At 39.4% G+C, this 285,405-nt stretch overlaps 21 protein-coding genes across 41 annotated transcripts in view; 11 read left to right on the forward strand and 10 right to left on the reverse strand.

The window, feature by feature from the left end:
- Positions 1–575: 575 nt before the first annotated feature.
- On the reverse strand, positions 576–5,960 carry preb (prolactin regulatory element binding). The gene is made up of 10 exons (XM_088307837.1): positions 5,780–5,960; positions 4,036–4,225; positions 3,759–3,957; positions 3,335–3,579; positions 3,178–3,258; positions 2,949–3,076; positions 2,662–2,835; positions 2,172–2,244; positions 1,924–2,083; positions 576–1,834 (listed from the first exon to the last, which is right to left on the reverse strand). Exons 2-10 carry the CDS (start codon positions 4,168–4,170, stop codon positions 1,740–1,742), a joined length of 1,290 nt encoding a protein of 429 aa, XP_088163963.1. The 5' UTR covers positions 4,171–4,225; positions 5,780–5,960; the 3' UTR covers positions 576–1,739.
- A 3,045-nt stretch (positions 5,961–9,005) lies between these two features.
- Positions 9,006–33,074, forward strand: adcy3a (adenylate cyclase 3a). 2 transcript variants are annotated; one of them, XM_088306854.1, is made up of 21 exons: positions 9,006–9,221; positions 9,877–11,071; positions 14,043–14,192; positions 15,496–15,626; positions 16,182–16,293; positions 16,674–16,801; positions 17,050–17,208; positions 19,557–19,722; positions 20,747–20,866; positions 21,212–21,354; positions 23,153–23,314; positions 23,556–23,643; positions 25,206–25,322; positions 25,427–25,710; positions 25,855–25,936; positions 26,419–26,577; positions 26,718–26,864; positions 27,440–27,553; positions 27,630–27,756; positions 28,123–28,247; positions 29,549–33,073. In XM_088306854.1, the coding sequence occupies exons 2-21, from the start codon at positions 10,397–10,399 to the stop codon at positions 29,726–29,728; spliced, it is 3,369 nt and encodes a 1,122-aa protein (XP_088162980.1). In that variant the 5' UTR covers positions 9,006–9,221; positions 9,877–10,396; the 3' UTR covers positions 29,729–33,073. The 2 variants fall into 2 exon arrangements, with proteins under 2 accessions (XP_088162980.1, XP_088162981.1); XM_088306855.1 differs by lacking the exon at positions 9,006–9,221 and having other exon boundaries at positions 10,355–11,071; positions 29,549–33,074.
- A 1,194-nt stretch (positions 33,075–34,268) lies between these two features.
- wdr26a (WD repeat domain 26a) lies at positions 34,269–48,176 on the forward strand. 2 transcript variants are annotated; one of them, XM_088306588.1, is made up of 15 exons: positions 34,269–34,960; positions 36,273–36,372; positions 36,490–36,546; positions 37,294–37,430; positions 39,295–39,392; positions 40,184–40,340; positions 40,678–40,816; positions 40,919–41,059; positions 42,483–42,602; positions 43,875–44,020; positions 44,366–44,444; positions 44,545–44,674; positions 44,789–44,983; positions 45,231–45,260; positions 46,184–48,176. In XM_088306588.1, exons 1-15 carry the CDS (start codon positions 34,665–34,667, stop codon positions 46,204–46,206), a joined length of 1,848 nt encoding a protein of 615 aa, XP_088162714.1. In that variant the 5' UTR covers positions 34,269–34,664; the 3' UTR covers positions 46,207–48,176. The 2 variants fall into 2 exon arrangements, with proteins under 2 accessions (XP_088162714.1, XP_088162715.1); XM_088306589.1 differs by lacking the exon at positions 45,231–45,260 and having other exon boundaries at positions 34,270–34,960.
- A 465-nt stretch (positions 48,177–48,641) lies between these two features.
- cnih4 (cornichon family member 4) lies at positions 48,642–52,060 on the reverse strand. The gene is made up of 5 exons (XM_088306590.1): positions 51,898–52,060; positions 51,386–51,454; positions 50,974–51,086; positions 49,496–49,636; positions 48,642–49,401 (listed from the first exon to the last, which is right to left on the reverse strand). Exons 1-5 carry the CDS (start codon positions 51,964–51,966, stop codon positions 49,374–49,376), a joined length of 420 nt encoding a protein of 139 aa, XP_088162716.1. The 5' UTR covers positions 51,967–52,060; the 3' UTR covers positions 48,642–49,373.
- Positions 52,061–53,620: 1,560 nt separating this feature from the next.
- gprc6a (G protein-coupled receptor, class C, group 6, member A) lies at positions 53,621–67,564 on the forward strand. The gene is made up of 6 exons (XM_088305849.1): positions 53,621–53,861; positions 56,239–56,533; positions 57,528–58,331; positions 59,029–59,244; positions 59,448–59,571; positions 61,702–67,564. The coding sequence occupies exons 1-6, from the start codon at positions 53,662–53,664 to the stop codon at positions 62,856–62,858; spliced, it is 2,796 nt and encodes a 931-aa protein (XP_088161975.1). The 5' UTR covers positions 53,621–53,661; the 3' UTR covers positions 62,859–67,564.
- A 1,898-nt stretch (positions 67,565–69,462) lies between these two features.
- On the reverse strand, positions 69,463–80,226 carry kpna5 (karyopherin alpha 5 (importin alpha 6)). Its single transcript, XM_088305853.1, has 14 exons — positions 80,073–80,226; positions 78,491–78,622; positions 76,933–77,034; positions 76,614–76,713; positions 76,023–76,117; positions 75,749–75,880; positions 74,037–74,125; positions 73,847–73,946; positions 73,553–73,716; positions 73,222–73,300; positions 72,994–73,119; positions 72,784–72,911; positions 71,556–71,734; positions 69,463–71,163 (listed from the first exon to the last, which is right to left on the reverse strand). Exons 2-14 carry the CDS (start codon positions 78,617–78,619, stop codon positions 70,976–70,978), a joined length of 1,611 nt encoding a protein of 536 aa, XP_088161979.1. The 5' UTR covers positions 78,620–78,622; positions 80,073–80,226; the 3' UTR covers positions 69,463–70,975.
- A 4-nt stretch (positions 80,227–80,230) lies between these two features.
- zup1 (zinc finger containing ubiquitin peptidase 1) lies at positions 80,231–88,106 on the forward strand. Of its 3 annotated transcripts, none has more exons than XM_088305852.1 (11): positions 80,231–80,514; positions 80,975–81,485; positions 81,565–81,663; positions 82,186–82,281; positions 82,394–82,503; positions 83,022–83,190; positions 84,422–84,511; positions 85,576–85,741; positions 85,820–85,980; positions 87,200–87,420; positions 87,938–88,106. In XM_088305852.1, exons 1-11 carry the CDS (start codon positions 80,485–80,487, stop codon positions 87,983–87,985), a joined length of 1,701 nt encoding a protein of 566 aa, XP_088161978.1. In that variant the 5' UTR covers positions 80,231–80,484; the 3' UTR covers positions 87,986–88,106. The 3 variants fall into 3 exon arrangements, with proteins under 3 accessions (XP_088161978.1, XP_088161977.1, XP_088161976.1); XM_088305851.1 differs by having other exon boundaries at positions 80,233–80,514; positions 82,189–82,281; positions 84,323–84,511; XM_088305850.1 differs by having other exon boundaries at positions 80,234–80,514; positions 84,323–84,511.
- Positions 88,107–89,620: 1,514 nt separating this feature from the next.
- Positions 89,621–96,804, reverse strand: rwdd1 (RWD domain containing 1). Its single transcript, XM_088307766.1, has 7 exons — positions 96,436–96,804; positions 96,035–96,100; positions 95,579–95,709; positions 95,109–95,252; positions 93,870–94,002; positions 91,836–91,898; positions 89,621–90,582 (listed from the first exon to the last, which is right to left on the reverse strand). The coding sequence occupies exons 1-7, from the start codon at positions 96,506–96,508 to the stop codon at positions 90,470–90,472; spliced, it is 723 nt and encodes a 240-aa protein (XP_088163892.1). The 5' UTR covers positions 96,509–96,804; the 3' UTR covers positions 89,621–90,469.
- Positions 96,805–100,489: 3,685 nt separating this feature from the next.
- LOC148329466 (calcium homeostasis modulator protein 5-like) lies at positions 100,490–103,443 on the reverse strand. The gene is made up of 2 exons (XM_088307147.1): positions 102,504–103,443; positions 100,490–101,673 (listed from the first exon to the last, which is right to left on the reverse strand). The coding sequence occupies exons 1-2, from the start codon at positions 103,044–103,046 to the stop codon at positions 101,284–101,286; spliced, it is 933 nt and encodes a 310-aa protein (XP_088163273.1). The 5' UTR covers positions 103,047–103,443; the 3' UTR covers positions 100,490–101,283.
- Positions 103,444–103,949: 506 nt separating this feature from the next.
- On the reverse strand, positions 103,950–107,977 carry calhm6 (calcium homeostasis modulator family member 6). 2 transcript variants are annotated; one of them, XM_088307239.1, is made up of 3 exons: positions 107,431–107,977; positions 105,656–106,006; positions 103,950–104,120 (listed from the first exon to the last, which is right to left on the reverse strand). In XM_088307239.1, exons 1-3 carry the CDS (start codon positions 107,968–107,970, stop codon positions 104,025–104,027), a joined length of 987 nt encoding a protein of 328 aa, XP_088163365.1. In that variant the 5' UTR covers positions 107,971–107,977; the 3' UTR covers positions 103,950–104,024. The 2 variants fall into 2 exon arrangements, with proteins under 2 accessions (XP_088163365.1, XP_088163366.1); XM_088307240.1 differs by lacking the exon at positions 103,950–104,120 and having other exon boundaries at positions 104,340–106,006.
- A 1,213-nt stretch (positions 107,978–109,190) lies between these two features.
- cnot10 (CCR4-NOT transcription complex, subunit 10) lies at positions 109,191–121,016 on the forward strand. Of its 5 annotated transcripts, none has more exons than XM_088306873.1 (20): positions 109,191–109,560; positions 111,000–111,091; positions 111,798–111,959; positions 112,082–112,232; positions 112,349–112,488; positions 113,093–113,167; positions 113,248–113,331; positions 114,003–114,120; positions 114,300–114,449; positions 114,766–114,968; positions 115,904–116,025; positions 116,169–116,348; positions 117,498–117,578; positions 118,089–118,202; positions 118,306–118,421; positions 118,850–118,882; positions 119,037–119,164; positions 119,474–119,549; positions 120,664–120,798; positions 120,891–121,016. In XM_088306873.1, the coding sequence occupies exons 1-20, from the start codon at positions 109,545–109,547 to the stop codon at positions 120,905–120,907; spliced, it is 2,193 nt and encodes a 730-aa protein (XP_088162999.1). In that variant the 5' UTR covers positions 109,191–109,544; the 3' UTR covers positions 120,908–121,016. The 5 variants fall into 5 exon arrangements, with proteins under 5 accessions (XP_088162999.1, XP_088162995.1, XP_088162998.1 ...); XM_088306869.1 differs by having other exon boundaries at positions 109,194–109,560; positions 118,306–118,436; positions 118,847–118,882; XM_088306870.1 differs by having other exon boundaries at positions 109,240–109,560; positions 112,352–112,488; positions 118,306–118,436; positions 118,847–118,882.
- An 803-nt stretch (positions 121,017–121,819) lies between these two features.
- Positions 121,820–129,229, reverse strand: tcaim (T cell activation inhibitor, mitochondrial). Of its 6 annotated transcripts, none has more exons than XM_088306874.1 (11): positions 129,144–129,229; positions 127,797–127,898; positions 127,339–127,471; positions 126,367–126,517; positions 126,026–126,281; positions 124,862–124,984; positions 124,034–124,131; positions 123,184–123,275; positions 122,870–123,102; positions 122,653–122,784; positions 121,820–122,572 (listed from the first exon to the last, which is right to left on the reverse strand). In XM_088306874.1, exons 2-11 carry the CDS (start codon positions 127,829–127,831, stop codon positions 122,347–122,349), a joined length of 1,479 nt encoding a protein of 492 aa, XP_088163000.1. In that variant the 5' UTR covers positions 127,832–127,898; positions 129,144–129,229; the 3' UTR covers positions 121,820–122,346. The 6 variants fall into 6 exon arrangements, with proteins under 6 accessions (XP_088163000.1, XP_088163001.1, XP_088163002.1 ...); XM_088306875.1 differs by having other exon boundaries at positions 129,110–129,210; XM_088306876.1 differs by having other exon boundaries at positions 129,041–129,176.
- A 541-nt stretch (positions 129,230–129,770) lies between these two features.
- On the reverse strand, positions 129,771–137,092 carry gpd1l (glycerol-3-phosphate dehydrogenase 1 like). Its single transcript, XM_088307316.1, has 8 exons — positions 136,480–137,092; positions 135,838–136,015; positions 135,402–135,542; positions 133,719–133,857; positions 133,116–133,228; positions 132,120–132,356; positions 131,917–132,023; positions 129,771–131,100 (listed from the first exon to the last, which is right to left on the reverse strand). Exons 1-8 carry the CDS (start codon positions 136,530–136,532, stop codon positions 131,004–131,006), a joined length of 1,065 nt encoding a protein of 354 aa, XP_088163442.1. The 5' UTR covers positions 136,533–137,092; the 3' UTR covers positions 129,771–131,003.
- Positions 137,093–137,323: 231 nt separating this feature from the next.
- LOC148329471 (oxysterol-binding protein-related protein 10-like) lies at positions 137,324–161,984 on the forward strand. 2 transcript variants are annotated; one of them, XM_088307241.1, is made up of 13 exons: positions 137,324–137,901; positions 140,532–140,710; positions 141,876–141,955; positions 142,227–142,292; positions 148,708–148,800; positions 149,058–149,376; positions 151,035–151,129; positions 154,485–154,646; positions 156,463–156,985; positions 159,308–159,494; positions 160,013–160,195; positions 161,117–161,270; positions 161,801–161,984. In XM_088307241.1, exons 1-13 carry the CDS (start codon positions 137,705–137,707, stop codon positions 161,843–161,845), a joined length of 2,283 nt encoding a protein of 760 aa, XP_088163367.1. In that variant the 5' UTR covers positions 137,324–137,704; the 3' UTR covers positions 161,846–161,984. The 2 variants fall into 2 exon arrangements, with proteins under 2 accessions (XP_088163367.1, XP_088163368.1); XM_088307242.1 differs by lacking the exon at positions 142,227–142,292 and having other exon boundaries at positions 137,325–137,901; positions 154,488–154,646.
- Positions 161,985–163,116: 1,132 nt separating this feature from the next.
- ggctb (gamma-glutamylcyclotransferase b) lies at positions 163,117–167,238 on the forward strand. 5 transcript variants are annotated; one of them, XM_088306952.1, is made up of 7 exons: positions 163,118–163,409; positions 163,501–163,568; positions 163,648–163,787; positions 164,604–164,805; positions 164,875–165,020; positions 165,117–165,249; positions 166,836–167,238. In XM_088306952.1, the coding sequence occupies exons 4-7, from the start codon at positions 164,695–164,697 to the stop codon at positions 166,956–166,958; spliced, it is 513 nt and encodes a 170-aa protein (XP_088163078.1). In that variant the 5' UTR covers positions 163,118–163,409; positions 163,501–163,568; positions 163,648–163,787; positions 164,604–164,694; the 3' UTR covers positions 166,959–167,238. The 5 variants fall into 5 exon arrangements, with proteins under 5 accessions (XP_088163079.1, XP_088163078.1, XP_088163076.1 ...); XM_088306950.1 differs by having other exon boundaries at positions 163,118–163,568; XM_088306951.1 differs by lacking the exon at positions 163,501–163,568.
- A 9,762-nt stretch (positions 167,239–177,000) lies between these two features.
- Positions 177,001–189,760, forward strand: LOC148329473 (sodium- and chloride-dependent transporter XTRP3A-like). The gene is made up of 11 exons (XM_088307041.1): positions 177,001–177,160; positions 179,763–179,903; positions 181,103–181,194; positions 181,296–181,523; positions 181,795–181,905; positions 182,073–182,314; positions 182,506–182,668; positions 184,047–184,248; positions 188,411–188,570; positions 188,648–188,813; positions 189,124–189,760. The coding sequence occupies exons 1-11, from the start codon at positions 177,037–177,039 to the stop codon at positions 189,292–189,294; spliced, it is 1,800 nt and encodes a 599-aa protein (XP_088163167.1). The 5' UTR covers positions 177,001–177,036; the 3' UTR covers positions 189,295–189,760.
- A 4,345-nt stretch (positions 189,761–194,105) lies between these two features.
- On the forward strand, positions 194,106–208,242 carry LOC148329474 (sodium- and chloride-dependent transporter XTRP3A-like). Its single transcript, XM_088307822.1, has 11 exons — positions 194,106–194,229; positions 195,526–195,666; positions 200,169–200,260; positions 200,349–200,576; positions 200,872–200,982; positions 201,165–201,406; positions 202,662–202,824; positions 204,909–205,110; positions 206,463–206,622; positions 206,717–206,882; positions 208,069–208,242. The coding sequence occupies exons 1-11, from the start codon at positions 194,106–194,108 to the stop codon at positions 208,240–208,242; spliced, it is 1,803 nt and encodes a 600-aa protein (XP_088163948.1).
- Positions 208,243–213,649: 5,407 nt separating this feature from the next.
- Positions 213,650–223,156, reverse strand: LOC148329475 (sodium- and chloride-dependent transporter XTRP3A-like). Its single transcript, XM_088306359.1, has 11 exons — positions 223,033–223,156; positions 222,376–222,516; positions 220,924–221,015; positions 220,579–220,806; positions 219,951–220,061; positions 219,535–219,776; positions 217,099–217,261; positions 216,034–216,235; positions 215,197–215,356; positions 214,929–215,094; positions 213,650–213,820 (listed from the first exon to the last, which is right to left on the reverse strand). Exons 1-11 carry the CDS (start codon positions 223,154–223,156, stop codon positions 213,650–213,652), a joined length of 1,800 nt encoding a protein of 599 aa, XP_088162485.1.
- Positions 223,157–228,893: 5,737 nt separating this feature from the next.
- sacm1lb (SAC1 like phosphatidylinositide phosphatase b) lies at positions 228,894–238,496 on the reverse strand. Its single transcript, XM_088307556.1, has 20 exons — positions 238,368–238,496; positions 237,887–237,984; positions 237,655–237,729; positions 237,449–237,576; positions 237,074–237,223; positions 236,467–236,526; positions 236,340–236,373; positions 235,937–236,038; positions 235,607–235,692; positions 235,066–235,152; positions 234,913–234,981; positions 234,623–234,702; positions 234,449–234,547; positions 233,111–233,249; positions 232,721–232,790; positions 232,511–232,583; positions 232,133–232,226; positions 230,315–230,407; positions 230,175–230,232; positions 228,894–230,090 (listed from the first exon to the last, which is right to left on the reverse strand). The coding sequence occupies exons 1-20, from the start codon at positions 238,394–238,396 to the stop codon at positions 229,954–229,956; spliced, it is 1,761 nt and encodes a 586-aa protein (XP_088163682.1). The 5' UTR covers positions 238,397–238,496; the 3' UTR covers positions 228,894–229,953.
- A 1,146-nt stretch (positions 238,497–239,642) lies between these two features.
- On the forward strand, positions 239,643–246,326 carry fbl (fibrillarin rRNA 2'-O-methyltransferase). Its single transcript, XM_088307887.1, has 9 exons — positions 239,643–239,789; positions 241,099–241,272; positions 241,559–241,690; positions 242,671–242,765; positions 242,855–243,025; positions 243,747–243,879; positions 244,155–244,267; positions 244,623–244,768; positions 245,776–246,326. Exons 1-9 carry the CDS (start codon positions 239,780–239,782, stop codon positions 245,798–245,800), a joined length of 999 nt encoding a protein of 332 aa, XP_088164013.1. The 5' UTR covers positions 239,643–239,779; the 3' UTR covers positions 245,801–246,326.
- A 413-nt stretch (positions 246,327–246,739) lies between these two features.
- dyrk1b (dual-specificity tyrosine-(Y)-phosphorylation regulated kinase 1B) overlaps positions 246,740–285,405 on the forward strand; it is a 51,736-nt gene continuing 13,070 nt past the window's right edge. The window contains exons 1-2 of one of the 2 annotated variants that reach the window (XM_088306744.1): positions 246,740–247,455; positions 284,464–284,630. In XM_088306744.1, the coding sequence (XP_088162870.1) occupies positions 284,562–284,630 (69 nt within the window). In that variant the 5' untranslated portion in view covers positions 246,740–247,455; positions 284,464–284,561. Of the gene's footprint in view, positions 247,456–261,688; positions 263,623–284,463; positions 284,631–285,405 lie in introns of those variants that run through there. The other variant, XM_088306743.1, reaches the window with a different exon arrangement.

The raw sequence follows: 285,405 nt of genomic DNA on the forward strand, positions 1-285,405 counted from the left end.
AGACAGATTTTGGTGGGACGGCCCCCATTTCTTGTCAATAAATATTTGTTGTCCACTGAAACTGGATACTTTCCTGCAGCTTTTATATTAAAAAAAGTCTCACTTTACACCAATGGAGAGTTGTTGCAATAATAATTGCTTTTCTTTACAGGCGTAAATGTGGAAACTGAAAATAGAATATTACAATCAATCTCTGGCCACACTTTTCATGTACAGTATGCCGCCTGATTTTATGTATGTAGGGAAAATCGTATCAAGCCTTTAATCTGCACTCAACAGTATCACTTTCACTTTCATCATGCTCAGGTAAGTTTGTCATCTGCCAGCAGAGGGCGACATTCAAAGGTCTCTCATATTTTTTATACAAAACAGATTTCCAACATCTGTAACATGCTATTTGTTAATTTACGGCACCGCCTCTACGATGCTTTACTTCGAAATATTTCAAGACACACACCTGCCACACTTTTCCAGAGGAAACAGGAGGCCAGGACAGAAAATCACTCCGGGAATGTAACGTCGTCAACTAGAGATTTCGAAATAAGAACTTGTTTGTAAAAAAAGAACTTCTGCAGTCACACGTCCCCCTTTTTTTAATTGACATAATGGAAACATACATTATAAAACGAAATGTATTTTAAAAAATTCAATGTATGAAAAGCTCATTCCGAGTTTATTACCCTTAAGTTTTCATAACACTGACAAAACTTAAATCACAATTTGTAACACAGTAGTCTGATTATACTATGGTCTCAAAAAAGAAAAAAGCTTTCTTCATTGAATTCAATTTTATGATTCAGGCTTTAATTTAAATTTCTCTTGTGGGATTCAAATCTACCATACTATATGTTAGAAGAGAGCAAATGCATTCATGCTTTCTTCACAAAGATGTAGACTTGAGCCTCAGTTCCTGTAGTCAGTCGTGTACAAACATTTTTCCGCTGTTAGTAACAGTGTCATCGCCAAATAAGTATAAATCATTTAAAATTTTATTCACATTTTTACATCTGCAGTTGGAATGTTTGAAATTCATTTCAACATGACAGGTTTAATAATTCTGGTAACATCTAACATCTGAATTATTTTTTAATGATGGATGGAATATCAAATATTGTTCAATTGACAACAATGCAAGAGAGCAAAGTTAGACAACGAATATGGTGGGGAATAAAACATACTGACTGCAGTATTTTTATAAGTCACCAATCCAACATACTACATGTGGAAAAGGACACATCCAAAGACATTTCATTAGCAACCAGCTCTTGACAAGACCAACTGCCCTGGTCTATGCTGCCCCCTTGTGTATATAAAGTAAGCAGTCTCTTGAGTTAAACTCTCTGACACACATACTGGACTCTTCACCATTATGTATTCATATGTATGTATGTTGTATAATAAATATTACATATAATACACATGTATATGTATACATATGTAAATCCTTTATAGTTACGTTGCTCCCTAAATATTTCACAAGGATACTTCAAACATTCAATATGGCCTTCAACATAATTCTCAAGAGAGGGGATCAATGGTACTAATCAAAACAATTAAAATCTAATTTGGGGTGTCTGTCTTACGCTAACTTTTCAGACATGGGGAAAACCCTGAGTAGGCGCATAGGAAGATGTCGGCACCATTAAAGCAGTTAAAGGTCAGAGGTGCAGCACTGGATGTGTTGGATAGACGCGGGCCTGCTAAAGATGTATCCAAGCTCCTCATGAGAATACAGAAACTCAAAAAAAGCCTGGGAAGAGATACTGGAGGAGCAGGACAATTCCCACCACCACAAGTCCACAGAGGAACAGCACCAACCACAAGGGAAATGTTCCTGAAGACAAACAGGTAGGTTAATATGGGAATGCTTGGCTGTCTTATTTAATATAGTGCCATATAAGTTGATGGTCGTGCAGGACCTACTTCGGTTGTGGACTGCATGTAGCTGACAGCGGCTGTCGACAGCCACACTAAACATGACAGTTTCATTGTTTCCTTTGATATTTTGGCCTTTGAAAGTATCGGGCAGAAAGGCCAGGTCTGTCACAACAATGGCATGGGACTCCTTCACGTAATACAACCTCTGCACAGACACATACACACAAAGAACAAAGTTATCATGAGAGAGTAGGGTGGTTCTCATGATTGGAATATTTCAACAATGTGACTACCTGAAGGGAGAAAGCAATGTAGATAGCTACTGATCCTGTAACTGTTCCCAGTCCAAGAAATGTTCCAGAGTCACTGTTGGAGACAAAATATACTGCTTACAAGTATTCCTTTGCTTAACCAACCATGGATTAAACAAGGTCTACGCTACGTAGATAGAGTGCAAAGCAAGCGAAAGGGCAACTAGTGTCCAAGTATTTATCCCTTTCAGTCAGTCAGTTTGAAGAGAAAATACATACACACCCATCTCTACACCCTTAGCCATTTTATACAGAAATGCTCGCCCCCTCTTTATTAAAATAGAGTCGTGTGGATAGACAGTATAAGCATAAATAAAATGAAGTTAACGTCGGCTTGGTGTGTCTCGCTCTAAAGTGAACAAAAAAGAAGTACGAGACGGTTTCTTGAGAATACCACACTGAATGAACCTGACTGTCCGGAACAAATGGCCCGACCCCACCAAACTCCAAACAGCACGGAATTCAACCTTACCTTACAGCAAGACTTGAGATGACCTCTGCCCCACAGGGAGCAGTCAACATGGGCAGGAAGCTTTTGCCGTCCCACTTGGTGAGGTAACATGGTGGAGGTTTTCGGTCTCGTTTATGGGGGATCTGAACTGTATAAAGCCTCAGTGCATCTTTTTGGTCTTCGACCTTTCCAAATCTAAAATAAATGACACAATCACGTTAAGACATCATTGCCTTAATTATGACGCCCACAGCCAGGTTCACTCATATGACCAAGAAGACGATTTTTTTTTTTTTGTCTTTTTTTACCTGCAAGCCATATACCGGTATGTCTTTTCAGCGATCTGAGGCATGGTTTCGTGCCATTTAAGATCCATAACTTGTTGGTTGTTGCGCCACACAATGCAAGCAAAGTCCCTGCCAACTGTTACCAGGTGCTGCATGGAAACGATAGGTATGATACCAAATAAGTACGTTTCATGTTTTGTTTTTTTAAGTCACATTAGCACAGTATAACAAAGCGGTGTTTGTGTGCAACCTTGTTTCCGGGGCTCAGAGCCAGGTCTTCTATTTCATCTTCATGCGCTTTGAAGTCAAGCCTTTTCTTGAGGGATGGAAACTAGAAGAAAAATAAACATGGTATATATAAAATCAACCACTGCTGAAGTTATACAATCGATGACAGTAATGCTTACCTCCCAGACTCTTATGTGTCCGTCTGTGCCACCTGTCAGGAGCAAGCTCAGGTCATGACTAAATCTAACCACTTTTTGGAGTGGGTCCACGGGGTTCAGATCTGACTGCAGTTCAGCCTGTCCTGTCACACAGATGTGTGCCGTCTCATCCTTCGTGTCAGACTCAGCGAACGCGGCAACGTCCTTTGCTCCTTTGTTCCTTTTCCCACCTCGTTGCCTGGTATTACCTTTTGGCACGTTGTTTTCTACATAGGAGACAGATTTTGCAGGATGTATGCATTTTTCACAGATCAGGGCAAGACTCGTAAAACTGTAGGATAACAGATTAATAGTCCTGGAATTTAACGTATTTTAGGCAAAGACTTTGGGAAGGCCATCAAAAAACATTAATGGTCTTGAGAATTCTGAGTCTCTCACTGCATACCATCATTAGCAGCAGCTTGGCTTGCACTTTTCTGTGTGCAGTCATCAAATTTCATCAAGGAGCATGTTCCATCTTGACCTGCAGCTATCACCCCCTCGCCTATCGCCAAATTCATGGTGGCACGCGTGTCAGTGTCGTGTGAGTGAAGCAGGCTGGCGCTGTAGTGGTTTTCTCCAACCGACTGTAGCTCCAGGAAGTGCTGTAATACAGTCATGAATCACTTGTTCACACGACATGTCAGTTCATATACATAATGTGAAATAACTTTTGCACTTACCACACCATTCTTGATGCCAGTTTTGGAAGCCCCGCCTCCTCCTGCTAGTACCACTAGTCCCGCTTTTGGATCAACTTTGATGGCGTACAAGGGAAAGGGAGCTCTGTAGAGATCCGGCACCTTCCGTTTGCCCATTGCTGGCCTACAATTCACTTACAGTTCTTCATACAAGCATTGCGTTCAAGCCCACCTGTAGCAAAACACATGAGACTTAGGGTGTTTGTTTTTCTTCCACCTCCTCTGCCCTTTTTATCTGCGAGCAGAGCCTCAAAGGCACCACATGCTGCAGGGGGTGCTTTGCAAGGCCTAAAAACAACTTTAAAAAGCAAATTAAGTACATAAATGCAATAAAGGGCAACCCCGAGCTGTGTGCTCTATGAGCTCTCCTGAAAGTAAAAAATAAAACAAAATACAGGGGGAAGAAATTCCCATTTTGTTTTTCATCTTTTGAAATTGATTGAGCTGGCCCTGAACTATTCTGCACAGTAAGAGCAAGAGATGTTTTTATTTGTAACATGCCAATTTAATTAAGTAGAATAACAACAAATTAATGTGGTGGAGTAATATTAATGATGCACTCTATGTAGAAATAGAGCGACACATCAGGAAACTAACAGCCTTAAGCAGGCAAGTTCTCAAACTGTGTTATGGTAATATTTATTCATAGTGTCTACCATATATTGACGTTGAATAGTTTATCCACTTAAATATCTGCACAAAACAAGTTTTACTTGTTTTAACCGTAATGTTATTTCAATGTGTTTGTTTATGGGTTTGGAGTGTTTAATTATTGGTTTGGTCTGTTTATAAGACTAAAACCATTTGGGTCTGACATGGCTGTTAAAGGGAGTCATATGATGTGCGTGGGGAGGGCTAGGTTTGAACACTAGTATGAGTCAAGATGATATTGCTTAGGGCATCAAACTGGTAAGATTGGCAATGAGGGAGCTGTTTTAGATTGCATTGTTTTTATTCAACACATTCCTTGACATTTTGTGTTGTTGTTTGAAGTTTCCCGCACAGGAGTAATCACGTCATATACTTTCATTTTTCATTTTTTGCTTTTCTTTTGCTAAATTCAGAAACAAACGTGCAAACTTGCCTACAGTGTTTGGAAAAATATCAAGGATGTGCCTATTGCCTTGTCAACAAATAAATAAATAAATGAATGGTAGCGCTCTCTTAAAGCGCCAGCGCACAGCCAACAGTTTCACTTGTGATGCGTGATACCCACTTGATATTTATATTCAGTTTTTCCCCATTACAAACAACAGTTTGTGGGCTGATTTTTTTTTAAATAAATAGTTTATTAGCAGTCAATGTTGACACTAAAATGCAACATGTTAAGAAACTGTAGCCAGGAGGTTGCCCATGATATGTCAGTGTCACTGCTCTAAAGCTCTGCGAGTGAATTTTAATCACGAGTTGCAGGACCTGTGAAGTGATGTATATGTGAACATCACAGAAAAACAGTCCATGTGAGTGCCAATGTACTGAATGGCAGGTTTATTTAATTCCTAAACACAACCATTCAGATGAAATATTGTAAACCGCTCATCTCTGAAATAACAGTACGGACAGTGTTGCAAGCAACAATTTTCGTAAGGAAGCTTTCATTTAAGATGAGTGAGTGAGCTGTTAAATGTCACCAAGTATGCATTCTCGTTCAACAGCTAAAGGCTAATTAGCACGACTTCCTGCCACCACACCATATTCTTTGATCAGTAAATTTGAGGTCGCCTACCTGTGCAAATGGCTCCGTAACCCTCATGTAGTCATTTCATCGGGTTTACAAGTGCTATAGCTGATTATTTCATTATGACCAGTTCCGATCAAAGTCTTATGATGTGTAAAATGGCCGACGCGTCCATGATGCAACGCGAAGTGACGACACGTCCAAGCAGCTCACAGCAACTTCCCGAACACGTCAGCAGCCACCGTCGACGTAAACTGCGCCGTGACGTTGCTACGAAAATGTTTTACACTTACAAAAACGATTCATTTTCATGAAGAATCATCTTTTGCATTGCATCCCCCGAAAGATAAATTGTCAAGATGGGAATTTAAAAATAAGAAGAATTAGTCTCATGAATGAAACTGCACATTTGTTTACCTTGGATGTGTGCAATGTGAGTCATGGTCTATCCTTTAAATAACAGGAATGGAATACTTAGAAAGACAAACCTGGGCACTCTGAAATTCAAAATAGAATACCTAGGCTACACCATTGTGGTTACAGTTACATTACAGTTCGTTAATGAGCAGAGCTGGACAGTCCAGCGTCCGGATGCCCATTTTTGGGGTGGGGAGTGGGGGATGACACTTTAAAAAAAAAAAAAGGGCTTGATTCACAAAGGCCGCAGGTTGGTTTTAATCTGGCGCACGAATCAGCACTCGTGCATGTGATGAACCTACTCGCAAAACCAAAATGGCCTCAGAACGTGTCAATAGTGTCACTACCAACTTTTTGTTTATGAAGAGACGTGAGACAGCAGTGTAAGTTCAAGCGTGCCTGTATTTCCTTATTCTGACATCACGTTACTTGTGTCTCCCATCTGCTACTAGGGCATACCATTACAAGGTGGGGGTAATACCACAATCCTTGTAACACCAACTAGGCGCACTTACTTGCATGGAAAAGAAAAAGGAGACTAATAAGAAGAAGGAGACAAATAAGACCTTAGGCCCATAATAAGGTAAACTGATTTGAATAGTAAATTAGCCAGCTAATGATGTTTAAATAAATCTCTGCCACTAGCATCTCTCCCGCATGCGCAAGCTTTTTTTTTTTTTTTCCTTTTTTTGAGGGTCGACAATTTTTATGAATAAGGCTGGAGGGTCGAGAACGGTCCAGAGATCACGGCCGGAAGGCGGGTGACTGACCTGCAAAAAAGAGTCCGCAACAAACATTACACAGATATTATAAACTCAAAATTTCATATCAGCAATGGGATGAGAAACTCTAAAATAAAATCGTAGTCGGATGATGCTCATCAGAGAGGAGATGGCAACAATGATGATGTTTGGCACCAGGTTTCAGTGGAAAAATCAAAAGGCACATGCCTTCTAGCAGTGCATGGTAAAGTATTTACAAGAAAGGGTGTAATAGAAGCATGAATATGCATATAATGTCAGTCGCATCAGATTCATGACACAACTAGACACAAAATTTATTTCTTTATTTTTATTTTGTTTTAGCTATCATTCAGACAGCCGTGAGGCCATCAGCATTTGACAGCTGAGGTGTTGCAGTTTTTGTAAGAATATCGTTCCCTTGATCATAGTTCACCGTTTTTGGGCAGCCTTGCCAAATTGTAGCATGGGAAGAAGTCTTTCTGTCCCTGAATGCAGTTCAGTGCAAGTTTGAGAAGCTTTATGGTGCTCAAACTGCTCCAATGCAATCCATGGCAAATTTCTCAAAACAGCACCTGTTCTTGAGGAACCAAGCAGCGGAAAGCATGGTAATGCGGCATGTGAGGAAGGTAGGAAGTCGGATTTATTGTACGAGTTCCAACTTCAAATCATTCCAGGCGAATCTGAACAACAAAGATGGACGATTGAGATTAATTGTTTATTGTTCTGGTTTATCGCAACACATTCTGACCTCCAGAAAATCTTCCATCATCATTCTCGTTAGTTATAAAAAATAATGATAAAGGAATGTTTTATTTTCAAAGCATTTCATATATTTCACCTAATCATACCGCATATCTTAACACATACTATATGGAATAGTTGATTATTGCTCAGACAAGATGTTTAATATTGTTTGTTGTTGAGAGAGAGAGAGATTGAGTGAGAGAGAGAGAGAGAGAGAGAGAGCGAGAGAGAGGAAGAGGGAGAAAGAGAGAGAGAGAGAGAGAGAGATGAAGGGGGGCGAGATGGGTCTTTTGCAAAAAAAATGTGATTTAGAATACAACAACTATTGTGTCCTCATCAACGAATATACGCCTTGTCTTAAAGGGAAAAAAAAGAAAGAAAAAGATGTACAGTACAGTACTTGTTCGGTAATTTGTTTAAGGGGGCGGGGACATGACAGCGAAAATGTGGAGATGGGAGTGTAAAGTTTGAATGAAAACGCAAGACCTTTTACGGAAGTAAAGCTGCTCTTCTTCAAAACAAAAGCGAACGTAAACCAAGCTTTGTTTTAATCATATCATATTGGCAGACGTTTCAATTGTCTTATTTTAAAATATTCGAATAATCAATCTCAGAATGGATTCTAAATATGAATTAATTAGTTTCACGGCTTTTACTTTGATAATAGTTATGTGATAGTTGTATATTTGTATTTCATATGTTAGGTTCTGGGGCGGCACGGTGGCCCGACTGGTTAGCACGATGGCCTCAAAGTGAGAGACAGCATCGGTCGTGGACCCTCTGGCCATCCTGTGTGGAGTTTGCATGTTCTCCCCGTGCCTGCGTGGGTTTCCCCCGTGTACTCCGGTTTCCATGCATGGCAGGTCGATTGAACACTCTAAATTGCCCCTAGGTATGAGTGTGAGCGTGCATGGTTGTTCGTCTCTGTGTGCCCTGCGATTGGCTGGCAGCCAGTTCAGGGTGTCCCCCGCCTACTGCCTGAAGATAGCTGGGATAGGCTACAGCACCAGCCGCGAACATAGTGAGGAGAAGCGGTACAGAGAATGGATGGATGAATGGATGTTAGGTTCTGGACCCCAAACCCAGTTAAAAAAAATAACATTTGACAAAGACAAACAAACAAATGCATAATTATCCTTGTCCATGCACCTCCACTACACCTGACACTCAAAATGATCCTTTTGTTTATAACTCTAAAACAGCTGATCAGTATGATCACTTTTCACCATTTTGCACGTATTTAGCATTACTAATGAACTATTTTCTTTAATGTGTCGTTAATGTCCTCCTAAAATTTTCTTACCATATTTTATTTCATCAGGAAAGACCGGAAATTGTAATCGTGGTGTTTTCAGTTCGTGACAAAGCTGAATCTTCTGCGGAAAACACCCAAGCAGGGAAAAGCACACGCACGCACACGCACGCACAACAAATGAATTTATGCCTGGGCTACTTTTTCTATTGTAGTTCTTCATTTTCTGCAAACTGGGGCTAAAAATATTCAGGCTCTTTTGATTCCTGCCGATGACACCCACGTCTACATTTATGGAGTAACGATAGCCTCCGAAATCTGGCTCTGCGTTAAGGTAGGTAAATGCATCAGAGAAGAATTTCACATCTGGGAGAATGGGCACAAAATATCAGTTTACCAGCGCCGCAAGGGAATTTAAATAATCTTGATAAAATACCAGGTCTGGAAAGCAAAGCACAACGTAAACATTGCCATCTCATAAAAATAGTTTATGCATTCTTAAACTCCCAAATGCTAAAAACATCAGTGGAAACGTGATTTCTAGACGGCAAGCATAGATAGCGTCCTTTGCAAGACTTGAGGAAGGTCAGTTGAACGCAGAATATTGTGGCGATGTTCATTGTTTGGGGAAAGTAGAAGCGTTTTTGATGAACTGTTCGTATGGCTGGGCTGCGTGCAACATGTAGTCAGTCACTCAGTCAGTCAGGTAGGCCCACAGCACTGGGCCTGGACCTTGAATGATGACAAAAACGACCAATGCTTTACTGTTCTGTTTGGGGCCCAGTACAGAGCCCAGAAACTACCAAATAAAAAAATAAAAAATCAAGCAGTTGTATTGACCTATCCAGGAACAACCTCTTTAACATCGTCATCGCAGACAAGCCATCAAGATCATACTTAGATAACACATACATAGCAATCTTGATGACCGTGACAAGTTTGCGTGTTTAATTGTGAGTCTCCCTCTTCATGTTTTCCCCTTTATTCAGGATATGTGAGGTGTGACTATGGAAGGCCAACATGCAAAATACTGTCCATGCCATTGGGATGATGGCAACAGGAACTCATGCAAACATCTGCCCACGGGATGTCAACTTCAATTCAACCACTCAGACTGTGTGCATGACTGTGGAGAGCCACTATGGAAATGAGGCCGTGAACCAGTCACGTTGCTGATGCTGAATGAGGAGAAAAAAGACAATCTCTGGATCATGTTGCTGAGGAGGCGTGCCCACTTTGTGGATATGACACAGGACTGAGCCAAACAACAGCGTTCGATGGAGTGAGCACAAATGCAGCAATGTAAGCGGATGTCTCTCTAGTGTCAGTCCTATAAGACAATCAACACACGGAAGGGATTTCATACGCACGTGCGGATTCAAGTGGGATGTAAGGGAGAACTGGTGAAGCGTTCAATAATTTGATCAGCGCCTGTGTGAAAGCCATCGGGTCTCCATTTGAAGAGAAGACAGTCGAGCGAACAGGAAGCTCCAACACTCAACGTCCATTATGCCTCGAAATCGAGCCTTCTCAGAGCCCGAGTACTCAGCTGAGTATTCCGCGGACTGTTCAGTGACTCTGCCCTCTGACCCCGGTCAGGCTGTCGGGCGAACCCACGAGGTCACGGTGAGGAGCTCAGGATGCTGCCTTTGCCTACCTCGTTTCATGCGGCTCACCTTTGCGCCGGAGTCCCTGGAGAACCTCTACCAGACCTACTTCAGGCGTCAAAGACACGAAACCTTACTGGTACTGGTTGTGTTTGCGGCTCTCTTCGACAGCTACATCATTGTCATGTGTGCGGTGGTCTACACCAGTGACAAGCTGGCGTCTATCTTAGTGGCGTCCGTGGGGCTCCTAGCAGACATCCTCCTCTACCTGCTGTGCCGTTTCGGGCTGCTGCCAGATCGCATCTCAAGGCGGGTGGTACCCTACGCCCTGTGGGTGCTCATAGCGGCCCAAATATTCTGCTACCTGGGTTTGAATTATGCCCACTTTCACCAGGCCAGCGACACAGTGGGCTGGCAGGCTTTCTTCAGTTTTTCCTTTTTCCTGACTCTGCCTTTGAGGTTGACTCCCATTGTGCTCATCACGACCGTCACCTGCGGGGTTCACACCCTAGTTCTGGGTGTCACCATCGCCCAGCAGCAACAGGAGCACATCCAGGGGGCAGCACTTGGCAGACAGGTGAGACTCGGCAAGGGATGAAAATTGTAAATGGCGCTCCTCTTGGGGGAAAAAAAAACTATAACCTGTGTAATTTAACTCAAAAAGAAAGACAGCTGTCGGTGTGAAAAGCTCATTTTAATTGCTCTTCTGAACATTTTGAAAGCAACCGTTTTTAGGATTTTGCCTTTATTTACCGCCAAGTTTAAATAATCCAATCAGGGTCTCATTGACGTGTATAGTTTCACATGGTTAAAAAAATGTATGGATCAAATGGCATGAGTATATTGTCTAAAAATCTACAGCATATGTGGCGGTACATTCCGAGCTTCTATTTTACATGAGGCTAATAATAAAAATTGTGTGAATGTCTTTACTTTAGCCTTTAGTAATATTATTGAAACTGAATTGAATTTTCTCTTGTTTAGCTTCAGGAACGAGTTATCTTCACAACCATTATGACTTGTATGCATTATATTTATGAAACACATAATTTAAAATACAATATGTATATTTCCAACTTGAATGCGTATTTTTAAAACCGAAGCCAAAGTCTCAAAGCATCTCTGGCAAAATGACACTTTAAATCAGGAATACAATTTGAACTCTATTTAGCTTTTTTTTTTTTTTTTTTTTTTAAATTACAAGGTAGAGCAACAGAGTGCATAACAAACAAATAGAACACGTAGAAAAAATGCCCCTCCAGCCATGATGAAATCACTTGATACCCTGTGCCTTTTTTCTGAACTTTAAAAGAAGTCATAGTACATTAGCGAGCTTCCCGTCACAGCACCCTGTTTGTTTTACTGCACAAATTGTGGGCATAAGAAAATTAAAACCAGTCCGAGCTGATCATGCAAATAATGACACGCCAAACAAATGTTGCAGATGTATTTTAGTCCAGTTTTACTGCTGTTGTGGCTCAACGTATACAACCTCTTGAAATATAGCTTTGCATTGTAAATACTGTAAACACGTTGCGTGGCAGTGAAATGCGATACGAGGTTGCTTTTTCATCATTTTAATGAAATAAAATTAACAAATAAATGACATATACAGTATGTAGCCCCTTAGTAAAAGTAAGTTGATTTAACAAACAAAGAAACCCCAAAGATTAAAGTGACATTTTACAAACTGTTATTGTGTTGCTCTCAAAATTCATACAACTCAATATGGTTTAAACAAATACAACATAGCTGATATAATAAATAATCATTTTACTAGGAAGTTAAGTCTAACCTACTGTTCTTTGTTAACAGGTACATTGGTATGTGAAGGTCATTATGTTGTGTTTGGTTGCTTTATACAAGCTTTTAATAAAAACTGTTAAACATTTCAATGTTTAGCTTCTCACATGAGTAAATGCATTTTTCTCATGTCACTATGAACATAAGTTGTGGTGCCACATTGACATCTATGCAGGGCTGGGTGATGAATCAATTCGATCAATTCATGAATTTGTCAAAACAGTTTATTTTGGTGAGTTTATTTATTTATTTTTTATCTGCTTCTGTAGTTAAAATCCTTTTCCCGCAACATGTAGTGCTTGCACTGACAACATGGCTGCAAAATCAGTGTTGCCAATGTAGCGATTTGGTCACTATATTTAATGATTTTTCCAACCCCTCTGGCGACTGTTTTTCCCCAAAGCAACAAGCGTGTTTAATTTCTGCTAAACAACAGACCAAAGTGGAGTATTTTCACATTGTTTTGCATATGACTTGAAAGAAAGGGAGGCAATCATGGAGTAAATCTTATTAAATGTTGCCAATGATGTTGTAAAAATAGGGATTTATTTACGTTAAAAACATTTGACCATAAATGTGTGCTTCAAAGCAGCACATAATTTGCCAAGGACACCTCTCATCTCCTGTACAACTTTATACATGGCAATCTGCTAGGTTAAAGAAATGGTCTCATAGTTAAGTGACAGTGATTATTAAAAGTTAAACATCTATGTTTCTCTGTTCAAATGCTGAGTTTTTGTGATCTAAAATAACGAAACCATTTGAAAAGCTTTCTCGCCACTTGTGAGCAACCTATTGAATCTTTGTTTCAAGTTAGCCTTTCATACAGAGCAGTAAGCGGAGCAAATTTATTTGCTGCTATAGTAAGGGTGTTGTACATCAAGTTGATGTTACTGAATGAATAGGTTTAAATTATTTTTGAATGATATATAGTCAGGAAATAACAGGCATATAAAATTTGTTTTTTTCTGACAAACTTACACATATATACAAGGGAGTCACAAAACTCCCTAAAAAGGGACGTCAACCCAAAAGTAAATATATTACGGGCGGCCATTTTGTCACTTCTGTCGACTAAAAATGACATCATAGTTGCTCAGGTCTCAGGTAATGACCAATCATGGCTCAGCTGCAGAAAACAGGTGAGCCGCGATTTGTCGTTTTCCGAGCCTTGTGCAACTGTGATGACATTTTCAGTCTACAAAATGGCTGCCCCCTGTGATGCTAAAAACGGGTGCTTAACTCATTCTTCAAAAGCAATATTTATCAGAACGCCATGTTTAGACGAGTGAAGGAGAACACTTTATTGCAAATCATTTTTGGGGGGCTGACTTCTCCTTTAACCATTGTTGTTCAGATTCTTGGTATAAAGCAATTCTACCATCATGCAAAAAAAAAAGAAAAACATCTGTGTGGTATTTGTGGCAACTGTCATTTATTCCCACTTTAAATGTGGTGGAGTAAAAATCCATTGGGGCTCTGTGCAAGCAAATTGTTTTGAATAAATGTGTTCCTTTTCTTTTGGTGTAATTCTTTTACAATCTCAAAGCTGCAAGTGCAATGCGGGCAGCAAGTTGAATGTTCTGCTGAGGGCTGTGTTTAATTTTATTTTTAGAATATGCCGCTGGGCAATAATAATGATGGGGAAAAAAAAAAGCTGCAGGTTTGGCGGCCTTGTCAATATACTTTTGTCAGAGTCACGTTGCAGAAAACCATTCACCAAACTATCTCCCTGTTTTTTTCAGCTCCTGGCCAACATTGTGATCTATGTTTGCACCATCACCGTGGGCGTCATGTCATATTACATGGCAGACCGGAAGCACAGAAAGGCTTTTCTTGAGGCGAGACAATCCCTCGAAGTCAAACTCAACCTGGAGGAGCAAAGCCAACAACAGGTCAGAGGTCAAATAATACAACATACGAGTATTCAACGACAACTTTATCATATCAACTATTTTAACTATTAAACACTCTAAATGCACTTTTTTCATGATATTGTTGCTGCTAATAAGTAATGCACTGCTCACAAGACGTGGACATTTCAGCTGTCATCTCGGCTTTATTTGTGAGACTTTTGAATGTTTAGCATTGCTCTGACTGATCGCAAACAGTGAAAAATGAAAACGCAAACTAGGGATTACTGAGCTTAATTATTTTATTGTGCTACAATAAAGAATGTGCTCGCTAACCAACATTCTCAATATTATGTTGACGTGACAAATTTTGCTGTCAGAATAATTTGCAATCATGCCTGAAATCTGAAAATTAGCCTGAATGAGAGTCGAATTGTTGAGAGGAATGTAGTTCTATCAACTTATATCAGACTTAATTACAGTAGTCGCCTTCAGAATGGGATGCAGAAGCAGCTGGCAGATGAGGGCCAGCAACCAATCAAGGATGGAGTATGTTGTATTGTCTGTTACCATGACAATTAGCCTCCTATTATGTGTAATCACAAAGTCAACCTGATCCGTCAATTGTTTTTTATCCACCACACTGTGAAATTTTGATTCATATTCAAAGCGCCCCCACGTAATCCTTAATGTCCCTCCCTCCCTCTCGTGTACTTCAGTTGTGTGTATGCATGCTCAATTGTGCATTAACACATGTAGCAGACGGCATGAGGTGTGCTAGAAAAGTTACGGGCCTGGTGACACCAAAGTTCTATTTCAAAGCCAAACTACAAACTAAACGTTTTCTCTGTCAATGTGGACCAGATGACCCAGGAGGAAAACCTTAACTTTGGAGGAAAAAATAATTGTCCCATCATTTCTTGAACTTTTCTGACACTCTTTATGTTTCTTGTCTCTGTGTAATTAAGTGGAATCTTTCAGATTGAATTAATTTAAATGACTTTCCACTTTTTCTGTGCTGAATGAGCAATAGTCAGACCCCAATGAGTCACTTGAGCAAGAGTTTTTTTGTTTTTTTTTTGCGCTTTTGTTAAACATAGACCAAAATAATTTTGGAGGAACTTGAAGAAAGAAAACAACTAACTTTTACCAACATGCAATGTTTAAATAGGTTCTTCAACCGAGCAACCTATCCTTTTAGAAATTAGAATTCACATTTTTATGAATCAGATTGCTCCTTGGTGAGTTGATTCATTAATTTCCAAATCAATAAGGAAATGTAGATCTGATGCACCAACACTATTTATTTAAATCGAGGAGAGTTGATGGTTTGTTTCTTCTTTAGGAACGTCTGCTGCTGTCCATTCTTCCCAAGCACATCGCCGATGAGATGCTGCAGGACATGAAAAAGGAGCCCAGTCAGAAAGAGATGCAACAGTTTAACACCATGTACATGTACAGACATGAAAATGTCAGGTAATGTTGCAACTTTTAATGGTTTAAGTTTGAAGAAAAGTCACTTTCATGATTTATCTCAAAATAACATATATTTGAAGATAAGTGGTGGAAACGTGCCACGACTGAGAACAATTTAGTTCCGAATTGTTGTGACGCAGCGTTAAACTCTTGTTCATCTTCTCAATTGTCTGGATTTTTGGGGTAGGGCTAACCTGGGCCTCAGTGATCCATTTGGGTCCTGGCACAAGTCGGCCGTTCCACACTATTAAAGTCCTGGCTTGATTTCTCCATGTAACAAAAAAATGGTGGCGTTTTTGAGTCGGTTTGGAACGGATTAATGGCATTTCCATTCATTTCAACAAGGAGAGATAATTTGAGTGATTTGAATTATGAGCGTGGTAAATGAACAAATTCAACTCCTAAGTCAAGGCACGTGGATTTTTGTGAATATCACGTACCCTCCTTCAAACTCCTCCTTAATAACTGCTAAGATGACGTCTACAGTAGTTCATCAACCTTCACATGAAGGTGTAGCGATACTAATGCAATTCTTTGTCTCAATCTCTCGTGCAGTATTTTGTTTGCAGACATTGTGGGCTTTACCCAACTGTCATCATCATGCAGCGCTCAGGAGCTGGTCAAACTGCTCAATGAACTCTTTGCTCGGTTTGACAAACTCGCTGCGGTGAGTCTCATTATTAAACTCAGTATTAACCATTGCGATTGTACGCATAAATATGCATTCTTTTTGACAATAGGTTTATAATTTACGTATAGATTTGTCATATGATTAACCAACAACATTTGTTTTTTATCGGATCTTATTTTTACTATAGTTTGCTGTCAATTTTACTATATTATTAAATCTGCGAACATTCTTAGAAAGTAAAACAAATCAATTGCATTCCACAAATGTTTTGCCATTGATAACAGTAATCATAGTAAAACTTAATAGTTAACTAACAATAATTTTAATTTCGAAAAATGTTAATGAAGTCATCATTAGGCTTAAGTCATCCAATATAGTGTATATATCTCTGACTAAAACCCCAAACACCTTTTCAGAAATATCACCAGCTGAGGATCAAGATCCTCGGAGACTGTTACTACTGTATTTGTGGGCTGCCAGACTACAGGGAGGACCATGCCGCCTGTTCCATCATGATGGGCCTCGCCATGGTTGAGGCCATTTCGTGAGTGTCCAGTACAACTGTAATTCAAATTCCCAGAAGTCAATCACAGCATTTGTTGCATGTGATGCATGGTGGTCTGTCACATGGTCACTGGGAAATTGATTACTTAAATAGGCTCGTATAGATTTTTGTGGAGCCATGAAAGAAAGTGCATTTGTTTTTGGGATCATTCTTCATGTGTGTGTGTGTGAGATTAATATTCAACATTTCATTCATTTGATTTCCATGTGTCTGTAAATAAATACTAGGTATGTGCGTGAGAAGACCCAAACAGATGTTGACATGCGCGTGGGAGTGCACAGCGGTACAGTCTTGGGGGGAGTGCTTGGTCAGAAACGATGGCAATATGACGTTTGGTCCACTGATGTCACTGTAGCCAACAAGATGGAGGCTGGAGGGATACCAGGGTAAGAACACGCTGTGGTTGATTTTTTTTTTTTTAATTAACAAAAGTCAACATAAGAAGACAACAGAAGTATGCCGAGGCATCCATCCATCTATTATCTGAGCCGCTTCTCCTCACCAACCGCAGGCCACACAAAGGCGCACAACGAGCCGTGCTCAGAAACACACCTAGGGGCAAATCAGGGTGTTCTGAGGCATAACATTCCTAAATCGAAATCGATACACCTTTACATAGATTTGAAAAATTCCTTGATTTACACCAATATGCGCTTTTTGAACTCAACTACCAAGCCAAATAAAACACCATAATAGTCAAATTGCTTCCCCAGACCAGGATTTTCATAATGGCGACGTATTAGCAGGTTATGTCTTTCATGCTTTTTCTTGCGATTGGCTGGCAACCAGTTTCGGGTGCACCCCGCCTACTGCCCGAAGACAGCTGGGATTAGGCTCCAGCACCCCCGCGACCCTTGTGACGAGATGCGGCTTAGATAATGGATGGGTGCTTTTAATTTAGCCGTCTGCTGCAGGGATGGGCAGCTGGCAGCCCGCTGGCCCATAAAAATTCCAAATACGTTTTCCACGAAACACTGAGGAAAATGGTGATTAAAAATCCCGGAAAATATGGAACAAATCCAAAATGTGAAAAAAATATGTAAAAAACAAACTGTGACTCTGCAAATCTGCAAGCGCTGAACTGCAAATGTGCAGGGTCGACTGCAGTTTTATGTTGTAATATTACCATTCACCACTAGATGGCAGGCATGTCTTAGTGCCAAATAAAAAAATGTATTGTATTGTTGGCATTGCACTTGGTCTTATGCTGCCCAATACTACAACATGAATAGGCGTTACCTTTTCTGTGAATATGTAATGATATGATGGAAAAACATAGTACCACAATCATAAATAGTAAAACTTTTTGAGTGAGTTGATTTTTGTGGCGAAAAAGTGACAAAATGAATTCTTGCACTTAATGTTGGTTTATTGTTCAGCTGTTTTGTGCCGTCCTTGAATGGTAACTTTTATGCAAGAAAGCCGTTTGTACCGGAAAAAAACAACACAGTGGTTAGTTGTTGATTGCTTCAAATGCTTTGTTGTTGGATTTTTCTACATGCATTGACAAATGTATTATCCAAAATGAACTACAATATATTAGGAACATGTATTTTGTCCAGATTGAAATGAGCATTTCTGTCATGCATCCGATTAGAAATGGTGAGTTCCTTTGTGCTCCCACAAGTTGCACAGCTCACTGCTAAAAAATTGTGGTACCCTCCTCCATTTAAGTTGCCCATCTTTGATTTACTGTAGCCTATGTGCAAAACGCATGACATGGTTCCCAACCTTCTCAATACTGGACGATTAAACGGAACGCCCTAATAACTACATTAAACTAATCATTTTTATCCGAAAGTTGGCTTACATAAAATTTAAACCCTTGTTGTTGTGCAAAGCGAAATTTACTGTCACTAGTATCTGCTGTTTCTTCTTTGCTGTCAACGCCATTCATTGTCTTCTTATGTCTCACGCTATTAAACGCACGAAGACCAAGCAAGTAATCATTGCTTAACTTTCACTTCGAACAATAACATTAACGAGGATTTAGGATCAAATGCATCATGGGATTCTAATCAAGTTAAGATGTTTTAAGTCAAACCTTCAGCCGGAAACCAATAACGCAACTTGTTTTGTGTCTATGGGTATGTACAGAGCCGAGCCAATTCATGTCTTTCCGCAATATGTCTGTTTCTTTTTTTTCTTTTTTATGAAACTGTTGGAAAAATATGCGAAAAACTGAAGCCGCGAGTAGTGAAGCGCGACGTGGCGAGGGATTACTGCATTTCTCTTTCGTGATTGTAAATTCAGTTCTCCTATTAGAGTGGGAGAAAATTAAGTGCTTGCAAGTGGAATGCTACTCTGTGGCTAGGCTTCCTGTTTGAAATGCTATTGTGCTGAACATACTCTATTAAGTGTGCCCAAGTTCTCTAGAAAGATGTGTGATGAGATTTGTGTCATTGTTCCGAAAAGTAAATCAGGGCGAGCCACTAAAAACCTGACCGGTGGCTTGTTATGATTCAAATAATTGCCTACCTCATTAGCGGTGTTCTACTTTTCACAGTGCTTCACGAGTACAACAATCAACTGTAAAGGCAGGCCTTTTTAATAAATTTCCCTGAAGTGCCCGACCTTTGGCCCGATTCTCTCCATATATTGACTCAATTGCCTTTTGTCACCAATTTGCTCTTTTGTTAATGTTGGAATATTGCCTGTGTTGCTTTGCTATTGCCTGAAACAAAAATGTATATATACCCTCACTCCACTTCCTCCTTCTTTTGGTGTGCAATAGTCGTGTCCACATCTCGCAGACCACCATGGAGTGTCTTCATGGGGAGTTTGAAGTTGAGCCAGGGAATGGTGGTGAGCGCTGTGACTACTTGAGGGAGAGAGGACTCGAGACCTACCTAGTTGTTGTTTCCAAAGGACCTGTGGGGAAAAATGGCATCAACAGTGTCGTAAGTAGAACCTTTACATGCATACACAATATCGCACCCCTCTCCAAAAGAATTTTCATTGTAGACTGAAACATTTGATTTTGACATCAAACAATAATTCCTGTGTGTAACAAGACATGGACATTTTAGTTTTTGGTTGGATGTATTAAATCAAACAAAGCTTAGACGATTGCACTTTTTTGTTTTTCTTGTCAGCTAAATTATGATATAATAATAATAATGATAAAATGTATTAAGGTGACCGAGAAGTTTGCTTAATTGCCCGTGTGTATTCCATTACATTGATTATTCCAATAGCAAATAACATTGAATGTCTCAGTTCAGCTTTAGATTTGGGTTTTCTATGTGAATACTTTTATAGGAGATAAAGGTGCCTGTGGGTGAAAAAGAAACAGCAGGTATGAAACAGAAAGAAGCCCAATTGGAGCTCTTGTACAAATATTGGCAGTAGCCAAAAGAAGTATTTGCAACACCTTTGGAGAAGTAACTTTGTTTACAGACACATCATTCACGTTTTGAGAAAGAAAGGATCTGCTCAAATATAGAGAAGCTTATATTTGAATTGCAGTGGATGGGCAGCAAGATCATGACCCAAAATACGCTGCCAAACACAAACAAACTGATCGGTTCATCAATGGAAAGACATGTAAGACCAAGTCGGTCTCCAGACTTAAACCCTGTCAAGCATGCAATTTTCTACTAAAGAAAAGACAGAAAAGAGTAACCCCTCAAAACAAACGGCGAAACAAGGCTTTGTTTAAAGCCTGGAAAAGTGTCAGAAATTAAAAATGCAAAGGTGTGGTGATTTGTATGCCTCAAAATAAAAGCTGATGTCTCATTTTTGTCTTTGATGTCAAACCCAAATGTTGTCATTGCACTTCAAAAATCAAAGAATTGTCCTCACTGTTCCCATTCTTCTGCAGGGGGAGTGGATTTGATTCATTATAATGTTTCAAAAAATGTAGTTTTCTTTAGTCCACAGCCTACAGTCTAAGAGTTCATTCGTTTTCCTGTTTCCACATAGAAATTGTCTGTAACTTCGTCCAATGGAAACTCACCTCTGCTGATCAACACCACAGAGTGCAATGGGAGCGTAAACACAGCCTGCACCACACCAGAAGAACCTGAAGAACTGGACACAAGGGTAAACAGCCATAATCTCTCAGATCAGACTATAGATGACGCAGTTAAAAAACAAAACAATAAAAAAAAAAACAACCACGACACGAGTCCTTTGCTAGGAGTCCCATACTTTAGTGTATCATAGACAAACTATAATGGAGAAAAAAAGAAGTTGTATTGTTGTAAAAATAAAAAAAATAGGATTCATTGAAAAACATAATAATAATAAATTCTGCTAACTTTGGTGGCATCAATTTTTTTCCGATTTTGTTTTGAGCTTCTGTTTCTTTCTTCTCCAGCAATTGTTATGATGTTAGAAAGAAGAATGACATGACATTGATAATGACGGCAATTTGGTGAACCGTAGGTGGTAAACCCTTCTTTCCCAAATCCTCGCCGGAGGCTTCGGCTGCGGGACCTGGCTGAAAGGGTGATTGATGCCCAAGAGAATGAACAGGAGCTCAACAAACTGCTGAATGAAGCTCTATTGGAGCGAGAAACGGTCCAAGCGTAAGTCTTCTTTTATTCACATTCATTTTAAAGGTTGGCTATGTCATCTTACCCAGAGTGCCAAGATGGAAATACAGTGTAAAAAAAAAATACTTTTTTTGTTTGTTTTTTACTTGTGATAGAACAAACAAACGTTAATTACGGTAATTACCTAGTTCAATACAGGACTTGATTAATATGATGTTAATGCTTCAGAAAATATTTTCTTTTCATTGATAATAAAGGCTCTCTCAGATGTTTAAAGTCACAGCTGCCAAAAATAAACAGTGATGAGCATTAGGTGTGGGGAGTAATCAAATCCAAGTCTGGCAGATGCTGTTTTGGTTTTATTTGCAGTATTCATCCATCCAATTCAATGCCACCTGTCCTCATTAGAGTTACAGGAGACTAAAGCCTATTCCAGTTGACTTTGATCAATATGTATTTTATATTTAGTACAGAGTGAATTGTGAAATTAGGTGTGTTTCCGTCTGACTGTCTTAGTTATGCCCAGGGGCGCTGCAATGTGACTCTGCCTGACTATGTCAGTGGTTTCATTGGTCTATGGCGGAGGCCGGTAACATTAAATTTGTACCATATCCTTTTTAGGATGTATAAAAACTATAGTATTTTATATTTATGAAAGTAGTTAACTGCTGCAGAATAATCAAATTGTGTTTCTGCATGTACCAAAAACGTACGCTTACTTTCAAAATCGTCAATGTCTATTTGAGTGCTTTTTGTATTCATGCAATGAATACAATTATTCACCGGCAGCAAACCAAAAACTACATCTACGTCAGTGTGCCGTCACCATTTTACCATGTGTCGAGCGCAAACTATTTCACTGAACAATGTCAAATATATATTTGTGAAATAAAAGCCCATTCGAATTTTTATTTTACCTGCTTAATGTGATTTTTGCTCCGCTATAGACGCCAACTTCATCTCCACAAATGATTGTGAAGATGTGAGGCGATGTGAACCATGTTTGTTTTTAATATAGTTCAAATAACACCTAGAATGAAATGTTAATTTTCTACAGAAACTCTTCTTTTCTTGGGTTTAACATGGTTTTGTTACCCGAGATCAAAGATACCTGAAAAATCTTGGCACCAGGTGTTACACATCAGTAATTTCAACTCATACTTTGAAGGACATAAAAATAAAAAGAATTTATTGTAATGCAACAATATACCTATCATATTTAATTTAGAATCACATTTGAAAAACCAACAAAAAACTAACTAAAAGGAAACCACGCAATTTGAAATTAAATACTGATTATTTGTTCTGCAAAGACACAGAGTACCAGAGCAGAAGGATGCCTCCCACTGGTCAATGGGGTTGCTAGTTAATAATATGAAATCCCAATACCTGTGACCAAAACAATAATCAGGGCAATTCCGTGGAATGATATCCCGCCACCGGATATCAATTTTGAAGATATATAATTAAATGGGCGACTGCATGCTGCTTAATGGTTTCTACAATTTGTAGTATCATACAATAAATAATGAATAAATGTGCTGCTGTCAATTACACTGATCAAGAGCAAATTTTAATCCACGATTGCTTTATGTGTCCCTGAATGTATTTTTGTAGCTGATTTTAAAGATATCTTTTCATTTTTTTTTAGATATTTACTTTTGGGGGGGTTTTCGTTTATAACGATGATGTTTCAGATATAAATCGCTGAACCTAACCCTTTATTTAAATTTACTAATGATATTTCTTTATTATTATTATTATTATTGTGAATACCTCATGTGTTAGAGAAATGTTTGATTTGGTTATTGTGGTTCTCTTGTCTCTTTAGTTCAAAGGGGAAGCACACAAACCGTCTCTCCCTGAGGTTTGTTGACCCCGACTTGGAGACTCGCTACTCGGTAGAGAAGGAGAAGCAGAGTGGAGCTGCCTTCTGCTGTTCCTGCGTGGTGCTGCTCTTCACTGCTACCATGGAGGCCCTCATAGATCCCAGGTTAGTTCTTGAGGCCAGCGTGTTCAGACACAAAAACATTTTTCAATTTACTATGAAAAAAAAAAAAAAACCTGACTAAAACCTACATGCATTTACTGATTACTACAGCAATCATTAATAGTATTGTTTGAGGGTTTAATTGTTGAACTTAATCAGAACATTTTATTTTCTGAATATTCTGCTAGATTCCTGCTTGTTGGTTGTAAACTAACGTGATTTTTTTTTTTTGTCTTTGTAACAGTTTGATTGCAAACTACATCACTTTTGCGGTGGGGGAAGTCCTACTGCTAATCCTGACAATATGTTCATTGGCTGCCATCTTACCCAGGGTGAGTTTAAGCACATTTATTCTTTCCTGTTTTAACAATAACATTAGGTTAGTCCTGCAATTAGAATGGCTTCTCTATTCTTCCTATTGTTATTCACACCTGCTAATCACTTAGTGAGAACGATACTTGAAAGAAGTGTTTTGTGTCTTATTCGCCGCCATGGAGGCTGTGAGCGAAACCGCAACATGATGAGCAGGCAGTAACAGCCACGTGAAGCACATTGCTAAGCTTGCGATAGCTAGATGGGGTGGCGTCTTGCCTCGAGCTGCCGACTACTAACTGGCTGCAGGTGACATAATCAGCCTGGCAAATTTTTGGGGCACAGTCGCAGCCATTCAATTATCGGTAAAACATAAAATAACTTAAAATGAGGCCTTTTGTCACAATGGTAAATATTTCGTAAAGCTACTACTTGTATAAAATCCATCCCTTAGCTGAGCTGGTATTTGCTTAAATGAAAGCTTCCGTGTGGTAGCACGCTCACTGGAGATGTCGATTTGTTATTTGGCACAGAGGGCTACTTTTGATTCAGGCCTCTGTGCCATGGAAATTGAAATGCATTTGATATCCAGCAGGATTGATCGCCTGACCTCTCAGGCAATTCACAGCACTGTCAATAAATGACTGTGCTGATTTGAGTATAACGATGAGTAGTCACTGTTAATAGTGTTCCAGGTTTTGCTGTCAGGATCACGTTTACATCAAATTAAAATGTTATTAGCAAACGTGTCTTTCAGGAGTTACACAACTCAGCGTACGTGCTGGAATGTGCTCGTAACTCAACACAGTTAACTGTAATTACCGTGTTGTTTTTTTTTTTTTTTTTTTTTTTACATCATAATGTGAATTTATCACATTACTAACTAACATGACACTTTTTATGTAATTATGTGATATTTTTTTTTAGTGTTTCACAGAACTGAGTTTAACATTTGATTGGTAGAATTGACCTGGATGTTTGGATAACAAGCCTTGGTAAAGATACATTAGCTTGTTACTTGTCGGACGTAATGAATGAGTCCACTTACAACAAGTCTGTTCTTTAAAATGGGTAGAACGAATGATACCTGAATTGTCCAACCCTGATACAGATGCTTGCCAAAATATTGAAACAATTGATTTCTGTGTATTTTTGTGATGTACTGAAATTAAATTCTTGACCAAAACCAAAAGTTGCAGGGACCAAGGCTGAAAACCAAGACGCTGAAATAAATTAGTATACGTTAATAAAGAACGGGGAACACTTTCACAACCCCCAGGTCACTGCAGAAGCAGTCCTTGGTGGCCAGGCTGCCTTATCGACCTGCGCCAATAGCAGACTGCCGCAGCTGCAGGGAACTTTTACTTGCGTTAGACGCAACATTCTATTTCAGCTGGGGGTTTTTGTTTTGGGTTGGGGGGGGTTATAAAAGTCTTTCAGCCGAAAGCTGAAAATGCATCCACCCATCCATTTCCCGTACCACTGATCCTAACTGATGTTTTCACCCGTTTAATTAATTTTAAAAAATAAAGAAATGTGTGTTTTTTAGTTTTATTATTTATTTATTTTTTTTTTTTTAAAGGTTTTTCCTAAGAAGCTTGTTGGTTTCTCAACATGGATTGACCACACTCGCTGGGCTCGTAACACCTGGGCCATGGCAGCCATCTTTATACTGACCATGGCTGACATTGTTGATATGGTAAGAGTTGTAGCACATCCCCAAAAGCTTCACATTAATCAGAGTTAATCATAACTGAAATGGATAATTACTGATTTCATTATGCATTTCTATCCATCTTCTAGCTGAGCTGTCTGCCTCAAAGTGCTTTGTCAGTCAGCACCTCTGTGACTTCCTCATCCTCCTCCTTGTCCACCTGGTCTAGCCCTGAAGGTTGTCTGAACAACCCCAAATATTATAGCTACATTGCTGTGCTGGCGCTGATGGCCACCACCATGCTGGTTCAAGTTAGTCACATGGTCAAACTCACACTGATGCTGCTTATCACAGTAGCGACTGGTGTTGTTAATATATACAGCTGGAGGGACATCTTTGACCGCTATGACATGGCCCGCTTTCAGGATTACAGGTGAGAAAAAAGGTCATGCTTATATTTTAGTACATATTGATTTTTTTTTTTTGCCATCAAATCATAGCTTTAACATTCCCACACGTTTTCTGTAACGTTGATTTTTGTAACTTTGAGTATTTGGATCATTGTTCTTCTTCATAGGTCATATTTAGTGCCATCCAAATTAACCATGACAATTATGATCTTCACTATGATGGTCAGCTTTTATTATTTCTCCCGACATGTAAGTTGAAATTACTTACTTAACTTACTGTAAATGTACTGTCTGTCTATTTTGTCTGTGAATATCCATCTACAAATATCTGCCGATCTTGTTAGCTAACTGGTTATCAGTCTGTTCCTATGTGAAATTAATTAAAAATGGTACTCCATACAGAGAGGTTAAAGCACAGAATCACATTACGGCAGAAATGCTAACTAGTAACTATTATCTTAACAATTGCTCTCTAATAAAAGCCTTGTCTAGTACTCAGGAATTGAGTTATTTGGCATGTGTTCTCAAATTCATCCACTAAATAATGTCAATAATATTTTTAAAGAAATGTATTCCCATCCTGTACAGTATATTTATCAGCAGTTTTACTATAATAATTTACTATAATTAATACCATGAGAATTATGGGCTGTGTGTTGATATTTTATACATTAGAAAGGGCTTGTTGACAGTGGACAAAGCTTGTGATGAGTTTCTGTTGTTACGTGAAGGTGGAGAAGCTTGCTCGCACCCTATTCCTGTGGAAGCTTGAGGTTCATGAGCAGAAGGAGAAGGTATATGAGATGAGACGATGGAATGAAGCGTTGGTGACCAACATGCTTCCTGAACATGTTGCTCGACACTTCCTGGGCTCTAAGAAAAGAGATGAGGTGAGGACTTTACATCAACAGATCACTGCTCTGTTATTCCTCAAATGGTTCTTCACTCTGCCAGTATGCGATGTATTGGGTGCTGCAGATAGGGATGATTACAAAAATGTTCAATGTGGTCTTAACTTGCTGTGTTCTAGGAGTTGTACAGCCAGTCGTATGATGAGATCGGTGTCATGTTTGCGTCCATTCCAAACTTCTCCGACTTCTACACCGAGGAGAGCATCAATAATGGAGGCATTGAATGCTTACGCTTCCTCAATGAGATCATCTCAGACTTTGACAGTGTAAGTTGCTTTACCAAAATGTCTTGTCTTCTGTATTAGTTGTTTGACACTATTCAAAATCAAGAAGGTGCTTTGTGCTTAGTGGATATTTCGATGCAAATATTGTATACAGATAAGGCCAAAGTTATTCATACTCTAGCCAAATTCGGATTTGATGGTAATTTCCATTTGTTAAAGGACTTTTTAAAAAAAAATTTTTTAGCTGAATAGAAAGTGGCAAAACGTTTTTCAAAAAGGTTTTCAGAGAAAATAATTGTTTTTATTTCTTCCAAATGTACACTAGTCGTTTATCTATCAATTCCAGCTCTTCTTTTTAGAGGATTTGGGGCCTAAAAAAATGAAAATTAACCCTTCACATATTCTTGCCTCAGCTCGTTATTTTCTACATAAATGTAAATAAAATTCCCGAACCATATACTATTGTAAGAGCCCAGTTGCTTTACAAATTGTGGATGATACTTTCCCTACTGATCGTGGCCACGTCAAAAAGGAAAAAAATCCTGTTAGTGGTGTGTGTTGAAGAAAAGTAGCTGTGTTTGATGTAGAACTCATCATTTGACTTGTACCCAATACAGTTACTGGACGAGCCTCAGTTTCGCTGCATCACAAAAATCAAAACCATCGGAAGCACCTACATGGCCGCATCGGGTGTCACTCCTGATGTCAACAATGGGTACACGTGTACAAAGGTCAGTATGGTCACTTGACTCTTTTGCGTATCTGTCTTTGTAATTAAACACAATTTATTTGCATGTTGTTCGGCAGAAGGAGGAGCAGTCGGACAGAGAGCGCTGGCAGCACCTGGCAGACCTGGCAGACTTTGCGCTAGCCATGAAGGTTACGCTCATGAACATAAACTACCAGTCATTCAATAACTTCATGCTACGAATCGGTAAGTCTTCACAGTTTAGCTGCTTTTATATGCAGTTTGTATTGTACAAATTCGACATGGATAGTTCATATAGGGTTGATTTGTCTCACTCCCAAATATATTCTTCAAATGTATTACTATATCTCTGGTCTCTTCTGACTGATGTACAAAAAAAACATTAGCGTCTCTCTGATGACTCAAATACGGTACATAAACCAACGATAGGTTCAAGTTACTTCCAGATCTGAACAGATCAGAACAGAAGAAAAAAGGAAGGAAGGAGAATATTAAATATACATAAAAGTCTGATTATCAATCCATCCAATTGTAATTAACAATACATGATTTCTGTTGCTTCTTTTTTTTTGAATCCGTGGCCACCATCAGGTCTGAATAAAGGAGGAGTTTTAGCAGGTGTGATTGGTGCACGCAAACCTCACTACGACATCTGGGGAAACACAGTGAATGTTGCCAGTCGTATGGAGTCCACAGGGGTGATGGGAAACATCCAGGTACAGCAACTGATTTTATCCTGCCTTCGTGATCACTTATTCTTTCACATGTTACGGAATTTAGCTTTAGAGGTTACAGGTTTAGAGGGTTCAAGTAGTTCCTATCAAAAAGTCATTACATTGTTCCAAATGAATGTGCAAGAGCGACCGCAGCCACCTGGCAGTCAGATTTTTCTGGTAAGTAAATGTGAAATACTCTCGGGACAGAAATGAGTGAATTTAAAATAGGCCTGCACCATATGCCGTTTGAACGTCGTGATTGCGATGTGCGCATGCGCAATAATCACATCGTAGGATGTGCGATGTTTCTTTTTTTTGGTGTTTTTTTTTTTGAACATGGAAACGTTTGGTTTGTTTCATAAAAGCAGCACGCTACACTACGCTCTACATTGTAGAGACTACACAGTCCGTCTTGCTAACGCCCTTGTGCAATTTAAAACATTGAATCATTTACTTTATTTAGTGATCACACACCTGGGATGCTGATGAATTGGGGTGAAAATTAAGAAACTCAGCGGCACAAAGAGTTAACTCTGTAAGAATAAAATAAAATCAACTCACGGATGAATAGGATGAAATTAATCTGCCCTGATGCAGCCAACATTAAAGTCTGCCCTGAATGAAAGTTTCATGTCTCGTGGAAAGCCTGCATTCAATTCCTGGCCACGCCATACCAGTTAAGCAAGGCGGGGGCAACGTCATTCTCTGGCGATGTTTTTAATCATCTGAAAAAACGATTTGAAAGCAAGAATTATGCAGAAATCAAAGCTTATGTCCTTGATGAAAACCTGCTCAAGAGTGCCGTGGACCTCGGACCGGGGGTAAAGGCTCATCTTTCACTGGAACGACTGTCCTCATATTCCAACCAAGATAAGAAAGGACTGACTTGGGTAGTCTGTGAATGTCCTTGAAGTATCCCAGCCGGAGGTTACACATAATGGATTTTCTTTTTTGGGGGGTTTCCTAAAATTGGCTGTGAACCAACTTCCTCATCCAGTCTGATGCGGATTGACAAGATCCGCAAAGGCAAATGGAAGAAACTACTCAGAAAAAGACGTGTTATGCATGTAACAGCATTGTGATCAAGGCCTGAGGCTGCAATTGCTGGCTTCAACAAATATTGAGTAACGAGGGTGGATTTTTAACCCCCAAAAATAATAATAATGATAGAAAAGATTAATGTAATCAATTATAGGATATGGGTTTAAAAATGGCATTTGGAAAAATTGAAGTGTGCAAATAGTGTGCAGCACCGCAGCTAAATCTTAATAACTGCATTATGTTGCGTGTGTTTCCCCCAGGTGGTGGAGGATTGCTACAACATTCTCAAAGACTACGGATTTCGCTTTGTGAGGAGGGGGCCTATCTTTGTGAAAGGAAAGGGCGAGCTGCTCACTTATTTTCTCAAGGGAAGGGACAAACAAGGTTCCTTTCTAAATGGCTCTTCTGTCACTCTTCCACACCAAGTTGTGGACAGTTAAGCCCAAACGTGAAAGTAATGACAGCAAACGTATGCTCAAATCAGAGAGGTTGCGGAAAGAGCTTTAGAATGCAAAGTCATTTGCCTTGAAACCATGAAATGCCCTCATACCCTCTCGACACTGCCTAGAAAATCTCTATGGAGCAACATCTTTTTGCAGGCTCTGCTGTAGACAAGGTTGACAGCTCCAATTAATTACTGCGGACATGCTTAACCAGACATCTGTGTCAACAAGCCGCTCATTACTGAAGTTGTCTTCACCTCTATGGGAACCAATTTCCTCTTTTAAGAACACTAGAGAATGTACTTGTAATTCAGTGCCATGGTCAAATCGAATTGTTTGTTATAGGAGGGGATACTGATTGATTGAAATTCTGGATTTACTTGTGTGTGAAAATGTACATAATACATAATTATGCACCAATAGTATAAACATGTAACACTTCATTCAAGGGTCTAGATAATTATGGCCAGGGTGGTGGAATATGCAGACGGAAAGGAATGGGAGAAAGGTGTGATGTAAAAAAAACAAAAAGCAGACTCTAATCACACTGTGACTTCAATGTGTTACGCGCCTTTAACATCCAACTCTGCACTTACAATCTTCCCAAATTTGACCTAAAGCGAGATGTCCTGGAGAGCGGGGGGCGTTCATAGGCGTGCATGATCGATAGTGTGTGTCGGCATTGCGGGATTTCCTCAGTCAATGTATTGCTTTGCCACGGTTGGGCAATAGGTTAGCTCAATCAGTCCTGTCCTGTCCTCTCCTGTCTGCTCATGGATCTCGAAAGCACACTTTGGCTGCTGGCCCGGGCCATCAACGTGAATAATAGGTATAACTGTGCATGTTTTTGGACAAAGACGAGAGTGAAGCCACACAGCAGATACTGTTTGTTTTACTCATTGTTGGTAGATAGAAGTGCCTATCACAAATGTGATCATCAAATTTTCGATGAAGGATTCTATTATCTCAAATCTGCTATTCCTGTCCATTGACTGTGCTTTTAAAGGATAACTGCAGTTTATTCTGTCAGTGTTTTTTTTTTTTTTGTTCTGGCCATTTGTTGATAATATACACAACCGTGAAATTGCTAAATTACTGTTGGCCCAGCAATATTAGAAGTAGACTAAAGTAGTCGTCTAATCAAACCTTCAAGGTCCAGTTCAGGAAAACACATTCAAAATCTGACGATTTTTTTTGAAAAGACAAGTAGAACTTTTGTCTCTAATGCATGTTAAATATTGCTCTTGTCGCAAAGCGTAACATTATCTGTTTACCCAGATATCCTCACCGCTTTCCTACCTCACTGAAAAGCCACTTGCAGCACTCTAATTCACAGATTTGATTGGCTGAGTTGTAGTGCACAGAAATGTGCGTTTCCTTTGTGTAAAACTGTGGTAAAAGCTACCAGAAAGCTGCGCTGGTTAGAATGAGAAAACTTAAATCTCCCCCCAAAGGTTACGCTGGTTAAATTCAGCAAAGTATTTATAAAAATTTCGACTGCAGCCTGCCTGTTGATCACCTCTGGTTTAGAACATCAAATGTATTTATTTTTTTCCGTATGTGAGTAACATCCCTGTCAGTTTGGGGATTAAACAAATAAGAAACACGCAGCAATAAAATGTAGTTCCTTTAACACCATGGCAAGGAAATGGACAAGAATTTCATTCAGCGGAGGGTGTTTCCACCTGTTATTATTTTGGGATTGCTCTCAATTGTGCTCGCACCCAAATAAATAACAGCTGGAAATGGGATCTCATCTGTTTCAAATAGTTGGTTGGCTATTCTCTGTTTCCTTTTGGTTTTGACCAGTGATGAGAAATGACTACACGACTTCAAATCTTCAACAGCTGGCAAACAAACAAACCAGTGCTGGAAAGTTATGGAATTATACTAACAAGGGTACAATTTTGAGGTACCTGCACTTTACTTGACTATTTAAATTACTTTGTGCCATTAATCTACTTTAGATTTTCTACACAAATTTGACAGCTTTAGTTACTTCTCAGGTCAAAATTGTACACAAAAACATGAATTGTAGACACAATAACATGTTTTTGTTTAAATGTTCTCCTTTGTGACCTCTTGAAGAGAATGTGTCTGATTTCTGTCATTTTTTATTTTTTTAAGATGTCCTGTAATGATTACATTTCCACTTATTCTTTATAAGGTTTATTTTATAATTAGGAATTTCACACTAAAATGGTACCTACCACCCAAGCTTTGACAACCACTAAAGTCAAAAAGTGGGTTTCATGCAAAGAACAGTACTTCAAACCATCTGAAGTAGTCTAAGTACTGTGCTTTTACCAAAAATAATGTAATGGAATTTGTGCGGAACCGTCACTTTGTCCATTTCTGGTCAAATTTGCGGGAAAATGTGAACATTTCAGCGACTTTAAATAGAACAGATGAATCAGCAACTCGAGGTGAAAATATCATTCAGCAGAAAGTTGCCATTTTAAACGTACAAGGTAGCAGCCGGCACACACGGGAGAAATAGTCACCATTACGCAACTTTTGAGTCAGTGTGTTTAAGAAACCTCTGCTGTAGAACGGGATCAAAGTGCAATAGTTTCTTCTGAAAACCTTGACATGCTCTTTTAAGAAAAGGTTAAGTCATTCCTTCCCCTTTAATTCATATTTTTATAATATAATGTAAAATTGTGCTCCATTTAAAAAAGATGGTGTTGTACATAAGAGTCAAAACAGTATTTATGGGTGAGATGGATTTATTGCAAACAACTGGGACATTTTTTACACTCACGTGAAAGTGCCAATTATCATGAAATGACTAGATGTTAAAGCCAAAACATGGATTTGAGATTGTTTCCTTATTTGTACAAAGTATTTTCAAAGAACCTAGGAAACAAGATAGCACTTTAAATAATGTGTTGATTCCAAATATTACATTGCTACAGTACTTCGACAGCTCCAACTAATAGCACCAAAAGCTCGCATAGATTTCTCCCAAGTGGTTCTAGTCACCCGCACTGCCCCAATTTTCTATGATTGACTCTTGACTTGATGGTAATGAGCCTATTGCTGTTTCCCAATTGATTTATATCGTAGACATCTACTGTATGAACATTTGATCCCTAGAATGCTTTTTCATTTTAAGTACTTCTAAGTCGATGTTTCCTTGTTCATTTCAGTTGTCATAATAAAGTGAGTTGATTTTTCCAAACACAAGCCTAGCAGTCATTTTTATAACCATGATTTTGTTTTATCAAACTGTAGTCAGCCGCATACTATATTTATCCAAATATAACACAATTATGTGTTTCATGTTTGTTATTATCAATTTCCAAATGTATTTTGGCCAAATAATCCAAACCTTTCAGTTCAATGTTTGTTCCTAAAAAAATAAATAAACAACAAGCCTATCATTCATTTTCCAGACATCATTGACCGTCTACGGATGCATCAACAGTGGGGATTAGGTATCATTTTAGAAGTGAGTGCCAGAAAAAACTGTTTGCTGCTGAAATGCAACTGGAGTGAAGCTTCCAGTTGAATAAGCAAACAATACGTCCTACCCATGCCTCTGTGTAGCAGGGTTCCACCGCTATCGGTCACAGGATTGAGAGGTGCGTTACGTGTATGGGTTGAACAAGACAAAAGTGCAGTTGGTTCGCCTCTGACTACTGTTTGGAGGACAGTGACGTCACACTAAACAAAGTGACAGTGTGCAAACGTACATGTTTCAATGTCTAATAAAAGTGATGACCGGAGATCTGAAAGCTGGACACAAAACACCGAGGAGAGGGTTCATGTGGAAAATTGACTGAGTTCCGTGATTATTAGATCCGGAGATAGAGAAGAAAGGAATTGTGGGGAAGAAAACGAAAGACTGAAATGACGTTTTTGTACTTTGGCATTGATTTAATTAAATCATTGTCATTATGAGACTATCGTTGTATTTTATTTTATATTTAAATCATACAGAAAATATAGTAATATATATTTGGTTAAAGTTTAATTTTCTACAGAAGAGGTATTATTTGTCACATTTGATACGATTATGTTTTTTATTTATTTTCTATCCATAAAAAGGAGGCACAATTTAAATTTGAGTTGCACAAATATTGTCACTGGCACATGCAGTGCACAATGCAAAAGACGTGCAATAAATTAATATTAATTTGTAAACTTTAATTTAACTTTTGATGCAACCCAAAATGCGCACCGTACGGGGCATTTCTAACAGTAAATAAATTAATTAGATGCGAATATATTCATAATTTCATGTTTTTTTATCACAAATTCTTCCAATATCGTGCAGCTATAATGTAAAGTATCTTTGAATATGATATGATTTCAGTATCTCGAGGGCGGGCCGACAGTCCTCTGTTTTGGATTTCAAAAACATGGTCACCCTAACATGTTTTTCGTTGGTTGTGGCTCCCCTTGAACTGCCCTCTCGTTGCACATGCGCCCAGGTTGATGCTGTCCTGTAGTTGGTGTTACGGATAACAAATAGAAGTGGAGGCACGTGTGCGCCCCTAGCGGTGACGCCGCACGTACAAAAAGACATGAAGGAATTTCCGCTGACGTCACTGCGTAAGTCCATAACAGGGCTGCAGCTGTCTGGGAGCAACAATAACAAGCTTTAATAACCAGTAACTTCAACGCGACCGAAGCGCCACATGACAGCGCCGAATACTGCGAAATTCCACAAAATGTGGCGGTAGGAATAATTGTCGCCTTCGCCTCTTCGTCCTCCGAGTCGAATTGTTCGTTTTTTTTTTGTCGCAGCAACCGCCGCGAATCAAGCAGCAGACTCGGCCGCAGGGGAGCAAGACAGTTTGGGGCTGCATCTGGGTCAGCGGGCCTATCACAGGCTTTGCCGGTGGTTTCGTTCCCCCCGCGTTGTCCCACCGCGTCTGTCGTCCTTTTTTGTGGGGTTTAAACTCGCCATACAAAGCGTGCTAACATGCAGGCTAACGGGGCAGCGTCAGACCGAGACCCTGAAGTGTCCTGCCGAAACGGTACCCAAAACGGCGAGTCGTCCGCCGCTGGGGCAGCTCACTCCAATGGACTTGTGTCAGCCACCAACAATGGAAACCCAGTGAGTAACAACAACGCAGTGTCAGCCCAACCCGCGTCCAACAACATCAACAACAGCTCGGGCGACATCAGCTGTGGCGTCAAGAAGAAGAAGCGCTTGTCTCAGTCTGAGGAAGACGTCATCAGGCTCATCGGGCAACATTTACACGATTTGGGACTCAAGTAAGTGAACTGGAGTAGACTTCACTGTGTGCTTAGCATCAAGACGTGACACACTCGTGTTGACATATGTCCATTTTGCTAACTATTTTGGGGGGAGAAAATCAGTCAATTTTGTCTTCTATGACACCAAAGCGCTACCAACGTTAGTTTGCGGGTGTCTGCACCGTCACCGTGAGTCCCGAACATTTACCAGTGCGCCTTCGGAATACGTTTTCTTGCAACCGCGTCTTCAATGAATAACTTTCGTGTCACGTTAAATCGGGACACGGACCACGCCGTTGAAACTAAATCTTGTTGTATCAGTGTTGGACCACTACAATGACCACTTGCTTGATGGGCTTAATTACTGAGCGACTGCCTTGATTTTTTTTTTAGTTTTGAACATAAACCGTTTCACAATAACGTCATGTACTTTCGAGTGGCAAAACCTCAAGCGATATCTGATTGCACCACTAGTAAACAAACCCTAACATGTCATTTGAGCAAGGCAAGGCGCTTGAGAAAACTGGGCAAATGGATTGAATGATTTTATCCTAATTCTCTACCGCTTTAGTAGGGTTGTAATAATTTTCATTTCATTTTGATTTGTTTTTAAATGTTGTTATTTTAAATTACACAGAGTGGCTTGGTTTATTTGTTTTCATTTTTGAGGAAAATGTTTTTGTTTTTTCATATATGCTGTATTTATTGGATTGTAAGATTTAAAAAAAGTGGTTATATTTTATTCTGTTTATGAAAATGTTTTTTTTTTTATTTTAACTTCATTTTTGCCATTAGTTTTCATCAACTATAATAAACTCGCGCCGTAGGTTGAATGTGCAAAGCATCATTGTCAAAGATGTTACATGAGCTAAATTACATGAAGGCAAATGGAAAACTTAACATTACATTTTAACAAACTGATTGATGGCTCGCAGTGCAACACCAAACACAAGTCATCGTTTTCTGTTCAGTCGAGGTCTGCGGCAGCCACTCTACTTTCTGACACCCAAAGTCCTCTATAGTGCCTCTTATTTACAAACATATTTCTAAAAGGATTTCTCCAATGTAGAATTGCATCATTCCTAATTGTTGAAAATATTGTACCCATTTGGAAGGGAGCCTTTCAGAAACTCTGTCATTACAATGCAGGACACCACAGTTAACTGCAACGACTAAACAAAGAGAAAACAACACAAAGAAGCGTCGCTCTCCTCAGTGTTGCTGCCTATATGTAGAGGCCCCTCCGAACACTGTCACATTATGCGAGGGGATGTACTCCAGCTCAATGATGTGCATTGATTTTGTACTCTGTGACGTATATTGTTTACAGTCAGACGGTGGACCTCCTCATGCAAGAATCCGGCTGCAGGCTGGAGCATCCCTCTGCCACAAAGTTTCGCAACCATGTCATGGAAGGAGAGTGGGACAAGGTTGAACCACGTTATTTACTCCGCCGCTACATTCCCATGAGTGCAGCTATAAGAGTACATGATTTGATTTGTCATTTGGAAAGAAATACTTGAGTTTGCTTAACCTTTCAAATTTAGGCGGAGAGTGACCTAAATGAGCTGAAGGCACTGATGCATTCTCCTACTGCTATTGTGGTGAGTATCCCCAGACTGCTAGCACACCTAAGCACTAATGTTTGCATCTGATTTGAAATGTGTGTAGAGTGTTTGAACTCCATAATGGGGTCAATCAGATGGCCACCAGATTAGCGCAATTGTCTGTATGCGTACTATGAACCTGCTAATTATATTAGTTGGCCCACAATGCACTGTAACTCCTCAATTTGCTCAGTTCCAGACTTTGAACCACAAGGTAGCACATATTCATTTGTAACATTTAAAGTCTGCCTCACAGTCAGCAGTTCCAGACTCTTGGACTGTTCTGTGTGGCGTTTTCTTGTTCTCTTTGTACTCGTGTTGGCTTTCTCTGGGGAAAAAAAGCAATCATCATGGCCTTTCACAATAGTTTTTCTTAGCACATCAATTACTACGCGATTTACCACGGTTTGCAGATTATGATCGGACTCTTCCATTTGGAAAAAAAAAAACCCAAACCTTAAATTCCCTCGTCTTAATTTGCAACATGCTGTAATATACAAACACCCTGTTATAGTTGTGATTTTGACTCCATATCCCCCGGAACTCATTTCTCCATGTCTGCCTTGAGCTGTACCAATGTTCTTACGAGAGATGTTTTGTATTATAGAATTTAGTATGGAAATTTTCATTGTTAGTGCTGATCATCGATAAATTGATTGGTTATTCTGAATAATGTGCAATACAAATCATGCGGGAGTCACATTGCCTTTTTTGTCTTTGTTATCTTAACGTCCCACCGTGCAGCGCATGAAGTTCCTCCTGCTGCAGCAAAAGTATTTGGAGTATCTCGAGGATGGTAAAGTCTTGGAGGCTCTGCAGGTTCTCAGAGCCGAACTCACTCCTCTCAAGTACAATACAGAGCGCATCCATATTTTGAGCGGGTCAGTACACCAATTCTTCACATCAGTAATACAGTAACTTAAAAAAAATTACATTTTGTCTTACTTTTCTGTATTTTCCCTTTCAAGGTTTTGGCTCAAAGTGTATACTTGTGTTTTTTTATCCTTTTATTTTCTTGAATGATTGTAATGGTTATCACCAGGGCCGGTTCGTCCATTAGACAACCTAGGTAAATGCTGAGCGCGCCGTGGCCTTCAAGGGTTGCCACAAAATCGGGGAAAAATACACCTTCAGTATATTATAATTATATTAAAACTACGTAATTATTTGTATGCACTTCATATGTAAAGTGATGACCTACATATAGTTCTCCAAATGCTAATATGTCAAGTCATCCTGTTTACATTTGAAAACCCGAATTTTCAAACATACGGATGCAGGGAAGCTTTCCAACAATGAACTAAACATCACGTCACTTTGGAATTTAATGTTTAAGACAAATTATCCGATTAAAAAACTGCGACTGCGTATGTGTTAGCTTTGACCTGTATTCATAGATGTCACATTGAGTGGGTTAACTTGTTATTGTACGTGAGCGCGTCTACCGTATTTGATGTGGCAGATCTGCCCGTAAACTAATTAATGCAAGGTAATGGACTGAACTTCATATAGGGACAATCTACAGCGTTAATGTCTCTCATTTAGCCATTCACATATGATAGTGTATCTGTAGATACTGATGGGTACCAAAAAGAACATTTGCATTTTCATGGTTACGTATGATTATTCCTTTAAACAGTATACTGAAGCTTGATTGCTGAAAAAAAAAAAAAAAAAATTAGGATCTCCGATCTCATCGCAAGATGGAGCATTATGCCCATTTAAATTACTTGTTTGTTTACTGCACCGTTTTTAAATTATTAATTTAATTTAAAAAGTGATAGTGTATATTAATGAACAGTTCTGTGTAAATATGACAGATTCCATTTGTAGTCTTTTGGCAAATTGTAACATTTAAAGTCAACTGGTGTGCTGTTTACTGAGCATCAATTGAAGTACTGTATTCTTGATTTTTTTGCAGATGTTTAGCAATCTTTGCCATGTCCCAAGATAGGAAAGTAGAGGCAAAAAAAACCAAGTAGTGTGATTTGAATACAAAACCTGTATTCATTAGGAAACAAGCCGAACTTAATTTCTAGGAACAATGTAGCTGTTTTTAAAGCCTTGATTAGAAAAGATACAGCTAAATACTGAAGTTGGAACTTTTTCAAAATTATTTTTATGAAGAACTTGCAAATTTATGAATCCTAACTCCTGCATGGCAGGATGAAGTGACGTGTGAGGCTGACATTGTACAAGGCACTTTGGCATATATGTATATCTTCGAAGCAATGAAAGCGTTAGGTATCAAGGTCACCATCACCTTAAGTATGTATGGTATCTTCATTCGGTTCACAAAGAAAAATTAAACAACTTAAAAACGATATGATTGTGGAGAATAGGCAATGTGCATTATGTGCTCATCAGCATATGCAAAATTGTAGCTGTGATGTTTTATTTTGCTGAGCTAATCAAAGACGTGATTGAAAGCTTAATGACGTTAATGAATTAACGAATTAATGACATTACGGCAGATCAAAACATTTTGCTAAAATGCAAAATTTCGACTGATTTAGGTCGATCATAGTTAATATTTTGAATAGGCTCAGAGGTGCATCATGTGCAATGTTCAAAGCAATGAAATCAAAATTCCCGCTGATGGAGGGGCCACCATATAAAATCTCACCTTGAGCATCACATTGATCTGGGCTATGACTACAATTTGGAGGGCATTTTTTTGCAACAGTCATATCAACTCACTGTCTTTTCGACAGTCAGTAAGAAAGTTTATGATGTTGTTTGAAGGTACCTGATGTGCAGTCACGCAGAGGACCTGCGAGCCAAAGCGGACTGGGAAGGCAAAGGCACTGTATCCCGAACAAAGCTGCTGGACAAACTCCAGAGTGAGTGCAGTCTGACTCATCCACACCACCTGTACACGGTGTATTGAACATTCGACAGTGACTGATCCTTGTGCTGATCGTGCCTTTACTGAAACCCTGCAGCTGCTTTTCAACATTTTACCATTTGTTTCTGGTCGAAACAACATTTTGTTTAGGTTATCGATTTGGATGGTACAATTGATGAGATTTGTACACATTTCAAAGGAAAATTCTTTTCTTTTTCATTTATTTAATTCCACATTTTCATCTTCACAAGGGTTTCGTGTGATGCATCGCCTAAGGCAGTTTTAAACCTACTTTTAACACCAGTGCTATCATTTTTTTATATCAATGCCTCCTCTAATTTCAATTTGTGGTCATTTCATGTCTGAATCTCTTTTGTTGTATTTGCATTAAAGGTAACGCATTATTCATTATTTCACCATTTTCACATTAGTGGCAGTTTAGTGAGAATATTCATTGTGTCACTGACGAGTGGAATATGCAAATGAGCTGACCTTAAAAGTGTCTGTTGGCTTACTGTGCTTGGACTTTCATTACAAAAATCAACTCTTCTCTGTTCACTTCTAACTGGGCAGGAACCAAAACTGAATTGGTTCTTTCTTTGCACTCTGCAAAGATTTGTGGAAATATCAATGTCATTTATATGGAATCAATTTCATTTAAACCCCTCGCCTTGCGTGATTGTTGCCTGGCAGAAGTAAATAAATGTAGATTGTCAGCTCGTATGAGTCGTTGAGCAAAGGCCGTTCATACTTACCATGCAGTGTGATCTTTCTGCGTGTGTGCAGCCTACCTGCCTCCGTCAGTGATGCTGCCTCCTCGCAGACTGCAGACTCTGCTAAAACAGGCGGTAGAACTGCAGCGAGAGCGCTGCCTCTACCACAACACTAAGCTGGACAGTGGACTGGACTCTGTCTCCTTGCTGCTTGACCATGGCTGCAGCCGGTAGGTAACCCACACAGTGTACTGAGAGAACGTCTCTCTGAGCTCATTTTTATTCAAAATTATTGATCTCGTTGAGGAGGCAGAAAAGTGTAGAAAGGAGTTGGATAGGTAAAGTCATTATATTTTTTTACCAACCTTAATAATGGATGGCTCAAGTTTGGGTCAGACCTAGTCTTCATGTGGTAATTTTGGAGTGTGTTTTAAAGTGTTGTTGTATGAAGTGAATGGGGGTTGACTGAGACTCCAAATCTCAAAATTGAAATCTAACTTCTTTTTTTTTTAATTATGAATTTAATTCAGAATGGTTTCTGCATTAAATGTGTGTTACTGTTTTTAGGAAACAATTCCCCTGCTACACGCAGCAAATACTCACTGAACACTGTAATGAGGTCTGGTTCTGCAAGTTCTCCAACGATGGCACAAAACTGGCAACTGGCTCTAAAGACACTACAGTCATTATCTGGCATGTTGACACGGTAACGTATTGTTAACTTTCCATCATGCTACTGTACGTCATCAATTACAGCTCGGTTGGCACTTGAGATTTGAAACCAATTTTCTTTTTCTTTTCATTATAGGAAACAAGGCAGGTGAAGTTAATGAAGACTCTCGAAGGACATGCGTATGGAGTTTCGTACTTGGCATGGAGCCCTGATGATTCCTATCTGATAGCATGCGGTCCCGATGATTGCTCTGAGTTGTGGCTGTGGAACGTGCAGGTAAATTCATCTCAGGCCATTTGCAAATACATCAGCATGTGACCAGCCATTTTTGTAAAGTACAGTGTGTTATGGTCATGGGTGCACATAGCGTTCGGGTGGGAGTTAGCTCAACTAAGCCTAAAAAGGAACAAATCAGTTCATTAAGTTATTCCATTCAGTATGTTCACCGGAAGGATTTGCATACCTAAAAATAATAATAATAAAAAAAAGAAAAGGAAATCCAAAATGCCTGGTACACAAATGCGCACTTGAACTGGTGCGCACCTTATTATTTTCAGCATCCACGCACATCTGTGCACTGCTTATGTGAACTTTCAATATGTTAGACTTTATTTGTTCAATCGAGGAGGAAATATGAATGTGCTGCTCAATCCTTTATCCTTAAAAAAAGTGTGCGTTGTGGTTTATGCAGTAGTGGTCAAAAGTATGGTTGCACTCATCCGGGACATGGATGTAACTTTAATTTTCAATCACGCTTTTCTACAATGTGAAGTAGTCACTGTACAGGTTGTATGCTGTGTACATTTACTGCCCCCTCAAAATAACTAAACTCATAACCACTGATTAAACTGCTGGCAATAAAAGTGAGTACCATGATTTCTGGCTACAAGACCATCTCCAAGCAGCTTGTTATTCGGGCGACTACTGTTGCACGTATTATTCACATATTTAAGATCCCCAGGGTTGTAGTCAACCTCCCTGGACATGGTTGCAGAAAGTAAATTGATGAGAAATGAAGGAGACAGATAATATGAATGGTAAAGAAAGAGCTCAGAACAACCTCCAAAGAAATTGACGGTGAACTCCAAGGTCAAGTTACATCAGTGTCTCATTGCATCATCCATCATTGTTTGAGCTAAAGTGGACTTCATGGGAGATGACAACACTTCATGGAAAAGCATTTTGCCAAGGTACAGCAGCAGAATGTTCACCGATGCAAAAATGAAGCATTCCAAGAAAAGAGCACTGTCCCTACTGTGAAACATGGGGCTGCTTTGCTACATCTTATCCTGAAGTGGCCTTTTTTGAGCCCTGCTCGAAATCCTATTGAACGTCTGTTGAAGTAGCTGAAACATATTGTATGGAGAATGCGCCCTACAAAAATGATTTGTGATTGCCTCAAAAGGTTGTGCAACGAAATTTTAAGGCTAACATCATTTTTGTCCAGGCCTTTTTCGTGATTTTTTTTTCTTTAAATAAAGATCATATTTTATTGCTTAATTTACATGAAATCATGTATTATTAATTTTGTCAGATTCAGTTTTCATTTTTTCTTGCATTAACAGAGACAATTTTGTGATTTACAAAAATGTGAAAGTTCACTCCCGTTTCAGAGATACTGTAGATGGCTCACGTTACATCAACCTCCCCCTGAAGGAGCTTGAATTCAGTGCTGCGTGTTCCCTCTCTGGTTGTTTAGACGGGGGAGTTACGAACAAAGATGAGTCAATCTCATGAAGATAGTCTCACCAGCGTGGCGTGGAATCCAGATGGCAAACGCTTCATCACTGGTGGGCAGAGAGGCCAGTTCTACCAATGCGTGAGTATCTTTCACAACACTCTAACAAATACACATTTGCAGCACACACAAACAATACAACTGATAAACAGTTAATCACTGAGGTTGGCCAGTGTCGGCCAAGCTGACAGTTTGGCTAATAAAGCTGTCCTCATAGTTCCCACTATTTATTAAAAGAAAATCACAAGTTTTTGTGTTGTTGAGATCAAATGCATGTTGTTTGTTGTCATGTTGTTTGTTTTCACTCCTGAATGAAAGACCAGTTTATCAAACTAGATCTGCTTTATGGACACAATAGTCGCGCAAAGTATGCTTAAAAATGATATTCGGCGCCCTGTTCAATTGACAAATATGTTAATGTGTTTGAATGTTGCGTGATTGAGGTGGCATTGTGCGTGTACAATATTGTCGAACCTTTGAATGTGTTTATAAACATTTTGTACATACAGTAAAAGGGTTGTACAAAGACTTTTTATTTCGTCTTTTTAGTGTCATAGGACCACAATGTCTGCAGTATATTTAGAGACACTTTGAGGTTTGCAACTGTTGTTTTTCTGGAACCTACATTTTCCTGTTGACGTGAAATTCGCCACCCGCAACAACAACAAAATTTATTATTGTTTAAAAAAATGCCTTTTGGCAATAATTTTTGTATTCATCCCATCTTTGCTTCGCTTTGGTCGATTTTTGTTGTTTTATCGCATGCAGGCACACCCAAATGTTGTTGATTGGGAGACTTTTGAATATTATATAATGAGTCAAAGACTAAATATTCATAACTGTAAAATTGAGATATTTCACCTACATTTTTAGCAGATGTATGAATGGTCATAGTGAAATCTAAATTGATGTGAACTATGAAAATGTTTAATAGAGAATTGATCAAACAAAATGCCTTCATAACATACTTGTCACATTTTAAACATACGAGCACAGCATTAAATCCTAGTTTTAGTAAATACAGTATTTGTATTTAAAAAAAAAAAAATCATGGTCCGTCGTATGTCTGTACAGTCATGAACAAAACACACGGAGAGTGTGATAAATGGAGTGAGTGGTCTTGAGGACAGAATTAAGAAAATCATTCCATGAGAGAGAATGCAAGTCAGATGAAGGAAATTTCAACTTGACATACTTGTCAAATTCAATATGCAATCTTATTGTAGGTAATCCAGTTACACTGAGTGTCAAATTTGTCATTCCGAACTATTATTATTATGGCTCGTTAGGATCTCATTTACATTGTATTCATATTTTTCATGTCTTTTTAAACTCCTGAACTGGGACTCACAGGACTTGGATGGAAACCTACTGGACTCTTGGGAAGGCATTCGTGTGCAGTGCCTGTGGTGTTTGGGAGATGGACGAACCGTCCTTGCTTCTGACACCCACCAGCGCATTCGCGGCTACAACTTTGAAGATCTGACAGACAGAAACATGTAAGTCAAATGCAAAGCAGTGCTTGCTGCGTAGAAAGCTTATTCGTGCTGCTGAGGTATGACTGTGACAAAGCTGCATTCAGACTTTTTCCACTTCTTTGGCATTGTCAATTCTTTATATACACATAATGAATATTTACTTTTCATATATATATATATATATATATATATATATATATCAACTGAAGAACAAAAGGGACATGCACCAAATGGTTAACTTCTAAGAATAAAAAAATAACTAGTTCATATCTACCATTAGAATTAGTTTTTTTTTCTTTTCACCAAAAGTAATTTAAAGCAGGAAATTTCTTCCAAATTCTGACTTTGGTTGATGATTTCTTCCAGAGTCCAAGAGGATCATCCCATCATGTCCTTCACAGTCTCCAAGAATGGAAGATTAGCTCTGCTCAACGTTGCTACCCAGGTCAGTGGCTGTTTAAATGCCATAAAAGTGGTGAAGCTCAGGTTAGTGGCTCTCTTGAGGTCAACGCTACTGTATAATAATGTCCGGTCTGTGTTGGCAGGGAGTGCACCTCTGGGACTTGCAGGATCGGGTGCTGGTGAGGAAGTACCAAGGGGTGACTCAGGGCTTCTACACCATTCACTCGTGTTTTGGAGGCCACAATGAAGACTTCATTGCGAGCGGCAGTGAAGGCAAGACGTGTTTATGTTTCACTATCAGGATGTTCCAGAACTTCTGACATCATAACTGTCCACCATTATCTAACGGCCGTCTGGTGCCAACTGACAAGAGCTGTCCTTTCACAGACCACAAAGTTTACATCTGGCACAGGCGCAGCGAATTGCCCATCGCAGAGCTGACTGGACACACGCGCACGGTCAACTGTGTGAGCTGGAACCCCGTCCTGCCCGGGCTACTGGCGAGCGCCTCAGATGACGGAACCATCCGAATCTGGGGACCCGCCCCCTTTTTGGATGTTCAGGATGCAGAGGGACTCAACGGTAAGAAGGGCAACTCTCGCCTTGGCTACCAGACAAAAATTGCACAAATCTGGGTAAAGGTGCTTTTCCCACCATGTCACATTACTGTCAAGAAGGAATAATACCACAGAAATCTATATCTCAACTTGATATCCTCTCACGGACAAGGAGGGTTGCATGCTAATTAATGGGAACATAAACAGCTGTCATGATCCAAAATGGTGCAACACCTTGGTGGAGCTAAGTGCTCTACTTTCTACCTTTTTAGACACCCATTGCTTGGAAGTGGCCAGGTCAGGTGAGCAGGAAGTTACTCCAGCACAGTGATGTTCTTCTTGGCAGGAACTGTCAGATGCTCAGAGCTTTGTGAGCAAGCCGTGTTGTCATGGACAACCCTTTTTTTTTTTCCTGCCACAACTCTCACCAAAGGGCACTGATCGACACACAATCTTTTTAATATGCTCGCAGGAACTCTCATAATACATAAGTAGATTTGAAAGATTGCTCCATCCTCTAAATGTATTGATCGGTTCTCCCCTTTTTTTTTTTTTAACTTGCTGATAGGTGATCACCTTCAAACTCTTAATAGTGTAAAGCCTGCTCTCAATTGACGACACCTCTCACATAAACACCATGACTAAGATGACTTTGAGTTTGACTGTCTTGCTTTCTTCGGCATTGACATCATCACACTCTTCCACCTAAAACGCTGGCGTCCGGTTTCCAGGTCGTGCTCGAAGATCCGTGACTCATCACTGGTGATGACGAGCTAGCAAGCAAGCATCGGTCTCATCAGTCATTTTGCTCACTGCTAGTCAACTTAACACAGAGGATATGTAGATGAAAGCACATGGCTGCAGAGAAGGCCAGAGCACTGAAACTGAACTGCGGGTAAATAGAGACAACGGGATTGTTGGGTTGTGGGTCAGGTGGAGAACCGAGAGATTAATGGGCACAAGAACAATAATAGTCCCATGCCGCCTACAACAATGACGATAGTGGTCTGCTCCCAAGACTGTAAAGGTCTGCTACCAACCTCAGGGAAGGAAGAGAAAGACAAGTGACGCATGGATTCCGTCATAAAGGGTAAAATTGAAGTTCACTGGAATGAGTCAGGAAGAAGTTCCACAAAAGAGAAGCTCGTCTTGTTTCCTTATTAATGAATGACTGAATAAAAAGTGTGTCCGTTGCTGAGGTGAACGTGTGCTGTCGTCTTGTCAGATTGTTGCAGCATGGACAGCTGATGATCTACGAGCGCTGCCCTTGTCGCCGTGAACGCGGCGAGCACTAAATGACTCTGGTGACACTTGACTGGATGGAGCAAGGAGAGTTTTGCTGACCGGACAGCTGCATCCTGGAGACCGAAGCAGCGGTTGCTGTGTGTCCGGAGGTCCCATCGACTTCTTGAGACCACACCTGCAAGTCCGTTATCTGTCGACACGCCTCCTGACTGGATCCACCCCCTCTCCCCCTTCTTATTTATTATCAGAGACATAATTTATTGTTTAAGTGACAGAACAGGTCCGGGTAGAGGGTGTGTGTGTATTACTTGCTTTTTTTTTCTTCACCTCAACATCTTGAGATTTTACCTGCAGGAACACAATGGATGTAATTAATTATCTCCTACGCTATATTGTCATTTTTTTAAGTACAGAAGAGATTTTAAGGTTTTGTTTTCCTTCCACTTTGTTGCTGACGTGCATAGAGAGAACAGTATTTAGTGAGCATGTTGCACAAGATTGCACAAAATGACGTGTTTGATGGTTCACTTACGCTCAACAGTATGTCCTCCATCTTGTAAGACATTGAGTAGCTACCTTGTGGCGATACATTGGGCTTGTCAGTGTAGATTCCTTCATGCCTTTGTTGTGGATGTCCTTCATTTGTTCTGGCTTCACTAGTTGCTCTTATTCACGAGTCCTTGTTTGATTGTAGCCCATTGCCATCTCTCCTTGCAGACTGGAGTCCACTTGTTTTAGTCTAGTTTCATTTACGTACAACTTTCAAAGTTTTATTCTTCACCGAGTGATTGTTTTCTTATTACAAATGTAGTCAAAACTTTTTTTTTCTTTTTACACTTTTGCTTCCCTGAAGCTAAATATTCTTTTGGATGTCAAAACATAACCGTGTCTGTCTCTTGAAAGTTTGATTTTCACATCTTGTCTGTTACAGAAAATGAGAAGAAAAGTTGTCATTTATCCAAGACATTATTCACAAATATTACATTGTGATATAAAATAAAGCTGCAATAATGTCCTAAAACAGCTGATCAATGGCGTTCTTAAACGTGCAGCTGTTGTAAGCAATTTTCAATGCCAGTACTTTCAATTAGTGACTATTTCTGGCAGTGAGGTGGATTTCTAATTTGTGGTCAGGATTGTCACCTATTGCTCAAAAGGGTGTTTGTTGGGATTCAGGTCTGCACTTGATGTGTTGATAGTGAACGTATATTCCATATCATGTGACCGACTGTTTCTGTTTTTACACATTGCTACGGAGGTCATGTTTTGCAATGCGCCACTCACTTCCCACACTGTAAAAAAAAAAAAATCCTCATAAACTTGTATAAAGTGTTTCCGTTCATAGACTTAAGTGAACAATCTGGGTTCTGATGTTCTATGTGCTGTATGTTTGTATTATGGCATGTTTGATGGGGTTGTGTTCAAAAACGGGATACAAAATATGCCACAGGGTTCCTGCATTTTTATTTGAGGTCCCCCCCCCAATGTCAAAAATGTGTTCCAAAGGGCCTTTTTCCAGAGATACTCACAAGTCTTGTCTTATATTTACATCTTGCACTGAAAACAAAATCCAAACCAAATCAGCAATTTATGTACAATCCACAAGTTTCATTTAATTTGAGTCAGAATAGAGACGTTTTGAAACTGCTTTTACAAATTGCTTGGAAAAAACGTACATCTCTAAAAGATGAAACTGCACTTGACTCAAGTCTGGGAACCCTGTTTCGCACATCATCATCACATAACACACACACAAACTTCAGTCAGTCATAGCCGTGGTGTTCAAGTCTCTGCTTCTGCTATCATTTCTTTTGATTCTGTGGTTGGGCTTCTCTTGCTGTAAGATGACAAAAGTAGGAACTTCCTTTGCTTGCAGGTAGTTTCTGCCAGATGTGTGTTATTACAAACGTGATTGTACTGTTCTGTATTGGTCTGTATACAAATTTGAAATAAAGAGTCAGGGTTTTAAAATCCTTTGTCGAGTTTTAGATGCTAAAAGATTTCAGAGGGTGCGATCCAACATTTCTAAGAAGAGGCTTACTCAAATGCCAGATGCTTACGAAATTAAATGATGAAAAGATAAAAGATCCACTATTCCAACCCATTGACAAAAACAAAATAACATACTGTATTTTTTCCCCAGTGAGAAAAAAATTACCCATCAAGGACAGCACAAAATTGTTGAACTAGAAACCATAGAGAAATAAATCATATTTTGGATTTTAACCACGACAACCCCCCCATCCAATTGATATGTTTGAGTAAATATTATACAATTTTTTTTTCTTTTAGTCAAAAGGCCTGTGGGTTGCCAGTTGCCATTTTGGATCAAGTAAAATCTGGTAAAATTATTTGTCACTTTTTTTAAGTCAGTGCTTCTCATTTACTCACAAATAGAGGACACCCTCACCGACCATTGAAGAGGATATGCAAATGAAGACATTCTCTGTACTTTGTTTTATTTATGAAACTCAAAATGTCAAGAAAAAAAATAACACTGCGACAGAGACTAAGAGAGAACTGAACACATGCCTCTCATTGGAGTCATTTCAAAACATACTGCAGTCTTTCAAAAAGGAGGTGACTGCACAAATGCAGCACCCTGATGAGACACAACACAAGAAGATGCCGTAAACCTTCAAATGGAGGAATGTCTGATTTAGAGTTCACACAAGGTCAGTGCTCAGACAGAACAACACATTTGTTTTTTGAGCACAATGACCCTACTGTTGCTTAGTCTTTTTTTTTTTTAAATAGCACGTGTAGGGTGCTAATAACAAGTTCAGTGCAAAGAAACATCCCTAGCTTTAGTATTAGGACTTAATTACAAAATAAAGCCATTATATTTTAAGAATATACTGTACATCTGCATGACAGTTCAGTATCTTACCAATTTATTTTAATCGCATAGTGTTAATTTTTTTCCCCTTGCACCATTACATTGTAGTCATTTCACTATTTTTTCCCATTTTGAGTTTGGCTCTGATACCTTCGTATCAGATGCAAAGTACTTTTTGGAAGCGTATGCTATTGGCACACGAGTCAACTTGTCAGGAGAGCAGTTTAGAACGATTTTAGGCATTCAGCACAGGCACAGGATGGGAGGAGATAAATACTAAATCCAGGAGTGTGAAGATAGATGGCAAAGGTCCCACTGCCCGCGCGTGGCCTCAGTCGTTGATCAGAGCCAGAATCATGCTGTCAAAACAGAGGCCGACCATATGAGTTAACGGAAAGCCACATGAGGACTCGTAGTATTTTCAACATGTGATTGTCTTGTGTGGTCATCTACCTGTACAAATAAATGAAGAAGCAAAGCAGGTGGTAGCCCAGTTTGATCATAGCCTCCTTCATGTGGGACTTGAGCTGCCCGCGGTTGTGGATCTCCGTAGGGTCGAACACTCCCATGTTGCCCATCGGGACCTTCACGTACCTGCACCAACAACACTTTTCAATTTGACAACTGAAAAGAATTATAGGTTATACATGTACAACCAGCCAAAGTCTCCTCAACCCTAAAAAACATTTATTATAAACATTGAATGTTGGGGTACAAATTTTCACGCGTGCACCCACCGCTGGCTAAGTTCCATTCACTTGAATGGGAGCAGCAGGCGAGGCTGCCTCGTCGGTCACCCGGCCCGACGGTCGTGGCCCCACCATGGGGGAAGCGGCTTCAACCATCCGCCGGAGCACTTCGCGGCCGAAATGTTATGATGAACCAACATGCATTTTCCTTTTAAACTGTACTTTTATCGTCACTGCTGGATACTATAATCGTGTGGACTTAATCAATATTCAACACTGTAGGTGGCCGAGGCAACGTAAACATAAGCGGGACCGCCGAGATGGGCTATGGCTACGCTAAGGTAATTAAACTCTGCTGCTGAGCCTTTCTTCCTCCGACACCTGATCCATAACACACAAAACGGGTGATCTGGAACAATAAGTAGCGGGAAATCACTAAGTTCTGAACTGTTGCGTTTTATTAATCACGGAAACCTGTCTGCAAGCTCAGACTCCCTACACTGTAGTGCAACTGTACTTGAGACTAACCGTAGCACAAACATACATCAAGTTTCATCGCCAGGAAATATTGTCAAATAGTGCACACACTACAACTAACGACAACTTTACTGCACGCTTGGTGAGGATAACCAACTATACTATCATTTATTGCGGTAGTTTCTGGGTGGATATATCGTTCGGAAAAAATTTTTACGTGACAAGCCTACCACTAAATAACAAATACAGTACACTGACTAACACAAAATATGTATGATGAAGTTGGTCAGCTTCTCTACCACCAAGTTTAGCAAGTTTTCTGGGGGATACTCTGGTCATTAGACATAAACGGATGGTGTCAGTGAAAATATAAGTTATCAGAAAAACATTACAGTATAGCTCATCTTTTTATTTTATTTGCAACCAATTTCTGTCACAAACATTTTTTATGCCTCTTATTTGTATTGACACGTAAGCTACAGTACTTTGGTTATGTTTACATTTGATACGTTGAAATAGCAGTACTATTGGATGCATTTGTCATTTGATCCAGGTCTGTTTAATGTCACTTCAAAATGAAGTGAGAAAAGGTAGACACTCATCAGAAGGTGTATTTTAATTTTTTTTTAGAATACGGTGTCTACAAATATATTGTGACATATTCTTATTGTGATATAAAATGACCTATATCGTAGTTGAATGTTTTTCCATATCTCCCAGCTCTACTCATGATTTTCTCTCACGGAAATATAGGGAATGCTTTACCTATAAATGTCCCAAGCTGCTACAGGGAGGTTGAGAAAGAAGATGAACCAGTGTGTGGAGACCAACATCAGCACGGTGGACAAACACTGGCCGACCATCTCTGGTATTACCCACTGAACACACAACATCCCAAACACAGTGGGGACAACATCAGGATATTGACTCAAATTAAACCAAAGAAAGCAAATACGTGACCATTAAAAGCAATCATGCGATCGATAGATAATAAACCCAAAATGTACAGTTTATTAAACTAACATAAATTAAAGACATGAAACAACGAACGCCAGTTGAGGTATTGCATACAAATTGATGTTCGTAAATATGCATAATGTCGATTGCACATAATATGTACAGAGAATGTTACTTGTCCAGGAAGTTTGTACTAAAAAAAAAAACAATCCAGACTTACTTTGTTGAGTTTGGAGCAGCATGCTCTGGCGTTGATGTAGTCACATTCCAAATCAGACAAGGTGATAATCTAACCATCAAGTCAAGGTGGGGCAAAACATCATAAGCATTCACTTCAGAAGAGTACCATACTCCCACGACTACGACGCCTTGAGTATGACGTGGGCTATCTGAATAAAACTGCCAAGCATATTACTACGAGTCGAAGACAGCGTTAATTTACAATTAAATCTGTGTAAATGTACTTGGCTGAATGAGGAATAAATTACTGTGAAACGATGACTAACGACTGCTATCACGTTTAAGTTTCTGTAACGCTTGCAACATTTTTGAAATCCTACTAGGAACGCTACATCGGAAATGATAGCTAGATTGCTAATGTGTTAGCATGGTAGTTCTTTTTCCGCCGGTTTGCCTATTAATAAGACGAAACTCACACACATTTTTAACTGAGTATAAACATCCACAAACAACGTGCGCAACCAACAAGTAAACACGCACACTAAAGGATACAAAATAGACCGCGAGGAAAATCAGTGCACAACAGTCGATCAGTGACAAAATAAACACGGCGGCGTCCATCTTTTCTTCTGTGACCGGACCAGGACAGTATACTGCCACCTTGCGGTTGGGGGTGGCAACGGAGCATTTACTCGCACCTTTCCACAACTCTACGATGGAGCCATTATTCAATCCCCTCTGGCACCACCAAGTGTACATAAAATATATCGGCATGCAAGGAATAGTTTCTTTTATGCAAAATTTAGATTAGGATTACGCTCAATAGAAGATGACATTGACATGGAAAGGTGAGTGCAAAATGCAGTAATTGAGTCGGTATTGTCGGGGATAAAAAATACTCACATAAAAAGTGTCTCATTCATTTTCATTAAAAAATAGAGGTTTTTCAACTTTTTTGGGGGGCGGCCTTTGTTTCTTTGTTTCTTTCTTCCTTTCTTTCTTTTTTCTTTCTTTCTTTCTTTCTTTCTTTCCATATCCAGCCATACATACCCGTCTGGTAGAGAGAACATAGCTGGGGGTCAAACGATCTCCCTGAACCCCCAGTCCTCCACAATAGAGAAGGGCATGGAATCCTGGATGACCATGTAAACCAAAGCATCCAAAGCACACCACACCTGTTTCTTGACAACACAATCATGTACTAAATAGAAATTGAAATAATGAATTAAACTCGTGTTGTAAAAATATTAGTGCTGTCAAGTGATTAATTTTTTTTAACGAATACGTAATCACAAAAAAATCCATGATTAATCATGATTCATCACATTTTCAACTACTATTTTTTTGCAAAGCTTATAACAGATATTTACTTGAATAATATCTTGGAATTGATGCAAAATTACCAAATATGAAGTACATTTAATTCAAAAACTGTTCTAATAGCTTTCTTGGATTCTTGAATACGATCCAAATGGAGACATCTTTGCAGACATTTGTTTTCGAAACATTTCTCAAAACTGCCCCCAAGCGCCACACTCCAGCAGTGTTGGTTTGCAAGGGCCAGTGGTAACTTAAACGCGGTGTTTTGTTCTGAGACGTGCTAAAGGCAGCTAATATGGCACAATATTTGCAAAGTATGCAAATAATTTTTTAAGTAACTCAAACTGAGTTAACTGAGTTAAAATATTTAACTGACTTAATTTTTTGGGATCAATCACCTGAGTTAATGCTTTAATTTTGACAGCCCTAAAAAATATACTTCAATTATCACATACTATCAACTGTGACAGTCGAAGCCAGATAAAGGGATATTCCGCAGCACCACCATGAGTTTTCTTCGAATGTCATCAACTACGGTCTTATAGTCCAAAAATTGTGATTTTGTGATGTATTTTTTTTCAAATGCAATCAAAAATGCATTTGAGTTTACATACACTTCACCATACATGTTTCTGCTCAGCATCAGATATGAAATGATTAACTGTATTAAGTTTGTAAAGTGTGATGACTAAACTGATATTACGTTAAGTCCAACAGAAACCGCCCTCTTATCTGAAGATAATAAATAATTATGCACGACAAGAAATATGTTGCAGAAAATAATGAGTCACACCAGTCACATAAAAGTGGGCAGGGCCTACAAGAGGAAATGAGAATGGAGATCTAAAAAAAAAAAATGAAAAAAAACAAAGCAAAGCCAGAGGAGTGGTTTTCTTGGCCTCAGCAATGATGCTTATAAACAAATGTATCACTTTGCCTCTGGTAAAGTGGTGTAGACACAACCAGTGAGAGAGAAAGGAGGGAGACGACACAATTATGACACAGATTTCGCCAGCATTTTATTTGTATGTCAACCTTTGTTGTATTATTTTGGGGAAAGGGGCTTCTGAACTTCATATGAAAACACCAGGAGCTACAGCCAGAGGAAATGTCATTGTAGGAGGAATGTTCCCCTTGCATTCATTTGTGGAGATAAATGGGGATTCCTTCGCTCTCCAGACCCACACGTGTGTTGGGTAAGTCAAATTGAGTAGAACGCTAATGTATGACAACATTTTTTTTTTACAAAGCATGACTTAATTATTTTCATGATTGTCGCTGAATGTTAATTCGGAATCATTCTGCTATCCTTTTTAGTTATTTTCAATTTGTTTTCAAAGTGGGTTTAAAATGTCTTATATACTACATTTACATGTTAAGTGGATTTAAAAAAAGGCGACACTCCCAAGCACAAATTCCAGATTTTTGTGATATAAAAAAAATTAAACCAACTTTTACCCCACTAATATGTCCTTTGACTTGTACAATAACTTCTAGTAAATGATAATGTGATTTTTAAATTAATTGGGATAAAGTACAAGAGCTTGATCAAATCTTAACAAAGATAATAATGTTCACTTAGCTGCTGCTAATAATTTTGACTTTCTCATGTGAATAATTGAGGTTAGGAATATATTCTATATCTCCCAATATTGTAGTTGTGCACTTCTGTTACCGAAAATGACACTTATCTATTTATTGTTAACTTCATAAATCAATGATACTGAACCCTCAGTAGCTCCTGATGGTATGTGAGTTAGTAGCGCTTTGAGTGCTACACAAGTGACAGCCCATTGTCAATGAAAAATAACCTTTTTTTTTCTTTCTAAAGACAGGATATTTGATACAGCTTTTCCATTATATGTGTTATTCGTTTAAATCCCAATATTTAATGGCAATACAATGGATATTATGATGTTGTGAGTGTCAATGCGTTAATAAAAACTACCTATATCAAATACATAAATTCATTTATGCCCACATAAACAACGTTTTCTGAATCATCTAGTATTTGATGATGACACGTCTGAATTTGTAGGCCTTGTTTTGAAGTTAAATGGTATATGCTCAATGAAATTTTAGGCAGGGAAGAATTTGACATGAAATAAAAGCTTTAGTTCATTAAAATGTTTTTTTTTTTTTGGTAACTCTAATGATATTAGGTGGAAAAGTTTCTTGACGCTAACAGAGCTTTTATGAGCTGTCACTCTTGATGCCATCACAATAGATTTAAAATGAAACTATTTATCATGGTATTGAAGTACAGACACTCCTCTTTAATTGAAGACATTTCACAAATGGTTATTACATTCGCCTTTTATGTAAAATATCTCAATTCTTTTTAAAACTGTCATTTGTAATACTTGGATGAAAATTGGTTGTTTGAAGTCTGGAGTCCCTCCAACATCTGAATATCGTCATTGTCTCTAACGGCAGCCGTCTTCACTTAAGTGTTTCTTTGTGGCTTCTATCATCCTGCCACCACTTTGTCTCCACTAAGTCAAATGCACGCATTGAAATCAGACAACTTAATTTGCCATTGTGTACTAGTATTTAATTCATTTGTCTGAGTTTGCTTTTCACAACAAGAAAACAAAAGTGGATGATCTGGAGTGGATCACTTTATAATTTTTAAAGCCCTTTATAGCGTCAACCGAAGTCAACAATAGGTAATGGAGATACTTTAATGAATGCAAATATAAAGGCTTGACAATAAAGTGCAACCCATTTGTAACCAGAACAGGAAAGCCAGACTTGTCTTTGCCGGAAAACCAAAAAAGGCCTCTCAGGTTGTGGAATCTGGTTATTTTTTTGAGACAGGGATGACGTGACTTAAAATGATGGCAGTCGCTGAATACGGTGACGGGAAGGAACAGTTTAAGATTTGATGATTCATGATTGATTCATTGGTGTACATGATTCTGCATACTCCGTCATGTGTCACACATTACTCCTGAATAAATTAAATAGTCAATCGAAGAAGTAAAGCAAGACTTTTTTTTAAGGCAAAATGGAGCATTCTAAAGACTAAGTCAGTCGTCTGATCCCAACCCAAGACCCACAAACGATACAACACAACTTTATTTATATAGTGCATTTCACAACAGTTGGAGCTGTAACACAGAGCTTTCCATATGGTGTAATATAAGTAATAATAAATAAGAACACAAATTAAAACACATAAACAAGAGATATCAGAAGAACAGCAGAACAGCGACAGTCTCATGTTGAGTCGTAAGCCAAAGAACAAAAATGTTTCTTCAAACGAGTTTTAAAAGTGGACAGAGAGGGGGCTTGCCTCACATTCAGTGGAAGGTAATTGCACAGGGAAGGGCCGGCAACAGAAAAGGCACAATCCCCCTGAGGCTCTGCCTAGTCCTTGGCACCTGCTGCGGCAGGTGCGTAGGGGTGGAGGAGCTCGGCGAGGCCATTTAAAGATTTGAATGCGAACAGAAGTATCTTCTGTCTTTTTCAAAACACCTTTTTATTTTTCTGCAAATGGAAAAAAAGGCCCTGTGGAGTGAAATGCGAGAGTACATTGAGTTGTATTAATAAATGTTTTTCTTCACACAGGTTATCCATTCCGGCCGTGGGACTCTTGCTGAGTATGATGAATGCAATTGATACGATGAATAAATCTCCTTTACTGATGGATCTTAACATCACTCTGGGCTACCGGATCCAAGACTCCTGCTATGATATCAACACAGGTCTGAGAGGCACAGCAGACTTCATCGAGCAGGCAAAGTGTGGAACACAACACGCTTCCTCGACATGTGATCAACCGGTTGTCGCCATGGTGGGCTCTTCGTTTTCTGAAATGTCGATTGTTGTCGCCAGGCAACTATCCCTTGACATGATTCCCCAAGTAAGTTTTTAAGATTTTACTCACTTGGATTATTTATTACTTTTTTGTGTGGCACCCTTTGCTCCTTGCTTTTTATAGACACTGTCCTCATCAAGTATGTGAGGGAGCTTAATAACATACTGTGATAATGTATTGTTCGTGTGAGTGACAGGTAAGAGTTTCCAATTTATTCAGTGGACACACCCATGGCACCCGAGAGGAAGTCTTACTTTTTCACAATGTTGAAGTCGGATTTCGTAGATTTTTTAATTTATTTTTGTTATTTTGTTGTTGATTCATCTTTGGCGTGCTTGTTCAAAACATTCTTCTCTTTGGTGTGTCAATTTTACAAGATGCTGTTTCCCTTTAATGGATCATTAATCTTGAAATACTTATAAGGATTTATTGTTTGCAAGAATTTAGTTGCACAAAAATTAAGATTCAAGATTTTTGTTTGAAAGAGATGCACAGCGCAGATGCTCCGGTTTTGACCGTCAAATGTATTTAAAAGGAAACAAAAAAATAAAGGGAGAGAATATTCTTGATTTATTAAACCTTGTTAGTTTTTAAAATTAATTTTAAAGGTCTTGGTATATTCACTCGTCTTGGTCTCTCGTCTCAGTTTTGGTATTGACCCAGGCTCGACTGCCAAAGGTCTTGACCTTGACCTTGTCACTGCTTGTGTGTAGTATGTGAATGTGTTCTGAAGACACAGTATGATTAAATTCAGTTTAACAACAATGAATATTAAAACAATAATAAACATATTGTGTACTTTAAAACTTTACACTCGTATTTTTAGAATGGAATATCTTAGTATTCCACATGTGACCCTTTAGCATTTGTCCAAAAAAAAAAAAAAAAGCTCAGAGTTCTAAAGATAAAGATAAAGATGTCCTTTATTAGTCCCACAATGGGGAAATTTGCGGTCTTTGTCATGAATGACTAAGTATGCAAATCTTTTCTTCCATGTTGAACCTGTTCATTTCCTGAAGAATGCACTTTATATTTACAGATCAGTTATTCATCAACAGCTGTGATTCTGAGTGACAAGCAACGTTTTCCCAGCTTCTTGAGGACGGTTCCGAATGATAAGCACCAGACAGCTGCCATGGCCAAACTAATCAACCTCCACGGTTGGAACTGGGTGGGAATGGTAGTCTCGGATGGCGATTATGGTCGTTCAGCACTTGAGCACTTTGGGGATCAAGCAGCTGAAAACGGAATTTGTATCGCATTCAAAATAATCCTTCCACGCAGCGGTTCAGAGGAAGACTTAAGATCTGCCGTCAAAAAAGCTGTCCGAACCATCTTTAAAAACCCTAAGGCACAGGTGATTGTGTCCTTTGCAAAGTCCTCTCACATGTACGACATTTTCCAGGAAATGAAGAATGAGATTCTGAGAAATGAGCAAAGCATGGAGTCCATGAGAAGGTTGTGGTTGGCCAGTGACAGTTGGTCCGCTGAGGGCTTTGTGGAAGGAGACGTATACCTCGAGGATGTAGGACAAGTTGTAGGTTTCAACTTCAAAACTGGAAACGTGTCGTCTTTCAACAAGTACCTGGACAGGCTGGAGGCGACCGGACTTAACAACACATGGAACAACACTTACCTGGAACAAGCCTTCATGCTGATGAATGACAGCGGCATTTCCCGAAACACTTCGCTGGCATCTGAAGTTGTGAAGATGGTTAAAGATACCATGAACCCGGCCACGATCTTGAGTGTCGAATTGGCTGTGGCCGCCACAGCTCAAGCTATAGCCTCTCTCTGCAGGACCAGGGATTGCAAAACACCAGGGAACCTGCAGCCGTGGGAGGTAGTCTCTCCAATCAATATTATATAACCACCTTTCTAAAATTAAACAGCAACCACCTGCACACCTACGTATACACGCCTTTGAATTGGATGCTTAAATGGAAAAGCAAATTGTTGGCGGCAGCCAGGTGACAACATTTATGAGGAAGCAGACAATCACTTCCCAGAAGTGATTTAATTGAAGTAAAAAAAGCAAATCGGAATCTTTGTTTTAAATCAACAAGACGCCAAGTTGAAGACACGCCAGGGATTCGATTCAGTTCCTGATAACACAAACGTGCACACGGCTCACGTTCACACAAAACAGCGACTTGATTTTTAACTGATGCATTGTGTATGCAATTGTATTTATTTGCGTGACCCAAACCTGTGATTGATGTTTCGAGAAAATAAAATCGTAAATCGTTTCGTCACAAGAAAAGAAAACAGAAATAAAGCGGAAATGTGGTGATTAAAAAAGTCAGACAGAGTCAAGGATTTGTAAGAAAATATCTCTTCAAGAAAAAGCTGGTTTTTTTAAAAAAAAAAAAAAGCAATTTTAATGAGCGAATGCCGCTTTATTTATTTTGCAAAATCTAAATTTAAACTAAAATGAAAACTGAACTTGACAAGATCCTCAACTGCTGTCATCTTATTGCAAGTGCATGTTTATGCTCCCGTTTTCTTCAGCATCACATCATTTTTTTTTTCTTCGGCAGGTATTGGAAGCTCTTCGGATACATGAATTTGAAAGTCAAGGGAAGAAATACACTTTTGACGACCAAGGAGACATCAACGAAGGTTATGATATTGCCATATGGAGGTCAATCGAAGGGAAAATTTACGTTCTTGACATTGTTGCTGAGTACAATCCACAAAGCAGCAACTTAACCCTAACAAACAGCAACTCCATACGTCTTTTTCAAGACTTGCGGGTGAGCCTCCATCCTGCTACCACTACATCACTTTGTAGACACAAACAGAGTATGCATGCTGAATATATGGCTCTTTAGGCAAGTTTATTGTCACGTTTTGGTAAACGTCTACTCATGTTGTCGTAACATAATCCAGCAAATCGAATGACATTTGCACAGTGCTGGAAAACTAAATTGCTTATGTGCATTTTCCTTGCTTACAGCGCATCATCTCAAAATGTTCCAATAGCTGCATGCCTGGGGAGTTCAAGAAAACATCGGAGGGTCAACACACTTGTTGTTATGAATGCATCAACTGTACAGAGAATTACTACTCCAATGACACAGGTAAATAATTCCCCTGTGAATGCTGTTGTGCTGCACAATCGTCGTCTTTCGTGCCAGCACTCAGCAAAATTAATTAAGGCATATGGCACGTAATCAAGCTAGGAAAGTTTCACTTGCTTGAATTAAAAGCTAAGGTGCAAATGTGATTTTTATGAAAGTCATTCATTTGGCCAGTTTGAAGTACCTTTTCTTTTCAGTTGGTTAGTTGAGAATATATTTGACATATAAAGTGTGATGAACATGCAGTTGATTGGAATATACTCATACGCAACATTGAACAGATTACTTAGTAGTATATGTCTTTTCCTTGGATGAGCTTAACATTGGCACTTATATAATAGGTTTGCATGTAGAAACTAACTAATACTACTAAAATGCGCCCCCCAAACGACTCTGTTGTAGGGCTGCATGATATTGGAAAAAAAATGACATTGCGATTTTTGGGGAGCCTGCGATGTACATTAAAACTAGAAAAACTTTCACCAGATGACTCAAATAGCTCTGTTTGGGAAGACTTTGCTTTGTTTATTATACAGCTCTGGGATGGCCACTTGAGAGAAATACGTACGCCACGGCATTTTATACCTTTAGTCGAGCGTCCAGATCATTTTTTTAAACCTCTATTTCGTGACGGCGTTGAAATGCTTTCACTTTCGCTTTCGCCCCCCGTGAAAAGTTATTGCATTCGTGACTTGTCGATGCTGTTTGGACTTCTTATCATAAGGTGTTATAATAAAGGCGCCTGTCATTGTTTTTTGAGTAGATGGTTTTACATCGGGTCCCACGAATAAGTCTGAACTGGTTATAAAGGGGCTCGTAATAGCATTCAAATGGTCGGACAGGTTTGTTGTATTACCTCGTGTTGCAGCAACAACGGCGAGGCACTGTCGGCAGAGGGTTTTTTGTGTGTTGTATATTCCTTTTTATGGCCGAAATAATTCCATATTTCAGATGTTGACTTTCTTTTGGGGACTAAATGCTACCGTCGTCTCTTCCATGTCGCCTGTTAGTGTTTTCAGAGCGCACAGAGTGGAGGGGGTGGGGGTGTGGCCAGTGACTGGCGAGAGGGAAGGGGTGATCGTGACAGGCTTGTAGAGCACACAGTAGCTTGCTGTTTCTATGAAGCTAAACAAAAGACAAAAACATCACACGTCCTACGATATGACAATCGCGCATGCGCACATCGCAATCGCGATGTTCAAACCGCACATCGTGCAGCCGTACTCTGTAGGGATTTATGGGCTTTTTTTTGTGATTAGTTTTACGACAAATTGGCACACCCCGTTTTGGAGCTCGGCTTGTTATTTATTCCGGTTTCACTGTCTACGTCACAGCCGGGAGGCAATATTGCTCGCTTTGCCAGTTCTGTTGTCTTAAATGGCGACCGATCGCCACCAAAATACCAATGCACATTACTACAGTTGTCCACTTTAACATGTAAAATGACTTTTAGTCAAGGCCGCTTCGGGAATGTCAGTGTTCGACAACCAAAAAGTTTCAGCGAGGAGGCTTACTCCACAGCCGACTGTAGCCGTATTGGAACGTAACATCGAGTGGTTTGCGCATAGACGGAGCTGTTACGCTCCAAACAATAAGGCGTATTTTCGTTACGCTGTGCTTTACTAGAGCTGTTAATGCTAACATTGGTTCTAGTGCTAAGTCCAACATGTTTTGTAAGTAGGCGCTAGGTCGCATTTTGGTTGGATTAGCATGCGACAGTGCTTTCCATTCAGTGGGCTAAGCAATGCAGTTTCTCTTCTTCACTGTTCTTTATTTACATCCTTAGACTAACCTAAGTTGGGTGTGATTTCATTGTAATGTCAGTTTCGCATCATTGTTATCAGTGTGCCAATTGTTTGATGTTCCTGCTCGAGATTCCAGACCCTATTAAATGGTGCGAGTGACCTCTGTCTGCTCTTCCAAGCTAAAGACTGGGTTAGGGTTTATCAGGTTAGTGGATTGAAGGTGACAATTAGTGCTCTTTAAAAAGCAGTTGCACATTACCAGGAAGGTGAAAAAGCACAAGTTTACGCACTCTTGTTTACACATTGTTACCATCCTTCTCATTTGTCTTAAATGAACTGCTTGAATTCATTTGGTACTCCTGTGTGTCCCTCTTTATTCTTTCAGATATGGACGAATGTATGAGCTGTGATAAAAGCATAGAGTGGTCTCCTCAGGGAAGCACCACATGCTTGCCGAAAACTGTCCAATTCTTCCGCTGGCGCAACCCATATGCTATAGTCCTCCTGGTGCTCTCCGGTCTGGGCATCGTGCTGGTTCTGATGGTGTCAGCACTGTTTATCCATAAGCGAGACACCCCTGTGGTGAAAGCCGCCGGCGGACCCCTGAGTCAGGTCATCCTGTACTCTTTGGTTGTCAGTTTCGTCAGTGCCGTGCTGTTTGTCGGCCAGCCTTGCTCCATCCAGTGCAAAGTTCGTCAAGTGCTCTTTGGCGTCAGCTTCACTGTGTGTGTGTCATGCATCCTGGTTAAATCCTTAAAGATCCTTCTGGCATTCCGGTTTAACATAGACGTGCAGCAAGCTCTCCGGAAAGTCTATCAGTGCTACTTAATTGTCATTGCATGCGTAACGTTACAGGTTATCATTTGCATCTGCTGGCTGGTCCTCAAAAGTCCGTATAAACATGTTGTTCTGAAGCCCAAAACTCTCCAGGAACAATGTCATGAAGGATCATATTTGGCCTTTGGTGTGATGCTGGGCTACATTGGACTTTTGGCGTTAGTTTGTTTCATCTGCGCCTTTGTGGGGCGCAAATTACCAGAGCCGTACAATGAGGCCAAATTCATTACCTTCAGCATGCTGCTTTACCTTTCTTCCTGGCTTAGTTTTGTCCCCATCTACATCAACACATCTGGAGTGTATCTTTCAGCTGTGGAAATGGTGATGATTCTCATCTCCAATTACGGCATCATAGGTTGTCATTTCCTCCCAAAGTGCTACATAATCCTTTTTAAGAAAAATCAAAACACCAGCAATGCTTTCAGGGTAAACCTGTATCAGTATAATGTAAGAAGTACAGATTCATTTTCCGTGTGTGGTAGTTCAGTGTCAGAGAAACATCACAGCAGTAAGGAGAGTGTGAGACATTCTCCGTCCTGCTCGACTGAAAAAGACTACGTCAAACCAGCTGTGCTGGAAGAATACAGAACAGGAGACAGTTTCAACGTTTCTTACAGAGGTAAAAATCAATTCATTGATCGATACAGTTTCCACAGAAGAAGCAGCAGCTTATCGGCTCTTCCTGACCGTCCATCCATTAGCTAGCTCAAGAGGGTGTAACCCGATAACATGACGATGCAAATAACTGAAAATGGGTCTGAAAGTTTTTGTAAATGTCCCATGTCTAAATACTTTTCTACCATCAGTTTTTGTTTTGACAGCCAAATTGAAACAATCTCTCCACGGTTTTGGACTTTGCAAGGAAGAGTCTATTGATTTTGATTGGTTCTAAAAATAAAACTTGATTGCGTTGTCAGAAATAAAAATAAATAAATAAATAACAAAAAACCCAAAAAAAAAAACAGTCCTCATGCACATTAGTTCATCCATCAAGCCAGGAGCAGTATTTTCTATGTCCCTTTCCTGATCAGAGTCAATGCGAGAATATTTGATTGATTTGGGGAAAATTTGTGGGGGTACCCCCTGAATTGTTTGCCAGTCATTACACAACACTTACAGGATAGCCCAAAACACACCCACATTCACATTGTCGCTGAGTAAGAAGTGAGTTCATGTGATGAGTCAAGGGAACGATTGCACCATCAGAGGCGGATAATTTTGATAATTAAATCACAGTTATAAACCGCACATGGGTCTTCACCGTGATTTCTGAGCCCACATTCCATAAACTTGCTTACTGAAAACTAATGCAGAGGTCACTAATCTTTTTGAAAGTGAGAGCTACTTTTAGGGGACTCATTCATGCGAAGGCTGACCAGTTTGATACACACTTCTGAAATAACAATGCTGAATTGGATATTTTCCCTTTGTGAAGACAAGGGTCATATTAATGATTATTGACAATAATTATACTAATGATTTTACATAGTCGGAAACTAAGAAATATCAATAAAAAAATTAGTTTCCGTTAATCTAGGCAAATATTAACGTTTTCAAACAATCGCTTCGTAGGTCAGTTAGTTTTACAACAAGCTTACATGTGGTACTTGGGGGCTACCAGGTGGCGACCACTGTGCTAAATTGTCCTTTAAACCCGCTCAAAAATGAAGGAATCACTCCATTCTGAGGGAAAAAAATGAGACAGCAACAAAAGAACACATAGCTAGTACTTTGCTGAACCACCTCTGGTTTTTCAGAGCAGCTCGCATTGACTTACTGTCGTAAATGATTAAGAGTACTCGTCATCAATCTAGCGCCAATTTTCTCTAATTGCTTTTGCCAGATCAATTTTGCAGAATGGAGACCTGTCATGGGCCACTTTTGATTGGATTGATTTTAATTTGGAAACCAGTATGCTTGCCTTCAAAAAGCTCCCCATGTTGTTTGTAGTGGGTCCAGATTTTGGAAACAGCCGATTGTGGACAACCAACATATTTTGCAACTTTGCTTGATGATTCAGCTTCTTTAAGAAGTTTGTTAATCCTCTCCTTTGTTTAAATTGACATCCCTCGCTTTGAAGCCATGATTCATGTCAGTCCACTTGGTGCAACGGTTCTCCACAGCGTGAGCACTCCTGTTTAACTGATTAACCAGCCGTTACCATATTGCTTTTTCCTTAGAATTGAGTGATTCCATATTTTCTTTTACTCTGTTTGGTCTAAAAATGTAACTCTTACTGACTACCATGTTTGTTCTTAATTTCTTTTAATATTTCTTAAAGGCAGAAAGTTGAAATGACTTCTGTTTTGTTTAATATCTGCGATCTGCTTTTCCTACAAATGAAAACAACGGAATGAAGATCATCTTAGATTGCCGATTTCATTATATGTATATATCTTTTCGAATATGTTTGCCTACATGTGTCACGTGATTGACTGGTTCTCACAATTGATTTGGATTAAGAAACGGCCGTCCTAAATGCCTTCAGCAAGAACTTTGAAGTCGATTAGCATGTAGGAATGTGGACGAGCTGTGTACGAACGGAACTCTTCATCATGACATTAATTGTCACAGGATCCCGTTTGCACGAAATGCATAGTTGTCTGATTAACGTGCTGGCACAACTTGAAAAAAGACAGGCAAATGCAAAGCGACCTTTATAATACTCAAATATTTGAGATATTTACAACAATAATGGAGTCCAAAAGAAAAATGATTGGCCTTCTAACAGTATTGTTTGTGGTGATGACACACATAAAGAGCAGCTCACCTGTATTGTACCAAGTGTAACCTGTTTAATTCCTCTGCTCTATTCAAACTCAGGCTTTAATCTAACATGTTACTGTCAATCTCTTTGCATTCAAGTCAAGGTTATGTATTCTTTGTTCTTTTTATTCGACTGCAAAATCTCCAACTATGGGACATGGGCCAATAGAACCCATTAGATTTCGGCAGTGAAACTAAATGAATATGCATATCAATTCATTTTCTATTCTATTAGCACAAGCATTTTGCGTGTCATTTTAGAATATGCGTGAGTTCATTCATTAGCAAGTAACAAACTGTGTTCCAGGGTCAAATTTTAAAGTAACTGGTATTGGTTTAAACTCACGCTGAGCAATTCTACTGATATATGCATGTACAAGAAAAGTATTATTGGGCAAGGTAATTGTGACATATAGTCGACGCCTGCCTCGCGGGGTGATAGGGACCACGACAACTTGAAATGCATATATATATATATATATATATATATAACCACCACGTCTTTGTATTTTTAAATTGAAAATAGAATCAACAAAAATGCAAATCCGCAGATGCCAAACCACAAGTACGCGCGGGCCAACCTTATTTATGCAAACCAAAACTAGCAAAGCAGAATTTAATCACACGTGTCATAAAACTGCTTGAAATCCTTGTCTCAGGCTGAATACAAATATTATACAGGTATTAATGTAGATGTATCAAATATTTGTGATCATTTGAGTTTGAAGGACACCCTTTTACGTCACGTCTGTGAAAAACATCAGGAAAGGGAAGTAGTGTCTACACGTCAGGCATGTCATATCTGAACGTGACTTTATTTTCAGGTGCGTGCAAGTGATTTCATCTTTTAACCTACTTGTGTCGCTCCAGTTGTCTTGATGGCATGCATCTATAAACAAGAGAAAGGCAACTGAGCCATTTCCCACACAAAAGAAATCAGATTAAAAACAACAAACGAATTGAATGGATAGCGTCAGAGCGAGACCATGAACCGCGTCAGGTGCGGCATGTCGAGTTTTTCCACAACAGAAAATCCCCAACTGCAAACTTGTCCGTCTGGTTGCGTGACAAAGTCAGAACAGGGGTAAAGAAACCTTTTTAATCTTACACCTCGATAAATTCCATCAAATCCCTTTCAGTAATTGTCATTCTATTAGCGGGCCTATGTCAACAGAAGAATATGGGGACGTGATGTTTTTGCAACAAAGAAAAAAAAAACCTTTAGGTCAACATTTAAGGGGTACAGGCAGCTCCGGCCTTTCAAGATCAAGAGAAATGTAAAGTTTTCTCCTAAATGCAGCTAAACTCAAAAGAAATATCAGAGCCGATAATGGATTACAGTGTCCTCTCTCTGTTAATAATATAAGACTTTATCACATTTAACACAAATAAATAAATAACCTGATTTCTGATGCTTCTTTAAACTTTCTGTTGGAGTAAGAATCATTTGTACTATTGGGGTTTGGATGTACAAGTCTTAAAATAAAATACTTCAGTGTTTATAATGACATTTAGGTACTGTATTTACGATTCGGCATGACAGGGTGCATTAAAGTTATGGCATCTATTATGGTGTGCTCAGCTTCAGCAGCAGAATCTGCTGCGGACAAAAGATCGCGCTCCATATATGTTTGAGGCTACTGTAACTGTGCAATATTCAGTATGTCGTACTGTTATACGATAAATACTGTTCGCTTATATGTGCAATATTTAATGTTATTTTATTTTCCTTACACAGTGAACCGCTGCATATTCACCATCATTCGGCATTCACAAATTCACCTATATGTGTTTTTTTTTTTTTTACTCACAGTAGGATGGTTCAGGTGGTAGAGTGTAAGTCTCCCAACCTGAAGGTTGGGGGGCTTGTTCCTCAACCCTTAAATGACTTTTTTTTTTTTTATTGAGAAATCGTATGCAAGTCAAATTTACTGTAAATTTCACCCGTTAATTCTCCTTTGAATTTCTGAGTGGGAAAAAAACAGTTTTTATTCAAGTCAATATTGCTCCAAATTCTTTTTCTTTTACTTTCAAATTTTCTTTTAAGCCTTTTTAGAGTAAAATGTATTCAAACGATTGCCGAGCCTCACGTAAGGTGGCATGATTGTGCTGAAGAATTGAACTACTGTAACATGGAATCATGATTGCGCACATGCTGGATGTGTGACGTTCACTGCCACTCTGAACATTTAAACTCCTGTGGACATCATACAATCCCTTTTAAAAAGATCCTTTCCATTATAAGTGTTTTATGGGCGTCTTTTGGCATCAATAGGCAATTCCAAATTACTTGGAGGTTTTGGTGGTGTGTTTATGTGGGGGTCCCTTTCCCCACATCCACTGTGTAATAGTGCACTCATTTTACTAGAATACCTTGATAATTATTTTCACACTGTACTCTCTGGATAGTGAACGCATGGATTTCCCAACTGTCTGTGTATTGAATATAAGCGTTGCCGCTTACATTTAATTTACAACATAATGAGTTCCTTTGAGAAAGTATATACAGAAAAAATGTTTGATTGTCCATGTGTTTTGAACAATAGCTAGTATTTTTTTTATTTATTTTTACAGATAAAATGCAAAGCAAACGGTGGTTGCGAAGCATTAACAGCATTGTAACTATTCTGTGGAGATGCCGGAAATGATCTGTAAGGTGGTTATGTCAATAAATTGTCAATCATAATGGCTCATAGTTGTTTTCTATGCATCCTTTTTTATTTTATTTTTTTTACAGTGTGTTCTCATTTATGTCTGACTTTTGTGAAAGTGCCAACTCCCATTGCTGCAAACAGGGAGGGACAGGAGATGGAATGAAGCGACGCGACTCTTAATGTTGGTGACGTATGTAAACGAACGCACGCGATCATCCCAGTTCCAAAGAAGTTGGCTGGGACTTCTTGTTAAAAAAGAAAGAAAAACAAAGACAAAAGCAGAATACAATGATATGCAAATCATTTTCAGGCTATTTTTAATTAAATACACTACAAAAACAATATATGTAATGTTCAAGCTAATAAACTTCGTTTTTAGCAAATGATCATTAACTTTAAATTGTATGGCTTGTTGGAGTTGAGTCACCGTGGAAATGAGAAGTAGTTAGTAAATCAACCTTTAAAAGCCAAACTTACTCCAATGCATGTTCGTTTTTTTGTACTCAAGAAGAAAGGGGTCTAATAAAGACTCAACAACTGATTAGAGTTCCGATATTTAGTTTCTTCAATTTCTGGAGTTTAGGAAATAGTACAAAGACAGATATCTGGGCGGCCTTTTCTTAATCTCACGAGATACTGCACTCGGGCGAGCACAGTCGAAAAATGCGCGCCATCTTTCAGCCCAGCTTCAGTTTTTATAGGAGTTTTTTTATGTCAAGGGTAATGTAGGTTGAATCGGTCGTCCTCGCTCCCTCCCACGGCACGGGTCCACGTCCAAGGGAAGGTTTTCCCCAGGTTAGTCATCGTCTGCATAGTTGATGATGGTCGATTCTCGTCTGGTCCCGTAGACTGGCACGTCCCTCCGTCTCTCTCTCCGCTGGCATTCTTCTAATCTTGTCCGTGTGCATGTATATGCAGGCATAGGCGTATGTGCACGTGTATGTGCAAGTGTGTATGTGCGTGCGCTCTGATCTCCAATTGTTATGTCTTTCGGAATGTGTTTTTCTTTTGATAGCGTCTGTGTGAGTCCTCCAGTGCCCAATTTGGTATGTTTGCATCTCTACAGCCAATGTGGAGAATGTGCTTCGTCGTCTTTGTCCATGAAGTGCTGTGAATGTGAGGGCAGCTCATGGAAATGCTATGTGCGCAAATCTATTCTCACTACTGAGAATTTCAATAAAGTTCACACATTTAAACTAAGTACGATAAATTTAGCATATGAGAATAATATAATAAATCAGTAAACATCAGGACTACAATCCCAGTCATTCTTGTGACCCGTGCTTCTAGTTTCATTTGATAAATGCTTCTTGTTTCATCAATGTTTAAAATATTCAGTAAATATGAACCTGCTAACTTTAATAATCGACATTCTGTCCCGTATGTTTAAAATAATGCCAGTAATCGTAATACAATCCTTCAGGCTGTAAAACATTAAAAAAATGACATCAAAATCATTCAAATGATGTCACATTGTGCTGAATTGAAATTAGATTCCCACTTTGTTACGTCACCTGTTTTTTAACCACATTCAATAAAAGTTTGGAAACTGAGGCCACTAATTGTTGAAGCTTTGTAGGTAGAATTCATTCTCATTCTTGCTTAATGCACAACTTCTGCTGTTCAACAGCCCGGGATCTCTGTTGTCATATTTTACGCTTCATAATGTTGCACATTTTCAATGGGAGACACGTCTGGACTGCAGGCAGGCCAGTTTAATACCCACACACTTGTGCTACGAAGCCACGCTGTTATAAGACGTGAGGAATGTGGTTTGGCATTTTCTTTTCAAATTGGTTTAGTGAGCAGAAGGGACGATAACAATTTGTAATGTATACTGTGTGTAGTAAACCTTTTGAACTCCCAATGCAAAAGGAATGTGGGTGGAGTCTGTATCCAACGGGTCAATTTATTAGTTCTTGCCAGACAATAATATCAGGTGTGTATTTCAGACGCAGGCATTGCCAGCAACATAATACAGCTTTACTTCCAGGCATCATGTGACTCAACTGCCCAAAATCAAAGTCTTGCTGCATGATATGTCTCACCTGTACACAGACTGCGGGAGGTCTATCTGTATTTCTACTGAGAGCCACAACACGGCAAATAAATTCTCAAACAAGAAATGTACTAATAAAACCTAAAAAATGATACACGATCATATAAACCAGAAATATTAGAAAACTATACACAGTTGAATGTGCTAGATGAAATAAGTTCTGCATTACAAATATTTCCATGTAAATATAGATCCTTTCTTGTTGTCCACCAATTAACATTGCAGTAATCACTTGTGCATTTATGTGCAAGAAATGTGGTTAATGTATGGTTGAGGGGATAGCATCAAATACAAAAAAAAATAACACTGTGCTTCTGTTACACAACTTCAACAAGCAAGTCCCAATATGAAGCGAAACAAAAACAAACAAAAAAAAGTTCAGAGTAGGTGAACCTCATCCTAATTATTGAGGTATCAAGGAGAAGCAGTCATGACTGTAAACACTACACCATCATACATCAACATCCCACTGCCATTTAAATAGTTGCTTTACATATCGTCTTACACATATGTATGATATACAAGGCCCTCCAAATCAATCCTGCTTAATCATTTCACAATTATGTTGCTAGTTTAGGCTACAATCCTTGAATGAGATCTTTGCTCATGATGCATCCTATCACAGGCAGAAATCGTGCCCGCCTGTGAGAAGAAAGAAAACTTTATAACAAGAGGAAATGTCAGCCTGAATTGAAAGCTGGAATGACGGGAGCTACTCAGCTCAGGCAAGATAAATAAATAAGAAAAGAACCCACCACAGTTGTCCATGAAGAGGAAGGGGGCTCTGAGGACTTAGAGTGGCACTGTATTTACATTCAGTACCTCTTAAGTCTTCTGACAGGCATCCCTTCAAAAATTTAACTTAATGGATTAAAATCCTCCCTGATTATTGAGGGATTTTACCTCCCACCCCATCTGAGGACTAAAGAGGTAAATTCACATTTCAATAGGGATGTGAATGTGAATTATGAGACTGGTTTCCAATTGAGACATTAGTTCTGTTGCCTAAACAGGTTTTATAATAAAACATATCAAAGGAAACCAAAAGATATACTATATCAAAACAGGATGCTTTCTTTCCTAGTGCAGGTACGACCACCCCTTACAGGCTCGCTCATGTCGGGGAAGCATCAATGGGCCTTTATGCTCTCACATTTACCTCAGTATTCACACATCTCAAAGTCATTTCAGAGATGTTTGTTTTTTGAAGGCCTGGAGGGCGAGGATGGTCTGCGGGGAGCTGGTGGACCCCCCCCCTTGAGAGATTAGGTCAGGACCCGGTTTACCAGATAGCGAGATCCTTGACATCAGGAAAATGATGAAGCGGTAAAAGTGAGGTGATGTTAGAGCTGGAAACCCTCCATGGGTCCTTCCTGCTGTTGAAAGATGAACTGGCCCTGACCCTGGTCCACTTGTGGCGCCAGGTTGGAATCTTCCTCATCCACACCGAAGTAGTGCTCGATCAGGTCAAAGGCTTTCTGGTAGATCTCCTGGTTCTCGTGACTCTGCAGGAATTCGATCTTGTCCAAGCCTGGCGTGCACACAACAGAAGGAATGACGAAAGGTGATGGCGTTTGAAATGCTCATTTCATGTTTAGTTTTTTGGTTTCAAGAAAATTCCATAAAGATGGCAGCCACTTGTAACGTTGATAGTTGTACTTTGTCATTCTGAGATGCAGTTTTTATGTAAAAAAAAATAATCAGACACCAATCTTTGTACAATGTGCCGAAACCAGCAAATCCAGATTTGTAGTGTTTAATCACTGAGCATGAAAGTAAAAATGATGTAGATGTAATTCCTACTGAAACGTAACCGAAACTGACCAAGTGAAGTGTCCAGTGTGTGAATTGGGAATATCTTATTATTGGTAAAATTGCTCATGTCCACCTGTGCAAGTTGTGTGCTAAGATGCAGAGCTGTACCGTAAGCCTCCTCGATAAGTGCACAGTAAGGATTGATGCCTGTTCCATTCTTTTTGGCCTCCTGTTCTCCCAGTCGGAGGATGTTCTCCAGACCATTCAGAGAGACCTGCACGATCTTAGAGTCCATCACGGTGAGAAGGTCACACATGGGCTTGATGGTATTCAGAGACACCAGGTACCTATTCACACAAAACAGAAAACCTGTAAACAATTGAAAATATGTACAGTATTGCAATCATTGTGTTATGTTTGAATAGGCTGTTTGCTTTCCTATTAAATGATGCCCACAGTTGAGAACACAAATTTTGGGATGAACAGCAACAATTGAATGTGTGTGTTGGAGGCATACACTGTGATCCTTCGCCACTTCGCGCTTCACTTTTCACGGCTCCATTGTTTTTACATCTGTTTTTGGAAAAACAAATTATCCCTCCCACCCCCCACCCCACCCAAAAAAAAAAGGGAACGAGTAGAGCCATATTGTGGAAAGACACATTGCCTCAAAGATATGAATTGAATCGGAGGCCTTGTACATACATTCCCCACGGGCACTCATACAAGGCGCGTAATTGGTTCCCAGCCTTAAGATCAGCCAATTAGAGCACAGGTTGATTCATCCCGTGAGCTGATTACCTGCGCCTCATCCCAGCATCTACCCTTGTTGTATCTCCCAGTCTCGTCCACATTAATAAACGAACAGCACTTTTGAACAACGTTCCCATCGAGAAGACAAGTCAAGCCATTCGTAGTAAAAAAATGTTGATGCTGTGTGTGACGGTAGCACGCCTTCGATGTGATGAGCATTAATACATGATGGTGTGGCAGCTGATTTGACTCGTCTCCCTGACTGGAAGTTAGATAGTTGGAGCCCAGTTCAACTTTATATTGTCATCACAAACTGTTGCCACCAATAAAACGTCATCCTGAAATTATGTTAATTAAGGATGCTAAAATAAAATTTAAAAAACTCAATTCACATTGACATTGTGTTGCCAAGTGTTGGCCTGCTAAGCGAGTGCCCCATTTAAGATGCAAAACACAACAAGAAACAAAACGCAACAGGAAATGACAAAAAAACTGCAAAAATAAACAAATAAACCCTACGGCAGGATATCCGAATAATGATCAAAAACACATGATCAATGTTCCAAAAGCTGACTCATTTATTTTTATGTTGAACAATGTTGCCCACTTCTAGAGCAAATGAATTAGATAAACCGTTTGGTACCTGATCTGTGCAGGAGTGCCGCCTGAGGTGGCGTTGGTTATAGCCCATGCTGCCTCCTTTCTTGTGCGAAACTCTGCCTTCTGAAGAATGTCAATCAGTATCGGGAAGATGTTGGCATCAATCACACTCTGGTGAGAAGAATGTCAGCAATCAAATAAATCCACCTGCCTTAAGACAAGAAAAATGCAATCCGTTTGAAACAGCATTTACTTGAATCTGAGCTCTATTTCCAGCAGTGATATTGGACACAGTCCAGCAGGCCTCCTTTTTGATTGATTCCTTGGGACTGCTTAGCAAGTGTAGTAAACAAGGCAGTGCTGCACAGTTCAAGATCACCTGCGATGACAAAGAGACAAGAACAATTACTTGGCAACCAAGAAGAACAAAAGCAGGAAATAAATCCAGTGCGTGTGAGCTACACAATTCATTGGACTCGACCTGGGTCTGAATATCATCTCCTGTGACAATGTTGCCTACTGCCCGTAGAGCAGGAGAAACCACCTTGTAGTCGCTGTGCCTTGTTAGAGAAAACACACACAAACACAGCAATTAAACGTCTTCGTTGTCAAGCAGACCTCATCTCTCATCGGTCTTGTACACGTGAATGACAATGCAAACACAGCACAAATATTCTACGGGTTCTAACAAATAAATACCATACACTAAAGACGCATTCGGTAGTTCTGTTATCGATGTGGCATGGTACAAGACAGTAATCCTCAGTTATCAAAAGGTAAATGGCATGTAGTGACCGATGAACGCTTCTTACATGAGCAGCTCCACCAGCCTGCGGCAGACTCCAGAGTCAATGACTGTTTGGATCTTCTCATTGGGACCGTCAGACAAGTAGGACAGGGCCCAGCAAGCATCAGCGAGCACATCTGGATCACTGCTAAAAAGAAGCCTGGACAGCACACTAAGGCACGGAGATACCTGTCAGAAATTAAGGATAAAAGAAAGATGGGAACAGTTCATTTGTTGGTATAAAAATACATGCAAAAAGAAAACCTGCATAAGAAGGAACACAATTCCTGTATTGCTCTATCCAGTGTCTATAACTGACCTTGGAGAAATCTGGTGGTGGGTTTTTCCCACGGCACAAGTTGGACAGAGCCCAAACTGCATTTCGAGTTGTTGTGAGCCGATTGGATACTGCAAGTAGCCTGGAGCAGCACAGAGCATGATTATTTAGATGTGACTAAATCATGGACAACGCAATGAGAGAGCACAGTGACAAGGAAAGAAAAACGCACTGCTGTAGTGAAGGTAGGATGCCACAGTTAAGTACGTAGTTCCTGCACTCTGCATTGTCTCCAGCGATGTTGCCCAATGCCCACACAGCCTGAAAAACACCACAGTCAGCAGACAGTTCCTCTACTATTGTTGTACTTGTGAATCACCAGTAGAGCTCAACATTTCCTGGTTGCATGTCCGAAAGGACGAAGACCCAAGTTGAAATGGTAGTATTGTACATTGTTGGGCATGAAAGCAAAAAGCGTGAAATTTCACAAAAAAGGAAAGAAAAAAAAAACGCTCTCGTGCTCTGCTTCACGTTCCTGGAATCGTCTTCAAAAAAGATGTCACACCAACACAACTTATCTGCTTGCCTTATTTCTGAACCTTGTTAGCTCATTCTTCGCTGTTGCCCTTTACAAAAGTGTCTTTGTCAATACTTACCGTACATTCCGGACTATAAATCACTACGTTTACCCATGCTTTGAAGCCTGCATCTTTTAATGTGATGCGGTTTATTTGTCAATTTTTACTGGCAAGCTTCATGCCGCCGATAGATTTAGCAATCGTCTCATCATTCGGACCAATGAAATTACCAAACACATCCCAGCGCACCAATGAAACTGTCCGAGTCTGCCTTCTCACTGCCTATTCATATCAGTCATTTGCGTAGTTCAGTGGCAGGTTTGGACGACGAACTCTTTTACCAAAACTGGCCACATGCGAAGAGTGAAGCTTCCAAAAACAACTATTGTTGAGGTTTACCAGGGCATACTGACAGCATGGAGCAGAGTAAAAAAAACAAAAAGAAAACCTCTTAACAATGGCCTTGGGCATTAACAACTTGTTGCGTTTATAGGTTAAAAACTACTTCCAAAATGAGATAAAACAAAAAAAGTTATAAAAAAAATTTAATTGCGGTGCACTATTGTTCAACAGGATCAGAAAAAGGCAACGAATTGGCAAGGACCAAATTACTTTTCGTGAAATGTAGTTTTTTTAAATAATTAATCACATGAAGATATATTATATGAGTTTAGAGCCATAAAATATTTTGATTCAAATGAAAGCGTGGAAAAAAAAAAGTTCTACATAACCTTGCAGCAGTTGATTGAATATGACAAGAGTTCAAACACACAAGCAGAAAATGATAACACTCACAGGGAGCATGGCGCAGAAGCTGACACTGAATTACTTTTGTAACTGTTGTCACTCACGAGGACACGTCCCTTAAAGGCACACATCAATGCATGCATGTAGTGCAGAATGCGTGAATGTGTGTGTGTGACATTCGGCTTGAAAAACTTCATAAAACCTGATTCCTTTTCACTTGCATTTTTTTCTTTAAAATAAAACTTAAACCCTGCCCAAAAATAAATAAATGTACGGCTAGAACGGACTGATGGCATTTCAATTCATTTTCGATTAAAAAAATGTAAATGATCACACTTGACAGAACAAATTAAACTTGTAAGTCGAGGTGCCACTATTTCAGAAATGGTCTCAACTGCCATTAAACACCAAAACAGCAGAATGGAAACAGGGAGATTTCCGTCAATGGACTGACGTGCTGCAAAATGCTGCCGTTCCAGTGCAGTTTTGGTGGACAAAGCCTCAGCAGTACTAAGCATTAAACAACTGTGTGTAAATCTGACCGTGCTATAGCTACAGTAATCAACACTTGTTGATATTATATTGTTTACTGTTTGCCTTTGAGTACAAAAGTTCTCACCTGCTCCTGTACATCTTCGTACTCAGAATTCAGCAGCTCGATGAAAATAGGCACAGCTCCGGTTTCAATCACAACCTTGGTGTGTTGGAAAGTGCCTGAAGCAATATTGGTTAAAGCCCAGGCTGCCTCAAACTGAAAACAAACACACATAGACGCTTGAATAACTATTCAGCAAATCTTGTCTCTCTTGTTAAAACATTCTGCTGAAGTAGTATTGCAAAAGTCAAACTGTAAGTACACGTCTGGCATTGTGTGGCAAAGCAAAGCTCTTTACCTGCAATGTGCAGTTTTCACTCCTTTTCAGGAACTCAACAAATTGATTCACAACCCCAGGAGTGGCAATGACCTCGTCTATCGGAGGGTTGGGCTCTAAAAACGCAAAGCAAAGTTTTGAAATCTGGTTCAAACTAATAAGTCATCAACCCTGTTCTCTAACTCAAACGAACCAATAGCTGCTTGCTCCTTTTAAATTATTTTCAAATGTAAAAACAACAACAACAAAAACATAGGTATGACAGATATCAATGTACAATGCAAATGTACATTGCACATTAACGTGAGTGAATATAGTAGTTTTGATCATAGACACGGGGGATCGGGGAGTGGGGGAGTGAGAGACGAGTGCAGTGACGCTACATTTAAATGTTGCTAGCAGTTTGAAAACTGAAAACTCCTCTTTTTACTGTACGTGTAGGTATACATTCCAAAATGTAATTTTGTCTGAAGTGGAAAAAAAAAAAAGATGAGAACCAACGAGGTCTGGAAAAAAATATATGTATCTGGCTAACATTTCCACGTCACTGTAATGTACATTAATTGTATTTACAGTGATAAATATTACAAATTCTTCTGGGGAAACACAAACCTTTTGACAGCAGTTTTCTGAATTTTTGTGTAGCAATTAGCTGTTGATCTGGATCTTCAGAGAAGATCATCTGAATCATATCAGGTGTTATGAATCCATCCTGTTGACATCAGATTGATAGATGAAACAGCAACAATATTCATACTTTGTATACACACACAACATTGCGTATATGTACGTTATGCTTAGACGAAAACAGCAAAAAAATAAATAAAATAAAAGGTCAGGGCAGGAATCAAGAAATGTAGGCATCAAGCAATATTGCAGACAGTAATAAAAAATATTCAACAACGATTTGATGATGCATGTTATGACTTACGCTGGCGACAGGTACTGTTGAGCTGATGTCTGGATCTTGGATTGGACATTCCGACATGGATTCATCACCTGATGGCGTGCATACGTTTCTCCTCTTAAATAGCTTTGGGAAAAGTAGGTGGAATATAATTAAACTTCTACTTGGCATGCATTCAACATTTTGCATCGATAATTTGATTCACTTGTCAATCATACACAGACTTCCTCCCTTGATAATGCAACTGGTTGATGCAGCCAGAAATGTCACTTAGAGTGCATCTGGTTCACTTTTTTGTCATTTTATAGCCACTTTCCAAAATAGAATAAATTCACTTTTTTGCCCTCAAAATGCACACGACACCAGGATTTCTTAGAGTGGAGAAGAGCAAAAGGTCCTTATAGGAAAAAAAACTTTGACAATCGCTAGTCAATCTGGTGACCGGTATTGGCTGCTAAATGCTACCTTGGTTGACAGTTCAACAGGTGCAAACAAGTCACTCCACTCACCAGACATGTCAACTTTTTCACACTTATTGTTGTTCAAAGTCCGTGGACTGTTAAACTATACGAAAAAATATAATAGGTTTTACTACCCAGTACTTACCTTGGTGATTTTCTAATGTTGCACACAGGGAAAGCAAAAACTAACACTAAAACTAATACTAAACTAAAACTGTTTTGGAAAAAACTAAAACTAATGAAAACTAACTAAAACAAACTAAATTGAAAACACTAAACTAACTGTAATTCAAATTCCCAAACTATAATAACCCAAGTTAGCACACAGATGTTGTCTGCACATTATTAACATATAGTGATCAGTGATTTCCATAACAAAATACAGACCACCCGTAACAAATGGCAGCGCCGGTTTCGAGTGACAAAATTTGGGTAGAGAGATAAGATGTTGCTTAAATATTAATGCACTGACAGTTTTATTTACGGACTGACATATTATAATAAATATCAGGCTGAAAGGTCATTTAGAAATGTTCCAATTGATTAAAAAAATGGAAAGATTTAATGTAATCTTTATTGTGCAAATCTCAAAACTCAGCACTCTGTTGTGTAAACAAGCAAAGAACATTGCAGATATAAATATTTAAAATACTATAAATACTTTTGAGTTTACAGTTTAGCATGTCTTAGCTGTCTTCTACTGTAAATTACTTATCGTCCACTTTTCGTGTTCATGGTGCTTGTCAGAACTGTAGATTATTCGCCGCCAAGGAGGCGATGTTTAGTGACTTCTAGAGGATTGACTGTTGTTTAGTTGCCATGTTAGCCATGAATCACAGCTGGAGAGCAACAAGGCTAGTTTTGTACCTATGGAAAGATGTGATGTCATTAACATTACTATGATTGATTGGTTAATTGATTGGGACAAATCCAACTCTTATGAAAGCCAATTAATAGTCGCTGTACTTAAAGACTCATATATTGTGAGATTTAGTAAAGATCACAATGGTTGTAGTGCCAGTAATTTTTAACAACAATCTGACTGTAACATATTCTATTCCATAAGTGACAGTTGTACGTCCGTGGTGACATCCCATGAACCCCACATATTTCAGATTTACCTGCTCCTCTCGTTTCTGTTTGCGCAGCTGGATTCCTTCTTCCTCTCTCCTTCGACGCATCTCTTGAGGATTCAGAGCTTTGTTCTTGTAGCTCTTCATCCTGTAGGTATCCTTCCCTGGACTCGCCATTGTCTGAAGAGTCAAAACAAAGCAAAGTCGAGGATTAAGCCAAGCAAAAAAAAACAGAAAACATGCTTTTCAAACACGACAAAATAAGGCAGAACCAGTCTTGATTAAAATCATATATTAATAAAACAGATATTTTATCAAAATGCTTCTATTTATAAGTGCCACTAACACCATTCAAAAGAGACATGGTTCATAATCCTTTCAAGTCTAATCGGCTTCTTCATGGATTTTGTCTTTATACTCCCTGTCTTCTTCCTCAAAATCTGACCTTTCACTGTCATCATTGTCCAGCCCTTTCAAGATAACTGGTCAGGTGTAAGATTTGCACTGACAACCACCAGTTTTTCATTCCTCACAATGATGAGACTGTTGCGAGGAGGCTAATGTTGATCATAGTGGCAGGCTAAAGTAAAGTAGTGAATTGTTACTTCAACCAAGTGGACGTAGACATGCTTTGCCCTGCCTACAACAAAATGTCCAATTGCATTCTCAAAGCCCTTGGTTGTTACTTTTCCAGAGGGCAAGAACTTGCCTTTATCAAGCCTCAGGTGACAAATGTGTTGTTTCTGTTGATCTCTTAAACAGAGTAAGATTTCCTGTTACTTTGCGTACACTACAGCATGCATGATGCCACGTGCACCGACTTCATGTGGCACACTACAATTCTCTAACAATTTGATCTCTGCAGTGAAGTGGAAGTGGGCCAAATTGATTGGTGAGTTTCCAAACATCTGACAAGGTGACACTGTGATTAATTTTAACAATTGCTGTATACAGAGTTTGGGGATTCTAAGGCTACAAATCACCCTTATCTCATAAACGCTTTAAAAATGCATGATATGGACTAATGTGCAAATTTACTCCTTGGATGATCACATTTCTAGTTAATTCCAACATAGGGCAAATAATATCAAACGCCCATACCACTCAACGCCCATACCACTACTGACCAACATTGAGCAAAAATCCCCCAAAAGTAAAAGAATGACAGTAAGGTTTGGCAAATGCCTGAGTGAAGAGATAATATTTACATTCGTTATAATGTATTGAATTTCCAACAATCACGTAAAAAGACCGCAGCGATTCAATGTCAATCTTGCAAAGACATTTTCGGGTTTACACAACCGTTATCCCTATCAGGGCTTACCCCTTAAAACTGGGCTGTCAAATGCTAAAGTTGCAGTGCTTTTAGACCCCGCACACATCTTCCGTAGCTATGCCTCCACGAGTTAAAAAGCTGAACAAATGAGGTTTGGGCTGTGCTTCTCGAAACTTATGACTGATTTTTTTGGACTGGCTGCTATGTAATATTTGTGTTAGGCTATTTTGACTCTGTTCTAATCTAGCACCAGGGCTAACCCCTTACCGATGCAGCTATTCTCGCCCACTGACGTGTTTACATTCAACAGCGATAACAACACATTCAACACTTAAAACTTGCGCTAATTCTTACCCACTGAAAATTTGACAGACTTGAAAAATTCGTGCGGCAGTTTAAAAACTCCAATTCTTACAAATCCCCCTCCCCTGTCGGTAGAGGAAAATGGCGTCCTAGTGATATCTTTCCCAGAAAACACTTCGTGTCAACAAGATATACGTCATTTCCGCCAGCTGTTGATTAGTTTCCGGTTTTGAAGCACCAAAATTTGAATCAATGACAATCTCCTGCAATTATAGAAGATATGAAGGGATCGTATGATATCAATGAGAAGTGAAAATAAACAAAACCACATGAGCAAAACGAACATTTTCTAATTGTGTATCCATGTTTAGTGCATTCACTGTATTTCGTTATTGTTTTATAATGAAAATTGGGCCCGGAAGTCCCTTAAATCGCACATTTGAGACGAGAAATGTCTTGACTAATGTCTAAGATAGGGCATCGTTCCTCTACGGTAAGTTCATTTATATGTTATTATGTAACCAATGCTGTATAAAAGGGAGAGGCAACAATATACGTGTGTTCAAGTTTGTCACTTTGCGTCAAGGACTGTATGACTTAGTATATATAATGACGTAGCGTTTTACTCATGACCCACGTTGGCTCTCGAAGTCCAAATCTAAAAATCTTTATAACGCTGCATAGCATGTGGGTCAACATTTATTCAGAGATGAGTTGTTGTTTTAAGTAACTCACATTCGCCAAAGATGCCGAACCAATCCATTCTAAATTGAAACAATTTAGCTTTGGGCAGTTGTTAAATCGATTGTAAATAAAGATCATCCTTTTGAAATGGTGACATGTTAATGAAACAATAGCTCAAGTGGTGCTTCAACAGCTCAGAAAATGTAGGTGTGCCATTCAGAGACTAGATATTTTTCTTTGAAAATAATGACTCTCTTTTGAATTAACAGGCTGTGGTCATGCTGACATGTGAGATATGCTGTGAGGAAATAATGTTGGAGGAGGACATGAAGACACATCTTCTCATCAGCCATCTGGAAAAGGACATGAAATGCCCACTATGTTCTTTATCTGGAGTGTCCTATGATGAACTTTGCTACCATATTAGCTCTGCACATCCAGACTACCAACACAAAGCCCAAAAGTCATCTCACTCCACTTCCAGCACTAGTTTGACAGAGATCGAAGATCCACAGACTACGGGGAGCTGTGGTACAGATTTAGAACCAAAACCCTGTGGGTCATCCAGTGACTCATTGCCACTTGAACAGAGAACTGAAGCAATGTTGACGCAAAGTAAGGGAGTTTTAACAACTGAGGAGACTTCAGCCATCTCATCACCATCTGTAAGCCCAAAAATAAAGCGAGGTTTGGGGATGAGCATTCCTGTTGTGGAAAATGCCGGATATTTATCTGAGCAGAAAAGTCCCAAACTGAAGCGCCTAGCCTCTCCAAAGAATGGTAATTTAAAAAAAGTTAACTCTGACATCCTTTTAAGAGTTATAAATTAGTTTGTGCTTCTTTCTTTTTCTTTTGACAGGGTCATTCTCTTGCCCCATGTGCACACTAGTCTTTACCAGCAGCAGCATTCTACAGGAGCATGTTGAGTTGCACCTGCAGGAACACCACTGTCCTGAAGGTATTTTGCAATTTGGGCAAATGTGTCAAAGGCCATAATACTCAACACAGATGACACAAATTAAATTAAGAAAGATAAATCACCTTGATATACATAATGAATCTGTCTTTAGGGGTCATTTGAATCTTTCTCTTCTAAAAGCCATCCTTTTTTTGTTTATTCTCTCTAAGTCCTATCAAAAATCAAAAATGGTGTACTGTATGTATTTGTATTTGAAGACAGCATTACTTTATTGAAAACACTAGGGTGACAATACATCACATGCTCATTGTGATGATGACCGAGAAGGTTTGTTGCTTTTTTTTTTTTTCGGAAGACATGTATGCCTTTCTTGCTGTAATTATGTGAAAAGAAACTTGAATCATAGTCAAAAATATTCTTCTAGAGCTTTCCTAATGTAAGTTAAAATGTTATGTTGGGACCACATATTTGTTAAGCTTGGTAAAAGATCAAATTGTTGTAAACTGTTATTTGAATCGTGAGTGGACTTGTGGTACATGAGGTTTCCAAAATGTCTTCTAGTAGCGGAGAAACTTGAGTGCCCAATGTGTCCAGCTGTTTGCAGCGACAACGCCGCTCTGCAGCAGCATGTGGAACTGCATTTAGACAATGGAGCAGGTGAGATTGATTTGTAGCATGACTCCAAAATTGTAATGTATCTAATAATAGAAGCCTATACATATTACAATAAACGCGACAACCTTATGACACTTGTTTGCCTTTGCTTCAGGGAGCTCTGATTCAGACGCAAGAATGGCTTGGAAACTTCAACAGGAAATGGAGAAGAAGAGGAGAGAGGAGGAGAACCGACTGGAGAAGGAACAGTTTAAAAAGTTGCAGGTTTGAAGCTTGCTGAGCAGAACAGTCGCTGAGAAAGTATTATTATAATTTTGTTTTTATTAAAAAATGCCCAGCTTTCATTCATCAGACATTTTAGATGTAAACTGCAATCTTGCTGTGGCTTTCTTGTTCTGTGTTTGTCGTTACTTAGAAGTGGTTCAGATAATGGATTGATGAATCGATGTGAACGTCATCAATCAAATTTTTTTTCCTCATTAAGCTACAAACATTCGTCACATTTTTAATAAAGTACAATTAGAGGAAGATAAAAAATGGCCTTTATTAGTCCCACAATAGGGGAAATTTGCAGTCTTATCGCAGCAGATGATTTCAAACATGATTTGGATGCGTCACGCAAGCACATACAGCCAGCCCAAGTTTACCAAATAACCAAGATAAAACCGCGGCTGTTCTCCTCCTGCGCGTGGTGCAGTAGTACATGCTTTAGTCAGTTTGTCTTGTGCTTTTCTCAAGTTTCTGCATATCAGTTGGACCTGTGTGTGGTGTTGCATGTGCAGAGGCAGTTTGGCCTGGATGGCAGTGGCGGCTATCGCGCGCAGATGGAGAAGACCATGGAGAGAGATGTGGCCAGGGGCGTCATGGCCCCTGCAGAGTATCATTTTAAGAGGGTGGAGATGATGGAGTCTCTTGCCTCAGGGGTTGATGACGGCAGGACCAGAACACAGGGTATGTGTGTATCTTTGTAATTCGACCAACTTTTTGCAAAAAAGGGAAAAGAAAGGTCACTTAAAAAAAATAGCTTCCATAAATCTGTCTACTGTATATGTTTGCGTGTCTGTCATCCTGTCTGCTAGTATCGTATTTATACCCCTCATCCAATCAAACAGTCCAGTGCTTGGTGGTGTACTATTACCATTGAATGTTCTGTGACGGAGAATTGCTCTTGCACTACAATAATGTTACATGGTTTTAATTTCTACTTCAGCCTATGTCTTTACACGGAGCCAGTTCTTCAACATTGCCTCAACTGTACAAAGTTTTCCTTCCTTTAATCTCTGCAATTGACTTACGAGAATGGGATGGCATACCCGCTGCATGTACATAGAGTCGCACCTTTTTAAACTCGCCACATTGCTGTTATACTTTTTGGAGTGTGGCAAGTATTAGTCCCGATGCAGACGAGTATCGCACCAATGACTAACAAAGTTCCAATTTCTCTTTCGATTTCATATATATTGGGAGGCGTTTGGCAGGACACCAACTGCGACGCTCCTTTACAGATGAGCTATTGTCACCCCAACAACACATAAATCAGAATATTTTAATGCAATGGCTGCAGTGATCGGTGAATGTAAGTTTTCAGTCATGAAAAAATGATTCTGTAAAACACAATCTAGGGCTGCACTCGGTTTAAATGTAATTTTACTTGACTCGTGTTATAATATTGCAGCTAAATGATTTCTGAGCTGTGCTCACAACCAACTTACAAACTCAGTAAATGTTTACAGCAAATAATAGTAATAATAAATACAGTAAATAGTTGACCATCATAACCAGTACCGTACTCCTGGTGTCATGCGTGTCTGTGTTAGCAAATGTTTTTATTTGTTTGTTTGTAAATTTGTGTATGGTGAGGTTTGCTAGAATCCAAGTAGAGTATGAACATTATTTTAATTATTTTGATAATCTCGGCTAGCACTGCAAGCACAGTGCATTGGGAATAGATAGTGTATACTCAACTTGAAGAAATTTCAGCAGTAGGTAATAGCCAAACTGCCATTTTGAATATCCTGAGTTGTACATGTGCATATGTTGTACCTGTATAGTTTCACATGCATTCGTCTCCCCTTGTGCCTAGGTGTCATCGGAGCCTTGTATCAGTACTATCAGACTGAATGTAGAGACTGCGTACACGTGTGGCTGAGCGCTGACACTGACCACTATTGCTCCTCGCCAGGAGACAAAGGCTGGGGTTGTGGTTACAGAAACTTCCAGATGCTGCTCTCCTCCCTTTACAGACTAGATACATTTGCTTCCTCTTTACAAGGTGCGTACATTCTATACACTCTAATGTAAACATCCTTCTTTGAGTTTACGCTCTTGGCACTATTTACTCACTAAGAACAAAATTTGAGATAAACACAAGCTTAGTATTATTCCATTATCCATTATTTGTTCCGCTTACTGGAGCCTATCCCAGCCGTCTTCAAACAGTTGGCGAGGTACACCCTGGACTGGTTGCCAGCCAATCAGGGGGGGATAAACAACCATCCGCACTCACACTAATACCTAGCGACAATTTAGAGCGTCCCATGAACCTACCATGCATGTTTTTGGAATGTAGGAGGAAATCGGGGCACCTGGAGAAAACTCACGCAGGCACGGGGAGAACATGCAAACTTCACGCACACAGGCCGGTGCTGGAATCGAACCCTTCACCTTTGCACTAACCAGTCCACCTCGCCGCCAAGCTTAGTATTGTGAACCTTTAAATATTTAACGAAGCACGAGGGCAGATATCCGAGAAGCACTGATTGTACTCTTGGAGTATCAGAAAAAGGTACACGTTACCATCCATCAGTTATCTGCTACTCACAGTGGATATAAAAACAGTCTACACACCCCATTTGAATGCCATGTTTTAAGATTCTGAAAAAGTGAAACGTTAATGTGAACTATAACCTATACATCTGAGGTGAAAAAAAAATCCGAGGGGAAGTAAAGATAAAACAACTGACATAATGTGGTTGTACTTTTTTTTCAATGGTTGTACATTGGTGGAAAAAGTTTTGAAATGATTTATCTTGGTCTTTTTTATATCACAAAAACATAACATTCAAAGAGGTGTTTGGAGACTTTTTATATCAACTGTAATGGACTGATGAGCTGAAATTTGAATCCGTAACCTTATCTCCGTGAACATAAAAATACTGCATACAATCTGCATAGTCCACATAAAACGGCTACTTCTGGGGACGAATTCACATTTTCTTCCACAAACGTCGTCATATTCCTTATCTTTAACCGGTTACACGTAAGACCAGAGTAGATGAGAGCTGATCATGTTTAATATATACACATTTTATTTATTTGATGATCACTTTGTCCCAGACAAATCAGTGCCAAGTATCCCACGGGTGCAGAGTATGATTGAGGATGCGTGGAAATTAGGACTGGATCCTCAAGGTGCGTCCCACTTTAACCATCAGCTACAGGGAACACGAGCCTGGATTGGTGCGACAGAGATCTACGTCCTCCTCACATCTCTAGGAATCAGGTGTTGAATTGGGTAACATTTATCATTTTTCAGTTGAGTCAGTTGGTGGATTCATTTATTCACGTTTTTTCCCCTCAGTGGTCGCATCGTTGACTTCCATCAGCCAACAGGCCCGGGAGGCACCCATCCCCGACTCTTTGAGTGGGTCAAACAGTACTTCAGTCAGTCCAGCAGGAGTAGCAGATTGCCGCCCAGACTCAATCAGACCTCCCTCCCCCCACTGTACCTGCAGCATCAAGGTACGCACGCGACAACATCACACCTCAAAACTTGCACACTGCACGTGGCCATTTAGGATGTTATCTTTCCTTATATTGTTGTCTTTGAAAAGTAATTTAATTGGGGTTACATTTTGGCCTGCTTTATATCATTTTGACTGAGTTTGTCAAGTCCACCGCTGTTTGAAATAATAATAATAATAATAATAATAATAATATTCCCTTTATTAGTCCCACAATGGGGAAATTCGAGATTCGAACCCAGGCCTCCTGGGGAGACTGGGTCCTGAACGCGGCGCCTTAGACCACTCGGCCATCCTGGCAGCCAGACCACTCGGCCATCCTGGCAGCCAGACCACTCGGCCATCCTGGCAGCGTTACAGGCAATAACAATGTCATAGATTGAGGGGTTGCATGGGAAAATGGACTTCAAAAGGGTAAGCTGGGACAGAAATTCTCTAAAAAAAAAAAATTTCATATATCCCAGACATTATGATGAGTTAAACATTATACAACGGTGCGCAGAGATATGAGTTTAATTCATTCCATGACCACGCTTGTAACCTAAAACTCTTGTACCTTTAATCATCTTTCATTTCAACTTGCATGGAAATGCCATTAATCAATTCCAGCCTCCCCACTCAACAACAAAATATTGTTGTGATGTGTATATTTTAAGGAGGACAAATAGTACTCTATAATGTTGTACATATGATAATAACAAAATTTAATAGCATTAAAATGAATTCTTTTGTGTTATACTGAATCAATTGAATGACCATTGACCCCGGCGGTAGTATAAGATAGATGGATATATTGTTCATTGAGACATCTTTAGTCATCTGTCTGGCAATAATATTAGTCGCTCTACGTAGAGGATAAAGAACATGACTGAGTACTATTTCATGTTTTGCTGCACCATTGGTGCTCAGTCCGTTGCTTAAAAGGTTATGCAAGATGGATGCTACTTTGCATTGCCATTACCATAGTAGACTGAAAAGTTAAGTTATATGGTTGTATTAAATATTCAAGGTGCAATAAATAATAATAATAATAATACTGGGAGAGTTGCTCCATCTCCCCCATTACCCTAATACTATAAGGGAGAGCTGTATAGAAAATGGATGGAAGGACAGACGTAGATTCATGTTCAACCACTTGGCAAACACTGCAACCTTATTACAACATGAACATTGTTTTGGGACAGTATGTCATGTTTGCTCGTTATTCTCCCCCCTAGGGCATAGTCGCTCCATAGTTGGTTTGGAGCAGCGGAAGAATGGAAGCCTGTGCCTTCTGCTTTTGGATCCTGGTTTACCATCGTCAGACACCATGAAGTTGATGAGTAAAGACAGTGCATCCGTTGCCATCCGCCATGTCCGAAAACTTCCTGGCAGCCTTAAACATAAACAGTACCAGATAGTGGGAGTCGAGGGTGTGTTGTCGGCTGAAGAGAAACAGGTTCGATGGCTATGCGTTGTTTTATATACACTACTGTACCTACAGTACAATGTGAAAGTCTCAGATGGCCATTCAATTTGTTTTGGCAATTCTACATAATTAAGATGTCATTCCCATCAAGGCCAAATCATTTAGAGAAGTGAGAAAAAAATGTGGTATGTAGTTTTGTCCATATTTATGAGGCTACTTCTGGGATCTTGAGAGGTGATAAACATATGGGGGGTCAATTATGATTAGAGGGTTAGAAAATAATTTGTAAATTTGTAAAGTTCTTGACCAAAATGTGCTTCATTGCCCCATAAGCCAATCCACTAAAAATTCTAGTGGAATTCACTTTGTAATAGCATGCTAGTGCTGAATGTATTAGTCTTAATTATTTTGTTACTACGTCTAAATAATTATGAAATCAAGACTTTTGCACAGTACTGTCTGCTAATGTGTATTTTGCTAAACAATGAGAAATATTTCATGTTGGGTGATTTTGAAGTATCACTTTTTTTTTGTTTTGCTTTAACAGATCCGCATCTTGAACTCAAGGACACTGTGCGCTGAAAGGATCCCATAAACGGAAACGTGATTTTTATTTTATTTTTTAATCTTTGTTTTCAATGTGAATATTTAATTTATAATTTCAACATGTACACTATACTGCACTCATTTTCTAATAAATGTTTTAAATTAGTTGTGATTCACTTGGCTAGCTTCATTTCCCACTCAATAACGGTGTGAATATGAACGTTTGTCGACCAAACCCTTCAATATCCGCACTCTTAAAAAATGGTCAGACGTCTTTATCTTTTGTCCTCTGTCACTGTTGGACCCTTTCCTGAGCTCACCTGGCCATCTCTTTTATCAAACTTTAGTAGCTGTATGTCTTCTCTTCACTTTTCTTCCATGTTGCTCTGTTGCCTGTGATTTTGGAGCCATCTCTTCGTCCTCGTCAATCCTGGTCAGGTGTTTTGTCTTCCTCAGTGCTCCTATTAGAGATGTTTGTCATGGGATGTCCGATCCTTATCTAACTCTTCACCTGCAGATATCAATGACTCTGTCACATAAAATTGCAATTGAGGATGCGGAGGACATTTTCAGCGAGCAGAACTATAAATAGTGTTTTATATATTTTATACCCGTTGTTGAGTAGTTTTTCATCATTTCGCACAAGCTGTAATTAATTCATTAAAACAATATTTGATGCACGTTGGCATATTATATTGCATATTGCACCATGAAAAAAAAATCTATTGACAATCTCAGGAATTCATCACCAAATTGTTTAGGTGTAGTATCAAAGCTGAACACAAGATTTCTAAACACGTTTAACTATACAGTACTTGAAGGAGGGCGTCTTGTATTTTCCAATGTGTGAAACTGTCCAAATTGTAGTGAAAAATGTATCCACAAGCGCCTAGAGGACATGTGAGAATGTATGACGTCAAGTTCTATAGTCACAAGTAACATGTGCTTGGTGCCTGCGTCCCCTTGTGGTAGGATACGGCGGGACATAAATCTTGACGCGTTATTTCCAAATCACTGCACACGTTTGTGTACGTCACGTGACGTATAAACGCTCAATCTGCGCACACTCACGCGTCCATTCATATTTGATCTGAGGGGTGTGCTGCTGCACGCCGACAAATGGGCTAGATTCGCCTCCGGACTAGGGCTATTTGCAGTTGGTTTTCTGGGTTCAAGACTTAATTTCTTTGTTACCAAATTTACAAATTCAGCAATAGATTAAATACGTTTTTGAAGATAAAAGGACTTCTCTTAAAACACTTTTCCAATTTGCGTTTAACTGTGTTGACTGCCATTAAAGTTACACAGTGCCGAGTGCTATGAAAGACTGTTTGCAATATGGTAATAAATGGGGCGAACGGAAATGTTCCTTAACCCAACTGCTCAATGTCAGCCCAGATCACTTTGGATGTGTACAGTATTAAACCCTGAACTTAAATGTGGTGGGATATTGACTGTAACGTTGAATCACTGCCAACTACATGGCAGGCAGCTATGAGAAGTATAAATGGGAAATAAAGGAAATATTAAAAAAAAAAAAAACGTATGCAAGGGGGGGGGGGGGGCTATCATAGGTTCTTGTTCAAGATCGGACCACCACCAATCCATCTTGGAGTTTGCAAAGACAACCAAAGAAACGGCGCAAAGATATATGCATTAAGCTGTCAAAAACTGAATTCCAATGAACATGTGATTTCTTAGTTTATCGAAAACATTTTTTATGTTATCATTATGGGGTGCTGTGTGAGGAACTTTGAGGAAATTAGTTTATTTCATTCTGCAATAAGACTAACAAAATGTAGAAAAAGTGAAATGCTGTGAACTTTCTCGGTGCACTATATAAACCTGACACCTCATCAGTGCCAAATTGAAATGCAGGTAAAAGGTAAACTATAAAAGATTAGATGCGCTAAAAAAATTAATAAGCAACACCTGATGGGAAAAGCCGAAAGTCGCAATAAATGATTGAGGATTACAATGCACCACAGCATATCATAGAAATCCCAGATCCTTGCATCGACGGCCCCTTAATGAGTTGAGCAGCATTTGGATCACAGAAAAATTACATAAAATCTGATATTTCAGAGAAATGAGATTCAACTTGTGCAATTCATTAAATTCATACACACAGTTGATTTAAAATAGGCTATTCCCACAAAACTGAAATCATCCAGTAATTACATTAAACAACAGAGAAGACTGTCCAATAGAGTAGTTTTGCTTTTTTAAATGTTGATTTTCAACTTTAAAGTTTGTACAGATTCCTTTTGAGAGGTTAGATTCTGTGATTAGATTTGTGAAATACACTACATGGCCATACTTAAGATTAATAGTACACCCTTTTGGACAGCACCAAAAGTCAAGCATTCATAAAGCAAATTTAAACGGGGGTATTAATGACGCTATGATAAAGACCGCTGTTAGTGTCTTAGCATTGGATCTTCTTAATGCGTCTTGTTCAAGCAATCATTTTTCAGACAAGACAAATGGTGCTTCTGTCAGTCGCCTGCAGTCCTTTTTTGGTACCGCAGCTTTAGTCCTCATCACTGCCCATCTCTAAAGGGTCAAAGTCGGGGTCGTCATCCTCTAAATCCAAGTCATCGATGTCCTGGAACAACGATTCATCCACCTCAACGCTGTTTCCAGCTGAAAGAAAAGAGACAGCAGGTGTGACTTTCAACAATAACTGTCGAATTTCATGACAAATGTATTTTGTCTACTATAGTTGCTGCCAAATTTGTATGGAAACAGACTGCGGCGTAATTTCACTAACCAATGTAATTGACTCAGAATTACAGAAAATATTTTTAAGAAAAACAATTGTTGGCCATTAATACTGAGCGTGTCACCTTATGCTACATGACCACATTCTTACACCATTCCTAAAAACACAAACTCTTGTATGACCGGGCTGTTGTAAGCCGAGGATCCCCCATAATGTTTCCCGAATAAATCTAATCTAACCAAGAATTTGACTGTCTCGTAAATATTAAAATCAATGCAAATATAACAGCAAATATTTCTCCATTCATCTATTTGCTACGGAGCCCCTTAGGGGACACGGAAGAGAAAAAAAAAAACTGCGTTCCCTCGCAAGATCTTTGCGTTCCCTTGCAAAGATTGCATTCCCTCGCAAAGTTTGCGAGGGAACGCAAACTTTGCGAGGGAATGCAAAGTTGTTGTTTTTTTTTTTCCGAGTGAATGTTTGTTTTTTTTAATGCGCGTTTATGTACTTCCGGGTCATCTTCCGTGTAAACAAACGCAGCAAAGATGGAGTGTGTTCACCCGTGGGCGAGTTTAATTGAATTTTACTTTGAAATTGTCTTGAAATACAAAGAAAGGAAAATCAGTTCTGGATATTAAGCACGGTTTTCAAATAAGTGAAAGACAGTTCCAAGCCCTCCTCCATGATTAGTGCCGCCTCCAACGTACTGTCGTCTCTTGAACAGCAGCGCATTCGAGGCAAGGGTAGTCAAACTGACCCGGATGTACATAAACGCGCATTAAAAAAAATAAAAAAATAAACATTCACTCGAAAAAAAAACCAACTTTGCGTTCCCTTGCAAACTTTGCGAGGGAACGCAAAGATTTTGCGAGGGAACGCAAATTATTTTTTTTTCTCTTCCATGTCCCCTAAGGGGCTCCGTAATTTGCTTCACCAATGCAAATATGGAAGAAAAACATTGTTTACACTTGATTTCGTTACCCCATAATATGCATGAATTTTATTTTTAGCCATGCTAGTATAGAAAATATATTGTTCTTTAACTGAGGTTTCGGTTATTAAATGTGACCTAATTCCCACACTGTCTTCATGTCACTCTTACTGACAGGTACTTATTTTTATAACAATACTACAACAATGAAGTCAACTTCTCCACAGAAACATGAACTGTTACCATCTTCAAGGAACTGGATGTCTGATGTGTCCAGATTGCGGTCAGTCTCAAACAGCTGTTTGCCTGGGTGAAAAAAAAAAAAAGAAAAATACATTTGCATTTAAAGTTTAAGCCTCAACGTCAATATTCAAAATTAAAATCAATGACACTGTCATAAAGGCAGAAACTCAGCAATTACTCTGGACAAAGTATCAAGTCTTTGTATACAACAATTTGTAATCTATTTTATTTTGCTTCCATCATAACAGCCATTGCCTTCATTTTCACGTGATAGGCAGAGGAAGCCTCAAGGCTTGCTGAAAGACTGTGCCAAAATTACTTTGGGCTTCCTTCTCAGCAACACGTTACCTCCTCACAGCCCCACATTACTGAATGGCATAACATGGTTTATTGTGTGCAACAGATTTGGCTTCTACTTTGTCAAACCATCACACAGATGACAGATGTGAAGGAGCACTAGTATACTCTTGAAACGGCGGGCATCAGTGACATGACATGGTCATCTGATACAAACTCCGGTAAAACTTAAAATGGGAGAAAAAAAAATATAATAAATAAATAAATAAATAAATAAATATATATATATATATATATACATACACATATACATATATATATATAACATTGGCTTCAGTAAGGAAAACAATGTTCAAAATGTATTTCTTAGCATTTGATTTAATCAGTATGTATGAACATTAAAAAATGGTATCTGATCTTCTGAAAAAAAAAATAATGACAACCACTGCACATTGCCTTTTTGGACATTTTTGACCGGTTTATATAATCGCTTTATAGGTGTTCTATGCTGCAACACGACACTGTTCCATTTTGGACTAGTTTCCCCAGTCTATTGTGCCGTAAAAATGCCATATGGCAGTCACTTCGGCTTTTTATTCTTGAAAGAAGAACATGAAACTTAATATGGTTAGGAGTGGCATCTAAATTATGGTAATATTTAATGCCACAAAGCATTTTTATTGCACAATAGACCAGGAAACAAGTCTAAAATAAACAATGGCGTATTACAATACTTCGTTATTCGTAAAGCGATTTCACAACAGCTGCAGTTGTAACACCACAGACACGTTCTACGGCCCACAACGTTTCATGCCCGTTCAGTTGTGTGTGCAGGAGCTCTCTCTTCCTGATTGGTGGCCTTTGTCTCCACATCCGCCAGCCAATCAGTTCAGGGTCGAGTGACCGATTGCGTTTCAGGTGTGGAAGAGAATGCCAGCGCCTTCAAGATGGCAACCCAGTCACAAGACTTCACTTTCATTGCGCCGGATTGTGTCACCAGCTACACTCCAGCAATCCCTTTAAAAAGGACTCGGTTGCTGGTGGAGCTGGCTGGCTGTGTCTTGTCTGTTTTGAGTTCTCGTGGGTGCCAGTACTGCTGTCGTTGGATTGGTATACCTTGTTAGTTCTTCGCCATAGCCATCATCTATCCCTTCATTTAGCCACTCTAATCAATGGTGTTTACTCGGATCTTCACCATAACCCTTTTCGATTCATTGATAAGTCAGTCGATTCGTGTGTGCACTAAGGCAGTCGGGATTCGGGAGTGCACAATTCATTTTGTGGTATAGTGTCGTATGCATGCGTGTCTCCGTTTGTGTTCCGTACACCAGACCTTTATTAGCGCACCACTTTCACTCCGCCCCAACTCTAACACCTATGTTAGACCCTTCCTCCTTGTTGTCACCATGAGGAAGGGGCGTAACACACGTCACAGGGATTATGTATACTGGTCAAAAATGTCCAATATGGCAGCGTGCGGGGTACTTATACTTAATCGGCTTAAACCTTTTTTTTTTTCAGAGAATCAGATGCCATTTATATTTACCTTTTTAATGTTCATACACAATGCCTAACAGAATGAAGGAAAATGAAATTAAAAATAAATTATTTTAGAACTGTATCAAGGTTATCTAAATATGTCAATATGTTACTGTGACAAACACTGCATATGATTGTGAACAGGCCCAGAACAAAAAGCAATGTCTGACTTTTGTAAATGGTGGATGAAACATTTACCAGTGAGTTTTGCTTTGCCGGATTGCTCCTCTTCTTTCTGTCTTTTCCTCCGTATCTCAGCCACTTCCAGTTCAAACTTGGCTTTCCATGCGAGGAAGTTCTCAATTGTGACCACTGTGCCTTGGAACGCCACCTGTCGAGCACACATGCAGTAGCCTCAAACTCAAATTAAGAGAAATTCCATTCATTCCAAATAGTGCTCTACTCTGTTCTTTCCTGAATTGAAAAAAAAAAAAAGGGTCGCGATTACAGCTGCCAAATTTTGAGATGCCTTCAAAAAAAAAAAAAAAAAAAGCAAGAAAAACGCACATTTATACATTTTTTTTTTTTAAACACATACGGTACATGTATTTTTAATGTATGTATACGATGATGTTAGGGACATTAAACTCCCCATAATTTTCCAAATGTTCCCAAAACCTTAGTGGTTTTAATCTCATACATACTGAGAAGCATGCTCTGTAAATCGGGCCAGATGTATTGTGCCGACCTTGAGCCTTACAAATGCGATCACCCTCAGAGGCCCCGTATAGTCTGCATTTGTGGAGAGGCTTTACCGCTTACTCAAAATTGTACAGCATAATCAAAAAAACCACTATCATGATTTTGTTAAGAATAAAATTGTCTTCATACATGAATTGTTTAATCTCTCGATGGTGAAGAAACTCAAACACCACTCTGAATTGGGTAAATTGAAAGACAGGTGATTGTAAAATGGTTAACTTTTATAGTACCACATTTAAATGTACGCACAAAGCAGTGTTGTGATTATTTAATTAGATATCCAACAGGGGTGCTGTAATTTAATGTTATATTTGAGGGAAAAAAATTGTCTCTAGGTATGGTTGTGAGTGAGTGTGAATGTTTGTTTGTCTGTCTGTGTGCCCTGCGATTGTCTGGCAACCAATTTAGGTTACGCTTGCGCCTACTGCCTGAAGACTGCTGGGATGGACTCCAGCACGTCCGCGACCCTCGTGAGGTTAAGGTTTGGATGATGGATGGATGAAAGAATGATTTCAGAAAAGGAAAACGTGAAAAAAAAATAAACATCTAGTAAATACAATATTTCAGTCACAGAACAGATATTTGTCTGAGCCAGTGGGGGGAGCTGCATACACACAGCTGCAAATGGTCCGACTTTTAACCCTATCCGATTGGTAACCCGATCGCCTCAATTTGGGACAGAAAAAAAAAAAAAAACAGAAGACATTGTTATCCAAAATAGCGTCCAGCTTCTACCTTCTCTGCTTCCTCTGCCTCCCTCTCTTTTTGCAGTTTCTCCTCTTCTCGTCTGTTCTTCATCAGGTCCACAATTTCATTGAGTTTCTCCTGCACGGCTGTCACCAAGGTAAAAATCATCACCATTCCCATATTTTCTTCTGCCTGCAGATAAATAGAAAAGAAATACAGTCATCAAACAATTCCTAATGGTCTGCAGGTCAAAAACTGTAAAGTTGATTGAATGATCTTATTTTAAGAACACCATACTCAAGAGTGCATTAACATCCAAAAATATAGTCAAGACAAGGACAGTCTTCGGCAAAATCTGTACATCTTCAATTTTCAAATTCAATTTTGTATAATGTTCTCTCATGACACTGAAAACATCTGAGACTGATTCTATGCCAGGAATGACCGAAGGATGTGAGCCAAACCAGGAGTCAATTTCCACAAAAGAATAACATACAGTGGTGACATTATGTTCAGACCTGTTGCTGCAAAAGTGTGAGTACATCGTCCATATCACTGTCTTCCAGGTTCTCTTGGGAGTGGACCTCCCACAGTGGTGGCTCGTCTGGGTATTTTTCAACATACGTGAACTTTAAAGTTGCTTCCACAGCTGCAAATGGTAGTGGGAACATTATAGTCAGTATACAAACTTTCTAATTGAATATATTGCTCAACAGTCAATCATAAAAAAAAATTTAAAAAGGCTTTATAACGGCAAAATGTTGACTCTGCAACACTGACTTTATTGTAACGGACATATATGAAGAAGCAGATTGATAGGAAGACAACCAGTGTCACGGAAGAAACTCTGGAGCTTCCACTGCATAATCAATTATAAGCCACCATCATCACAACCGAGACGCAATTTAAAAAAAAAAATGGAGTAAAATAAAATAGCTTTTCAAAAGTCAAAGCGATTTCCTCAACATACTCACTTTCAGCATTTTCGTCCGCATCTGAAGTTACAGTGATAGTGAAGCTGATGGGGTCCTCTGAAAGCACTGCAATCACATGGAATTCATAAATATGATGAAATCCAACCAACCACGTTAAGCATCACTTTTCCTCATTAGAGATAATTCAGTCTATCCTAGGCGACTGGGCTAAGTGGTGGCGTACATATGATATACATACCATTATAAAGATAACATTTTAAAAATATATAACCAATGAAATGAATGCATTGTCTAGTTGCATATAAAAAGAGCTAAACACCTTTAGATTTTCAAGATACCGCCACAAAAGTTAACGTTTTCATTTTTTGGTCTATTGCGAATAGTGGCTACCCAAGTGTTAGCTGTCTTTCACTCGTATGCAAAAATACTTGAATTCACACCTGTGAAAGAGTCTGGGTATATAGACTCAATTGCTTCAAGTTCATTTCTTTGCTCTTCGGCGTAGTCTGTCATTTTGAAGTTGTTGCAGTTTATCTAGCAGTTAGCAAAATCATCACCACGGCGTTCCAGTGAGCCACCATGACATGCTGCGTGTTCCGGTAGCTCGATGACGATCGATTATATCCAAACCATGCTAATTAATAATTTTGTGGTGATGTAATGATCCAAAAATAAGGGAAGTCCTTTGCCAAGTGATAATTTGCAGATTACAACTGTACAGTTACACTTGATTCATGAATTTTCTTTCGCTATTTACTTCATTCCAGAAATGACTTTTCTGTCTTCCATTATTTTTGTCTGCGAGTCCTTCTCGTCGTTTTATGGCGGTTGGCAAGAAACGTGAAGGTGCACTACCGCCACCTACTGGTATGTTGTGCGAACCAGGTATGCCAGGGGCCTCACGATCTCAAATTTTGGGCCCAGTATGTCCATTGATATTGTCATGGTAATTAACATAATGTGTATTTTATTGTTAACAGAAATATTTAGATACCGTGCATTTTTTAAATGTTAAGCATTAAAACCTCACCATGAACAAAGTGCTCTTAACAAACCCAGATGTATGGACTGGTTACCTGGCCAGTGTGACATCGGCGCTGTTCATTCGTAAAAGCGAGAGACTTTGTACTTTCCTTGAAAATGTTTCAGTCTTCTTGCCCAGATTTAAAATTGGTGCCGGTAAAATAGTGAAATGAAAACTTTGTTCATCTCACCTGTATAGCTGCAGCCGAACACCTAAGTCAAATGCAGGGCCAACCGTCACCACTGAGATGCCCTAGGGGAAATTTTATACGGCGCTCCCCTCCATCGAATATCATCACTTTTCAGGAGGCCACAAAAATTGCATGTTTGTTCAACCACTAACCCTGCATCTTCAAAGAGAGCAGGTCATTTTTAACAGTTTGGATCAGCCAATAATTCCATTAAAAACAAACAAACATAACAACAAAAAATACGACCCAATAATGCAGAAGTGTGGATGTGCCGATGTGCAGTGTAGTTTTGATTGGACTATGTCGTTGGAGCATACTGCAGAGTTGTTTGCACATATTGATAGTCGTTTGAACGTATTGGTAAAACGTAGGCTAAATGCCAAAAACAGCAAAAAAAAAAATCCCATAAGGCTCCGGGGTATTGACTTGAAAGTCAATCAGTTTTTTAGGCTAACAGACACCTGCAAAAGTTATATGGATCAAAACGGTATGGAAGAAAGTAAAGACAATCGCTTACTATACAAAAATCCTTTATAGTTCAGTCATCATTTCTCTATTCGGTCAAAAAAGTGATAACATTTGAAATTTGTGTGTCAACTTATTCTGTGTAGAATGTTTTCCTCTGGCTTGCAAACCAAGTAAGGTCTTGTTTTTACTGTTAATAGGTGTGAAAGAAGACAACACCCTTTCTTAATAATTACAAGGATAACAACAAAAAAAGACTTACAATGGGCAATGAACAGGAACATTTGTATGAATTAATGAAGACGTTTCTTATTTGGACTTAACCAAAATGAAATATTGATTTCACTTTGCTCTCTTCATGGACCATTCGGACATTAAGAAGGATTTGGTCACAACCATGAAAAATCAAAAGCGATCTCCAAATAAATTTTTTCACTAACATGTCAGACCTCATTAAAGCATTGAACCTTCTTTTTAACAATTTTTTTTAACTACAGAACTATATAATCATAATGTAAAACTTTCTAAGGCCACACCGATCGACTCCTTTGACATCCTGCTGAAAGTAACACAGACTTTGTTGCTTGGCTTGCGTGGAGGGAGAAGCTTGCAGCAAATTCAGAGCTTTCTTTGTGGGGGGTTTTCCCGTTTTCATAGATTTGTTGAAGACTGTCCACACTGGCAAAAGCCTGTCTGAGTTTAGGAGCCACGACCTCTGACATTTTATCAAGAGCATACTTGGGCTGTTGGATAATCAGCTTGTGAGCGCCACCTAAAAGTGTAGCTTTCAAGTTGCCTCTGGCTGGGATTCACTTGGCTCCCACGCGGCCTAAAAAATCGATCATTTCCTCCTCCTCTTTATCACCAAGATCCTCTTGTAAAGCCTTGTTGACAAGATCCCGTTCTTCCTTGCTGATGTATGAGAGAAAGGACTCAAACAGCAAGTCTGGTGTGATCGAGTTTTGACCAAACAGTAAGGCGACTGCGAATGCTTTTACGAGCCTACAAGGGAAACAGCTGTGGTCCTGAAACCCTTTCACCAGGATGTGACCAATAGATTTCCATTCCTCTTCCATCCTTTTTGGGTGAGAGGATTGGGTCTCTCATATCTTGCCCTTCAGTGGCATAATCAAAAAACTCCGTCCAGAATGCTGAGTAAACATCGCGAGACGTTGCGGCGATATCTGCCCCGATCTCATTGTTATAAATGAATGTGAGCGGGCTGGTTAGCAGATTAGGATCTTTGAATTGCGAGATTAATTCATCCAGAAGGTTTGTTCGGTGAGGTTTTATGTCGACATTGGTGATGTTTGTGACATCAGACTTGGTATTGGTCGAGGTCGATATGCCAACAAGAGAAAAAGTTACGCTCGGTATTATGTCTTGCTGCTCACTGGTATTAGCAGCGAGATCACTTGGCCGGTGTGTCCTTCTCCTCCCGATTCAGTGAGAACAGCGGTGTGGATAATGACATGAAAATTCCGAAACAGAAGATTCTACATCACCCATAAAGAAAATAATATGACATAATTCAAATTGTGGAACATTATTCATTTTCAATGTCAACCAATTATTCATAACGGTCCAAAAGCATTGAATAGTTGGTTTGTTTTCCTCGGCTTTGGCGCTTCTTGTTTTCGTTACAGCCGCATATCGCAGGCACATTGTTGCTTTGTGATTGGTCCGCACGGTGAAAGGAATGAAGGAATGATCAACTAGCCCATGTGCTGGTGTCACGGATGGTCATGTGGGCAGGCGGCAGTGGGTTTGAGGCCTCTGCTTGACACCTGGACAAGATGGCGGCGGCGGTTCGATCGTGGACGGTCGAGCAGCAAGCAGCAGGGGGTTCCGTGTCCTCTGCTTGTCACCACGAGCGCGGGTCTTCAATCGCATGAGCGGGCGGCGGGGTTTCGAGGCCTTCGTTCGTGACCCCCCCGCAACCTGGCGGTTCAATCACGGATGGTTTCAGAGGCTTGTGGCGAGGTGTTCGTGAAGCTGGCAGTTGGATTGCGGTCATGAGGGCGGGCTGTGGGGGGTTCACGTCCTTTCTCCCCGCATGCAAGCTGGCAGAGCGGTTCGATTGCGGAAAGTCGAGAGGTCATGGAGTTTGCGGCCTCCTATATAAGTTAACTCTCTCTTTGCTGCTGTGTGCCTCTCTAAAAAAAACGGCCTCAATTGGATGTCTCTGTCCTGATACGACAGAGCACTGTCTGAGGCTGAGTCACTGATGATCAGAACTTCCTCTATGCACTTCAAAGTCATTACTCTTGCATACTGTACCTCCACCCATCCTGTGGCAAGGTATTGCAAAAGAAAATCTGCACACAATCCCTGTAGTTATTCTGCCCCGACTCATTATATCAATTCATAAATAATTGCAATTTCTTGTCACAATTAATTTTTCGCATTTTCCAATGTATTATTTGAGATTCTAGCATCAGGGCAACAGACGATAATACTGTTGGGCTAAAGTCAACCTCTTGCACACCCATTTTTGTGCAAGCTTATACCAGCTTGTCATTTTTTTACACCCCTCCCATTAGCCTGATGGGTGTGTGACTTTGGATGGATGCTTTTGTCTTCCCAGGCATGGATTTTCTGCTTCTGGCACTTGAAGCCACTTCCCTCAATTTAACCCCAAGCTCAGTCTTCAGCCATCATGCTAACAAAAGCTGAATCTCCTTGTTATTGGTAGATGAGTATACGGAATGGGGTAAAGTCGTCACTTGAGAGGGCAGAAAGACAAAAAAATAGGTTGCACAAAGCATCTCTTGAAATGTTTATTTACTCCGCTGTTGTGGGTTCGATCCCCAGCCCTTGTGACCATGTTGAAGTGTCCTTGAGCAATATACTGAACCAGTTGCGCCTTATGCCGTGTCATCAGTAGGTGACTACATAGTCAATGTGAAGCGCTTTGAGTGGCATAAAAGGTGGAAAAGCTTTATACAAGTGAAAACCCAGACTTTCATTCTCTCTCACTTTAGAAAATGGCCTCACACTTTATTCCAATACAAACACGAGTTTTAACTGTTAGCCCTTTAAGGATGGAATGGCTTCTAAACATATCAGTTAGCAAATGCATTTAACACGTTTTATGACTTGCGTTAAAAAATAAAAAAATAAATTACAATTCACAACTTTGAGAATTAAACAACAAAATTTCAGTTATTATATACTAGTTACACAAAAGAAGCATTTCCCTGCATTTACTCACACAAATGTATAAAATCTTGTTTAACTCCTTTAAATAATGACGACGGGTTCAAGTTTACATATGCAAGTTTAAGTGTTTTGTCCATGCAGAGGTCAGCGAATAATTTCCCTCAACCCTCAAATGTATTCACCATTTCACAATATTGTATCCAAGCTTGGAATTAGTATGGAAAATACCAAATCCACACGATTGTCAGTCAAAGAGTAAGTGGATATTTTTCAAAACCTATTACATTTTTGATTATGTTTTTTATATGAGGACACATCCAAAGTATGGATTTTGTAAAATGATTTGGTAAAAGACAAAGTAACAGACAGTGAAACAGAGTGGTTGTGCCTCTCTAACAGTCTCCACAGTCTACTCTTTTATTCCAACCCCACCCCACAAAAAAATCTTTATTTCATTTCAATTCCATGCTCCAAATCCATGACAGGTCTCTTCTCTGGTTCAAAGTCCCTGTCTCCTCTCTCCACATAGCGCTGCAGGGTGCTGTAATATTGTTCGCTCCTCGAGAAAGTGTAGAGTGCCGAGATCTCCTCCCAGGCCTTGTGGTTGGGGAAAGGGAATGGATCAGGATCCTTGTTCTCAAAGAAACTTTGTAGGTTTCTTTCAGCCAATTTGGAGGCATACTCCAGAGTGTAGGCATCAAAGTGCTCCTTTTCTTTCTCCACATAGCGTTTCCAGAACGTGAGTTGCAGGAAGCTAACTTTGGAACGGCAGTTAGTGTAGCAGGTACCGATAAGGCCAAATGTTGCTGCGATGATGATGATGCACCAGCCAAGGATCTGCGCACACGACCAAAACAAAATGATGTTTAACGCATCATACCAGATAATTATGACATTGCAACATTTAACATCGCCCAACACGGATGAGTTACAAGAATACTAACATCAAAGAAAGCAAATGTACAAGCGTGTCGACTATGATTGTTCTTCATTGTATTCAGTGAAAGACCAATATAAATCAATAACTGGAATAATTACAATATTATATCAGAATAGAAGTTGTCATACAAGGTTTTTAATATCTATAACACACATTAAGTGGAAAAATTGGAAGGGCCATTGCATTATGTAACTTCAAGCGTGAACAAAATATGGTGGTGCGTCACATTTATGTTACAATGAAGGTTGAAATTCACTATATGTGAATGCAAACCAATTTCCATTTAGTTACATATCTATATACTTGACAATAAATACATTTCATGGTTGACCAACATTATACGCTGTGATTAACCCCGTTGCTCTGCAGCATGAATGTTCTGGGTTTGAATCTGTATCATGTATTTGAGTGGATTCACTCTTTCCCCCACCGTCCCCAAATATGCACAGTATTTTAGGTTCGTTGAAATCAACCTGCAAGTCTAAATTGGGGTGTGAATGTTAGAGTCGAAAGAAACTGTATATAGGTTTACTCTTCCTACTCTTCCTCTCATCCAAATCAAGAGCCAGACTACAGCTGGAGAGAATATACCGGCAGCTGTGACAAGAGAACAACATTTCTAAGATACAAGCTGGGGCTTGTTTCTGTGGAACGCCTCCAGTACCACGGGAAATATAATACGCACATACACAGAATATTAGCCGAAGAAATGACAAAATTCGCTTACCTGAGATTGGGCCCTGAACATCAGCAGCAGATCCATGCGCTCCTCATCTGATAACTTGGACCTGCCACAGGGAACTCTGGCTAGCTCCTCTCGGCACTTCATAGTCTTGTTTTTACAGAAGAGGTCCACCACCAGGTTTTCGTCGAGACCACTGACAGCACACTCATAAAAAGTCCCATTGAGCAGTGCCACACAGAGCCACATTATAGGAGCCACACAAGCCCCTGTAAAAATGCTCATTAACACTCTGAAGCATCCAAAGCATCTTCCACGGGGACAAAGCTTCATGGGATTGAGGCAACACCCAGTGTAAAGCCTCCACAACCTGGCACTGAAGAACAGACCCAACACAAGAAGCACAGCCGCTGGTCCAAGCAGGAATGTGAGCCCATAGGCAAAGTTCTGGTCGTGGTTGCAGGGACACTGAAAGGAGACCATGGAGAAGACTCGCTCCCCGCCTATCGTCAGGAGAGCCATAAAACTGTAGCCAATTGTGGCTTTCTGGTTCATCAAGAAACGCAGGACAGTCTGGAATTTATCCATGGTACCAGTGGGGGATTTAGATGCGCTCCAAAAGTAAGAAACCAGAAAAGAAAGAGAAGCAGAATGAAAAAGTGGACTATCGAGCAATAGGCATTTGCTAGGTCTTGCCTTACAGCTGAAGACAAAAACAGTGCCCCTCCCTTTGGTTTGTGCTTTCCTTCAGACTCCTCCCTCTGTTGTGCCTCAGCTTCTCCTACCCACTCACTGGATTTTCATTCATCAAATCGACTCTTTATCCCACGGAAAATCACAAACACTGACAGTAAAAGAGAAGCTGCAATATAATTAATACATTACAAATGAATACCACTTCCATTTGTCTGTTTTTTTCTGTGCTCTTCAGCCGCAACTGTGCAGTGAAAATCCCGCAAATCCTGTTTTGCTGTGTCCCACCCCGAGTCTCTTGACAGTAATGCAGAATTGGAAGCATAGCCTCGCTGATCACATAAAAGGTTTTTATGCCTTTTTAAAAGTAAAAATCATGTATACTGCTGTTTGCTAAGATAACCCACCATTGCAAGTTAGCAGTAGAATTACAAATTTTGAAATCATACATTTGGACAAGGCATGCATGCAAGGAAGGGAAACTTGCCAACAACATATCATGCAGAATGACACCACTTTTTCTATTGAATGTTTCCATACAGAACATACCATTGTAATTGCAACACAGCCGGTCATGATCAGCAGCTCAGCAGAATGAAGTCGGAATGACATCCTCTCAGTGCCTTGTCTGTCCAAGCCACACGACAGTGACTACTCAGACTAAGTGCCCTGTAAAAGGCTGCGAATGTGAAACACCAGCAACACACAAGAAATGCATTATCAACGATATACTTCTTTCGGCACAAACACTCATTAGACTTAGGCCAATTGAGACAGAAATGATGGCAAAGACAGTAGTTGTTTACACTGATTTATTCTTTGTTTGCTGTTTAAGTCCATTCTACATTTTACTATATTTTTTCCATCAAGTTCTCAGTCAAGATCTCTCAAACCTTCCAATGAAAATCCCACACTCTGCAAATTCAGCTCAGCCACAGAGTATAGGATCAGATGGATCTGTGGTTGTACCTGGAAAGAAAAAGCATTATCTATATTTGTCATGTACACACATGAACAAAAAAAATGTGACCTCTGAATTTGACCCACCGCAGATGTGGACAGCATCCATCCATCCATTATCTTAACCAATTCTCCTCGGAAATGTCACAGGCGTGCTGGAGCCTATCCCAGCTCTCTTCGGGCAGTTGGCGGGGTACACCCCGAACTGGTTGCCAGCCAATCGCAGGACACACAAAGACGATGAACCATCTGCACTCATAAACACACATAGGGGCAATTCAGAATGTCCAATCAACCTACCATGCATGTTTTTGGAATGTGGGAGGAAATCAGAGTACCCGTAAAAAACCCACGCAGGCACGCGGAGAACATGCAAACTCCACACAGGAAGGCCGGAGCTGGAACCGAACCTTGCACCTCTGATTATGCAGGGGTTATGTATGTTTGTGGACATCACAGCCGTGAGAATGTTGTTGAGAATCTGGGCTCCGGCCTTCCTGTGAGGAGTTTCTATGTGCTCCCTGTGCCTATGTGGGATTTTTCCATACTTGGGTTTCCTCCCATTGAAGACTCTAAATGACATATATAGGTGTCAATGAATGTGTGACCTGTAATTGACTGACAACCAGTTAGGGGGTCCGAAGTCAGCTGAGACAGACTCCAGCACTTCAGTGACCCAAGTGATGATAAGCAGTACAGAAAATGGATGGACTTCAGACAAGTTTCTCACACACAAAAAATGTGTTTGTTTACAAGTTTATTGAAGCATTTTAATACATTTCTGTGTGATTTAATTCGTTTAGGGGCATGTTATATCATCACACTTTTTGTGCTGATTTCGACTACTTTGTGTGAGACAAAAGTACAGCCAAGAGAAGATGTCTTAGTGTGTCTGTGTGTGTGTGTGTGTGGGGCCATTATTTTGACTCACAACGTGAATTTGAACACCACCGGTTACATATTTACAGGAAATGGTTGGCGGTGCGATTTTCCCATTTCCTAACCATTGGGCACTGTGTAAATCTCAGGTCTTATTTTCATAAGTGTTCTTTCAAATATGTATTTGTGTTCCCTTAGTGACCTCGACAAGCCTTTTACAAACATATACAATATTTTGGCAAAATTAAATCTAAAATACAAGTGCCTAGCTCAGGTGTGGGCAAACTACTGCCCGCGGGCCACATGCGGCCTGTTACACGTTTTAATCCGGTCCGCCGAACTTGAAAAAATTAAATGAATAAACCTTGTTAATGTTTTATTTTCTAAATACTGTGTTTTTTCAAAGCTATATATATTGTTGTAATGTTTTTGTTCACTTTCATTTAAGACTAAATGTATTTTTTTTTCTCCAATGAGGTGAGGTTACCAAAACACTCCATTCATCTGGTCCTGGTCAAGCCCCTCTGTCCAATTTTAGAACACATTGTGGCCCGCCAATCAAAAAGTTTGCCTACCCCTGGCCTAGCTGATATCCGTGCTTACAAGCCCATCCCACCTTCATCCACAAAATTAAGAACGGCAGGATTGTCTGCAGGTGACTCAACTGATTTAACTGAGGCCATTTGCATCTTCCCAGTCTCCACATATTTGTGTAACGTGCTGTAGTAGTAGTCTTTGGTATTGAATTTATAGAGCGTGGAGATTTTCTCCCAATCTTTGTTGGAGGGAGTGATGACATGTTGGGGCATTGTCTGTTTGAAGAAACTTTGCAGGTTTCTCTCTGCTAGTTCTTTGGCATGTATCATGGTGTAGGAGTCCATGAGGTTGCTCTCCTCCTGAGTATAAACCCTCCAGAACTTGAGCTGTAGGTAGCTGACTGGCGAGGAGCACCGAGCCAAACAGGTCAACAAAAGGTTGGACAACATGATAGACGCGATCAACAGCCAGCCAAGGATCTGTAATCATTGACACAAAATATGTAGAACAAGAGGAAATTGAAATGCACTTCAATTAGTTTCATACCTGTAGAAAATAGTGGTATTTTGTACTAATATTATTATTTGTTATATATTTTAAATAACACTATTGTAAGCCACTTTAAAGTAAAGTAGTTTGAACATTAACACTGACCTACGATACAGGAAAATGAAAAAAAAAACCAAAATAAAATAAAATATTGCACACAGACGTAACTAAACATTACACCTCAGTACTTAAAGATTGATTGCAAAGAAATACAAATAAAACCCCGCCTGTTTTGTTTTTGAAGAACTCGAGATCTCAAAATTTCTAGTGGTTATTAATGTCGAGAGCAGGGATGGAATGATGGAGGGGGCATTACATTTTCATCAGTTTTACTGGTGGGTGCCACCTATGTCAACAGATGTTCTAATCGGATGTATGACAAAAATACGATTTTGAATATCGATAAAATAAGTACATCTGTTTTCACAGGATCTTAATATATTTCATGCGCAATTGCATACTGAACTAAATAGTGTGTTGAATTGACTCATTGTTGTCAAGTATTGGATAGTCTACATACATTTTATTTTATTTTGTGTAACCAAATGAGAAAATACAATTGAAAAAATTCAAGAACATTTTGTGCTTTTTTTTCCTCATGAAAATCACCCACCCATCCATCCATCCATTATCTGAGCCCCTTCTCCTCATGAGGGTCGCGAGCATGCTGGATCTGCGGTACACCGTGAACAGGTTGCCAACCAATCCCAGGGCACACAAAGACGAACAAGAACAAACACACCCGGGGGCAATTTGAGCCATACCGCCCCCGCATGAAAATCAAATCACTCCATTTTTAAAAATCTTTCAGGTACTATGTTTATCCTGCATCTCATTCCAAATCCACAAAAATTAAATTAGTAGGCCAACTCCTGTTGTAGTAGGGCAGCACAAGACCCGGTGCAAGTGCAACTAAATGATGTCGGCCATCTAGTGGTGAATGGTGATATTACAACTTAAAATAATACAGTTGATCCCCACTGTTGGTCCACTGTGCTCGAGAAAACATATTTATAATTCGCCCCATCAAAAAAGTTCCTCCTGCTCCCGCCCGAACAAATCTACAAAAATAATGAAATTAAAAAAAAAATGTACAATGCATGATATATGATGAAAGTCTCCACTTCAGTTTTACGATTTTTTTTCATTTCAAATGAATCCATTGTATTGTTACATAAAGGCAAAATGTAATTGTCTCAATACTTCTGGAAACAACTATTGACTTGGCTCATCAGGAGTATTGTTTGTTTGTTGTTTTTAATAACTTTGCATATACTGTATTGTACATTCTCATGTTTCAGGGATGAAGCACGATTTGATGCAGAGTAATGCATTGGTGTGCGTGAAAACTAACCTGTGAGTGAGCCCTGATGGTGAGCAGGACAGCTTCTCTGTCATTGACACTGCTGCCTCTCCCACAAGGGAATTTGTGGAGTTCCTTACGACACTCGATCCTGGAAGTCGCACCTCCGCAGAGACGATCACTGTAATCACTCACGTTGACACCTGTCATCGCACACTCAAAGTAGTTTCCGTTTAGCAGAGCCACGGCTATCCAACTGGACGGTGCCACCAGGGCTGTGGTGCTGATCTGAAAGATAATCTTCAGACAATGAGACATCCTCTTGCAGCAGGACCAATTGTTCCCGTGTTGGCAAAATCCTGTCATCATCTTCCACATCTTTTTACTTAAAATGTAAGCCAGCAGTAGCAGAGCCAGAGCGGGCACCAGTAGGAACACCATGCCGTACAGGAAGTTGAGCTCATTGCAGGGACATCTGAAGAGCACCGACGAGAAGATCTGCTCTCCTCCAGCCGTCAGCAAGGAGACTAACCCAAAGCCAAGGTTAGTCTGTTTGTTCGCAATCTTCAGGACAGCATTAAACTTATCCATTGCTCACTGCTGTGTGATTGTTTTTCTTTTACATAATAGTGTGGCATCAGTACACAGACTTCTTTCTCCTCCCCCTCAAACCACCAACACCCACAGGTGTCAACTATCTAGAAATGGTTTATTCATGGGTATATCGTTACAGCAACTACCAAAAGTCACAATTCATGCTCAAATGTTTGTGTCTTCACTTCCAAACACATTAGGCACGAACAATCAAATCAAAACTTTCTGTGATGCTGACTGATTCTTCTGCTGCCTGACCACCATCCTTGTGTTTTTCACATGAAATAATAAAGTTCTTTCTGGCCTCTATGGACGGTGTTCTGTTTTTTTGTCATTTGACAATATTTTCAGCAAAAACCGTCACAAATAATCCTGTACTTTTGTTGTGTTTTGTAATAGTGAAAACAACTCACCGAAAGAGAAAACAACTGTACACAAGTTATCGGACGTTCTCACGGTAAAGCAACAGTTGTACACTGAGTACAATGACAATAATGAGCTGATTCTGATCCTGATGGATAGTCCTTGTTGTCTCAGAAAGTGGGGTAGAATCCAAATATTTGACAGTAACATAGCAGATATAAAAAGTTGAAGCGCTCCTGTAAATAGATTATGATTGTGTATCAAATCATCAAATAATGCACATATAATGTTAAAAGGGACTAAAATGACTATAAATGCTTGCACACAAATACTTGGGTCTCCAAAGGACCCATTAAGCGTGAAATTAAACAAACAAGAACATATTTTATTATCTATCTATTTATGAAAACGTGTCTGAGTGAGACGTGGATTTCTCCCCTGCTGTTACATAACAGTGTATCTAATCTACTGTAAATAATAATACCTCATTTCTACCAAATATAGATAAAGATAAAGATAAAGATGTCCTTTATTAGTCCCACAATGGGGAAATTTGAAGTGTTACAGCAGCAAAGATATAGATCACACAGAGAAAGGGAAAAAACACACGAAAAAGGCTCAATAGTGAGCCACGCTGCTGTAAACAGGCAGCCACTCGCGCGGCGCCGGAACCGGAAACCGGAAACCAGATCATTTGAAAAATGGGAGTATTGACAGTCATGTTTGTATTTTTCCTAAACACCTGAAATATTTAAATTTTCAGGAATGTGAAGGGTTATAAAGGATAATGTTGTAAATTGTCAATATATGATCTGAAATTGATCATCTGAGCAGTGAACTCGAAAGAAATCAAATCAGACGACTTTAAATTTAATTGTTACAATAATTGAATGTTTTCTTTTTGCAGTAAAATAATACGCTTCTTTTGTAGGTTTAGTCAATGTTTTAGCTGTTATATCATTTTGCAATTTGACTCCAATCCACAGAGGGCGCCCCTATGTTTTTAAGACTTATTTGCAAACTGTCAAATACCGAGAAAGAAGCAGATGAACGCGACTGATTTTTTGTTGTAGCGATCTTCCATGCTGAACCCACTGGACACTTATGATTAAATTATTTAAGTGTATTTTGCAAATCGACTGAATTGACCGTTTATTTAATCATTCGTGCGGATTGAACGTCTCTATCTAAAGTCAAAAGGTCAAATTATGGCGGAAAACACAGGTAAGGGCATTGGTTAACGTTAGCCACTTAGCAAGTCACAGGAGTTGAACTCGCGTTTAAACTTGGCTTTAATCATTGAAAAAATGCTTTTCGTTGCAATTTGTCGGCCCTATGGTTATAAACATATTGCGTATGTGACCAACAATGTTACTGTTTTTTTTTAAAAGAGAGAGAGATTTTGCAGGGCTGTTTAGCTGCGTAGCAGTTCTGCACCTCGTTAACTTTCAGCTTGCATGTTACGCCTGCTGACCTACCAAACCTTTTTAAGAATACTTGAAGAGAACGTGCATGTTGGCAACCTTGAATGCTCAAAAGACTAAAAACCTTTGATATTTCAAGTAGGGATAACACTGCATTCATTTTTTTTAAAACTAGCATTAATAAAAACTAGTGTTTCACATTTACGAAGCCAGTTCACTGCTACAGAGAAAAAAAACATTCTGAATTTAACAAACAGGCACGGGGAGATTATGCAAACTCCACGCAGGAAGGATGGAGCTAGGATCGAACCCAATACCACTGCTGTCCCTCACTGTGAGGCCATCATGCTAACCAGTCGGTTAATATAAAATAAGTGAGAGACTGCATCGGGTGTGGGTTCGATCCTGGCTCTGGCCATCCTGTGTGAAGTTTGCATGTTCTCCCCGTGCTTGCGTGGGTTTCCTCCGGCTACTCCGGTTTCCTCCCACATTCCCAAAACATGCATGGCAGGTCGATTGAACACTCTAAATTGCCCCTATGTATGAGTGTGAGCGCGGATGGTTGTTCGTCTCTGTGTGCCCTGCAATTGGCTGGCAACCAGTTCAGGGTGTCCTGCACCTACTGCCCGAAGATAGCTGGGATAGGCTCCAGCACCCCCCGCGACCCTAGTGAGGAGAAGCGGTACAGAAGATGGATGGATGGATAAATTTAAATAGAATACTCATTGAAGAGAAAAATGTTTGGGTTGCCTCAGGAAGGATATCTGATGCAAAAACTGTGCCAAACATGCAAGTGTTATGCCAAAGTCAAGCCAACAGTCACTTCTTCCTACTCATTTATTTTACAAAGACAACGAGCCACAGCAGAAGGATGTAGGATTCACTCGCGGCTCTGGACCTTAACTATGTCTAGGTGTACGTTCTAGTTCTAACGTCATAGGCATCTGTCAGTTGCTTTGTGATGATGGTAAACAAATGTCATCAGTCGGTAGATGAGGTAAGAGTGTGAAGCGCTTTGAGTACTGAAGGTAGAAAAGCGCGAGACTAGTGACAGCCCAAAGCAATGTTGATGTCAAAACCATTTCAAGTTGATCTGGAGGGTTCGAATGAAAACTGATCAAATGGTACAATAGGATGACTGAAAATGCTGTTGCAACTGCTGTACACAGTGAAAACACTGTTCATGACAAGGAACTGTAATTTTCCACAGCTTCTCACACTTACATTCTTTCTGATCAGAGCAAAACGAGACAAAGCATGACAACTCGTCTTCACCTGGAATGACAGACCAAGAGAAAGAAATGGCAGCCAGTGCATATGAATCATTTGTGGTGAGTGTTCCCATTTTAATCTTACACTGACACTTGCTATTTGTGTCGGACAATGACTGGGCTGCCCATAAATAGTGAAATTCCGCTTAGAATTGAAATCCATTGGAAATACATTAGGGGGGGAAACAATATTTTTTTTCTTCTTTTTTTTTAACCCCAAACAATTCTTCCACATCTCCATTTAGTATTATGCATCATTTGACATTTGGGGGCCATTCCAAGATGTATTTAATACGTGCAAACGCGTGCCGATGATGCACTCGCATAGTGACGATGACAGTGACGGAGTGAGTTACTGTATGATACACTCATGAACGATGACAGTCGATGAACGAATACATAAATATTAAACGACAAGTTAGGCTACCTCTCGATTGCGTTACATCATCTCAAGTGGTTCTTATGCCTTGTAATTGATGGTTTCCCAAATGTCAACCAATTTGAAAAATAAAATTGGTTGCAAGCCAGCGATGTGCGCAAGAAAGGCTGACATATGCAGACATAACAGGGCTCAGCCATAAACCACTATCTACCATTGAGTTATCTACCATGAGTTAACTCATTTACTGCCAGCCCTGGTAAAATGAAAGTACGTCTATATCCGTCAATGGTAGCGAATGAGTTTAGCAAAGTGAATATAATCAGACGCAATAATATTCCCCACATTGTAGGGACAATGCAAATCATGCATTTACTGTATTCACAGGCTAAGAAATACGACGAGTCTTTAAGACACCTTGACGCTCTGCAAGAAATGAATAAAGATGACTACAAGATTGCTCTGAATAAAGCCATTGTAGAGTTTTACAAAAGTGGTCAGACGACCACAGGGAACCTTAAGCAAAGCCTAATGGCAATGAAGACCCAGGTAAGTGGCTCTGGCTCATATTTTTCCAGCTCCTTGAAGCACATGTTGTTAAATTGAAGTGAAACGTCAACAATGACATAACACTGCCACCTTGCATCTGTCACTCTGGCAAAATCATTCAGGTTCACACAGCCACCGAAGATGTTGATGGGTTGGATGATGTTGAAAATAGTTTGTTGTACTACAATCAAGCCATTATCCACTATCACATGCGGCAGTACTCAGAAGCCATTTCTATCGTCGAGAAGCTCTACCAATTTCTGGAACCGTTTGGTATGTTGTGATGGAATGACATGACAATGTGATCTGCTGAGTAAATATGTTAGTGAGTTGTGCTTTGTAATGGAGCTGCCCACTTTGGCATGGAGTCATTCTGTTATTTGTCCTAGAAGAGAAGTTTGCTCAGGCTGTATGTTTCCTGCTGGTGGATCTGTACCTGCTCACTTTCCAGCCAGAGAGGGCGCTCCACCTGTTGGCTGTGCTGGATAAACTATCTGTACAAGGAAGCAACAAGAACGGCAAAGGAGAGGTACACAATTTCAAGATTGCAAGTCACATCCTCCTAATTTTTCAAATTAAGACTGAATTCCCAGGTGAAGGCAAAAGTGTTTTCAAATCTGAAAAGAAGACACAAGATTTGTTTAGTCTTGCCACATTTACGGCACCTGCAAAGAAAGGAACCACTGCTCAAATTTATCCAATTTAATTTATTTTGATTTGATGGGAGAATCTCTCTCTGTATGTGAATGAACTCCTTTCAATATTGATAATGTCAATAGCATAATAAAGCTGCCTTGAGCAGTCGTGCCACCGTGGAGGCCTTTGTGAATGTCGTCCATCCAAAAGTCATGGTCTACTAAGGCCACAAAGTAATTAAGACTGATCGACAGCGCCTCTGCTGGTTGCAACCAAGTAGTTAATTCCTTTTTGCAACAAGAAGCAAATAATAAACATTCACCCCCACACAATCAACACGATTGTTCACATTTATTTGATTAATTATGTGCATCCATTCCTTGCTTTGATGATCCCAATTGAAGTATTGTGGAACAATGCTTGTAACACCTTTTAGTTGGGTGCGAGTGCTGTCAAAATGCACTGTAAGCTTTTAACTGCTTTTGTTTTGATTCCAGAACAACAAAAATGGTGGGAACCAGAAGGCAGAGTTTTCAGCCATGATTGAGGCTGCTAAATCAAAGATGCATCAGGTATGGTAGAGAAGATCTTGACTCGATACTTGACTGCCTCTACTTTTACCTGCATAATGACTCATACTGTCCTTCTACAGTACAAAGTCAGAGCCTACATTCAGATGAAATCCTCCAAAGCGTGCAAAAGGGAGATAAAGTCAGTGATGAACACTGCAGGAAATGTGAGTCTCTTTCAGAACTTTATTATCACAATAGCCAGAATTATATATTTGTGTTGTCACAATATTGTTAAAATTGACGCAGTGCACTTTTGGGTTAACTATTTGCTTGTCGCATAGCAGCTCACAAAAATTGTATTAAATGATTGTGGCAGAGAGATGGTCTCAGGTGCTTGACATTTGGGGACACAATCAAGAGTTGAGAAACCCTCCAGAAACAAACGTGAACTGAAAGAGGCTACAGTAAAGGCCTCAAAGGTTATTTAAAATGAAGGTTGCAAGAGTCAGTGGATTGCAGGCTTAATGCAGTTATTGCAAGTAAGAGTTATGTCACCACATTCCAAATTTTATTTACTTTAGGTTAATTTAATAATGTCTTTTCCAGTACTTTTGCTCATGTGAAAATTATGACTTCAAAGAAAAGGTGCTATGTCCTGAGTTATTTAACACATCGAGATGTAAATATCATGAAATAAAATTTGTGTTCTGATCTGAAATCGCACGGTCCTAAGTAGCCCAAAAAAAACAAAGGCATAGCCATTCCAATAGGAACAGAACATCGTCGTAAATCGAATAATCTCTGTCGTCCTTTTCCATTTTGATTTGAACACATATAAAATAGGTAAGATTCAAATCTCATAAAATAGACTAACCTTATTTCTTTTCCATTTCAGTCTGCACCGTCACTATTCCTTAAGAGCAACTTTGAATATCTGAGAGGAAATTACCGGAAAGCAGTGAAGCTGCTCAACAGCTCCAATATAGCAGAACACCCCGGCCCCATCAAAACAGGTGACTGTAACTTTGCCTCTCGTGAATGTCTTTCTTTTTTACAAGTTGCAAAATGGTTTGGATGTGCCGAGGTGAATCCCATTTTTAACGGTCACGTTGCAAATTGTCAATGTCATGTGAATCGAGTTTCTGTAGTTTACCTCCTATATGCCTTTTGAGTTGTATCTTGTCCCACCCAGGTGAATGTGTTCGTTGTATGTTCTGGAACAATCTCGGCTGCATTCACTTTGCAATGGGGAAACATAACCTAGGAATTTTCTACTTCAAGAAGGCATTGCAAGAAAACGACCACACTTGCGCTCAGCTCGGAGATGGTGGCAATGGGCAAGGTGAGTCAAAGAAAAACGGTTCATGTGGTAGCTTGGAAGCATGATAATGGCACCTTCAGCGGGTGGTCAGATTGCCCTTAGACGACTCACTGCTGCATTGGAGACTATCACAAATCTAAATAACGGTCAATTAAAAAAAAGTAGATTCTGAACTCTTGTCTTATATTAAAATCTTTTGATCTGAAACTCAAATGTCTTCACTATGTGTTTATGAATAACATATGTTTGTATGCATATATATGTCCCCATATGTTTCTGTATGTGACAGTATAGGAACTTTCTTACCTTTTCTTCTCCTCATTCTTCTACTTTGTAGCTAAGAAATTCACAGGTATCCCCATGTGTGCTCTGCTAGCCAACAAACGCTATGAGCTTCTGTATAACTGTGGCATCCAGTTACTGCACATCGGCAGGCCTCTGGCTGCCTTCGAGTGTCTGATTGAGGCGGTGCAGGTTTACCATTCAAACCCTCGACTGTGGCTGCGGCTTGCGGAGTGTTGCATCTCTGCTAATAAAGGGGTATGTCTCATCAAATTTGTGTCATTACCTTTGGGATTAAGTGACATTCATGTTGCACTTGTGTTTTTTTTCCCCCCCTAGTGTTTTTGGAATTCATATTTTGAAATCAAAGTGCCTGTAAAGAATTAATGTTTGTGTTTTGCCTTTTAAATGTATGCATTTGCATAATATTTTACTGTCACAACAATTTTGTTTGCGATAAGCAGCGGTTGACAAAACAGGTCAGTTATTTTATAATTATAAAAGTAGACAAAAAAGGAAACAATAACACGGGCCATGGCAAAAACTTAATACATCAGCAAAAAGCAATGAAATAATAAGAAACAGATCAACAACTTCTAATTTCTTTTGCTTTAGTTCAACAAAAAATTTAAAAATGCTAAATTAAAGGCTTTCAGTTGCAAACAAATTTTGGGGAAGATTTGCGAACATTTAAAAAGAATTGAACTCAAAGCATTTATAATTCCACATGCACCTCTGAAAATAGACAAGCACGCAATCTCCGTTGCGGGTCTTACGCACCTCAGTCAGTGGGAGTGAACTGAATGGGAGGCTGTCATTTATAAAACAAATTGTGCTTGTTAAGTTAGATGGCCGGTACATATCCAGATTTGGAAATTTATTTGGTGTAGCGCGTTCCTACTTTCAGTACTCGCGTGACGTCATCTACCTGCTGTTGACGCAGCATCAGGAGCAACTTGGGCTTCAGTATCTTGCTCAAGGACCCTTCGAAATGATCACACTGGCCAGGGATCGAACCCTCAACCCGGACAAAATTTTTACCAGCACACATTGAAGCAATGGAAGCATTTGCTCGCGCCCTGTTTAATATGGATAACACCATTGCCTAAATTATCACTGAGATCCTTCTGCAGTGTAATTGTGGTTTTGTCTATTTTCTTAATAATTGGCCTTGTTTTACTGTTTGCTTGCAGGGTTTGGAACAAGAGAGCAAAGGTTTACCTTGTAAAAAAGGTATTGTTCAGTCAATGGTTGGACAGGGATACCATCGCAAAATTGTGTTGGCATCCCAGTCCATGCAGAACACTATTTACAGGTTAGTACTCTAGCACACTACCCTATCTTTATCTTATAATTTGATAAAACAAGAGAAAAACACTTGTGACTTGATTTGCAATGGCTATTTGAACTCAATTTAAAAGGTAAGCTTTTTAATGATTTTGTTTGTCCGTCTTGCAGTGAGGGCCAGTCGGCAGCCATTCCAGTAGCCAGTATGGAGTTTGCTGCCATTTGCCTAAGGAACTCTCTGCTGCTGCTGCCTGAACACCAGCAGCAGGACGTCAAGATGGAGAACAGCTCAAAGAGCTCGAGTCAGTCGGGAAGCACCGAGAGCGGCAGCGAGAACAGTGATGCCTGCAGGTCTGACATGCACAAGCATACAACTAAATATGTTTTGGAATTCTAAGCACAACTATGAAAAAGAAGTTACCGGCATACATACCACAATTTAATATTAGTTAAGTAAAATAAAATTAAGAATCTCAATGGCGGTAGCAGCGATTCTGGAGTAAGTGCACACTTCATATAAAAAAACGCGCAATAGCAAGAAATTTTTGATATATTTAGGTTTCATACATATTGTGTATGATAATTTTCGGAGTGGTTTGCTCTCTTGTTCCGAACCCTGCAGACAAACGGTAATCTAGTGTTAAAAACCTAAACATGAGTGCATATGATTCACAAACAGGTTCAACTAAGATGTAATGTGTGTCAGTTTTCAGCTGCCTCAAATGAGCAACATTAAGCTGCAGTGATTTTCTTTCTTTTTTTTTTTTTTTTTTTTTTTTTTTTTTTGGCTTCTTCTCTGCTCCTAGCCAGCACAGTGCTGCATGTGACGCTAACCAATCAAATTGCATATTCCCTTAATTCTGCTGCCCTCTGGTCTATATGATTGTTGCTGGATTTCCCAACTTTTCAGAACCAAGTAAAAAACGTTTTCTCCAAAGTTGCACCAAAACTGGCGACTTTGCGTTCAAGAGTATTTCTCTCTTCCTGTATATCGAGTGTGAGGTTTTTCTCCCTCACTCTGGCTCCACTCCAGTGACAGAGACCTATAGAGGGTGTGCTGACACTTGTAGCTGTGTGCTCTGAGATGAACTACGTCCGTGCTTTTTTTTTTTTCTTTTTTAATATTTTGCTATGGTCTTTGGTAACATTAAAGCAATATGGTTAAATATATAACATATAAGTTACAATAGTGAGAAAATAACACTTAATTAATTAGTGAATGTTGTGTTCACTTGACTTGTACTGGAATAGATGAACTAGTCCTGGAAAATAATTTCTAGAAAAGAATGGCAACCCTGATAATTCAAAATTTGAATGATCATGCCTTCTTCGCATAATTTACAAAACAAATGTACACACAGCAGAATGTGAGATGTTTCTGGTAGAGACGATGACAGGTATTTTTGAATGTGGACATCCTTACTGTGTGTTTTGTCCTTCCAGTTAATATGTTCGTCACTTTGCTTTCCTGTGCTCTGATGAACTTGATCTGTTTTGTAGTGGGAAAGGTCAGGAGACGGACAGATTACTCTCTGCAGCGCCATCATCGCCGCTCAGAAAACAGGAAGTGGAAAACCTCAGGTAATTTGACTTTTATTTCTGTACTTTTTAAGGGCTGTACATGGAAATACATTATTAAGACAAGGTGTGCTTTATTTATGTTACACATTACATCCTCAAGATACCTCTATGTTCCTCTATCACAATACCTACAAGCATTTACAAACAACAGTTTACAACATTCAAAAGCAAAGCAGAGGGAAAAAAAAGTAGCTTATCAAAATGACAGTGACAACTTTTAAACAACAGAAAACATTTTTAATGTAAAGAAAATCTACAATTATAATATATATATATATATATATATATTCTAGCTAATATAATAACAGAAATCATTGGAAAAAATGATTAGAAGTCCACAATCAAAGTTCTTGGGGGGGGGGGTAGTTTCCTTTCTGGATTTTAAGCATTTACACTCGGGAGTGACTTCACTTCTGTCCACATCTTATTCCATTTCCCTGCAACGTGAATATGCTCGCATAATTCAACTTGTACCTACCCTGCACTTCTAATTCCTCGTTTAAATTTTAGGTGCTCCATTTTGGCGTGTAGTGCCTATGTGGCGTTAGCACTGGGAGACAACCTGATGGCTTTAAACCATGCTGAGAAACTGCTCCATCAAAGCAAGGTTTCTGGCTCGCTCAAGTAAGTGCTGTTCAAGTGCTTGTTTCACCTCCAGACGAAAGCTCTGTAGCTACCCGATGATTGCAATTGTGTGACCTTCTGCTTGTATCTCTGCTGCCTTCAGGTTTCTTGGCCACCTCTATGCGGCCGAGGCCCTCATTTCATTGGACAGGATCTCCGATGCCATCGCACACCTCAACCCGGAGAATGTCATCGACGTCTCAATTGGGGTGCTGACGAGTGAGCAAGACCCAGGTCTGCTGCTTTTCGCAGGACCCGAGTTATAAGTAAAATGGTGATGTCGAGTGTGCAAACGGGAGCTGCAATTGTTTTCAGTTGATTTTTCTAGCTTGGAGGAGGTCTGTGCTCTAAACATCCTAAGAAATAAATTAAAATTATTGCCCATTTGAAAAGGTTAACCTTTTTTAATTGAATTGTTTAATACATGCGGGGTTTTTTTTGTGTTGGAAAAAGTTTTGTAATTTATCTTGGTCTGATTTTTTATTTTTTTTTAATATCTTAAACCTGCAATTTTTAATTCCGATTTTGTATAAACTTTAAACATTGACTCTGGACTTAATATGGTGTTTCTAGAGGTCTTTTTTTTTTTTTTTCAAGAATTTCCAACTAAGTACCACATTTGAAGTGTGTTTTGTTTTTCTCAGCAGGTTCTGATAAAGGAGATGAACCTGTTGAGTCTTGTAAGTAGTTTTTATGTAAACATTTACCCAAACAAATGCCAAAACAATGCTGAATTCTCATAGTTTTATGAATACTGCTAAATAGCAGCTTATCAAAATGATCGAGTGGGAGATTTTTTTTTTGGTCATTCTTTGTATTTTTTTGTGTTCGTAGCAGGCAAGCAGACGCCTCTTTGTTATCCCAGCAGTGTGACCTCAGCGAGAGCCATGATGCTCTTCAACCTTGGCAGTGCATACTGCTTACGAAGCGAGTATGACAAAGCCCGCAAGTGCCTTCAACAGGTAACTGCGTAACTGCACTCAGCTTTCACATGACATTGGTTGGTTCTTGAAGCGCAAATCCACATATTTTTGAAACGGGAATCATTACAGACAATTTTGCGTTTCCAGTGTTCCGTATTTTATTTCTCTATGCCACCGTGCTGTAGTTTGTTAAATTTATTCCCACATTTATAATATAGTTTCCCCTGTAATGTGTCTCAAGAGGAGATTTATTTGGATGAATTTAAATGCCTTTTCAAGAACAGCTGAGTTTGCTTCAACAGGTTTTGTTTTTCCAGTATTTCACGATAGGTTTGTTGTCTTCCTCAGGCCGCATCGATGGTCAACACTAAGGAGATTCCACCTGAAGCCATCTTGTTGGGAGTTTACTTGGAGCTACAGAATGGTCAGTTGCCACCTATAATTCTGAAACATGTTCACTCTGCTGTTGGCTCATGTCAAAACAGTCATTGCTGTCAGCGGCTGGCAGTCAAAAATAAATTTGTGTATGGTCCCATGTTGGTGTGTTTGGAAACAAGACACTGAAACAATGACCACTGGCTTTAAAAAGTGACATCTACGGAAAGCCGTTTGAATTAAGATTATTATAGTTACCAAAAATTATTCTTTTTTAAGAAAATATGTATTTAGTTATTGTCATTTTTTAATTGAGGTTATCTTTACTTTATTCCACAACACTTATTAACCCCCCCCTTTTTTTTTATAAATACAAATCTTTCACTCAACAAATGCTGAAACTAACACTAATAAAAACTTAAAGGGACAGTGTGTATATTGTCCAAAGTTCTTTCATTTTCAAAACCCACAATTTATTTGAATAATATCCAAAGATATATATTCTATCACATCAGCATAAAAAGAAAATTGTACGTCTAGTAATTGCTAATTACATTATATGGGTGGCGACGCACCATACAGGTTGACGTGTCTTACCGCCCTTCGTCTGTTACGGAGACTCAAAGCAGACAATCACCCAATGACAAATTTTGTGGCTCAATGACTGCCACATGTGTCACTTGAGGAAATACAGGAAGTCGCGTGTGATGACATTTTGCCTGCACCTGAAGAAATTGGTGGTAGGGTTGCAAAATGTGCGTTCTTCAATATGTACACGCTTTAAACTTCGGTTGTTGCATTCTTGGTTCTCTATGAGAGGGCACTAAATTCTACACACTATCCCTTTAACTAAAAAAATCTAAACCTTTTACAGTGAATTAAAAAAAAACAAATGTCAAAATTAAATTAGTGTCAATAATGAAACATTAAAAAATGTTATATCCCTTCTTTGAACATTTAAAACCCTTGATAATGGTTTTCAATAGATGTGCTTTAATATTTGCCATGCCCCAAATAAACAAACTGCGTCAGCCGAGTGGCTGTAATCGTTCTAAATCACCTATTTCTGCAATTTGCCGGCATATCCACCAGTCATTGTGATCTGGTCGTCTGTTTAAAATGTGATTGAGGATTCAAAACTGATAGCCTGTCCACGTCTTCAGGAAATACTCAGCTGGCCTTGCAGATCATCAAACGCAACCAGCTGCTGCCCACGGCGGTCCAGAGGGTGTCGCCAGATTCCCGCAAGAAACCCATGCAGCCGATCCAGCTTCCCTCGCCGTTCACACAAGTCCAGCGTAAATGAGCCTCCTTACTCACCTTGATCCCATTAGACCACAGACACATGCACTCTGAGGAGCCTTGATATTTATTATGCTTCCTGCCTCAGCATCAGGAGCTGTATGAAATGCAAATCTGACTGATGTGAAACGTGATCTTGGACTGAGGCCCGCTGAGATCGTCCTCCTTTTTAATTCATTTTTCCTGTAGGCCTAAATTACAATTTTATTTACTATATGATGTCCGACTCTTTTTTTTTAGTGTTTTACAGTGTTGGTCGGTCCCAATGTTGCCGTCAAACTGGTACATTTCAGTTGGCGCCATGCTGCCATGGCCTTACAAAGATAATTGTCACCAATGATTGATACACGGGGTGGTATTCATTTAAAATGTGCAATGGTGTGATGTGTACTTACTTCAGCGTTGTAGAACCCGCACTGCATCGCTGTTACCATCTCTGACCCGTAACAAATTGAGTTAACCAAATTATTAGACCCAGCTCTTATGAAGAACAGTGACATATCACTGCAAATTACCACCACAAACATAAGTATTCATTTAATACAGGTCTGAAGAGGCATGTCATCCAGTATGCATAATTACATATATTGAATGATGACATTCTTGCCAAGGTATGAAAATTTATGACCACAACTGTAAATACAGAAATCAACGTTAACCATTGTAGAGATCCAACTGAGTACCGTATATGAATTGTTACGTGTGCTGAGCAAATAACTCCATCCATCATTCATCCTCATTAAGGGTTGGGGTGAGTGGAAGTCTGTCCCAGAGGACTTTGGGCAAAGAGGGGAGCAGTCTAGCTTCCTCCAAACAACCATTAACACTCGCGTGAGGTGGAAATAAATGCAAAATTCACAAAGGAAGTCCAAAGGCAACATTTAAATTACTGCTACTACTTATGGCACATACACATTTTATTTATTATAGTTCTTTTAAGAAATGACAGAATCCAAAATAGTTTAGCCGGTGGACGATTGCGAGACAATGAGCCTTGGGCTGCTCCCAAACAACAGCTAAGTTGGAAATGGCAACCTTTATTTTGGTTAAAAACAAAATTCCACTAAGAAAAAATATACAATACAGAGAACAATTCATTGCCACGTGTGTCCAAATAATTGTCAAAATACTGAGCCACATGTACGTGAGTAAAAATAGAATTGACCTAACTGTTGAATTTACATTAACTTGACTGACCCCACCTGAACGCAACCATTATTAGATTTTTCCAAAATACTCTAGTCAAGTAATGGCCAAACATTCTTTTCGTTACAGTTTAAACACTGACATGGATCATCTATTTGGTCATCTTCAGCATAGAATAAAGTGCTTCTTCTTCAATGAGTCATCATTTAATAAATATTAGTTAATCATTCAATCATCGTGAACTGACTGACCATTTGATACTAATATTGTTTCCCTACAAACTGGTGTTGAATACCAACAGATGTAAGTTCACATTAATAAACTGCTCGAAAATAGTTGTTCCTGGTACAAACCGAAGTGCGAAAGGCACCTTGTGGACTGATCGAACCATCTGAGGTTCAACCTTTCCAGTCCCAGGGGATACAAAGATCTCCGTCCTGCATGACTGAGTAGAAGTGAGAAACACAAATATGGAGGCCCAGCATGAGGGGTGAACGCAGCTCCAACAACCTTTTACAGCAAAGAATCATCTGGCTGGAGGTGACACTGGGCTCCTTGGAAAGACCCCGAAGAGAAAGACTCTGCAGGCACATCTTCGTCACGGCCTCCTCTTCTGCCTGCAGTCTGCACCAACACCAAAAACTTGGCCCTTCACACAACTTAATGAGCCAAAATCAGTTGTGCTATATTTATGTATGACTCACAATTTTTTACGTTGAGTGCGTCGTCTGGCATCGGGTGCGTGGCTCTGCAGGAAAGCCTGCAGCTTGGGCGGGTCACAATTGGTAGGTATGATGAAGTGCCCCATCTCATGAAGACTAGGACTAGAACGGTCCCTGAAGGAAAAAGACAAATCATATGCCGTCCTCGTTGAGGCGGTCCAAGCCAAACTGAATGGGGAAAAAAAATGAGTGTGTGTACTTCTCCAATATCATGTTGAGCCCCTCCAGGCTTCTGGGGTGTAAACAGAGCCTCTGCGATATCAGATTGCTATGAAACATGTTAAGGGTGCCGTAGAGCTCTGTGATGGGCTCCACCGGTCCCAGCCTCTCTGCGTGAACGACCCGAGTCCCACCCAGGAGGAGACTGATCCTCTCCTTGAGCCACTCTGTCTGCCGCAGCAGGATGCGGAAGGCGGGAAGCTGCTCAAACATCTGAGAGGCACACAAAGTCGAGCAGGTGAGCACAGTGGGTGGGGATGCAAACATGCCTCAAAGGAGACGGATGCACATTACTTTGGTCCACTGATGGTGAACATCCGTCGTTCCGAGCATGACATGACCAGAGGCGTTCATCCCTGATTGGTCAGCAAACACAACAGCATGACCTAGACGATAAAAGGGGATGAACTGAGTGAGTTAATTCATCGTTGAGTGGAAATTGTTTTTGCATGGCAGCATTACAAAGACAACACATACCAGGAAAACGTTTCCCTCAAGAAGAAAAAACAAAACTGTTACAATGGCCTGTAGATGGCAGCAAAACCTCATTTTTTTTGTTTATCGACCAGGCTATGGCATGACTAAATGATGCTCCTCCACGCGTTTCAAAACAGTTCATTGGCACCAAGATGCCACAAGGTGGCGCCTAAGCATTTTTTTATGCATAAATTTTGATACATGGCTTTACTCCAAGTACAAAAATAAGTGATTTTTACAGGAAATAATGGAAGGTAGATCACAAGGGGAAAACTACGGATAAAGCAAATTTGCGAGGGGACACTTTTTTTTTTTTTTTGCTTAGACGAAATGGAGTGCAATATTTGCATGCAACCAGGAGGAACAACACTCCAGGATGGTACATCCACAAATATGGATGAGGGGGGGGGGGGCGAGTAGAAGCAGCAAGTAGAGCCATTGTTGAGGCAAATTTTGATTTCATGAAAGGACTTAATCCTTTTAGTTCGGTCAGCATAGCGTACCTTGACTTACAATGTTTAATGCAAGTGTAATATGACATTCATTAATTCCAAAAAAGGAATATTACTTCACCGTTATACAGTTTAACATTTTCAAAGTAAATTTTAGTAAGAGACAACATGAATTTCAAATCAGCTGATCATGGCGCCGCTAACATTTTTTTTACCTTGTAGGTTGAGCATAGCCTCTGGATTCTGCACAGCCAGTCGATTCAGACTCTGAAGCTGAGAGCACCTGTGGGCCACTCCCCAACTGCGCTGCCACCTGCACATTGGACCTCATGTTACTTGACAAACTTGCTGTGGGCTGATGCGTACCCATCCTGTGATGAATTGAAATGGTACCTGTCCCAGCACCCCCAAAACATCACAGTTGTTCTTCTTACATATTTCTCTTAAAAAAAACAACCCTGTTTAACCCCAAAAATCTGGAAAGAAATGGTATCACTGTAATGGTGGGTGTGGTCACACCTGTGAACAGTATGTCTCCTCCACACAACAATGATGATCATAATTGGATGCATGCACTTTGATAATTGCGATGGGCTTGTGAAAAAGTAGGTTGTTTGTTTGATGTTTTTTGTATTAAATATAAAACATGTTTTTTCGGTGCGTGAATCAGTGCAAGTCTTTTAACAATCTCATCACAATATTGATAACTGTGATCACTTTGAGTGGTATAATGATGACATATTTTCATACCAGTTCATTTCTAAACATAAATGCGTAGATAAAATTAATAAATAAATAAATCTAAATCTAAATGCACGAAAGACATGAAAAATAATCCTCTAAAAAGAATGGCACGCATGGCAAAGCATTTGTCATTTATGGGATTTAAGTCAAACCCAAGTTGCATATTTCATAAGTTTTAAGCCAAATCACAAGACCAAAAATTGCCGACTCTCATCTGTTTTGTACTGGTTCAAAGCTATTTCACGCTTGCATGGATTTGTTTACAGGAGTTATAAAAAAGCAGTAAACAATTAGTGTACCTGATGTCAGTCAGGTCAAATTTTTGGCACAGTTCCTTCTTCAACCGTTTGAGTTCTTCTCTCCGAGGAAGACTATCATTGTGCTTCTTTGTTGCCTCTGACTCATTGTTTTGAAGCCACATGCTGCCAAAGAAAAGATAACAAATTGACACAATGTACATTTAGAGTGAAGTTTCTGTTAATATGTTGAATGTCAGTAGTCACCAACAGAAAGTGAAATGTTTTGGGTACTCCTCATTGCCTCTATGTTGAGTCTAAAAAAGCAAAGATGAACGATAAAAAGCGAGCCTTGATAAAGAAACCATGCATTGTATTTTTCCTCATGGAGACATTAACTTAATATTGTCCAAATCCTACAAATTTCAACCTCTCAGCAGTAAACATTGTCCGATTTCTGTAGTCCTCCATGAAAGCAGACTTATTATATTTGTGTTGAATCAAAAAATAGCATTAGCAAGCTTTCGATTTCACTTTGGAAAACATTGATCAACATCTTTACCTATTTTATGACATGTTACAGGCCAAACCAATAAATTAATTTTGCGCATTTTCTGCACTGTCAATTTACAATAATGTCCACTTTTTTTAATATAGGGGTGAAAACAAAAACTTGTTTTCAGTTTGATCCGATTCATTGATTAATCGACAGAATAATCGATTATTAAAATGATCGTTAGTTGCAGCCATACAAACATTCAAACACAAATCAGGACACCCACTTTGAGAGCTCCTCAGAAGTCTATCCTATTTACGATCAAAAGAAACGGGGAAAAAAAAAATTGTACAACAGTGCTGTCACAAATTCTTCAGACCAGAAAACTATGCGGAAGAAACCGTGACTGACAAAGCGTATCAAGTTGTGAGCCCATCCCCCAGTAGCTCCTCCTCCTCATCACTTCAAGTTTACAATTCCTTTTTCAAAAGGTAATGTTTTATTGTTACAGTGCAGTATTTATTAGGAATGTGTTTTGGTATTAAGAACTGTGTACTAAACTGACGATTGAGACATAGCTTGAACGTGGAAGATTGCCAAAAGAAACTCACTGTGGGGGCGGGTTTATGTAAATTAGCCATGTGTCTCCAGACTAAACTATGTGCATACAAGGCAGAGAATTAAGTAAAACAAATATCTCCACCGTGAAGCGTTAGCCCAGAGTTACTAACTTGAGAGTCTGCTCAACTCTTGCGGCCTGCTGCAGCTCCTCTTCAGGGTCGGCGAAACCAGTGAAGCTATAGTAGCTCTTATCCCACTTGATGGGTCTGTAGAAAGGAATGGCGGCTTCAGCTGGACTTGGGGACGATTTAGCAACCGCTTTAAGTTCCTTCATGTGCTCCATGGGCAGACTGCATGACTTTAAGACATTCGTCACTGTGCTCAGGACATCGTTGGTATGCAGCACGAAGCTGACTGAACGGAACCCTTAAATCAAGGAGGAATGTTTAAAGCTTCAATAGTAACACAGCAGTTGGATATTGTGGTCAATATTGGAGTATAGAATCTGTACCTGAGGTCAGGAGATCTTGCTGCACATCACTGCTGTCTTTTGTGTCCCTCACATAAAAGGTGAGTTTCATTGGCTGAACTGAACGTGAGCCAGATTTCAGGAGATTTTCCAAATAGCCATTTAACCTCTTTAAGGAATTTTCATTCACTTCCTGTAAACCAAATCAAACCCATAAACACCGCATAGAAAAATGTTGCAATGAGCCTCCAGCATGGTGACGATATATACAATTGCTGCTAAAATATTTTAGTACAGCAACATTCCTAGTCAGGAATTTCTACCAAGGCCGTCATTATGAATTGAACTCAAATGCCATTCAGCAAAGTGGCACGGTGGTGTCATGACGTTTCGGATTCTATGGTTCCACTTCTGCCTCATTGGTGGTGATGATGAGTGTTACAGAGTGAGTTCCAGCTGCCAAACACCAACTATTTCATTACATCTTCATCTGTTGGGTCTGGCAGGTCACACAGCCCAATTTGTCCCCAATGCAAGCTTAAATGTGTAAACAAAAAACACGACTTTTTGTGGCTTTTCCCATCTTCCTGTTCAGTATAAACAGCAGTGAGAAGGAATGGCAAGTGCAGGTTTTTCCATGTGGCAGCTGGTTTGGACTTTGTGTTGCCCATATAAAAAACACGGGTGTTATAAAGCAACCGAGTGCTGAGCAGGAGTTAGATAAGATAACAAAAAAGTGCCTATTTTTTTTATATAAACAAGAAATGAATCAAAGGAAAATGTATTACATTGTTTGTATTCCCATTAACGTTAACCTTGTCCCCTTTTGTTACAATTTTTGACATTGCCTTGTGTGGTGTAGTTTCGTCCTCCAATGAGGGCATTTCAAGAAAAGGTTTAAGAACCACTGCAGGTTATATACACAGGCACATACATTCTATGAAGCAAATCACAGTGGATTTGTTGCATGGTCAAGGAAACCAAAAGTTGTCTTTGTATGAATGACTGACTTACCCGTTCTCTGGGATATTGACCAAAGAAATCAGGATGGACGGCAAAGTAAAATGGTCTTAATGCATTGACTGCATCTGCTCCAGACAGAGCTCTCTGCAGGAATAAATGTGTGGCTACGCGTTTTCTTTCCAGCCTACAAGGGAAAAAACGTGGAGAGAATTTTTTTTAACCAGTAGTATAGAATTACTGAATGCACACACACATACACACACGTACACTTATTTCTTTCCATTCTATTACAATTGAGACAAATAGCGCAGTTTTATACACTAATGTCAACATCCTCGGGGGGAAGTGCTTTCTTAGCAACACATTGTCTTTCACCTTGTGCTGTTATGAAGAAGAAAAATGCAAGTAATGCTCTTTGATAAATTCACACATCCATCCATCCATCCAGCTATATCAGATAAACTTAAGACAAGTTTGAAAGCTGAATGGTCCAACACACTCAGAGTTACCTGATGGTGCAGCGGAGGAGGCATTGGACAGACATAGTTGATGCCGTATGTGGGACAGATGAACTTTAGCTCATGATCTCAGCAACTGCTCCATCGGCAGTCCTGCCGTCACAAATGACAGTACAGTGAGTCGATATTAGAAGGCGACACAGCCCTGTTTGAACTCCAGGTTTGTTATGTAACAAAATGAGAGAAATGAAAATGAAACAATAGCCCATGCAATCTTTCAAGACGGGTTAAAAAAAAAAATGGAATAATGTTCTTGCACAAGTGAGCCAAACTAGGCTGTTGGGAAGTAACCAATCAATTACAAACTTGCGTTTAATGAGTTTTTTCCTCTTCTAGTAGTACTGCCATTTTTTTTGTAGTCACAACTTAGAGGACAGACTAAGGTGCACACAGAACATTAGAGGGATGTTATTGTCCAAAGGTATCAGACAGGAGTAGGGTACAAAAGTATTGCTGACACAGTGTCCTCACAGTCATAATCAAATGGAGAAAATATGGCAAAACCATGACCAATAAGTGGATATTCCTCACAAATTGATGAAAAGATGAGAAGAAAACAGAAAGAGCAACACTGAAGGTGCTGCAGGAATTGCTGGCAGGTACTGGCTGTTGAGTCCATGTGAAAACAATCTCTTATTTTAAAAAGAAAAACATCCAGACTTATTTGTTTTCTTAGTGAGGCCAAAGCATACTAGTTATGAGCTGAATGTAAAGGATATAGACTAGATGCCCAAACGGCTTTCCGTTAGAGTGCATTTTGGACAGTAAGAAACAGAATGGCTATCTGTCTCCATCAAAGTACCAAGAGCAGCTCATTTCACGAAATCGGGTGCCAGAGGGAGAACGGGGGTCAAAAATGTTGTTTTTCAGATTAAAGACGACCACCTTACCACACCAAAAGTATTCTTACTTCCAAATGGCACGCACAGAATGTCTATACTTCGTATCAACATTGTGGAAGTGGCTCATCTAATTAAATATGCCACCTGCGTACAAAATTACGGCATGCATTGCCGAGGTCAAATAACGTAATAACATTTGACAAGGATGTTATTTTTTAAAACAAATTCTCACAATAAAGGTATGTAAAAACAAAAGCAGTCAAAACATTACGTAATAGGAGCGAATGTCATTCTTGTTTGCTACGTTATACAATTAAATGCATCAAGTAAATCAAGGCTCTTGCGAGCTTCAATAAGATGACTATGTGTGAAAACATTACATTTCATCCTTACTGGAAGATACACGTTTAATGGGTAGAATTAAACTGGAAAGGGTAAGATTTGAGAAGGTAACTACTGAACTGAGGTGACTGCAGCTGACTGAAGTTTATCTTGCCTGGTGCTCATGTTAGCTGCTTGCTGGTTGGTGTCTTCGGTCGTCCCGTTTTCTTCTTCGGAGAATTATTCGCCCTTTAGCGCCTCCAGCTGGACGGGAGAAGCACCACACTATTATTATTACTATTATTGTTATTGTTAGAATCCCAGGCATGAAAATCACAATCAATACTTACCTGACCATGTTGTAACATATAAACTATGCCTCTGCATTTCATTACTTTATGTAATAACATTTTATTTTAGAAGTAAAGGAAAATAGCACCATATATAAGTACTGTTGTTCATTTCATGTTAAGGGTTTTAGTGGGGCGAAAAAATACTTCTAATGTCCTTAACAAGTGAGGAAGAATAAAAATTATAGTACATATTTTCTGCCAAAATGAAAAACACTCCAATCTATTTAAGAGGAAACACAAAGTTGACACACTATTTGCTTTGTGGGCCACATAGAATTATGTGGGAGGGAAAACCTGAAGGGGTGGGGGTCTTGAGTTTGACTTTATGTAGGAATCTGTTGCTGTCACACATTAAAATGAAAATATTTTACATTTTTTATTCAAATCAAATAAATTTCAGTAAAAAAGAAACTCATTAGCCCACATGAATGACAAAAATAGACAAGTGCTACATTTGTACATTTTATTCTGTGGCAAACATTTTATACATGTTCAGAAAGGCAGAAAACATGAAAGAACATTTCTGTAATAAAGGCAAATCAATACCAGGTATGACCTGACTGTTTTAGTGTCAGAGCTTGGATAAAAAGCAGTGGACAGCCAGCTCCCAAAAACTCTTCGATGGGATGCAATCTGGACCAAGTTGATGAATAATCAGTAAACAGTATATTATACTGCATTGTTTTCTCTGTTAAGATGATAGGCAACATTGAAACGCTGATTTCCTGAGTAGCAGTAAAGGCATACAAATACCAATCCTAATGAGACACAAATCACACAAAACAACTCTTTAAAAATCTAAATGGTTTTGTTGTTGTTATTTAGTCCAGGACATAAAATAACAAAATAGATCCAGAAGATAACTGTGCACCATCGGTCTGGCAGTGGAATAACAGCTGGTGTTTTAGTGGTCTTGAGCATACGTGCATTAGCAGCACTGGTAGGACAACTGACTCGCCAACTCTGTCAAACAAGCTTTAAACATCCTCATCACATTATTCTAAATGATTTAAGGTGAGAATACCTTCTTCCAATCCAAGCTTTTAGATGTTTAATTTTTTTGTTGATGTTTCAAAGACTGCATGTTTGATAGCTTTCTTCCAGACCTGAGTATTTGGGAATTGTTGTGGAAGTGATGTGATAACTGACAATTTGTCCTTTAAAAAAAAATTAAAAAAAATCAAGTTCAAAGCAAAAAGCGGGTTTGTCTAGTCAGTGCAATGGTTGCTCACACGCAATACACCTCACTGCAGCAGACTGACAAACAAAGATGTTTATATAGTTAGGTTTTATTCGTACTGATATGCTGAATGCACAAAATGATTCTGTAAAAAAATGCGTAGAAAAAATGTTATAATATAAAAGAAATAAACATGTTTTACAAAAACGAAAAGCAAAGCACATCTGTAGGATTAATTTTATCTGTTAGTCAAGTTTCAAATGTAGTCGTGCTATTCTTTTCCATCTTTTGAATCAAAAAACAAATGATCCTTCATGGTAAGTGTCCGATCGCTTGACCAGTACCCTGGAATATACACTATTTGATCAAATTACAATGGCCATGAATAGAGTGCAAATTTTGACCATCCTGTGGTTACTTGCCTTGTAGCAAAGGAGAGTGATTTTATCATGCTCAAGAAAGAAATGATGAGCATGAAAAATTGCTGGTATCCAATGAGTTATCACATGTGCTCTGGATGGCTCTGCAGACAAGAGATCATCTCCTGGACTGGTTTCCCCTCAAAACAAATGTGATAGACCGCTGAGAAAAGAGGAAATCTGGAGAGAGGACAATGAAGTTGCATTGGGCATCAGAAGGGAATGGAAAAACAGCAGCGATGGATAGAACATTTTGATGCTTCAAAATCACTATAATAAGCATGCTGTGTCAAGGTAAATTGCCACAGAATATAATCACTGGTCAACACATTTTATTTTATTTTTTTTAATCAGAGATGCAAGTATTCTTACCGCTGGTAAATATGTGGTAAAAGTTTTAAAATAAAACCCACTTTCTGTATTCTGACACCTTGTGAAACTCTCTAGGAGAACATTAGGTGCTATTTTTTGGCTAAAGGTGTCGTAAAAAATATTAACATGGATTGTGCAAATTATTGTTGCACATATGATTTGAGTAAGAGTTATTCTTTTAATGTGGGATTGTTTTCCCACTGAATGAATGCACTTGAATTAACGGTTGGATTTTCCATTTTATTTCATTTTATTTGAGTCTTTTATTTACTGAAAAATATATAATTATAAAAAATATACATTAAATATCTAAATAATAATAGATAAAAAAATAACATATCTTAACGAGGGATGTCAATAATTATGGAGGGTAGCGTAGGTCGAACTTGAAAACACGAAATGAAAATATCTCATAAGACCTGATGTACTCAAAAAAAGGTAAAGTCATTTTTTAAATCAGCATGAAAAATCCATTTCCGGACACCATAAAGCCATCTCTGATTAAAATTTGCTCTGGACCAGTGAATTTATACCGTTTATGGTTTGGCATCAGCTATTCCTTGATTAAATTTGCAAGGGACAATTCAATACACAAAGTCGATTGGGAAAAAAATGCACACTAACTTGTCCACCAGGCCCTTCTGCTTGAGTATGTGGTAAACCTCTGCTGAGGTAGCGGGACCCTGGAGCTTCTGACCATTCAGCATCTCCTTCTCCAGTTCCTCAATGGTCTGGCGAGGTGCGATCGGTGAGAGAAACACAGATTAAAGTTGTCCTTTATGATTTTCATTTCAAGCATCCACCAGATTTATGTTGTCTTACTGTACCTTCCCTGTCTTGGCGAAGGCCTCTGCCACGCGTCGATTTCGGCCACCGTAGCAGGTCGTGATAAGGTCAGCTACGCCACAGCTCTCGAGGAAGGTTGCAGTAGAAACGGTGTCATCCTTCGAGAAGAGTTTGGCGAAAGCTATCATCTCCATCAGGCCCAGACGAATCACAGCCGCCTTTGTGTTGTCACCACAACGCAGCCCATCGCAGAAACCAGCACCCACTGCCACAATGTTCTGAACCCGACAGGAAGACAAAAGGATGATCTCATTAGTTTTCAGTTATTCACGGGGATACGGACCAGGACGGCCTGCAAATAGCAAAAAACTGTGAATGATTTAAAATACAGTGGGGGGGGGGTGTTGTAATCAGCATGTGAACTCCTTTTTCCACTTTGATTGTAAGTATGATTCTGAATCCACTGGTGTTTGTTACACTTTGAAATAAATGAAGAGTTTTAACTGTAATCCTTGATTCATTGGCTATGTTTACATGGACACATTTATTCGGATCAAATGCCTGTTCGGAATAAAAATGCTTCATGAACACACACCATTCGGAATATTCTGGCCCGATCAAGCCATAGGTTTGGGTTCGCTCTTTCTTTGAGGGGTGTATAAAATCAATTATCCCATTAGGTATGGGCTGGTTTCTGCTGAAAAATAAACATGATCCTTCGTAAGCTTCCAGCTATTCGACCTGCGTAAATGAATTATTTTTTAAATGGAGGGGTTGGTGCAATGCGTTACCCGGTGTTAGATTGGATAGGGTCCAGCTATAGATAATGGATGGACAGAGAGTGGGAAGCACTACGGCTGTTGTCACATTTCTCATCTTCCTAACAAACACAAAACCATTAGTCAGCTGATGTGAACGCTGCAAAAAATACAGACCCCATCAGAAATGTGGCGGTAGAGTCATGGTGCCGTTGATCTAAGTCATTACTTAAAAACTCTAACTGAATGAGTGACAACTTGTCTTATTATTGCGTGTACCTTCAAAGCGCCACACAACTCCACAGTATCTGCATCATCCACCACTGTGATCCGGAAGTTGGGAGTTTGCAAGAGTTCTTTGAATAGTAGGCCATTCTCGAGAATTTTACTGCCTGCATACACATCCAACACAAACACACAATGACGTTAACTGTCCAGAAAAGTATGCACATGATGTTACCCAAATTAACAATGACATTTTAAAAATTTACAACACAGACGAGGTTTTTTAAAGAAGTGGCTTCCATCTTTTGATTTGTGGATTTCCTGAATTAAAGGTCATCTAAAAAATCTAAACATGTCAAAATGACAATAAATGCAGGTGAATATTCTGAGCAGTATGATTGTCTATTTCTAAGACTAAATTGTCCAAACCATGATGACTTAATACACAGCCTCATCAATTTTCAGATCTGCTCTAGATCTTTGCATTGTACTTGTGTTTTCCTTCATGATCCAGTTAAAGAAATTTAGCTTTGCTATACATTTATAACGCATACTGAATAATTGAACAGATTTGATCAGAATTTGTCTTCTATGAATAAAAACCGAGTGTCATCATTGCTTTTCATTCACATTAATAACCTAAGTTGTTCTGCTTACCAATGGTGGTTTCACAGAACTTCTCAGCTGCCACTTCATTGGCGATGTTAGCACCCATGAGAACACTGACATCAATGCCCATCTTCTCTCTTATAATGTCAGAGATCAGCTTGAGGCCCTCAGGACCTTCATCTATCCCCTGAGAGAAAAGCATATGGAAGGTATAAGTGTCTCATTTCTCATAAAACATCCTTTCAAATTTTACCCCCCCCCCAAAAAAAAAACAAACATATTGGAAAAACTGAACTGTGTGATGCATATTTTTTTTTTTGAGCGTGTTTTTAAAAAGTTGGTGTGTATAGTATTAGTGCTGTGCAAGCCAACATCTGTATCCTAGTGTTGCACAGTTGTGCAGCACCTATCCAATAATGCTGATACTATAAATCTGTCCAATTAATGAGTCAGTACACATTTTTTTAATCAGCTTTTTTAATCTGGATAGCGTGATGAATTCACTTTCTCTTGCACGCACCCACACACATACCTTGTTTGGCTAAGTGTTGTCTTGGCTTTCATCTCAGTCGCAGTCATAAGTGCAGCAGTGAAAACGTAGATAATAGCTCAGAAAAAGCCCCTGATCAAAATGTAAGCAGTCTGTCACCGAGAGGAATGATTTATTTATTGTTTTAGGTGCGTGTAAAGCCCAATGATTTATATGTGCGTTGAAGACAACAAAATCTGATGAATGGCATTTCATAAGCTTAATTAGATATTATAGACTGAGTATCTACTGACTAGTGTTAGGTTTCTTTATCAATTCGGAATTTATTTTGGATTCTCAATATTGCTTTGTTTTGTCAAGTGGCACACTCGCCTGATTTGTGTGCAGGCAGTGTGGGATCCGTTCCCAGTCATTGCCTGATAGTTTGAGAACCAATGAGCCATATACATTATTGTTTAAAACAATAGTAGCGAACAGTATAAAAAATTCCACATGTACCACTGAAAATAAACAAGCGTGTAGTTTTCGTTGCCAAAAAGTGGAGCAGGTCGTCAGCACCTCAGTAAATGGGAGAAACCTGAATGGGAAGCTGTCATTTTGGGGCCCAATGGCTCATTGGTAGAGTGGTCGTTTCCAGAACAAGAGGTTGCGGGATCGATCCCTGGGCGTTGTGACCATGTCAAAGTATCCTTGAGGAAGATACTGCACTTCCAATTTCCTCCTGATGGTATGTCATCAGCAGGTAGATGTGACAGCAATGTGAAGTGCTTTGAGGGCCTTAATAGGTGGAAAGGCAATATACCAAGTGAGATAGCATTTATAAAGCAAATTGTGCTAGTTAAGTTAGATGGCCATTAATGTGGCAAATTACACACCCGGACTTGCATATGTATTTATTTCATTAATAGAGGAAGGCCGCGTGTCCCAGACAGGCTCATCCACCTTGTCTGCACTGTAATTTCCCCTCTATGAAACCTAGCATTGCAAATGGTAACATGGCCAGTCAGCCGTGTTCACATCTTGTGTGAGAGTATCAGGATTTGTCCAGCACTGTATGAAATTATGAAATTAACACTCACTCAATGTGCTGATCTCACACATGTTGCAACACTCCAGGTGTGTGTGTGTGTGTGTGTGTCAGGGGGTGTTGTTGATGAGCTGATGTTGAGCCAAATAGCCACTTTTAGTGGGAGGGCTGAGTGCTTTGCAGTTTAGTATTAAAGAGGAATTATTGCCCTTACTTTTATTAGTGTGATTCCCCGAGCTTTGGTTGGAACACAGCCCACCAACTCGTCACACAGTTTCCTGATGAACTGGTGGGGCACTACGAATACCAGAAGGTCTGCTCCCTCAGCAGCATCACGAAGCTGAGGAACAGCCACCTGTTAACACAGAAAATATTCACATTTTAAGGACTGTCCTGATTTGATTTTCTGATGTGAAGCTGAATAATGTTGACATGTATGATCAGTGCAAATACAAGAAGCTTGAGCAAGGAAGGAACTACACTTAAGATGAGGCATGCACTAGGATTGCTAGGGTATGAGATGAGGCACTCTGGGTAGAGATGACATTGTTAAAGATTGAGAGAGACGTTCCAAGTGAAATACTGTGGCTGTGTGTGTGTTACACATTGATTTTAAAATGAAAGGACGATCTAAAAGACGACTGTCTTACCACATTATCAGGCAGTTTGTATCCAGGAAGGTACTTGACGTTCTCATGCTCGGTGTTGATGATGTCAGTGAGCTTTCGACCATTAATATTTTCTTCAAATACCCACATCTTCACTGTGGTCGCAAAATGCTGCAATGACCTAGCATTATTTCCAATGATCCTTGCAATGGCTGAGCCCCTAGAAACAAATCAGAATGCCGTTTTACCATTGCTTTAGTCCATAACTCACTTCCACTTAATACTTGGGCAAGGGCGGAATGCCCAATATGTGCAAACAATGCCATTGCCTTATCAAAATCTTTATTTTACATAAATGGGGCAATTTGTGGTGGTGTGGTGGGGGAGTTACAGCACAGCTCTAATAATGCTTTCTACCCAGCAGCCTGTAGAAACAACCATCCGCTAAAAGGTACTTACTGTACTTGAGCCCCGTTCCTGTCTGTGTTGTAAATGTACAATGCAATACATACCGTACACCGCCCACTTACTTTTGCTAGAGCGCACATTAGCAACAGTCAAGCTATATTATGAGTAGTCCATGTACATAATTTAAGAAACCAAAACTTGACCACATTGATTCTAACGGGTGGAAACAGTTTCATCAGCATCGCTATCGCGCGATTCTCGGATCTTAAAACTCACCAGTTTCCGGATCCGACAATGCAAACTTTGAGCGGAGACGCCATGGGTGACATGTGTTGTGTTTAGCCACTCTTTGGATTTCTTTTTTTATATTTAACGTGTTTATTTTAGGATCACCAAATGAACCTCAGACGGAAAGACGACGACAGTTATCCGGCAGCTACAACCGCCGCAGTTGGTTGGAGTGGAGCAGCAAGCAACAGTCACGTGACCGCCACATCCCAAGCATTGCTCACTGTTGGCGCTAATAGGAAGGATGCTAACGTTTGAGCTGCTGTACATGGAACTTTCACATTCAACTAATTTGAATACATTATAATAATAAGACACAGTTTATTCATTTAATTTAGGTGATCCAAACAACAGTATCACTCAGTGTCAAGTGGAATATGGTAATGCCTTGCCGAAAAATGGTTGAAGGGGGGCTAACAAAGGAACGATGTAGTTTGCGTGCCTTGGTCATCATAGCTACCGTTTTCAATCAGAAATGAACTACCACGAACGTAAGATACGCTATGATGTTACGAAACGCTGAAACGCTGTAGTTGCATTTTGTCGCAAAGTTTAAAGTTGGCCGCAAAACGGACAACCACTAGTAGCGAGCAAGTTAGGCGACCAGTACTGTATTATTTTACTGTACGATACACGTCATCGTCTCCTACTGATGACGTCAACATAGGCACCACAACATGACATAACAATGGCAGGCAGGCAAAAACAATGAACATTTTGAAAACTTGCTGGACAAAAAAAATACTTAAAACTTCAGAGTGGTTTTTTGGGGGGAATAAAAGAAAAAACAATTCAAAATACAGCAAGTTTTTTCCAACCCACAAGTAAAAACCCACCCTGCGACGCCGTAATGTTGTGATGAATAATTCATATCCAGTGACTGTAGGGGGGAGTATTCCGGGCTAGGGGGAGTGACCAACCCGGGATTTCCAAATTGAAAAAACACAATAACGTCACCACAGAAGGAGGGAGGAGGAGGAGAAGGACATCTCCGCAGTAAATAAGTCCGTATCTCTTCAGTGTCAACACTGTCAGGAAGCAGTAAAGCTCCACTTGTAGAATTAGTGTCGTTATCTATCTAATTATCACTGCATCAATTGATGAAAGCTGCAGTGAATCGCTGAGGAGCAACCTCTTGACGCTCCTTGCCTGTCATTTACAAACACTTAAACATAGTAACCAAGCGTGAACAGACAGGAGCAGAATCGGCACCATGAGCCGGTCCGTGCGCCAAGAGAGCCCCGCCAGATATCCCGAGAAGAGGCAAGAACAGCGAGTTGCTTCACCACCTGCTTCCTTGTCCGGGCATGGTGGTGCAGGGTCATCGCCGCATAAAACAACCCGCAACAAACAGCATCTGGAGGGGGTCCTGAAAAAATACACTAATCTTCTGCAGGGCTGGCAGAATAGGTGAGTGAAATACTGTGTAATTTTTTTTTCATTATTATTATTTAACTTTTACTGCATATGCCATTGCTGCCTGTTTCATTTGTAATCCTACTTAGTTTTTGAAGCTTTGTATTAGGCTATGTGTCAATATCATTGCTTTTTATTTAGAGTGTTCGGTCAACCAGAGGTGAAATTATAAATAGAGTTTTATTACAGCTTCATATCAGATGCTTGATGCTTGAGAAATTTAAGCGAATGCATTTAAGGGGTTTTGACATCAATCAATAAAGCAATTCCAAAATCTCGGATTTTGTTCTGTTTCATAACATTAAAACACAATCAATTTTCATTTTCCATTAGATACAATATTATCCATGCCCTCAAAGTGGATCAGCAGTCTAGATAACTGATGAATACAATGTTATATGCTGCAAATGCAAATTTATCCAGCGATAATAACGTATCATTCATCATTTTTCGACTGCTTATCCTGCTCAGGATTGCGGGTGAGCTGGCGCTTCAATTAAGTGAACATACATTTCTGGGAAATTTTGGAGGAACCCATTTGTAACTCATCATTCCATTATTTGTTACGCGTCTCTTCACAAGGGTCGTGTGGTTGCTGGAGCCTATCCCAGCTATCTTCGGGCAGTAGGCGGTTCCACCCTGAACTGGTTCCCAGCCAATCGCAGGGCACACATAGACGAACATCCGCACTCACAAACACACCAAGGGACAATTCAGAGTGTCCAATCCACCAACGATGCATGCGTCTGTTCCAAGTAACTTTAAACAAAGGCTGCTCATTGTTCTGTATTAGTCAGAAGGAGCCTTCGTTTGCTTTGTACAACTTTCAAAAATAAACTGAAGTGGGCATCATCAGTCCGGTTAGTCCATCAGTGAGCTTCGTTTAATATTTCAGGCCGGCGCAGTCTATCCGAATTGTTGGCGATAGCCAAACCGCATCGAGAACGGACCTACTGGTACTACGTCACACACACGCTGCCAAATACAGAAAAAAATATAAGTGTTGTGTACCTTTTCAGTCTCACGGACCTCATTGTCATGTTTTTATTTCACCAATCATCACGCTGTGCATGTGTGTGTCTGTTGTTTTGATTAGAATTTTTTTGTCAGCTTGTGTGGTTCCTGTGTGTGATGTGGAAATTATATGAGCAACAATTTGCAGTTCATGCAGTGTATTTTGAACACCACAAAGGTATTTTGCAAATCTTTAATCGCTTGTGCAAGAGATGCATCACGGCAGTACAAAACATTGTCATCCGCTCAAAGGTGGAGTCCTGCATTTGGTTGTTCACATAAATGGTCAATGAAAGTGGACCTAACAAAAAACCATGCGGCACACCCTTGTGAGCAGATATAATGTCAGAGCATACACCATCATATCTAATGCGCTGCGATTGACTGCTAAGGAAGCTTGAAAACCAAGCAAAAGCTTCTTCTTAGAGCCCAGAGCTCAGAAATCTACATTTGAGAGAATTTCGATGGAGTAAATATTAAAATCACTAAGATGATCAAAAATACTTAATGACATGTATGGACTCAGGAAATATGTTTCTATTTTGCTGTAATTCATTGATTGAGGCATCAATTGTACCCCTCTTGGTGCCCTTGTGGGAGACAGCACACTAATACTGAATATACTCACCACCCGAATCAGGTTCTAATTTATTTTCTATAAAAATGTAATGATGAGCTCAGTGTTTCCATCGGCGCAGTGTTCATGTCGTAGTGGATGAGTGACACATGCACTGCATTGTGGCCCATGAATTTCATCACAGCCAATTTTTTGTTCATTACCTCCCGCCTACTGACTGCATTGTTATATGCCGTATTTGTAGCTGTTCAATTGTTCCCCGCATGCTTCCATTCATTCAGTTTTCGTCTGTTTTCGAAACATTGCTGAGAGGAATTGTGTGGGTGGGTGTCCCAGAAATACTGAATGAGTCATCCAGGAAAGCCCTGCATTTGTTCTTCTGCTGTAGCTTCTCTCCCACTATCCGCTCCCTCCCCAACTCGAACTCTCTTCCTCTTTATTGTAAACTGTCCAGCTGGATCGATAGAAGTATCCAAATGTGTAATGAGCTCTGTGATCACACTTTGACAATGTGATGTATACTTAATTCCAACACGCACGCACACAGTTCAAAATGTTGTGCTTTTTTTAGAGGTTTATTTATTTACCAATAACTTCGGTTGAATTGCAACTGTCGCATCCTTTTGCATATTTTTAGTCTTATCCCCAACATCAGTAGCTCACTGCTTCTTGACTGTGGCAACGACTTTTCTGTCAAATCTTTCATCCTGAAGTGGCTCTTGAGGTCAAGAGTGAAATGAATTTTGTTCTTTCCTTGCCTTTCGAGAATGCTGACTGAGCATTATCACACAACCTATTCACATTCTCTGCATCTGGTATTCCCAGTGTTGTGGCGTATTAGGTAGCTCACACAATCACTGTGTTGATTCTTCACTGCTCATTATGACATGGTTTGAAATAAAGGGTCTCCAGGATGTTAATAGGATATCCTGCTGCTGACAATTTATAGTATCATTCAATTTAAAGTTAGATTTTCGCAATACACACATTTGGCCCTCATTTTCCTCTGTTGTAAATTCTCTCCCTCTCGCAGGTATTTTGTTCTTGACCCCAAGGTTAGCCGGCTTGACTATTATCGAAATGAACACAACAAAAGCCTGCGGCCCCCAAGAGGTTCCCTGTCTCTCCTCGGAGCATTGGTTGTCTCGTGCAGTGACTTGCCTTACACGTTTTCTGTTCAGTCCCCGACTGGTGAATCCTACAAACTTAGAGGTAATTGTGACATGTAATACTGGATTTAGAGATTCTATAAAGATATACTGTACATGCATGTAAACCTTATATAGGCGTTCCTGGCATTGTTGCGGCACCGCCATTGTGCAGTCAGTGAAATACATTTCTTTTCACCTTTATCCTCAGCTCCTCACTAAACTTGAATTGATGCCTTGTTAACACTGTACACCAGGGGTCTTCAATCCTGTTCCTCGAGGGCCGGTGTCCTGCCTGTTTTCCATCTCTTCCTGCAGCAACACACCTGATTCAAATGATCAGGATCGTTATCGAGCTTCTGCAGACCTTTCTGAGTATCTGATCATTTGAATCAGGTGTGTTACAGCAGGGTGGTATTAAAAACAAGTAGGACATCGGCCCTCGAGGAACAGGATTGAAGACCCCTGCTGTACTCCCATCGTTTTCTGGAAATCGATTTTATCACTATTTTATGCATAATGCTGCTATCCTCATCTGTTCTGCGCTCTTAAAAAAGGTTCAATCCATTTAAAATTGGGTCATTTTGTACAATACAACCCAGACATTTGGGTTGAATTGGCCCAACAGGTTGGTCCCTTTTTTACCCAAAAGTGTTTATTTTTGACCCAATTGTTTTTAGAGGATACGTTTTGTTCAGTACTGAATGTACAGTACACTTTGCTGCGGATATAACTTATTTGAAATCTCTTTCGGGGACTTGATATATTCCTAATGTCAGTCGGTCATTGTTTAAGTTTCGATGCCAACATTTTTATTTGGCAACTACTGTCAAGACTGCCGACATTGCAGTAGCTTTTAAACACATGTAACCCCTATAAAAAGCAATAGTTAATCAATTGTACTTTTTATAGGGGTTACACACACACACACACACACACACACAGCTGAAAGCCATTTTATTGTTTACACCTGGTGGCCTTAATTGCACATATTGTTCACTGAACGCAACACGTACAGAACAACATTTTAAGAGTCGATGGAAAAAGTTTCGTCAGTTATTTAAAATTTTCAACAATAAGTCAAGAGCTTGAATCCTCCTGTTTCTTTCTTTGTTAATCGAATCAATGAAACCAAAATGATAAAGTAGGTCATATTCAAGCATGAATTCTTTGTTGCTGTCTGTCATGAATGCAAAGCAGCAGTTAGAGCAGTCTTACGTATCTTTCAGCATCAAATGCAGAGGAACAGGATTTATGGATGACACAGCTGCAGCTATGTTCTCGATGCCACTCTGACAATGGGGCTAAGGTACACACGCACACGCACACACACATGCACTCACACGGTCATTTAAACCACTCGTTAAATTCTGCATTGATCACGAGACGACAGTGTTCAATCAATTCCCTTCTCTTCCCTGCTTCCTTATTGGATTAGTACTACTCCCAAGATGTGCTTGGCCCGAGATTTTACATTTCGAGACACTGGAGAAAGATTCGATTTCCACCCAGCTACTGTACTTGTAAGCTATAGTTAGTTTTATCCAGCCTCTTAGAGCTTCTACATCTCCTCCACTCAGGCATGTAAAACAGATGTCTCATCTCTCCAATGGCTTATCCTCCCTGACACAATTTCACTATCACAGGTATGTGAAAAGCAATGCAGGCACAGGATTGTGATGTACAGCATAATGTGACCTGCAGTCACCAAATGGAGACCCAAACTAATCCAAGTGCTTTGATGCTGTTCCTTTGTTTTCCACCTTTACAAAAATGACTTAATGTCCTTTCCATTTTCATCTCACCGCTGAAAGCCTCCATCTGCTCACTCTTATAAACACACACAGCTGTACCAAGCGGTTGATATATTTAAGCACATCTTAGTGTGGTTCATTTGCTGATGTGCTGAATGAGCACTATGTGTACTGTGTTTAACCTGATAGCCATGTGACTAGCTAGTATTATCTAATGACTATTATCTAATCATATGCATACACATATGTTCGTCATGTCTTGTAGCCAGATGCATTGCTTCACTGCCATTTTGCTCATAAACTCATTCCAACTCTCCCTCCACCTCCCAAAACTCAAGTCTTTTATTTGTCACGTACATACAGTATTTATATTATTATATCCACAGTGTGGAATTACCTATGGTCGATATAAAACAATAAACCCTGTGATTTCTCCGAGCCAATCAGTGACTGAAGGTAATTATAATAGTGGAAACGTTATCATTAAGGAACTTGAATATACTGGTAATCATCATTACAATGATATAGAATTTCCATTGATCGAAAATAACAATTTCAGTTAAAGACCAAGTGTGAAGTCATTTTAGTGCTAAATGAAATCAAAGTAAAGTGCTAAACATTATACAAAAAAAAAATAATGTCAATGTCATATATTCAACAAAATAATGATTTTCCCGAAGTGACACACCCGGAAGTGATGGAACTGTTGCTGAGACGTCTTTCGGTGTCATTGCTTAAATTGATGAAACAGTCGTAAAGCGAAAACTGCAATTCTAAATTTGGATCACATTTTAATTGGGGTGGCGGGCTTTGGAACCAGAACTTCACGCTTCGAGCCCTGCTGTCCCAGGCCATCCCAACCTTATCCATAGCCTCATATTCATCCATTTTCCCTACGATAAACAGGTCTTTCTACTTGTGTCTCATTCCTAATGGGCTGATAATTTCCATCCGATTCTCCTGCTTCTGCGTGTGTTTTCGACTTATGCTGGCAGTAGTGTAGCCTGAAGGTGCAGTGGGTGCAATAACAGAAAGGAATTAGGTTACCGACTGTCTCTCATCTTTCTTCTCATGCATTTCCTTTACCTCTTCTGGCTGCTGCTTTCTCTTAGAGATCTCACATGGTACAATTCAAGCAAACAAAAGATAACTGCTGATTATTTATTTGAATTTGGAGGTTTCACTGTATTTTTAGCCTCAGTTGAATAATGACAAGACAAAGAGGACTTGTAAACTTGTTATGAGCTGATGTTAAGTCAGGAAAGGAGAAGAAAAGGTGACGTTTCTATAAAGTCTTCATTATAGTTGTGGGGAAGAGACAAGAAACTGGTGTGAAAAAAGAAAGTGAGAAATGAGTGAAAGGGGTAAATGAGAAAATGATGTGTGAAAGCCACTGAGAAACATTAAACGGTGTTGAGGGAAACACAAAGACAAGATGCATTACACTTTCTAAATCTTTTAATAAAACCCACAGACTTATATTTTATGGTATAATTGGAAATCTTCATAAAGTTGTATATTTTTTGTTTGTTTGTCATTTTAACATACAGTGCATTAGGGGTGTGCGTCTTTCCAATGAAAGATGATTCGATACATATCTATATAAAAAAACGGAATGCGATATAATTCAAGGACAGTGAATTTGAAAATATAACAATTTGATTCAATATGGTATAACTCAGGTAAAGAGTGTATTTATTATGCCATAAGTTTAGAATACAAATTCGTCAGTACCACCCTAATTTGCCGGTTCGTCTCACGTCCTCCCTTCGCGACCTGGGCACCGTTTTGTCCTTATTCATAAAAATAATGGCCCTCTGTTGCTGTCCGTCTTTATTCTTTTCAAGCAGTTTTGTCCTGGCATCTATCCATCAGTCCCCACCTCACGTAAGAAGAAAAAATTGTCAGTGCATGATGAGAGTAGCTAAATCTAGCAGTAGAAATGTATTTGTACTCATCTTAGCTGCTTCCAACGAATAGCCGCGGGTCTCAACATTCTTAATGGAGTATTATCTGTACTGTGGCACTCAAGAGGCAGTGAGAGACATTTGCACTCTTATTACAAGCATTAGACTAATCTTACAAAGTTTTTCTTTCATGAAGAGAGGTGTTGCACGTCAATTGTCAACACGTCATCCACAGTCAGTGTCGCATCAAAACTAAAATTATTACACAACAGCAAACTGAAAAGCATACTCCCACAAAATGAAACAATAAAAAAATGGAGACATATAATTGACACAAAACAAGCATATTAAATGCTATTTTCACTTATTAGTGCTGCAAAGCATGCTGGGAGCGCATTTACTGGAACATTGATCAGACTTCTGTCGTCTTGTTAATTATCACACCAGGCAAATTCACAGACGAGCTTGGACCGGGGGCGCACTGTAGAGATGGTTGTATTAATTGTACTTTATTCATTTGCACAAATGAAACGTAACTCAAAAGGCTTATTTTGGCTCTCAATTGCTTCTTCAAACCCGTGCGTGCATGTGAGCGCGCGGGCCAAAGAGAGAGCGAGCCAGTACATTACACAAGTTCATTCTGATCCGGGTGCAAATATTTTAATTCTAATCACTCGGTACTTAAACAGACGCACAAAAACCCATTTCCGCCCTTGCTTGGTACGTCGTTTTTTTAAAAAAAAAACTTCTCTTTCTCCCTTCTCTACCCCAAAAATGGGCATCTGTCTAGGATGGACGGATGGACCTTTCTGTAAATATATCATTTCCTTTAAAGAGATTTGTCATAGACGAGCACAGAAGTGTATTTGTAGCTTTTTTCACATATATTATCATGTAACAACATGTACAAGCGCTCCAAAGCCCCGACTATTTAAGTTAATTCAAAGAATCAACAAATCAAAGGCTGCATCAATCTAATTTCTACCAATTATTTATCCATTGCTTTTGTCAGTTTGAAGTTATTTCATTGACATATTGGTATTTGTTTGATTATAATTTGCCCACAAGTGTAACCATCCTTTTTTTTGCAGTGATGAAGTAAACTTGTTATTTGTGTTTGGGTGTGATGAATCCAACTCTATATTTAGGCCCATCAGGACTTTAACTGTGAAAGTGTCTTCACATCTTTTCCTCGCTGTCAGAGGAGTGATGACTCACCCTCCCCTGAGAATGACACGTGTTGAGTGAAGCTGTGTGAGAGTGTGTGAAAAGACCTACTTTGACTTTGCCTCTGTCTTATCCAATTTACATTTTATGTTTAACTGTAGTTCTTTGATACTGGACTTTCTTGTGCACAAAGCTTTTTCAGTTAGTGCTTCACTGGTCAAATTTTAATTTGCTTTTATTATATATAAACTGGCCTAATTGCACTTGTATTTGACATCTCCACATGGACAAAGAGTGTTACTAATACTACTGAGATTGGCTCATGGTAAAATAAACGTAGAAAAATGATCATAGAAACAACAATCCCAACGATGTAGACAGACAAAGAAAGAAGCACTGCTACTGAAAGGCAAGGTTTAAAAATAAAACTCCAGCCCTTGAGTGGAGGAGTGTTTTAGTGAGCTGAAAGTCATGCTCAAATAGATCTCTAGACAGATGCATGGCCATGTAGCGCTCTATAAATAATCAAGTGTTGACAACTGAATTTTGACATGGAGAGAGGAGCATCAGTATTTGTGTTTACATGAAAACATCTTGAAGCACAATGGTCCAAAGCTTAAACGGCTTAGCAATGCCTTTCTTGAATAAGATATGGAAATTACGATATTTCAGAAACTGCTCCATTGTTGTGATTTATGTAGTTTGTAAAATTTTACAATATAAGAACATTATAATAGTATAGTTTGCAGTGATTGTATCTCACTCCAATGTAGAGCATGGTCGACCAACCTTTGAGAAACCGTGAGCTACCTTTTGGATAGTATTTAGTGTGAAGGTTTGATATAAACCTCTGAAAAAACGAATTTACTCAAGTAACCTTTATTCACATGTTATAATTCGGCTATACTGTATGTTATCATTAAATACATAAATATTGATATGGAACATTTTTATTATCTGTAATCGCTGCAAGTGTTTACATTTTCATATGATCACTTCTACCACATTCCATTCCTCCAATCACCTCACTCCATCACCGGTGAGCTATTTTTAGAAGAGGCCCATGCATGGGCTACCTGTGTGGTCCTTGGGGGCTACCTGGTGTCCGAAGGCACAAAGTTGGTGAACGCTGGTGTAGAGGATTACAGTCGTGGAGAATGAGGGTTTGCGATAACTAGTTGTCCTTACTGTTGAAATCACTTCATGAAAGAATACTTGTGATTAATAGTCATCGCAGTTCATCTCACATATTCGTTAAATAAGCTGCTGTCCCAGTTGTGGTACTCGGAAGCCAATGCCACTCCTAATTACATTCAGGGTCACAGTAAGCACTCATTATCTCTCTTCTCACACGAGTCTTCCTCTCTATCAATTGTATTTGTCTGCCTGCGTTCATTCGTCATTGAGCTAATGGAAGTATTTCTACTGCTCTATTACCGCTGCGATGTGGGGAAAATAAAGCATGAGGGAAAGAATAGCTATGTTTTGATCAGCGCTGGTTTGTCAGAGAAAAAGAAAACTCCCTCCAAAGCACAATGCCCCGCCTGTGCAGAGTGCATGTCGGGCCTTTGATGATATATTGGTCGGATACATATGCGAGCTCTCTGTTCAGACTGAGATGTCGTATATGATCTAGGACCACACATGAAAAGTGGCCTGTCGGTTGGATTTGAAAAAAAAAAATAAAATCGGAATAGACCCATTCAGACTTAGCCTTATGTAATGGACACCACTAGAATCTTCAATAAAAAACGTATTGCAAAATATTTATAAAATCAAATTTAAGTCAAGAACAAAAAATTTAGATCAATGTCAGACAAACCAATTAACAATAACGGTATCAATGCAAAATAATTAACCATAAACTAACAATAAGTTAAGCTAACAGCCTGCATTTGCTATTTTGGACTTTGCTAAGACAACTATTGGCTACTTTGGGTATTGGACATATCATATGGGTCAATTCTCAATGTGCTGGCCTCATTAAGATTTCCCCCATGTTTGTCACGGACTGAAAAAGAAAGAGAGATATGAGTAAGGACCAAATCGATTGACCGTTTGTTATTACAATAAACATGTAAAAATGCATGTGGCTCACCTATCTGTCCATCCTATCAAGCTACGACTTGGGCTTGAAGAGCTTTGTAGATTTAGACAACCACTTACGATTAGGTCCATATTTTTTACAATATAAACGTGTCGACGCTCTTATAAATGTTTATTTCGGCACTTTGTTGCAGCCCGCTGTAGAACAAATTACTGAATCAATGATGTGTGGTACGGAGGTGATCAGTCTTCAGCTCAAAGTTCTGGATGCTTTTAATGTTGCCCAATGAGTTATAGGCTTGTAAATCGGCTAAATGAATAAAGTTCCCCTTATATGTGCTGGAAGGCTTACATGCTTATTGTCGATGTTGGCCACACTGCCTTCTTATTAGTTATGCAGACAACTTTATCAAGTTTAGCTGAAAGCAAGGCTGGCAGCTCTCTCAGTGCAAGTTCCCTAACGTTATCTTTAGGAAGACATGGGCCGGGTTCACAAAGGCAACCGGGCTGCTTTTGTTCCCGTTTTTGTCAAACACCCATAATGTCTTATAATTGGTCTGTCACTGTTCTGTTGTTCTTCTGATATCCATTGCATTTGTGTCTTTATTTGTTTTCTAATTTCCCGCTAATTTATATTACACCATATGGAAAGCGCTTTGTTACAGGTCCAGCTGTTGAGGAAAGCGCGACATAAAAAAATTATCCTTTGGACTGAGGTGTGTGGAGAGTGGACGTGTCCCAATAATTAAGCCCACATTCTTCGATATTAAATGTGTCCAATATTTATGACCAAAAATGTTCTTGTGTTTGAGGAGAGCAGACTCCTCTCGAGCCATTTGACTCCGTAGACTGTGACGTGAACCGTATGTAGCCAATCAAGATCCACCAAATGCATGCCAGAAATAAATAACCCATATTGAGTAAACCATCTCATAAACCTGCACTTGGCTAGATGAAATAACCCAACATTTCTAGTGTGTAATTTCTTGTCTGTCTTTCACTGTAAGTGAGGGAAACAATTGACAGGATTACACCTGTAGGAAAATTTGATATGGTTTGAGCTTTTTCCAGTAAACATGGCAGCCCTTTTATAAACAATTAAATGTTTGCAACAACACACCCCAACAGATGCTCGCCTTGGGCATTGATTGTAAACCATCTTTTGCGATCTATGGGTCTGATTTTAGGGGATGACTGAGCCACAAGGGGAACAGAAGATCCAGGTCAGCTCCAATGAATCTCTGCCCCCAAGAGCTGGACCTCTCTCCTCCCTGAATGAGGTCATAAAAAATCTTCAAAACAATTTGAGCGCAGCCATAGCAACCTGCTCACACGGATAAACACTTCAACCGCATTCATTTTGTTTGTCCGAAACTTCTATTATATTGACAACAAGAAATTATGGTTATGATCATTAAGATATGGAAAAAAAATGTGCACATTTTCAAATGTTGGTTATGTTCTAGTTTTTGCTGAAAACAAAGAAAAGCTTGTTCATTCTCTCCCTCTCACACTCCGGTCTTTGCCCTTGCTTTAGGACTTACTCCTTTTAAAAGCTACTTCTGCAGCCACTTTGAGCTGCTTGGGAGAATGCTTCACTTTGCTACACCACAATGTTCGATCCCACAACCAGAACCAGAATCATCATTCAATGAGTTTGAGTGAGGCAACCTCTGCAGAGAGAGTCAAGTCCTGGAATCAGCGCTGCAGCTCTAGCGTGCACCAGGTGGAACCCGGTAGTCTCAAGTCGAGCAATCAAAGCCCGATTCACTCTGTTAGTGACAAACAAAGTCCCAAACACTGCAGCTATGGAAGAAGACAAGAAAAGGAGCACAACTACATCCAGAGTCAAGCAGGTGAGTTGACTGATGATGGCGATCAGACTGTGTGTTTTTATCGAGAATCAAGAAAAATATTTTGTTTCAAAATTGTATTGCAGTGCATCATGTACACAATGCAAAGGCAATGAACACTTCAGCTCTTGCCATCAGTACTGTGTAGTGTCAGTTTCCTAGTCACCCTGAAAAAGACAAGTAATATAAAATCAACAAACACTTCTTCTCATTGCATTAACATTTGCGGTACACAGAAATAATAAATAATAATCGAAGAGTAATGTCTTCTTGATTGTTTTTAACAGTAGGCTACATTTTGAAACGTTCTACTGACATCTACAGGAAAAATAAAGCACTTCTAACACTGACTGCAAATGCATTTATTGAATTTTTTTTTTTATCAGAGACTAATGTGTCCCTAACTGTATTTTATACATTGATTAAAAAGAAATGGCTTTACTATTTTTTTTTTTTTGCACATCAGGTTTTTGAAATATTGTCATTTTTTGGTATTTAGGTTTGACCTGTAAAGCACTTGTGCAATATGGATTTTACCAGGCGTGGTAATTTATTGTATATTGAATTGTATAGCTATGAAATAAAAAAAAAAAAAAATAACTTACTGATTACCTTAGTGTTTAATTAATAAATATTATTAAATAGATTACATATTATTATTTTTATAATTATAATTATTATTATAATTATTATTATTATCATTATCATTATCATTATCATTATCATTATCATCATCATTATTATTATTATCATTATAATTATTATTATTATTATTATTGTTGTTGTTGTTGTTGAAACCTGATCCTTTGAGGAAAGCAATGGCATATTCAACATCAGCGCCCAAAAACAAATACTATACAAAAGCTCACTTTGTTCGCTGATTGATCAAAAATAGTACAAATTTGCTGGCAAGTGTCATTCATATTGATGACAATTGTTCAGACAGTGTAAATGAAGTGTCCATGTTCACCATTCTGCAACAGGATCGTAACCCTTGTATGACGCTCAAGTTTCCAATTTCAGTTAATGTTTAGTCTTTGGAGACTGCAATCTGCTAATGAGATCAACACTTAAGATCCTATAAATGAGAGACTCGTGAAGTGGGATGTGTTAAAAAAAAAGTGTTCAAACCTCTAAGATATTCGATGATTCATGTCATGCGTACGAAATTACAGATTAAGTCTTTCACTTCACATCTTTACTTTGTTGTGATATAATATTAAGTTTTTTTTGGGTTGTTTTCAAATATTTTGGCTGACCTTTGTAAAGCTAACGGTGTATGTTTACGTTCATTATTTTGTAAGCCCTTGTACATTGGCCCAAACTAAAATGTTTTAAAATATTGTCATGTTTGCTAACTGAACAGCACAAATGTAGGGACATTTGGGTATGTTAGATTATTTCTTTGTTACAATAATCTTATGCCATAGGAAAAGGCGACAGCAAAATAAGCACTTTGGAATTTGCAAAGATTTGGTAAACGTTAATAAACAGATTTTCCAATGGAATACGATTCATTGACAGGAAGCATTGCTACAATAAAGAAATGCTTCACCCTAACACAAATACAAAATTGCTTCACTTGTCTGAACTATTTATATTTAACTTTAAATGACTAAGTGGGTCATCTTTTTGTCTTCCAATTTGGTATCACTCTGCAGACAGCTCGACTGGATGGATTGGATCTCCTCAGAAGCAGATGACAAATGATGCATCGAAATCGGCCATCTTCAGTAACCTGTCCCACCATATTGAGGTATTGCACGCTCTGTTCAATTTTCTCATGTCTTAGCAACAGCAAACAATAGTAAGGGAGATAACAATATTTATTTATTTATTTTATTTAATGTGTGTGTGTGAGCCTTTGTGTGTGCTGTATTCGAAAAACAGTACGAGCCTAAAAGTTTTCATTTAAGACATTTATATATGATAAACTCATTTTAAAGTACTCTTTCACCTCAGGGAACGTTGCAGTTCTAGTTTTGGGAGCTTGGACCAGCTGCATTTGTCATCTATTGATTGATATTGATTGTTTTTCACACATGTTACTAACTCAACAGTCTGTTTAAAAAATGTTTGTTATTGAGAATGAAATTAGTCTGGAGTGAACATAAGATTAAGAAAGTATGACGGTGGTTTTTTAAAGTTATTTATTTTTTTTTTTTTGTGGACTGGTCCAGTTGATGGTTTTCAATCACCAACATTGAGCAGTGTGTTGTGATTACTTATTTTCATGTTAGACCTGCTTTGCCACATGGAGGAATTCACAGGGATATTGTTTTTTAAAAAAAATTAATTATTATTTTTTTTTTATTGCATTGTTAAAGAAAACGGGAATTTTCTGTGGAAACCACTGAATGTAGAAACCTTGCTTTAATTATTAGGCTGCTGGGTGAACCACTTTGTCCGTCCTGATAGACAGACGATTTGACACTCTCCAAACCTTCATAACGCATTAACTGGACGTTCCTCACGGGGGAGAGTAAAGAGCAAGCACTGTGAGCTAAACGGGAATGCAGAGTAATTTTCGTCGTCGCAACTCTTCAGGGGGGAGAAATTGGACCTGGTTTGTTTTTACAGGCAATTTAAGGAGAATTTGGATCCAATGGAAGTATATTAGTATTACGTGAATATTGAAGTACATTTGGCCCCTCTGCACATGACAGAGCTCTCCTTTTTACTGTTCGTCCTATTTGAGTCATAACAAAAACCCTATTGATTGGGAATTATATCAGACCCAATGCTCTACAGTCACATGAGTACATTGTGTCTTTTTCTGTCCCTACTCTACTAGATGTAGCTTTCAACTGTCACTGATTTCTTTCCTTGTGACTCCAAATTGCTGTTTGTCAGAGTTCATTTTGGTATTATAGTACATGTACACTTGGGCCTTCATCAGATAACTGATGACTGTATATTATATTCTCTAAAAATAACAGCCAAGGAAGACCAAGCACAATAAATGTGTGTTAAGAGTGAGGAATATCTCGTCTTGGGAGGTGAAATCGTATTACATGTAGACTCGGGCTTTAATCAGGTATAATTATTAGATTATATACATTTAAAAAAACGTAGACGTTTCTGTAGGCGTCAAAGTGTACTTATCTTGTGATAGAATCCCTTCAGGTTCTCCCTGCTTTTCTAATCTTGATACATTTTTGATCTATCTACAGGGGATACTTTGTACCCCAACATACACAAAATAAGCAAGTGGATGAAAGCATCATTTGCCTTATCATTTGTTAGAATTTTTACTAGATACAGTTCATGTTGAAAAGTCCATTGTTGTACCCTTAAAAGGAGCTTTATAAATTTACCTGTCCTCTGTGCTTTGTTATTCACTAAAACTAAAAATCATTCAAATTGTTTTTGTGCTTGGGGCAAAGTAATAACATTAATAACTCCGGACATTGCTGAAGTGAATTGAGGATCTTCTTTTAGACCAATTAGTGATTTGCTGCCATCTTGAGGCATATATAGGCAATTACAAACCTATTTGCGCAAAATCAAAAAAAAGTTTGTGTTTCAGTTTGATGCTAATTAATAAACTTTTTTTTTTTTTTTTTGCAATTTCATACATATTTTTTTGCCAGTTGTGTTTTGTAGCTGCCTCTAAACACTTCGTTCAAACCACAATACATGCTTGTCTGAAAGCATATGTTCCCATTGATTCGTTTACAAAAGACACTCACAGGCTAACATCTGCTTTTCCAGAAGAAGCGGTGCCTCAGGTCATCTTGACATCTCTGTGTGGGTTCTACTCTTTGCTGATTGTGGCTAAAAATGTGGTTTTGTTCACTGAAGAATCATTTTTAGATGGTGATGCAGTTTCAGTATAGTAGATTGAGAAACAAATAATATAATCAATAAAAAAGTGAATTTATGCTCAAATTTTATACTCAGCTGAATTTCATCTTAACGAAGGAAAGACGTGTTAACTAAACTGAAGCAGCTGTGTGTTGAATGATGTCTTTGTTTTTAATGTTTTTGGCATGTTTGTATATTTATATCACAAGGGGTGATTGAAATACGATTACATTTAGTTATGGCCACTAACTACAAATGAAATAAATCTGGACAAGCAGTCTATTGATTGATTTAATTATCCGGATGTGTTGGAATGAACAGTGGTGCTTCTCAAAATTCCAAAAGACAGCAAAATCATTTCATTGCCATTAACAGTGTTAAAAGCAAATGAATGAAACCAGTCTAGAGCAGGCAGACTGCCTGAGGGAAATGAAAGCGTGAGGGAGTGAGAGGGAGCTATTAAAGTAGGACGAGTTGTGATGTACATGGTGAGCGTGTAAGGGGTGGAGCTTATGTGTAAAGCTGGATAGCAAGACAGAAAGCATCGTGTTAATCTGCCTCTCAAAAATACACATAGACAGACCTTCTTGCTCTTTCTCCACTTTTATTCATTTATTTTTATGACTTTGCTATCCACTTTAGATATATATTTTTATTTTTTTCCCCTCTGTCACTCTCACCTCTTATTCCGCCTCTCTCTGTCTGTCTGTGGATGCTGGACATGAAATCCAACAGGACTCCTATGTCTGCAATGGTTGAATGCAAGCCTAGCAAAGTGAGTGGCTCTGTGTATGTGTGTGTGTGGGGGGGCTAGTTGATATCATACATGTGTTAGAGTTTTATAGCGGTGAAGTTAATGTTTGAGTTTATTTGTATTAATGGTTTGAAACATATTGTGACAAAGTAGACAAGTGGCACTTGGGTGGTATCCGTGCTTCCTTCCACAGTACAAACCTAATGGAATCCTCTTAATTGCCTGGTGGAGTATGAATGGTGTGTTTACAGAGTGCGACAATTCATAAAGCAACTTTGTTTTGTATAATATTCTATACTAATGAATCGATATTTGACCGCAGTTCTGTTGGAATAAAGACAAGTCAGAATGCAGGAAAATAATTGCACTCAGCATACTGTCATTATGAAGTGTGCATGTACAGTATTTTTGCATTTTTTTTAAAGAAGTTATAAGCATTGCTGTATACATTTATGTCAGAGATTCCAGCCCCCAAAACAATGTTTACATGTGATAAAGTTGCTTTTCTTATACAATTTGAATAAAAGCATTGCCAAAACATGTCGATTAGCAGGGAAAGCAGCAGCCCGGCACCCTTGAGAGCCTGGATCCGAGTGACGAGACCACCGACACAGAAGACAACGAAGAGGAAGACCTAGGAGTTCTTGATGAGCAACGAAGCATCATCCTTCATCTATTGTCCCAGCTCAAACTTGGAATGGACCTCACTAAGGTGAGCTTCTCATCCCTGCCTTTGTTTTGTGTTACTAATGTGACTAAATCGTCACTATGTAAGTGAGTATTGAGATGGGTGTATGTCAGTAGAAAAGAGGTTGTTGGACATGAATGCGACCGAGTTAATCTAGGAGACAAGCAATCTTGTCACAGAAAACAAATATCAGCATTCAGTCAATGTAGAAGTTAATTATACCAAATGGTGTGTGATATAGTTATTTATGCTACACAAAATAAAGCACACTCCCCACTTACATAAGATAGAACACAGTCTGGTCCATTGCAGTGGTTGACCATATTAATGAACAATGATTCTTATAGCAAAAACTCCCATCATAAAACTCTTAATGAACTGTATGTTAGGTTTTAAGTCAAATTTTAGTCCACTAAATCAGTAATTTTCCCAACCACTCTGTGGTTGAATGCACAGTGTTAATTTCGTTAATTCCTTTGCTCTCTAGTGTTTGCGCCCATCGACGTTTTGGTTGCCGTCTGCACTCACATGGCTTCTGCTCAGGTGATTGCGGTGACTCTTTCAGACCAATGAGCTAATGTGATTACTGATGGCCCACTGCTCTGGATCACAAGAATGTGCTGATAGAATAGAATTTAAGAAAGACAAGGATTTAGACTGTGCTTCACAGGCAGCCGAAAGTGTCAACAGAAGCGGAGTCATCCACTCCCAAAATCAGTAGCCATCTGTTCATCTGCATTCATCAGATCGGCTGTAGCTCCCACCGCAACCCTAAATAGAATGAGCTTCTGGATATAGAAAATGGATGGATGGATTGTGTTTGACTGGATCGTGTAGGTTCCTTTTTAAGGGTGCTCTGGCACCAGCCGACCCGTGCAGCGCTTAGTTGCCCTTGAATCTGAAAGTCATGTTGCTTTTGACTGATATGAGTACTCTCTGTGGCCTGGACGTGTTGTAACGTATAATCAATGCAATTGTTCCTCCTGCCAGTTGCGAGTGATTACCACTACCTTGCATCATACAAATAAGCCGAATGAATTAAATGTAATCACATGCATGAAAGTTGCAGTTACGTATTATTGTATCATGAAGCGGTGGCATGTAAAAAGGAAGCATGGGTGAATGCAGAAGGGGACAGGAGAGGGGTAATTGCCCCGAAGCACTTAACGATCGTCCCACAGTCGATCATCCCACATTACTAAGCTCCAGATTTTGTCACATTAAGCATGGGGTTCAGGACCCAATTGCAGGGAATCAGGAAGCACTGAAAAACAATGTCATTGCAAAATAACAAAAAGGTAAACAAGGTACTCTGGATCATCAAAAATACAAAATCAACAGGAGTCCAAATTAAAAGGGTTCAAGTCACGATACAAACGCTTGGAAAAAGAGTTGAGTCAGTTGACTTGTTCACAAGGAACAAGACAACAAACCACCACAAACTGACAGAAACAAACTGGCAACAACATTTTTGATTTTATATTTCATTTTTCCTGACTTTTTTTTTTTTCAATTTTAGCTGTAGTTATTTAGTTTATTTTTTTACTATTAAATATACTAGAATAACCTTGGTGTGGCTCACAACTAAGGCCAACTGCTTATACACAAACAAAAATGTCAGATGACGATCATCCATATGGTTCACGCTCCAAAATTGAGTGTGAATGTGAGTGTGAATGGTTATTTGTGACCAGAGCAGCCGTGTACGCCGCCTCTCACCAAATGTCTGCTGAGATCGGCTCCTGCTCACCCGCTTACTTAATTACGACAAGCAGGATAGAAAATAAATGGAGAACTAATCAACTATAATGACTTTGTTCTTTCAATCTTCCGCTCACAGGTAGTGCTCCCTACATTCATCCTGGAGAAACGCTCTCTACTAGAGATGTATGCCAATTTCATGGCTCACCCTGACATGTTCCTCTCGATCACCACTGGGAGTACGTCGGAGGAGCGCATCATCCGCTTTGTCGAGTACTATCTTACTGCCTTCCATGAGGGCCGAAAGGGTGCGGTGGCCAAAAAGCCCTACAACCCCATCCTGGGTGAGACCTTCCGCTGTACTTGGTGTGTGCCACGGGACTGTGTTCGATCCCTCCGAGCTACCAGCTGTACGGTTCCCAAATCAGCAGCTTCCTTCACATCTACGACTTCAAACTCCTCACAGAGGGGGACAGAGAGTTGTAGTGGGTTCAAATCCGACTGTTACCAGGTTCGCTTTGTGGCAGAGCAGGTGTCTCACCACCCGCCTGTATCAGGCTTTTACTACGAGTGCAAGGAGAAGAGGATGTGTGTTAATACTCATGTATGGACCAAGAGCAAGTTCCTGGGCATGTCTGTCGGAGTTTCAATGGTTGGAGAAGGTAAGGTCACTTTTTCTTCATATTAAACCCACTTTTACATTTGTAATACAACTTTTAATTTCATATTGATCGGTTCATTGCCAACAGCCAGGGGTGGAAACCCTGTCAAGGCATTTGGTAAGGGTGACAGGTGCCACCCATCGCCACCCTGTAAAACTAACTGTGACTGCAAGAATCAAATGTTATTTATTAAAGCCAGATTCTTTATGAGTTTACATACAGGTTAATTGCACATTTGTTCTTTAAATAATCCATCCATCCATTAACTGTACCGCTTCTCCTCAAGAGGGTGACAGGGGTGCTGGAGGCTATCCCAGTTGTCTTCGGGCAGTTGGCGGGGGACACCCTGAACTGGTTGCCAGCCAATCGCAGGGCACACAGAGACAAACAACCATCCGTGCTCACACTCATACCTAGGGGCAATTTAGAGTGTCCAATCAACCTACCATGCATGTTTTGGGGTTGTGGGTGGAAACCGGAGTACTGGACGAAACCCACGCGGGCAACGGGTAGAACATGCAAACGCCACACAAGAAGGCTGGAGCCGGAATCGAACCCACGACCTCTCCACTGTGCTGCCCTTTCTTTAAATATACTGTACAGTTAAGTATTAATGTATTGTGGCAGAGGTAATCTAAGAATGCTACATCCATGCGAAAATAGCTCCTCCCCTAAAGAAGAACCAATTATGCTTTATACAATATAAAAGTCTTTGTCTCAAATTTGCACGACCATGTATGCTTGAATGTATTCAATCAAGAGAATACACATGCGGAAAAGTGAATGCACGTGTTTGAAATAATAATACAAACTGAAAGGCATGTGTAAGTCAAACTAATTAAATGGAAGTGTTCAATACTTAGAGTACATTTCTGCTTGACATACTCGTTGACTCTGCGTGTGTGAACGTGTGCGTGCACGTGAGCGTGCGCGAACTTGTCTGTGTGTGCGCGCGTGTGTGTCTCGGGGAAACAGATGTGAATACATTTGACCAGGACATAAGACAGCTGGCTGTTATATAAGCGTCCGGGAGGAAGGGAGAAGCAAGGCATGATGGGAGCTCAGTTGGGACATGTGGCATACAGTTGGAATACTCAAATCAATATAAACTGTAATTGAGGTCAAGCTAACTAACCTGACACAGACACTCTTAAATGCTTGTTTTACTTTGTTTCTCTCTCAGAAGGATTGTACTTTGAAATTTAATTACAATTCAAATGTGTAAAAAAAAATAATAAAGTAATACAAATAATTGGCCAATTTCTTTTGCTGATTTTTGACTTTTAAAAGAGCTAATATTGGCCTATTAAATACAGTAGGTCAAGCCCTAGTTATGCCATTATTTAAGGTAATTTGAACAAATTATTTCTTATTTCAGAAGTGTGTCTCAAACTGGTAGCCCTTTACATTAGTCAGTTATCAAGAAGTAGCTCGCAGCTTGAAAAAGGTTGGTGACATCTGCTCTTACCAGTTCGCGCCCCACAACGCACACCCCCGTCATCATGCACACTGCACATCCAAAACCTTTCTTAAGATAGCCTAAGAGAGTCGTATCAATGCTCAATGTTCTCCTCTCAAACTATTTTGAAGTGACTTCATGGAATTGAATATTCCAACAAAACTTAGTGTATGCAAACAATCACAACTGTTGCATCTATCACATGACACTGGCTGGCCCATTTCAATTTTATTTCGAAAAGACAATGCCAACCACAGAGCATCAACACCTTCCTCACATCTGCGCTTGATAGCGCATCATCATCTAACGGCCTCAATGTTCTCTCCCTCCGGTACGCTGCACGATCAAGGTCCCTGGATTGGTGTTCCCATAATTGTGGGGTTTGCTTTTTCCCGTTTTCTGGGATGCCTCTGATTTCATTACAATCGACAACATGATTACTCAGGTCTAGACAGTCCCTGGAATGACTAAATATCTGGATTTGGTCCCCTGGTTGATGCCCACTGCTGTTCTGGAATTGGCTAAATGCAGTGTACAAAAATATAGTGTCATTATTTTTATAATTTTTTTTTACTGTATTTGTGCTTAGATCGGACTAATTTTGGCACACTTAGGGTATTTTAGCAAATCAAGGAAAATCCACTTGTCTATGTTTTTACCTTGGGTTAATTAACTTTGATTCTATTCGGTTCAGTTCAATAAACAAGTGTAGTGCACTGCAAAGCACTGAACATAATTTGATGTCTCACATTGTCACCAACCAGTTTTGGTCATCTTTGTTGATGAACTGAAGCCTACAAGTCGTGTCGTTATTGAAAATCTATGAATTTAATCAGCCCATGTCTGTGCCCTGTTGTTCCCAGGTGTACTGCATCTGTTAGAGCATGATGAAGACTACGTGTTCACGCTTCCTTGCGCCTACGCCCGCTCCATTCTGGCCGTGCCTTGGGTGGAGCTGGGGGGAAAGGTTACAATCAGTTGTGCCAAAACCGGGTACTCAGCTACTGTCACGTTCCACACCAAACCTTTCTATGGGGGCAAAGTTCACAGGTATGATACTATTACTTTACTAGGCTACACTATACGATACTACAGTTATTAAACATGGATGGGGATCGAGTTATGTCGCGAATAGCAACAGCAACGGTAATTGACACACACCCAAAAAGGGTTTCATGGGCTATAGTCCTTTTTTCTTTAAGGCTATGATTCTCACTTTGCCATTTTTCCTTTGCCCCAAGACACCATGTCATATATTTATGTTCGACATGGCTGACCTGATCACAAAAACAGAAAGTGTGTTTTTATGTGAATAAAGGCGGATAGCTTCCCCCAAAAAATTTGCAAAAAAGGTGTGAATATTAAGGGATTCATGGTATACTGTAAGTATTAAAACGTATTTTTTGTGTCATAAGAATTTACTTGACAGGAAACAGTGGTCGAAAGGAATACTAAAAATAGTGGCAGTTGGTGATATGGCAATAAATTAGATCCCTCGAAAGGTCTGTCGCTGCAAAAACATCCCGCTCTAAATGTTGTCCTCACGTCAACAAATCTGCCTTTTACAGAGTAACAGCTGAAGTTAAACACAACCAGACAGGAAACATAGTGTGCAAAGTCCAAGGCGAGTGGAATGGTGTGCTGGAGTTTACCTACAGTAATGGAGAAAGCAAGGTGATAGATACCTCCAAGTTGCCTGTCATCAAAAAGAAGATCAGGCCAATCGAGAAGCAGGAACACAATGAGTCACGGTGAGTCAGCCGGATGCATAATTAAGAAGCGAAGGTGCACTGTGTTTTGTGGATAGAACGCAAACTAGTTACTGGAGTTCTTTTGTCCCTTCCCGAACATGTTCTGTGTGGGACTCTTAATCATCACTCCGTTGTAATTTGGAACTGGTTTGGAACTTAATGTTTTCAAGGGGTGTCTTGATTGCTGTTAGCTACCCGCTTGACATCCGCAGACCCATTGCCAGACCATATGCTGGTGGTCCTTTTGGCGCATGACCAAACTCATGTGGTGATAGTCTGATGGTGTGTCCAATTCTTGAAATAATAATATTGAGCTATTGACGAGCCCACCTGTTCCTCAAACCTGAATCCAATTCAGGTACATTGTGAATTATGACCACAGACTGAACAGGTTGCTGCGCTGATGGAGGTCTGGAAGCCCCTTTGTAGTCTTGCGTCCATTCACAGAAAAGTTGTCGGCGGGCCGTCATGCGCCGAAACATAGCCAGCTACGGGGTGAAGCCGTGAGGCACTGAAAGGTAATCGTTGATGTGTGGATGGGGTGGTGGGCGGAGAGCGAATGGCTGCTGGTTGCCATGATGGTCAGGTCCGGTCCGGAAATACACTAGCCACTCAGAAAAAGTCGCATATTTTCCCGAAATTCCTGATGGCCCCCCCGATGGCAGATGTGGATCTGAATCCAGTCTTATGTGTTGTTGTTTTTTTCATTTTGGTATTCAATTATGACTCCAATGTTGTTTAATAATGCGACACGCAAAATTTTGACATGCATACTTTTTCATTGAGATTTGGCATATATGATTAAAGTGTTTTCTTAATTTGTTTTGTGGGGAAAATAGTAAATGCAATATGTGAAGATGTAGAGTATGTGGTTTCTCTGCAGCGTAAACAACCCCACTTGTTTTTGTGTTCTGTTTGTAGGCGCCTTTGGCAGCACGTAACGGCATCTCTGAGGGCCGGAAGAATGGATGACGCCGCAGAACACAAACACCGCCTTGAGGAGAGGCAACGCAGCGAGGGCAAACAGAGAGCTGCCACCAAAACTCATTGGAAACCCAAACATTTTATCAAAGAGGTGAGATTAGAAATGTTCCAAATGAAAGCAAACTAATGGCAAAATTTCTATACAGATAGACGTATATCCCGATAACTATATATATATATATATATATATATATATATATATATATATATATATATATATATATATATATATATATATATATATCCCAATATAATATTTTCCTTACTGTAAAAATCTGAACAGAATGAGTAAGAATTAATTAATTATTATATATTTACAATTCACATACTGGGTATATTAAAGTGTTGTTAAATGTGAATCTGAAGAATGTACAATTTGGCAGTAACACACTAAGGATATTAACATTTGAAATGATAGATTTTAATAAGATTTCACCTGTTTTGACTTTGCATTGCATACACAGCAAATTTGTTTCTTGTTTGTGGTTCGAATTGGAACACCACGGACGTTTCATCAAATACTTTAGCCAAGAATCTGTTTGTAAAGGTTTTAACACACATACCTACATGAATGAAAACAAAAAGTATTTCATTTCATCGTATTTTTGGGTGTGTAAACAGGGTGAAGGTTGGGTATACCACAACCCACTGTGGAAAGTTCATTGACCAGAAACCATGGAAGCAGTTCTCCATCCCAGGGAAGAAGTGGAATAATCGAAGCAGTGGGTTCCACCATCAATTGTGCGGACAAATGAGACACCAAACACATTCAGAAAAAAACTTAGAATCATCTAATTGAGCCTTTCACACTGTTGAGATGACTGTATTCAGAGTAGGCGTGTAAATCAGCGACATGAGACCACATGTGAACTCTTCAGTTTTTACTTTTCAAAATAAAACAGTTGCATATAACCCACTATATAATGTAGTGTAAACAACACTGCTTAGGAGTATGTGAGCATTTTTATGGTTAAACGTCCAAATGCTTGTAATTAAGAACTGCTCATTTGGTTCCACTCAACTGATCCTCTGGTGAATTTAATGAAAACATTCTTCCGAGGAAACTCTTTTGCACATTTTTAGAAAGGTTGGTTGAAATAAAAAGAACAACAGAAGAATAACATGTTCTGTCACAAATGAAATGCCTTTCCCTTGTTGAAAAGACCAGATGAACAGATTCCATCAACAACCAGATTCCAGATGTCTCATGTATATTATCCAATTAAATATATACACTATATTGCCAAAGGTGTTTGCTCACATGTTTTGCCTCACATATGAATTTACAAGGTAGAGAGAGAGAGAGAGAGAGAGAGAGAGAGAGAGAGAGAGAGAGAGAGAGAGAGAGGGAGGGAGGGAGGGGGAGAGAAAGAGAGAGAGAGAGAGTTTAGTGTCATGTACCATTAAAAGTGGCCAGCCCACGTGGTCTTATATGGCATAAAAATAGACAGTTGGCAGACTTTCACAATTATATCAAGCACAAAGAGTCCCCTTACGTAGCACGTAATAGAAACTGAGCCAAATAAAATGGCTTATACTGAAACAGATACTTGAGTCTTTCTTCCTCTGACATTGCAAACAGATACAGCCACATCAGTTTACACAACAACCGAATCCTCAAGTCATGAGACAAAGGAGAATGAAAGAAAAAAATATGTTAATTGTTATTAGCATTTAAGAAACACAAACAAAATGTCTGCTGTTTCCAGAGGCAGAGTACCAGACCTCAACTCTGGGCTTTGATCAGGTTGAATATGACGCATGATTCAGCAACCAAAATTATCTTTCAACAAAATATAAAGTAAGAGCCATTTCGAGTGCATAGATGTAGGTCACCAAATTGACCGCTAGGTGTCACCATTGCATCTGTTCACAAGCTTAAGTGAGTCTGAGTAGCCCTCAAGGGGTTCTTGGTCAGGCGGCAGAGCGCTGTTCAAGGCGTGGCTCATTCGGCTCAACCCAAACGTTTAACTCCTCAAGTGCCTTCTTTTTTCTTTTGCTTTGTGTTAAACTATTTCCTTGGCGGCTTTAATGTTATATTCTATATTCAAGAATTGTGTTTTATGTATTCATTGCACTGTTACAGCTGGCTGTAAGATTTTTTTTATGTAGGGTGTGCGAATGTTAATGAAGTTTAAAAAAGAAAAGTCGCTTAAAATTCTTGTGGGTCGACTCAAACGTTTAAATTGGCCCACACCTCGAACTGCGCTCTCCAGCCAGGGCTTACTCAGTGAGTATACGCAAAATACATGCGTCGTTGTAGTGAAGGGAAAGCGGACATGGAATAAACGAGCCCTTTGCGATCACCTTTCCTGTGACAGTAGGTTGCGGTAATCACCGAGGAGATGTAATCCGCCAAAATTCTAAAAGTAAAATAAAATGTTTACAGGTGTGCAAGCCGACAGAGCAGGCATTTGTTTTTTTTTTTTACCGGGAGTTCACCGCGTTGTGTTTATTGTTTTTGAAAGGGTCGAACACATTTTGGAGAATTTGTTTACACCTGGAGGAACCGTATAATTTTGTAAACAAAGATACATAAAAGCAACGACAAAGGACTTATTTCACAAACCAAATCAAGCGCGTCAACCATCACGGCGACCAACAAAAGGTAAGCATCGCTACGAATAATGGCCGTTTAATTTTATTCAGAAAGTTAACAGTTGCGATCGAAAAAGTTTTTTGGGGGGGCGTGGCGGGGGGCATTATGGATTCGCACCCAGTTGACATCAACATTATTCAATTGATGTCATATTGATGTTGAGTTGAACGTAGGACCGACAGACTTCTGACAGACTAACTTGAACAGTTTTTCTGCTGACAACAATTCAACCTGCTATACTTTTGTGATAAGATATGCGTGAGAGATATTTGTTTCACAGTATATTCAACGTTGAAATAAATTCACTATGTAGGCGATATGACACAAAACAGTTTCATACACCACTTACTGACAACTGGGCAAAAGGCAGAAGCGCCACTGACTCAAAAAAAAAAAAAAAAAAACAATCTTCCAGAAACATGCACAGAACTACATCCGAGTAATTGCTTTATCTAATTGTATCTGTCATTTATATAATGAAGCTAAAGATTTCAATTGGGAAGCATCAAGCTGTTGTGGGATAGTATATTTTAATTAATTAATTTATTTATTTTATAAAAAAAATGCCTGTATATTTTAAAAACAAGCCAAAAAAAAATACTTAATAATCAACAATATAGCAGGCTGCGAACGGTAAACCTGGTGGACTGTATTTACATATAAATGTACTTGAACACTGACTAACCCACAAGGCACTCTGTGAACATCAACTCAACTCCGGATTAGCATGAGAATAGTGTGTTAGTGCGAGAAGGTCAGTAGTTCAGTTCGATCCTACACCAGCTCATGCTCTCTCAACTTGACCTCATTTTGCCCTGCACACAGAGCTTGGACCCAGCTCAGTCACCACTACCTTACTGCGAATGGTTGTATTAGTAGCTGTCTGTTTGACTCCCCCCTGATAACTGGATACAGCATGGAGGATAGCCTCACCTTCTTGTACTTTGCATATGGTAGCAACTTGCTGAAGGAGCGACTGCAGCTCAAGAATCCATCTGCAACGTTGCACTGTGTGGCCAGACTAAAGGTATTGTCATCTAAAGCTGTCTCACAATAGACTTCATAGTTGTACGCAGACAACTCATTTCTGTTTCAGGACTATAAATTAGTATTTGGGAACTATAAAGGCCACGCCAATGAGCGGTGGCATGGAGGTGTGGCCACCATAGAGCGCAGCCCAGGAGATGAAGTGTGGGGTGTGGTGTGGAAGATGAACAAGTCTGACCTCAAGTCTCTAGATTGGTAACAAATCATCTCTCAAGCAAATTTGACACAGTGTAAAGTTTCCCCTGTGAAACTGACGCGTGTGTTTTTGTTTGTCCAAATGTGCACACACAGTCAAGAGAACGTCATGTTGGGTGCATACAGCCCTGTGGAAATATCAGTAAGGACAAAAGGCCAGGAGCTTAGTTGTCGTAGCTACTTGATGAACAGCTGTGTGTATGCCCCTCCATCACCACAATATTTACTGGTAAGTGTGCATTTATTTATTACTTTTGTACATATTTGCCTTCTTAATCCCCTTTGTTTTGCTCAAACACGAGTAGGGGACATATTTCAGAAGTCAAAGTGGATGTCACTTGCCTTTCTCCCAGACAAGCTAATAATGACAATTGATTCCTTTCATGGTCTTCTCATGTTTTGACAACCATTCTGGAACAGAAAAGGACATTTTCCACTCAGCCCCCACAAAGTTGGAAGCGTACAAATATTATAAAATTCTTTGGGTTTTCTTCACTGCATGGTTTAAGGTAATTTCCAATTCCCACAAGGACTAATGTAGTTAGATTAATCTGCTGATTAATAGCATTTTGAAGTAACCAAATCAACCTTTAAATTATTTAAAAAATTACAATTGTGTTGCCGGGCATACTGAAAATAGAATCAGTAATGAATACATTTTGTAACATAACATCGCTTGTTTGCCCTCACCCTTTTCCTCCACGAACCATCCAGCAAACGGCTTCATCTGCTTGCGCCCATCGTCACCTGACAGTTATCGACCAATCGGTCACATTGCACACATCTCTGCCACGCTCTATGATCACACTGTTTGTTTGTGAGCATGCCAGATTGTTCTTCTGCACATTGAAAGCTTTGGATAATGTGCGTATTGCTGTGAGAATGAAAGCAGATGAAGACAGTAGGTCAATGGCTTTGTGACCTTTGCTTTGTCCTCGACTGCATATTCAGTGTATGCATTAGGCCACCACGTGGACCACTTTTTTGTTGTATTGGATCCCTACAATATAAGAGGTGATATTTGCTCCCTTGAAATGCTGATCTTTTTAGCACGCAGGACAACAAAGGTTTCTGTATCCAGCCGTGTGTACGGCAAACGAATTTATAGAATCCTGTCAGCAAATCAATTGGCAAACAGTAATGATTGATAATGCAGATAGTAAGAATCCAGACATTCAATCTCTCTCTCTCTCTCTCTCTCTCTCTCTCTCTCTAACGCATTAACTCAGGTGATTAATCCCAAAAATTTTAACTCAGTTAAATATTTTAACTCAGTTATTTTAACTTGATTTACTTAAGAAATAATTTGCATACTTTGCAAATATTGTGCCATATTAGCTGTCTTTAGCACGTCTCAGAACAAAACACTGTGTTTAAGTTACCACTGGGCCTTGAAAACCAACACTGCTGGAGTGTGGCGCTTGGTTTTCGAAAATAAATGTCTGCATAGATGTCTCTCGTATTCAAGAATACAAGAAAGCTATTAGAACAGTCTTTGAATTAAACGTATGATTTTGCATCAATTCCAAGATATTATTCTAGTAAATATCCGTTATAAGCATCGCAAAAAATAGTAGTAATGTGATTAATCATGATTAATCATGAAATTTATGGTGCTTAATTAGTTAAAAAAAAATGTATCACTTGACAGCACTAATATATATCAGTCAAAGTGTTTATCTCCACATTTGCAGTTCCTCATTTCCGTAGTAAACAAAATAGGTGCAGTGATTGTACAGACAACATTATGAATGCCAATCGCAGACACCAGAATGTTTCAATAGACCATCTATATTTTTAAATTTCTCACTGAAGGTGATTGTGATGGGAGCAGAGCAAAACAGATTGCCAAAAGACTACCAGGAGAGGCTAAGAGCGATCAAGACCAACAAGTATGAGGGTCCTCTACCTTTGATGGTTGAGCTGGAGCTTGAGTGAACCAGAGAAGCAGAAACACACTCCTACCGCATGTGTGGCCGGACCCAACTGACTGCATTTCCCGCTTTAAATGGACCAAAATCACATACAACTGAAATCTAACATATTTATGTTATCCTGCTTAGTCATGCTTCATTTATACGACAAGATGGTGCTTGATGTACTGCGCTTGTATTTCAGTTATAGGAAGAAAGATCTCATCGCTTGCTATTAGCTGCGTAAAGAATTTGTTTGAAGTTACTTGAACTATTTTCGACAATAAAATGTTTGATGCCTCTGGCGACAATGAACATCCAGTCAATGTATGCTTTTGCGAGCAATCATCTCTGGATCTTCTCAGATCCCAATGGAACGAATGTTAGACTCAGATTTTTCTGATCTTGATAATGCCTATACGGACTTGCTGAGTACCATCAATTGCTGTTACATCCTTCCTCAGTCTCGCTTTCCTCCATAAACTTGACATAATCTGGCCTTCAAGCAGGCAATGGATCTATTAAAAATCTATGAAACAAAACTCTCGTTATGTTCCGTCTTTGTCTCACTGATTCGTACAGTATGGTGTCTTTAACCATTCTCTGTCTCGTGTTTTCCCATCTTGCTAGTGCAGAGGCACTTAGTCAACTTTGTTTGTAATCTTTATTTTTCTTTGCATGTTCGCACGCTCTCCCTCGGCATAGAGGAATCCATTGCCTCTGGTTCATGGTGCAAGATTTTCCTTGTGGCATCAGTTCTCAGGCCAAGGCTTGTTTTCAATCAAATTTATACGCTCAGGGTTTTGGGAGTCGATCGGCGATTAATGACAAAAAAGAAAAACAATCTGATGATGGAGCAATATTTATATAGAATATTAAGGTGTGTGGGACAGGTTTTGGACACATTTTAATCTTATTATTATAATTCTCGAATTGATACACATTAACCAAGTATTTAATGGATTCAGCGTTTATGCTCCGAAGCACTTCCAGCGCCACGATGAAATTGTGAAGGCTGAATATAGGATGTCAGCAAACCACATTGTTGATTTTCTGGCTACAAAGTGTGTTTGTCGTAGTCTTCTGATTCATTTCGTTTTTTGTTTCACTTGATAACATTGCTGCCTCCTAGCAGTTCTGGCTTTTGTTTGAACTGACGGGAGGACAGTGTTTGTCTGTTTTGGTTTCCCAAGGTTGCCGTTTTGCACGAAAAAGAGGGAGACATGTAATTGCAACTGCTAGGAGCTGCATCGGCCGAGGAGGACACAAGTTAAATCTCGTAACACACACACACACACAGACGGAACAGTCATCCACTTTGCCACCAACATCAGCAGAAGCACATTATTTGGAAGTAGGGCTACTTGAATTAGGTTTTGCACTTGTGGACATTTTCTCAGCGAGACATCCAAGACCAACACACCGCTCAGTATATTTTACAACAAGCAGATGTTAGTGAAACAAATGAGCCAATTCAAGTAGCAACTGAAAATAACAGTCCAGAATGCCAATCTCTAATTATTGCTGCAAAACAAAAGAACACACAGAAGAGGGCAGCTTCTGACCATAAATATAAATTCAACCACTCTGTCAGCTGCAAACAACGTGCACCTCTGACCCAAGTTCCTTACACTTCAAAACACACCGCAGACTGATTATGTCACCAATCAGCCTACTTCCAATCATGGCAAATACCTAGAACGCAGTCAACTCACAACAACAGGCCTCACCAGGTTTAATGACCAACCTGTGACCTATCAGGCATGGAACTCATCCTTTAAAGGCACCATAATAGGTTTTGATCTGTCCATTTAATTTCTGCGCTACCACAGTGAAAACTAGCTAAAAAAGAGTAAAGCAAAGGCATGTGCCCCGAAGCTGGTTTGACTACGGCCTGGGAGAGATTTGAGGATGGCTCACCAGAGAAAATAGGTCGTTCTCTATTTGGCAAAATGGAAAGTCCCCCCCCCCACCACCAATAACAGCCAGAGACCATTTCAAACTTTGTGACTTAGCTGACCTGTTGTTAGCGTAGAGATTGCCAAGCTGGATGGTTTCTTACCTAGTTTATTTTATTTATTCAAGAGGGATCCACCCACTCATTCACAAACTTTCTTTCAATACAAAGAGAAATTTAAGATTTATGGTTGATCATGAAAAGTCTGGATGAGCACAACCAAATCCTCAGAAAACACAAAATTTTGTTTCTGCAGCTGCAACTCTACTGACCATCTTGCATGCTCTTCAGGAGCCCGATAAAAAGCCAGATCATTTGACTCAGGTGTGTTGGATGAGGGAAACATCAAAAACATGCAGGACAGCAGCCCTTGAGGGCCGGAGTTTGACAATTGTGCTTTAAACAGTGAAAAAAAAAAGTCTCCTTTAAATAGTCCCATAATGGCAAAAGGACAACATATTTTGCAGCATAAACTACGGCCCGGGGGGCCACATGCGGCCCGTTAAACGTTTTAATCCGGTCCGCCGAACATGAAAAAAATTAAATGAATAAACCTTGGTAATGGTTTATATTCTAAATACTGTGGTTTTTCAAAGACATATATATTGCTGTAATGCTTTTGTTCACTTTCATTTAAAATATTTTTTTTTTCTTAGATGAGAAAAGGTTACCAAAACATTCCACCCATCTGCTCCTGGTCTGGCCCCAATGTCAAATTTTAGAACCCTTTCTGGCCCGCCAATCAAAACGTTTGCCCACCCCTGCGTTAGAAGGTGTAGGTGTCCCTCTCATTGGGAGCATTTGAAGTGTTTCAAAGAGAGAAGTTAATAGTATTGCCTTTCCCGAGGAAAGTTGTTTATTTGCTGATGAAACACGTCCCCTCACCCACGTCATCAGCCAACCAGGTGGCTCTTAAGCTTCCACATGCAAAATGCTCTCCCCAACTGATTTTCTTTTGCAGTCCTTTTGTATGCACAAGCAGGGTCGTGTCAAAACTTCACATAATCACCATGTGTGTAACAGAAATATGCAAGATGTAGGGCAGATCTCTGCCCCCTCTGTGGGAGGCGAAGGCAAAACAAATGCAGCTGCAGCTCAGAATCACACAGTCGACACATAATCCCCAACAGTGCAAAGTTGAAAAACCTTCAAGAAATATCGAACTTCCAAATACTCATGATACATGGCTAAAATGCAATCAATATACAATGGCACAAGAATTAATGAGCATTAACGATATGCCAGCCAGGGATCCTTTATGTGACACAGGAAGGAAGAAATATTAACTCTTGCTATGATACTTGTAGTGGAAACTTAACAAATCCATTACAACCCATTTTAATGCATTCTAAGTTACACACAGTCACACGTTGACGCAACCTCTGAGCTCTGCCACCCAGTCACATAATGACACTTTTCATTACATATCTTTATTTTGACTGGCAAGAGCATTTGTCCCAATTAGATTCAAAGCAGCGGGAGCTGTTGTATTCTTCCTTCTGCATGAAGAATCTGCCAAGAAATATAACTGAATTCAATTTGTATCAAGCAAGATCAGGATGTTTTGGTTCAACGGGCACAAGTCTGGACTCCACTTTGCTTGTTAATGTTCACTTAACAGTTTTCTGCTTTCCCATAACTGTGCAGCTTACACTGAGAAAATAACATGCCACAACGATAACTGTGTTTATAATGTCAGATAGCAACAAAAAGGGCAGCATTTAGGATATGTACTACATAACATTAGTTACTTTCAAAGAACTAAGTAAAAACAATGCATAATTTTATTCCCAATGAATGGGACACTATTTTCTGCCAATTCCCTTGCTACATTTTGAATATATTTGATTAATAAATGGAAAATAGGTCTTTCATTTTACTTGAAAAAAAAATCATAGAAAAAATTTCCTCAGAACTAAATAGGTTTTTGAAGCAATTCTGTTGGTCAGGTATAATGTACTGGGTTTGGGTAAGGATAATTTATTATCATTAATTCAAGTAAATTGATAGGATTGGGTCCAACATAATTTACCTGGGTTGGGTAAACGCAATGTATTCAGGTTTGTAGAGTTTATTTATACAAGCTCAGTCTATTAATAGTAGCCCAGGTAAAATTCACACCATCGGTTGCACATTGTTAAAATGTGTTAAACATCCATCCATCCATTAGCTGAGCCGCTTTTCCTCACAAGGGTCGCGGCGTACTGGAGCATATCTCAGCTGTCTTCGGGCAGTAGGCGGGATTCACCCTGAACTGGTTGCGAGCCAATCGCAGGGCACACAACAAACGGAAAACCATTCACAGTCACACCTAGGGACAATTTGGAGTGTTCCATTAACCTACCATGCATGTTTTTGGAATTTGGGAGGAACTAGAGGAGTACCCGGAGAAAACCCACGCAGGCACGGGGAGAACATGCAAACTAGACGTCCAGTAGGCACAAGTAATTTGCATCTATTACTGGGCTCCCTCAAAAGAGCATCAAACACCTGCAGCTCATTCAGAACACTTCAGCTTGGGTTATGACCTGAACAAAAAGATCGGAACATATTACTTCAGCTATAAAGGTTTTAAACCGGCTCCCAATTAGCTTTTTAAAATACTGCTACTGGAATGAAAATCACGGAATGATTTGGGTCCTGAATACTTTTAAGAAATGCTGATTGGATAAAGTAGTGGATCCCAAAGTAAACATGGTAAAGCTGCATTTAGCCATTATGCTTCACACAAATGGAATAAGCTGCCAGAAGTGAAGTCAACCCCGAGTTTAAACACTTTTAAATCGAGATTAAAAATCTTTTTTTCTCTCAAAACTTTGATTAAGGTCATCTAAACAATTTTAAAGATTTTTTTTTCTTTCAGATATTTTAGAAACACACTTTGCCTAATAATGTATGCTATATATGACCTTCTGTGACCTCAGAAGCAGAACTAAATCCCACTTTATCAGCCACCGACAAATGAACGCATATTGGCGGGGGTGTTGGCTCAAACAACTTAGGTGGGACACAGCAGGGGGAGTGCACATGGGCCATTCAACATCCAGCTGCATCTCCGGCTCAGAGTCATAACAAACAACTAATACAACGACTAAACTTTCACCTCAGCTTTCAAGACAACATTTTGGTTGAAATACAACACAATGTCTTGCTTGTCTCATTTAATTATGTTATTTTATTATCTATATTTGCCCTGGAGAGAGCAGCTCTCCAATCTTGTTGTACACTGAGTATCATGACAATAAAAGGCATTCTGATTCTTCTGTACCCCGCCTATTGAGCTTGGCTTCAGCTCACGTATGGCTCTAATGAGGACAAGCTCGATAGAAAAAGGATGGATGGCTCTCACAGGAGATGTTACAAACTCGTTTATTGTCATGTTATCAGCCTTTGACTTCATACAGTGCACTTCTGGTGAGTTCTTGACCCAGTTATTTCAGATTTCAATTGCGCCAGGGTGCAGAGGTGGGACGTGTATTGTGCTGAAGCAGATTTCTCCCATATCTATGTGTAACTTGAATTTTGATTTCTAAGGAATTTTTAATTTTGCTTCTGACATTTGAAAACAGATATTTGTATGTTCTACTCCGTACTTTATAAGAACAGGCTCAATTACTTATTTTCAGCGTCCATAGATGATGACATGATGTAAAAAAAAAAAATAAATAAATAAAAAACAACAAACTCTGTGAATTTTACTCTGAATATTTTACTCTGAAATGTTAGTCTACTGGGACCAAATGTAGTATTTTTAGCATAAAATGTACTCTACAAAATGTACCGTGTATAAGGTGGAAAAAACGCACAGCAGACACACAGAGGAACACGAACCAAGGAGCATTAAGGACAAGAGAGACGCAAGAGATTTGGAGAAGGAAGACATTCCCCATCTGCGACTTTATTAAAACCAATTATTGGACGTTGTCCGTTCCAAGAAGGATTCATGACAAATATGTTCGCTTGTGTTTAGCATTTGGCATTAAATAATATTTTTTATAAATAATGTTTCTTATTTAGATTTTGATGTTAGTCAACCCAGTCCAATTCTAGAGCACATCAACAACCACGGATTAGGATGGGCAACAAAAAACTCAGTTGAGTGTGTAGCAAAGCTATAAGGAGAGCACATTGTTTTCATAGCATGTCCAATAAATATTTTGTCCTCTAAGTACACACGCTATGCAGCTTAATGACAGAGTAGAACTATTTGAGGGGAGGAGATGTGCCAATACAATCTAATTACAATTGATAGTAAAAAAAATATTTGTATTATATTATATATATTATTATAATATTTGTATGTGCGTACTTTTGCCACCCCAACCAATGTGTGCCATAACATCAAAATTGAATGACAGTTTTACAATGGTGCATCATTTTGCTGTGCAGAATTAGAATTGCCAGGCTACATTGTGTAGTTAACAGGTAATACAATACTGTATTGAACTAGGAATGAGTGTTAGACAACATTGTGTACATCACTGATAACAGTGTGGAAAATAGGTTGAAGGTTGCGACAAGTGGAGCACCAAAAATTTCCACCAACGTGACCTTTCCACCACAGCTGTATCTTCAGTTGAATGTATGCTGATTTGACTTTTGCCCTAAGCTACATTATTTTGTGCCCGGTTGGAGGGGGGGGGTAGCATGAGTCTAACTCAGCTGGCTACGGGCAATAGGCAGACTTCACCCTGAACTGGTCGCCAGCCAGTCACTGGGCAGACACTGAGACCAACAACCATACTTGGGCGGGAACCGGACCTGTACCGCCTGCACACACTTCAGGTGAGTGTTCCACTACACCACCAGCGACGCAACTGTTTTTCATATTTGACATATAGAAATTATACTAACTTATTAATACTCGGGAGAAAGAAATGGCTCTCTCATTTTGGAGCAGAGTTTTTCATTTTATTTTATATTATTTTTATGGGACTGTACAGTAGATCGATTGGGTCTAGCCATTGTTATTTGTTGTGCATCACAACCTTAAGCATGCTGTTGGAGTCGTTCACAGTTTTTTTTTTTTGCATGTTCATGACTGTCTATTTTCTTTTCTGTTGTTTTCGAAGTATTACTGGCCATTGTGCAATATTACTTGCAGATTCTACAATACTAGAGAATATTACTTCCAGGAATCATGCAATATTTTACCAGTCATCCAGTAACAACAGCTTTTGGACTATAGACAATGTAATATTGTGAAAATTCCTCTTTTTATGTGTTTATAATGTTAACTTGTGCATGAAGTATTCTTTTTAAAATGCAAAACCTTCTTTCTGACAGGTGTCAAATCCAGGTCCAGAAGGTAAACCCTGGCACAGTTTGTCTTTAGCCACAGTAGCCACATGTACTCCAACCGTCAGGTAAACGAGCTCTTTAGTAGATGCACCTGTGGCTAACGAGTTAAATTTAAATTTAAATTCTGACAGGGTGATGGACCTGGATTTGATACCTCTGTCAGATTGGGGATTTTACTTACTTGGACACCAATTATTAATTGAATGGCCAAGGTTCCATAGTTTCACTTTCTTGTGGAAAAAAAACTGCTTAACACGTTTATTCGAGACATTCGTGCGCTGACAATAGTGAGTCTCCTCCCCCAAAGCCGATGCATGATGCATACCAAGTCTGAGAAGGACACTCTTTACATTTAAAATGGGATGACCATTCTTAATACTTATACCATTCGTATAAATTAAAAACAAAGGTCAGTGGAATTCAGAAAGTGAAATACTGCTGTTCCTGCCTGGATGCAGCAGCCAATCATAATTCAGCACCGCGTGTCCTGCAGACGATCATATTGCAGGTGGTGTCCTGCCTTCAATTCAAGAAGGATTCATAATAAAACCTGAAGAAATCAAACCAAGGCTAACTTTTATTTAATCACATTGCATTGCCCCCCCCCCCCCCCCCCCCCATTTTGTGATTATTGTTGGGATTGATGACTTGGGACTTGGAGTCACTTCCTAGAAATACTGAAGAGGTGAGGAAGAAACACTCATAACACACAAGATAATCTATTAGGACTGTCTTTCAATAACGTTTAATAAACAAACCTTTGCTGAACTTGATCAGAAAGGGGAGGTGGGTGGTGTGGTGTGGGGCCAAAAAGCTGAAATTCTGCCTGATTGGTGATTTGTGTGTAACCCACTTTAGTTTTGAAAATTGTTGACACCATGCTTAACAGTTCTCACTTATATCTTAACCAAAGACTCCACTCATTTTATACCTTAAAATGTTTTCTGAATATTTTTTTAAAGAACATTTTTATATGGATACCATAATGTGAAACAACGATGTGCCAGATCCCCAAAGGAGAGGTTGAGGTATGGCATTTAAGTGTAAATTATGTCAATGCCAAATTATATGAAGTTGAATGCCCAACACAAATCCTGAAGTATTTTTTTTGTAGTTTTTTAGAAGTATTTGTTTGAGAAACCAAATGCTTGCTTTTGCATGTTCTCTATCAGAGATGGATTTGTAAATTTGTGGTTCTCAATAATCAACTTTATCAACAAACATTTACGGAGCAGCGTTATGTAACCATATTTGCGCCATTCCTCGCAAAGGTTCAATTCGTAAGCCTTAGATTTACATAAGCGCTTAACCTCAAAGTACAATAAAAACACATAATTGCTCTGGCTCGTAAATGTATAGCCACAATCCCAAAGGCAGCAATGAAGCAGAAGTAGGTTAACTGAGGCAAATGCTGTTGTGCCATGTGTTTTTCTCTGTTGTCCTCAGAATGGTTACGGTGAGTTCTTGTGAATTGTAATCAGTGTCATTATCATTAGTCAACCTTCGGTATTTAAATGGATGTTAAGCATACTGCATATACAGAGCTGGGCACTTGACCCTTTTTTGTCGGTCAGTCCCCCGCTCAGAGGCCGCTATCTCTGTACGGTTCCGGTCTTTTATCCTAAAATTGACCTTTTTTTAATTCAAGTGTTTATTCGTTTTTCCAATAACACAAAATAATAACATAAAAAAAAGAAAAACAACAACAGAAATAAATAAATAAACTAGGGCTGTCAAAATTAAAGCATTAACTCAGGTGATTAATCCAATTTTTTAACTGAGTTAAATATTTTAACTCAGTTAACTCAGTTTGATTTACTTAAAAAATAATTTGCATACATTTCAAATATTCTGCCATATTTTTGTCTTTAGCACATCTCAGAACAAAACACTGTGTTTAAGTTACCACTGAGCCTTGCAAACCAACACTGCTGGAGTGTGGCGCTTGTGGGCAGTTTTGAGAAATGTTTAGAAAATAAATGTCTGCAAAGATGTCTCCATTTAGATCGTATTCAAGAATCCAAGACAGCTGTTCGAACATTCTTTGAATTAAATATACTTCATATTTGGTGATTTTACATCAATTCCAAGATATTATTCAAGTAAATATCTGTAAGAAGCTTCGCAAAAAATAGTAGTTGAAAAATGTGATTAATCATGATTAATCATGGAAATTTTTGTGATTAATTAGTTAAAAAAAATTAATCACTTGACAGCACTAAAATAAACCAGAACAAATTCCCAAACAGGCGGTACAACTTCCTCTACAACAACAGACAACTACCAAATGTCCCTACACATGACGGTCAACTCGTCATCAAAGTGTGAAACAAACAAGTAACATTCATCACCTCGTAATCCCGGTAATAAATTGGACAAAGCGGTCCCATCTGCTCCATCCATTGTTTCAAGTTTGGAGGTGTTATCAGTCTGAGGATATCTGAGGATAAAAGTGACTTTCTTTAACTAGAATCCCGTGGTACATTCTAGCCAATGGTAACATCCTGGTGGACTAATGCACTTTTAATCCCTTTTGTTTTTTTTGTTTTGTGCAAAGCGAAATTAAATCTCCCGTTGTTGCTTCTGCTTCTTCATCGTTGGCGTCTTCTCTCTTTCCTCTCCTTTTAAAACCCACGAAGAGGAAGCAATACCGTCGGAATTTGATGGCACCGATTCTGTGTGGCCGAACACTGATACAAAAAACTAAATAAAACAATGATTTTGGGGCCACGCCCCCTGTCTCGAGTTCCAATCACAGCGCTGTTAAAAGGCTGAAGGCACTCAACTGCCTCACACAACCTGTTGACGAGCCAACTAAGTCAAGAGGTTCCCTTCAGGCGCAAATATGGAGAAAGATGCTCGACCCAACTGGGACAGTCCCTTGCAGTTCGTGTTGGCGTGTGTTTCTTATGCGGTCGGACTGGGAAACGTTTGGCGATTCCCATACCTGTGCCAGATGCACGGAGGAGGTGAGCGTTGACGACGTCATTTTTTCATGCTGACTTGTTTCGTGTTGAGGAAGGAGGATTTTTTTTATTCCTAAATTCATGAAGCTAAAATGTCCTTATAATTATTGTAAGATGTCTATTACTTATTTTTAGTTCAACACCCTCTGCTTTATAGGACAGCAAAACAAAACAAACAAAAAAACACCTGCACGTCATTTAACATTAGTCCAAAAATGGAAAATTACAATTGAACAGGTGTGTGCGTGTGAAAATGAGCAGACAAGACGTCTGTTTGTTATAAATGTAGTTCGTTTAGGTTGTCATTTTTTATTTGACATTAAAGGAGGCAAGCCGTCTGGTAAATAAATTGTTCACATCAGACGAAATAAAACATTCAATTAATACTATTAGACTTAGCATTTTGGAACTTCTTTAGACGAATACGACGCTGCAGACTTTTATTGGTCAAACGACTTTAACCGGTATTGACAATTCATATTCTGTGTATAATTGACACACACTGAAATCCATTGGTAGGGGGAATTAAATGATAAAAAATTAATAACTCCCAAATATTCTTCATAAAATGCTTATAAACATTCAATAAACATTTTACATGAAAACTGGGTCTAAAATAAGGGGAGGGGCAAAAAAACGGTTATTGAAAAATAATGAAGAAAAAAAACGTGATTGTGGGAATCCTTATGTGAGTTTGCGGGGTCAACTGTGCTATCAAATGTCATTAATTTGTCAACCTGTCTGTACAAAAAGCTAAACTTAACTGTGAAATACAGCATTTCAATAGTATGAAGTAGTATTGATTTTCTTCTTTCACTTGGCTGTTTCTCACAATGCATTCGTATCCTCACAGACAGGACCTGTAATGTGGCTTGTCTCATATTAAATTGTAAAAACAGAGGAAGAATGATGAGCATCATTTTGGATTTGAAGGAATTTAATATGCAGACTAAGACACATTTCCAGTAATGTCAGTTAGGTTGTAAAATTTCCAAACAAATCCTTACCAGAGTTCGAGTTGATACAAAGTTGAAGCAGGCTGTAAACCTCAACAACATGCCATAAACTATCAGGTGGAACCATGGAGTGACATTGCAAATGAATGAGCCCTGTACAGCATGCAGTCTCCCACCTGTTAAAGCAGCACTCAGTAGAGGTAGGCAATAAGACTTAATGACATAGCTTAAGTGATACACAAAAATAACAAGAGCAGCATGAAATGGAAGACAAAATTTATACCACCTGTGAAAGTCATACAGCCAATGCTACATTAACTATTTGCTATCTATTTGTTACATGTAATGTGTTTGTGTGTGTGTTGGGGGGGTTGTAATAGGATTGCCAGTACATGTCACACTCCTTCTCCATCAAAAATGTCCCAAATACAACGGGAGCTATTATGTTGTTCTTGAGCTACAACCTACACGAGCAAGGACAAATGTGTTCTGCTTATTGCAGTAGAAATGAGCATTTGACAAACTTTTTATTGATTTATATGGAAAATTAACAAATGAATCAAATGTTTTTTTTTCAAACAGTTTTAATGGAATGAGAGATTCTCCGAACTCAATGTTCTGAACTCCTTTTTCAAGTCATGCGTTGTACTACACAAGCTAGACCCAGCTGATGGCAACTGCGAGTTGAGAGTTAATCGACAATTTTGCTTTCGTTGCTCATGAAGACATAATTAAGTGACCCTTTAATCAAATGCAGACCCCGTAAACGACTGTAATCCCAAGAGCAGCAGTTTTACATCAAGTACCGCCTAATAAAATACTAAGCACTCCAATAGCCACCATAGTGACCACCAGCAGTAGCGTAGTGGGTCTAAGTGTTCATGATAAGAGTATTATTGCAAGTCAATGTGACTTTAGGCACAGTTTGAACATTAACACTGCATCTGAACACGGGAAAATTGTAGTGTATTTTGTAATTGTAGAATCAAACAAATGGTTGCACATGGTGCTGTAATTCTTTACCGCTTGTGTATTTTGACTGAAGAATTCGCAAGACGTTTTCTGAAGATACCTAGAAACTTACTTAAAATGGGAAATTTCCCAAAATGTCTCCTTTAAGGTTATTGACAGTATGTTTGATTGACAATAGTAAAGTATTTGTTCGCAATGACGCATATCCAATTTAAAAGATTTAGGCCACCATCACTAACAATACGTGTTATCGACTTATCGTTATTTTTATTCGGCCAATAAGTAAACAGATTTCCTGTAGCAGTGTCATGTCAAATAACCTACGTATCCAATACACGTGTCACTGATTTTTGCTGTGGGAATCACTCTGTGTCACAGGAGTTCTTTAGTAGCTATTCTGAGTTAATTGTTCATTATGTCAAAGTTCACAAGATAAAACTCTTAAAGGTTTATTGAAGGGCTACCTGTGGTAGATAATACAAAGGTATGAACTCAATATAATACAAATTTTATAGCGGTAGTAGCACAGCTGCAAACAGGAAACTTTTAAAATAAAATAAAAAACATTTCGCTCTTAAAAATGATAAAGAGCCTTTGAAGCTACAAGATATAAAATTTTATTTTGTCTTCATACTGTCTATAGAAACAAGTAAATTAATGATGCTTTCCGTCAACAGGGGGTTTCTTGATTCCATATCTGCTGATGCTGTTTATTGAAGGTGTGCCCTTATTCTACATGGAGCTTGCTATTGGTCAAAAGATGCGCTTGGGAAGCATTGGGGCCTGGTCGGCCATTAATCCGTATTTGGGAGGAGTGGGTAAGTACATGAAAGAAAAATATTAGCTTTAAACTTTACAGTAGCTCCACAACCAAATGACAAACAACTTGACTGTTGTACTATAAAAACACAGCAAACTATGCCCTGAATTTCGATGCGTAGTGAATTTGCAAAATGCGGATCGTTGCATGCGGAGGTCAGTCGTTTTGTGTTAGCACTATACACATCTGACTGTGATGTAGGAAAAACATTGTTCTTTAATTTACAATCTTGACTTCTGGCCACTCCCAGCCACAAAGTATTAAACTGAACTGCCTGAGCATAGGCTGGTTTCGTTCTCCTTTTGGGGTTCTATGGCCTTCATCACATTTTTTCTCCTTGTCGTTACTAGTTCCCTTATGAGGTGGAGTCACACACACGTACAGACAAAAAAATGGAACCATTGTGTGGTAAATTGTTTGGACTCTTTACTGTTTTAAGTCTCGTGAAATACACTAAAGTCATGTGAGATTTATCCCGAAAAGGTGGTGCAAAACTTTAGAGGTTCCGTTGCACGGACAGATGTAACAGCAAGTGAAAAAATAATATATCATATTTGATTTGTTGCCGTGTGACTGGCTGGCGACCAGTTCGGGGTTTAGTGCGCCTTTCGCCCGTAGTCATCTGGGATAGGCTCCAGCACCCTCCCACGACCCTGTACAGGATAAGCGGTGTGGTTAATGACATGACATGACATTGTACTAGGGATCTACTGATCACTGATACCAGTGTCAGTGCCAATACTATACAGAATCAATACTCGTAAAAATGCTCTGATACTACACACCGCTACCACGTTACCAGCCTAATAAATGCATTCCGCGGAGGAGCCATTTTAGCCGTGTGCGCGTGCGGATACTTTAAGGAAGACACTTGGAGTCAACTACAAATTATGCTCTGCTCAATGTTTGATGAAGCCCATCCAGGTGGCGATAATTACCCTTCTAGAGGAAGAATCACATTTATTGTCATTAACTCATGTATATTTATGAAACATTCCCTCTGCATTCAACTATTACAGTAGTGATGTTTGTTGATGTTGAGTTAAAGTCGTTGTGCTCACTTGTAGCGATAGTCTTGGAGCAACTGACAGTTTTCATTTTTGTATACAATAGAACACTATCACTGAGACATCAAGGACATTCCAAGAATCCACAAATGTGAAAGAAATAATCTTAATTTTAAATCTCTCATTTCAGGTCTTGCAAGTGTTGTAGCATCCGTGTATCTTTGTCTCTACTACAACGTCATCAATGCCTGGAGTTTCTGGTACCTCTTTAATTCATTTCAAGTGAGCTGCTAAAAAAACTTACTTCACATAATTAAACTCCGTACGGAATTCTGAGCTCATTAAGGCCTTTACACTAACCTTTCACTGGTTTTCATTCACAGTCTGTCCTGCCCTGGTCAGATTGCCCGGTTAATTCCAACCTGACTGGACCGTTAGAAGAGTGCCAAAAGGCTACTTCTACACAGTACTTCTTTTTTAGAGAAACACTGAACATTTCTTCTTCGATTGAGGAGAATGGAGGCATTCAAACAAGTCAGGCTTTGTTTCTCCTGCTGTCCTGGGTGATTACCTACCTCTTTATAATCCACGGAGTAAAGTCATCTGGGAAGGTAGGAGACATTTGCACATGTGACTCAAGCAAAAGCGAAACATTAAGATAACTATTTTAAACAAAATAAAATTGATAAGAACTGATGACACAAATGAATAAATCTGAGTATAGTACAATCATGTTTTTTCACGTTCATCTTCTCATCATACACCTTGTTGAGGTTGGTTCTTCTTTTGGAATATGTGTTGCCAGGAAGTCCCAAAACAAGGGCAGAATTACTTTTTCAAAGGATTACCAGAATGAAAATTCCGTTGTTTGACTGTCTGCAGGTGGTTTACTTCACGGCCACATTTCCTTATGTGGTCCTCGTTATCTACCTCATCCGGGGTTTGACTCTTCCTGGTGCCATCCAGGGCATAACGTACATGTTCACCCCCAAGGTAAGGAAGGCTTAATTACGCCATTATTACCTATTATGAAGACCAACAAAAAAGATCAGTACAGTGTTGAAGGTGCCTCAAATATTATTGTCATAAATGTTTCTACTACAGACAAGAAGAATAAACAACTTATGAACATGTTGACTGATACGTTTGCATGCTTTTAGATGGAAGAACTGGCCAATCCCACTGCGTGGATAAATGCTGCCACTCAGATTTTTTTTTCGCTGGGTTTGGGATTTGGCTCGCTCATAGCGTTTTCCAGTTACAATCACTACAACAACAATTTTGAGCGACAGGCCATCGCTGTGGTCCTCATCAACAGTGGAACCTCCATCTTTGCTTCCATCGTCACCTTTTCCATCTACGGGTTTAAAGCCACAGTTAACTATGAGAACTGCCTGGAGAGGTGAGTGTGCGGTATGTTTTGCTCATTGATGTTTATCATTGATTGATCCAAATATAGTTTGACCATGGTTATGGATACAGCTAAATGAAATATTTATTGGGATGGTGTTCCTCGTCTGTAATAGTGCTACTCCTTAGTACTTGTAAATTGTCTGTGTTTAAAGAGTGAACTACTACTGTCTTGTCTTCCAGGACGCGCATATTGCTGCTAAATACCTTTAATCTGGCCGAGGACTCTATCACCATGGACAATGTGTTTGACTGGATTAAAACACTCAATGCAACATACCCGGAGCAGTTTTCCGAAATTGGCAATCAACTGGAAACGTGCGACCTAAATGATGAACTGGACACAGTATGTTGTTCTTTGTTCTACTCATCTTGCATTGGTTTTATAACATAATTAATGATTATTTGTTTTATATTAATCCAATGTTGACGAATATACTGTAGATATGCGTCCATTGGAGAAGGCAATCCTCCGCTGCTGCGTGTGTCAATTTTTGCGAATTTAACAAACCAACCGACAACTTTCAACTTGCAACTCTTAGCCCGAGACTTTTCATTCCCGCTGGAGGTATTAAACAGTTATTTTTCACATCAAAATGTATGTGTATGCCCTTGTCTGTTAATTAAAATACCGTCAGTTCACTCTTTCATTTATTCCCCTGGTGAAGGTGAACCCAAGACGGCGGTGTGTATGGGTACGGCGCCATCCATAGTCCATAGCGCATCCTTACATGTGTCATATCCTTCCAGTGACACAGCAGCCAATCATGTTCTAGCAGGCAGATCCAGCACTGGAGGATGCTTTTTTTCTGCTAAATTTGCATTCGCTAGCGTCAACATAAGTGATGGGCATAAGAGTTCTTTCAGGTGAACTGAATCATTAGAATCACTTCATCAAAAATAATCGTTCAAAAGATTCATTCACCGAATCGTTCCGCGCCCCACTACGCCTCCAACATTCCCCCTTGCTCCAGGCACGGACAGAGTGAGTTAAAAAAAAACACTAACTTTTGTGCTCATGATGTTGCAGTAATTGTAATTCCAAATTATTTTTGAAAGGGAAATGTAGCACACTCACTCACTGACTCGTTCATGAACGGGAAGTTACTACCTCACTTTCCCGTTTAACTAATAGAGTGCTGGAGCCTATCGCAGCTATCTTTGTGGTCTTTAACTTGTATAGCGCTTTTCCACCTATTAAAGCACTCAAAGCGCTTCACACTGACTTAGCATTTACCTACTGATGCCGCCACATCAGGTTCAGTATCTTGCTCAAGGACACGTTGACATGGTCCCGGAAATTGAGGATCAAACACAATCTTTGAGTTGTGAGATGACCACTCTCTCACTCGGCCATGCCACCCGAGCAGGCTCATTTTTTATTTTTTTCGTACTTTTTGATGCAAAATGATTGATTTCATTTTTTTGTTTACTTTTTTACAGAATTGTTTCATGACTTTTTATAAACGAAACTCCTATTATTGATATCCAGTCCAAGATGCCGGTGTTACGTGATTACGTGTTAGGGTGAGGGAGCACCAAAGATCATGTACAGTATACAGTATAGCCATAACTAAGTTTTGTTTGATAAATGTCAGTAGTTACCCTTTACCACTTTTTTCTTGAGTAAAGTCCATCTTCCGAGGGGCCAAATCAAGGTTGATTGGAGTCATAAACTCTTATCACTGAACTCTGTTTTTCTTTTACTCTCTCATCTGTTTCAGGCAGTAGAAGGAGTTGGCCTTGCTTTCATTGTGTACAGTGAAGCCATTCAAAACATGCCCCTGCCTCAGTTGTGGTCAGTGCTGTACTTCTTCATGCTTCTGCTTCTTGGATTGGGCAGCATGCTCGGCAACATGACTGCCATCACCACCCCACTACGAGACTTTAAGATACTGTCCAAAGTCAGCAACGAGGTGTTAAACGGTAAGATTGGGTCGATATTGTTTGATACACATTTTTTAACCTTTATGCCTGTTAAGTTACTCTTCTCAGTCCATGTCGGATTATTCACCAGAGAGCCACGATGTAAAAAAAAAAAAAAAAAAAAGTTTGACAGGTTGTGTTGCACAACATCAAAAACTGTACCTGGTATCAATATTACTCCTTACATATTTACTTATGTTGGGACATATAGTTACCGGCAGACCCGTTGCCAGAAACTTTAAGGGGAGCACAGGGAATGCATGGGATGGCTTGATATTATTACTACCCGACAGACAGTAATTACTTTGCTCCATATATTTGGATATATTCACGTAGCACTGTCGCTCCCAGTTAATACTTGAATGGGGCCCTTTGTGACAAATGCTAGCAAGTATAATCATGAACAACATTTACATTATATATGCACCGATGCCTTCTTGAGTACGTTGACACTCTGGCCGTATTGGATGTGGCAAAGTGAACTTGGTCCGAGTCGATGTGTTATCAAAGCAGAACTCACTGGATTGATACCAGTGGCCGATGTGACACTAGAATATGTATGTTGTTGTTATAATTCACGCCAATAGGGGTCAATCTTGCACTGTCATGGGCAGTTGAAGCCGAAATGTGTGACAAGGAGTTGACTCTGAGAAGCTGCATGTTCAAATAAATGCCGACCGAGCAAAGAAGCTGGAAGTGTTTTTATAATAAAGACCCATAATTTAACAGCCGACTGGTTAGCATCACAGTAGAGTGCCAGTCTACCTCAGTGTCCTCGGCTCTCGTTATTTACAAATACATACATTTTTTACACACGTCTTGCCGCGTTACACAATGCCTCACTTTGAAAACGTGCAAGACTCTCACGTGCAAACATTGACGTATTTGTCGCGTGTACGCCTGCTTACCCATCATTATTTTCAGGTAGGCCGTCATCGGCTGTTGTAGATAAGGCTGGCCATCAATCAAACAATTATCACATCACTGTTTCTTTATATTTTTAACGTCGTAGCGATAAGTAACTCAACAGTATTTCACAACACAAAAATAGCTACAATGATAAAATAAAAAAAATATATAAATACAATACAATGCAACTTTATTCATATAGTGCATTTCACAACAGGTGGAAAAATGTTTATTTTTAGAAATGTGTACCTCCTATGGCGGTGCACAAGCATCTTCGTGCGTGGGCCCAGTACCTTTATGGCCCACGTGGTGAGGGTCTGGTTACCGGTACATAAAAACTCCAAAAGGTTCGAATACTGCCACAGAAAGTCTGTGATGATTCACTAATCACTTTTTTTTTTTAAATAGTCACTTAAAAGAGAAGTCATGTAAAAAATATTCTTGATAACAATAGGTTCTATGCACAGACACTAGCCTAGTCTAAACACGGAATTCCGTTTAATATTGTGTTTGTGGAATATGAATTAAGCAGGGAGTGGCCATTTTGGCCTGACATACTGTATGCTGCCCACTGAAAATCACATCCCAATGCCAAAGGGCTCAACTTGAGAACATCAGATGACCAGGCCGAGAAAACAAGTGAGCCGTGATTGGTCGTTACCTGAGCATTTAGGCACTGTGTTGTCATTTTCTGTCAACAGCAAGTGACAAAATGGCCACCCTCTGAAACAGAAATCCCTTTATTGTGATTATACTCAAGTGTGCAACGAGATTAGAGACAATATTAATCAGAATGCTGTGTTTAGACTAGTCGATACATATAGAGGATATTATTGTAAAGGCATTTTTTTGACTCGACTTTGCCTTTAAGGGCCCTGACAAGTATCCTCTGGGTCATCATTGTAATGAAAAGCTATATACTGCATCAGCATGAGACAGAAAGCAGCCTAAAACTGAGTGATGTGAGCTACTGTGTGACAAGTCGGTAATTGGTGTGCTGTAATTATTCAGTCTTTATGTATTTTGACAAAATAATGTACAACTCTTTCAAACTGAGTTCAAAATGAATTGAAAAGAGGCAAACAGTATTGAAAATGTAGATAATCAACTCCCAAAATAAACTTGTCTGTCAAATCAAGTCACTTAGGAAGTAAAGCATGTAAAAAATATTTATATTGAACTTTTTACTGAGAGCGATCACGGAAGTGCTTCACACAGTTAAAAGACAACAATACATTCAAATATGAGCATAAAATATAAATAAACAATAAAACAAAACTAAAATATAGAAAAAATGCACGCCCAAAGAGATGGTTTTTAATTGTATTTTATAAATATCAAAACAAGGGGTGACTCTCAGATTGTATGAAAGTACATTCCACCATTTTGGAGCAACCGACTCAAAAGCTCTGTCACTTTTAGTTTTGAATTGTGTATGAGGTACAACAAGTCGAAGACGGTCAGCAGACCCCGGTGACCTGAAAAGATACAAGAGCTACCAAATATGCAGGTACTTGACCATCAAGGGCCTTGTAAGTGATAGAATTTTTTATCCTAAAATTAATGGTCGAATACCAAGTTAAAGTCTATTTTAGTCTTTTCGTATGTTTTTGCACGTCACAAGTGCTAATAATAATTTTGATGTGGCTCACATTTTGTACAAAGAAAAAATGTCATAGATAGAGGAATGTAAAATCTTCAGCTGTTAGAAACAGAATGGCAACATGTTCATTATACATGTTAATGGTACATGCTGCCATCTAGTGGGTGAGCATTTAATTGTTCTGCCTGTCTCTAAAGATTGATGATATTGATAAAATAACAAAAAAAAAAAGGATCCTTAACATAATTTCAGAAGCGGGGGAACAATTTTTTGAAGAGTCAACCGACTTTCATAACTCTTCAGTCAACTGTTCCTAAAGTGGCTAAAGATCTGAAGAACCAGACAAAATCTGCATGGTCTTAAACAAAGACAGGATAGAAAAAGCAGCCCCACAAAGCTTTGCCCATGAACAAACACTGTTTATAGTGAATGAATTATAGTATTTGGACCGACTAAGAGATATTGGGTAATTTCCTGCAGCACACTTGAGACATCCCATGGCGTACTAATGTGCTGCCGCACAGTGGATGGGAATCACAGCTATACTCTATACATACATTATGTGGCGCACGGATAGATTAGCAAACACGAAAACACAAAATTACACAAAGCACTTATAGGTCATTTTTAACATTATTATTATTATTAGGTTTGTGGTAGTCTTGATGTCATTTTATATGTATTGTAATTTTATACGAGCACTTTACATGTTTCTTTTCAATCTGTGTGCTGAATGCAGAGGAGGAAATATCAGCGTTTTCAAAAATTAGGTCAAAAGAATATATTCATTTTGTTATTGTTTTACTCCGCCCCCAAATGGAAATCATAATAATAAAAACTGAAAAATTACTAATAAACAATGTTTACATACTTAATTTTCAAACCTATTGGAATAATGTTCCTTTTTTTCCTCCCCCAAAAAATCAACTCACTCAAAATATTCACATTATTGAGGTACTGTGTTTGTCCTACATATCATTCCAAATCCACACAAATTTATAGGGCCTACTCAGGTTATAGTTTAGGGTGATATAATAATTAGTGTAAGTGCAACTAAGATATTTCTGCCATCTAGTGGTGATCGGTGATAATACAACTTAATACTAAAGTCTGCACCTGTGAATTTCAATATTGGTATTTTTTTTTCCTTTTTCAATATTTTTTCATGATTCGGATTTTCAGATTTTTATTTCACCATTTCCCCCCATTTTCCATGGAAACGTGTATTGAAGTTGAATATTTTATTTAAATTAAAAAAATGCAAAACATGTTTTTTTTCCTTTTTTTTTAGGTTAATCAAGGGGCCACTCAGTGTGTTCTCCAGCCCGCCAGTTGCCCATACCTGATTTTGACTGTAGTTTATCTGTTGTGTCCAACAACACAAACATTTCTTTTGCATTCTGTATCTTCATTAGAACACACTTTTGAATAATGCTATTTCAACTTTCAGACCAACTTCTAACCGCTGTTTTCTTTTTTTTTTTTAAATATAGCTTTAAACAGTGTTTCTTGTTGGTCTGCCGCTATGTCGGTGATAAAAGGGTAATCAACCAAAATGCCTCAAACTTGATTGGTCCATTGAACTCTCAAAGTGTTTCCTTCACTTGGGATGTCGTTACCTTTCCTGTGTGTTGTGTGTTTTCCTTGTAGGGACATTGTGTCTAATATTGCTGTTGCTTGGCCTGGCCTTTACCACTACATCTGGAAATTACTGGTTTACCATGTTCAATGAATATGGAGCGTCTTTTGCCCTGCTATTTGTCGTCCTGATCGAGATTTTGACCGTCAGTTACCTTTATGGAATTAAAAGGTTTGTATGTTAACATTGCTACGACTCATTTTAGTTGTGACAATGTAACAATTGAAATGATTCTTTGCTCATTTTAGGTTTGAAAAAGACATAGAAGACATGCTTGGCCACCGTCCGAACTGGTACTTGAAGATCATGTGGGCGGTAATCAGTCCCCTTCTCCTCCTCGTCCTCTTCATCTTCTATATTGTCAATTACATCATAGGAGGGACACCCACTTACCAAGCATGGGACAAGGACCTGGTAAACCTTTTTTGAAATTACTCCATTACTAATTTTTTGTACCTTAGCTTTCATTGTGTTTGGTTTTTATATGGGCTGCATTGCATCAGATGGTACCTCAAATTATTTTGTATGTCAACGAAACAACAGATCAATTTCCCTTTTAGCATACAAGTTGTTGTTTCCACTATTGCCAGTAAATTATGTATTGGAATGACGAGAAATGGATCATGTACATGGAAAGCGCAGACCGATTGTTGGATGAACATCTTTAATTAATTGCTCTGTGAAGGCTGACCACTAACTCTATGTACTGCATCTGTTGTTTCAGGGAAAGACGGTGGTGACGGACTATCCTGTTTTTGGTCAAGTCTTCATTGCCATACTGTTGGTGTCTGCAGTCAGCTGCGTTCCCCTCACAGCTCTCTATGTGTATTGCACAAACAGGAAACGTTCCACTTCTGTTAAAGATAGCCAATTGGTCAGCACCATATCTGCTTAGTGAGCCCACAGTGTGCCTTCTGTGGGGCTCTCCTCCCAGGTACCATTTATCTCCCTTTTCTTAATTCTATTCAATTTTGGTGATGTGGTACAATTTCACAATTTTTTTTCCCAAGGCACTTTACACAGGTCACAGCAGATCTAGAACTAAACACTTCAGTTCTATTGTATAAAGTATGATAAGGTACATACATTATTGCCTCATATGCCCTGAAATATGCAATGTAAAATGTGTACATACTGTAGATAGTTTTGTCTTTATCTGTTGAAATGGTCAAAGTAAACAATATTCTTATATTGCTCTTAATATCTCATGAGACACAAATTGATGTTAGGACCCTCATATGCATTTATACATTTGCTTTTTACATTAAAAAACCAACTATTTTAAATATCATATCATTTGATGTAAATCATTATGAGTGTTAATATGTAGCACTATTGTAAAAAAAAAAGTAAATATCTCTCTCTCTATATATATATATATATATATGTATGTATATATATATATATATATATATATATATATATATATATATATATATATATATATGTATATATATATATATATATATGTGTATATATATATATATATATATATGTGTATATATATATATATATATATATATATATATATGTGTATATATATATATATATATATATGTGTATATATATATATATGTGTATATATATATATATATATATATATGTGTATATATATATATATATATATGTGTATATATATATATATATATATATATATATATGTGTATATGTATGTACATATCGGATGCTGAATGTTTCTTATTAAAGGTTTTTTAATAACTGACGTGATTGTATTATTTGTGGTTAAATGTTTATTACTGTGCATATAAGAGTAAGAAGAGGAAGACAACAGAAAGGCAACATTTTGGTACGTATATATATATATATATTTTTAAATGTATTTATTTTCCCAAGTTTATTAGTAAAGAGTGAAGTGCAATTGTGTCCAGAAGTACTTCTATCTGATTCAGGAGAAATAATATATTTTTGAAGGAGTTCTTGGAAATCTGTATTTCGCAAGTATTTTCTGTGTTACCGCCATTGAAGCTGAAAATGTACTTCATTTGTTGTTTTATTTCAAACCCATATATGTATGAAGACATAAAAATCATCAAATATTTCTGGGTCTAACCAATAATTCAGCATGTAAAATTGGACAAAGTAAAGCTTTCTTTATGAATCTTGTCTGTATAATGTCCGCCAAAATATGAAATCATTGAGATTCATTCATCATTGGTCGTTGTCCCTCCTTGATGGAATATGAATAAATTTTAAGCATATGTAGGTCTCAGAGGAATTGTTTAAATTGACATCAGATAGCTCATAAATATATATAATTGACTAAAGGTGTGCCTGGTTACTTTGTCTCTCTCTCTCTCTCTCTATACATATATATATATATATATATATATATATATATATATATACTTTTCCCATTCAAAGGAGGGCAATTCCTTTGTGACTCAAAGGTTTGTCCTGAGCTCGCTTAAACAGCTCAAGCGGCATCTTCAATTTGTTGTTTCACCAACGTCTTATCTTGATCCCCCGTAAAGATTATCCACAAAAAACTTTTTGGAATTCATTCAAGGAGTTCAGCATTGTATTAAATATTTTATATCCTCTAAATAACACCAAATGAAATGCCAACATTTCTTATCTCATGAACATATAAAGATGTTGTGATACACTGAACATGTAAAACTGACAATGCACTTTAGTAATTGAAATTGTTTCCTTGTAATTGAAATTGTTTCCTTATTTCTTTATTGTCCGTTTGAAAAGCATGTCTTGGAAACTACAATCAAAACTGATAATCATGATCCTCCCTCCCCAGATAGATAAATTAGATACGATAGTATGAATGTTCAGTACTAATCAAAAGTTGGGAAACACCTTCAAATTCAAATGGACTGTGTCCGAATGTGCAACCTTCTCCCCAAAACCCTCATTCACTATATAGTCCCGCACTTCAGGACATTTTTAAACAATGAAAACACAAGATTTAGAGGATGCTTCCAAACTCCTGGTACTATACGTATATATCGATACAATTTTGGGTTTATTAGCACTAACCTCAATCCCTTAACCTCAACCCCGTCACCCTGAAATGTCGTTGACTTGATTTTTTGCATAGTTTTATACATTTAAACAAAATAAATACACTTGGCATTCCTTTCAACAAAGGATAATTTGTTAGACCGTTAATGGTTCTACTGCCCCAGTGTGACGGTTCCATGACATTCTGTCCAAGATCCAGTAAAGATCTTGCTTTTTAATGCTCATTACGTAACCCCTGAACAACAATGTTTTTGACAGCTCTGCCTAAATCATCCATAGCTGACCATGTCATCTTAAATGGTTGTTTGTCTGGTACTGGAAGCAGTTTGTGTTGTGTGTTCTGGCATCAGTGTATCCGTCGCCCCCCTCCCATTTTACTACCTCTGCAGTCACAAGTTGATCCACTGCCCTCGTCCCCCTCGGCCAGTGGCGTAGCTGGCCTGTATTCCACATGGGTTTTGAGGCAAAAAGCAGCATTACATTAAAGAATATAAATTGTGATGTATTGTATTGAATTAAAAAAAAAAGGTTGACCACAAGAGGGCCCATAGGTTTACAGAACCCACCAACACGAGGTCATCTCCGCCACTGCCCTTGGCACTTTGGATACCATCTGTATGACTCCCGGCAGCAAGTTGACAACGAGGATGTGCCCAAGTTAGCATGCCTTCAGTTATCATGTCCTGCAGTCACCCTGGACTTTTTGGTTCAGTTGTGTTCATTCAACATTGACATTGAGTTGACCATTCAACTACCAGAGTTTCTGAGGCTAATCTGAAGTAGCATTTTAAAGTGGCCGTTTCTTCGAGGATCTATCTTCATTTATTTCTTTATTGTCCTTGAGAAAAGGAAGAATGGTTACCACAATCACAACTGATTATTATGATCGTCTATCCCCAGATAGATAAAGTAGATAGATGGATACGATAGTATCAATGTACAGTACTAGTCAAAAGTTTGGAAACACCTTCAAATTCAAATGGGCTGTGTCGGAATGTCCAACTTTCTCCTCTAGCTCTCATTCGAGATATAGTCCTGTACTTCCTGCATGCCCGCAATGCATTGTGGTCTATATTAACCTGCTCAATAATTTCCCAAGTGCATTGTGGGTAATTTTGAGCACACGACTTTTTTTTTCTCACTCTGGACAGAATGGCGCATTCCCAATATAGGAAATAGTGTGGACATTTGTTTTGTGCCGTGTGGCAAACAAAAAGGCCAGGACCCAGAAAGCAGAGATCAGGAGCCACCAAAAATAAAAAAATATTTTATCCAAATTATCAACACAAAATGACGATACGTAGAGATGACCTAAAATTTCATAAACTCAAGAAAACAAGTAACAACTGAACATAAGGTAGTAGTTGTATTCAGTTCATTTTGTCTTCTTATTATCTATATTTTGACTGATTCATTTATAGCAGACACTGCTATAAATGAATCAGTCAAAATATAGGACTGGAAATCACCTAATTCAGTGAAGTACTTGTGACTTCAAAGATGAACTAGATCACCAGGCTCCTCTTGGGGCCGGATTGTGGCAAAACACAGTGAGGACGTCAAGAAATCTTCCAGCACAGAACAAAGGTTAGAGAAGTTGGCGAAATAGGTTGCCATCTACTGTAGCTGATGTGGCGCAGGTGGGGTGCTGAAGCTGCGCCTCTAAGTTTGGCCCCACCTCCTGCCACGCTCCAGTACTGCAACGAAGGAGAGAAGAGCAGAGGAGGAAGCGGAGAAACCGGAGTAGACTGAGCAAAATGGAAAATGCAAAACAGACCCATGACAGTCATTTGAACACACTGATGGGATCAAACACGTTAAAAGGGAAGTCCATCCATCTAAGTTGATTGTCCTCACGAGGGTCGCGGGGGCATGCTGGAGCCTATCCAAGCTGTCATCAGGCAGCAGGCGGGGTACACCTTGAACTGGTTGCCAGCCAATCGCAGGGCACACAAAGACAAACAACCATCTGCTCTCTTAATCACACCTAGGTACAATTTAGAGCAGAGGTCTTCAATTCCGTTCCTGCCTGTTTTTCATCTATCCCTGCAACAACACACTTGACTCAAATGATCAGAATCGTTATCTAGCTTTTGCAGACCTTGCTGATTATCTGACGATTTGAATCAGGTGTGTTGCAGCAGGGAGAGATGGAAAGCAGGTAGGACACCAGCCCTCAAAGAACAGGATGGAGGGCCCCTGATTTAGAGCCGCCAATGTGGGAGAAAACCGGAGCAGGAATCAAACCCTGCCGCCGTACTCAAAACCATATAGACAGTAAAGATACGGTAAGTGAACCGTGTCTGCGCAGCTCCACACTGCCTGCCTGGGGCTTTTGCCACAATGCCCCAAAGGAAAGCCTTTTCCTGGACATATGGTCAGGTAGATTTTGTGTCATTTTATTGTTTGGTCAGTGCAAAAATTAAAACCTGCACGTGAAAAAATGTTGCAGTCCGTTGCCTTCAAATTGTGATGGCACTGAGTTTTCAAATATTTGATGTGACCCATTTTAAGTTGCTCACTTATTGATGCCATAACAAAATAAAATGATTATTGGGATAATAAAGTGACTCTTTGGGGCCCCACCCTTTGCTAGCGTTCAAGTTCCAACCACAGTCCTGTTAAAAGGTTGAAAGCGTACAACTGCCTCACACAACCTGTTGACGTTGACGAGCCAACTAAATCAAGACGTTCACTTGAGGCACGAATATGGAGAAAGATGCTCGGCCCAGCTGGGACAGACCTATTCAGTTCTTGTTCGCCTGTATTTTCTATGCAGTAGGACTGGGGAACGTTTGGCGATTCCCATACCTGTGCCAGATGCACGGTGGAGGTGGGCATGACCACGTCATTTTTGTCCATTTTTTGTCATGGCGGCTTGTTGCATATTGAGGAACGAGTGGTACGCTTTCTTTTTGCTAAAATCATCGAGCACAAATGTCCTCATTGTAATTATTACAACAAGCTCTCTATAATGATGAATGAATGATTGGGGGGGAAAATATATTGCTATTTTACTGAAATATTTTCCACAATGTAAAGTAACGTTTACAAACATGACAATTAAAAACAATAAAAGCTATTACTCTCATGATGAGGTTTTGTGAGGGAGGCAGTCCTTCTTTGTAGTTCAAGTAAGAGAAGCCCTACGTGCTGTCAAGTAAAATTGAGCATTTTTATAATTGTGTATAAAAAATGCATTTTTAAAAACCCAAACATCTTTAACATTTTGTACTAAAGTATGTTCTTTCTACAGAAATGCAGGATTATATGTTCCCATATTTTTGCTACAGACTTAAGAGCTTCAAAAAGAGACTTTAGACTTAGTGCTATGGCCTGAAATTCGTATCGTGGAATCAATTGAATATTTTGGCCCCAACAGTAAACAGGGAGTGCAAAAATCATAATGGGAATGTTCGTGATTCAGTGGAAGCCTCTTTTCAGTAAGAGAACGCACACGCTTGCAGCCTTGACGGGAACGTGCATTTGAAGGGCACAAGGGTGCAAGTGTGGGTATTGGGATTGGGCCTATGTCTCCCCGGTTGACTTGGGAGTACCTTGGGATACGCCAGGACGAGCTTGATGAAGTGGCTGGACTTTCCTGCTTAATCTGCTGCCTATGCGACCCGACCTCTGAGAAGCGAAAGAGAATGTTGATGAGTTGACATTCAATCGTATTATCACAAACAGTGTACTGTACATTGTCTGCACACCTTTATCTTAACTAGTTTAATAACTAATAACATTTCTGTAGCAGTGCCACGTTCAAGAATCTATATATGCAATGCATGTGTCATTGATTTCCACTGTCTGTATTATATTGCTCACTCGGTAGTCCCAAGTTCATTAGTTCTTTATTATGTCAGTGTTAACAAGTTATACTCTAAAAGGTTTATTCTACTTGTGGAAGATAATACAGAGGTACCAACTCATTATTATAAACATTGCACATTATCGAGGTGTTTGTCGCTCATCTGCAAAGATCTGTGCTTGTGAAATTTTAAAAAACAGTATTAACTTAAAAATGATAAAGAACCTGGGAAACTACAAAATACTGAATTGTATGTGTTTCTTCATACTGTATATAGAACCAAGTAAGACTGTATTTAATTATTCTTCACTCCAACAGGGGGTTTCTTGATTCCATATCTGCTGATGCTGTTTATTGAGGGTGTGCCCTTATTCTACATGGAGCTGGCCATTGGTCAAAAGATGCGCTTGGGATGTATCGGTGCCTGGTCGACCATTAACCCGTATTTGGGAGGAGTGGGTAATCACTTGAAACACACACATTAGTCTTACAATTTGTTACATAACTTCATAACCAAAAACTGTAAGACTGTTGAACCTTATCGGATATTAAATGTCATTTTTTTCTGCCCTGCGACTGGCTGGCGACCAGTTCAGGATGTAGTGCGCCTTTCGCCCGTAGTCAGCTGGGATAGGCTCCAGCACCCTCCCGCGACCCTGTACAGGATAAGCGGTGTGGATAATGACATGACATGACATAACATGTCATTTTTTATGTACAGTTGCGTTTTCAACTCACTATTATAGCTATTTTAAATTACCAGAATAGTGGGCTATACTGTTTCTTGTAACAGCTCGGGGATTGACATTCTAGTTGTCACGTGACAGCCCATAACGCCACACGAAACTAGGGGCGTGTTCTGAAATTCACTCTGATGCTTGTGTACTACTCAGTGATTGGGCGTGTTCGGCGCGGCAGAATATGCCCAATCATTTCCGAACACACGTCGCACGGTGGCCCAAGTCGCAGCAGATTTGTAGATCTGGAGAAAGCTTATGACAGAGTACCCAGAGAGGAACTGTGGTTCTGTATGAGGAAATCTTGAGTAGCAGAGAAGTATGTTCAAGTGGTGCAGGACATGTATGAGGACTGTAAGACAGTGGTGAGGTGTCCTGTAGGTGTGACGGAGGAGTTCAAGGTGGAGGTGGGACTACATCAGGGATCAGTTCTGAGTCCCTTCTTGTTCGCTATAGTAATGGACAGGATGAGAGACGAGGTCAGACAGGAATCTCCGTCGACTATGATGTTTGCAGATGACATTGTGATCTGTAGTGAGAGCAGGAGAAGCTGGAGACATGGAGGTTTTCCCTGGAAAGGAGGAGAATGAAGATTAGCCGTAGCAAGACGGAGTATCTGTGTGTAAATGAGAGGGACCCGGGAGGAAACGTGAGCTTGCAGGGAGAAGACACCAAGAAGGTGGAAGAGTTTAAGTATCTAGGGTCAACAGTCCAGAGTAATGGAGAGTGTGGAAAAGAAGTGAAGAAGCGTGTGCTGGCTGGCTGGAACGGGTGGAGAAAAGTATCAGGTGAGAAATTTTAGCTAAAATGAAAGGAAAGATTTAGAGAACTGTGGTGAGACCAACGATGTTGTCTGGTCTGGAGACAGTGCCACCAAGGAAAAGACAGGAGGCTGGACGTGGCAGAGATGAAGATGCCGAGGTTCTCTTTGGGAGTGACCGAAAAGGATAGGATCAGGAATGAGTACATCAGAGGGACAGCACATGTTAGGGGCTTTGGAGATAAAGTCAGAGAGGCCAGACTGAGATGGCTTGGATATGTCCAGAGAAGAGATAGCGAGTATATTGGCAGAAGTATGCTGAGTTTCCAAGTGCCAGGCAAGAGGTCTAGAGGAAGAACAAAGAGAAGGTTTATAGATGTAGTTTAGAGGACATGAAAGTTGTTGGGGTGTGAGCAGAGGATGCAGAGGGCAGGGTTAGATGGAGGCAACTGATTTGCTGTGGCGACGCTTGAAGGGAAAAGCCGAAAGGAAAAGAAGAAGAAAATAATATTCTAAGAAGTCAGTGAGGGCCTGTACCCGAGTTCAGTACAGTCTCCCCATAGATGCATGGAAGCAAGTAGTTTTGTGACAGCTGCACATGCAAAGTGAGATGTTTGTTTGTGTGCATATGTGTAGACAGTATCATGGTGTCCGGACTTATTGAACGCTCGCCTTCATCTTCCATATTGTTGAACAGACAGAGCGGCACACAAACATTTTTCGATACCTTGATCGATTGATTCTTATTTGGTAAAATGTGTAAAATGAGCATGACAAAAATGAAATTACTCACTTTTTGATCAAAATATATCATCTCTAACCAAAATGAAAGACATGTCTTAAATTTACTGCAAAAACACATTGATTTTAATTGGGGTCATTTTTGACCCCACTCATGTGTGTGTATTGGTAGGTCATGCATCCAAAGGTTAATATTATATATTTTGTGTTGATTGCATACTGCTCCCTAACCACCCTATTATTCTCATGTCCACAGATAAAGTATTTTAAAATAAAATTAAAAAGTAGGTAATGTTTAACCTTCGGTGCATCACTTGCATCACAGGAAGTAGTCAGTGGTCAGCAGTTTGCATTTGTAGCCAGCCGTCTGAACCGTTGAGATATCTGTTTATTGTTCATTCCTTCAAAGTTTGTTAGCTCTACAATTAGGGGTGTCCCGACCTGATATTTGTATCGGATATTAGTCCAATATCAGCCAAATAAACAATATTGAATTTTACATCCAAAAGCTGAGATATTTACACTCAAAACAGGCAGCCCATTCCAAAATCTGCTCCTGGTCTTGTTTCTTGTGTCTGGCTCAAACATGCAAAGCATACATGATAAAAACAACCACTCCTGAGAAGGAGCTAAAGATGTCTGCAGTGTGGAAGTCCTTTTCAGATTTGGGGATGTACTCTCTGCAGGTGCCCAAATTTCACAATGTGGCGGTTGAAAACAATTATAGTTTCTTTTAAATGTACTACTGTAAATTTAGTTTTTAATTATTGGGTCCTCGACTCTAAAGAACATAATTTTTTTCAATAATATTGAAGCTTACTGTAAACAAGAAAATCGCGAGCGCACGCAATTCACTTGAATGAGATTTGTAGCTGAGGCTCCCTCGGTAGTCACTTGCACGACGGTCTTGGGCCTGCCTCCGGGGTGCATGGGGTCGGCTGAAGGAGTGAGGGGATGACTGAGCCTGCACTGTCAAGTCTATGCAGGTGATTTGGAACAAGAACGAGCGGGAAATCACTACATTCGGAACTGTTGCGTTTTATTAATCCCTGAAACCAGGCTACATGTTCAGATTCTTCAGTTATTGAAGCTCTCCGTACTTAACACTCTGTTGACAGCACAAAGTAAGCAGCAAACCTATTTTTGGCTTACAGCCAACACAAACTCGAAATAGTGACTGTACTTCTGTCTTGAAAATGCAAATGCAGCCCATTCCAATACCAGGGTTTCCCTTTCTTACGTTTTCTATAATGTAGACTGTACTTTTTTGTTCAGTGACTTTAGTGAGTACCATATTTTCCGGGCTATAAAGCACACAGCAGCAACTCTTTTTTGGAGCAAAAAAAAGATATACAAGCCTATGTTGACAAAAATGAACAAATGTGTTGTTTACTGCATGTACAGAACGGTTTTGTACTGTGAATGCACATAAAGGTACATAAACAGATTCTTAAAACAGTGGCTTTTAACACAGCAACAACTTTGCAAATTAAAACAGGACAGACCCAAGAGAAAAAAAAATCTAGATTTATTTCCAGTATTTTCTGAACATTAAAGCGCCTCTACCGGTGAAAGAAAAATCCACAGAAAAACTGCACCGGTGTATTAGCCGCATGGTTCAAAATCTAGGAAAAAGGTTGTAGTCCGGAAAATACGGTATTATAGTTTTAGGAATCGGGTGCCAAGATTATTTTAGTTAACAAAAACTCACGAAAAAACTCAAACTAACATTGGAAATGCATTTTCGTAAACAAAATACATTAAAAAACGAAAATGCTTTTTAAAAAACGAAAACTAACTGAAACTACCTTTTACGTTTATAAAACTAACTATAATTATAGCGAAAATGTACTTCGTTTACGTCTTTGGCAATTAATGTAATACACCATATTATATTTCGGAAGGTCGAACAGTCTTCTGAGAGTTGGAGTCCTCTTAATAAGTGTCTCACAGAAGCTACGTTAACAAGCAGTAGCCAATAAGATAAGAGCCAGCAGATGACGTCGCTCCTTGGAGACGAGTTCACGTGTATTTTAGATTGAATGGCTCACCTACTCTCAGGCCAAAATGCAAAGCTAGGTAAAAAGTACTTTCCTTTTTTCTTTCATATATGAAAAAATGTATCCAGTTTACAAAAAAAAAATGCACTTTACAAGTGGGTTCAATACTTGTCAACAATGATTCAATCCACAAATCCACTTTAGAAGTTGGCAACGAGGCATCCTTACTTTATTTGATTAGTGTGCGTGCATTCATCTAACTTTAGAAGCAGTGTCATGCACTGCACTTATTGTAATTCAAAGTCTGTGGACTGTTAAACTGTACCTTACATTATTAAAATGTTTTAAAAATATTTTTGTTGAATTTTTACTATAGAATGCTTGATTTTTATTTAATATTGCACACAAGTAAAACACCATTTTTTTTTAAAAACAAAAAATAATACTAAACCTAAACTAAAACAGTTTTTGGAAAAACCTAAAACTAATAAAAACTAACAAAGCTGACCTGAAATCTAATTTAAAATAACAAAATGTAATAAACAAAACTCAAAATGAAATAAAAACTAACTATAATTAAAATTCCCAAACTATCATAACCCTGTCAAGTGCCTTCATGTCGTGTATTATTCATTAACTATTTTTTTACAATACAATACAGATGTGTTATTTAATTTTTGTGAAATTTTTAAATCTCCTAATCTTCTAAATCTCTCATTTCAGGTCTTGCTAGTGTTGTAGCATCCGCTTATCTTTGCCTCTACTACAACGTCATCAATGCCTGGAGTTTCTGGTACCTCTTTAATTCATTTCAAGTGAGCTACTAAATAACTTACTGGATATGATTAAGTTCTGAGCTCATTAAGGCCTTTAAACTAACCGTTCACTGGTTTGCATTCACAGTCTGTCCTGCCCTGGTCAGATTGCCCGGTTAATTCCAACCTGACTGGACCGTTAGAAGAGTGCCAAAAGGCTACTTCTACACAGTACTTCTTTTTTAGAGAAACACTGAACATTTCTTCTTCGATTGAGGAGAATGGAGGCATCCATACAGGTCAGGCTTTGTGTCTCCTGATGGCCTGGGTAATCACCTACCTCTTTATAATCCACGGAATAAAGTCATCTGGGAAGGTAGGAGACATTTGCAGTCGTGCAAGCGTAGCAGTGAGACAATTACTGTAAAACAAGAAAGAATAATTGCTCTGTCTGATGACCCAAATGAGCAAATGAGATCTTCCATCCTACTTAATCTTCCTCTGGTGTATAGTCTTGTTTTTTTCACATTCTTCTTCTCATCATACACCTTGTTGAGGCTGGTCCTTCTTTTGAAATACGTGTCGCATAGACACCCAAAAACACAGCATTAACGCAGAATTTAATCTACAAAGGATTGACAGATGGAAATTTAGATGTTGACTGTCTGCAGGTGGTTTACTTCACGGCCACATTTCCTTATGTGGTCCTCGTTATCTACCTCATCAGGGGTTTGACTCTTCCTGGTGCCATCCAGGGCATAACGTACATGTTCACCCCCAAGGTAAGGAAGGCTTAATTACGCCATTATTACCTATTATGCAGACCAACAAAAAAACATCAGTACAGTGTTGAAGGTGCCTCAAACATTATTGTCATAAATATTTCTACTACGAACAAGGGAAATATACAACTTGTATCTCAATGAGTTATGTTGACCTATATGTTTATGATCCATGTTTTTAGATCGAAGAACTCAGCAATCCCACTACATGGATAAATGCTGCCACTCAGATTTTTTTTTCGCTGGGTTTGGGATTTGGCTCGCTCATAGCGTTTTCCAGTTACAATCACTACAACAACAATTTTGAGCGACAGGCCATCGCTGTGGTCCTCATCAACAGTGGAACCTCCATCTTTGCTTCCATCGTCACCTTTTCCATCTACGGGTTTAAAGCCACAGTTAACTATGAGAACTGCCTGGAGAGGTGAGTGTGCGATATGTTTTGCTCATCGTTGTTGATGATTGATGAACAAAATGTAGTGAATGCAAGTTGGCCCTTGGTTCTTAATACAACTAAAGGAAGCACTGAAATACTGAATAACCGATGGTGTGTAGCGGTTGCAATAAAACCACAAAGAGGAAAAGAGGACATAAGAGCAAGCGAAGTCAGAGATAGAATACATCCATCCATCCACCCATCTTCTGTACCGCTTCTCCTCACTAGGGTCGCGGGGGGTGCTGCAACTTTATTTATATAGTGCATTTCACAACAGCTGGTGCTGTAAGGCAATACAAGGGATTTATTTGGTTGAGAATGAAAGTGAAGCGATTTGTCCGGGGTTCTGATGGCTGGAGGGTTGAGTTTGGGAGAGGGGCAATACAAAATTTGGTGAATGAAGACATCGGTGAGGTAGGGCAGGCAGAAGGCTAGTAACTAGCCTAAGCACACAGCAGCGTAATCATTAGGAGCACAGATATGGGTCGAAGTACCATTGAATTGCAAGAAGACAGATCAAGCGAGGAAGAAGTAGGGCTGTGACGATAATTCGATAGCGATATGTATCGCGATAGTTGGGTGATTGATGGAAAATGGTATCGATAAATTATCGATCCAAAAAAAAAAAATTAACAGAGCAGATTCGACCTACATGGCCCAACTCGGCACAAACTGCCTTCCATCTAGGAAATACAACCTGAGGCTTGTGCATGCGCCGCTGAGCTAGCGTGTCTCAAAACAAACAAACAAACAAAAATTCGGGTGGCGAAAGGTCGACTTACTGGCCGAGTTGAGGAAATGGCCCGTAGCTCCAGCACACGAGAGCTCCGGGGAAGCGAGGCCGGCGTACGTAAAAGTTAAGCCGCTAACAAGCACCATCCCCTAACACGCATCACAAAGGAGGCCGGCTTGTGTTTGACTTTTTTTCTAGTTCATTTTGAAGGTTAAATGTTGCATTTTAAAATAAAACTAATCAGAATTCAGACCTTTTCTCTTTTTTATTTTCAATAGTAAAAAATTAAAAATAATAATAATAATTTGATATATATTAATATTGACCGATATGACATATTTGCCTCACAATGTAGTTTTCAGCCATATCACCCAGTTCTCAGTTCTAAGAAGTTTAGAACATTGGCCTCTCCAAACAGCTTCCAATCCAGAGCGCTCCTGGACTCCCAATGCCAGCCCATGACGCTGGTTCTGTTTAGATAGCGAACGTTACTACTGTCTTGTCTTTCAGGACTCGGTTATTGCTGCTAAATACCTTTAATCTGGCTGAGGACACTATCAACGTGAACAATGTGTTTGACTGGATTGAAACACTCAACGCAACATACCCGGAGCAGTTTGCTGAAATTGGCAATAAACTGGAAGTCTGTGACTTAAATGATGAACTGGACACAGTACGTTGTTCTGCATTTTACTCCTCTTGCATTGGTGTTACAACATAATAAAATGCTTCTTTGTTTTTTTAATTAATACATGTCTGATTATAGATATGAGTCAGCGGGAGAATGTGCTCCTCTGCTGCTGCATGACAATTTTAGATAGATTAACAAACCGACTAACAACTGTCTATCAATTTCTTAGCGCTACATTATTTATTTATTTATTTTTTTTGTGAAGAGATTCACAACAAATTGGCACGCTGCCTTTTGGAGCTCGACTTGTTATTTTTCTACGGTTTTAGCGTCTACATCACAGCAGGGAGGCAAGAATTACTATATTGCTTACTTTGTCGGTTCTGTTGTCTAAAACCGCAACCAAAAGTTTGGATTTATTGACATCAAACGTGAGCTCATGTGATCACCTCCACTAAATCAAAAATACCGTTTCAAGCTCTTCTCCACTTACACAGGCTTAAGCGAAGAAGCAGTGTGCATGTGTCCTCCCAGCCTATATATATGTAGCTCTGCTTGATTCCGCATTTCCTCATTCTTATATAAATCAGCCACAGACAGGTAAATCCTTGTTGTGTTCCTAGGTAGGGATGTCCACATGAATTTTGGTGCCATTCGATCACCAGTTTTGGGCGTTATAAGCAATGAAAGTACAATGATTTCCAATGGAGAGTTTGTAATCGGTCCCTTTGGTGACTCCCACCAAACATGGAGAGAGCGGAGAGGGGTGTGGCCAAATTCCTCATTAAAAGTAGACATTTTTCAAGTTGTCTCTTATTTCCTAATTTCTCCAAAATGAATGGATTAAAAAGAAAATGATAACTCATTTCTGATCATGAAATATATAAATTGAGCTTGAGAGTGAAAAATGGGCCAACTCAGCTGGATAATTCCTTTAAGTATGCTATTTTCTGTTGGGAGTTAGTTGAAAAAGTAACTTAGTTACTTGACTGATTACTTGATTTTATAAAATAAGTTACTTTGAGTTCCATACAGCAGACGATGACAACTCTGCTTAGGAAAAATGACAACAGGTTTACAATTATTCAATTATAAGGCGAGATCTACTTCATGAAAGGTGACTGAGGTATTGTGAAACAAAACTTTTTCCTTTAATTTATTATCGTTATATTAAAGTGCAAGTTTGAGGTAAGCTTGACTCGCCATATTTTGGGTAATAAATCTATTTCAAGAATACTCACGTTAGTTTTTTTTAACGCAAACATCCTAGATTCATAGTTCGACCCATAGCAATGCTCTACAACGAAAATGCTTTTTTTTGGTCAATTATCTGAATTCTTTGGGAATTACGTCAAACGAAGAACCACGAGCTGCAAGACGTCATTGTAATGCATTTCTTATTGTCTGGTGAGCTGCTCAACTGACAGTGTTTTCGCGTTTTTCGGCGAAACGCCTTGGCGCTGTGTAGCGATGCATTGTTCGCATTCTGGGACGCTTCTTAATTGCCCCAAAAAATTAGGGCACATAAATTGACGAATTTCAATGTGGGAAATAGCGGGAATTTCAAGCCAGTGTTGACGTTTTTCGCCGCAAACACTTCGAAAATCTCTGCTTTCTCAACTGTTTTGCTCATTATAAAGGGGTCGCAAAAAGCTTTGTGTCAATACAATCCATTTTGAAAAACGTGTGGTGTGTTGCGTGTATTGTGACAGCTTGCCTGACAGCTGCCGAGTTTCCATGCAAGGTGGTGAGGAGAACGAGCGGGCGGCTGTTAAGTAGCACGTGTGTAAATATACTTTAAAAACCAACTCACTATAACATGCAGTCTCAGTACTAGCAGAATAAATGTACGTACATTTAAGACATATACAACAGATCTCAAGACTTTACTTGTAGTGTACAGGGACGCAACCATTTTTCTGCTACCTTTGCCACATGCATGGATCAGCTACACAAATTCAAAATACAATTTGGTGGCTGTGTTACATGATTATACAACGGTGAGAGAGGAACCCTTAACCATTTTATTCTTGTGTCAAGTCCATCCTAATACCCAATCGTCCATGAGGCCAAGTCAAGGTAAATGAACCAAACCAAACTCATTTTTTCTCTCTCATCTCTTTTAGGCAGTAGAAGGAGTTGGTCTTGCTTTCATTGTGTACAGTGACGCCATTCAAAGCATGCCGCTTCCTCAGTTGTGGTCAGTGCTGTACTTCTTCATGCTTCTGCTTCTTGGATTGGGCAGCATTCTGGGCATTGTGACTGGCATAACAACCACACTACGAGACTTTAAGAGACTGTCCAAAATTAACAATGAGGTGTTAAACGGTAGATATTGTTTGATACACATTGATGTTTTGTTTTGGGTTTCTTTTTTCTTTGGTGAATGCTATGGGAACATAAATTTGCCTGTTTGCACAACATCATAAGGAGTACAATGGTATTAGTATTAATCATTATTTGACAAATGTGGGGATATGTATTTACATAATTGATTTTGTCAGGTTTAAAAGCCTAAATGTTTTTTCCAAGGTTAAAATCCAGCATTTGAACTCTATTGGAAAGTTCATTTGAACTGCACTCTTATTGATTTCTAGTGCTAACTCCCTCCACTTGGATTCAGATTACAATGATTTTTGTTTTGATTGAAAACATTTCATGCTGTCTTTGACAGGTACTGTACGTAGTGGTATATGAGATCATGACTTACTTGGAAACTGTTTGTACCCAAAGTAGCCAGTGGTGGCTTCATCCATGTGCCATTCAGTTGCAGTCTGGATGCAGAGAGATGAAGTGACTGGCTTCTGGGCGTTTGGTGTAAAAGCAGGCGGAACTTGATTGTTGTGCCTGCGCAATGCGCTAGTTCAGCATGTTTGTGAATTTCGTAGACACGCTACGGTTGACTGGGTGATCCTGCCGTGCCCCGGGTGCATCCGCAAATTTGGTTACAAAAAGTCGACTACATTGTAGACTCGGGGGGGGGGGGGGAACACGTCTAACTCTGTGCACAGGGTGGTGAAATGCGAACAACCATCTGCGCTCACACTCATACAAAGGGTCAATTTAGAGTGTCCAATCAATCTGCCATGCATATTTTTGGAATGTGGGAGGAAACCGGAGTACCCGGAGAAAACCCACACAGGCACGGGGAGAACATGCAAACTCCACACAGGAAGACCAGAACTTGAATCGAACCCACAACCTCCGCACTGTGAGGCCAACCAGTCAAACATCCTCCTGTCAAATGATTTGAAAATGGAAGCGCCCTGCTAAATTTTCCTACAAAGTATTTTGTCTGCATATGCTATATGCTGCGTCATCCGATTCCCAGAATGAAATATTTTGAAATCGGAAAATGAAATATGAGGTTGTATAAGCAGGTATGATCTTACTACTTACTTCCCCCACACTTATATACTAGTAGATGCTATTGACTGGAGATCGCCCTACATATATATATATATATATATATATATATATATATATATATATATATATATACAGGCAATGCAATATATAGTATTTATCATAGATTAAATTATGTTTATTATGTTTCATTCAACATGAGCAGGTGAGAATGTTGAAGTGGAAAAAAAAAACTTTACAGGCCCACTGCAATCTCAAAGCGTTGCTTTCACTTGGGAGTTGCATTACCTGTGTGTTGTGTGTTTTCCTTGTAGGAATATTATGTCTTATCTTTCTGCTGCTTGGCTTGGCCTTTACCACTCCATCTGGAAATTACTGGTTTTCCATATTCAATGACTATGGAGCGTCTTTTGCCCTGCTCTTTATCGTCCTCATTGAGATTTTGACTGTCAGTTACCTTTATGGAATTAAAAGGTTTGTATGTTAGCATTGCCACTATGCATTTTAGTTGTGACAATGTAACAATAACAATGTCATACTTTGCGAAATGATACTTTGCTCATTGTAGGTTTGAAAAAGACATAGAAGACATGCTTGGCCACCGTCCGAACTGGTACTTGAAGATCATGTGGGCGGTAATCAGTCCCCTTCTCCTCCTCGTCCTCTTCATCTTCTATATTGTCAATTACATCAGAGGAGGGACACCAACCTACCAAGCATGGAACAAGGAGCTGGTAAACTTGTTTTTTATTATTTATTACTACAAACTGTAAAAATGTTGTGTACAGAACTTTTGCATTTATGTTACAGCTTCAACTACAAAATACACAAAATGGAAATTGATTTACCTTTGCTTTTTTTAAATATGTTTATATATATATATCCATCCATCATCTGTACCGCTTCTCCTCACTAGGGTCGCTGGAGCCTATCCCAGCTATCTTCGGGCAGTAGGCAGGGGACACCCTGAACTGGTTGCCAGCCAATTGCAGGGCACACAGAGACGAACAACCATCCGCACTCACACTCATACCTAGGGGCAATTTAGAGTGTTCAATCGGCCTGCCATGCATGTTTTTTTGGAATGTGGGAGGAAACCGGAGTACCCGGAGGAAACCCACGCAAGCACGGGGAGAACATGCAAACTCCACACAGGATGGAGATATATATATATATATATATATATATATATATATATGCCGGGCGTCACCACACTAAGAATGACAGCTGTTAAAATAAAATCAGTTACAATACGACTCCCGACTTGATCACGTCAGGTTCACCAGTTGGAGACGAAATGAAATTAGGCTGGTATCAACAACTGATACCGTTACGTATCGGTACTTATATTAACTCAAGGGAAATAAAAATAATTTTGCACTCGCCATTTTTATGGCTTTTCATTTAAAAAAATTAATAAAGGTTGAAAATACCGAATAAATTTTGTTCCACTTCACAACTGTGTCACTTAGTGTTGATTCCAAAAACTAAATCACAATTTATGTTTGAAGCCTGAAATGTGGATAAAGGTAAAAAAGTTCAAAGATGATGAATCCTTTTGCAAGCCACTGTATATTTTAGAAGTGTCAAAAGTAGACTAAATATTGGGATGCAGTTTGGAGGGAATTTAACAATAATTGGCTATGATGTACCAAAGACTGCATTGGTGATGTTCCCAGGCAATCTAGATCACGGAACTGTGCAAGCTAAGGATATATGTCCAACACAAAATTTTTCTTTCGAGAGGAATTGGTGTCACTGTTCCTGTGTATTTGTATTTTTTTTTTTATTATTACTGCCTTTCAAATGACAGGAAATTGATCACGTACATGGAAAATGCAGACTGATTGTTAGATGAAGATCTTTACGATGTCGCTGAAGGCTGATCACTAACTCCATGTACTGCATCTGTTGTTTCAGGGAAAGACGGTGGTGACGGACTATCCTGTTTTTGGCCAAGTCTTCATTGCCATACTGTTGGTGTCTGCAGTCAGCTGCGTTCCCCTCACAGCTCTCTATGTGTATTGCACAAACAGGAAACGTTCCACTTCTGTTAAAGATAGCCAATTGGTTCGCACCCTATCTGCTCAGTGAGCCCACATTTGGATGATAAGTCCGCCTTTTGTGGGGCTCGCCTCCCAGGTACCATTTATCACCCTTTTCTTAATTCTATTCAATTTTGGTGATAGAAATAGAATAGAAATAGAAATAGAAATCCCTTTATTGTCATTGTACTCAAGTGAGCAACGAGATTAGAGGGCTCCCCTCTCCAGTGCAATACAACAATAATACAGACAAATATATAAATTAGATAAATAAAGAAGACAGTGCAATGGAATTCAGTACTGAATAGGGCATATAGAAACACATCACAATGCTGTTTTGCGAGGTTAGGGTGGTCTCGTGTGTGTGTGAGAGTTCAGTATGGAGATGGCTCTCGGAAAGAAACTGTTTCTCAGTCTATTGGTCCTTGATTTGATGCATCTGTAGCGCCTGCCAGAGGGCAACAGGTCGAACAGGTGTGAGTTTGGGTGGGTATTGTCATTGACGATGTTGAGAGCCCTTCTGAGGCACCGGGCGGTGTAGATGTCCGACAGTGGGGGGAGAGGGCAGCCAATAATCCTTTGCGCTGTTTTGACTGTCCTCTGGAGCCTCACTCTGTCTGCCTCAGTGCAGCCGCTGTACCAGGTGGAGACACAGTACGTCAGCAGGCTCTCGATGGACGAGTGGTAGAAGGCCAGCAGCAGCTTCCTGTCCAGGTTGAATTTCCTGAGGACTCTCAGGAAGTGCAGACGTTGGCGGACCTTCTTTACCACTGCTGCGGTGTTGTGACTCCAAGAAAGGTCATCGGAGATCTGTACTCCCAGGAACTTGAACGTGTGGACCCTCTCCACACACACGCCTTCGATGCAGAGGGGGGGCGGCAGCGTCTTGTTCCTCCTGAAGTCGACGACAATCTCCTTTGTTTTAGCAGAGTTAAGGTGCAGTCTGTTGTCCTTGCACCAAGTTGTCAGTCTCTTTACCTCCTCTCTGTAGGCTGTCTCGTCACCTTCCGAGATCAGACCGACCACTGTCGTGTCGTCAGCAAACTTGACGATGGTGTTGTTGCCGTGGGCCGGGCTGCAGTCGTAGGTGTAGAGGGCGTACAGGAGAGGGCTCAGCACGCATCCTTGGGGGGAACCGGTGCTCAGCATGAGGGTGGAGGACGTGTAGGGGCCGAGCAACACAGTCTGGGGTCTGTTGGTCAGAAAGTCCTTAATCCAGATGCGTGTGAGGGCAGGGAGGCCGAGAGTGTCCAGTTTGGCGACGAGGATGTCTGGGATGATCGTGTTGAATGCCGAGCTGTAGTCCACAAAGAGCATCCTTGCATAGCTCTGCTGTCGTTCCAGGTGGCCCAGCACAACATGCAGAGCATTTCTCAATTTTTTTTCTCAAGGCACTTTACACAGGTCACAGCAGATCTAGAACTAAACACTTCACCTCTGCTCGAGCAAGCAAAAATTCTCTCTGAAACATCGACTTTCTGGTATTAATCCTACTAGAAATTAATATGCTGTAGTCACAATGCTGCTTGTAGCACCGTAAGCAGGAATACGAATATATGGAAAGTTGGTGTCAAGAGTTATTTGTTAAAGTACTTGTATAAATCGTTTGTATTAACAGTGTGTTACGTTTTATGTTATATTGATTTTCTGTTTTAACAGGCCCAACTTCTGCTGTTGAATCCTAATAAATGTGTTGTTTTATTATATGAAATAATGTTTACGTACCTTGAGTTTTTCTAGTTTATAAAATGTCATTAGGTACAGATATCATTATCCCATATGGCCTGAAGTATAAAAAAAAATTGTACATACTGTAGATAGGTGTGCCATCTGTTGAAATGGTCTACAATATACTTATCACATTGTGCCTAATATTCCATAATCAGACACAAATTGATGTTAGGAACCTCAAATGCATTTCAACGTTTGATTTTTCCATGAAAAGAAAAATATCATTGAGGATTACATTTAATTGTTTAGATTTGAGTGCGTTGGTGAACGGACTAATGGACCGGTTTAAAAAAAAACAAAAAAACTTTGAATCAGCCATACATATACAGTGAACCCTCGCTACTTCGCGGTTCACCTTTCGCGGGTTCAATGCTTCGCGGGTCTAAAAAATATTCGGGGGCATTGTAGTTTCGCCGAGCGGCACGATGGGGCGCTGGAGCGGTTAGACGGCCGGCGTGCGCCGAAGAAGAGCGTGGGCGAAGAGGAGAGTGGACGAAGAAGAGCACGTTCCCCCGGGCACGATTTGGGGCGACGTTTCGCGCGGTTCGGACCGTACCAGCGCTCTGGCCAGCGTGCGTGGCAGTTAAGCCGAAGAGGAACAACTTCCGCCCGGGCACTAGCGGGGCGACATTTCGCTCCGTTCGGGACCGTGCGAGAGCTCCGGAGGAGACCGGCCGGCGTGCGTGGTAGTTAAGCCAAAGAGGAACACCTTCCGCCCGGGCATGAAGCGAAGCGCGAGGCTGTCAGTTATGAATGAATAAATAAATAAATGAAGAATGCCACCTTTCATTTCACAGGGCACACCGGACGGCGTACCAGCAGGTAAAAGTCGAAGTAATTAAATAAATACAAAAAGAAGTAATTGAATAAATACAAAAATAATGGCTGGGGAATAAAAAAATAATAATTTGTTTTTTTTTTGTTATAACATGAATTTCACTCTCTCTCTCTCTACCCGTGTATATATATATATATATATATTTATTTATTTATTTATTTTTTTTTAAGCATTTTTGAAGGTGCGCCGCTACTTCGCACTTTTTTTTTTTAAGCATTTTTGAAGGTGCGCCACTACTTCGCGGATTTTCAGTTTTCGCGGGTGGTCTCGGTCCCCATTAACCGCGATAACCGAAGGTTCACTGTACTGCGTACACTGCAGAAGGATGGGTAACTTAAAATTGAGCACTGTAACTGAGTTACTCTACAAAGAGAAATATTGTAAAGGAACTGATTGATTGATTGAAGCTGTCAAAATGGGACAGTCTAAAAACCCTTAATGTCAAAGAGCTTAACATAGCTTTATATAAATGCATATGTCTACGTATGCCCACTTCAACTTCTAAAAATAGGTGCGCAGTCAAGCTAAATGTCTCCACTTTCCCGTCAAAGAAAAGTGACGGCTTTAGTAGTTCGAAGTCATTTTAGAATTCGGGTAGTCCTGGTGTTAAAGAAAGGAGTGTTCTCTGCTCTTTTTGAGTTGGTTCCGGACTTAGGGCTAGGGTTACATCACATCAACAGTGCACTCCACTCCAGTGTCTACCTCGCACCAGAAGCTTCGGTGCCTTATGACCTAATGACTTAGAACACGGAAGTGCTGCGTGCATACAATCCATTTGATAACTGCTATGTATGCTGCTTGCTGTTTGGTTGTTGTACTTCCTATATATAGAATATGAAATATTTTTTAAGATTATGCAGATCACCTAGGAATTATTTAAATTGACATCAGATGGTTCCTTATGACTTAATTGATTAAAAATGTGTCTGGATAGTTTTGTCTGTATACAGTATTTGGGTATTAACCTGCCATCAATTAAATCATGACTAGTTTACCATAATACTCAAAGAAGGGAAATTCCTTTGTGACTCAAAGGTTTGTCCTGGGCCCGCTTACACAGCGGTTTTCTACCTCCCAGACTTTCTAAGGCTAATCTCAAGCGGCATTTTAAATTTGCCGTTTCACCAACATCTTATCTTCATCCCCCGTAAAGATTATCGGCAAAACACATTTTTTACATTCATTCCATGAGTTCAACGTTGTAGTAAATATTTTATATCCGCTAAATAACACCAACAAAAATGCCTACATTTCTTATCTCATTATCATTTCGTAAATATATTGTGATGCAGTAAACATGTCATGAAGCTGACAATGCGGTTTAGTCCTTGAAATTGTTTCCTCTCTTCTTTGTCCCTGACAAAAGGATGTTTGCATACTACAATCAGAACTGATTATCATTGTCAGGTTTAAATGCCCTGACGCCTTTGGGAGAGCTTACTGAAATAGCTTACTGAAATTATAAAGGTGACTGATCGCAAGGGGAAGCAGATATAGTTGTTCATTTTTACCGGCCGGCCGGGCAGAGGCTAAGACAGAGAGACGTCTTTCTCAGTTCAGCTCCGCATCCTCTCTCTCTGAGCCCCTCCCTGCAGCCTCTCTTTATCAAATCTTGAAGCAAAACTTACAATGGGGGGGTCTGTCTCCGAAAAACAGGAAGCCATAACTAATCAACTAATCACCAGGAGACCGGCGCCCAACTTACAATGGGGGTCTGTTTAGACCAGGGGTGTCAGTCATTTTTGTGGACGGGCCACATTGTAGTTATGATTTCTCTCAGAGGGCCGTTGTGACTGTGAACCCTTATAAATGTATGATCACCTTACATGATCACATACAACAAATTGATGGAAAGCCAATCAGTAATTGTTAGTTCAACAATTCTTCAATTTATTTTAAAAGGGGAGGATTGGTTACAAATAAATGGCAATATCTCATATCTCAATGTTGTTAAAAAAAAAAAAAAAGTGTGTTAGAAACAGGAAGTTGACGCACATGATTTGCCCATTGAGGGCCACAAAATACGAGGTTGCGGGCCAGATCTGGCCCCCGGGCCTTGAGTTTGACACATGTGGTTTAGACGCTCCAGAAGACCGGAAGCCATAACTCACAATGATAGCAAGGAAATAGAAACTAAAGCAAAAATGTAAGTGTGTGTGTGTGCGTGTGCTAAAGCAAAAATGTAATCATTAATGATACAAGAAATGTATAAAAACATGATTAGAAATACAAAAACTGATTACATAAAGTTACTTGAGGTTAATGTGATCTTCAGCCCATCTTACAATCATGATCCTCCCTCCCCAGATCGATGAAACAGATATGATAGTATGAATGTTCAGTACTAATCAAGAGTTTGTATATATGTCTGATATATTCTCAATTTTCCTCTTATATCCCCTTTGTTAAACATTGAAACACAAAGAATACAAGTGCACTAGTTATTAAAAAGACAATTGAATAATTTTTTTTTTTTACAAAATTGCTATGTTTTAACACTGAATGCATTACATCAAATTATATTTAAAATATTTTTTTAAAGGAAAAAAAACAAATGTTGAAATGCATGTGAAGTTCATAACATCAATTTGTGTTAGAATATGGAATATTAAGAATAATGCTATAAGAATAGATAACAGATAACAGCAGATAACAGTATGTACATATTTTACATATCACATTTCAGGCCTTTTGAGGCAATATTGTCACTACCTACTGCTGTTGGTTCATAAAATTGGGGGTAGAAGGTTGTGTGTGTGTGAGGGGGGGGTGCTGATGGCAATGGGAATTTTTCCTTGCTCATGCGGGGATGAAGTGTTTGGTTCTCGAGCCGTACCTGGGAGGCTCATCCGACAAAAGGCGCACGTATCATCCGAATGTCGGCTCACTAAGCAGATATGGTGCTGACCGATTGGCTATCCTTGAGAGTACGAGAACGTTTCCTGTTCGTGCAGTACACATGTAGAGCTGTGAGGGGAACGCAGCTAACTACTGACACCAACAGTATGGCAATGAAGACTTGACCAAAAACAGGATAGGCCGTCACTACCGTCTTTCCCTGAAACAACAGATGCATACAGTTATTTGTCAGTTTTCAGCGAGCAATTGGAGATGGTCATCCAACAATCAGTTTGCACTTTCCATGTACTTGATTAATTTCTTGTCATTTGAATGCAGTAATTAAAAGAACAGAAAAACACCAAAATATTAAGGCCAATTCCTTTCTACTGAAAAATTGGAGTTTGACATAAAAGCATTGCTGGCCTGGCCATTAGCTGTGCAGGGGAGATACCCCGTGGGCCGGCATCTTTTGGGGCCAAGGTGGTGCCATTGAATTATTTTACACCGTTTTACCCCAAAGAGACCAGGCAACAATTGAGCAGGTGTGTCAAAGTCATTTTTCTCGTGGGTCACATTTTACTTATGGTTTCCCTCTGTGAGCCATGTATGATCACTTAGAGCGAAGAAAATTTACAGTTTTGGTATTTTTAGCAAGAAACACAACATAAAATGATATGGCGTGTCAGATCTAGCCTTGAGTTTGACACCAGATTTAGAGGAAGCAGCCCATTAATCCATTTACAGTATCAACGGCAAACTGAACCATATCAATCAACATATGTGGTAGAATTATATGGAAGCCCAGTCATGTTTTATAAATTAATTTAATTATATCATTTTTAATTATATTATTCTATTTATAACTTTTACCTTTGGCCAATGAAACCAGTCAATTCATGAATGTCCCTGAAGGAAATTGTGTGATATGTGTTACTTCAATGATGTGGAAAGTGAAGTGAATTTTTTCAATTCCTTTTTATACTGTACACAGACTGTATGTTTTTCTGATATTAAACAACATAATGGAGAAATATTCTCTTGGCCAGATGAGGAAAAAAACTTGGAAATTTTTAAATGTTTTTGTAATTGCAAATTTTATCCCTAGAGCTTAAAAAAGAAGAAGACAGGATGTTAGACAGTTTTTGGCGTAGATTTCTCTTGTATTGCAGTCATTTTGACTGGTGATTCATGAGCCAATACGGCCTGTGTATGCTCCTGTAAGTATGACACGATAAATGTCATTCATTCATCTCAAATGTTCTAAGCACATATTTAAACAGTTTGAGAGTTTGGAGTAATGAAGTAATAATAAAAAAATAGTTTACCAGGTCCTTGTCCCATGCTTGGTAAGTGGGTGTCCCTCCTCTGATGTAATTGACAATATAGAAGATGAAGAGGACGACTAGGAGAAGGGGACTGATTACCGCCCACATGATCTTCAAGTACCAGTTCGGACGGTGGCCAAGCATGTCTTCTATGTCTTTTTCAAACCTAAAATGAGCAAAGGATCATTTCAACGAGCGTTACATTGTTATCGTGTCATTGGAGCGACCGAAATGCATCGTCCATGGAGAACAATGCTAACATACAAACCTTTTAATTCCATAAAGGTAGCTGACAGTCAGAATCTCAATGAGGACGACAAAGAGCATGGAGAAAGACGCTCCATATTCGTTGAATATGGCAAACCAGTAATTTCCAGATGGAGTGGCAAAGGCCAATCCAAGCAGCAAAAGGATTAGACATAATATTCCTACAAGGAAAACACACAACAGACAGGTAATGCACAGCCCAAGTAAAAGAAAGACTTTGAGAGTACAATGGGCCTGTAAAGTTTTGGGCATCTCGGCTGATTAACATTTAATCGCTTAAATGTTTATGGGACTACTGTGCGTTAAGCCAGCCAGGTTATATCTGGCTCTTCAGCTCTATGGCCAATTTGGAGACCAGCAGTTGACCGAAAGAGGGTTTTAATTTGCTCATAAAATTACGCCTCCACTTCACCACCTCAACGTTTTGAAGACCAGCCCAAAATTAAATGCTCTCCCACTAGATGGGTGAAGGTAGAATTAACCCAGGCGTGGGCAAACTACAGCCCGGGGTTCACATGCAGCCCGTTAAATGTTTTAATTTGAAAATTTTGTTTTTTTTAGTGTCGAGTACTTGTTTGTATTACAAAATCTGCTTTCCAATACAGTTCACAATCTTCAATTAAGTCTGAACAAAGCCACAAAACCAGTTATAAGAAGATGTGCACACTTTAGTAACCAAATTATTTAGTGAGTTTTCATTGATCAGTACAGGTAATAGGATATTTATCTGAAAAACCAACAGTAGAACTGGGGTGTGTAGGGTTAATCCACTAAAAGTAATGTACTGTATGTTGTGCAGCACAAAGTGGCAAACTAAATAAATGTAACCAAGTCTTACCGTTTAACACCTCATCGCTAACTTTAGACAGTATCTTAAAGTCTTGTAGCGATGCGGTGATGGCAGTCAAGCTTCCCAGCATGCTGCCCAATCCAAGAAGTAGAAGCATGAAGAAGTACAGCACTGACCACAACTGAGGCAGGGGCATGTTTTGAATGGCTTCACTGTACACAATGAAAGCAAGACCAACTCCTTCTACTGCCTGAAAGAGATGAGACGCAAAAGAAAAACTGAGTTCAGTGATAAGAGTTTATGAATCCAATTTACCTTTATTCGGCCCCTTAGGGGATTGAGTATTTACGGAACACTTGCCTGAGCTTAACATTGGCATTTATATAATATATAAGTTTTCCAAAACCTTTTTTGTAATAAAATAAAAATCTCCTGGGCTGTGTTGATGACAGGGCAAAATGAAGAAAACCATATCCTGGTTGCAAAATATCCAGCTACATGTAGACAAGGCCTCAGAAATCTGGATGAGCTGATTTACCATTAAACTGAGATTTAAAATAGAAAAAGTTGTTTTATTTGGCGCTGAACCGTCATAACTTTTCAATAACATACAACAATTTTGCTTTGCAATTACTCTCAAGAACCTTGGAGTTTCCATGATAAGGATATGTCCCATCTCCAGCACAAACCAAATATTTAGGAGATTCTTCTTTCATGTGTCACTGCAAAATTAACAGTTCCTAATGCATGATTTTGCAGAAAACTAGTACTTTTGTAACTTGAATTCCTGTAATTCTTTAATTTCATACTTAACTTTATTTCAGACTGTAGATGGTTCAGAATGACTTCTGATGGGAACCAAGAAATCATCAACCATCTATTCAAACACAGGCCTTTTACTTTTCAAGAGGACGGTGGCATTCATCAATGTATGTATTTTATTTCAAAGACAAGCACATGCTTCCAGACATTTAGGTGTGAGAAATTAACTGTTGAACACTTCCACCAAGAATGAAAAGCAGCAGAGGAGCACTTTCGTCACTGGACTCTTTTCTATTTCAGGTGTTAACTATGCATTAAGAAAAACAAAGAGAAGAACGATGCAGAACATACTGTGTCGAGTTCATCATTTAGGTCACAGACTTCCAGTTGATTGCCAATTTCAGCAAACTGTTCCGGGTAAGTTGCATTGAGTGTTTTAATCCAGTCAAACACATTGTCCATGTTGATAGAGTCCTCTGCCAGATTAAAGGTATTTAGCAGCAATATGCGCGTCCTGGAAGACAAGACAGTTTGTATGTTATCCTTTCTGACATGAATCTTCATTTATTATGTGATAGTAATTTCTGTTTCGTGTGCCCCCTCTACACATTTGGAGCTCCTTTACCTTTAATCCTGTTCCTTGAGGTCGGCTGTCCCGCCAGTTTTCAGTTTTTTTTTTTTTTTATCTCTCCCTGCTGCAACACATCTGATTCAAACAATCAGATAATCGGCAAGGTCTGCAGAAGCTGGACAATGACCTTGATATTTTAATCGGGTGTGTTGCAGCAGGATCAGATAGAAACCGGCAAGACAGCAGACCTCAAAGAACAGGATTGAAGACCCTACTTATACTTTCAAGGAAGTGCCAGCCCTATCAGTTTGTGCATCTGATTACTCTAATTGCACTTTCCTAAAAATTCCCCTTATTGTTTAAAGTACAGTGGTAACCATTTGGGCTGAAAACGTTCATTGGACAACAAAAGGGTTTATTATGGAATTTATTGCGAAGTCAGCCCCAAATGTGAATGTTATCAAATCCAGGTTACAAACTCTACTAATTTTCCCATCCCTAGATTGAGCTCTTGTAAAGGTTGTTTTTTTTTTTGTTTTTTTAAAGGTAAAATTCTTGCACTTTAAGTCCTTGAAGTAATTTTAGTAAATTCTTTTATTTCAGTTTTTTTTTTATTTTTAAATGCTTTTCAATGTAATTCTATTATGCGCTGTGTAAATGAAACTGCCTTTCATTCCAAAAGTATTTAAACTATCCATTTTATTTTATTATGAAAATGTTAAAACTTTGAGTCAAATGAAAAATGTACAATTTGTTCCCATGTATAAACATGGTTGGCATAGAGGATTTTTTTTCAGGTTAAACTGAAAAGATTTTTGAAATGATGTAATTAATCAAATATAATCAGTTTGAATGATGACAAACTAAAAATAATGGGTTTGCTTTGGCTTAATAATTAACATTACTTGAAGGTAAAACTTTCATATTACATCAATTTAATATTCTTTTAAATTTATGAATGCCTAAATATCAATTTTGATGGAGTACTTTACTTTTTTCTTTTTCCAGTACAATAGTTTTTGCATGCCGTTTTGTGAACACTATACTATGTGTACATATTTTATATTTGTCTTTATTTTTTGGGTGCTTAATTTTGTATACATACTTCTGTGTTTGAGTACCATATTAAAACCGACTGAAATAACCTTTCAAATCAAATGGTGACTTTACACTTTTAGAGTACAGTAATACCCCGGTTATCGCGGTTAATGGGGACCGAGACCACCCGCGAAAACTGAAAATCCGCGAAGTAGCGGCGCCCCTTCAAAAATGCTTAAAAAAAAACTATACAGGTATACAGTATACCATATAGAATACGGGTAGAGAGAGAAAGAGAGTGAAATTCATGTTATAACAAAAAAAAACAAATTATTATTAAAACTTATTATTTTTTTATTCCCCAGCCATTATTTTTGTATTTATTCAATTACTTCTTTTTGTATTTATTTAATTACTTCGACTTTTACCTGCTGGTACGCCGTCCGGTGTGCCCTGTGAAATGAAAGGTGGCATTCTTCATTTATTTATTTATTCATTTATTCATTCATAACTGACAGCCTCGCGCTCCGCTCGTGCCCGGGCGGAAGGCGCTCCTCTTCGGCCTTAACTGCCACGCACGCCGGCCGGAGCTCTGGTACGGTCCGAACCGCGCGAAACGTCGCCCCCGATCGTGCCCGGGGAAACGTGATCTTCTTCGTCCACTCTCCTCTTCGCCCACGCTCTTCTTCGGCGCACGCCGGCCGTCTAACCGCTCCAGCGCCCCATCGTGCCGCTCGGCAAAACTACAATGCCCCCGCGGAGCAGAGCGAATGGAGAGCCCCGATCGTGCCCGGGCAAAAAAGTTTTTAATTTTTGAATATTTTTTAGACCCGCGAAGCACTGAACCCGCGAAAGGTGAACCGCGAAGTAGCGGAGTATTACTGTATTGTGATATTGTTTTTAAATTTGCCTATTTCTTGGGGGCTAAGCCCGCCTTGTCCATGAAACCTAGTGGCGCCCCTCCAGAGAGGAGCAAACTGTTATATAGTCACTTCTGACAGTGGTACTTTTCCTTCTTTAAACAGACATTTGACAAGTATGAAGCAATAACACTATTACCCAAGACAAACACCATCACCTATTCAGTATTTCATTTGGCTGTATCCATAACCAAGGTCAAACTACATTTGGATCAATCAATCATAAACAACGATGAGCAAAACATACCGCACACTCACCTCTCCAGGCAGTTCTCATAGTTAACTGTGGCTTTAAACCCGTAGATGGAAAAGGTGACGATGGAAGCAAAGATGGAGGTTCCACTGTTGATGAGTGTGACAATGAAGGCTTGTCGCTCAAAATTGTTGTTGTAGTGATTGTAGCTGGAAAACGCTATGAGCCACCCTAATCCCAAGCCTAGAGAGAAAAAAATCTGAGTGGCAGCATTTATCCACGCAGTGGGATTGGCCAGTTCTTCCATCTAAAAGCATGTAAACGTATGGGTCAACACGTACAAAACACATTCAGTTGTATATTATCCTGGCTGAAGTAGAAACATTTATGCCAACAGTATGTGAGGCACCTTCAACACTGTACTGATGTTTTTTGTTGGTCTTCGTAATAGGTAATAATGGCCTAATTAAGCCTTCCTTACCTTGGGGGTGAACATGTACGTTATGCCCTGGATGGCACCAGGAAGAGTCAGACCCCGGATGAGGTAGATAATGAGGACCACATAAGGAAATGTGGCCGTGAAGTAAGCCACCTGCAGACAGAGCCAAACAACGGAATTTTCATTCTGTCAATCCTTTAAATAAGTAATTTTGCACTTGTTTTGTGTTTGAAGATACTTTTTATTTTATTCTTTAGCTGTCGACTCAACATGAGACTGTCGCTGTTCTGCTGTTCTTCTGGTATCTACTGTACATGTGTTTGTGTTTTCATTTGTTTTCTAATTCCATGCTCATTTATATTACACCATATGGAAAGCACTTTGTCACAGCTCCAGTTGTTGTGAAATGCACTACATAAGTAAAGCCGTATTGTATTGTTTTGCAGCTTCCTGGCGGCACATATTCCAAAAGAAGGACCAGTCTCAACAAGATGTATGAAGAGAAGAATGTGAGAAAAACAGAATATCCACCAGAGGAAAATGAAGAGGAGTCATATTTATTCATTCGTGTCATGAGTTCTTTTCAAAGGCAAGGCCAATTTTTGTTTATTTACAATAGTTGTCGTGATGTTATGCTTTCACTTGAGGCACTTGTGCAAACTTCTCCTACCTTCCCAGATGACTTTATTCCATGGATATTGAAGAAGTAGGTCACCACCCAGGCCGTCAACAGACACAAAGCCTGACCTGTATGGATGCCACCATTTTCTTCAATCGAAGAAGAAATGTTCAGTGTTTCTCTAAAAAAGAAGTATTGGGTTGCAGAAGCTTTTTGGCACTCTTCTACTGGTCCAGTCAGGTTGGAATTAACTGGACAATCTGACCAGGGCAGGACCGACTGTGAATGCAAACCAGTGAAAGGTTAGTGTAAAGGCCTGAATGATCTCAGAATTCCAAGTGGAGTGTAAATTCCATATTGAGGTTAATTATATCGGGTAGGTTATTAATAGCTCACTTGAAATGAATTAAAGAGGTACCAGAAACTCCATGCATTAACGACGTTGTAGTATAGGCAAACATACACGGATGCTACAGCACTAGCAATACCTGAAATGAGAGATTATAGATTATTTCTTTTGAATGTGAGGATTTAGTTTTTTTTTTCAGAGTGATGGAGTCATACAATGTACGAAAGAAAAAAATGTCGCAGTCGACATGTAATTGCCTCGAGACAATCCCAAGACGTGAGGACAACCAATTGAAACAAATACCAACAAAAGTGTGAAAGGTTAAATGCAGAGAACAAATTTCATAAATATGCATGTGTTCATGACAATAAAGATGTTTTTCCAGACAGGTCAACATTACTTCTTGAGCGGAGTTCCTCCGACATTGTGCAGAGCATAATTTGCTGTTCTGTCGGAAAGCTTTGTCATCCATGTAGTGAAAGTGTGTCCACATGCTTACGGCTGACATGGCTCCTACTCGGAATATATAGCTGGCAAGCTGGTAATGTGCTATTGGTGCCAAGATAAAGATATGTTGATAACAAAGTTTGTGATGATGGGGCTAAATCTTTTCAAAGGGTTTCTCATTTTGCTGAAGGTAGGGTTTTTTATTTTTTATTTTATTTATTTATTTTTTCCTTGCTCTCTTGGGGGGTTAAGTTCAGGTGATGTCAATATCTGTTAACTGTGGGCATGTGAAGCCCTTAGAGACTTTATTGTGATTTAGGGATATATAAATACATTTGACTTGACTTGATACGTAGTATCAGTGCATTTTTACAAGAATTGACATGTACACATGCACAGTCCTTATATCAGTGATTGGTACATCCCGAATATAAATCAGATAAGATAGATTCTTTTTTTTTTTACTTCCTGTTACATCTGCCCCTACAATAGAACCTCTAAAGCAGGGGTCCTCAATCCTGTTCCTCGAGGGCCCGTATCCTGCAGGTTTTCCAATTCTCCCAGCTGCAACACAGCTCATTCAAATGATCAGATAATCAGCAAGGTCTACAAAAGTTAGATAACGATCGTTCAGGTGTGTTGCAGCAGGGTAAGATGGAAAACAGGCAGGACACCGGCCTTCAAGGAACAGGATTGAAGACCCCTGCTCTAAAGAGTTCAACCATATTTTCGTGATGAAATATGCCTCAAGAGTTTGAGGTTTGAATCATCATGCCAGACATTCCCCAGCCGTGGTGTCATAAATGATGATGTTATGAAGGGTATTTATTCAAGTCGGACTAAGTAGGACTTCACTGAAGGCCTAGGTGTGAAATGCGCTGCCTGCCATTGGATGATGGCAATTGAACCCAAAAAGGTTAAAACAGGAGAGTGATACATATGTCTCTGCTCTGGCTGCTTAGTACAATACTCGATGGCTCAAGTAACAATAAGCTAACATTGAAAAAAAAAGAACAGTGACCTAGGCTAATATGTTTGTTTCAAGCACTTACCCACTCCTCCCAAATACGGATTAATGGTCGACCAGGCCCCAATGCTTCCCAAGCGCATCTTTTGACCAATGGCAAGCTCCATGTAAAATAAGGGCACACCTTCAATAAACAGCATCACCAGATAGGGAATCAAGAAACTCCCTGTTGACGGAAAGCATCATTAATTTACTTGGTTCCATACACAGTATGAAGACAAAAATAAAATTTAATATCTTGTAGATGATCTTTTTTAAGCTAATTCCAAAGCTCAGATCTTTACAGATGAGCTACTTTTGCCCGTATAATGTACAATGTGTATTAGATTGCGTTTGTACCTTATCTACCACATGTAGCCATTCAATAAAGCCAGAACTTTGATATGATAAACAATGAACCCCCCCTGTGTCTTCAGAGCGATACCCACCAATGACACCCAAGTGAAAGTCAGACTGACGTTACATGCTACATTTTCAAATTTTGTAATGATGTTTATGAGCAAATTACTCATTTGTGTGCCTCTTGTTTTTTTAACTGATCCTTTAAGGCAGAGTGTTGAACTACAAATAATAGAGAGCCAAGCTTGATTGATTTTAGGAATAAGTAAATGCACCACTATTTCCTCAACATGCAACAAGCCACAATGACAAAAAGGAGAAAAATTAAGTTGTCGGATCTCACCTCCTCCGTGCATCTGGCACAGGTATGGAAAGCGCCAAACGTTCCCCAATCCAATGGCATAAGAAATACAGGCGAACAGGAACTGAATAGGTCTGTCCCAGTTGGGTCGAGCATCTTTCTCCATATTTGCGCCTCAAGTGAACCTCTTGACTTAGTTGGCTTGTCAACAGGTTGTGTGAGGCAGTTGAGCGCCTTCAGCCTTTTAACAGCACTGTGATTGGAACTTGAACGGTGGCTTGGGGTGGGGCCCCGAAGGAGCCACTTTATTATCTCTTTTTTTTTTTGTTTTATAATTGTATCAGGTATTAGGTATAGTATTAGGCCTCATAGAATGGGTTGCATCAAACAGAGTTTATTGTTACAATTCACTTTACTTCTCTATTTGTGGACCGAAAAGTGAAGAGGAGGCAGATGGCAAGAGTTGAGGTAGTGACCAGAGTCTAGGAGCAATGTGAGGCGGGCAGCAAAAAGGTGAGCATATGAGTTAAGCAGGGAAGGGGTTGGCCAGGCAGGGGGGTCCTTTGGATGCGCAGGGAAATGGAGAGACTTGTGGAACAAAGCTGGACAAGGGGCTCGGCAGCTAGCCGTCTGAAGGCACTGGTGATGAGAGATAAATTATTCTGCAGGGAAAAATAAGCAAAAAAAAAAAGCGTAATACAAATGCAGTTATGTAAGCCAATGTACCCCTTGTAGAAGCTGGAATCATCTGCATGAAGATCAGATTGGTGCCCTCTTGTTTTTGCCTTGGAAATTTCCTTTCCTCTCCTTTTGGAATGAGATGACCTGGAAGGACCTGGAGGATAGATCATTCAAATTCCAAAAATTATAAGGAAAGGTGTCTAGATACAACCTTTAAGCCACAATTAGCAATGCTATTTCTTACCAACCTTTACGAAAGAAAAGGATACATCACCCACAATCCATTACAGCAGCAATATTTTAAGCAACAGGCCACTGACAATGTTTACAGACTATGCAGAGATGTTCAAGAGTTTCATGCTAGAGACTTAATCATTTTTAAGATCATGTTGAAAAAATGCAACAAAATCTCATTGACAAACAGTCTCCCAAGTCATCCATTAGAATAACAACAACAAAAACAATGCTACGCACATGAAACCTGTATTTGATTCAGGATTGAAATGTGAACCAAAGCTTTGTTGAAGCTTCTGTATCTTATTAATTATTCCTAATTCATCTGCATTTTTGACACCAAGTTCCCTCAGAATCTTTAAGTACTAGCTACGCACTGATTTGAATAGGAAACCTGTCTGGTCATTGAAAAGAGGAGTCTCCAGTTCTTGCTTGAGGCAAGTAAATGCAACAGTACACAGGTTAAGCTTTGGCTTTGCAGAATGAATGCACTGAGCCTTGAAGTTGTTCATTCATGGTTTTTGGGAAGCTATATCATTGGCAACCATACCATGACCGTGCCCAGTCAGCCTCAATGGTATGTCATCTCTACTCAGTTTCTTGGCTTTCTTCTCAATGGCCTTTTGAATATTTTTTATTGGATATAATAAAGGCTAGATCCTTTACTCGCCGCCACTGCTTATTGCAAATGACACACCTGTTGGCTTGAAAATTTTCAGTGTCCTTGCCCTCCTGGGGGTTAAGATTAGAAATGTCATTAATATTTGTCAACTGTGGACATGTGAATCCCTTCTGTGATTAAGGGCTATATAAATATATCTGACTTGACTTGAAGTGAACATAGGTCACAGACGGTGTAGTGGTACACTCGCCTGTCTTGTGTGTGGGCAGCATGGGATCGGTTCCCGCTCTGTGTGTGCCCTGCAACTGTCTGGTGACCACATCAGGGTGTAGAATGCCTTTCACTCATAGTCAGCTGGGATAGGCTCCAGCACCACCCCGCGACCCTGTACAGGAGAAGCGGTGTGGATGATGATTACTAAGGTAACAAGTAAAGTTTTACATGAAATGTTTGAAGACTGATCGCAGTTTTATGAGTGACGTGAGGCTTGTTCACATTAAGCGTCCCGGTCTTGTGGTTATCATACAGTAGGAAGTAGGTTTGTCTAAATAAATCGCAATAAAACACTATCAACACTGATACACCGCAGAACTTTTGAGAGTCCTCATTGCCTCACGTATTAAGCAATAAAATTCAGATCGTGGCTTTGTCGTTGGCCTTTTTTTTATGTCGCCCTCACCTACGCCACTACGTGAATAGGAAGCTGGATTAAACCTTTTTCTAAGATAAACCAACTTCGCTCTCACATTTATGAAGTCGGTAACTGAGAAAATTGAGTCGCGCAGTTACCATGTGAACAAAATGCCGGTTTCGGTTCATATCGAAAGTCGGCGTAGGGAGCCTGACCACGGTCAACAGAATCGACGCAGGAATGGACAACATCGGGCACAAAATTCCCGCAAAGGCTCATGGATGAATCCACTCAATTTTTCTTTTGCACCAAGGACCGCTTCTGCTTAAGGGCATATTTTGACGGACCGTACATGCTGTGGCGCAACGACACGAAGATGTCAGCAGCCCCCCTGCACGTGTTCGTTACCAAGGCAACAGAGAGCCAGCCTATTCAAGTCACCCGCCACAATGTTGTTTATAGGCGACTATGCACCACGCCGCAACTTCAAAATAAAAGCAAAATAAATACTCAACCTACCTACCTACTTCGACTTTCTTTTTAAGTTGGCCCTCAGCTCTGACACATATATGTTGGCAGAGTGGTAATACGCAGCAGTAGTATGGGGTCTTTTCTGGGATCCATAAACGGATAATATATTGCTATAACTTCACAAAAGCTGCCTCTCTCTCTCACAGTTGCAGAGGAAGTATGAACTTTAATACAAAGCAACATAGATTAAACGGAGCACTTTTATGTAACAGACATGTATTCCATACAGAGAAAATAATTTTTTAAAAAGTCACTAATGTAACTATTTGAAACCCACTTGTTTTCAAAAATGTTCTATTGAGTACACAAAACACATTTGAAAAAATGTTTCATTTAAACTGTGTTCATATGAAGGTTTCCCAAACATGAACTTGACAAATGTATTCAACTTAACTATAGATGGTTTTGTGGAAATATATACCATCATGTGGTATGTTCCACCAAGGATGAGGCATAATGGACTGTGTGGGGGTAGAAAAAGGAAAAAGGGAGGGGGGAAAGGAGGAAAAGGCTCCGGTTCAAAACCCAGCGTGGGTGTGGTTTGATCCTAAAGAAGTCTCTGTCTCGAGTTTCCATGTTATCGCATGTTGCAAAATCTACTACATACTGTTTCTCTCAAATATTTTAGTTTTTTTTTTTTTGAGGGAACAAATATATGGTTTAAATTAAGTATTAGTTAAAATACCACACTCCAACCAAAATTAGCATCTGGAATGAGCGTGTTACTATTACACCACAAAAAAAAAGAGAGAAAAAATATCAACAATCAGTAAATACAAACTTCTATTCAGATATGCGCCCAAAGGCAACCAATTGACTCGTGAGCTATCAGTTCTACAATGACTGTGTGGATGATATCAAGTGCATCGGGTTCTGTACTTCTAGTTTGAATAAAGTTTCCCCAAACGCAACTTCATACTGCAATATCGCTTTGTCAATTTTACCCTTGATCACCCTGACTTCAACAACTTCTTTGCAACCTTTGTTGTCATAATTGCCGTGACCCATGATCTCATGTGACGTCTGCACCTTTTGCATTGCTCATCATGTCACCATTCACAGTGCAGAAATAATACAACTTACAACTGTGTCCCATCTCTTTGTTGTAGCACATCATGTCCTTTCTTGAAGTTGACTATTGCACTATTTGATGTAGCTGCTTGCGCAGAGATGTCCTGTGGGAACAAGGAAATGTCTATCGCCTCTCTCAGTGCTTCTTTATCCTGGTGTCCGTTGTTGTACATCAGTCACACCTCTCCGTCTCCCCTGCGATCTGCGACTCCATTGCATCTTGTCCATCAGCCAATTCCACATAGTATGGCACCACATTAATCAGCTCATTTTGATCTCAAGCAAACCTTCTTAAAATCCTTGATTTATATCAATAAAGCAATATCGGGAAAGCAGAAGAAGGCACAAGAAGTGATTTTTCCAAACACAGAGTTCAACTAGGCATCTGTTAGACATGACCTGTAATATTACACTAGTATACAGATTGAAGAGACCGATGGATACCATAGTATCAATCTAGGTATCCATGGATCCAGTCATTATCTATCTACATTAGTTAATTAAACCTCACTCCAAACCCTTCACTGTACCCCCCAGACTCTAAAGAGAAATTGACTTGAGTTTTTGGCTTAGTTTAATTAATTTACTAAAAACAAATACACTTAGTATTCTCTTCAAAAAGGGTCATTGCAGAGCTTCTGTCCTTACATTTATTTTTCTTTCACCGAGACATGAAAGCCGGTATGGTTGTGGAGCTCGCCAACTGACATTGACACTCCCAAAGCGACCCCGGCTCAACATGCCGCCCCGCAACGCAGAATGTTATTATATTTAAAAAAAAAAAAAAAAAAAAACACCTCAATGGTGCATTTATGAGGTGTTTATCTGAAATCAATGCCCACTCGCACGACGACTCCACAGCACAGAGCCGCATATGTGGACGATAAGAAGCTGTCCTGCTAAGCTCTTCTGTTTAGTGACCCAAAGCTAATTGCTGCCTTTAGCAGCGCTGTTACTTTTAACACCATCGCAGCATCAGGTAGACAGGCAGGGTTACATCCATGCCTACCTGCAGCGTTCATGTGCACATTCTTGTTCTTCCTCGCTTCAGCCTGTGTAAGTGGAGAAGCGATGGACACAGTGTTTTTGATTTTGTGGAAGTGATCATATAAATTCACATTTGAGGTAAAAAAATCCAAAATTCTGCGCAGAACCTATTTATACTTTCACAAGTTGAAGTGGACAAGAGTAGTTATGAACATTTGAATTTTGGTGGCGATTTGTCACCGTTTTACACAACACTGACAAACCAAGCAATATTCCAATGGCCTCCCTGCTGTTACATTAGACAGATGAGATGGAAAAAATAAGGCAAGCTCCAAAAGGGGCATGTCAATTTGTCATCTCATCACACAAAAGCCCTAAAATAACTAGTGTCTTTTAGCGGGTTGAATTTTAGTACTGATGTAATTTTTACATGCACAAGTGCCAATGTTCAGCTGCATCAAGTGCCCCTTTGAAGTCTGGGAGTGTCCCTAAAATTCTGGAACGTGGGGGTTTCATGAGACTTAAATCTATAGATATCCATTTGGAATACATGTCACACATTAATGTGAAATTAAATTGCGTAGTGGATCCAGAAATTGTTGTGACTGATGTTTCACATCAATTTTACAGGCTACTTTGAAGGACCTTGGGTTTTTGCATTATTTTCTAAATAAAGCCTAAAAAGTAATTTAATCCGAACTGGGCTTGAGATTTAACACGTTTGGAGCCAGTCCATCAATAGAAATGTTGTGAGTTACAGCATGTTTGTTGGGCAATGTGCTCATTCAACAGAAGGAAAGGCGATTTCGTCTTTGGGAGAACGCGCACCGGTAGACATTATTTCATCGGAAAAACTCAATTAAGGGTTGCTCCACCCAGAGTGCTTCCATTTCATCAAGGTGTGTCGCATCTATATCTACAAAGTGTACAACTGTGCGCCCTTTCTTGCACATGAGAAAATATGGCCTTGTGGTGCCAAGTGAAAGAAGCAGCAGTTATTTGACAGGCTACGTTTTACATTTTTAGTTTTATGAGCGTGACACTGTTTGAACCTCTGTATTTATCACAACAGACTAATGTTAATTGTAAAATGATGATGTGCTTCAATTTATGAGTAACAGAAGAGTCTTCTAATGGGAAAGGAGAAGTTCTAAATATGTTTGTTTATAGTACATTCAACCTGATTGTGACACTTTATATGTTAGAATGATCACTGACTGATTACACCTGATAAACTCACCAAAATAGCATTCATATGAAAGAGAAAGACCAATTAGATATGTGGATTAACTATTCAAGTAGGCTACTGTATGATGGTTATTAAATGCAACATTGCTCTGAGCCTCAGCCATGAGTGTCTGGTCCTGAAAGCCACACTTGTGAAGCGGGCAGTGCTTAAGAAGGGCCAAAGGAAAGACATCGAAGGCTGATGTTATGACAACTCGCACAATACAGTAACATACATCGACTATTCTGCCATAGGTAAAAATACTTAAGTTTTGATTGCCACTTTTGAGAAGTAGTTATTTAACAATGTTGTGAGTAGAACTGATTCATAATTCGAAGCTTGTCTGTTGCTGTTTAACTTAAGCGTAATTATTGGGATTAGTAATCAGTACGGTGCGGTACAGCTCGACACCACCACAAACAACTATTACACTCGGACAGTGCCAATCCAAACTAAAAACTCACTCAAGGCAGAACCTTTGATTTGTTATTGGATATCAATGTTGGCCAAAATGTAGCGGCTGGTCAGTGTGTGTTGGCATTTGTTGAAATAATAATATATGAAAAGGCAAACTCAACATATAGTAAATAATGTACAGCTTTTCTGACTTTCAACCCAATGACTGGGACAAAAGTGAAATTTTGTGTAGGTCCCACAGTTGTCCTGTAAAAACAAGAACAGTGACATTGGATAAGCGCTAACTCCAGAAGTTCAGTGTAAAAGGCAGCCTGAGCCAGACTGTCCTGTCTATGTGTTGCAGCTGTGTGGATAGCAGCAGGTCCATGCACGCAGTCTCAGTTTTGCGCTCCTTGTTGTAAGTGAGGCGGCCCTACAGACTCCCCACCACCCTCTACTTTCCCCTCTCTACTAGTAAAGGCTCCAGGCCTGATGATGATGTTGCTGGGGGTAAAGCGATGAATGGGCAGAGGATGTGGTGGTGAGATCATTCGGGCGGAGCTGCTTTCCACACGCACACATTCAGTCCAGCTTTTCTTTCTGGACCAACTTTGGAGCATCGACAAAGTCTCGTCCGTTGAAGAGGATGAGGCCGCATGTAACAACACTGGCCGTTCCCCAGAACAGGACATAAGCAAGAGTCTCTGTCCATGTGTCACCTGCGGAGCAACACCAGGATTACTACCAAGTGAGTTTCTACATGTACTCAATTGTTTTTCGCACTTCCATGATGATTTTCTTACCGGCCATTAGCAGGCAGATGATACACATGGAGAATGCTACCACCATGATGATGGGCAACTGAGGAAAAAAAACAAAAACACGATGTATTAAAACAAAGAAATAAAAATTTTAACTATACGTTAAGTTGTCGCAGTCTTACCGTCAGAAATTTCCAGTCTTTGGGGTCACGCAGTGGAGTGGCCAAATCAGCTTCATCCACAGCAAAGTTACCAAGGAACAGGTCTATGGAGTCCTGTGTTAAAATGTAAATAAATAAAAATGTACAGTATATTTTCATGTGACCTGTCGTGGCTTAGATCAGTGACGCATTCCATCACAAACTTTGAAAGCAATATCGCGGCGCTTCACGTGTTTGCGTGTGCATGACGTTAAAAGTGTAACCTGGAATAAACTCTGAAATGACCACAATAGCAACGGGTGAGTGTTGTGACTTCAAAGTTCGGCTTTGGGTTTAGAGCTTTATCAAGCCTCTAAATCACAGGTTTATGAGGATTACTCCTGTACTTTGGTCACCACATTGACACAAGAGTTGGAAATTCTGGCACAAGTCGGATTCAATATACATGTAACTCAGGGGTGGGTAATTAATTTTGCAAAGGGGTCACATGAGAAACTGGAATGCTTGCCAAGCCAACATGTTAACCTCAACGTCTATATTATTTTTAATCTATTCATAAAAAGCATATTGTCTTGGTTCGATAAACTGCTATGTGTATGTCGAAATGAGACCAAGTTAATAATTAAAACTTTGTTTAGACTATTAATTAAACTATAATCTGTACAGCTCATCTGAAATAACACAATGTGGCCATGTGACGATTTAGAATTAAGCAATCACAGTCAAACTCATGTTAAATGGGGGTTAGCACAAACCTGCCACCGTTTAAAGTGCTTATGATTAAGACCAAATAAAGGTGGGAGCATATGTACAATTTCTATAAGGACACACAGATGCCCCACAATATTAATTTTTCTAAAATATTTCAGCATGCTTCTGCAAAAAGTGTACTTTTGTCATCAAGGGGAAAGGGTTAGGTGTGTGCTTGATATTAGTTGATGGAGATGTTAATCATAAAGAACCTAATTATTTAAATGACATTCTTACAGTATTTTCAAGTATGTAAACAACAAAAATGACTTATTTAAATAGAATACAACAATTTAATTTTGTCGCAAAAATAATCTGCACAAACAATATTTCAGAGCCAATGGATGTCTCACACACGCCAATTGAAGCTAGGTCCGCCACTGCAAATAGTGCACAGAAGTTCTACCTTAGCTTGCAATTGATATGTTAGCTTTGGGAAATACCTGTGTGACTTTTTCATGGATGCTTTGGAAGTTCACGGGAGTTTTTTTTTCGCACAGTGCCAACATCTTAACCTATAAATGGACTACGAGCACTCAATAGCTCATTTACACTGTGCAGCACGTGTTTACGATGGCCTAGAAAAATGATTCATCCGTGAATGTTACTTGGCTATCACAATGTGATCACAAAAGTAGCTCAACTATTGAAAAGCTATTTCATGTTGAAACTAGCCCATCGCTACTGTTTTTGCTTGCAAGCATAACATTCCGTACAGAGCACTAGCTTACTAGCTCTTGTTAAGGAATGAAAACTGTATTGTGAAACCTGATTCACAACATTACAATCGATGTGTTCTAAGGAGTCTGAGCTGATTTTGTATCGACGAGTCTACTATGGGATACATTTGTAGCTTTTTCCTTTACTAAAGTATGTTAGGTTGAAGGGGTTTATTGATTCCAAACTAAATTTGAAACAGAAGCTGCCTAATTCAATCCGCCTCTATCTGATTTTCACTTCAATTTTAATTCAATAATCTGGCTAAGATGGTTATTTACACAGTCATTGCTACTGTGTGGCCCCAATGTAAAACAAATACTGTGTAAATGACAACGTTTACACTTGCTGGATAATTTGGACATACTGTACCTGTCGAAATCCATCAGAGAAATTATTTTTGTAATATCGGATCATAGAGTTCCAGCCGTCCATCAGCAGCCCCCACTGAGTTCTTTTGCCCGTCCTGAAGAGATAAAAACCCAATCATGACTTAAATGTCTCCAGAGGTTTCATCAGAAGCAATTTGGTTATGGTATGATGCTATTAATTCACACCTCAACACGCGCAACGTAAAAGAAAAATACATATGAATATTCGTGCTCAACAGGGAATAAATAAAATTCAATTTGACAAATGGATAAACTTTCTATTCGCATCATCCTATTGTGATTACACTTAATGTTTGATATTTTTACATCTGTGAACCACAGCAGTGAAGTTTTTGGATGGCTGTTTTTATTATCTGACCTGGTGAAGTCGGTCTTCAATGCTCCAGTGCCTGCATATTGTTTAGCACATGCATCGGCATTGTCAGCCCAAGCTGCAGGTAAACAAGCAGGGAAAGGAGGTCAAAAGCAAGAGCAAATTATTACCATTAGGAGTTGAAGAGAGTGAATACCTCTGCAATAGGACACAAAGTGAACAACAACAAAAAGCATTTTGCGATAGACACCTCACCATTTTTGTACATCTTTTCAAAGTCTGCTTGATCCTCAATGCGCTGGTTCACGTGGAGGACCCCCATTTTCTGAGGTTGACACAGCGAAGAGATAAACTACAGGACTTATTTGTTCAATGGCATTCATTGTATAAAAAAAAAACTTCATCATTTTTATACAGTTTTGTGTAATACTGCCATCTATTGGAGAATAACTGTTCCCTCCATTAGTATCCAGACAGATTTCAAAGGAAAACCATCAACACAGTATTTGAGAGCAGCAACATGAGTATAGTACATTACAGTAACATATCTATCATGTATGTCATTCACATACACTGCTGAAAGAAGCATCCCCAGTTCAGTTGTTTTGAAAACTATAACGAGTGATTGCCGCGTGACTGTCCTACCTGCAGCTGTGCTTGTAGTGAGCGTCTGGCCAGCAGGCTCTGGATGACATTTGTTCGGTCCAGACAGTCCATGCAGTTGCTCCGAAACGTCCCCTCTTGGTTTAACATCACCTTTCCATCGGAATCCACTAGGAAGTACCTGTGCTCCAAAACCACAACGTTATTTAAATATGAGGCCAATTCACTATGGCATTAAATCCAGGCTATAGGTTTTGATGGTTTGAAAACAATAATAATAATAATAATGATACCGGTAATAAAAAAAAGACAAAGTTTGTCCCTGCCCCATATTTTAATTCTTACAAACAAGTTATTTGCTAACTATGTTAAAAAAAACATTTGATCACAGGTATTTTTTTTCCTTGTCTTGGTTCTTGTTTTTTTTTTTTTTTTTGCCTTTAGACTTAATTTGGTATCGCAGGCGTGGTGTCGTGATTGACATCTGCCCAAGATCTGTGTTCGTTCATGCTGCCTTTAAGGAGCGTCATGACTCTCAGTCCATTGATAAACCCAATCAACAACCGGTACAAGGAGAAGCTCTCTTACAGTTTTCAAAAGAGATGCACTTCCATTTAATCATTCGCAGAGGTGGCATTTCATTAACAAGTTGCCGTATTGCATGTGAAGAAATGTAGCAGGGTGGTGCATAACATCAACAAACACACACTAGCTTCATGTCTACAACTTAGTCAAGAATTAGTTCACAGTCTTAGGCTTACCTATCTGATCATCTCACTGGTTGTGAAACTATGTTTGTATAGGTTAATATGTTAATAAGTACTGGGGAAGAAATGTAGAATGGCTCACACAGATACATTTTCCAAAATAGGCACATAACTCAAGATTTTCTTGGTTGTTTAATTTCCCACTTCAAAATTGGACTAGTGTTTGAAATATTTATGTGCAAATATAAAGTAAATTTTCCGTAACATTTCAATTAAAGACACAGAGGAAGACACATCAAATGTTGCTGAATTGTAGTCAGCAAACGGCACGATCCAACCAGTTGGGTGCAGTCAGTCAACAATTCATGTCCTCAGTACTCAAATGTTTGAGCGTTATTAAAAGGAGAGGTGCAAGAACACCATGGTAAACGTGCCACTGTGCCAGGCGTTTTGGAACATGGGGTAGGTATTCAATTTCAGAATGAATGACATTAGTTACCACTGTCCATCAGGTTAAGTATATATTTGTTTTGGTCTTATTAAATCTTCATTTATTTTTTGTAAAAGTATATGTGGACTGGATTGAGCACCTTAGTTGATGAGCTCAAACAATTTCCCGATGTCAAGTTGTTATAACACTTTTGCCGAAAAATAAAAGCAGAAACAAACTGACCCAAATTCCTCTTGGGTTTCAGCAACCATGTCCAACAAGATGTGCAGACGATGCCATCTCATCCGACTGCACTCTTTGTGGAAGTCAAATGCGATGTACCTGAAGAAAAGCAAGCATTGTTGAGCCATATGTGAAGATGAATGCGTATAATGGGTGACTACAAAATGGCTGTACTTGATGGTGCCGTTTCCTAAGCTGACCACCATCTTTTCAAACGTCTTCTCCAGTGGATTTTCTGAGCCTTTCTGGTTGATCTGGAAAAAAAGGGGTAAAAACATAAGTAGCCTCATTTAAAGAGTCAAAAATCATAAATTACTTTTGTTTGACCATGACTTTGTATCTGAATTTGTTTTTTTGTATTCTAATTTAGGTGAATTTAAGTAAGTTTTAAGCGAGTATGTAAGTCAAACATAAAATACCATCAACTTTATCACCAAGATTATTATTGAATTTTACCATCTTACCAGATTCAAAATGACTTGCTTCCCATAAAGAAGGATCTGTGAGTCAAAGTGTCTCTGGAATCCATCCAACTAAAACAATAAAAAATGGAAAAAGACAAACCAAATAAGTAAACTATCAGGTTGAGTGTATAGTAATGCAAATTGGTAGTTTACGTGGTTGACTGTTTTGCTGATCTGTGGTCTTGGCTTGTACTTGAGGTTGGGCCTTTGAGACCAGTAGAAGGGTATTGAACCTCTTGTCTGAAAATGAGGTAACACAAAGAATGAATAAATATTCCTACATTTATCCCACCATCCATATAACTGTGCACAGTACATGAAACAAATGTGAACATTATTTTGGGGGTGTATTTACCATATCCTTGACTTTTGTACTTCTTTTATCAAGCAAGAGACATCTACAAAAGTAGCTGGAGACCACGATTCAAGACCAAAACCACCCGCAAAATCCTCTGAACATACGTCCTTGAGCAACACACAGACACGCCGAACTGCTCCCCGGGCGCTTAAGTAGCTCCCTGCTCCAGTGTGAGTGAATCTAACAGTGTGTGTTTGCTGTGACCAAGACTGTGATGGTTCAAATGCAATGGTCATAATTCATGCACATGTACATAAATGACAAAGTTGAGTCTTCTTCAAATAGTGCACTTGATGAAGCATCACAAAGTCTCTCCAACAGGATTCAGCACCTCACCTGAACAAAGGAAGCCTTAGCACTGTTGTACTGCACTATCTGCTCGGTCTCCACGTAATTAGCGGCATGGCCCTCTGAATCAATGCCTGGCAACAGAAAAGTTACAAACATTGTGGTCCCATGAAGCTCACTTGAAAAAAGAACTTGAGTTAAAGCGATGTTAGGACATCACAGAAGTAAAACGACAGATGAGTTGTGATTATTGGACGTGAAAGTGGCCAACTTTCTAAGGGTCGTCTTCTTTATGGCAACATTAATACACCAAAACATGACAGATGAATGTGATGACACTGGCATACAGTACACTGTGGGTAGGAAGAGTATTGTTACCTCTAACATAGTATCGGACACCAGCTCTAAAACAGCTCCTTCTGGAGATGATACACCAGTCAAAAAATTTCCCGTTGATGCAGCTTGACTTCATTATGATGACTGGTCAAAGTGTGTTAAGAAAGCATAACTAAAAGTCATGAATCAAAGCTCCAGGCCAAGGATGACAGATCTCCTCCTACCTGCTGCCTAAGTGACTTGGGGTGAAAGGAAGGGTACACCTTGGAGTGATAAGCAGTCTGGACAAGTTGTCCATTCGCAATCTCACAATCATATTGACAGTGCACCAAACAAATGAAATAAGCTCGTTACTGGTTCATATGGGGGCAAATTGCCAGGCGCTCATCAGTGTCTAAGGGGAGCAATAAACAGTTTCTGTTATACAACAATAATAAAAGGATACATCCATGGACAACAGGGTACACAAACTTGTGTAACTGTAAAAAAGAAAGAAAAATATCTATGCAAGATGAATGACATAAATCTTACGTTTATATCCTATAAGAGCAAGTCAAAACAAATAGTCTTACCTCAGGCAGTGCAATGAATTCCCTCAACAAGTGGCCATTCCAGACAAAACGCTGATCTGCCTGTAATTAAAATTAAAATAAGACGTTCTGTTACACACCTGTTTCTTCAAATTGTTTAACATAGCTATTCCTTACTGACACGAGGATCTACCTTTGAGAATTTACCATTTACAATACAAGTATTGTTTGAAACCATCTGAATTTTGTGTTCTTCCGATTCCTGCTGTCAAATGGGGGTCTGTCGACCAGACCAATCAAAATAAAGGTGTGCGTCTCGGTCCACCCTTCATGTAGAAATCGCAGTGGTTTCTACACCAATTAATGTTAAAAAATAGTGCACAACAGACTGGCTATGTGTGGAGCCTTAAACACTTCTAACATTTTAAACATACAAAAAATGCATGAAAGCAGACTGTACTGTTTGGTGGAAACTGGTGGTTTTTAGATTTGTGATGCAGAGAGAACCAAAACTCAAGCAGATGACCCACTGGATGTGCGCATAAATTCAAACGTGAACTTGCTCATAAATTCTTTAAAAAGGTCAGTGGAATCTCATAAATCCACAGAATGACTAGACAACATGCAGAAAATTAATTGCCTCACACACCCTCTCAAGAAGGCTCATCTCCTGAAATTCAGGACTGGTGTTGGCCAGCCGTTGCAGAGTGTGGGTCAGGTCGTAGTCTGTTGCAAAGTAGAAGCTATCTGTGTGCAGTACATTGTTGATCATGGACAAGAAGGTCTTGTTGTCAAACATCTGTAAAAGCATGACTAGTGAGCACCACAGAACACAACAGATGCTTTTTTTTTTTTTACCATGTTAGGCTTGCTGCAAAATCTTTAATAACCATGTCAACAGCAATGCATGCATTATTTTCCATCTATTTATGATTGATAAGAAACAACGGAAATCATAAAATGCTGAACAAAAAAAAAATCGGATTTAAATTACAATAATTGCAATCAAAGACGGCCATTGCACCTGGTTTTCCGTTAGGTGTAGTATCGTCTTCTTATAGGAGATGATGTCAAAGTCCAGAGCCTTCCACACAGCATGGCCCAGTAGGTCTCCCACCTTCTTCTTCTTAGTGATGACAATCAGGTACATACCTAACACAATCATGAATGATGAGGATATCAGGATTGTCTAAAACCAGTGAATGGACAGTTTACAACTTAACATCCTACCTGCCACCAAGCGTATTGTCCCCATGAGTCCACATATTGGCCTAGTCTCAGCAGATGCGGGAATGTCCCTCTTAACTGTGGACGATTGAGGGGAGATCGAAGGGCAGTAGTAAGTGTGCAAAAATCCAAACGTTAATATCTTAATGCCATTTCATTAGTGAAGCTTCATTTAATCATGAATAGTGATCTAGCAAATGGCTGGTTTAAAATGTTAACAGAATGAATGTCCTACCTGTGAGCGTCATCTCAGTTGACACCCTATCGATGGACAACACGTCCACACAGCCATCGTCACAAGCCTCGATGTAAAATTTATCAGCTGTAGTGCGCCTGTAACGGACAGAAAAAGAGCTATTAACAACTCGAGCTCCATTCTCGCAAAAATAAAGCAAATGAACAGAAACAAATTAGAGCATTAAGGAAGGGCAACGTCTGAGGCTAAAGCGTATTTATTAGCTAAAAACAGATGGCGCCATTCGACAAAACATTTCAATGTATCTTAAATCAGTTACCAAAGCCAACAAAACATAACACCGATAAATAAAACTTTGTCGAATGTCAAACGTGTTTTCATCGCGGAACCCGTGACATGCGCTTTAAAACTGTACACGGCTATATGTGGTTAGATTCAACCCGCTACACACAAACAGATGCATAATTGTCTAACACTACAAAAAGCAATGTGGTGCTGGCAGAACGTTCCCAACACTTACAAGTTAAAACTCTCATAGGTGCTCGCCATCTTTCATTCAGTGCCCTCGCCCGTGACGTGTCAGCCAATAACGACAACTTCCGCCATCAACATTGGGGGCTCATCGTTACTGCGCATGCGCCAAACGCATTTAATGATCAACTCTGATGGCTCATTCGCACCAGTTTCTTGCCGATTTTTATCCATGATCGCGTTTTTAAAAGCGAGTGCCCCTGTTATTAATGTGGTTTGCATGCATTGCCATCTTGTCAATCAGTCAAAAGTTTTATCCCCTAGTTAAACCTCGACAATTAGTGACTGGGCAAAATGACATAGCGATGCATGTTCCAAGGCAAAAATTACTGCTGACCAACAACATAAAGACTTACTTTAGCTAAAGAATACAATAAAATAAATAAATCTAACTGAATAAATCGCAAGTGTTTTGGGGAGAATATTCTATGGACTGACAAGACAAAAGGGAATTTTTTGGGAAGGCGTGTTTGTATTTTGTTACATCTGGTGTAAATATAGCATATCCGAAAATGAAAAGATTATACCAAATATGGTGGTGGTAACGTGATGGTTTGCGACTACGTTCTCCTTCAAGATTTGGCTGACTTGGTGTGACCCACAAATTCTGCCCTTTACCAGAAAAGCCTGAGGGATGAGCATGATTGCTCGTTCAGTGAGACCTCAGGATGAAGCACACTTGAGGTCTGCTGCAGGACATATGTCAACTTGTGAACGGCTTTAAAAAAGAAGAAGGTTTAGGAATGGCCTATGGTCAATTCACTCTTGAATACGATTGAAATGCTGTGTCATGGCCTTAAAAATGTCGTTCATCCTTGCAAACCATCTAGTGTTGCTGAATTAAAGCAATTCTACAAGGAGGAGTGTACAAAAATATCCCCAAGAGATGTGAAAGACTAATTTCCAATTACAAAAATCGCTTAATTTTAGGGTGGCCCAATACGTTATTAGGTTTAGGAAGTCAGTACTTTATCCACACAAGTCCAGGTAGCTTTGAGATTTTCGTTATCTTAGTTAAGTTAATGCAGTGAAACTGTATTTTAATTTCATTTGGGTTAATTTTGTCCAATATTTACATTAGTTCAATAAACATAAACATTTAAGAATGAAAAGTTTGCAAAATATAAATATTTGAGAAGAGGGTCAATACTTGTTTACGTCACTTTTCCCCCTCCAAACTATAACTACATTGTGGCCAATAGGGGGCAGTAACGATTTAAAAGCCAGTCAAACATCTCTGGGAGGAAAAAAAACAGAAGAAGAATTTGAGCGACGGAAGAAGTTGTGCTGCTCATCCGGTAGTTGCCCATGTGGTTGGGGATTGATCATCATCTGTAACGTACTGTGGAAGAAGAAAGAACATTTCGTCGTCGACTCAGCTCTGTAAAAACATTGCGTATCATGAGACCAGGTAAAGAAAATAACATTTTGTTTTGGAGGTTTTTGTCTAGTGCTTAACTGATTAACTTACTAAAGCGCGCAATTTCTATCCTTGTGCGCGACTTTACACGTGGCCCTGCTTCTTCGTCAAGCTTACTCTACGATACAACAAGCTTTACATTAAACAATTTCAACGTATCTGTAAATGTTCTTCTTCGTCAGCCACGATGCGCTGTACTTTTAGTAATTCTAAATGAATTGGTTGTCACTAGATAAATAACTGAGCAGATCCGCCATGATGCCCCAACTCACGTGTTGCACTTCTTATCAACATTGAACAGCCGAATCCGTTAAGCAAAATGTCAAGTGTGCTGGATGGTTTGTTTTATTAAATCACTTACTACTCGTTAAACTATCAAAGGTCATCAGTAACACTAATATGTATAATTTTATATGTATTATCATCGTCGATCGATTCAAATGCTTAAGTGTCATTACAATTTAACAGCATTCTAAGTTATTTGTTACAGAAGACACACACTCGATGTTAAAGTGCTTTTTGTTTTTAATATCTTAACGTTTTGTTTTTGACTGTCTTGTGAGATTGAATCGGCATTTTATGTGTTCATGTTGGTTTGCTTTAATTCCTCTAAAAGTGAGATCTTGGGATCAAGTCGTTGATAAGGCTGTGTTGATTAACACTGATCCTCTAAATACAGACACGTCTGCTTGGTTACCGGTTGCCTGCATGACAACCTTTTTTTTATTATAAGAAACATTAGTAAAGGGGGACCATCTCCATACAAACTCCACATTTCCACGATCACTTGTCGCACTCAATTCTGTACAAATAAGTCACCAACAAATCCTGAGTTTAATGTCTTTGTTGTAGTTTCTGTTATACACATCATATTTTGATTACTACTTGCTACCATGTTCTTGACCCCAAAACGTTTTGCAAAACAAAATTAGAACGTTTATTGAACAAATGTAAATATTGGACAAAATTGACCCAAATGAAATTAGCCTAAAGATTTGAATGAGGTGTAACATTCTGTGTCTCTTGAGTTTTGTTCTCGGAATATATATATGAAATGAATATTAAGCATTGGTAAATACGCATTTCTCATAAGTTAAGAACACATTTTTACAAAATCTTACGTATTTTCTTAATCATTTATGGACTTTTATTTTAGCAGATGCAATTTTTTTGTGTATATACAGTTAAGTCAACTCTGTTTATATGATGATGCGTGAATGTTGACTATTGCACTTTTGAAAGACAATCCAAATGCGGACTATTTTCTGCTGATATTCAACTGCCTGTGCTCCTTGGACAGGGTTCAGTCCTAGAGGAGGTCGTGGTAGAGGAGGATTTGGTGACCGTGGAGGACGGGGAGGGTTTGGTGACCGTGGAGGACGAGGAGGGTTTGGTGACCGTGGAGGACGAGGAGGGTTTGGTGACCGTGGAGGACGAGGAGGGTTTGGTGACCGTGGAGGATTCAGAGGAAGAGGTAAGACTAGAGGAAATTGGGATTACAACATATAGAGAAATGGTCAGTTTTTATGCCTGTTCTCCCCAATCAATTACATTTTTGAATCTGGAAGAGTTGAACATTCTCATTGTTCCATTACACTTTGACATAAAGCAACCCTTTCTCAATCTTTTTTAAAGCATTCAGTAGAACATTAGAATTGAACTGCAATTGTTTCACTGCCGAACAAATTTGTGTAGGCTTCTGTGCAATAGATGATTTCACAACTAAAACTTGATGTGAGATGTGACTTTGTTTTCCCAAGGTGGATTCAGGTCTCCAGAGGGTGGAGGATTCAGGGGCCGTGGAGGGGGCAGAGGTACCCCAAGAGGAAGGGGAGGACGAGGAGGCTTTGGCGCAGGAAGGAAAGTCTTGGTGGAGCCACATAGACATGAAGGTTGTTTCCCCTCTTTCTTATTTTTTTCATTCTAGTTATAAATGGCTGAATTTCTATGTTAATTTGTCCAACAGCCTTTAAAATTTAGTAAGTACAGTCATCAACATGGCTTAAGACTGATTTTTGTTTTTTTATTTTTCTATAAGTTAAAAACGTCATAGATCCCAGTATAAAATCAATGTACAGTAATTCCCACTATTTAAGGGGGATAAAAACAAAGTCGTGCTGTCTGTAATGTGAGTAATTGGCATCTCCTAAAAATGTTTTTACTGTAATAGTTTCAATTGTAAAAGTGATCTCACAGTGGTTTAAAATCATTACAAACATGTCTTGTATGATCATGAAAAATAAATTTCTTGCCAATTTGATTGCGACGACTCTCTTGTAACCCTTTGCATCAACATAGTTCCTTTGCCTCTTAGGGTGTTTTGGGAAGCGCACAAAACGCCATATTAGCAAGCTTTTCCGTAACTAGCGCAGATAGGTTTTTAACATCACAATGTCTTCGTTTTCAAGTTGCAAACTAGGACGGGTGGGGGGGCATTATTCAGTAATCTCCCCGTTAGCAGTTCACTATTGACGAATTGGAGTGCATGGCCAACTATTTGGTGAAATTTCACGTTTTTTTGCTATCTCTGCTGTTACGGCTACAGGAAGCAGCCAAAGTCCTGTCTCAATAACAGTTGGTTTCAAGTTATTGAAAATTACTTTGAATCTTCACCCCCTTGTGTACTTCTAGCTCGTAAATGCCTGTCCTTCAGGCATTATCCTGTTTAAGACTGCACTTATTTGCCAAATATGAGGATACTCTTGCTATAAGATCTTGTATCGTATTATAACTTGACGTATTGTATGCGTTGAAATTGCAGTAGCACCTTTCCCAAATGTATCCATATACTGGAGGCCATGCTTTGACCCATGACTAGCTCTAGTCCATACTTTTTAGCTGATCAATGTTAACATCTTGTTTGTCTCCTTAGGAGTGTTCATCTGCAGGGGGAAGGAGGATGCGCTGGTGACCAAGAACATGGTGGTTGGAGAATCTGTGTATGGAGAAAAGAGGATGAGTGTGGAGGTACGTGTGTAGAGTATTGTTGCCATTGTTATTGCAGCAGCCTAATCTGTGTTGCTACTTGTGCATCATTTGTTTTTACTCCTCATTAGGAGGGAGAGACAAAGATTGAATACAGAGCCTGGAATCCTTTCCGTTCCAAGTTAGCAGCCGCCATCTTGGGAGGAGTTGACCAGATCCATATAAAACCTGGAGCAAAAGTCATGTACCTTGGGGCGGCCTCTGGTACGACAGTGTCTCACGTCTCTGACATTGTTGGGCCGGTGAGTACTATCACATTGTCGCAGCTCACGCACACCTAAGTTTAACTCCTGTGACATATCCATGTGAAAAACATAAAATGATAAATGGAATGTTCTAACCATTGTAGGGGGGTAAAATCAGCCAAGTCCTCCAACATACTTGATTCAAATTATCAGCTCATCAGCAAGCTCTACAGGAGCTTGATAACAAACCTCATCATTTGAATCAGATGTGTTGGAGGAGAGAAACATCTAAAACATAGATGGCGGTCCTCGTGGACCAGATTTTGACACCTGTGGTTTAAAGTAACATTAAGCCGATAACTAGATAGAATATTAGATAGGATAATCAACTCTAAAAAATCTTGTGAGTTCATGCCTTTTGCTGTAAAACAAAACCATATAATATTGACATGAAGAGACATCTCATCACTGGAATTTGAGCGCCATCGTTTGCAGCTGGCTTTACTTATCCTTGAATCATAAAGAGGGCAAGAGAGTTTGTGTATTTTTGTCTTAAATTTGATCATTCCGAATGTTCCCGAATGACTGCGGCCCACTGTTTCAAACTCTATCAAGGAGTCTGGACTCATGGTTTTTCTCATGAATGGGCAAAAAATCACACAAACTAAAATCTACGCCCAGAAGAATCGCCTTCCATATCACTTCATGCAGATGTAATGACCTCACGTTAGAAAAGAAATACTACACCATATACATATTTGATATAATTTTGTTGCAGGAAGGGCTGGTGTATGCTGTAGAGTTTTCTCACAGATCAGGTCGTGATCTTCTCAATGTGGCAAAGAAACGCACCAACATCATACCAATCATTGAAGACGCTCGTCACCCACACAAGTACAGAATGTTGGTTGGTAAGTCAACTCTTCTATAGAACTTCTCAAATTAGTTTATACATGCGAGTTGTGATTTTATATATATATATATATATTATATGTATTTTTTATATATATATATTATATATATATATATATATATATAGTCAAATTATTATTTTCCTTTAAGATTGTAGCGGGCGGTTTTGTTAGACCTTAGATAATAAGAAAAGTGTACATTGCTGTTATATGTGGATTCTAACATTTTGCACAATGATATAGGTGGGGGCATAAAATATGCTTGTCTCGTTTAGGCATGGTGGATGTAATTTTCGCCGATGTTGCCCAGCCAGACCAGACTAGGATTGTTGCTTTGAATGCTCACAACTTTCTGAAGAATGGAGGACACTTTGTCATCTCCATTAAGGTACACAGATGTCCTTCTTCAGTTATACTTATCAACATTGACGTTAGTTGTTTGTCACGAGAAAAATGGAAAGCATCCCTATAGAAGTTTGGTATATTCATTGAAAGTTAAGTTAGCTGGAATTTTCCAACTATATTGAAAGCTACCTGATTTATTGGTTACTGATTAATCTTGGATGACACTGACACACTTGGAACTGTTTTGTAGTAGTATTTGAGATAATTTCTAAAGATGAATGTTGAGATGCCAAGGTCTGGGGGGGACTCAAACTGCTTTCGAAGGTTTTAAATTATCAAACACAATATAACATAAAACCAGTCTAATACTTGGACGCCTTTCAACTTTATCTACACAGGCTAACTGTATAGACTCGACAGCTGCACCAGAGGCTGTGTTTGCCTCAGAAGTAAAGAAGATGACTTCAGAGAATATGAAACCACAGGAACAGCTCACATTGGAGCCTTATGAAAGAGACCATGCTGTGGTAGTGGGCATCTATAGGTACATGACCAGCATTCTTCTCCTCTCTGAAATACTTTGCAGATGGAAGGACAGTCAACATTACGGCAGACTTGTTTATTTTTCCAGAGTGGGTTTAACAGCACCATCTGGTGGACCAACCTTTAAGCTGAATGGTTTCATCAAATTTGCCGGTGAAAATATTCGGGGTGTCCCGGTCCGATATCAGCTCAAAAAAAAAAATGGTACATCCAAAATCTCCAATATTAGCACTCAGACAAGCAGTCAATTCGAGAATAGTATTGTATCCAGCAGTGTCTGCAGAGCCCACATGATCAAAACAACTACTTGTGTAAAGGAGCTAGCGATGTCGGCGGTGAAGTTTATGGTAAAAAAATAAATAAGCAAATATATGTGTGGGCACAGATATTGTATACATATATAATATAATATAATATAATATTCAACTTGAATGAGATCCGTAGCGTAGGGTCGCCTTGGACCTTAATCACTTAAACTTGCAATCACTAAAACTTGCCTACCTGCTCAGATTCTCCATGCTTCAATGCAATTGTACTTAAAGCTAGCCGCAGCGCAAAATGAACTTTTCATCACTTGTTTATGATGTCCAATATTGGCCACACAGGCAACAAAACCTGTTGCACGCGCCGACCCTGGTGAGTTTAAGTGCTTCAGAAAATGGATGCATGTATAGCAAAATCTGTGTTGTTACTTTTATAATAGTCATTAATAATTATATTAATGCCCATAGCTCGCTGGAAGTGCCATCTATGGCGAGTGATAATTAGTTACTTGAGAATATCTTGACTTGAAAATGACTATCACTCAAATAGGGTCTTAAAAATAAAATCTTGGTACTCACGTCAATACCACGCAATTGTTTTCAGGTTTATATGACCACTAAAACGGTTGTCATGTATTTGTGCCAGTTTATTACTATCAGAGCAGAATGGCGATTTGGAGCGGGCTCTCAAAATAGGCTTTAAACTCTCCAGTTTTTAACATTGCAATTTTCTCTCCTTCCTCAGACCTCCACCAAAACAGAAGAAATGAGATGTTGACGGAGCCCAGGGGCAGCTGTACCATATTCAATCTTTTCATTTACACTTTGTCGGTTCTGGTGTTGACTTTTTAATCTCATCGCTGCACAACCTCTTGGCTTTCTGTCAAGACTTGTGCCACAACACATTTGTCCTTTATTTTTTTAAGTAACTCTTGTAACTATTATGAATATACTTTTTATTGTATTCATTTTTCTTTTGAGTCCTTACTTCTGATCCTACAAAACATACATGTTTGGTACTACACAGTAGACAAGTTTATAATAGTAAGTTATAACTGACCATCAACTATGTAGATGGCGATTTGTGAAGCCTTAAATTACCAGTTAGGGTGGTGCAGTCAGAACTGCGCTTGTGTGGACTCACAAGGTAACTAAACATTGTTGTAACTTGGAAAGTATCAATGGAGGGGGGGGGGGGTTGAAACAGATCTTGCATAACTGTTGAGTTTCGTTTGTCAATTTCTGATGAAAGCACATTATCCCATTCTTATTGTAAATAAAACGTGTTTTCATGTAGTGGAGTGTTGCGAGTGAGTTTCCCAGAACAGGTTGTTTTCGTAGCTCAGTCAGTGGAGGTTCAAAAGACGTCCGTCAAAATCGTGTCCCCTGTCGTCACCTCTGCAGAGCTGCGACAACAAAATCGAAGTACATAACGTCACTATTTTGGGACTACATGACCTCCGACACCGAGGACGTGTTGATTGGTTTTAAATTGCAATTTGCAACATGAACCGAACAGGCATCAAATCGCTTTCAAACTCCCCCCCCCCTAAACACTAGAATTAACCATCACACTTACGAACGGTTTTGTACATTGGTTACATTTACGTAACACCCGTTATTATAGAAAGTTGCAGGATTCCAAGAAATTCTGTCTGCCGTGGATTTGTTTTGGCAGCCATTTTGTGGGAATTTTCTCTGGAACGCGCGGGACCGTGCTTGCTTGGCATCGGGAGTGCGCCCCCAATGCAGCCCCTCTCCTTCGACTGATATTAACATCACGGAGGGGCTGTCCAGCCCACAGCTAGCGTTAGCCGTGCCTATTAAAATTTAAGGGAAGTTTTTCTCAATATTTGCTTTTATAATTAACGAGCTCATTGACTAGCCCCCAAAGGCTAAGCAGTCCGGAGTGTGAAGGCTGTCTTCCACTTTAATTCCAATGTCAGTGTTTTATTAGCTAGCGTGTCAGCTAATAGCTATCCAATGTTAGCCTTTCACGTAACTCAAATAAGCTAACGGAGTTGATGAACCAAGTGGTTCTTGCTATTATCGCGAAAGGATTTAATCGTATGCTTTTACTGCGAAACCGGCCAAGAAGATTACATGGACAGACTGACAAGATAGGGGTTCGAGGTGTCCGTGGTTGAGGCGGTGGGCTTCCCACCTCCCCTAAGGCACGGCTAAATGAGTTGCGCCGGTTAACAGCCCCCTTTTGACAACGCAGCGTTCGATCTCCGAAGAATAAGATTTTGCCGAAAATCTGTATCATCGGGATTTTTTTTTAGTGAATTATACCGCGTATTGGGATTTTTTTTTGGCGGAAGACTGTTGACTGGGGAGGGGGGACTCTGCTCTTGTGGACGGAGGGAGAGTGGGGTTCCGAACATGGCTGCTACGCGGAACTTGGTTCGACACACCGCCTGAGGTAAGCAGTTACCAGTCTTCGTTTTCTCTTGATCATACACCTGCACGAATCATTGGCTGAGTGTTTCTTAATCGCGTTTGAATATTTGCACCAGGCTTGACGATCAATGAGGGTCTTATCAGTTATCGGTAGCATCACGTTAGTGGTCCTTGCCAGCCGGCCTCTTGTCATCTCTGCCACTGCTCATCAGAAGGGTCACGTTCAGTAGGAAATGGGCTGGATGTGACACAGCGGATAGCTTCGGACAATATAACTCGTTAACCACTCGGATTTGACAGTCTCATGCAAGGACGGAACCAGAGACGCGTAATATGATGAATGACTGTCACCCAGATTTCACGTCATGCGGTGTCCTCCAAGATTAGCTTTTTAACGCCGCCGCCTCCATGCCGTTATTTGTAAGACTTTCTAATAGCTAACCTACTGGTGCGCGTGCTTATGGTCGTAAATAGTCCAATTAAACCGTGCGTGTGTGTATGTCCAGACAAGTTTCAGTAATACTGATACTGCGACCTGCCTCAAGTTGTAACGCACGACACCAGGCGTGGAAGAGGTTGCCGGCAGAACAAATCCAAGGAAGAGATATGGAATTGTTAATTTTATCTGCCTATGATGGTGAATGTGGGTGGTCATGTGCTTAAAATATGTCATACGTTTTTGATTTGGTGTTATTGCGCTTCTTGATGTGTCACGTATGAGCCACACGGCTCCCCGGCTGTCCTCTGTAGATCCGCAGCATTTCATCTGCTATGGCAGCTATTGCTAGTTGCTAGCCTAGCAACCGCATCAGCTCCAGCCCCTACCCTGCCCTGGAGTAGAACCGGGAGATGGTTACTTCATGTACTTGTTGGAAGGCTGCTTATATTAGCCATTCCTGATGCTCACTGAGGATTCTTAGAATAGTTTTTTGCACTGTGCAAGATGCTGTAAATCATATTCATTTGGGTATTCTCAGCTAACCCAATTTCTACTTTTATCAGCCTTGCCCTGCCTCTGAGTTTCTGCTGTTTTGTTTCATTGCACTCATGTTTATCACTTTTGACTCTGATCTACACAATGTATTTACAAGTTGCACGCATTACACTGCACAAAAAAAAAGACACTACAGATGGGAGTGATGTCAAGAGTGACTGAGCTGAGTTCAGCGGTTTTGATACCTTGCTAAACGGCACTAATGCTTGTCAGGAAGATGAACAGCCACAGGTTTATTAATTTTCCACATTTCTTTGCATAGGGATTTGATCTGTGCCTATCACATCCAAAGATGTGCTTTTTATGGGGAATTCAAACGTATATAGTGTCCTTTTTTTAACCCTCTATGATTTAATTGTCATACATCCAAAAAAACAACCACTGTTAATTTTAGAATTTAAGAAAAATAAATCACCCAAATCTGAACTCTAATAATGAATACCGGTGGAGATGATATGTGCCACAAGTGTGCCTCACACAAGTGAAACAATAAATTAACCATTGTACAAAACAAAAAACATAGTCATTTTGTAGTTGTATAGTCCCGATTTTTGCCAATTAAATTTTTTTTCAGAACCAATAGTTTCTGAAAAAAAAAATTGGGAATGACAGAAATTGTGATTTCTCGCTTGCTTTTGTTTGCCATGCAACCTCACAGGGTTGTTTTGAACTGAGGAGGGTTCCTCCGACTGCTGGAAAAAAAAGTTTGTCAGTCAATCTGGTGGTTGTTGACAAATGCTAAATGCTGTCTTGGTCGACAGTTCAACAGCTGTAATCAAGTCAATAAACCATTCAAACTTTTTTTGCTCAATCCTGGTAGCTATTGGGAGCTGGCTGTGTCGTTTACCTTGTGCCGCTCCAGTCCCACATTGTAACATTGGAAATATACTACCAGAAAAGTTCAGTTGTATCTAACCGGTGAGTTGTGACCGCAGCATCAGTTGAGTAGGACTACATATCCCATATTAGATGTCTGCTCGACATTAGATCTAGATGAGAATGAGAACATGAACATGAATGTAAAAGTAAATGGAAATTTAACTATGTTAGCCTCTCGGACCCAGAGACCGCAATGATATTGTCCCACCTTGTAACAAAGGAAACGTGCGGCCAAAAATAGCTCGCATTAGGCTAGTTGGAATACACTTCCCATTATTCATAGACACAAAAGCCGCTAGTAGTCCGAGTTCCTGTGTGATGAAAACATATACGGCCCCATCAGAAAATTTTATAAGAAAAGCATTTACGTGATATTCTAAAATATATTTATATATATAGTTACTTTCTTGGCTCCAGGAGAGAAAATTCCCTGGAGCCATGCATGGATGTGAGTGTTTAATTTATGGCCATACTGGTACAGGTAAGACTGACCGGTTACATCTACATAAAATAAAGTAGAGTGTATAATTTCTTATGAATACCTAGTCCCACTTGTAGAAATCTCAAGATGAAGCAAACCACATAACCAATCCACCCTGTCTACTTCTTTGTCACGTGATTCGTTTTCAAGTGTGGTCAGCTTCTAATCTTGCATGACTTCATTTCAATTCATTTGACTCACTGCAAATCTGTCAATCTGTCTTCTTGTGGTGGTAAATTGGGCAAGTGGGATGTTTCATGGAGCCCCTCCACCTGTCCTTAATGGGACTCTATTTGTGGGTCTCCCGCTGAACAAGTTTCTCGCCTGGCAACAGACAAGTCTCTCTCTCTCTCTCTCTCTCTCTCTCTCTCTCTCTCTCTCTCTCTCTGTCTCTCTCTCTGTCTCTGTCTCTCTGTCTCTGTCTCTCTCCATCTCTCTCCCTCTGTCGCTCCCTCTGTCTCTCACTCTCTTTCTCAAAATTGTATTCGGTAAACTCATCTTCTGAATGAGTTACGTACTTGGTTATCACTTTAATGGTTAGGTAAAATAAAAAAAAACGTTATCATTTTTGCTGGTATGCATACTTGAATGTTACTTGACTACTGTAGGTCTTATACACTGTTAGTAGGGTGCATATGTTATTTTCAGGAAAAAGGCTATATCTTATTGCTTGGATAATCAAAAGATCCTCTAACACAAAATAAAAATGTGTCTATATCACACAGCACAAATTTAACAGTTTGTGTATAGTATATTGATGTCAGTTGTATTAAAAATGATTCACCTCCGATTGCAAATTATGATAGCAAAAGTTAAACCTTTGATTTTGTTGAACCAAACTGTTGTGAAAAAAATGGTCGTCTATTAGTCGTTTCCGTATTTAGCTTCTTGTTAGGTTGATAGTTAGATTATTCTCATCATCCCGAAGGCAATGCTTTTATCTAACCACTGACAAATGGTGACAATCCTTTGTACTGTTAACCTTTATGTTTAAAAGGAGAATGCGCTCCATTTGTATGTGTATAGTCGCTCACCCACTGGTCTTAAACTCATTGGTAAGTGAGGCCCTTTTCCACTAAACTGTACTTGCTTGGTTTATCTCAGCTGTCCTTGGCAGGTTGACCGTACCTGCTTCAGCTTGAATGGCTTGATTTACAACTAGAAAAGTGGACTTCCTCAGTTTTTCTTGTGCGAAACTGCTTTGACATCACTAGTGCGAATATTCATCAAACATTACATTTAGAGTGATACCAACAAACTACAGCAGAGGAGGGGAGTGTATTCTTTTACATACTTTATGTTCAAAACGTTGACTGGCAATTTAAAAGTCAAACTCACACATTGTCACATTCTAATTAGACGCAATTTAATTCATATAATAAAACGAAAGCTTCAGAAAAAGTCAGTATTGTTATAGTCTCTATTATGGGGACATGTTTTATCTCAGAGTCAAAAAAACGCTGTTGCAAAATAAAGAGTGTGATACCTAGTAACTTTTTAATAATAAGCCATATCCACGGAAAGCGAGCCAGATTGATTTGAAAACAGATTTAAGAAATATGTGTCCACTCGAAAATGCTGGAACGCTGTCATAAATATATTCTAGGCCTTTGTGGCACTGTAACGCTACCACAGAAAGTCACCAGATGCAGAGAAGAAGAAACTGTACCATCATCCAATGTAAACAAACTTTTAACAATGTTGGTGAATGTGAAGCGAGGAAGAAAAGATAAATTTGTGTTGGGATTTTACTGGAAAAGCCCTCTCTGTTGAGGGATTTCTGCAGCAAGAATAATACGGTATTCCACCATTGTTGTTGTTAATGTTGGCAGTGTTCGCGCACGGTCACGCGAGAACTGGGTCAACTACGTCATCGTTTCAGGAAAGATGTTTACGTGTATGGGCAACGTTTTACAATGCAATACGATATAACTTTATTTATATGGCGCATTTCACAACAGCTGGAGCTGTAACAAAGCGCTTTCCATATGGTTTTGATATATTCCATTCTGTGACCCAAGTAAAGCTCCTGAATTATTCCTTTTCTAATATAAATATAAATATAAATGGAATAGCCACATTGAAAGGAAGAGTGATTTGTGTTTTGCCCATATTTTATCCATAAAGGAATCTTGCTCTTTTGAGTTCAGGAACTACAACGTACATGGATTTGGCATCTGAGGCACAACATTTTATTGTTAATTTCCCATAAACAAGTAAAGGTAAACAAACATGGCGAAACTCAGACGCAGCACAGAACCACTCTTTTGGAGTGAGAAGGAAACTGATTTATCATTGTGTTAAAAGACAAGAATATTATGTGTTTTATGATGATAGAAGGTAAGAAGCGGAAATGGCGTCTATTTGCAATGATATCCATGCATCGCAGTTTAAACGGAGATATCCCAATTGATAATTATCATGTATAAGGGAGTAACTCTCTGCTCATGTCTGGAAACAGTAACTCCAAATGTTTCAGAAACCGTAATTTTTACATATAAATGTACTGAATTTCTGGGACCAGGTGTCAGTTGACACTGACTCCTTCAATGTGATATTGTTTCATGTCAGAAAAACACAAAAAAATGCTGCCAGGTCACTAAATTAGCCAATTTCAAATGCGGGTGATGACACATTTCTTGACTGTTTTTTTTTTTTTAAATAGAAATGATTAAAACATTTTGGCATTATTGTCCACATTACACAGTTGTCATTCACCTGTGACATTGTGAAACTAATCTTGTGCTGCTGTGGTTTTGTGAGCCTAGACAGTATTTACAACCAGTTGGACCCTCTGATTTATTTTAGTTGTATGGGTGGCAGCATATTACCGTTGTGATGTGTGGAGTGTAAGTGTGCCTCATAGTTTTGCGCTTTCAAGCTTCCAATCTCTACCTTCCTGTGTGGAGTTTGCATGTTCTTCCCATGCTTGCCAGTTATCCTTGGGTATTGTGGTTTCCACCAACATTCCAAAAACTTGCGTTTTAGGTTAACTGATGACAATAACTTAAGACTCTTCATTGTCTTTCGATGTGAATGATTGTTTATTTGTAGGTGCCTCGCCATTGGCCTGTGACAAGTCCAGGGTGTACCACCAAGTCAGCTGACATAGACTCCAGCCCACCCACCTTGCACGACGCTACACAGAGGCAAGGGGGTACCATAGCCCCGTAAGAAATCTGTTTAGCCCCAGTTCAGCCCCCTCAGCAATTTATTTAAGTTTAAAAACACAATTCACAAGACACCACTCTGTTCCAATACAATTCCTGTTCCAGTGTTTGTCCTGCACCTGTACGCTGTGTGTGTTTGTGAGGGCAGGGAGGGGTGGGGTGAGTCTTTAGATTACATGCGATAAGTAATAGTTAGTACTCGTTCGAACATATTCAAACATGTTCAAATGAGTTTGCTCGTCAAAAATGTTCACTTCACATTAGCAGTCCCTCGCTTCATTATTTATATATTTATTTATATTAAGGAATTTTTCATTTCCTCAAAATGCAAGGATACAAAGCTTTAATTACATTTTTATCATACCATCCCATATGGCATGGCGTAAAATATAATCCCTGAAATTCCAGGTTAGCCCAGTAATTCCCAAAACTAGAATTGTGGAATTGACATGAGATAAATAAATAAATATGATAAAGAGATATGGGTAATATCTGTGCAAAGATGCAATGCATCAAAAGTGTGAATGTAGCAGAATGAAAACGCAAGAGGCTTGAATTTCACAAGCTATTTATAATGATTTTGCAATTGACAAAAAGAATAGTGAATCAAATACATGTAATGACATGAGGCTTATGATGCTTTAGTACTTTGAAATCAATGAATAATCATATAAATAATTGTAATTTTAATCTTAATCAAAATAATCGTGATCATTGTTTTTTATTTTAACCCTGTGCTTTAGAATAACTAGTCCAATCGGTTTAGCTGTGATTTTGAGCATGGTTGGAAAATAATAACACTGTAGCTTCATCGCGTTAGCTGGCGACAATATTTCTAATGTTGTTCTGCAATCTACATAGCCGGTTGTCAAATCAATGTACTTATATGCAGACTATAGCAGACCAAGGTCAGACTCTTACTCAAACCTTGACCACCACTTGCAGGAAGTTGATTTGGTCCGCCCCAGAGTCAATTTGCTGTGTTCACACCTGTCCGACTGGACTGCACCAAGGGGAGAAACAAACTAGTTCTCAATTAAAAACAAACTAACTGGCACCCTAAACAATGCTCACTTTATTTAGGAGGCCAGATTGTGCCTTTAGGATAGGTTTAGGTTTCGGGAAATAGCTGTATATCTTCGGACAAAGTCCTGGTCCCTATAGTTATAGTTTATAGTTATCATACAAGAAGATAAGTATACATCACCCTGGACTGCTCTTTGTGTGTTGTTTTAAGGTTTATAGTTTACCGTAACATCGGTGCTAATTTTGATTAAAAAAATGTCTTCATATTATTATATGAAATCATTTCGCTGTAATCAATTGTTTTTTCACACTTTGAATGGAACAAACGTTGTCCCGGCTCGTAAAGGAAGCTGGCTGTGTTTTATACCACCGGTCCCACAGATCTCAATGACATTGTCCCCTATTGTTTATATTTCATCAGTCACTACACTGAGCGTGCGTGTGGGCGTGTGTGTGTGTGTGTGTCCATCTGTTTGTTTGTTTTTTTTAACTTGAGTTGGCTATGTTTTTTTTTGTTCGTTTTATTGAACTAAAAGTACTAAAAGTTTTTTAGTACAGAGAAAGCAAGAAGAGGGAGAAGCCAGGAGGAATTTCAAACAAAAGAGCTTAAAGCAGCCATTGTAATTGTTGTTTAAATTTAATATGGTAAAAATGTGCTGTTTGGTTTCCAGTTCAAAAATTTAAAATATCAGTTTCGAGTGACTTACTTTGTATTCTTGTGTTTGGAATGTTCCCAGAATTATTATTAAATTTATAAGAAAGACTTGTTCATCATTATTAAAGAAACCAAACATTTACATGGACATTTTTTAGCCAAGACTAAATTCAGGGTCAATATGATCAATAATAAATCGAGATACAGCTTTCCAGAATGTTGGCTCAAGGACAATGTTATTTTGCTGCATGTCTGTTTGTAATAATTATTATTATAATGCATCATATTTATATGGCGCTTTACTGGACACTGGACACTCAAAGCGCTCATATTGGATACAATATTCATGAATTCACACTTTGGTGGCAGTCAACTACATATGTAGCCACAGCAGCTCTGGGTCAGGCTGACGGAAGTGTGGCCCCCAGTGTGTACACAGACGGCTCCTCCGACCTCCCCAAACATTCACACCCAGCCGTACTCCAGTGTGAGTGACACTGAAGGTAAATTTGGTGAAGCTTCTTGCTCAAGAACACAATGATACATGACTCGGGCAGTTTTTGGGAACAGACAAACTGTCCTGTGTATTTCAGAAATTCTTGTAGTACTGTATAGATGCATGTTCTCCCTCGTTTTCCCTGTTAAAAGATCTGCAGCCATTTGCCTAAACCTAACACTAACCTCATCAGTGGTAAGATGGTGCTAAATTAGCACTGTAGTTGGTGGACCCTAAACTGTAGTGAATAAATCAGATGTGTTTAAATAACCCATACATATCATAAATACATCAAATAAATGTACCATTAATTAACACATTGAATGTGATCAAACATTTTAGACTGCAGCATTACAGTTGCGGGTGGAACAATGGGCGACTGGTTAGCACGATGGCCTCACAGTGCAGGAGTTGTGGGTTCGATTCCGTTTTCATGTTCTGCCCGTGCCTGCATGGGTTTTCTCTGGGTACTCCGGTTTTCTCCCACATTCCAAAAACATGCATGGCAGGTTGATTGAACACTTTAAATTGTCCCTCGGTGTGATTGTGATAGTGAATGGTGTTTGTCTTTTTGTGCCTTGCGAATGGCTGGCAACCAGTTCAGGGTGAACCCCGCAGATAGCTGGGATAGGCTCCAGCACCCTCCGCGACCTGTGTGAGGAGAAGCTGTACAGATAATGGATGGATGGACAGCACACGTGGTGTTTTATCTAAACAAATTGTAATTTTTAAAGTAATGTGCTGATTTCTTTTCTTTTTATTCAGTAACATCAACAGCTTCATTCTTCTCATTTGTAGATGACTAATGCTGCTAGCTAAAAAAAAAAAATTTCTGCATTATCTAGCCACTTTATTTACCATGATATGTTTGAAAAATAAGTTTTTCAAATGTATCATTAGAAATTCATTAGGTAATTTTTTAAGTGCTTAACAAATTTCTCAAACCACCTGTCACAAAAAATGAGAAAAGACTATCTAGCATAATGACGTGCTTTAATGCATACACATTCAATTTCAGAGAGTTGTCAACTTTCACTATTTTACACAGGTATGATTCATTTCAATCTGAAATCACTCTTCTACAGTAATTCCTCCTTTTTCACAAAGTGCAATCCACAAAGTAGAAGTTGACTTTTATTTATTTTTTATTAGTGTTATTTTAATTTTCATTTTGGGGCGATTTGTGCCTCTATTACACCGTTTTGACAATGTTCCCTCTAATTTTCAATGAATCTAAGCGTTGGCGTAAAGTCCCTGAGCATTCATAGGACCATGGTGGGCATCATCCGGCATACATCCGACATGCCCAAACCAGTATCACACCTGTTCAAAACCTGAGATCATAAGTTACATGATGTAGGTATGTTACAAAAAAAAAATCAAACCACCTGTATACCAAAATGGAACATCATTGAATAGAGATTCATGACACAAAGAAAATCAGCCGTATTTTAGCACAAACGTTATTTTAAGCACAATTAATTCTCATCAAAATTGGTAGAAATATGGTCCAACATCGTCCACTCATAAATCATGGAAAACATATCATTTAATAAAAAACTGAAATTTCTAAACACCCGATATCTGAAACACGCAAAAGTGCCCCATTTAAGGGGCTTGTAAATTCCGCCCATGTTTGGACTTCCTGAATGGAGCAATCCGCACGTCACCTCCAGTTTGTCGTCATTGAGAAGTCAGTGTGAGTGTATGTGTGTCAATGTATGCCATTATGTAATATTTTAATAAAGTAAGAAATTCTGTTGCACATTAAACTATAATTACTGACTTGCTGATTGTTGTTCGTTTTAATTTTTATCTTAAAATGTTCTTACCTTAACTAGAATCCTGCGGAGCATTTTAGCCCAAGGTCCTTGGGGATGTTAGAATAGAATAGAAATAGAATAGAAATCCCTTGATTGTCATTGTACTTACAGCGACAGTGCTTCTTCACTTTGTCGCTGGAAGTAATCGTGGCTTAACTTTCGTTTTGCGCAATACCACCATCAAGGGCCTTTGGATAAAGTGCAGTGCGGTATTTTAGTTAAGGTATGCTATTTTAAGACATACTTTCACAAACACTTTAAAATGTTATTTGCCGATGTTTCATCGTCTTTGGCTTGCTGACCGAGCCATGCTTGTCGGATGGCTGAGCGCGGTCCGTGCACATCTTCTGAACGCGGCTGTTTACTATCCGCTGATCCGACTCAACTCTGACTAACTGAACGGCATATTTGAATCACACTTTTGAACAACGTTCGTTTATTAACGTGGACGAGACTGACTGATACAAAAAGGGTAGATGCTGGGATGATGCGCAGCCAATCAGCTCACGGGATAAATGTACTCGTGCGCACGTTGGTCAATCTCGCGCAGGGAACCAATCACGTGCCTTGTATGAGTGCCCATGGGTATGTACAAAGAACTCTGAGTCAATGAATCTCTTTGAAACAACGCATCTTTCCGCAATATGGCTGCCGATATGGCTGTATTTAATTTTTTTTGTAATGAATTTTAAAAACACAAAGCACCAAAGCCGCAAAAAGTGAATCGTGAAGTTGTGAGGGAACGCTGTCTACCCAAATTTGACCCTATTCATTGAGATCCTCTGAGAAGCATAACATTCAGCCACTACATTTTTTTTATGTTCCAAAATGGGAAAAGCAACATTGACAACTACATAACTTCTAACTTGACATCTTCATTAAGAAAATATAATGCTTTTGACTATTTTTTTCAGGTTTATTTTTAATACAAATATTACAGTAATAGTTCTATTATTCTATTAAATTATAATTTTGGTCAACGAGCTACATTTATATACAATTATAAAGGTTTGCTCAGAAATAATCTAATCTAATTTAAGACGTTGCTGTGAAATCGCTGTACCGTGGGTGGTGATGTAATAAATGTTAATCACTGTATATATACTTACTGTATTTATTTGACAATATTTTAATAAAGTAGGAAATTGTGTTGTACATTAAACTATAATTACTGACTTGCTGATTGTTGTTCATAGATAGGGACACAGCACCTCAAACAACGTTGCTAATGCATCCAAAGCAGAAACCCCTCGGGCTATTAACTCGTCCTATATTTGATTCCTCAATGCCTGTGTCATACCTCCTTGGTTTTGTTTTTGTCTCTCTGGCACCGCCAAGTGCTGAGAAAGAGGATGATATATCCGCGTGTAAAGTGCTCCTCCACTCCGCTCTGAAAGCGCCCTGCAGTAGCAGCATGGTAATTCCGCTCCTCTATCTTTCCTCTGCATCGTGTTTACCTAGCAACAAGCATCACCCGCTGCTGGCCATCCCATTGGTCATTTGAAAACGCACCGGGGACCAATGGCAGAGCTGTTGCCATGGTACAGCGTATAGTTGCCGGGTGGAAATTTGCTGCAAGGCACGTGAGTGTCAGAGTCTGCTTGCCTCCTCACAGTACTGTTGTAATCTCTGCTGTCTGACCGTTTGTACAGCTGAAAGTGATTTTGTGGAAGCCAAAATATACATTCTTTCTTCTTATTTATGTTTGTATATGTAGTAATATAACAGACGCTCCTCCAAAAAATAAATGAATAAATAAAATCTCTATAACTGAAGTACACTGAAACAAAAGCCACCATTAAGACTGCAATGTCCATATTTTAATATGCTGTTTTCACTAAGAATATAGTTTTAGATTGCATTTATTTTTTTCAAGCCATAAGAATTGTCTTCAGTATTATAAGTTGTTTTCTTATGCAGTTGAATTCATTAATTAGATGAATTTGCCAAAAAGCACTTGAATATAAACATATAACTAGTCTTTTATACAACTGTAAATTGTTGAAAAATAAAATTGGAACATGATTAAATTATTGGTAGTTAACAAAAGGATCATTCTTATTCTTCACTGCACATGTGATATTTGATCTGAAGTAACTGTAATTATCTGTATTTGAAAATAAGCAAGTGTATTTCTAAGGTTAAAATCCTCAGTTAAAGTATCTACCTAGAATGAATTGGTTAAAAGGTTTTTAAGACATCTTTTTATATTTTACTTGTTTGAAATGTTAACTGGACTGACTTGAATTCTTGAAGTCAACATTTTTACAATTTTATGTTTGTTTGATATATTTTTTGACATTTTAAGTATAAATGAGTATTGTTTCATCATCCTAATTTGACAGTTGTTTTGTTGAAAATAATACCAAAGCATTGAAACAAATAATTTTAGAGATATGAATTCTTATTATTGTTGTAATTATGAGTAGTTCTACATTATTTTGATTTGTCCGCCCTGCAATTGACTGGTGAACAGTTGCGAGTGTATCCCGTCATTTGCCCCAATTCAGCTGGGATAGGCTCCAGCTCCATTAGCCTTGTGTTTGTGCTACGTCATGACCAAGAAAAACTCACACACTTGGCCACCTGTTGCTCATCTACTTGTAGATTTGGAACGAAAAAACATAACAGCCGCAGTCAAACAAATACTTCACTATGAATATATGCTTTATGCATGATGAAGTTATTCTACCCACACACAAAATTAGGGGTGATTCAATGTGGGTGCTTTTCCCCATCCGTATCGCAAGGTGCTATATTATCAAATGACAGCAATGGATTGCGTGTAATGTGTTTGTTAAAAAGCTAATTTAGATCAGCTACAAAGCCAACAAAAAGCTACCTCTACTCTATTTAGCCAAAAAGTATTTTTTTTGGGGGGGGGTGAGGTGAGGAAATTAGGACGTGAAATAGAGTTTCTTGAAGGAACGACGCTATGGTAATTATAACACTTGGCAAACTGTTGTGGAATTATAGAGGTCTGTTTGTGACTTTGCTCCCAGTCAGATCAGACAGAGCCAATCACTCTGAGCTGGGCTTTAGGTATTTCATAAGCAGACCACCCTTGTAGTGATACATCTGTGTGTGATTACCACCTTATCTGAAATAGGCATTGAATGTTGCTTCCTGCTTGTTTGTGTTTTTATGACAATGAGCCTTTAAATGTGATCTATGTAATTATACTGTAGCAAGTTATTAGGCCATGCTGGCTTTATTTAGCCTAGACTGGTCAGCTGTTTGTCAGCATTTGGGAGTGCTATGATTCCGACTGTAGTTTTCGAGCTGGTTGTAAAAGAAAGTGGCAGGAATTGGAGCTAAAATGCTGTAGAACTATATGATGCACGTTGAAATCTCAGTGTGGATATTTGTAAACTCAAGGAAAATAAGATACATTCTATTTAGATGTGTTATTAATTATCTAATCCTAATCACTAAAGTATACTAAGTCATTTCATTGTTTCATCTTAATGGACAGTGTGTAAAGGTTAGTTGTATTCCATCTAAAGTATGATTAAAGGAGGCTCTATCTTGCCAAATCATTCCATTTTAAGATACTGTATAAGATGAAAGATGTTAGAAGATTAGTGTCGGCAAATAGCAACTGAATCAACTAGAATTTAACACACATTTATCCATGCAGTGTGAACTGTATTTGAGAGTAAATTTCCCTTTAAGTCAGAGAGCTGTCAGCTGGTTTCTGACACTGTTTGTGTGCTGAGCTGTTCCCAGGCAGCATTGTGCCTGATTTAGCCGGAATGCTCGGATAGCAACAGGAACAACTTTTAGCTTTGGCTGGTTAGTGAGGGGAAGTCACATCTCAGCTGTAGAGTCACTCAGTGAGCATGTGCGCATGGAAGCCCTTTGCCCCGCTCTTCTCCCTGCTCCCCGACAGTTAGCCCACCCCCAGCCTCCCTATTTCCATTTCTACCTGACATCCTCAAACTATTTCCGCGTCATTCCTGCATCGCGCCGTTTGAAGAGACACTGGGAAACCGAGCCAAGTGCTCCTCCCACAGATCAACTCGGTGTCCAATCATAGCCGGGGACTACACTTTACGTGGCCAATGGCGTTGCAGCTGCCATGGCGTCGGGTAGCAACAGAGCCTGTGGGAGGGTGCGTGCTGAGGGAGGGAGAGGCTGCTCCTACCCCAGTACAAGTCCAGAGAAGTAGAAACAGTATAGAAGACTGAATAAAAAAAACCGTGCATTAAAAGTTGTCAAACCTGCAGGCATTTTCTCATCAGTTTAATGCCTCATGTGATCATATTTCAATGGCATAGATAGCGGTTGTAAATTTACTTTCTTGGTGTAAATTCATGAGTATTTCCCCTTCATTCTAATCGCTTCTGTACAAAATATTATAATAGCTATCATTATATTTGCGGTTGTAAAAGAGCAGGAAATTATTCTTGAAATCGTGGCACGGGTCTGAGTTAATGTTGTCTATATATGTGAATATAAAGTTCCAGTAAATATACTCCGTTGTTACTATAAATGGACAGGACCAGAGAGAGGTCTATCTGGAAGAGGCTACTTCAAACAAAGAGAGGGTTGTTACCCCGCTTGCCCAATGTATTTGTCATGTTAATTTTTGCTTCAGAAAATCAGTCCGCAGTTTCAGTTTTGTACGAACTCAAGTAAGAATACTCATTGCCAACGCCAGCTTTATTGAATTGCGTCACTGTTGCTGATAAAAGCAGTGATACGTGGGGCTGCGAAAGATCGCTTTCTGCCACCTCCGCGCTGTGCAATATGGTACAGCCCCAATCGCAGGGTGGGGAGCAGTGTGGATGAGAGCACAGATTCCCTGTAACGGAGAAACACTGGGTCAAGGAACGGGAAACGGGCAAGCAATATGACTCGAGATTGCCCTTGTGAAGGTTTCCAACTCGAAGGATTGCGAAAACTATCTATCTAATACCCAGAAGGGCAGAACGGCAAGAAGGCGAGCGGACGAAAGGGAGCGGAAGCGGAGGAAAGAGGCGCGCCAAGAAGGCACCCAGGGTATCTTGACAGCAAACTCAGGAACTTCACTGCATTTGGTGGACTTGAATCCCAGTCTGGAGTTTTGGATTGTGTCATTCAAAACGTCGTGTTCCATTGTGATTACCTCTTCCCGGAGCGAGTTGTGCTTTGCTTAACAACGGATTGTGTCACCGATTGGAAACAACAGGCGGGCAGGTCGCTAGCGTCCTGTGTGGTTCACACGGGGAAGTACTGGATTCGAAACCGTCAATTTTTCTTCTCTGGTTCCCCCCGCCTGACACGTTTTTGCCGTGCGTGAGTGGATATCCCGCCTGATGAACTTTTTGTGGAACTATACGAGCTGAAGTGGACTGGTTTTGTTTCCTCGACTTTGTACAACTGCCAGTTGACAGACAGACCTCCTGGATCGTGCGTGGGCTTTTCTTTATTCTCTGGTGGTATTAAAGGGGCTTATTTTCCTGGCCGAGGCCTACCACCCTCCTCTGTAGCGAGGAAATGGGCTGCTGAGTGACCACAACCCTGAAGACTCCTTGGAGCTTTGTCTGCACTGCCTGTGTGACATTGCCAGTAGATGACAGTGAGTGTCAGTGTTTTAAGGCGAGTGATAACCTCTCTCTACACTGGCCTACCCTTACCAGTGCCCAGTCCCCCAGAAAAAGCCTGTAATTGGACCTATTTTTAGAGGGAGGGATGGGGTAAAAGCAGAAAGCTAGAAATTCAACTCCCCTCCTTCTCTTTTACCCCTTCCATTAGCCCACCTCGCAGAAAGCTGTGGGGGGCGGTTCCAGAGGAATTGCAATTAATTGTATTTTGCAAAAGGAGAGACAGAAAATCCAAAATTAGATAAACCCATTCTAATGTATAATTTGAGAGTTATTGGTCACAACAGTTTTGACAGAAGTCTTATAAGGCTGGGAATACCTGCTGTGTTGGATTTTACTGATAAAAGCAGCACCGGACAGAAAAATCCCATTTTGGATTACAAATTAAACATGTCTGATGAACTACTTCTTTCCTACTTTGGGTTAATCCTACCCAGGACAAGGTTCATGCCATTAGGATCCATGACGGAGTAAAAATCTGTTAAGTATTCTAGAATAAGAGGACCTACTTTTCGACTACCTAAAATAAGTTACCAGCAATCCGGAGCAGTGCAAACTTCCATCTCAAAGAAACAAGCAAAAACTACCCTGACTAACCAAATATTACCCACATCCCCCAGCCACAAAGAAGAGAATATATATGTAGAATGAGATCTCTATATCTATAGTGTAACTCTTTACATCCTTTATATTTTTACTTAAGATAGACAAGCTGCCTGTACGCCAATTGGTTGCCTTAGAAACCACAGTAACAAAGAAACAAGCTAGAGAAGACGGTGCCTTTTGATTTGATTGGTTGGTTTCCCACCATTTCAAGATTGATTGAGTCAGTTGGAATAACTGTTTGAGCAAACTCTGGGATTGAAAACACGCCTCATGAAGGTTACTTAAGACCCCCACAAAGGCTGCCCACCTGTGAAATCATTTGACTGATTGGGGTTCCCTTCTGGATTGACCTTTTGCCAAGTGTTTCCATGGTGATCACATCATCATCTGTGGAGGACAAGACTGTGCCCCCTTGCAGAATGGTCCAATCACAACCGTGGATCGCCTCCTCCCTTCATCGTGACAATAAAAGTCAGTTCGCACACACAAACACTTTTGCACACTTCTTTTTAAATGGTAACAAAGCAACACATGTGTATGTTTCTCAGTGCAATAACGGTCTGTTTTAGAAATTGACGTTTTACTAAAGTTCCTTGATCCACTGATAAATTAACAGTATTTTACAAGTAATGCTGAAGTGGGTGGGATAATTTCTCTCAGAATATTACTGCCATGGTCATATTGAGCAGAATAATGCTTCTTGGAGTAGTTGCCGCAGTAGTTCTATGTATGGATGTAGTTCAGCTTCCCTTAGCTCATGTCCATGTTCTTCTTTAAATATTAAACGGAGACAATTGATGGAATTCATCACATTTTATTTTTTTAATGTGACCATCCTAACTTTATCTTGTTTTGTTTGTGAAAGTGTTAATGTAGCTATTTGTTAGTAAAGTTTTTTTGGTTTTTTTTTTGGGGGGGGGTGTATGGTCTCAGTTTCTTAAAATATAATCACACAAGCAGCATGTGTATATTAGTCAGTGTGATAAAGCAGTTGCAACAGGTTGCACCACCGTTGTGTGCTAATGTCTTCACTCTGGTCATGTTTGAGTGTTAATGCAGTTCACAAGGATTGGACTCTTGGCTATCCCAATAAAATCGGTTGTCCACAGACAGTACTTTAAACATGTTTTTCCCTGGCTGTGCTAATTGCGTGAATGTAAAACTCTTTCTTTATTAAAAGCTCAATTTAATCGTCTGCAGGTCTTTTCTGACTGAATTGTTATCATTGGAACACAATTTTCTTATTTTTTTTGTATAATGTTTTGAATAGTTCGGACCTATGACGTTTATTAAGCGTACTTATGCTTCGTTTGCTAAGTTTCATTTTTTTTTAAACTTAATAAATGAAGTAACTCCCTCTTTAATTTTTACACTCGACAATCCATTCTCACAAATAGTGGCCGTTGGCATTTATTTACTGAATTTCCAGGTGCACTTCGTGTCCAATTGAAGGAAGTTGTTTATTTGTGGTATGCAAGATAAGATAATGTACTGTTTTCCATTAATTGCTTGATTTTAGTGTTGGTAATTCAGCCTTGCAATCTGTAAGTGAGCAAATGAGCTTTTAGAATGCAGTTTTATTCTCAGTTAATAACAATATTGTGGTACACTCAGATGGGAACTGATTGTACTATACTTGTTTCCTCGTTAGTTTGACGGACCAGGTTGAAGCAGACTGGCCGCAGTACTCAAGCTGAGTTTTTTTAAAAAAAATTTTTATTTATTTATTTTTTTTAAACCTCAGGCATTGTCTACAGTTTGGGAAAGTTAAAGAATGTAAGAACAGTAGTATGAGTTACTAGTTGACAAAACACAGGAATGGAACATTTCAATCACAAAAAGTTTTTGTTTGACCTGACATTTAAAGTACTTGCTGGTATTGTCGGATATCATTTTGCACAAGCTGGTTAGTCTGACTGGTGTGTCCTAGGCTGTTCATACAAATCATTGTGTGTGTCTGGATTAGATATTTTTCTACTTAGATTTCTTTCAACTATCAAATGAATATGTACTGTTCAATACTAACCGTTGTTTGCTACAAGTTAGCATCAAGTTGAGGTCTGTAATTAAAACAAACTAAATCACTAAAACTTAAATTGCGAGAACGTTTTTGTTAACAAAATGAAATAAAATCAAAAATGCTTTTAAAAAAATGAAAACTAACTGAAACTACATTTTCCATTTAAAAAAATTAACCAAAACCTACTAGAATTATTGCAAAAATGTATTTTGTTTTTGTCTTTTGCAATTAATCTAATACATGATCCTATGGGGTTAGTTTTTCAATATGTTTATTTCGGTGTTAGCCGAAAGTCGTTGGCCGACAGAAGGACGTTCGAACAGTCATCTGGGAGTTGTAGTCCTGTGACGTCATTTAGCAGCGGCCAATAAAAAAAGGGCCATCAGATGACATTGGTCCTTGGCGACTTTTGCTTGTTGACAGCGCGGACGTATCTCATAACGTAGACTGCCAGTCGGCTCTCGTGGCTGACAGCCGAAAAAATTCAGCCAGGATTGCTGTATAAACTGAAAGCCTCACAGACAGTCAGCTTTATTTGCTACGTCATCTTTTCAGAGTATATTATCTCAGTATTGTGGATAGTAACTGATATAAGTTAAGTTTACGTTTCATGGCGATGGACTTGACTTTCATTTTATTGTTCTTGATTCTGGCAGCATGATACAAATGAATCTTTGAGTCGCACACTAAGATATTCCTTAGAAAAGATTTATAATTTCATTCCCACGTATTACCATTGTTTTTGCAATCATTTTGGTTGTAGTCTTGAGCCCTCTAACAAGCCCTGGCGTGGTAGTCACTAGGGCTCCGCATCTGAACAGTAAAAGACGATACGTGAAAAACAATATGATTCAAGGATGCTGCATTTTGAAGTGAAACGATTTGGTGGTCTTACGATTTGATTCAATATGGTATGGCTCAATTCGTGGAGGTATGACTCAATGAGTTTCTTGTTGAAAGTCAACAGTCATTTTATAATATGAATTAACTTGTCGGTACTAAAAATGTGGCATCTCCTTCAAAGAGTTTTGTCAATGATGAAGTGTATTTGTAGCTTTTGTGTTCTTAATTGACAGCATGTAAAATCTATCCAAACCCCAAGATATTCATGTAATTAAATTCCCCAAACAACAAGTCATGAGCAACATCCGACTGATACATCATTTATAACCTTCCTATTGATTTATACTTTTTTTTTAAAAATCCGGTTCGAGCAATATTGAGACAGATTCATTAGTTTGTTTAACTATATGCTCGCATCTTTTAAATCAAATTATCGATTTTAAAGAGTAAGGGTGCGCAAGACTGAGTGTGTAGAATGTGTGGAGAACGGTACTGGAAGCTTGGTCGATTTGTAATGTAGGCTACAACCAACAGCATGAAACAAGTACTGCCTACCTGGTTAACGAATTTCCTCAATCACGATTCTCCAGCCTGTCTCTTTTTCATGCAATTTGCGTATTTGTTTCAGGAGTTTACAAAAAGTTGCATGCGCTCATGACCACTGATGGTCATTTCTCTGCTGTTGTTGTTGGTGGTTGTGAGTGATGTAGCATATTATTGATGTCAACTGACTGTTGTAACACAGCGTCGTGAATTTAAGACTAGTAGGTGGGTCCTTGAATCCGGATTATTGTAACAATGCTGCAACAACACCAAACTCAGATCCGCTTGCTTTACCTTTCAGAGGGGATTGCATGCTGAGGTGTCAAATCCAGGTCCAGATATATAAAACCTGCTACAGTTTGTCTTTAGCCACAGGTGCTTCTACACAAGAGCTCATTTACCTGCAGGTTGAGTAGAAGCACTCGTGGCTTAAACCAAACTATAGCAAGGTTTCTTCTGTCTGGACCTCTGATTTCATGCAAATGACAAACCGCTTAGATGTCAAACATACATGTGACAGTCTAATTTGATCTATGTTATGCATCAAATGGAAAAAAAATGATTTAGATGTCATGTGACGTTTAAGGGAAAGATAAACCTGATTGGGGCAGCACTGAGAAACATGTGGCTAGCGGATCTGTTCCGCACGGTTTAAAACTCGGTCCTTTCAGTGTGAAATTAGCTTCTTCTCCCAATTCTTGGTTGGGTTTCTCCATCAACTTTGGCTTCCTCCCATGTTCCAAAAGCATACGTGATGGTTTATTGAAGACTCCAAATTGCCCATGGGTGTGAATGGTTGTCAGTAAATACGTGTCTTGTGTTTGACTGGCGACCAGTCCAGGGTCAAGACAGGTCCATTTTATTCACATAGCACCAATTCACAACAGTTCTAATCTAAAAGCACTTAACATATGGAGCAGTTATAGAAACAGGGTCCTCATGCATGAAATAAAACTGACTCTGCAGTCCTTTTCACACCCAATCCCAACTGAGAGAGACTGCAGCTCACCTCTGACTCTGATGGATCTTTGTGTGTTGTCATGCTAGATTTGGACCATTTTAATTGTCAGTATTAATGTAACCATCGTTTTAACAAAAATGAGAAGCTTCAAGTACAGTAGATCCCCTCTATTTGTTGGGTATAGTGAATGGGCAAGCACACGACTAGTGACAATCCTTACATATATACTGAGGACCATTGAAATGTATTGGGTGAAAAAAAATCTAAAAAAAAACGCCAAGAAACTAAATTTAAAAAATTATCAAAATACATTGAAAAAAACACATGTCTTAAAAATCTGTGAATATGTGAGTTGATGGGTGCCGATCTGCGAGTATGTGTATCCCAGAAGCTGATTGTCAAAATTAAAGCATTAACTCAAGTTTAATTTAAAAAAAAAAAAAAATCAACGCGATTAAATATTTTAACTCACTTAACTCAGTTTTATTTACTTCATACATTTATTTGCATATCTTGCAAAACCATATTCAAACACTACTATATTCGCTGTACATCTTTAGCACATCATTTGACAACAAAAACCCTGCACAAGTTACTAATGGGCCTAGAAAAACTAAGAAGAAAAGATGTAAAGATGAAGAAAGAAAAGCTATTAGAACGGTCTTTGATTTAAAATAGACATCATATTTGGAGATTTTACATTAATTAGAATAGAATAGAATAGAATAGAAATCCCTTTATTGTCATTGTACTCAAGTGTGCAACGAGATTAGAGAAGACTATATTATTCAAGTAAATAGCTGTTAAAAGCTTCACAAAAAATTAATCGCTATTAATTCCAGAATTTCTGTGATTATTTAGTTAAAAAAATGTGTTTATATAATGCAATTGGAAATATTTTCCATGACCGTTCTGCTTCACTCTTACCATTGGGGAAACTGACCTTTTCTCAAATGTGCTGTTTGGTTTTTCGGAGCGCTTGTAACGTGCACTGGCCAATCCAACTGAAGACAAGGTGCGCCAGCTCGCCAGGCAGTGCTGATGGAAACAGTTCCAGCACAAGCTACTAATTGGCAGAGGTGGACATTTTGTCAGTACTGATGGAAGGTCTGTCAATCCGTCACTAACAGCTGCCCGTTTTGCTGACAAATGACATGAAATTTAGAAAATTTGGTGGACTAAACACTGATGTAAGTGGATTTTGTACGTCACTGGAATCATCCCGAACCAGGTTAATATAGACGGATTTTACAGTCCATCAATGACTGATTGCTCGTCAATCTGGTGACCTACCTGTGTTTGTGCTGGCTGCTAAAACTCTGTTGCCATTCTCCAAGATTGCTCCTTGTTTAGGTCCTTTAACTAGCCCTGAGTCCAGCTGTTGACATTAGGGCAAGGTCAGTCCTTGAGTCCACTTTTTTCCTTTCAATAAAATGTATGGTCCTATTTTCAGTTTTAGAACAATGATTACGTGATAATGAGATGATGTACTGTTAAGGATCGCAAAAATATCTTAAAACAAACTCATGTTACCAGATGGAAAGCAACTTTCCGATCCTTATGGGATTATAGAGTGGGAGAAGAATGTTACGAAGTGGCCCAATGTTCATCTTTAACAAACCCATTAGTGTTTACTCCTATAGTAAACTCCAAGCTCTGCTTGACGCAAAATTGCCAACTCTTCCACTCCGGCACAGTCACCACTCTAGAAACGATGCGCTTTACAACTGAGACGTGATCGCGTTGGATTTCACATGAATCGGTGCTCAATAGTACCGACCGCAATTGGTGCGTACCTCGAAAAGAAAATTAATACCCTCTTCGGTAACCATCCCTAGAGTCTTAGGAAGGTGTACTTGTCTAATAAAGTATGCCATGATTGATGATTGGTATTTGACATGGTTCCAGTCATTTTATAAATCCTGTATGTATGTCTTTGGAAAAATGGTTGTTTATGAGTCTTGTCTACTTACTTACAGCAAAACTGGTAGTTAAATAAAAAACAAACTTTTTAATTCATACTTGAATTTTCGTTTGTTATGGCTGAATCATTGTATGCACCCTTTCTTAATTGCATCACAACAGAAAAAAGATTCAATTTGATGGGGAAAAATAGCGTTATTGGGTTGGTGTGCACAAGGAATCATAAACAGATTCAGAATCTATTTCGGTATAAATACTGAGTAATTGCTTTTATAGCAGAGCACTTGTCCTCACTCTTAGAGTTTGAGGGAGTTTAGCATTTGGTAATCGGAAGATGCTCCGTAATGCGGCTATGCTATTGGCCCCAAAACAACAATCCCTCACCACACCACACGGCCACCGTTGCTTTTCCATTACAACAAGCGAGCGGCGGGATGGGAGTAGGATCAAGTGTACCGTGCAAGCTTACACTGGACACTTGTAGCGTGTCTCAACGTTACACAAGTGGCGAGTCTCTGTCATTGGTTTTGGGGCGATTCAAAATATGAATACCCTATTCATGGTGTGGTGACGTCGCAAAGTACAGCTCATTAAATAGTCGAAAGCCTTAACAAATTGACGAAAAAGCAATCAACACACTGTTCAGCACACGTTTTGTGTCTTAAACAATATCAAACCATATTTACAATTTCATTTGTACGATGGATGAAATAGTACGATCGCGATTTCGTGGGGGGCATGCAAAGCTCGCCGGCAGCGCTCAGTCATTCTGAATGAAGAGGTCCCTGTCATTCATTTGGCTGTCTCTCCAAATCAACGGCTCGGCATCGAAAGCCCTCCGGCGGCCACCCAAAGCCGCCATCCCTGAGGCTGAGGCCACGATTGGTCGGGCTGGTGGAACGGCGAGTCTGTGCCTTGCTGCCGGAAACCTCAAATTCAAGTGAATGAGACCCACTGAGCGAGTCATGTGCGCGCATTTATTGTCTATACTGAGTTTTATGACTTTGGTGACGGCCAGTGGGTAGTTCGTCTAAGACCAGGAAATGGGCGTGTGCACCGCAGTACCTCCTTTCACTGCTGTCGGCCAATCAGATAACCGTGATGAAAGCTCGGCCCCAGACTGCGGACACTTTAGAAACACCTCTGAGATGGTTCTAAAAAAGTGGTTCCGTTGTAAACCCTCGCCACCAAAACCATCTGATGGAAACTCAAAGATCCAGGGTCAAGCGAGGCCGTCTCAGTGTGGAGTAGGGCTGAATGGAAATGCATCTTAAGAGACATTTGTTTGTTCATTTAATATTTTTAGTGGAGCTTTAAAGTACAGTTCATCATGTCTGTTTACCAGGTCAGTCTCATTGGTCTGGCCACACTTTGCAAGCAACTTCTATTTGCTCACAAAATAATTGTTTCTTGAACAATTTGAATATTTATAACATATTTTGGAAACCACGAAATGCACAGTGTTAATGGCCTCAAAATTGTTTAGACTCCGCACAAAGTTAGGAAATTTATGTTCTGTAGATTATTTCTTTGTTGTAACGAGGCTTCTTGGCAATAAATCTCAAGGTTTGAGGCATGCTAACTTCCTGTGACAACTGTAACATATGGCAAAAACATTGATAGCATTAAACTCTTTAAAATACACTCAGTCATCTGAAAGTACATTGTTACCGTAAATGACGTATTCTCTTTCTAATTGCTCCAGTGTGTCTGCAATGAGATCAAAGCATCGCATCTGATTTAACGAGCCATTTCACAGTTCATGCGGGTCCGTTTGAACATAGACTTGCACGGCTTCAACTCAGCTTTGTTCATAGAGCCTTGGGCTGCCAGTATTTGTGGCTGATGCTTATTTAATTTCTGCCGTCAGGACAGTCGTGTCTGGAAGCTAGTATTAGCACGCACATGCTACTGAGTGCGTTTGATGCAATGTAATGTCCAGTTAGTTACGCTAACATTTTAGCATCTGCTACGGGTTACTGAAGCATTAGTCAGCGATGCCCGTCGTTGACATTGAACAGGCGCACCCTCACAGTCACTCGCGGTCTTGCACTGTTTTATGGGTGTTGTCAGCATTTGTTGTAAGCTTCTAATTAGTGGGTTAGAAAGTCACTCTGAATGTGAGCAGATAATACTGTGAGTGTAGTACTTGTGTTAGCACTTGTTTATTTTCGAATGTGGCCGGTGTGGGGTCATATTTGTTTGCTTGTTGCAAGCCTGCATACACACCTCTTCAGCTGGCGTAGTTGGTAGAGCATTGCTCTTCCAGTCACAGTGTCCTGGGTTTGACCCTCTCAATAGATTTTGATCGTTTTAAACTCATACTTATTTAGATTCATAAACATTGTACTTATGATCTTATATTTCCTTTGCTATGTTTGTACTCTCTAATCTCGTTGCACACTTGAGTACAATGACAATAAAGGGATTTCTAATTCTAATTCTACTGCACACCAACTGCTCAAACTGCAATATTCCTACTTCTGGACTTATTGTCTTTGTTGAGCCTGCAATCCAATTTTGCGCTGTCGTGTATACTTTACTGCTACGACGCACCACGAATCTTTGAACCACGTGCAATCCAATAGGCAGAAAAGCTTCAGTGCTTCAAGAAGCCTCATTTCACCAACACTATTATTGATAACAATGCTTACTGAAATTTATCATATGCCACCACAGAGGCTAGGATTAGTTACTTAGAGGAGTCAATCTGCACGAAGGGAGGATCTTTAGCCGTGCCAGATAACAAGCGTAGCTGGTACCTTGTGCCTCGATGTGTTGCGTGTCCAAGTATTATTATATTTGGCTTTTGATGAAGTAAAGATCGGTTGTGTATGGAGGAGTGCAACCAGAGCATTCATATTGCGGACGTAAGTCATATACAAAAGAGGCCCGGGTTGGATATAAAAATCTGAATTATGCTGTTCACATTGCATGAAAAAAAGTTTATAGGTGTGTCTTATGGGCAAAAACATAGCAATACCATCCTTACTTGATGAGGTACTACAAACGTATCATGTTTTATTTATCAGTAAATTACCCTCCCTATTGGTTTGAGATGGTATCACATATACTCAGATTTCAAGTTGCAACGTGACAAGTGGCCAGCATCTTTGTGAATTTTTCTTAACAATGTGAAATGAGCCCCTTTAAAATCCTGCTTATCAAATTCATGAAAAAATACCACTTTATTAATTATGGGGTGCCTCAGTGGTAGAGCAGTCGTTTCCCAACCTAGAAGTTGTGGGGTCAATCCCGGGAGCCATGGTGAAGTATCTTTCAGCAATATACTGAACCCCCAGTTGCTTCTGATGGTATGTCATCAGTCGGTAGATGAGGTAATAGTGTGAAGTGCTTTGAGTACCGAATGTAAAACAACGCTATACAAGTGGCAGCCCACTAACTAAAGTATATGACCTCCTGCCCACACTGCTTTTTTCACGAATAATATTCCATTTGTAATTTTTCAGTTGAATTTTTAAGTGATACTGTTTGAAACTTAAAAGTAATTTTAAGGCATCTGCTTGGCGACCCCCTTGTAATTTTGGCTCGTATGAGCTTGTTGGTGGACATTTTTAACTGAAACTTGTCAACCAATCAGAGAAGGGGTTCCCTGAGAAACAGACCAAATGAAACAAGAAAGAAGAAGATGTTAAGAAATAATTGCGTGGTTTCCCTATTTTCAAGGTGTTTTTTGACCACATTTTCTTTGTCATAATACGCAAAAACTTCTCTCGTAAAACACCATTTGTCCATCTCAGAAAAAACATTTTTTCCTGGAACACATCATCAGATTTTCAAAATTCTTGGTCCGTTGTACCCCGGTTGAAGTGGCCATTCCAACAGGACTCAGCATTTTGACAGACTGTCATTTTTGGGGAAATCTTGTTACATTGCTGCTCAAAGAAAATGTTACTAAATACTTTGTATTTATTTGACCATTTTGCATGCTACAGGGGTTAAATAAAAATATATAAGCAAATCAAAATATTGCTTTGCCAAAACATCCTCTTTCCTTTGTAGAATTAACAAATGCTGCTTAAGAATGGTGTAACGTGTCGCCACTTAATTCTTCTGAGAATTTAGGAAATGCATTGAAATGCAAAATAGATCAGAAACTCATTGGGGAAGCATTTTTTGTGAGTGTTTACACTTAATACATATCTCAAGTTAATCAATAACAGATGTCCAATGAGAATTTATGCGACACCTGGGAATAAACAAATATAGTCAAAATATTCCTGGTACCTGTTTCTTTGTTGTTTTTGGTCAGCAGTGATTTTCGCCTTGAACCTCTGCCATGGATGCCATTTTCGCCTCGCCTCTTCCTTATTGTTGAGTCATGAACACTGACCTTAACTGAGGTGAGGGAGTCCTATTAATGACATTTCCTGGGTTCCTTTGTGATCTCCTGGATGAGCTGTTGCTGTACTCTTGGGATAATTTTTCTCGGCCGGCCACTCCTAGGAAGGTTCACCTCTCTTTCTTGTTGACTTCATTTGTGGCTCATGGCTTTCACTATGTGTTTACTGGAGCCCTAAAGCTTTACAAATGGCTTTTCAACCCTTCCTAGACTTGTGTAGCATTTTGTTAAAGCTTTTTGAGATATTTTGTGTGTATGTAATATGTCAGACAGGTTGTGTTTAAGTAATTTCTTGGTTGGAGAAATCTGGAGGTTATCTGCCTTGGGTGTGGTCAGAGAAAATGAACTCAGCGTTTCAAAAAATGTGATTGGCTACAGTAAATACAGAATTGAACAACGGGGAATTAGTTTTTTACATGTAGATTTAAATAATTACTTTCCCCTAAATAAATAAAACCATTTAAAAATTGCATTTGGTTTCCTGGGTCATCTTTGTCTGCTATTTGAAATTGGTTGACAAGCTTAGACATTAAAGTGGGGAAATATGCACACAAAAAAAAAAAATCAGAAGGGAAAATACTTATTCAGTGCACTATAGATGATGAATTTATGTACAAACAGACATGAATAGATCAGTGTTACCACGCCTCCTGAAAAACCTGGAAAATGTTTGACCAATTTTCCATTGATTGAAAACACAAAGAATATGATGGAAAAAAAGTTGAGTGTTTTCCGGAAAAGCTCAAGTTGTCGTGGAAAATTGTTTTCCTCCCTCTACGTCTCCCTGCCTTGTGGGTGAACATAAACGAGCTATACAGACTTTTATGTCTGTTTTCAGCTGCTTTTAATGGGCAACATTGAACTTTCTTTCTTCATTGCTGTTTCTAGTCGGCGCACCTGCCCTCGTGGTACTACCAACCAATCAAATTGCATATTACCTGAGAACAGTTCTGCTGCTCATTGTTTCCATATTACAGACTTTTGTGAACCAGTAACCAAAATTCGATGCTGTAGCGCTGTATGTCAAATGTGAGGTTTCCCTCCCTTTATCAGTCCTCGTCCCCTGTTGAGTGACAGAGAGCTGCAGTGGGTGTGCCATCACGTTCGGCTGTGCACTCTGGGATGAAATGCATCTCTGGTTTCAAGTCAAGTAGCGGCGTAGTTACCATAGCAATCCAGATAGATTATCTGGATCTGACTTGATACACATCACCTGAATGAAGTCGATGATACAAGGGATTGCTATTTTGCTTGAGTCGGAAATGAGCTGCTTATGCTACATACAGTAGAATTAGCACCTGGTACGTGTGCTGACAGCAGTGAGTGACAGGCTCTACTTAGTCCGTTGAGAATTGATGCTTTTCACATAATCACTTGCATGCTACTTCTTGGATAAACTTGGTGCTTTAATGACGGGAACTTGCAAAGAACCCCCTCCACCGGCAGGACGACGAGCTCCGTGACACGTTGGTTGACTGGAGGCCCGACAAAGCATCTCGCTAACAAGCTGGCCAGCCAAAGGGACACAATTTCTGTTTACTTCTAGTACTTGCAAATGGAAGCGGGGCAGGAAAAGATTCCCTTTGATTGGCTGTTGTCAGGTGCATTTCGGCCATCTTTCATTGCGTAAATACACACATAGCTGATCCCCGTGATTGATCTAAAAATTATCACGATCGTTGATTTCAATCAGTTAATCACCCAGCCCCACCATGTGCAATGTCTTCATATATAAACCAAAAAGAAGAGCACTTGTCAACACTCATCGCGTTGTGGTAGAGTTTAGGTGAGTTAATTGAGAGACCAAAGAAGAGGAGCCATATCAAATGTGCTCCCCCGGTAATCTAAAGCGCTGCCTAATGACATTGCTTCTAGACAGCACATGATAAGAGCGCGACAATCCCCAAACAACCTCCCTTGCTTCATCCATACTCACTAGAATATCTTAAAAAAGGTCATCCTGGGCATTTCCAACTCAAATTGTCATGTAAACCCGATAAAAGGCCATTAAAGATTGTTTGTGGTATGGGACCTTTAAGTAAATGGAGATGATCATTATTTCATGATTCATGCTTTTTGTGACATTTTTGTTGGGTGGTTGTTTGGTTTGGCCTTTTGATTTTTAAAAAATATAAAATAGGTGCTTTGGCTTCATAAACGTGAAACAGGTGTAGAAAAACATTTTCGAAAGAAAAAAAATTATTATTTCAAAGAGTTCTTCCTCTCCCCTCTTTCACTTGCTCTCTCACTCTCTCTCCCTCCAATAAAAATAAAATAGTTATAATTTTATTTTTATTTTCAAAAGACAGAGAAGCCAATGAAGAGAAAGCAATTCTAAAAGTATCTTGAACACTTGTTTGAGAAACAAGCTTCGTCTGCAGCAGTTTTCAACACGTTGTGCACCTGTTGTCGTTTCACCTATTAGCTGCCTTTTTGTTTTAGAATGAATGAAAAGGCAGTGGTATGAACTGTCAGTCTTCATTTTTGCACCCACAACCAATGCCCACAGGGATTTTGTCATCGATTTGAATGGGAACCTTTGTCAGAAATTGTCATCTACTTGAGGACTGAATCAAGATTTTATTGCTGATCTCCAATAAAATGTTTTCATTTTGGTCCGTTAGCCCAGCTTCTGATTTGCTCTTAAAAATGTTATTTATACTTCCTGTGGGATCTTTGTCTGCCTGACAATTCGGTTTAATGACCCCCTCTTCTTCATTTCGGTCAAGACTGATATAAAATGACCGGTCAAAGGTGGTGAAGCAGTTTGGATGTGATTGAGGTGTAGCCTGAGGAGTGTGAGGTGAGGTTGCAGAAACTCCTGACAAAACATTTGAGTTCTAGTCATTTATTTAAAATTTCAAAAATGTTTCGTGTGTGGATTGTCTTTTTGTATACCCTGATGATTTATTATGTTTTAACTTCTATCATCTAGTACAGGGTGGGATGTTGGTATGACTCTGGTGGTATCCGAAATAACATTGAATATTATTGCAAGCCTACATTTGTGTTGAGCAGATTGTTCATGGGTTGTTTCCGATTGTGAGGTGATGAAGGTAATAAAATGTGGTTTGTGATTGGATGATACTTTGGATAGATGTGGGCTGATGGTCACTGGGAGCACAGTACTCGTTTAATGTTTTGGCGAGATTACGGTGACAATAATCATTTGTTTTGAAATAAAGTTGTTGTTGATAGGTCACTGCTCATCCTGGTGCCTTTGTCCAAGCAAAGGCAGTGCTGCGTGCACAAGAGTTAGCCAATTAGGTGCTGACAGTAAGAAATGATTATTTCTGTATCTTATTTGGAGCCGGAGCGATCGTAAGCTCAACACACACGATGTGGTTTGAGATCAGCTGGTGAGGAATAAATGCATAAAATTATTGTCTGTGCTTGTCACGATAATTACAATATCGACTTATTGTTTGAAAAATAAAATGGACAAAATTGTTTTGTCCAGTCTCAAATTGCCATTTACGTGTGTTTCTTTACATACATCATCAACACGTTGTTGCAGTGCTTCTTTCCACTCCTGTCAGTCAACTTGCCTTCTGCTGTGCGGGGTGGGACACGCACGCACGCGCGCGCACGCACACATACGGTGTGAACATGGTTGATGCAGAGAGAATAATAGCGTAAACGGAGTTTTTAGAAAGCTGCAGTTGTCCAATCACAGAAAGTTGCGCTGTTTCGACGGATCTATCTACGCGACGTTCGCTTTATTTAGTGACTTTTCTTACCCCTCTAGCAATTATTTTTCCCAAAATAGAATGGTTAAAAATTCCAATAGATGGATTAAAGTGATATAGTCTGATAATTCTGCATGCAAATCTGTAGTTTCATATACTCAACTATTTAAGTGCAATTTTTGGACAGCTTAGGTCTGTTTTATTTATATTTTTCATTTATCTAAGATATTTTATTTATAGCTCTACATTTCAATGCCAATGTTCATTATTCATGAGAATTATAAGTTAATTGCTTTTAAAAAAATATTAACTTGAATTATTTTGCTCTAGCAACTTGATTACGGGCTGCCATCTTGGTGGAATTTTCTTAAAACATTAATGAGCACTTCAGACATCTAAAATCCTCTGTAACAAATAAATTCACGACAAAACAATTGATGAGTTGTACATGGCCTATTTGACTGCCTAAACTACTCTAATTGTGAAAAATTTTTAATTTCCGCTATTAAAGTCAAATATTTCATAGTATTTCATGCAGTTTGAAACCACAGTAGTTTAAAGTAGCTGAAGCTTGCCAGTGAATGGAATTATGGGTTTCCCGAGGAGCGGTCAAAATTACAGGATCAGCTGTAGCTGTAGAAATCTGTACAATGAAGATATGTTGACAGAAAATGTGTCATTTCTGCATAAATACTGACATTCTGTTGACGTTTCAGTATATTGCTTGAAACCAAAATGCAGTGTCGTATCATCAGCTCATAATTGGACATAGGAAAAAAGTTAAATGAGTGATTTCCCCGACAAGCCGCATTTTCCCGTACACCTGCACATTCAATTACTGCGTCCTCGGGGTGAGTTTAAAAATAACATTGAAAAAGGAAAAATTCAGGTTCTCTGTAATTATTGGAGTGATCATTTAATTTCTGTGGCTCAGTAATGTTTGTTTGCCTCTTCTACTTAAAAAAGCACAAAAGCCTAAAACGTAGCAGACGTAAATGTTCATTAAAAAAATGAGGCTGATGTTTTAATCATAATTAACATTATTTTAATATCAAGATAATTTAATATTAAGCAATGTGTATTCCACTCACTCCAAGAGTGGTTCTCACACTTTTTCTAAAGTATATGAAAAAGCTGTACTTAAATGATGTTTCAAGCAAAAGGTATTACACATATTAAACACTAAAAATAATAATAGAAAAAATAAATTAATTAAACAAGCTGCATGCATAGCTACAAGTTAAAAACCCTCACTCTATCCAAACCCTCGAAGCCTGCTTTCAGGAAAAGAACCACACACACACACACACATGCGTTTTTCCAGCTAACTTTGCTTAGTATAGTTTCCTGCTTGTGTGTCATCACTAAGCGCTGAGCACTGATGAGTGTAAAGTGACGTGACAATTGTGGGAATGTGAACGAAAAATAAAGTGCAGGCAAGCGTGACAGCCACGGCTGAATTATGTTTATTCTTTTAATAGTATTTAACTTTTAAAAATTTACATTTTTATTTATTTATTTATTTTGAGCTGCCAAAACTGCCAAAGAGGCACTTGAAATGGTGAGGGGGAGAGAGCACAACACCAAATAAATACCCGAAATATGAAAATATAGTTTACTTTTAAGTGAAAATAGTGTTAATATACATCGGCCTTGGCAAACGTAAGTGTTGTGTAGGTGTACAAACAGCAAACATTTTACACAATTTTTTTTTAAAATAAATTTAAATTGTCAACTTGGAAGTGTGTGTGTGTTGATTACTCAAGTTATCATAGGAAAAATTGATCGGATCATTGATTCTAAAAAGTGTTGGTTCTGTCATCCTCGAAAGATTTAGCAAGACGGGATATTTAGCTGAACGATGTGAGTTTAAGCCACTTCATCCATGTCAATATTTGAGTTCAATATGTATCGGTATAATCTCAGTTAGTTTATGGTTCATGTTTGTGCTCCGGTCAAAACTAAAATACTACAACCACACGCGAAGCAAACTACTTCAGCAAGCATTCGAACATTCTCTTTATTCTATCTTGAGTTGAGCAGTTGAGTTGACCACTGTATTGTGGACGGCGCAGTACTTGAAGAGCTCGGTATTCTCTTTGGGCGGTAACTTTGAGATCTACTTATCTAGTACATTGTTGGCTACTGCAAGTATTGGTTTCTGATTGTTCCTTCTCTTTCGGACTCTTCTGGGTGATGACATGTTGCATTTCCCACGTGTCCTAGATAATGCTGCATCATTGTGCTTCTCCAAAACACTTGTGGATACATAAAACTGTTGGCGTAAACTTTGAGAAAAAAATAGATGCTTTCTGAAAAGGAGTCTGAGGGAAAACTGAAGAGAGGAATGGCCAATTGTATAGATTTGTATAAGCATGAAGAGAGAATGCAGGCTTAGAGATGAGATTTGAAAAAGCAGGAAGGATGATGAAGGAAAAGGGGGAGGAGAAGAGTGGCTTGTAGGGTAGGGTGGGTTGGTTTGGGTTGAGTTGCTAGGGGAGAGTGTATCAGCCTGCTACTGAGAGTCAGCCTTGCTATTGGAAGCTACTTGCATAGCAGGAGAGAGGAGGAAGAGAAGTAGCTAATGAGTGTTGTAGGCTGGTTGCTGAGACAGCACAGAGTTTATTTATAGAGCGCTGGCCGGCCAGCCCTTAGATACCAGCAGCCAATCAGCTGATGGAGAAAGAGAGGGGCCCAACCAATGCCAGCGCAAGAAGGGGGATGTCAGAGTGTGGAAGTTCTGTGAGTGCTTCTCAGCCTCTTAAAGAGACGATGCCGATTTCTCAGTACTAGGCAGATATTTTCTCTCCCCAGCAGTGTCATGTCTGAAAGCAGGCCAGGACCCAGAGCATCACAACTATGACTCTCAGAAACAGTGACTGGATAATTCTTTCTCTGCGTTTCCATGCAAACAGATATGAAAACATACAATATGCTGCTCACCACAACTGAGTGGTGTTATATATTTTTCAAAATGTGCATTTTTACAGATCACTAATTCATAACTTCGAGCCGTTTGGGGAAAAAAAATGTCTTCTGAATGGAATGGAAGAAGATAAAGGCATCTAACCTGTGAGCATCTAACCTGAATTACAAACCGTTTCAATCTGTAAAATGTTTCAGCGTAGCCTCTGTGAAACCAATTTTCCTTTCTCGGGAGACATGAATTGTGTTTTTAACACCCAGCAGCTCAGGTTTACAAACTGGGTGTATGCAGATCTAATTCTGGCCTCTTCATGTCCCTTTCCCAAAGGCCCAGTATAGCCCGCTATGCTTGCTCTGACCTGCTTGTTTGGTAGCAGTACACTCCACACTCGATTACTTGCCAGCACCGGAAAAATTACTTTTTAAGAAGTTGCTTTTTACCTTCTCAATGCATAAGTGGTTCATTTATTTATTTATTTATTTTATTTTATAATACCAAAAGATAAGAGATACAATATTTCTTACTGCTTCACAAGATCTGTGGATAGTCACATAGTTTGAAAATTAAAAGTGTACCATTCGTGCCTGGGTTGTTGGTTAGTGACATTTGCAATACTATCCCTTTTTGCCTCTAGCATGTTGACCTCTTTTTAAGAGTGTGGATTCATTGAATGGCACAACTTATTTTCTTGGATTTGCACCAAGAATTTACATTTTAAAAAAGGAAAGGAAAAAAAAAAAAGATCACAGCTCACGGTCCAATCACAAGACTAACGTAATGCTAAACTCAGAATATCATGTAGGCTTTGCCTAACGTCGAGCGGAGCGCCCAAGTCAAAATACATACAAAGACAACATAAAGAGCAACAGGTTTACCGTAACGAGGTAACCATTAAGCCTGCTGGAATGGTGTGGAGCTCGACACTGTCTGAGCTTTCAAAGCCTCTAATACAACTACGGTTGATTCTCAAATTTAAACATCGCTACATTTAATACTTTAAGTCATTTGAGGCACTGTATTTGCAGTATCATTCCAAAGCGGAAAGTGATATAGGTATCCCATTAGCAGACTCACTCAAGGACCTCTGTCTAATAAAGCTGAAAGGAGTCAATGTCTAAAAAGTAAATGTCACGAATATAACCTTATAATTCTACCGTTTCACTTATAATAGATGTAAAATGTTTTACATCAGAACATTTTTAAGTAGCATAAGCTGTTTAGCTACAGTGTTTAATGACAGGGGAGTAAAAGTAATATTCATCGAGGACCGTAGGTATAGTTACCCTCAGAGGGCAAAAATGATTATGAAAATGTTGTTTAGTCCGGGTTGAGTTGCAGGGGCAGCAGGTTAACTTATTCATTGCTTCTGGGATTCTATACTTACTTGTCAGTGGCATTAAATGGGAAGCCCAGACATCTAGGTCTTCCAAGGGTATCCCAATGTGTTCCCAGGCCAGCCAGGAGGCAATTAGGTGCTTTTCCATTAGAGGGTTGAGAGCGGCGTGGCCCCGTTCTGCCCCAACCCCACTTTGCCTGGCCTCGTCTGGTCTATGTGTTGCTTCTGCATTATGACAGGCTTTGGGGTGGGATCAACTAAACTGTGCGCGCCCCCACTCCATGCTCACAATGTGTGGGGTTCTGCCATAAGATCTTGCGAGTGGCAAGTCTTGGCCACCGTTTATGTGCTTATTCAAAATACGAATCTCAGTTGCATGAGGTGGCGAAGTTGCAAATTATAGACCATCAAAATAAAAAATACAGAATTTAACGCTGACTAAAAATGTAGCTGTCTGCTGCCAAGTCATAAAAATACAGTATGTATGGTAGGCATATTGTATTTTAAAACATCCATACATCCATTAGCTGAGCCGCTTTGCCTCATGAGGGTTGTGGGCAAGCTGGAGCCTATCCCAGCCATCTTTGGGCAGTAGACGGTGTACACCCTGGACTGGTTGCCAGCCAATCGCAGGGCACACAAAGACAAGCGACCATCTGTGCTCACAAACATACCTAGCGGCAAACCAGAGTGTCCAATCAACCTATTATGCATTTTTTGGAATGTTGGAGGAAAGCGGAGCACCCGTCAGGTAGGCACGGGGAGAACATGCAAACTCGAAACCTGCACCTCTGTACTCTAAGGCCATCATGCTAACCAGTCGTCCACTGTCCCACCCTCTTTAAAACAATTACTTAACCATATTTACAATTTCATATTTGCCTGTGGATGAAATAGTGACTCTTGTGGTTAATATTTCACCTCGCCGGGTCCATTCACTTGAATGTGCGCGAGTGAGCTCTCCATTCATAAGTATGAGAGCTCACTAAGCTGTGCTCGCTTACAGGCACAAAATGGGCGTGTGCAGTGGAGGTCCTTGCCACATTGCTAAAAGCATTGCTTACATCTGTCAACCAATCAGATGACAATGACTTCACGGCCTGACAGACGTATAAATCAGATTGCAAGAGATTTTGTGGCTCAGTTCCACTCTAACCGCACAGAAAACCGACCACATGGCGCAGAACCAGGCTGTTTCAAGTTAGAACAGGTACAATGGAAATGGGGCTATAGTCTCTCCCATGTCTCCTGGTAAGATGTGTCCGGAACACCTCACCAGAAAGATATCTACGAGTCATCCTAACTAGATGCCTGAGCCACCTCAGCTGGCTCCTTCCAATGCGGAAAAGCAGTAGCCCTACTCTGAGTCCCTCTCGAATGACACCAGGACACCCATGCGGAGCAAACTCTTGATCTTTGGGTCATGACTAACATTTTGTCACCATAGACTGACAGTGGTAACATAGATTGACAGGTACATGGAGAGCCTTTCGGCTGATTTACGTCTACTCCATGATAGACCATACAGTATCCGTATCACTGTAGATGTTGCCCCAATCCATTTGGCGATCTCCCGCTCCATTCTTCTCCCTACTCTTGATCAAGACCTCCTGACACTTGAATAGAACTCCTCCTCTCGGAGTAAGATCTCATCCCCGCCCGGGGAGGGCACCCCAATCTTTTCCCTGTTTTTATTAGTACCTCAAACCACACATACTGCGTTTACTTAGAATATAAATTACTTGTAATTTAAGTTAATATGTTGTTTTAGTTCCATGAAAAAAACTTTAGTTCCTTTTTTTTTAAATTTATACATTTCTTTTACATTTTCTTTTGCTTTACACGTCATTGTTTTGCAAAAATGTAAATTAACTTCTTGAGCCTACTCTTTTGGACTTTGAGTTGGCCACTTCAAAACTTTCTGTTGTTTGGAGAGAAAGAGAGCTAGGGCGAGAGACCGAGAGATAATATATGGATACATTGAAATCAGCTAATTCAAGGCCTGCAGCAAAATAACACATTTGTTTGGCAGTCATGGAGACTATTACAATTGTGTTCATGAAGTTGTTGGCAGTTGTATTCAATAATCAAGCCTTGGCCTCTCGTACATCAAAGTGTACAAGAGAAGACGCAGACATGTCTTTTGTGTTTGTTGCCGACTAGTTCGTAATGTGCATGAAGCCTTCCTTGATGTTTTTTTAATGTTATTCAGAGAAGGACATGCTTATGTTTCAGGTTATTTTCTTGCTGCACAACCTAAGATAGCTTGGGCTTGACGGGACATCAGGTTATTCATTGCCTTCAGCAAAATAATACCTTTGTTTGGCAGTCATGGTGCCTATTGTGTTTGTAAAGTTGTTGACAGTTGGATTCAGTGATCAACTTTTGGCTCTTCGTCACATCATAGGAACAAGGAACCACAGACATGACTTCTTCTGTACTTGTTGATAATTACTTGTTAATGTGCACGGAGCCTGCCTATATCTTGGCCGAACTTGCCTTTCTTGTTTTTACATGGAATCTTTGGCCCAAAAAAAGTCACTTCCCATTCACCAAAATTCAGACAATTTTTTATTGAAATTAAGTTTTGTTTTTTTGTTTTTTTATAAACCAAAGATGAACTTTTTTGGACAAAGAAGGGTACTGAATGATTAGAATGTTGGGGATTCTCAATGTAATCATGTTCTTTTCTTGCTCTGTCTCTTCAGGTGTAAGCAGCTCAGGATGTCCGCCCACCTCCACCTCCTCCTCCTCCTCCTCCTCCTCCTCCTCTACTGCCCAGGGCTTCTCCCTCGCTGAGCCAGCCATGACCAGCCAGCACACACATACACACCCCTCCTTCAGCTCCATCCACTCCATGGCCGAACAGCAGCAGGTAATGCACTGCTCCTGCCAGAAATACATTTGGCAGAGGAACATGGCATTAGGCCATAGGTCTCAAATTGGAGCCTTAAAACATTCCTGATCATTTGAATCAGCTGTGTTGGAGGAGGGAAACATTTAAAACATGCCGGATAGCGGCTCTCGAGGACCAGAGTTTGAGATCTGTGGATTCGGCAATGCCACTACTGAAAAGTTAGACAATTTAGCCATGTCGAATCAGATTTCACACACCTCTCTCTAGTATATCTCCTTGCCTATGATCTTCGTAATTGCAGAATCTCTAGTTTATACACCGGAAAACAATATTGTCAGTTTCATCGACGAGGTATTTTGAAGCCTGAAAACAAAACTTTTGAAAATTTGGCTCAAACTAGAAGTTTGGAAAAATTCAACAAGGAAAAAAACAATTGTTTGAATTAGAACTCATGCTAGTGATTTGCAACACAAGCTACAATGGCCACAGTAAATTTAGTTTTCTTTTCCATTCATGGGTTTATATAATCATGGTTTGCTGTCTTTTCGGGTAGGTTTGTTATCTCTGTCAGAACTACTGTGCAATTTATATCCATATATTGGTTGAGAATTTGCTTTCGAAATTGCTGCAGTTGGAGTTCTTGTGGTTGCCGTGCTTTTTTTGGGTGTGCATGTTTTTCTTCTCTATGGGAGGACTTCCATAACATTCAAGACATCCTTGATAGAGAATTATGTAGTGTTATGGAGCTTCCTATCTTTTATTCTCCTTTCTTACACTTGTTTTGTATCTCCTT

Source organism: Idiotropiscis lumnitzeri, chromosome 10, assembly GCF_059441095.1.
Source record: "Idiotropiscis lumnitzeri isolate Australia: NSW breed Sydney's pygmy pipehorse chromosome 10, RoL_Ilum_1.0, whole genome shotgun sequence".
Lineage (NCBI taxonomy): Eukaryota > Metazoa > Chordata > Actinopteri > Syngnathiformes > Syngnathidae > Idiotropiscis > Idiotropiscis lumnitzeri.

Bases quoted from the DNA above. Each gene is read 5' to 3' on its own strand.
- ggctb (XM_088306953.1), top strand. From the start codon at position 164,695: ATGGAGGATAGCCTCACCTTCTTGTACTTTGCATATGGTAGCAACTTG. The intron at 164,806-164,874 runs GTATTGTCATCT...TTTCTGTTTCAG, and splicing joins ACTGTGTGGCCAGACTAAAG to GACTATAAATTAGTATTTGG. The intron at 165,021-165,116 runs GTAACAAATCAT...GTGCACACACAG, and splicing joins GACCTCAAGTCTCTAGATTG to TCAAGAGAACGTCATGTTGG.
- sacm1lb (XM_088307556.1), bottom strand. From the start codon at position 238,396: ATGGCGAGCACCTATGAGAGTTTTAACTT. The intron at 232,227-232,510 runs GTCAGATAATAA...TTATCTCTTCAG, and splicing joins TTGAAGACCGACTTCACCAG to GACGGGCAAAAGAACTCAGT. The intron at 230,233-230,314 runs GTAAGACTGCGA...TTTTTTCCTCAG, and splicing joins AAGACTGGAAATTTCTGACG to TTGCCCATCATCATGGTGGT.
- kpna5 (XM_088305853.1), bottom strand. From the start codon at position 78,619: ATGGCGAGTCCAGGGAAGGATACCTACAGGATGAAGAGCTACAAGAAC. The intron at 73,947-74,036 runs GTGCGTTTTTCT...GTGCTGCTCCAG, and splicing joins ATCCTACCTTCACTACAGCA to GCTACTTGCAGTATCCAATC. The intron at 71,164-71,555 runs GTACAGCTCTGC...TGTGCACGCCAG, and splicing joins ACTTATCGAGGAGGCTTACG to GCTTGGACAAGATCGAATTC.
- gprc6a (XM_088305849.1), top strand. From the start codon at position 53,662: ATGACACAGATTTCGCCAGCATTTTATTTGTATGTCAACCTTTGTTGT. The intron at 53,862-56,238 runs GTAAGTCAAATT...TTCTTCACACAG, and splicing joins CAGACCCACACGTGTGTTGG to GTTATCCATTCCGGCCGTGG. The intron at 59,572-61,701 runs GTAAATAATTCC...TTATTCTTTCAG, and splicing joins TTACTACTCCAATGACACAG to ATATGGACGAATGTATGAGC.
- tcaim (XM_088306874.1), bottom strand. From the start codon at position 127,831: ATGTCTGTCCAATGCCTCCTCCGCTGCACCATCAG. The intron at 124,132-124,861 runs GTACACTAATTG...TCCAATGTGCAG, and splicing joins TTTGACCTGACTGACATCAG to GTGGCAGCGCAGTTGGGGAG. The intron at 123,103-123,183 runs GTAATGTGCATC...TGTGCCTCTCAG, and splicing joins TTCACCATCAGTGGACCAAA to ATGTTTGAGCAGCTTCCCGC.
- adcy3a (XM_088306854.1), top strand. From the start codon at position 10,397: ATGCCTCGAAATCGAGCCTTCTCAGAGCCCGAGTACTCAGCTGAGTAT. The intron at 11,072-14,042 runs GTGAGACTCGGC...TGTTTTTTTCAG, and splicing joins GGGCAGCACTTGGCAGACAG to CTCCTGGCCAACATTGTGAT. The intron at 27,554-27,629 runs GTCAGTATGGTC...GTTGTTCGGCAG, and splicing joins ATGGGTACACGTGTACAAAG to AAGGAGGAGCAGTCGGACAG.
- calhm6 (XM_088307239.1), bottom strand. From the start codon at position 107,970: ATGGATAAGTTTAATGCTGTCCTGAAGATTGCGAACAAACAGACTAAC. The intron at 106,007-107,430 runs GTTAGTTTTCAC...CAATGATTACAG, and splicing joins CCATCAGGGCTCACTCACAG to ATCCTTGGCTGGCTGTTGAT. The intron at 104,121-105,655 runs GTTGAGTCACCT...TTTTCTTTCCAG, and splicing joins AAATGGCCTCAGTTAAATCA to GTACAACCACAGATCCATCT.
- LOC148329475 (XM_088306359.1), bottom strand. From the start codon at position 223,156: ATGGAGAAAGATGCTCGACCCAACTGGGACAGACCTATTCAGTTCCTG. The intron at 221,016-222,375 runs GTAAGTGCTTGA...CTCTCATTTCAG, and splicing joins TCCGTATTTGGGAGGAGTGG to GTATTGCTAGTGCTGTAGCA. The intron at 215,095-215,196 runs GTTTGTATGTTA...TGCTCATTTTAG, and splicing joins TACCTTTATGGAATTAAAAG to GTTTGAAAAAGACATAGAAG.
- rwdd1 (XM_088307766.1), bottom strand. From the start codon at position 96,508: ATGACAGACTACGCCGAAGAGCAAAGAAATGAACTTGAAGCAATTGAG. The intron at 95,710-96,034 runs GTGAGTATGTTG...TACCATTTGCAG, and splicing joins TGCGGACGAAAATGCTGAAA to CTGTGGAAGCAACTTTAAAG. The intron at 94,003-95,108 runs GTAGAAGCTGGA...TGTGCTCGACAG, and splicing joins AGGCAGAGGAAGCAGAGAAG to GTGGCGTTCCAAGGCACAGT.
- cnot10 (XM_088306869.1), top strand. The intron at 117,579-118,088 runs GTAATTTGACTT...TTTAAATTTTAG, and splicing joins CAGGAAGTGGAAAACCTCAG to GTGCTCCATTTTGGCGTGTA. The intron at 118,883-119,036 runs GTAAGTAGTTTT...TTGTGTTCGTAG, and splicing joins AGATGAACCTGTTGAGTCTT to CAGGCAAGCAGACGCCTCTT.
- cnih4 (XM_088306590.1), bottom strand. From the start codon at position 51,966: ATGGACGCCGCCGTGTTTATTTTGTCACTGATCGACTGTTGTGCACTG. The intron at 51,087-51,385 runs GTAAGTCTGGAT...TTGTGTGTTCAG, and splicing joins GCTGCTCCAAACTCAACAAA to TGGGTAATACCAGAGATGGT. The intron at 49,637-50,973 runs GTAAAGCATTCC...TTGTTGGTGCAG, and splicing joins GCAGCTTGGGACATTTATAG to GTACGTGAAGGTCCCGATGG.
- LOC148329473 (XM_088307041.1), top strand. From the start codon at position 177,037: ATGGAGAAAGATGCTCGACCCAACTGGGACAGTCCCTTGCAGTTCGTG. The intron at 179,904-181,102 runs GTAAGTACATGA...CTCTCATTTCAG, and splicing joins TCCGTATTTGGGAGGAGTGG to GTCTTGCAAGTGTTGTAGCA. The intron at 188,571-188,647 runs GTTTGTATGTTA...TGCTCATTTTAG, and splicing joins TACCTTTATGGAATTAAAAG to GTTTGAAAAAGACATAGAAG.
- zup1 (XM_088305850.1), top strand. From the start codon at position 80,485: ATGTCTAAGATAGGGCATCGTTCCTCTACG. The intron at 81,486-81,564 runs GTAATTTAAAAA...TTCTTTTGACAG, and splicing joins CCTAGCCTCTCCAAAGAATG to GGTCATTCTCTTGCCCCATG. The intron at 84,512-85,575 runs GTGCGTACATTC...ACTTTGTCCCAG, and splicing joins ATTTGCTTCCTCTTTACAAG to ACAAATCAGTGCCAAGTATC.
- LOC148329474 (XM_088307822.1), top strand. From the start codon at position 194,106: ATGGAGAAAGATGCTCGGCCCAGCTGGGACAGACCTATTCAGTTCTTG. The intron at 200,577-200,871 runs GTAGGAGACATT...GACTGTCTGCAG, and splicing joins GAATAAAGTCATCTGGGAAG to GTGGTTTACTTCACGGCCAC. The intron at 200,983-201,164 runs GTAAGGAAGGCT...CCATGTTTTTAG, and splicing joins CGTACATGTTCACCCCCAAG to ATCGAAGAACTCAGCAATCC.
- preb (XM_088307837.1), bottom strand. From the start codon at position 4,170: ATGGGCAAACGGAAGGTGCCGGATCTCTACAGAGCTCCCTTTCCCTTG. The intron at 3,580-3,758 runs GTATGCAGTGAG...TCTCCTATGTAG, and splicing joins CCAAGCTGCTGCTAATGATG to AAAACAACGTGCCAAAAGGT. The intron at 2,245-2,661 runs GTAAGGTTGAAT...TGTCTCCAACAG, and splicing joins ATCTCAAGTCTTGCTGTAAG to TGACTCTGGAACATTTCTTG.
- LOC148329466 (XM_088307147.1), bottom strand. From the start codon at position 103,046: ATGGATAAATTCCAGACTGTCCTGCGTTTCTTGATGAACCAGAAAGCC. The intron at 101,674-102,503 runs GTAAGCGAATTT...TCGTGTGCGCAG, and splicing joins TGTTCAGGGCCCAATCTCAG to ATCCTTGGCTGGTGCATCAT.
- LOC148329471 (XM_088307241.1), top strand. From the start codon at position 137,705: ATGAGCCGGTCCGTGCGCCAAGAGAGCCCCGCCAGATATCCCGAGAAG. The intron at 148,801-149,057 runs GTCATAAAAAAT...CCCTTGCTTTAG, and splicing joins CTCTCTCCTCCCTGAATGAG to GACTTACTCCTTTTAAAAGC. The intron at 156,986-159,307 runs GTAAGGTCACTT...TGTTGTTCCCAG, and splicing joins AGTTTCAATGGTTGGAGAAG to GTGTACTGCATCTGTTAGAG.
- gpd1l (XM_088307316.1), bottom strand. From the start codon at position 136,532: ATGTCACCCATGGCGTCTCCGCTCAAAGTTTGCATTGTCGGATCCGGA. The intron at 132,024-132,119 runs GTACAGTAAGAC...GCACCTCGCCAG, and splicing joins CCTTCGCCAAGACAGGGAAG to ACCATTGAGGAACTGGAGAA. The intron at 131,101-131,916 runs GTTAGTGTGCAT...TCCTCTCTCCAG, and splicing joins CAGAAGGGCCTGGTGGACAA to ATTTCCTCTTTTCTCAGCGG.
- fbl (XM_088307887.1), top strand. The intron at 243,880-244,154 runs GTAAGTCAACTC...TGTCTCGTTTAG, and splicing joins CAAGTACAGAATGTTGGTTG to GCATGGTGGATGTAATTTTC. The intron at 244,268-244,622 runs GTACACAGATGT...TTATCTACACAG, and splicing joins ACTTTGTCATCTCCATTAAG to GCTAACTGTATAGACTCGAC.
- wdr26a (XM_088306588.1), top strand. From the start codon at position 34,665: ATGCAGGCTAACGGGGCAGCGTCAGACCGAGACCCTGAAGTGTCCTGC. The intron at 40,817-40,918 runs GTAACGTATTGT...TTTTCATTATAG, and splicing joins TTATCTGGCATGTTGACACG to GAAACAAGGCAGGTGAAGTT. The intron at 44,675-44,788 runs GCAAGACGTGTT...GTCCTTTCACAG, and splicing joins CATTGCGAGCGGCAGTGAAG to ACCACAAAGTTTACATCTGG.